The sequence below is a fragment of the Periophthalmus magnuspinnatus genome, chromosome 5, assembly GCF_009829125.3.
Source record: "Periophthalmus magnuspinnatus isolate fPerMag1 chromosome 5, fPerMag1.2.pri, whole genome shotgun sequence".
Classification (NCBI taxonomy): domain Eukaryota; kingdom Metazoa; phylum Chordata; class Actinopteri; order Gobiiformes; family Gobiidae; genus Periophthalmus; species Periophthalmus magnuspinnatus.
In genome coordinates, this window is record NC_047130.1 from 30,597,481 (window position 1) to 30,875,730 (window position 278,250).

At 39.1% G+C, this 278,250-nt stretch overlaps 31 protein-coding genes and 1 pseudogene across 43 annotated transcripts in view; 16 read left to right on the forward strand and 16 right to left on the reverse strand.

Moving 5' to 3' along the window:
* The first annotated feature begins 3,021 nt into the window (after positions 1–3,021).
* cacna1da (calcium channel, voltage-dependent, L type, alpha 1D subunit, a) lies at positions 3,022–48,032 on the forward strand. Of its 8 annotated transcripts, none has more exons than XM_055222167.1 (47): positions 3,022–3,287; positions 4,306–4,711; positions 4,871–4,976; positions 15,097–15,236; positions 16,749–16,921; positions 17,419–17,571; positions 18,069–18,265; positions 19,042–19,145; positions 21,176–21,345; positions 23,162–23,236; positions 24,809–24,893; positions 25,085–25,111; positions 25,428–25,588; positions 25,660–25,885; positions 25,952–26,159; positions 26,264–26,384; positions 26,633–26,720; positions 27,100–27,285; positions 27,366–27,495; positions 28,268–28,327; positions 29,954–30,060; positions 30,458–30,545; positions 30,623–30,730; positions 30,804–30,856; positions 30,959–31,105; positions 31,189–31,390; positions 31,963–32,121; positions 32,208–32,318; positions 33,133–33,216; positions 34,607–34,639; positions 37,204–37,332; positions 37,422–37,487; positions 37,940–38,031; positions 38,907–39,066; positions 39,141–39,268; positions 39,839–39,935; positions 40,076–40,178; positions 40,270–40,371; positions 41,356–41,489; positions 42,132–42,248; positions 42,643–43,016; positions 43,651–43,677; positions 44,180–44,299; positions 44,394–44,533; positions 44,678–44,784; positions 44,870–45,187; positions 45,292–48,032. In XM_055222167.1, exons 2-47 carry the CDS (start codon positions 4,452–4,454, stop codon positions 45,595–45,597), a joined length of 6,282 nt encoding a protein of 2,093 aa, XP_055078142.1. In that variant the 5' UTR covers positions 3,022–3,287; positions 4,306–4,451; the 3' UTR covers positions 45,598–48,032. The 8 variants fall into 8 exon arrangements, with proteins under 8 accessions (XP_055078142.1, XP_055078141.1, XP_055078144.1 ...); XM_055222166.1 differs by lacking the exon at positions 19,042–19,145 and adding an exon at positions 19,211–19,314 and having other exon boundaries at positions 45,292–47,675; XM_055222169.1 differs by lacking the exon at positions 43,651–43,677.
* A 123-nt stretch (positions 48,033–48,155) lies between these two features.
* LOC117371620 (parapinopsin-like) lies at positions 48,156–52,275 on the reverse strand. The gene is made up of 4 exons (XM_033967316.2): positions 52,029–52,275; positions 49,281–49,609; positions 48,718–48,960; positions 48,156–48,272 (listed from the first exon to the last, which is right to left on the reverse strand). The coding sequence occupies exons 1-4, from the start codon at positions 52,258–52,260 to the stop codon at positions 48,156–48,158; spliced, it is 921 nt and encodes a 306-aa protein (XP_033823207.2). The 5' UTR covers positions 52,261–52,275.
* Positions 52,276–55,808: 3,533 nt separating this feature from the next.
* Positions 55,809–90,688, forward strand: cacna2d3 (calcium channel, voltage dependent, alpha2/delta subunit 3). The gene is made up of 38 exons (XM_055222016.1): positions 55,809–55,948; positions 56,887–56,968; positions 58,208–58,405; positions 60,379–60,495; positions 61,698–61,757; positions 65,261–65,423; positions 65,916–66,047; positions 66,672–66,732; positions 66,810–66,960; positions 70,200–70,274; positions 70,368–70,457; positions 73,374–73,487; positions 74,506–74,584; positions 76,371–76,504; positions 80,778–80,849; positions 80,945–81,025; positions 81,123–81,197; positions 82,523–82,606; positions 82,952–83,023; positions 83,446–83,507; positions 83,861–83,928; positions 84,120–84,165; positions 84,302–84,399; positions 85,028–85,121; positions 85,548–85,643; positions 85,707–85,828; positions 86,661–86,738; positions 86,838–86,899; positions 86,972–87,016; positions 87,097–87,159; positions 87,592–87,662; positions 87,754–87,829; positions 87,904–87,944; positions 88,346–88,401; positions 88,476–88,593; positions 88,725–88,842; positions 88,927–89,004; positions 89,819–90,688. The coding sequence occupies exons 1-38, from the start codon at positions 55,809–55,811 to the stop codon at positions 89,909–89,911; spliced, it is 3,465 nt and encodes a 1,154-aa protein (XP_055077991.1). The 3' UTR covers positions 89,912–90,688.
* Positions 90,689–93,467: 2,779 nt separating this feature from the next.
* On the forward strand, positions 93,468–94,534 carry LOC117371622 (protein B4). The gene is made up of 4 exons (XM_033967318.2): positions 93,468–93,732; positions 93,812–93,917; positions 93,983–94,026; positions 94,097–94,534. The coding sequence occupies exons 1-4, from the start codon at positions 93,523–93,525 to the stop codon at positions 94,382–94,384; spliced, it is 648 nt and encodes a 215-aa protein (XP_033823209.2). The 5' UTR covers positions 93,468–93,522; the 3' UTR covers positions 94,385–94,534.
* Positions 94,535–94,876: 342 nt separating this feature from the next.
* On the reverse strand, positions 94,877–103,412 carry tmcc1b (transmembrane and coiled-coil domain family 1b). 2 transcript variants are annotated; one of them, XM_033966027.2, is made up of 8 exons: positions 103,326–103,412; positions 101,372–101,540; positions 100,405–100,448; positions 99,230–100,002; positions 98,093–98,509; positions 96,360–96,829; positions 96,143–96,278; positions 94,877–96,069 (listed from the first exon to the last, which is right to left on the reverse strand). In XM_033966027.2, exons 4-8 carry the CDS (start codon positions 99,827–99,829, stop codon positions 95,755–95,757), a joined length of 1,938 nt encoding a protein of 645 aa, XP_033821918.1. In that variant the 5' UTR covers positions 99,830–100,002; positions 100,405–100,448; positions 101,372–101,540; positions 103,326–103,412; the 3' UTR covers positions 94,877–95,754. The 2 variants fall into 2 exon arrangements, with proteins under 2 accessions (XP_033821918.1, XP_033821917.1); XM_033966026.2 differs by having other exon boundaries at positions 99,230–100,007.
* Positions 103,413–108,677: 5,265 nt separating this feature from the next.
* On the forward strand, positions 108,678–113,287 carry LOC117370572 (transcriptional regulator QRICH1-like). Its single transcript, XM_033966019.2, has 12 exons — positions 108,678–108,943; positions 109,493–109,752; positions 109,845–109,904; positions 109,968–110,087; positions 110,175–111,026; positions 111,107–111,266; positions 111,429–111,583; positions 111,662–111,776; positions 111,854–111,962; positions 112,041–112,192; positions 112,272–112,362; positions 112,433–113,287. The coding sequence occupies exons 2-12, from the start codon at positions 109,504–109,506 to the stop codon at positions 112,620–112,622; spliced, it is 2,253 nt and encodes a 750-aa protein (XP_033821910.1). The 5' UTR covers positions 108,678–108,943; positions 109,493–109,503; the 3' UTR covers positions 112,623–113,287.
* Positions 113,288–113,751: 464 nt separating this feature from the next.
* Positions 113,752–115,427, reverse strand: LOC117370584 (pseudouridylate synthase RPUSD4, mitochondrial-like). The gene is made up of 6 exons (XM_033966038.2): positions 114,990–115,427; positions 114,635–114,848; positions 114,466–114,559; positions 114,246–114,396; positions 114,079–114,176; positions 113,752–113,969 (listed from the first exon to the last, which is right to left on the reverse strand). The coding sequence occupies exons 1-6, from the start codon at positions 115,366–115,368 to the stop codon at positions 113,775–113,777; spliced, it is 1,131 nt and encodes a 376-aa protein (XP_033821929.1). The 5' UTR covers positions 115,369–115,427; the 3' UTR covers positions 113,752–113,774.
* A 302-nt stretch (positions 115,428–115,729) lies between these two features.
* Positions 115,730–125,725, forward strand: LOC117370582 (WD repeat-containing protein 82-like). 3 transcript variants are annotated; one of them, XM_033966036.2, is made up of 17 exons: positions 115,747–116,131; positions 116,206–116,306; positions 116,384–116,450; positions 116,572–116,671; positions 116,752–116,868; positions 117,329–117,484; positions 117,556–117,625; positions 117,876–118,018; positions 121,622–121,795; positions 122,140–122,235; positions 122,331–122,435; positions 122,519–122,533; positions 122,613–122,654; positions 123,059–123,184; positions 124,605–124,755; positions 125,079–125,200; positions 125,283–125,715. In XM_033966036.2, the coding sequence occupies exons 1-17, from the start codon at positions 115,968–115,970 to the stop codon at positions 125,442–125,444; spliced, it is 1,911 nt and encodes a 636-aa protein (XP_033821927.1). In that variant the 5' UTR covers positions 115,747–115,967; the 3' UTR covers positions 125,445–125,715. The 3 variants fall into 3 exon arrangements, with proteins under 3 accessions (XP_033821926.1, XP_033821927.1, XP_033821925.1); XM_033966034.2 differs by lacking the exons at positions 115,747–116,131; positions 116,206–116,306; positions 116,384–116,450; ... (3 more) ...; positions 117,556–117,625; positions 117,876–118,018 and adding an exon at positions 121,207–121,537 and having other exon boundaries at positions 121,617–121,795; positions 125,283–125,725; XM_033966035.2 differs by lacking the exons at positions 121,622–121,795; positions 122,140–122,235; positions 122,331–122,435; ... (4 more) ...; positions 125,079–125,200; positions 125,283–125,715 and adding an exon at positions 118,107–119,705 and having other exon boundaries at positions 115,730–116,131.
* Positions 125,726–129,369: 3,644 nt separating this feature from the next.
* Positions 129,370–132,235, forward strand: LOC117370597 (transforming protein RhoA). Its single transcript, XM_033966056.2, has 5 exons — positions 129,370–129,487; positions 130,362–130,519; positions 130,905–131,025; positions 131,155–131,285; positions 131,366–132,235. The coding sequence occupies exons 2-5, from the start codon at positions 130,364–130,366 to the stop codon at positions 131,537–131,539; spliced, it is 582 nt and encodes a 193-aa protein (XP_033821947.1). The 5' UTR covers positions 129,370–129,487; positions 130,362–130,363; the 3' UTR covers positions 131,540–132,235.
* Positions 132,018–138,027, reverse strand: LOC117370583 (transmembrane protein 43). The gene is made up of 12 exons (XM_033966037.2): positions 137,929–138,027; positions 137,377–137,520; positions 137,161–137,295; positions 136,992–137,086; positions 136,160–136,209; positions 136,014–136,083; positions 134,559–134,629; positions 134,350–134,477; positions 134,208–134,282; positions 134,028–134,129; positions 132,985–133,102; positions 132,018–132,913 (listed from the first exon to the last, which is right to left on the reverse strand). Exons 1-12 carry the CDS (start codon positions 137,944–137,946, stop codon positions 132,711–132,713), a joined length of 1,209 nt encoding a protein of 402 aa, XP_033821928.1. The 5' UTR covers positions 137,947–138,027; the 3' UTR covers positions 132,018–132,710.
* A 660-nt stretch (positions 138,028–138,687) lies between these two features.
* On the forward strand, positions 138,688–142,830 carry zgc:112334 (uncharacterized protein LOC619199 homolog). The gene is made up of 11 exons (XM_033966067.2): positions 138,688–138,758; positions 139,471–139,578; positions 139,644–139,740; positions 139,821–139,955; positions 140,225–140,423; positions 140,566–140,697; positions 140,758–140,857; positions 141,467–141,638; positions 141,906–142,050; positions 142,113–142,167; positions 142,487–142,830. The coding sequence occupies exons 1-11, from the start codon at positions 138,717–138,719 to the stop codon at positions 142,631–142,633; spliced, it is 1,332 nt and encodes a 443-aa protein (XP_033821958.1). The 5' UTR covers positions 138,688–138,716; the 3' UTR covers positions 142,634–142,830.
* Positions 142,831–145,198: 2,368 nt separating this feature from the next.
* On the reverse strand, positions 145,199–149,927 carry ndufaf3 (NADH:ubiquinone oxidoreductase complex assembly factor). Its single transcript, XM_033966059.2, has 5 exons — positions 149,822–149,927; positions 145,874–146,069; positions 145,727–145,793; positions 145,513–145,613; positions 145,199–145,421 (listed from the first exon to the last, which is right to left on the reverse strand). Exons 1-5 carry the CDS (start codon positions 149,908–149,910, stop codon positions 145,314–145,316), a joined length of 561 nt encoding a protein of 186 aa, XP_033821950.1. The 5' UTR covers positions 149,911–149,927; the 3' UTR covers positions 145,199–145,313.
* A 356-nt stretch (positions 149,928–150,283) lies between these two features.
* Positions 150,284–158,768, forward strand: LOC117370573 (NCK-interacting protein with SH3 domain-like). Of its 2 annotated transcripts, none has more exons than XM_033966021.2 (13): positions 150,284–150,684; positions 151,375–151,487; positions 151,572–151,782; positions 152,423–152,498; positions 152,638–153,188; positions 154,623–154,793; positions 155,337–155,423; positions 155,578–155,716; positions 156,235–156,315; positions 156,417–156,545; positions 156,708–156,797; positions 156,891–157,063; positions 157,242–158,768. In XM_033966021.2, the coding sequence occupies exons 1-13, from the start codon at positions 150,514–150,516 to the stop codon at positions 157,458–157,460; spliced, it is 2,211 nt and encodes a 736-aa protein (XP_033821912.1). In that variant the 5' UTR covers positions 150,284–150,513; the 3' UTR covers positions 157,461–158,768. The 2 variants fall into 2 exon arrangements, with proteins under 2 accessions (XP_033821912.1, XP_033821913.1); XM_033966022.2 differs by having other exon boundaries at positions 150,346–150,684; positions 152,435–152,498; positions 157,242–157,642.
* Positions 158,769–159,315: 547 nt separating this feature from the next.
* Positions 159,316–163,406, forward strand: slc25a20 (solute carrier family 25 member 20). The gene is made up of 10 exons (XM_033966043.2): positions 159,316–159,425; positions 159,530–159,638; positions 160,375–160,467; positions 160,548–160,675; positions 160,755–160,845; positions 160,921–161,038; positions 161,473–161,545; positions 161,632–161,741; positions 162,293–162,417; positions 162,952–163,406. The coding sequence occupies exons 2-10, from the start codon at positions 159,534–159,536 to the stop codon at positions 163,012–163,014; spliced, it is 906 nt and encodes a 301-aa protein (XP_033821934.1). The 5' UTR covers positions 159,316–159,425; positions 159,530–159,533; the 3' UTR covers positions 163,015–163,406.
* A 562-nt stretch (positions 163,407–163,968) lies between these two features.
* Positions 163,969–167,769, forward strand: prkar2ab (protein kinase, cAMP-dependent, regulatory, type II, alpha, B). The gene is made up of 9 exons (XM_055221965.1): positions 163,969–164,247; positions 164,321–164,356; positions 165,063–165,202; positions 165,911–166,017; positions 166,083–166,236; positions 166,925–167,026; positions 167,117–167,191; positions 167,279–167,344; positions 167,418–167,769. The coding sequence occupies exons 1-9, from the start codon at positions 163,980–163,982 to the stop codon at positions 167,565–167,567; spliced, it is 1,098 nt and encodes a 365-aa protein (XP_055077940.1). The 5' UTR covers positions 163,969–163,979; the 3' UTR covers positions 167,568–167,769.
* Positions 167,770–168,642: 873 nt separating this feature from the next.
* Positions 168,643–183,295, reverse strand: si:ch1073-335m2.2 (msx2-interacting protein). Its single transcript, XM_033966013.2, has 15 exons — positions 183,038–183,295; positions 181,770–182,084; positions 179,214–179,690; positions 178,970–179,121; positions 178,663–178,863; positions 178,438–178,589; positions 178,231–178,356; positions 178,016–178,129; positions 177,821–177,934; positions 177,627–177,727; positions 170,457–177,543; positions 170,190–170,252; positions 169,919–170,113; positions 169,675–169,833; positions 168,643–169,584 (listed from the first exon to the last, which is right to left on the reverse strand). Exons 1-15 carry the CDS (start codon positions 183,118–183,120, stop codon positions 169,453–169,455), a joined length of 9,471 nt encoding a protein of 3,156 aa, XP_033821904.1. The 5' UTR covers positions 183,121–183,295; the 3' UTR covers positions 168,643–169,452.
* Positions 183,296–183,985: 690 nt separating this feature from the next.
* On the reverse strand, positions 183,986–187,614 carry fblim1 (filamin binding LIM protein 1). Its single transcript, XM_033966029.2, has 8 exons — positions 187,454–187,614; positions 186,593–186,928; positions 185,961–186,112; positions 185,370–185,463; positions 185,115–185,284; positions 184,779–184,957; positions 184,586–184,706; positions 183,986–184,499 (listed from the first exon to the last, which is right to left on the reverse strand). Exons 2-8 carry the CDS (start codon positions 186,918–186,920, stop codon positions 184,386–184,388), a joined length of 1,158 nt encoding a protein of 385 aa, XP_033821920.1. The 5' UTR covers positions 186,921–186,928; positions 187,454–187,614; the 3' UTR covers positions 183,986–184,385.
* Positions 187,615–189,336: 1,722 nt separating this feature from the next.
* tmem82 (transmembrane protein 82) lies at positions 189,337–192,447 on the reverse strand. The gene is made up of 6 exons (XM_033966040.2): positions 192,075–192,447; positions 191,561–191,633; positions 191,307–191,490; positions 190,813–191,230; positions 189,973–190,157; positions 189,337–189,894 (listed from the first exon to the last, which is right to left on the reverse strand). The coding sequence occupies exons 1-6, from the start codon at positions 192,136–192,138 to the stop codon at positions 189,757–189,759; spliced, it is 1,062 nt and encodes a 353-aa protein (XP_033821931.1). The 5' UTR covers positions 192,139–192,447; the 3' UTR covers positions 189,337–189,756.
* A 49-nt stretch (positions 192,448–192,496) lies between these two features.
* Positions 192,497–198,177, reverse strand: slc25a34 (solute carrier family 25 member 34). Its single transcript, XM_033966041.2, has 6 exons — positions 197,954–198,177; positions 197,062–197,661; positions 194,309–194,374; positions 194,059–194,211; positions 193,438–193,572; positions 192,497–193,275 (listed from the first exon to the last, which is right to left on the reverse strand). Exons 2-6 carry the CDS (start codon positions 197,542–197,544, stop codon positions 193,102–193,104), a joined length of 1,011 nt encoding a protein of 336 aa, XP_033821932.1. The 5' UTR covers positions 197,545–197,661; positions 197,954–198,177; the 3' UTR covers positions 192,497–193,101.
* Positions 198,178–198,351: 174 nt separating this feature from the next.
* Positions 198,352–202,830, reverse strand: fbxo42 (F-box protein 42). The gene is made up of 10 exons (XM_033966023.2): positions 202,627–202,830; positions 201,446–201,713; positions 201,232–201,348; positions 200,842–200,976; positions 200,618–200,771; positions 200,438–200,548; positions 200,267–200,363; positions 200,136–200,192; positions 199,945–200,061; positions 198,352–199,865 (listed from the first exon to the last, which is right to left on the reverse strand). Exons 2-10 carry the CDS (start codon positions 201,708–201,710, stop codon positions 198,825–198,827), a joined length of 2,094 nt encoding a protein of 697 aa, XP_033821914.1. The 5' UTR covers positions 201,711–201,713; positions 202,627–202,830; the 3' UTR covers positions 198,352–198,824.
* Positions 202,831–203,196: 366 nt separating this feature from the next.
* LOC117370601 (SUZ domain-containing protein 1-like) lies at positions 203,197–205,321 on the forward strand. Its single transcript, XM_033966062.2, has 4 exons — positions 203,197–203,480; positions 203,698–203,747; positions 203,821–204,081; positions 204,159–205,321. The coding sequence occupies exons 1-4, from the start codon at positions 203,430–203,432 to the stop codon at positions 204,268–204,270; spliced, it is 474 nt and encodes a 157-aa protein (XP_033821953.1). The 5' UTR covers positions 203,197–203,429; the 3' UTR covers positions 204,271–205,321.
* Positions 205,322–205,351: 30 nt separating this feature from the next.
* necap2 (NECAP endocytosis associated 2) lies at positions 205,352–208,651 on the forward strand. The gene is made up of 8 exons (XM_033966052.2): positions 205,352–205,548; positions 206,143–206,243; positions 206,578–206,682; positions 206,768–206,849; positions 207,014–207,122; positions 207,197–207,344; positions 207,802–207,877; positions 207,951–208,651. Exons 1-8 carry the CDS (start codon positions 205,454–205,456, stop codon positions 207,994–207,996), a joined length of 762 nt encoding a protein of 253 aa, XP_033821943.1. The 5' UTR covers positions 205,352–205,453; the 3' UTR covers positions 207,997–208,651.
* Positions 208,652–210,459: 1,808 nt separating this feature from the next.
* LOC117370605 (rootletin-like) lies at positions 210,460–232,644 on the forward strand. The gene is made up of 37 exons (XM_033966066.2): positions 210,460–210,548; positions 210,885–211,008; positions 211,100–211,245; positions 212,254–212,442; positions 212,514–212,597; positions 213,030–213,121; positions 213,205–213,370; positions 213,469–213,575; positions 214,183–214,410; positions 214,916–215,006; positions 215,079–215,165; positions 215,454–215,648; positions 215,931–216,130; positions 219,281–219,463; positions 219,794–219,938; positions 220,016–220,162; positions 220,609–220,839; positions 221,297–221,490; positions 221,924–222,051; positions 223,312–223,481; positions 223,881–224,060; positions 224,650–224,784; positions 224,861–225,004; positions 225,563–225,801; positions 226,501–226,660; positions 226,757–226,924; positions 227,028–227,451; positions 227,567–227,724; positions 227,799–227,919; positions 227,985–228,148; positions 228,505–228,720; positions 228,797–229,021; positions 229,086–229,235; positions 229,349–229,549; positions 230,613–230,744; positions 231,356–231,529; positions 232,022–232,644. The coding sequence occupies exons 1-37, from the start codon at positions 210,483–210,485 to the stop codon at positions 232,103–232,105; spliced, it is 6,048 nt and encodes a 2,015-aa protein (XP_033821957.1). The 5' UTR covers positions 210,460–210,482; the 3' UTR covers positions 232,106–232,644.
* Positions 232,645–234,028: 1,384 nt separating this feature from the next.
* On the reverse strand, positions 234,029–239,736 carry mfap2 (microfibril associated protein 2). 2 transcript variants are annotated; one of them, XM_055221969.1, is made up of 9 exons: positions 239,658–239,736; positions 238,180–238,241; positions 237,690–237,734; positions 236,600–236,632; positions 236,094–236,183; positions 235,976–236,011; positions 235,464–235,551; positions 234,769–234,842; positions 234,029–234,302 (listed from the first exon to the last, which is right to left on the reverse strand). In XM_055221969.1, the coding sequence occupies exons 2-9, from the start codon at positions 238,208–238,210 to the stop codon at positions 234,199–234,201; spliced, it is 501 nt and encodes a 166-aa protein (XP_055077944.1). In that variant the 5' UTR covers positions 238,211–238,241; positions 239,658–239,736; the 3' UTR covers positions 234,029–234,198. The 2 variants fall into 2 exon arrangements, with proteins under 2 accessions (XP_055077944.1, XP_033821959.1); XM_033966068.2 differs by having other exon boundaries at positions 236,600–236,635.
* A 2,433-nt stretch (positions 239,737–242,169) lies between these two features.
* sdhb (succinate dehydrogenase complex, subunit B, iron sulfur (Ip)) lies at positions 242,170–245,265 on the reverse strand. The gene is made up of 8 exons (XM_033966047.2): positions 245,140–245,265; positions 244,624–244,757; positions 244,457–244,542; positions 244,070–244,206; positions 243,883–243,999; positions 243,710–243,811; positions 242,686–242,808; positions 242,170–242,399 (listed from the first exon to the last, which is right to left on the reverse strand). The coding sequence occupies exons 1-8, from the start codon at positions 245,209–245,211 to the stop codon at positions 242,319–242,321; spliced, it is 852 nt and encodes a 283-aa protein (XP_033821938.1). The 5' UTR covers positions 245,212–245,265; the 3' UTR covers positions 242,170–242,318.
* A 214-nt stretch (positions 245,266–245,479) lies between these two features.
* Positions 245,480–246,741, forward strand: mrpl20 (mitochondrial ribosomal protein L20). Its single transcript, XM_033966063.2, has 4 exons — positions 245,480–245,654; positions 245,835–245,945; positions 246,214–246,291; positions 246,381–246,741. Exons 1-4 carry the CDS (start codon positions 245,568–245,570, stop codon positions 246,552–246,554), a joined length of 450 nt encoding a protein of 149 aa, XP_033821954.1. The 5' UTR covers positions 245,480–245,567; the 3' UTR covers positions 246,555–246,741.
* A 477-nt stretch (positions 246,742–247,218) lies between these two features.
* The window catches only part of atad3 (ATPase family AAA domain containing 3), a 166,195-nt gene continuing 135,163 nt past the window's right edge, over positions 247,219–278,250 (forward strand). Inside the window, exons 1-16 of the mRNA XM_033967321.2 lie at positions 247,219–247,526; positions 247,889–247,965; positions 248,039–248,140; positions 248,248–248,307; positions 248,386–248,455; positions 248,531–248,696; positions 248,781–248,850; positions 248,944–249,099; positions 249,189–249,245; positions 249,312–249,437; positions 249,546–249,670; positions 249,757–249,808; positions 249,892–249,962; positions 250,037–250,204; positions 250,278–250,386; positions 251,055–252,226. Of these exons, the coding sequence (XP_033823212.1) occupies positions 247,334–247,526; positions 247,889–247,965; positions 248,039–248,140; positions 248,248–248,307; positions 248,386–248,455; positions 248,531–248,696; positions 248,781–248,850; positions 248,944–249,099; positions 249,189–249,245; positions 249,312–249,437; positions 249,546–249,670; positions 249,757–249,808; positions 249,892–249,962; positions 250,037–250,204; positions 250,278–250,386; positions 251,055–252,215 (2,763 nt within the window). The 5' untranslated portion in view covers positions 247,219–247,333 and the 3' untranslated portion in view covers positions 252,216–252,226. The remainder of the gene's footprint in view (positions 247,527–247,888; positions 247,966–248,038; positions 248,141–248,247; positions 248,308–248,385; positions 248,456–248,530; positions 248,697–248,780; positions 248,851–248,943; positions 249,100–249,188; positions 249,246–249,311; positions 249,438–249,545; positions 249,671–249,756; positions 249,809–249,891; positions 249,963–250,036; positions 250,205–250,277; positions 250,387–251,054; positions 252,227–278,250) is intronic.
* Positions 253,941–257,018, reverse strand: ssu72 (SSU72 homolog, RNA polymerase II CTD phosphatase). The gene is made up of 5 exons (XM_033966055.2): positions 256,766–257,018; positions 256,118–256,261; positions 255,196–255,335; positions 254,977–255,095; positions 253,941–254,709 (listed from the first exon to the last, which is right to left on the reverse strand). Exons 1-5 carry the CDS (start codon positions 256,843–256,845, stop codon positions 254,608–254,610), a joined length of 585 nt encoding a protein of 194 aa, XP_033821946.1. The 5' UTR covers positions 256,846–257,018; the 3' UTR covers positions 253,941–254,607.
* fndc10 (fibronectin type III domain containing 10) lies at positions 257,350–259,425 on the reverse strand. Its single transcript, XM_033966053.2, has 2 exons — positions 259,208–259,425; positions 257,350–259,111 (listed from the first exon to the last, which is right to left on the reverse strand). Exon 2 carries the CDS (start codon positions 258,963–258,965, stop codon positions 258,021–258,023), a length of 945 nt encoding a protein of 314 aa, XP_033821944.2. The 5' UTR covers positions 258,966–259,111; positions 259,208–259,425; the 3' UTR covers positions 257,350–258,020.
* On the forward strand, positions 260,432–262,022 carry LOC117371625 (olfactory receptor class A-like protein 4). Its single transcript, XM_033967322.2, has 2 exons — positions 260,432–260,734; positions 261,030–262,022. The coding sequence occupies exons 1-2, from the start codon at positions 260,648–260,650 to the stop codon at positions 262,020–262,022; spliced, it is 1,080 nt and encodes a 359-aa protein (XP_033823213.2). The 5' UTR covers positions 260,432–260,647.
* LOC117370588 (olfactory receptor class A-like protein 4) lies at positions 262,665–266,656 on the reverse strand. Its single transcript, XM_033966042.1, has 4 exons — positions 266,393–266,656; positions 264,068–264,331; positions 263,304–263,549; positions 262,665–262,877 (listed from the first exon to the last, which is right to left on the reverse strand). Exons 1-4 carry the CDS (start codon positions 266,654–266,656, stop codon positions 262,665–262,667), a joined length of 987 nt encoding a protein of 328 aa, XP_033821933.1.
* On the reverse strand, positions 269,010–277,856 carry LOC117371626 (von Willebrand factor A domain-containing protein 1-like; annotated as a pseudogene).

Below are 278,250 nucleotides of genomic sequence, written 5' to 3' on the forward strand. Positions count from 1 at the left end.
TATTCAACATTAACACTTCAACATTTCATACTCACATCTTGCCGAAAACAGACAGTTTTTTTTTCTTTGTTAATTTACAGAATTAGTTATAAAATCATAGCTATTTTCATTTATTTTGCTATTTTAGTTATTAGAAATCGAAAACATTTTGTGTTTCATATAAAACCATAAATTGCCTCCCTAGACTGTTTTGTAGCAATCATTGTATATAGATGAGATCTTTTTACTAGCATGCTCTCCCAATGCAACCCTGCATTCTAGCTTATTTGTGAAATAATGCTATTTTAGTTGTGATATTATAATTATAAGTTGCAGGCACTGTTTCAGTTCAAGAGCCCAAAGACCTCCATACTTCTTCATGACACCCTCTTTCGGTAAAATGAACTAGACTAGGCAATTCTCATGGGATTTGGCAGGTTGTATTTCGAGAAAACTGGCCAGTCAGTGTTGGCAGCTTTATTGTTAGCAATACTGGGAGAAGATGCATCAATAATAAAAATAATACTTGTTTTCAGAAATGTGCACACTGCATAACTAATAATTTGATGCAATGGTAAAAAATACTAACTTATAAACCTAAAAATACCATACAGGTGATCAAATATGCACACCCACACAGTTACGTATCGTGTTACCAAATACACACATACACACTGGGGGGCATAACACACATTACCTTGGTGCAAGGTAAATAATTCAGGACAACTCTAGAAGAAGCATTATCTTGGGCAGACGGTAATCCGATACAGTAAGCCTTGTCGGTGCGTCGTCAACCACTGAAAGTCTGCTTTTGTCTATCCACTGGCCACGCTCCTCCACTACAAGGAAAGAAACTGTGTATTCTCTAGGGAGAAGGAAGAGAAGAAAAATGGAACTTGACTGTAAAGGTAGGACACCAAGGATACATTACGTCTTAATGACACACCACATTCAATTTCAGTTTGTGAGGATGTTTTGCTGTTCTTCCAATTTGACACAACAATGGGACAAAATCATGAAATATCTAAAGACCAGTGAAGACACATGTTGAAATCAGTTTAAACTTCTCCTGTTTTATGTCAATTAGGATTATCAAAATTATTTCTATTAGCTAAATACTGGAATAATGAGAGAAGCATTTTTTAAGACAATTTTTCATTACTTTCTTCAAAGTCAGACGTTTACAAACATTTCATTAGTATTTGGTATCATTGCCTTTAAACTGTATGACTTGGGTCAAATGTTTTGGATATCCTTTCACAAGCTTATCAATATAATTGGCAGGCTTTTGGGCCCATTGCTCCTAACAGAACTGATGTAACTGAGCCAAGTTTCAAGGCCGCCCTGTTCGCCCATGTCTTTTCAGGTTTGCCCATAAATTTTCAGTAGGATTGAGATCAGAGCTTTGTAATGGCCATTGCAAAACATTGACTTTGTCATTCTTAAGCTACTTTGTCAGGTCATTGTCTGCTTGGAAGACCCATTTACCTTTTGGCTGATGTCTTGAGATGTTGCTTCAGTATTTCCACATGATGTTCTTTCCTCATGATGTCATCTATTTTGTGAAGTGCACCAGTCCCTCCTGCAGCAAAACAACCCCACAACATGATGCTGCCACCCCGTATTTCACAGTTGGGATGGTGTTCTCAGGCTTGCAAGTTTCCCACTTTTTCCTCCAAACGTGGCCAGAGGATATGTCTTCAAACATAAAGGTCTTTACCCCTGTGTGCATTTGCAAACTGTAAACTGCCTTTTTAATGTTTCTTTTGGAGTAATGGCTTCTTTCTGTCAGAGTGGTCTTTCAGCCCGTGTTGGTACAGTAATCTGATTTCTCTTAACTTCCCCATAATGTTACAGAGTGTTTCAGTTGTGCCTTCATCTACATCCGCAGGTGTGTCTCTAATTAACTCAGATGTCAATAAACCAATCTGACTGTATGTAAACTTCTTCAGTTTTTCATGACTTTGAAGAGCAGCTGTAACAGGAGAAAAGTGTGTTCATCGCCACCAGATCACGACATGTGGTGTTGGTTTACTTTACCACCATGTACACACACAAAGGGCCCATCTGGCCCATGCTGTTTACCATTTAAACGCCAATTCAATCAATTGGACAGCGTTATTTACCTAGGCCATAGAACAAGATATTTGCATATGTGTAATATCAATTATTTTACTCTACACTGACCAATTGCAATTGATATATTGTGACAGTAACCAATGATAGACCTATAGGTCCAGAAACAAAATCAGTGTTGTTAATCTTATGCTTAAGTGAAATATAAATATTGAGAGAGAATATGCCCCAGTAACAGAATCTTGGTGATGTATCCTATACAGTTAATAAATCCATCTTGATCATTCACAATTTTCAAAGCTGCCACTATCACATGTCTCATTTGAAATAGCCAAAGCCTTGGGGTGATATGCAACTTTAATGCTTACCCTACTCTAACATTTAATCATTGCATGTGAATACAATTATTGTGATTGTATTCATTAAAGGTAGACTATGCAACATTTTTGGTAGGCTGGGGGCTTGCTTGTTGACAAGCAAGTTACACAGTGCACTTTTAACCTTTTTGCCTCCCAAAAATAGAACACATGTAAAGGACATGCAAAGCTGCCACTAATGCACTTATGTCTGGTGCATTAGTGGCAGCTCTGCCACTAATGTCTGGTGATAAACATTTATCACACCTGCACCTTTTTTAATCTTTTAAATGGACCTATGTAATTATTTGTTTTATTTATATTTCTTTGCTCTGAGTCTAGGGCTCTCATTGGGCTCTCCTTGTGTGAATAAAGATGACTGAAAAAAATAACTTGGCCTGCACACTTTCTGCAGTAGGGAGAAAAGCATGTGATCCTTTGGAGGTGTTGCTCTGATTGGTGGTTTGAGTGACCTTCACGTGACTGGAGCATGGTGCACTTGATATGTCGTTTTGAGGTTATACAGACCCAGGTGATGCGAAGACGCTGACCCTAGGTGTGAGTTTGATACAGGAGCAGACGGGGGTCTCTTCACAGCTCTGCCCCACACATCTGCCCCACACATCTGCCCCTGCCCCGTGCGCTGACGCCGTGACGATATGCCTGGGACGAGGATGCTCTGTTGTCTGGTGCGCACTCGCCAGTCTCCTGTTCCTCCCATCACCATGACGGAGCTGGACTGAGGCGCAGACTCTGGATGTGTCCTCATGATTTTTACCCTCTTCTCTTTCAAATCGGACCTTGGATTTAGCCCCCTGTGGACGAGATCATTGGACAAGAGAAGACCGCGGCCGAACAGTGGAGTCTTCAGGAAAGGTACAGACTCAACAAGGTTTGAAGTTAGCTTAGCCTAGCAGCGTTTCTCCTCCCGATGAGTACATTGTGCTTTTAGTCATTTTGTCAGGCGACGGGCGATATTAATGGCCACTTTGCTCTCGACGCGCTGAGCTTCGCGGGGCTCTTTTGGAGGAGGGGAGCTAATTGTCACAAAGACGCCGTGGACACTGAAGCCCACCTCTAACAAACACGACAGGTGGTGGACCGCACAATACCTGACCAGCTCCGTGATCGGGGTCGGATGTCAAGACGCTTAACCAGATGTTTTTTTGTTTTTTTTCATGGAAAGCATTTGACAGAGCCATCTCCCGGCAGAGAGACGAGAGCGGGTTACGCATCCTACCTTGATCGCGTCCAAGGAGAAATGTGAGGACGTGTGATGATGTTTAATTTGTCACGAATCACTCATTGGGAAAGCATGCTTATTATGTAGATGTGTGTTGATGCTGTCCATAGCGAAGCTCCGGTGAAAAAAGCCATTCATTTGCTTTGTTCTAGCCGTGTTTGCACTGGCGTCGGCTTCTTCAGAGCAGCATCACAACACAAAGAGGAGATGGGCTGACTGTCGTGTGACTCAAGTCTAAAATTACAAAAACACACTTAGTTTTCTGTGTGCGAACATAAAGATGATTTCCCTGTTCTAGTGCAGTGTGACCTTTGGTGTTTGTTGCTGTGGGCCTGCTGCAGTTCAAGGACTTTCAGTGATGACAGTGTGGAGTGATGCCTGACAGTGGCAGCTCTGCATTAGCCTTTTACACTACTCTGCTTTGTCATTTAGAGTGACCTGAATGTCATTTGTCCTGGTACCGTAATGGCTCTGCTCGTGACAGGCTCTCACGTTGTAGAGCATTGTGCTGAGTGTGCTGAGAAATATGTTTTGTAACCTACCTCTATTTAGGACACATGAATAACTGCAATTGAATTAAATAAATTAGTCATTGGTGTGTTTCTTGGATTGCATCTGTACTAACTCACCTTCATCTTTGTTTTTTCTCAGAGGCAAATTATGCTGGCAGCAGCCGAGGTTGAGGCCCTGGTGACGTGCCAGCTCATTGGTCAAACAGCTGTGCCCCGCTCTCACCCGTCCCTCTGCCCTGGCGGGTCCATGCTGCTGGATGCCCCTCATCGAAGCACACCCGCAGTATGAGCGCCACCGGGCCCGCCCCAGACCCCACCTCCACCCCGGCTCCAGCCCCTCCGCCACCTCCGCCTGCACCTGCCCCTGCACCTGCCCCTGTGTCCAGCACCATCCCTGTGGGTGCTCTGGCACAGAAGAAAAGGCAGCAGTATGCCAAAAGCAAGAAGCAGGGCAGTAATGCCAACAGCAGGCCGCCTCGGGCACTCTTTTGCCTCAACCTCAACAACCCCATACGCAGGGCCTGTATCAGTCTGGTGGAGTGGAAGTATCCTTTATACCAATAAGGTGATATTAAGTTTACTCTTGTTTTTATAATTATACTAATATAAAATTAACCAAAATACATCTATTAATTACTGGCTATGTATTGTATGCATTGTTTTCTCGTGTTTCTTTCATTATTCTCCTTAACCCTTTTCTCCAGGCCATTTGATATCTTTATTTTGATTGCTATTTTTGCAAACTGCATGGCCTTAGCTGTCTATGTTCCCTTCCCTGAAGATGACTCCAACTCCACAAACCACGACCTGGTGAGTGTCCTGTTTCTCCTTTCATCGTTCTTCATTCTGTGCTGAGGGAACAGTCGATTTACCAAAATAAAGACCATCACAATTGTCCATGGAAAGCTATTTATTTTTTAAAATTATCCTTCAGTAAACTGCTTTCACAGGCACTTTTGAAGTATCTAGTCTCTTTGTACTCTGAACCTCTCTGACATCCATCCTCTGTGGTGCTTCATCATGTCTTAACATTTCTGTACTTTTTATTCAGTTTACTATTTTTAGATTTTCTTGTTACTGCACCATGTTCTTGCTACTGCATCTTTTGCATTATGTCTCTGTGATGGATTATGGGTGATGTAGTGTGGTAAGCATTGTTCTGCAGCTGAAGATGAGTACACTCTTCAAAAAGCCAGAGAAATACAGCAAATATGGCAGATCCAGCTGTTACTTCATGGGCGTGTTTCAAATTATCGGTAGATATTGGCAAAAGCCAGCAGAGACAGTTTGAGAGCCACGTGTTACACAAAAGCTGGTGTATTTCTTTAAAAAATTGCATAAAATGAACTTTTATGAGCTTTTAACCATGTTACAATGGTGTTCCGTATTCTTAAGCATATGCAAAGTTATTCATGCGTGGTTGAATAATCGTGCATTTCTCAGTGTTTAAGGCTTGAATTGTCAGAAAATGCCTATTTTCACCTATCCCTACACACCCACTGCCCTGTGCGATTATTTGAAAGTTTAAGACTCTGGTTCATACACATAGAGTTCAAAGATATTCAGTAGCCATTCTCCACTTCTCTCTTCACTCAGCTCTGCAGTTTTGAACAGGAAGTCAGTCGTCACATTTTAGATCAATATTGCATTTTATGATTCCCAAAATGTAAACTTGTGATCCATAAAAAACAAGCTGTGAAACAGAACTGTTATAAGAGCTCAAGGTGTATGTGGTGGAGAGTGGAGAGTGTGAAGGTATCCTGCCATGTTTGACCTTTGGAGGGTGACCTCAAGGTGTTTGCTTACATTGTGCTACATCAGGCAAAAGTAGGACATTGTGGATGTTACACTGTCTGATATAAGGAGTGTAATATATGCTGTCATCTTAGTTTACAGTTCGTACAGAGAGGGGCTGTGAGTGTCGGGTTGCATTTGTAGCCATGTAACAGTTGGTAAATGAATACCTTTTGTTTGTGTAAAGAAATCAATTTACTCTGCTTTCATGACATTGCCTTCCCTTATATTTTCAACTTAAGCATATCTGTAGACTAAAATAAATGTGTGTGTTCAAGATTTAAATTGTTCCTCTCTCCTTTACCCTGTGGTTTTTATGCATGATCTTATTACAATCAGATATTGCTTTTCCAATGTGAGTATTTTTAGATATATAAAATGACAGAAGTAGGTTAAATTAAGTCAGCTGGACAAAATTTGTTTTGCCATAGATCAAATTCCTACCTCTTAATGATTACACAGACAATGTTTCTCACTTCTGCAAACATGATACATTTTCCTTCTTTTTTGTTGTTTTGTGTCTAAATTGCTCTTGACTGATACTGTATGCACTATGCAGCAAAAGCTTTTCATCTTCATAAATCATGCATGTTTACTTTTATCTATACACTATATAGTTTATACGTCTATTCTAGACCTCAGATCACATTTATAGTTGTGTTTCTCAGAGGAATGGACATGTGGATTTTTATCATAGATGCTCTAAATTAATAAAATGCATTGAACTATATGAAGCAAAACCTCGTTTAGACTTTCTGTAAGGCTGTGTTATGTGATCCATATTTACCACAGTCATTTAAGCAGCAATAATGTATTTTATATGGTGCATGAACAAGATTAATAACAAAAGACAAAGGCACCACTAATTGCTAAACACAGTACATGTGTAGGACCATATCTTTCTCCTTTAACTACAGTCTTTTTAATGGTGCAGTATGCAACTTTACTGGACCATTCTTGCTGTGAGTGAATCACCTCTCCACATCTTACCTGTAATTTGGCTATGTTGCCTCACCAACTTGTTTTCATGCTGATAAGTCTAATGCCACACTGTCGAACATTCCAGCCTCAGTAGTAACTTGGTCTCCTGAAAAGTTTTTTAGCCTTACATCACATTTCCTATTGTTTAAATATATTCCAGAGACCCCTTATGTACTGGCTATAACTATTATACAGATCTTGGCTTAAATTTTGTCGCATCAACAGAATATTTTCCTATTCCTTATATTTCCCTATTTTCAGCAGCTTTAGTACAAAAGACACATTGTGGGGCAGGTGTGCTGGCTTGGCCCTCGTATGTGTGTTGTAGTCACCAGAGGGGCGTGATATAGATAAAATGCTGAGCTGGTTTCTATAGTGTCTAAAGTAAAGCTCTGGTACTGTCATTTCACAGCCCTGCGCTCTGCTGCTCTGAGTTGGGCTGTCGACCAGGTGAAGAGAGGGGTCTCGTGTGTAATCCTGGTATTAAAATGATCACATGGTAGCAAACCAAGCAGTATTTTCTACAGGGATATAGGCAAATGCAGTATATAATCATCAAATGAGCAAGGGTCAATCAACCACCATTAGTGAAACAAGCAAAACACCAGCGTTTAGAGAAGACATATTGCAAAGAAACAGGGATCTCAGTAGCATTAGTCTGGCAGTCTTTGTTGCAAAAGCTGTATTAACCAAAGTAGGTAATTATACAGAGGCCCATTAACTCCCCAGGCTGAAAAGGGCTAAAATATTGGGTTGTTCCACCACCTAAGGGCTGGTATACAATCATACTTAATGTGTAATTAAAAAGACCTTTCCTCCTGTTTGCCTATTATTGGTTTAGTCATTTCAGTCTAACAGTAAGTAGCACAGACACGGAGTGCATGTGACTGCTTCCCACAGCCACCTTGTTTAAGGGACGGACAAGAGACTGACCCGCTGCCTTTGCTTTAAGGTCAATGGTGACTTATCTGTTGGAGACTCAAATCCCCGGGCAGATTTTATGAAGGTACATGAGCAAAACAGTGACCTTTTCATGGTGATTCATGTCTGATCCATCGTAAAGAAACACGCAGTGAATTGTATCTAGTACCACATGCAGTGTGTGTCTGTGTTATTGCATAATGGTGAGGACATGGCTAGAAAAAATAGGGACAAATGAGCATAGATTGGCACTGTACTTACTGTAAGAGAACATAACAAGAGTTCTTTTAAGTGCTTTATGTACTTATGCTTTCTATCTTATCTATTGAAATCGGTATTTATAATTTGATAATGTAGAGAGGGTTTTTTATTTAATGTTTAATTTTACTACTGCAAAACACTTTTATTGCCCTGCCCTATTTGCAAGATTTCTATTGTTCAAGGCTCAAGCAATGAAGCACAATGATCTTTTTAGTAAACCTTGGAAATGTATTTGAATGAAACTGACTTTGGTTAATAATATCTGGGCCTGCTTGTTTTGTCGTCTGTTTCAATACCACAACCTCAGAATACAATATAGTATAAAAGGCATATTATGTTACATATGCAGATTATCCTAGCCAGCGTAGGAAAGGGGAGCAGGAAGGGAGTCGGGTCCTGCTCTCAAGATAGCTGTAGTATAGTTCTTATAGGACTGGGCAATGTAGTGATAAAAATATAATTGTGATCTTTTCCATTTGACGATGTGATATTTTGGTGATATTGTCGTATTGTGATTCAGTATTGCTCTCTATAATTCAGCTCTAGACTGAAACACAAGACCCTTTTCCCATCCACTCCTCCTATTAGTCAGCCTCTCTTATGCTCTGTATGACTGACAGGGGGATTTAACCAATCACAGTAAAGAGTGAACTGTCAAGAGCAGGAGATGACTTGAGGAGAACTTGCAGAGAATATAAACAAACTAAGTCTACATGAATAGTGATTAAATCTAAATCGTTATCTGCTAATATATTTCATGTGTTGTTTTGCAATAAGCATATGCTCCCATTAATTGCACAGACGCAGTGGCACAAATGAGCAGTGAAGATAAAGAGATAAAGATGGCGTTTATATCTGATGTGAATCCAAAGTACAATCCAAGTGCCAAAGTTGTGACTCGCAGCCAGTGTGTGTTCAGTGCTCACTGTGGGAGAGTGCTGTGGTCTGACATCAGCTGCACAGAGGCTTGAGAGGCTGCACTGGCTTCTGTCACTGACGATCACTGGGAGGAGGCTGGATGTGAGAAGCAAGGCTCTACTGAATTTGTCAGGGCCTTTTAGCTGAACCTTTATTTGCAATAACATCAATTACAAGAGGCTGGGGTTTCACCTGCTGGCTATGTGTTTGTGGGTTTGTCAGTTGAAAAGACATCTGATTGCATAAATCTAATGACATAAAAACAAGGCTAGGACATGGATAAATGTATGGATTGGAATGGGCTGTATTTCAGTACTTTCTGACACAGTATTATGCATTTATTTAGACATAATTTTATTTTTCACAATTATAAAGGCTGTGATAAAAAGGAAAAAAAAAATCTCTCACGTCTCTAGTATTAAGGATGATTCTTTAATGTGAAAGAATAATGCAAAAGTTATGTTTTATCATTTAAACAGCAATCCTATTCATGGGTTTCAGTTTCCTTTTTATAGGCAATGTTTTGAATATAATTTAAAATATGATTCAAAAGATATCATATTTTGTATTGAATTGCAAATTTTTATGGCAACTATGCTCATTTTTCATCACTCTCAAACCCATGGATAGTGTACGTATGTATACGCCCGCCCTCTGTTGATGACAAATATCTCCTTGAATGACATGTCATATGTCAGCGCTTGGCCTCCTGTGGAAGTGTTAATCTTTACATGTGTGAGAGGGGGAGCATTTGGCGGGCGCTCTGTTACGGCTGGCACCAGTAGCTTCCTGTGGAGATGATGGAGGCAGGATGTGTTTAGTCACTTAACGTAACTGCTCATTTGGGGACTTGCACTGTCCTCGCTAATGTTATCGCTAATGTGTAATTTAGTGTGTGCTGTGTGGTCTGTTTTAAATCAAATTTATTATGGTGTGGCAGTTTTACTACTCCTACTATGTACTACGATTGTACACGCAAATCTAAAACATTGAATACTCTACACCTGTTATGTTATAAATCAATCAATCAATCAATTAATCAATCAATCAATAAATAAATAAATAACCTACACCTTCCTTGGACTACATTGAAAAAAACAGGGCTAGAAAAGCTTAATTTGTGGTCAAAATGATAAGAACAAAGAACCCTTATTTGTCCCACAATGGATAAATAAGTACAACAACAAAGATTCAAATCACTTTAAAATGTCTTTTATTCAGACTTGAGTCTCTTTATCATACCTGACAGTTTTGACTGTTCACTCTGAGGGTCATATGACTACTCTGAGTTCAAAAGGGAAGTGGATGGGGGGAAATGTGTAATGTTTTAAACCCCTTATATAATTGATCTCCTCAAATAAAGGGTTAGGGCTCAATCTTGTATTGCATTGTCCAGCTATCAGCTGTACTACTAGTTTGTCGTATGGGCACATGTGGCATGCAGTAGAGAAGCTGTGAGCAGTGCTGGCCTGGCTGGATGTTACTGACTGATGTACGGGGTCAGTCAAAGGGACAGAGGAGAGAGGAGAACATGGATGAAAGAGGGGGGATGGAGGTGAGGCAGGGAGAGAGAAGTTGCTCCCTGTGTCTACTCACATTGAAAACAAAATGACATTAAAACATCTACAGTGAAGATTTAAATTATTCAAATCATTTTTCTCTATGTTTGCAAACTTATTCTTATTCCATTTCTACTTATATACACACTATCCATATATTCTATGTGGTTGTAGTAGTATTGTATTATGGTGCTTGGTAGTGTTTGCAGTGTTCACATCAAACATGGTGTCAGTGACTCATGACTCCTCCTGGCTCAGTCGCACACTTTAACACGCACATCCATAAAGCTCAGGTGGTCATGTTGTGAGTGCTAAAGGAGAAGGATATGTTGACAGAAATGATTTATCAAATGACAGCATGCAATAATTTAATCTTACACTGTTCATTATTTTGAGTTATTGTATATTGTTTCATTTATAGCCCTGTCACTGTTTGCTGGGTAGTGCAGTGTTAAATGGATTACCAACTGTCAGTGAGATAGTGATTCAGATTGATAAAGCTTTTGAGATTTATACTATCATTTTCATCAAGGTAAATTTTGGGTTCCGTGTTTTATGGCCATGATAATTTAAGATGAATAATTTAGCCCTAGTTCACAATTTTGTAATACCCTGACCTGCAAGATTTATTGAAATCCAGGGCTACAGATTGCGACCAATGTGGGCACATGTGCGCCTAAAATTTTGCCTGGTGGAACTAAAAATTTGGTGCACCTGACAGATCCTCATCACATCTCTTCTCCGGTGTCCTCTCTCCTCACTATAAACACCGATTAAATAGTACAGTGTGTTTAGTTACTTAAATGAAGCTGCCGTTTTCCCAGGTGAAAAAGAAAATAAATCTAGATGGAAAACGGCCACTAAAGTGAACTGTGAAGATTCTTAAAAGTACAGACTTCTTACTCTGACTACCGGTAGTTTATGAAGCCAATATTTATTTAATAGCTTTTTATTAATTAAACTTATAAACTTCTAACTCATTTTGTTTTAACTTAAAGATAAGCTAAATTCTTAATTCATATGATCAAATAAACACTTTTTCAATAGATAAAACTCATTATTGAAATATTATTTCCTTTTTTCTTTCTTGAATAAGTGTGTACTGTGGAGTATGAATGGTATATCAAAAAAGTAAAGGTAAAAGTAAGTAACCAAGTTATTTAATTAGCCCCCTATAGTTGAAGCAATTTAAGAACAATATATTACATTGGCTTAAATAAGTACCCAAATCATGTAAGCACCCAAATGAAAATCTTAGGCAGTCAAAATTGCAGTTTGTAGACTGCAGGTTACTATGTTATTACTTAGCGTAGTGTCATCTGCAAACAAATTTTTTCTCTTAAAATCTGCTAACAAGGTAGTCAGGGCTGGGCAATATGCCAAAATAATTCATCATGATTTTTCCTCACATTGAACACATTTACCTGCATTTTAGACCTCTATTAACCTTCGCAATCATGCTCTAGAATTCATTCATATTTCATATTTCATAGTTTTTTTCACTGGGCCAAACCCTCATCAACAAACAACATCAAGGGCAATATCTGTTTATTCTCTGTACTGCTGAGCCTCCTGCTGTATCTCTATACTCACTGGAGATGAACTGGAGATGTTTTGCTTTATCTCAGGGAGTTAACTGTAGTGCAATGTACAGCAAATAAACTCAATTGAATTTAGTCTAGAGAAGGCATCTCTGAAAATTTCCTGTCTTGATAGTGGAATTAACTGTATTTTGGCAAAGATTTTGATTCTAAGAGAAAGACTTAAACCAATTTTAATATCACATTCATAATACAATATAAAGTAATTTTCTATCTAAAATATTAGTAGTTTCTTTAATATATTTGCCGTCTTAAATTAGTACTGATATAGATTCAGAATTCAGGATTCAGGAAAGGTCCAAATTTGTCCTTATTAAGTATTGACTCTTGTTCAAATTAGTGTCTAGTTTTGATACTAGTTTTAGTATTGATTAGGCATAAATTATCTGCCAAACTGACTATCTAAGAATAAAAATAGTTGAGAAATATTTTGCATTCTTAATGTTTGTGTACAGAGAGGAGTAGATCTTAATTTTTATAGTGTCCGCTGTCAGAGAGCTGAGCCACCATTTTTGTGTTGCACTATACAGTCTATGTGCTACATCACTGAACTACACACATACAATCCGGTTCATATCACTGTGCGTCGTAAGCTCCCACTGACTCAAGCAGAAACAGCATATGATGATCCATGTATGTGCAGGGAAGGACATAAAATACAGTAGCTCTGCCCCATCACTGGTATGAGTCATAGATTTTTATTGTGGTTCCCAGAGGCCTGCGCGTGCACTCTGTCACGCCCTCGTTCCATTTTTCTGTTGCTCACTCTTTCGTTTCGCTGATGAATGAATAAATTGGTGTTTAATTGAAAGGGGACGGTTATCATTTCCTATTATATTAAACATGCTTTCAACAACCAGGAAGTGGCAATTTGCATAAATTAACTTGTGTCAAGTTAAAACTGTCCTGACAACTTTTCCTTACATTGAAATTTCATCCATAGTATTTTAGGCTTCATGCAAGAAAAATACATTGCTGGATTTCAGATGGCATCACAACATTCTATATTTCATACAGATGGGGGGTCGGATAAAATAGCTGAACTGCTGATTTTTGTTGTAATGTTGCTACATTTGAGGCCTAGTCACTAATAGAAGTGATCCGGTTCAATATCTGAGGATTTTCCTTCAGTATATTTCTTATGAGAATACTATATAATCAATAGGACATAATCACATTCACTAGCATCTAGTATCTTGAGTTCGATGAATTGCCCAGCCCTACTTTAAACCACCAATTGCTGGGTTCCAGATGATAGTGAGTTCAAGGACAGAGCTACTGATAGAAATGATCAGGAAGGGTTGTGAATTATCCTTTTTTTCATGAAAGCATTTTGTATGTGAAGGGAATACTGAGTGTGCCGTCATCCCATTATAGAATCTAAATCACCAATATGAATGGTACTAATGATGGTGCTTTTTGTCCATGCATATTCCAACGACCGTATGACTGCAGCAGCACGGCTCTGCTTTAAACGGCTCACTTGACGTTCTTTCACTGTCCTTCATGCTGAACTGATGGCTGAGCTGCCCAGGGCCAGAGCAGACGCCGAGGCAGGGCCCAAAGCTTAACACAACCTTTCAGTGAGCGACAAAAGGCCATTTCTGCTTCAAGTGCTTCTCACAATTTGCACTAAACTGTTGAGGAAATATAGCCCCATGACCTCTGTGTACATTTGGACTTCAATCGGGCTTGAATAATGGTGCAAGCAATGTCTATATCAGCAAATGCATTCATATTCCTTATATTATATTATATATTGCATAATGTGATCATTTATTTACACCAATGGTTATAAACTTTTCCAGGTACCCCTTATATTATATTTGACCTATCATCTACCACCAAATCTAAACTAGGTATATAACTGGATTTATCAGTTCTAAACTAGGGCACCATTTTTACACTACTTCTAAACAAGAACTCAACTCAAAGGAGGACAAAATTGTGGATCAAATTACACATAGAGAAGATCTGTATAGAAATCCACCATAGGGAACTTGTGTACTGCTTGAAGTACCCTTACCACACTTTGAGAACCACCGATGTACACTATTACATTATTGTTACGAAAACTTCTCTGCCAAAAGTGTCCTGCCTGTTCCATCCTCATTTAATTTTATTACACCTTTATTACACATTGCAGCCCTAGTACTGTTAGATAGTGTAAACAATGCAGTATGTCTTCTAATAAAGGTGGCTCTGTCCTAAACATCTGACTCACCATTTTATGCACAACCACTCACATATCACAGTTGTCACAGAGGGAGCTGCTATAATACCTAATAACATTTGTTACAGATGCATCTATGGTCAGTATAACTTCAGTCGACCTTGGGCCTTTTTGTCCATGTTTTTGTGCCTTCAAACTGTTTCAAAAAGTTACCTTGGAGAGTTACATCACTGCTTTTAGAGGTCCTTGGTCCTAGAGGACCACAATTGTTTTGTGTTTTTGAAATGGTGTTCATAGGAGTTGAAAGAATTCACAGCTAGCACTGGTGTTGTCGTTGTTGTTTCATTTTCAACTTCTCTCAGTACTTTCTCGGCATGTGACCTTATATCTCTGTAATTCCTCAGTGGTCCAGGTAGGTGCCATAGTGGTCCATAGGTATATACTAGTCTATGTGGTCTTACACTTGTTCTGATACAGCTCAAGAACATTATAAAACTATTCAGGAAAGGTTCATTTCTGTCCTGTTAATGTGACTTTTTTAGTATTGACACAACTAGTTTCATTGCTAGTTTTAGTATTGATTAGTATCTAATTTTCAATACTTTTGACAACCCTACATAGCATTGAGTCAAGTCAAACAACACAGAAGTACATTTGTTTGTGGGGTGTGCATAGGGGAATAATGCTCTCAAGTAATAACTCCTGTTTTGTTGCTGTTGCAGGAAACAGTCGAGTATGCCTTCCTCATCATTTTCACAATTGAGACCTTTCTGAAGATTATTGCGTATGGTTTGGTGATGCACCAAAACGCCTATGTGCGAAACGGCTGGAACATGCTGGACTTTGTCATTGTTGTCATTGGGTAAGTCACACATTTATATTAATAGTACAAAAAAAGTAAACAAAAAAGTATACAACAAGTACACATATACAATACTTTACTGCTTTAGTGCATTTGTTCAGTGGTGTTTAGGGTTTGTGGCTAAATGGAAAGAGCATTTACTCCTGCACTTTGGGTCAGGGATCAGTTCTGTCCATTTATTAGAAACGTATCTGATATTTTGCAGAAACCTTGGACCTCTTCCTACCAGTGCATTGGTTAAAGTCAGTATCAGTTTACAGTATTCCTGATCAAGTGAATGTAGTTTAAGCCAGCTCGGAGCAAGCGAGAGCTATTAAGAGAACCCCATAAAGCCACAGTATATGACCCAGAAAGGACAGAATAAGTCCACCACTGAAATGACTCACCATTTCCTCTTTACTTCATGTCTCTGACTGTCTTTGCCAAGCTCTCCCCAATCCGGCTCAGCTACAGCTTTGTTACAACTTCATATTACTATCTCCTTGCATTTTGACTGCTCCTATATTAATCTTGTGCCTTTCTGTGGTCCCTGCTCTAAATCCTATCTTGTCATAGCCTCATGTTATCTGTAGCCTTATCAGTGCTACACTTGGACTATCCATGCTCCTTCCCTTTCACAGTCCAGTGCATAGCTGGGTCAGATCCGTGTCTGTATGCAGCATGGGGGCCTGATCTGCCGTGCAGTCACACGAAGAGTCAGCTACTTCTGCTGCAGAGACTGGCTTTTGCTGCTAAATGGCTTCACTGTCTCGCCACGCTGCTTCACTGCTGTGTCTCAGATTTTTTCCTCTGGAGGAAGAATCTGCTAGTGTTGCAGGACTTTTTTGTTTACCACTCAAGGGAATAATTATTATAATACACAAATGCCTAAAGCTATTTTAACTGCTGATTCAAATCCTCTAATGTACGGTAACTAAGATTTGTTTGTGGATTTAATACTAAAGCCCTTTAAGGAAAATTAGCATTTTCAAAAGCAAAAGCTTAATATATCAGGGCTGTAGGGCAGAAGGCAACTGCAAAATTCTTGGTTGACTAAAGACATGCCCTGTACATCAATTAGTTGACTAAAAGAAGGCAGATGTGGCATTGGCACAATCTCTCAAAATTATATTATTTATATATAAAAAATGATGAGGATGTAACATAAAAAAAACAAGTTCAATGTATACAGAAAAGTACTAGTAAGCAGCATCTTCATAAGTGAAACGGCAACTTACACTGTCCAGAAAACTCCATGCTTTCTCCGTTCTTCTGTCGTCCATATAAGTCCTTATATATTCACAAATAAAATTTTCGTACAGCCCAATAGCCCTTCAACTAACTAGCCATTGTCTAGGTCACCTAGCCTAAGGCCCATGGCTACTGAAATAGGTTCAAGCAACCTACCCTCCATCTTTGGGTAATGAGCAGAGCAGAAGTTACATATTGCGTTGTAGCCTATTTTAAATTTAGTGGCAATAGATGTTTGTCATAAAAAGTCCATAAGTTCTGTATGTTTTGTTCTTGGTGCAGACTCTTCAGTGTTGCTCTAGAGATGCTGACCAAAGATGAGAAGGTAGAGAGTGAAGGTGAAGCCCACCAAGCAACCCTGCACGGTCACGGGGGAAAACCAGGAGGATTTGATGTTAAAGCCCTTCGAGCTTTCCGTGTGCTGCGACCACTGCGGCTTGTCTCAGGAGTACCCAGTGAGTAACATTGGCTATGTTTTCGTGCAAGCCAAAAATCTGATTGCAAACAGTTACATCAGATTTCTTTCTACTGGTAATTGTTCACACCTGTGCAGGTTCTGGAAAGGAAAATACCAAAAAGGGCAAACTAATGTGGGAAAAATACATTATTTTAAATTCATTGTACTTTGTCTTCCAAATGCAACAATTACTCTACAAATCCACAAATTAGCTAACACATCTCACCAGGTGTTTAAGATTTCTGTTATGCATCTAATTATCTAATTATTGAGTTTCCTGATTTTCTCTGGTTATGTTAGTGTACCTGTTGTCACATATTTGACATGTGCCTTTTTCAAACAGAAGTTATTATCCACCTGAATTGTGTAACATTATCAAGTTTATTATTACTTTTATGGTTAGCATTAAGATTAGAATTTCAAAGGGCTCTTCTGTTTTATTGTTTTTGTGTACAGATTTTTGCTGCTTTAACATTTGACCTTTGACCTATCCAGGTTTACAGGTCGTGTTGAACTCTATTATAAAAGCCATGGTTCCTCTCCTGCACATTGCCCTGCTGGTCCTGTTTGTCATCATCATCTATGCTATTATTGGCCTGGAACTTTTCATTGGCAAAATGCATGCAACCTGCTACTTTCCTGGCTCAGGTAATGTACTCTTAATGCTTGTTTGCAGTTTTTTTCTTCATTGATTATGTTGTTATGTGGACCTTGGGAAATTGTAACTAGAATGTTCAGAAACAAGACAGAAATCAGAAGCTAGAAAGCATACATTACCTCTGGCTTATGTAAAGACACCTATAGTTGCATTATTATTGGGCATAAAGACGCACCAAATATAAGACACACCAGTGTAAAGACGGTGTCAGCGGTGGTCATTTGAACATTTTATTTGTGATCAAGGCATTTTGGCTCCCATCCAAAAGCCATTACCCCGTCTCACAGCTTAACCAAACAGATAAAAAAAATAAAAATAAAATAAATAAATAAATAAATAAATATATATATATATATATATATATATATATATATATATATATATATATATATATATATATAGAGAGAGAGAGAGAGAGAGAGAGAGAGAGAGAGAGAGAGAGAGAGAGAGAGAGAGAGACAAACAAACATACACCATCTTTTTTCAGACGTGATAGCTGAAGATGAACCTGCTCCATGTGCGATCTCTGGACATGGCCGTCAGTGCCCCATCAACGGCACAGAGTGTAGAGAAGGATGGCACGGTCCCAACAATGGCATCACCAACTTCGATAACTTCCTGTTCGCCATGCTCACAGTGTTCCAGTGCATTACTATGGAGGGCTGGACGGATGTGCTGTACTGGGTGAGAGCTGTAACCTCCTCTGTCTCTGCCTGTTCAGATTAGACACTGACTGACTGATAACTGACTTTTCTTTGATGAAGCTAATGACTTTTCATTCTGACATCTTTTATTTCATGTGACAAACTCATAGATTTGATGTATTCAGCACTTGTGTAGCACAAAATTAGAAACATTTTCAAAATATTTCCAAATTGGCATGTTATAAGAGAAAGAAAGAACTGTGGATGGAAAGTCAGAAAACTACTGAAAACTACTATCCGCCATGTTTGAAACAGCAGTGCACAACAGTATATAAAAAGAAAACAATGCCATGGAACAACCTGATAAGGTGCTGGGTCACAACTGTTTATCACTGTATAGAGTCAGATGAATGCAAAGTGTATTACTTAGATTATATTTCTGTTTAAATTTGTTTAGTGTTAGTTAACTAGTTGAAAATTTCGATGATATATGACGACACAATCCCACGCAATATTATTCAGGAGAAATACATAAACAGATCTGATAACTTTGAAAAATATTATAATTAATATTATTTAAGCTACTGAAAGGGTCCATACACTTACCATTCTATATTTATTTGTGTTGTGCAGTTTTAATCAGCCGATCCAATAATAATATGATATTAATGTTGCATGCTGACTTTCTTGCATGTGTATAAGTAACCATATTTTCTATACCCTCTTATTTTCTGGCTTAAATCAGTTTTATTTACTGTGTGCTCTCTCCTTTCCTGCCTCCTTCGATCCTTCTCTCCTGCTCTGATGCTTCCTCAGATGAACGATGCTATGGGCTTTGAGCTTCCATGGGTGTACTTTGTCAGTCTTGTAATCTTCGGCTCTTTTTTCGTTCTTAACCTGGTTTTGGGTGTTTTGAGCGGGTAAGCACACTCCTGACTGCTTTTCAATGACTGTGTAATTTGACTGGATGTTTTGGGCCCTATAGGTGAATGATGCCATTGGCTGGGAAACTCCATGGATTTATTTTGTTAGCCTCATTATTCTGGGCTCCTTCTTTGTGCTAAACCTTGTGTTGGGTGTACTCAGTGGGTAAGGCCAAAGTGTGGAGTGTTATTTGCAGTGGTTATTTTTATTATTTCTTGACCACTTTTTTTTTTTTTTTTTTTAAATACATACATACATTTCTTACCTTTTCAATAATAATAAAGCATTTGCATTAAAGATACTTTACACCCTATTGTTCATTCACTCTTCACACCTGATAATGGTAACAGTTGCCCTAGGGTAATTTTACGAAGCAAAGCATCCAATCTGCACCATCTGCCCCAAAAGTAACCATCACCAATCACTCACACACAGTACATTCATACTAGCAAGTGTTTTGCTCAAGAACACAGTGATAGTATGCATAGGTTGAAGTGGATTGAATTGGATTGAATTGATACTGCGACCTTGACGCCAGGTGCTCTAACCACTGAGTCACTGCTGCCACATTCTCTTTGGGTACTTTAGAGTAACCTCCATAAAATAAAAAAAAATATTGTTCCTATTCATCTTTCCTCCACCTGACAAAATACCTTAAACTTTTATACCATAAGAAGCAGGTTGAGTTACCATCTTGTTCATCCCCTTTGCTATGAATGCCTAGCCATCTAGAGAGCAGACATATGGCTGTGTACACAGCGGATGCTTCCCGACTGTTGTCTTTTGGGTTGTGACCTATTATACATGTACTTCTGGCATAAATTTAAGCTCTTCAAAAAGATAAACAACAATTGAGTTGTTCTTTTGCTTTTAACTACTGAGACATAAACTTGTGCATTCCAGGCCCACCGCAGGGAGCATTTCTACCCCCAGTGTGTCCCGATCCCACCCAACCTCCTGAGAGAAATTAATCTTATTCCTCGCCCTTCACTCCCTCTGCAGCACTAAGCTCCCAACACCACAGTTCTCCAGTTTCCCAGCTAATTTTAGTGGGGGTTGGGCAAAAAGAGTTACAAAATCAACTTTAGAGAGTTGACTGGCGTAGGGGTGCACTACCATGTATTATTATAACGATATTATAGATGTTTAGCAATTGCCTGTTGTTACATAGAGTTTGTTTGGATCTATTCAACTAGATTTCTGAAAGGTTATATTTTTTCTTTCCTTCCTATCAAATAAATATTTCAAGCACAAATTTCAATTACCATTTATCCTCAAATGTGTGTAAACTGTGTCTGTTTATATTTGGTCATTGGCGACATGCCATATTGAGCTCCAGTTTGTATTTATGTTGTTTACATGCAAATGTGTATTTCTCTTGAAACCATCTGTCTACCTACATAGGCTTCTCATGATGATTAGAATTCAGGCCTGAAGAAAATTCTACTGTACTGGACTAAAAATAGGACTGTTTTCTTCTTCATACAGTTTGCATCTCCCTCCAGTGGCAAATACCCCTTTAGACTGAATGGACATTTAGACCAGATAATCTAAATTTAATCCAAAATAAATTAGTTAGATGTTATAATTTGAGATGGACACTTTCAAATTTTCAAAGCAAATAATCTGAAGATAATGGAGATAGATATGAGATTTAGATTTTATTTTAATCAAAGCCTGAAGGTATTGAGAATTTCAGGTGAAAATCTTTTGATACAGCTGTCTAAATCTAATGAAATGAAGAACTTTCTTTTTTCTTCTTTTAGGGTGCATTCACACTAGTACTTGTTTTGTCCTTGTTGAGGCCAGTGCAAGTGTAATTTGGTGTAGTCGTGTTTTAGTCCTGGTTTAGCTCTGGTCTTGTTTAGGTTAAGTAAAGTGTTTATTTCCAGTTTAGCCCAAATTTGAATGTGATGTTTGTGCAAGTGCGATTGCATCCTTATTTTTTTGTGCATGTGATTCCAATTAGCTGTTTCTTTTATCATATACTTATTAGCTATTTGTTTGTGTACATTTAAACACCCAGAGAGTTTTCTAAGGAGAGAGAGAAGGCCAAAGCTCGTGGAGATTTCCAGAAGCTGCGTGAGAAGCAGCAGCTGGAGGAGGACCTGAAGGGCTACCTGGACTGGATCACTCAGGCGGAGGACATCGACCCAGACAACGAAGACGAGGCGGATGAGGACAGCAAACGCAACCGTAAGAACTCCCGCATCCACTGTGTCCACTTCATCGCCATGGATATGTAACATGTGCTGCTGTGTGACATCGCTGCTGCACTAAAAACATCTTTAAACCAGTTGTAATCCAGTATATTATAGAACTCTGGAAAAATATGTTGCGGTTCTCTGTATATTATGTTATTGCTTTTACTTTTACAACTATTAACTGAAATACTTATGCAATACTTGCTGACATATGATATCGACTATGTGAGTAGAACTGCGTGGCAGGGAACTTATTGGATTTCAAAGATTTATGGACCATTGTATGAAACAATATATGACCAACAGAATGACTATCAGCCATGCTGGCACTCTTATACCTACTATCCCTACGATGTTAATGCTATTACTATGGTATTACTTTTATTTATTTTTTTCCTTCACTTTTATAATGTACAGATAATAATTACTACCTCTTAACTTTATTCTGTCATTACTTTATATAAAGATAAAAGTAGTGATCATCTGATTACAACTGTGAGGCAAGGGATGTATTCGTGGGTTTCAGTTTCGTGTCTATAGGACTCTTGACCAGGCAAAGGATACTGACCATGTGATTAGAAGTGCGAGAAAGAGGTCCTAAAGGACACCAATGATTTATGGATCAATTTAAAAAGGCCATATAGTATGAGAGGCCATCTAGAGGAGAGGGCTACTGCAGGTTGACGATTCATTGCAACTCAGTATAAATCACTACACTAACACATCACAATCTACTGCATTTAACCTTATATAAAATCAACTATGTATGCCATATTTAAGGTGCCATTTTGTATTCTCACCCAATGTATGCCACTAAAGTAGAGCGAGGAGTGAATCCCAGGAGTTTATCTGAGATGGGGAAACGGGAAAAAAGACGTGTTATTTGAGCGGTAGACTCTTAATCCAAATCCTCTTTATAGAAGTAGTGCTCACGATGCAGGGCAGCAGCAGCTACACCTCACTGACAGGAAGGAAGGAGTTTAGCCTCTGCAGTATCACTCTTAGGAGAAATAGCTAACCAAATATAAGAACATGCACATTACTAGACCATGTCATTTGTTTTATTGTTCTGTGTGACTTTTATGCTTTCTCCAACACCCATCCCAGCTTCGGTGCTTGCTGTTGCCGCATGAGCCTCTACCACAAGGGCTGCACAATTTATTTCAAAGCCCAATTTGAGTTTGCGCAATTATCAATTATACACAGACAATTATCAAAATCTCAAAGGCTGCAATTTATATAATAGAATGCCTTCTGCAAAGAACAAAATGTAATTTTAAATAGAAAAATATTTTTGTACCACAGTAATTTAGATCTCCTCAAGCATGTTCTGAAATTCATGAAATTCTTGTATTAGTTTAGCTATTGATATTTGACTCTTCATTCAAATGTTAATGTTCTTGGAGGTGTTTACAATTTGCACTCTAAACTGAATCATACTTGTAAACATATTTTATAAATCCAATCGCAATACTTACTGGATTGTACTAGGTTGTTTTCCCAAAATCGTACAGCCCTATCTACCACTATGTTAAAAGTGCACTGGAGCATGTTAGCAGAGGCACAGTCACCCACAAGCACTGTCCATGTGGCTCCCTCTACCCCTACCTTGATGTCCGCAGTTTCCCCTGGCTCCCCTAATATCTGTTTAATAATAATATGTTAAATACTGTATGTAAAGTATACTGTTGTTGTCCTGTGGTGCCTGTTGCTCTGACACATTTTGATTGCCGTCCATTCTCGCCCCCCACGCGCCTCTGCTGTGCCGTTGTGTGTGAATGCATGGGCTTGCATGCATTAACATGAAGGGGTGACTCTGGCTGACCTCACCGAGAAGAAGAAAGGAAGGTTTGGGTGGTTCAGCCAGTCGTCCGACACTCATGGTAAATCCTGGAGTTTCCCTCAAGTGTCTACTACTCTGTCTCTACTATGTCTCTGTGTATGTCTTTGTTATTGACACTGTTTAAATATTACTAATATAGTGGTCATTTATGATAGGAATAAATATTACTAAAATAATAAATAATCTAGATTGCACATTGGATTTTGTGCCAGTCCTAAGCCTGGACTTTATACAAATGAGACAAGAAGGGGCATTACGACAGTCATATAGCATGTAGTGCAAGTCATATAGAATTCCTAAATCAGGAGTTCAAGCTTCAATACAACAGGCATCTGGAAACTGAGATGACAGGTCAAAGCTAAAAAAAATACGGATTTTGTATTCTAAGGTACTTAAGATTATTCTGAAAAAGATCTATGCTAGATTGTGTTAGTGAAAAACAGTGATCTACAGTTGCTTTACAAGGATGAGGCCAATAAAGTAATTAAAAAACATATACCTTGACTTGCCAATTATTAAGAGAGGTACAGTCAGGAAAAAAATCCAAGGTACTCTGTAACGTGGAAAGTAAGTACAACATGGGCAGCCAACGTGTTCCAACACTAGCATGTCTGAGGAATTGTGTTAAAATTAATAATGCCTAGGCCTTAACGCAGTATACAGGTATTCAAGAATATTTTTTCAATTGTTACTGTTAACTGGTATTGTTATCATATTTATTTAGCAATATCAATGCATTTTTAATATCCATTTGTATTTTACACTACCACTTAGTCTTGTATATGTGTTGTGATCCTTAAAATTGTTTATCTGTCACACCAGCTGAATTATTAGATGTGTTTGATTACACCTGCACCTTGTTCCACCTTGTACCCCATTTTAAAAACTGCATAGCTTAGTGTGAATATAGGAAACCAGGCTAAACCCAGATCACTACTTGAGCTGACAGCACGATACACTGAGAGCTGTCAGACGACTTGCGAATCAAAGTCACTACAGAAGCACAGAGCCGCCTAATACGAGTCGTAGCACCAGGACATTTGAAACAGGCAGGACAGGAGGAGCGTTTCAAAGACTGCCCCACTTTCTCCCATCTACACACTGTCCGCTATCTTGTCCACTGTCAACTTGCCTTCTCCACTGGGCACATCACAGAGTAGTGTTTTTAAAGTTTAGGTTCAGATGCCTTGTTCTACACTGCCTGAATAATAATAATAATAATAATAATAATAATAATAATAATAATACAGCTATATAAAGTTAAAAGTTATAAAATAAAAGTTTCTGCCCGTCACAAGACCACTAGCCAATTATGTGTTTGGAACAATATTTGGTTTAAAATAAAATACTGGATCTATATCTCAAACATTGCACACTCATAAAAAGCTCATTATTTACTGTGGTGTACCTTGAAAGAAAGGGCTTTAACATAAGGACATTTTAACATTTTGCATATAGTAGAATTTATTAATTTATTAAAATAAATGTCTGGCTAAAACCTCTTCTAAATTTGTACCTACTCTAAGCACTTAACCTTTTCCTCACGATTCTGTAATATATATTACCTGTACTGTATATCTGTGCTAATTCACTGTCTGTTGTGCTGCTACAGCGAGTGTCCCTGCCAGTGAAACAGAGTCTGTGAACACAGAGAATCAAACAGAGGATGAGAAGACACCATGTTGTGGACCTCTGTGGTAAGCACAAACACAACATTTGATGTGAATAATACCACAAACCGCCGTTACCGCCGTTATGTGCCTCACTTAACTTTGTCTTTTCTTTGTTTACATAGTTTGTTGATGATTTGCACTAATATGTACTTTTATACCCTCTGTCACTTTCTGCAACCATTTGGATTCCACAACTTTGACTTTCTTTCTGTCAGTCAAAAAATTTCAAAGTCAAAGTTCAGGTCAGTACACTGCGTTTAAGTCTTTGCATGAGACATTGTGTTACTGCAGAAGCTGCTTTTAGTTAATACACTTTTATATTTGTGTTGTATTGTATTTTAATGAGGCAGAGTAAGGGTGATGAATCAGCAACTTTTGTAAAGTCAGCATGTACCTGCTGTATTTATAGAGCAGGGCCCTGTGCAGGATCTTTGTGTTCGTTTACTGGGACTTGCTAAAATCTGTATTGACGCAGTGTTCCACTTGTCTCCTCTGTAAAGTTTTACACAGATAAAACAGTATATAGAGTATTATATGTTATGTCCTTGTACATTGCAGTCGGCGCTGGCGCCGGTGGAACAGGTTTTGCCGCAGGAAGTGCCGGTTGGCCGTTAAATCGGTGCCTTTCTATTGGCTGGTCATCATCCTGGTGTTTCTGAACACTCTCACCATATCCTCTGAGCATTACAACCAGCCTATGTGGCTCACACAAGTGCAGGGTAACATAACATCACATGTCTGTTTTTCTGCCACCCAGGAATGTCTTCATTTGGGCTGTGTGCTCTTTTAGATGTGGCCAACAAGGTGCTGCTGGCTCTTTTCACATGTGAGATGTTGGTGAAGATGTACAGTCTTGGTCTCCAGGCCTATTTTGTTTCCCTGTTCAACCGTTTTGACTGCTTCGTGGTGTGTGGAGGGATCACAGAGACCATCTTGGTGGAGTTTGAGATCATGTCTCCTCTGGGCATCTCTGTGTTTCGATGTGTGCGTTTGCTGAGGATCTTTAAAGTCACTCGGTAAGACTCCACTTTACTTTTGTCCAGTGTCTGATGTTTTATTAACTTGGTATGTTTCTTTCTCAGACACTGGCAGTCACTCAGTAACCTTGTGGCCTCGCTGCTAAACTCCATGAAATCTATTGCTTCCCTGCTGCTGCTGCTCTTCCTCTTCATCATCATCTTCTCGCTGCTGGGCATGCAGGTGTTTGGGGGGAAATTCAACTTTGATGAAACACAGACCAAAAGAAGCACTTTCGACAACTTCCCCCAGGCCCTGCTCACTGTGTTTCAGGTATAATTGTGCTACAGAAAATCCTTTTACATTTATAAAAAACACTGATGTAAAGATTATACCACTCGCTTGAGCTTATGGAGTAAATATTATGCTCTGTTCAGATTCTGACCGGAGAAGACTGGAACGCTGTCATGTATGACGGCATCATGGCCTATGGGGGACCATCTTCTTCTGGGATGATCGTCTGCTTTTACTTCATCATCCTCTTCATCTGTGGAAACTGTATCCTCAAAAATTTACTCAGAAATCAAAAATGATAATAATACATAAATAATAATACTTTTTTTTTTACTTTCAATACTCAAGGTCACTGTACAGCAATTTAAAATATAAAATACAATAAAATAGTGATCACTAAATAGAAAAGAAAATATGGCAAATATATTAACATTATTTGGTAAGTAACAGTATTTAACAGTAATGGGCCAGTCTTATCCTGATGATTCTTCTTAACCCATTGCCCTCATAAGATATCCTCCTGAATGTCTTCTTGGCTATCGCTGTGGACAACTTGGCTGATGCAGAATCTCTCAATACTGACGGCGGGGACACAAAAGGGTAACTGTAAAAAAATAATGACTGTGTGATTGAGTAGTTCATACAGTTGATACCATCATGATAATACAAAACTACTACTTTTTAAACCAGAATACAATGTAACACAAATATATTCACATGCTTATGTGGTCTGATACTACAATGCCTCTTACAGGATCTCAACAGCATTGAAGGATGGGTCAAATGCAGAGGATTATGAAGTATACCTTAATAGTAGCTATTTCAGATACATATCAGGACTAATCAGTATTCATCCCTGTTAAAATTAGTATCTACTTTCAGTTCTAGTTGTAGTATCAATCAGTGTCTGGGTATGCATTTTTGGCAACCCTTGATTAAATTCAGATCCCTTTAATCTATATTTCTTGTATGCCTAAAGGGACAAAGGTGATGATGCCAGAGATGACCTGGGGGATGAAGAGGACAATGATGACACAGCAGGCGAGGAGGAGGACCCTGAGGTGCCATCTGGACCCAGACCTGCCATCTCTGAACTGGTCAAAAAGGAGAAGATTACCCCCATACCCGAGGGAAGTGCCTTCTTCATCTTCAGCAACACAAACCCGTAAGCACATCACTAAAAGACTATAATGGGACGTATACATTGGATATGTTTCTGACTTTGTTGTTTTCTTGTTGTTGCAGTGTGCGTGTGTTCTGCCACCGCCTCATAAACCATCACATCTTCACTAACCTCATCCTGGTCTTCATCATGCTGAGCTCAGTGTCCCTTGCCGCTGAGGACCCAATAAGAAACTTCTCTGCCCGTAATATTGTAAGTATAATTAGTACATACCATTTGAACAGGTCTTTAAGTACTTCAATCATCCAAGAGTGGTTTACGGTATCCAAAGTAGTAGTCAGTCATGTTTCTATTTATCTTGTGCTGTTCTACACTGTCTCTTAACATATTTGCCAGAGTACAGTCATTATTTTGTGAACAGAATGCACTAATTGTGAAATCTGGGCAACTGTAGATTTCTTTATTTTTAAAAGAGAATTTTATGAGTTTATAACTGAAATATGGACCCAAGAGTAACTATATCAATATAATAGAATAACATTGTTTATATGTGCTTGTAACAAGTTGATTGTTTTGCAAACTCGTTGACAGTCAGGTAACTGAAAAATGTTACCATAATATCCATGTCTATGTAAAAGATAGTATTTATTGTGTAATGCCAAATAGTTGTAACCAACTGCTGCATTTAGCTAGTTCCTTAACTCTTCAGCACGTATAAATGAATACATTTTTAAATAATCCTAATACCTTTTTGCAGGCCGAGGGTGTTTGGCTGTAATAACCTACACTTTCACATTTTACAGGAAATACTTAGTGAAGCCTTTCTCCTCTTTTTACTTCCTGTTTGCGCTAAATGTCCTGCTTTGTTAAACATGTTGCTCTTTGCAGATACTTGGTTACTTTGACTATGCTTTCACGGCTATCTTTACTGTTGAGATCGTGTTGAAGGTAATTGTGTGTCTCCCGTCTGTGCTGTCACTTCCCACACCCAGTAACACTGCAAACGTCTTGTGCCTCCTTCCAGGTCCTAGGCTATGCAGATTATGTCTTCACTAGTATGTTTACATTTGAGATCGTACTGAAGGTAACCCCATAGAGTTACAACGAGAGCCTTGCATTTTTCTCCCTGTGTGTCACCTGCCACTCAACAAACCTGGCTTGTTTGTTTCCTTGCTCTGATTTACTTCTCTTTGAGGCACCTCTTTTACAAGACAAAATTATATATTTTTTTTAATGGATTTTTAAAATCAAACTAAAGGCGAGAAACTATAGCTGAAAAGGTCATGACTTCTGAGCACAAACAACAAATACATATGGAAATCTTACTTAATAAAAGACAATATATACATTTACTGTATGCCATTTTGTATAATTTTTCCAGTGACAACTGATGATTATTATTATATTATATTATATTATATATTAGAGATTGGCCTTTTTAAAGAACTATATATTTTATAAATAGTAAAAGTAGAGAGGAAACATTTTTGATAAAAAAGCTAACATATACTTAACCCTCTTTAGTGTCTCGCCTTAAAATACAATATTTATATTACACCAATAAAGGAAAAAAATGGGGGAAGGAAACTTGGCATCAACATTACATTAAACACATTCACTTGAATGCTACATCATTAGGAAGGTCATGGCTATGATGACTTAAGTGGTATGAGAATTTTAATGCAACCCTTGCGTGCCATAGATAGAACCAGGCTATTATGACGAAAGCGATCTCATGCCTCTCACACTGACTGCCTTTATAATGACCATAAAAGAGGGGGCAATTCAATCATGTTCATTCTGAGCATGGTTTGGTCTGCTTTCTCCAAACGGAGTGTATAGAAATGTGGAGCTGTGGCTGCAGCTGTTTGCACAAAAATCTGCCCAGACCAATGCTGTCTGACTTTAAATTACATTACATTAGTAACCATTCAGGCATGACATTATAGCTGCTGCATGTATGGTGATCTTAACAATATGTTATCACAATTTTCATGGCATCAGTTTGTCAAACTTGCTCAAGTCCTTCCACTTCCCATTCATACTTCTAAAATTCAGTGCACTTTGTTCCATTTATTCAGCAATAGTCTATTCACCTGGCAGTGGTCTTAATGTTATGGCTGATCAGTGTACCTGCAGGACTTCATATTTCTACACACTCGGAGGATAGTTTTCTTTTCTTTATGATTGTAAGGAGTGATCTTAGCTAGATTTTATTTCTCTGCCTGCTGAGATTTTCACTAGGGGCTGTTGTTCCTTTAGACTTTTAAAGAACATAACAAAATGTACTTTAAGGAAACGGTCCAACATGAATGTGACAGTAAGGGCATTTCAACTTTACAATCACTATTAAAAAAAGCAGAGAGTAAGTAACACTGGCAAAAAAATGCATGTTTTTTTGCCATGTCCCATAGTGGATTGTGAAATGAATGATTTACTACTACATTCATGTGGTTAGGGGCCGTGGGGGTGGTCAGGATAGAGTTAGCCTCCTTTTCACTGCTTTGAGATTGCCACCCCAAACCAGAGTGATCTACTGAGTGTAAAGAGTGCGAGTGTGTCGAAGAAACTTAGCTTAGACAAAATATTAATCCATTGATACTTTACAATATGTTTACACTGTTTTAGATTTAGATTAGTCATGCTATAGTTAGAGTATGTGTTTGTGCGACTTTATGATGTGTTTGTATAACATGACTGTTCTCCTCAGATGACCACATATGGGGCTTTTCTTCATAAAGGAGCCTTCTGTAGAAATTACTTCAACCTCCTCGACCTGCTGGTGGTGGGCGTGTCCCTCGTGTCCTTCGGCATTCAGTGAGTCAATATACTGATCTGAGCTGTTATCTGATTAATAGTACGGGAAATGTTTTTAGTTAACCAAGTTTAGGTAACCATCAGTAACTGATGTTATATTCCTTCTAACAGCTAACTCGCATAGGGCTCATACTGTTATCAAAAACATTTTGCTGGTTGTACTTTATAAAAGTGCAGATGGTTAATATTAAATTCTAGAACAGATATTCACAAGATCAGACGGAGCATCTTGACTGCCATCTTGTGGCCAGCCTCAAAGAACAAACTGGAGGTCCTATTCTGAAATAAAATTATGCATATGTAGGAGGTTATAGGATTATGCTGTACTATACAACTTTTAGATGATAACAACAATTCTTTTTAACCTGTGATTTCCTTCTGGCACATTTCTTTTCAGGTCCTCCGCTATTTCTGTCGTGAAGATTCTGAGAGTGCTTCGAGTCCTGAGGCCCCTGAGGGCTATCAATCGAGCCAAAGGCTTGAAGGTTCATCCTATTCTCTCTTACTTACCATATAGATGTACCGGTAATTTAACTGTTACTTACTTTGTTTTGTTCTGAAGCACGTCGTGCAATGTGTGTTTGTGGCCATTCGAACCATCGGAAACATCATGATTGTCACCACTTTACTTCAGTTTATGTTTGCCTGCATTGGTGTTCAACTTTTCAAGGTCAGTACTGTAAAGCAGTTGTGAAGACTAAAAATATTATTATAATTATTACATAATTATATTTTGCCTTTAGGGAAAGTTTTATCGCTGCTCAGATGAAGCCAAGTCCGTCCCAGAAGAGTGCAAGTAAGTTTCCTAATCCCGCAACTTGTGTGGTTAAATTCCCATGATGATGTTATGATGTATATTAAGTAACTAACTAACAAAAAATATACTTTATGGTTGCAGAGGCACCTACATCGTGTACAAAGATGGAGATGTGAACCAGCCCAGTGTGCACAGACGTGTGTGGCACAACAGTGACTTTAACTTTGATAACGTCCTGATGGCCATGATGGCTCTGTTCACTGTGTCCACGTTCGAAGGCTGGCCTGCGTAAGATAAAAACTTATGCCCCTAAATATTTCACAAGTCTAGCCACTATCAGCCTATCTGAGCTTGTCCCTGTGCTTACTCAGGTTGCTGTACAAAGCCATTGACTCCAATCGGGAGAACATGGGCCCCATTTACAACTACCGTGTGGAGATCTCCATTTTTTTCATCATTTACATCATCATCATCGCCTTCTTCATGATGAACATCTTTGTGGGTTTTGTCATCGTCACGTTTCAGGAGCAAGGAGAGAAAGAATACAAAAACTGTGAACTCGACAAGAACCAGGTTAGACCATTGGCTTTAATGTTTAAGCTGTATTGAGACTATTTTATTTAGAATCATGACTGCCAACTACATTTTAAAAAGTTGTTTAGTATTTAGAAGCACATGTACCTTTGAGTTCAAAACATGCTTTCGGAAAACAACTCAAGTAAAAGTATATTTTCCAACTTTGCGGCAAAGTGGGTGGCTTTCTCAAGTAACAACCCAAAGGTCCTGTCAATGTTTGGGTGCAGTTCTAGTAGTAGTAGAAGTAGAAGTAGTGATTGTAGTATTAGTTGCAGTGGTAGCAGTAGTTGAAGTAGGTAGAGAAGAAGTAACAGTAGTGGTAGTAGTGGTTGCTGCTTATAATAGTAGGTGTGTGTGTGCATGGCAATACAATAAGCAGCTTCAAAATTTAACTCTATTAATTTTGGGTTTACTTATAAGAATGTAACATAGTTTTGACTGCTTTAAGAGTAAAATTTTGATATAACGTATGTATTATTTCATACTTCTTCCTTTAACCTCAATTCATTTGTCATCATTAAAAAATACCAAAAACACAGTGTTCATCTGCACTGTTTTTGTCTGTGCAGCGTCAGTGTGTGGAGTATGCCCTGAAAGCTCGACCGTTGAGGAGGTACATCCCCAAAAACCCATACCAGTACAAGTTCTGGTACGTGGTCAACTCCACAGGGTTTGAGTACATCATGTTTGTACTCATTATGCTCAACACTCTCTGTCTGGCCGTACAGGTGGGTCTCTGCAGCTAGTTTTGATCATTGTATACTATTTTCTTATAAATTTCAAGTTGTTTTTTTTTATGTTGTGTTTATTGTAGCATTACGGCCAATCAGCACTTTTTAACTACGTCATGGACATCCTTAACATGGTTTTTACAGCTGTCTTCACTGTTGAAATGGTTCTCAAACTCATAGCTTTCAAGCCCAGGGTAAGTCAATGTTCAATATTTTATTCATGGTACTTTGCAGTCGTCCAAGTCACATTGGATTGCATATAACCCAGGATAAAGCTATTAGTAGGAGATTGTAATAAAATGCATTTATAAAAAAAAAAATAATAAAAAAAAAAAAAAAGATTTTGTTCAGTTCATTTATAAATGTTTTTTTCATTTGAGTAACACAATGCTAATTCTGTTCAGTAAAAGCTACAAAACCTCTGTCAATGTTTCTTTTGTTTATGAAAAGGTACACAGCATGGTTTGAGATCTAAATCTGACCTAAATTTACCATTTTGTTGCTGGCCCAAAACTGACCTTTCTTGGTTTTTAAAGGTGCACTATGTACCATACTGTGGAACATTCTAGGAAAGGAAAATCTGCATGGAAACAAGCACCCGGTGGACCCTCCACCAGAAAAGTTTCATAGTGCACCTTTAAACAAGGTTTTGCTGTTATTATAAGAAATCTTGGTTACATCATTTGCACAGTACTGCACAGATTTCCAGTTATTTCCTTGAACTAAAAGATGACTCTTTCCTCTCAATGCCGACAGCTCTTTGTTCCGAAGAAGGACAGGATGCTTGTAAGAGACAGAGTGGGGTGCAGAGCTGCAGTGTTTTTGCATGTCCTCAGATCTTTGTTTGGCTCTGGTTAAATCTTCGCACTTCAACATCAGAGCGCTATAATCATGTGCTCTCTTTGCTGAAGGAGCTGTTGTAGTTTTAAGTATCCACAAGTGTGCATTTCAATTTGAATACTAAAAGAAACCTTGCTATTTGCCCACCACTTACTCAACATCGCTTAGGGCTATTTCGGAGACGCCTGGAATGTTTTCGACGCGCTGGTTGTGATTGGCAGCATAGTAGACATTGTTCTCAGTGAAATTGATGTAAGTAAATTCCCGCTTATGCCCGGCTCTTGGCTCTCTGACCTCACTCTGCTCTGCACTGTCTAAAGGGCTTAAGAACCTGTAGATTCTGTTTGCTACTTTTCGCTTTTGCTACCTCACTAATGCCAACTTCTTCCTCTTCCATTTCATTCAACCCCTTATCTGTCTTTATCTTCATTTCCCTACCTCCCCTTTTCCTCCTTTGGCACTCTTCATGTTGCACCACACTTAAACAGCACTATTTTGCTGATGCTTGGAACACATTCGATGCCTTAATAGTAGTTGGTAGCGTCGTCGATATTGCTATTACAGAGGTCAATGTAAGTATATGATTTCTACGGTTTTCTTGTTGAATGGAAGCCTTTCATATAAGCCAGTGTAGCCTTTTGACTGCTAAACTCTACTCTTTATGTATATATGCCATTGCTATTATGACTAATTTTGCTGCATGACAATAAATATGTTTTCCATTGGCTTACTATGCAAAGCTTCAGTTTGACATTACTGACATTACTCCTCTCTTGTAGTCTCAATGTGTTATTTTTTTCTTTCAACAAAATGAAATGTATTATTATGATGTATTTGTAATAATATCTTTGATAAAGGCAGGGTGCTGTGGATACTTATTTCAAACATGGTTTAATTTACAATATTGTTTATTTTTATTTCCATAGAAACTTGTAGAGGCAAGTATGGCAAAGAACTAACATGTTGTGATGTGTGCCCTTCTGTTGACAACAACTTTATCTGCAGGACCCCTTTAATGTACAAACAGAAACATATTTAAAATTCTTTCACTTTATTGCTCATAACTGCCGTGAAAGTAATTCACACGCAAATGTAGTAGAGACAGGATGAAAGACACTAAACCCAAACTTATACACTGTGTTGGGGCGTTTCACCTCCTGAGTGCTCCAGTGTCTGAGCTGCAGTGCTGTTTTCTGGACCTTTTCCTCATGATTTTATTCTTTCTGTTTGTGTAAATTGTGTCTGCATGAGTTTACACTAACAATGTTGCACTCTTTTTGAGTTTGTAGGTAATCTGTTGTTGATGCTGTGTGTTTTAGACATATACTGCCCCATATTACATACTCTATTTATCACTTTTGTTGTACAGTGTTACATTGTGTGCATGTTGTTCTTACTGAAGCATGCTCTTTGCTTTGATGAATCCATATTTTATTGAATTGCATGTAGGTGTTGTAAATTTCTCTCAATAACTGTATCACACTGTATCATGTGTATAATGTGTGATCCGATCTAGTTTGAGTGTTGCCTGTTGACATTACTTATTGAGGAAATATATAATGCAGTAATAGTAGACTGCATGTATCCTCCACAATGCATGCTGGTCCATTCCCTAACAAAGCCTCATGTCTGCCCCTCACAGATGGCGCTTGGTCACCCGCTTCATGCCCCTCCGGTCAGTCATGTCCACTGTGCTCTGTGAAGCCTGCTCTTTCTCCTCACCTTTGACCTTTACCTCTTTACCTCCAGACACAATGGCCCTGGAGCTCAGAGCTCAAATGTTGCATTTATCCTTAAATCAAACTTACTCAGAACAAATGAAACAGTTCTTATTCATTCAAAACATATTGAAACATGACATGACACATGATAGAATCAGTAGAATCTATACATTGTGTTTTGGAAGAAGTGTACTGCCACAGTAATTACCTGTCAATCAAGATCAGGGTTCACTGAAAAACATGCAAAACCTCTGATTGACATGCTGTTAAAATTATTTTCCTTTATTTTAGATTGGATTGCATAAACGGGTAATACAAGGTTAAACTCTTGAACAATACCAGTAGCATAATAATCAGTGTAAATAAACTGAAAATGTTGAGGCTATTGAATATTGAGGCTGCCAGGTTGTGTGCTGATCTTGTCTCTGTGAGTGATGTGTGTTCTGTTTGTCTTCTTGTAGTGAGCTCTTAAAGCTCAAAAGGAGCTCATTGTAGCGCAGGTGTGTAGTCACAGGCAGCTGCATGAACCTGTCTGCACTCCTCTCTTTTTCCAAACGATCCTCCAGTTGAGTTAAATGGGACTCTGGCTCCTCTTTCTCTTTCCTCTGTTTGTAATTGGGAGAGGCCCTGCTGCAGCTTTCGTTGCAGGGCATGACTGGCATGCATGAGTTGCTCTAATGCTATAACTCCACCAATGGCTCCTCGTCATTTCTTGCATATGCAGCATCTCCCAGCAGCATTTCTAAACAACGCATGTTTTGTCAGTGCTTTGGCCAAGAATACCTAAAGAACCTCCTCCAGCTAATTTTACTGCATAATCTCCATATTATTTTGACAATTCATGAATGTGGGAATCTAAACTCTCTCTGGAGTAGCTTGTTCACTTTGGTACATATCTGCCCCTACGGTTTTGAATCTGTGAATAGCATGTTTTAAGATGGGACTCTATGGGGTCTGTGACTAGTTAATAATCAAATAAAATAAGGCATTTTTAGCCATAACATCATACATGTTACTTTCATTACATGAGTGAGTTATTATATTGTATCTGTAGTGCACCAAGCATACATTATTATCCATGTTGTCCACATCACATCGGGGCAGTGATAAAGTTGTGTCCTTTATGTCATGTAGTAAATAACTACTTCATGTTGTCAGTCTAAACTGTGAACCTGTAGTGAATTGTCTTGAAAGTATTACATATATAGTAATACATACAAGTAATACGCTAAGGTGGTAATAGTAATTAGTGATAACATAAATAAACTGTAAATGTCTGTCCATGTCATAGTGCAAATTAAGAAACATTGTGCTGTAAATTGAGCTGTAATGACTTTGTTTTGTCTCTGTCTTAACTTACTACCCCCCAAAAAAACACTAACATTACTGTAGACCTTTGGCCTATATGGGCTGTGAGTAAAGTCATTAATCGAGTCTTTGATTTTAAAGCCAACGGAGACTCCTCAGGTGGATGAGATGGGGGTAAGATGTCTAGCCCCCTGTTAGGGCAATGCCATTTTAGATCTTTGTTTTCTTTTTTGTTCCATTCCCCTGTTTGTATCATTTAAACCCTTTACTAACATTCTCATGTTCAGGTTTTCCATTTTCTTTTGTTGCCCACCTGTTGAATTTCTTTTACTTTTGGTTTTCTTTCCTATTTTTTGCAGTTATTTCTAAGAACAATGTGTCGCTCAAACGTGATGCGGTGTCCCGTGTGGGTAGCGGAGTGTTGGGCCGCTCCTCACGTTTGTTTTGTCGGCACTAAAAACATGGTCTCTGCTTCTATCCTTGAGTGGGGCAGTTACCCATGGGTGGGCCCTGCGTTCGGGTCTGGGTGGGTCCCTGTGACTCCGCATGCAGTGACTCTGGACTGAGGGGCCATGCTTGTGCAGATATGCCCTGTCAAATATGGCAACATTTCTCCAGCATGCCTGCCTCCTTGCTTCCTCCCCTTTAGGTACAGTGAGCCCTGACAATAGAAACATATCAGCTGCTTCCACATTGTATTATACAGCCAAGGAATATCTGGCATTGGTTAAAATTATCTCAATTCAGAAAATGTATCTGAATTGAAATAATTTTAGGTTATATTCGATAGCTTTTTATGGCCTGTTCTATATTATTTAACTTGCTTCATAGCATTTCTCATTGCTTTAGTTACCAGTGGTATATAACTAATCCACAGGTAAATACATTTGAATGCTTGATACACTTGTGAAACAAGTTAAGTAAGAATATATGTAAAAATGACTAAAATTAAAATTAATGTTCTAAACTTAAATAATATTTTTAACAACTCTAGATATTAGATTGTGCACTGTACTCAATATTTACATTTACTTTAGCAGAGTCAATTTGTTACAATTGTCAATTTGTTTGTGACACCATATTAAAACCATGGAGCTTCATCAGCCCATATGTTTCTACAGTCTTCGGGCCCTCCATTTGAGAGCACATCAGGTTCTCTTGGTAAAGCAGTGCGTTAGTTCCTGTGTGATTGTGCTCTGGTCTCTCACAGAACACAGAGGACAGCGCTCGCATCTCCATCACTTTCTTCCGACTGTTTCGAGTCATGAGACTGGTGAAGCTGCTCAGCAGAGGGGAGGGCATCCGCACTTTGCTTTGGACTTTTATCAAATCCTTCCAGGTAAGACACAATTTTATTTAAATTAATTTTGGTGTGTAATTGAAAGTGAATGTTACTCATGTAAACATTTTGTTTGTTTTTGCCCAAAGGCTCTGCCATATGTTGCTCTTCTGATAGCCATGCTGTTCTTTATCTACGCTGTGATTGGGATGCAGGTGGGTTACTCTGCATTCAATTATGCTACACAGGGTAGAGCAGCAATTTCAAATTGAGCCAAATTGCAGTTTAAATAATTGACACAACCAAATTAACCTACCAAAAATAAAGGTTACAATTCTTTATAATGTCCTCTGTAAACAACCACGTAGTCTTATTATTTCAAAAAAATTAAAAACTGAACCTACAAGTGTCAAAATGTTTTGAACTGCATGGGATTTTTGTATTAGTTTAGATATTTCAGCCTTCTCTCAAATCTTAATGCTCCAGAAGGTATGCTGAAAATGAAATCTTTATTAAACAAAAAATGCAGTAATAACATTAGAGAAGCAATTAGATGTTTTTTGTTACATACTGCATCAATGGTAGTTTTGCTGTGATTGTGATTTTTGTTTGTTTGTTTGTTTTTTCAATTATGACGATATAAACTATACTCTTTGAATCCTCTCAGGTGTTTGGAAAGATAGCGATGGTGGATGGCACACAAATAAACAGAAACAACAACTTCCAGACTTTCCCTCAGGCCGTTCTGCTCCTTTTCAGGTGAGCTTCAGATGATTATGTGAAGTCAGAATAATAAGATACCGTACTTTATACAATAGAAGGTAAGGGTGATTACCAAAAACCCTTTAAAATGTGGTATCCTCCATATAAAATGCATAAGGCTTTAATAAAACATTGTATATATTTGTTGCTTATGAGAGATGATAAGATACATCAGTGCAAACTGAATTACACATAAAGTTTAACCCATGGGGATTATAATCATTGTAAAGTTGTGGGAATACATATTGTCAATAAATTTACCTCATTGCCTCATAATAATACAGATTCATATTAGTCACCCATTATGTAGCATTTTTTTTCTTTTCTTTAAAAATTGCATCAAGTTCATTTGAAATATCACCAATATACTCAGATAAGTTGCAATTTGGTGGTCTATAAATACAGAGAATTATTATTGCCTAGTTTCTATAACTATAACTTAAGTGGCAGACTTAAACAACTCCTCAATGTCATGTCTCCTTTTAAATTGTAAACTGCCCTCCTGCCCTCTCTACAGCACCTCATCAATAAAAATATAGACTTTCGATACATTATTGAAAGTCTGTATTTTGTCGAAAACAATATAGACTTTTGATGCATTATTTTCATATATGAATATGAATGACTTTCTCTACATTTGTTGTACATTTTTGAGTTGTACACGGTTGAACATATCTATTCTTCTTTATATATAGATGCTAACTAACTATGTATGTGTCATGGTTTATTTAGAAAAAGGGTTTCCTGGGACTATCTTACTTTAGTGTTATATGACATAAAGTAGTCTTCTATATTACACTGCATCATAATATTTACTGTAGTAAAACCTGAAAATGTGTTACAAGCCTATTGCTGAATATGTGATTGTCCAGGTGTGCCACTGGAGAGGCCTGGCAGGACATCATGCTGGCCTGTATGCCCGGGAAACAGTGTGACCCTGAGTCAGACTATAACCCTGGAGAGGAGATGACCTGTGGCAGCGGCTTTGCTATAATTTACTTTATCACCTTTTACATGCTCTGCGCTTTTCTGGTACACATATACTTTAATCAATGTACGTTTTATATAGGGATTGTACTGCTATATTTTTGATATACATTTTACAGATTATAAACTTGTTTGTGGCTGTTATCATGGACAACTTTGACTATCTAACACGTGATTGGTCCATTCTTGGTCCACACCATCTGGATGAATTCAAAAGGATCTGGTCTGAGTATGACCCAGAGGCAAAGTAAGTGTTTTCACTCAAATTGTTCATATTATTGGCTTTATTTCAGATATTTAAAGTAAGTCTAAACTTCAACTTTGTTTACTTCTAAACTCTGTACATAGCATTTTAATTGCATTTTCTATCTACTCTAGTTCTTTTTTCTTTTATTTTTTTTGCCATTTTAGCAGGTTAATGGTGTAAACAGTCAACACCTATGTGCTGCCAACTGTGATTAATTTCTGTCACTTCATTTTAAAAGATGTCATGAGAGGCTCAATCAGACACAGCAGTTTAAAGTATATATTGCTATTTATTATCTCTTGTCTTCTCTTTTTTTGGAAATATGATTACTATCCTTTATGTTTGTTAAATCCTTTGTTTATTTTCCATATCTCATACATGAATGTCTTTGTTTTTGTAAATAACATATATATTGTTTATATGTATTCTAATTTGAGCAAGTAAAGCTGTTCCTTGTTGGTCCAGACCCCACCCCTCACTCTTCCCTTTAGTCTTTCAGTTCATTTAGACTGTGATTGTGGGTGGAATTTAAAGTATAATTTGTTAATATGTCTAAAATATCCCAAACAGGGGCAGGATCAAACATCTCGATGTTGTGACTCTCCTGCGCCGTATCCAGCCGCCTCTTGGTTTTGGAAAACTCTGTCCTCACCGAGTGGCCTGCAAGGTCCTCTGTCTATCCATTGGTTTTTGTGTGTGTGTGGGGGGGTGGGGGGGTGTGTGTTGGGGTGGGTGTGTGTGTGTGTCATAATATATTATACTATAATATTGCAGTAGTAGTTTATTACTTTGTACTATTTTTTTCAGAGGTTGGTAGCCATGAACATGCCCCTCAACAGCGACGGCACAGTTATGTTCAATGCTACTCTGTTTGCTCTGGTGCGGACAGCTCTGAAGATCAAAACTGAAGGTAAGAATAATACATTTTAGGTTAAGCACTTGCTCTTATTATGTGGTTCTTCATAGTTAATAATAATAATATCTGTGCTCTGATGTTGTAGGTAATCTGGAGCAGGCCAATGAAGAGCTGCGGGCAGTCATCAAGAAAATATGGAAAAGGACTAGCATGAAGCTGTTGGATCAAGTAGTGCCCCCTGCTGGTGGTTAGTGCAATATCAACCTAAAACAAATAATACCACAAGCAATTGCTGTTTTGTGCCTTTAGCATTTACAGTAATTGTAGGTTTAATCACAGTGCAATTTAATATTTATTTTATAATCTGAATACAATGCTTTGTCCTGGTTTACTCTCACCTGTGTGTCTCTTATTCATGTTTTTCTCGAGCCCTGGACGCTGAAGGCCTCTGACAGCTGAGCTGTTGCATGGCCTTATACAGAGCTGTACAGGAGCATGGGCAGTTTTACCCTGTCTCTCTGATCTGTCCCAAATCCCTCTGACTCTTTTACCTCCATTTCTCTGTTACCAAACTGGCTGAAGCTCTTCCGAATATTCTGAAGCAGTTCTGTTTTAGGGGGGTGGCATGGAACTGTTGCCTCTGTCTCTGATCTCTGTCCCCAGCCTTTGCTTGAACCCAGTGATTCAGACCCCTGCTTCAGAATGATTCTTGTTTAGAAAATTTCAGTAGTACGGCATCATTACTCACACAAAAGACATACGTAAGATCAATCCATCTGCTTGCTTGCTTGTGCCGTTAGTCAAACAGTTATTAGTAGATATAATTAATGTACACACATAGCATATTTCAATAAACAAAAACATAACCCAAATCAAAAGCATACTTTTGCTGCCATATTTATTGTTATTTGCACAGCTCATATTTAAATTCTTTCATAAAGGACATTTGCTCATTTCCTCATCTTCATCAGTATGTCTTAATATTGAGGAAGATGACACAGAAATGATCTTGATGCTATAACTATATTTGATGTGAGGAAGTCCGTTATAGATATGTATTTGTTTTTCCAGCTCTGAGGTACAGTATATACTCCATCCAGATGGATGTATATCATTTATAGTGATATTTTAGCATTGTATTAGTGGTCTTCTAGTTTTATGTAGATGACTTCTGGAGCCTCTGTGTAGTGACCTGTGACACAGGAAGCGTTTGTGTGGTCTGTTCACTCAGATGATGAGGTAACCGTGGGGAAGTTCTATGCCACTTTCCTGATACAGGACTACTTTAGGAAATTCAAGAAACGTAAGGAGGAAGGCCTAGTGGGTGAACACCCGACCCAGAACAGCACAGCCATCGCTTTGCAGGTGAGTGCCTCTGTGTTTGAGAGAGACACGGACTGTAGCCACATAGTCTGTCTAACGTGCGTCTCACTTAGATAACATTTCTAATGTTATGGTTTATAATCAGCAGGACATTCATGATGTCGGTCTAATGTATGACTCTACTGTAAATAAGGTTTTTTGTGTCTGCTCTCACACACATGTTGATGTTAAGTGTGTGTCACCGTGTCCATATTATGTACCAGTACATGTTTCCTCTGCATCTGCCCATCCAACAACTCATAAAACCATCCAAGTTAAAATTGTAATATATGGCATATGCCATATATTTGTTCAGAATTACTCACTAGATTTTAATTTGTTTATATCACAGTCTTTGTGTTCATGCTAATTGTATTGACAATAGACCTATCTAGAGACAGCTAAATGAGTGAAGCTTTTGTCAAACAAAGCCTGGCTGGATGCCACACAAGTCATTTGAGCTCAACACTGAGTGCAGCAGGTTGCACATTTGTGTGTCTGTTCTCATTGTCACAGCGTGTCCTTAATGTAAGTGTGCAGCCCCCACAAAGAGGTGTGTGTGTGTGTCTCCTGTCACATTTTAAACTGTGAGCTGTGAGACCAAGGTCCCGTGTGAGTGCTTAGATATTCTGTTCATGGTTTCAGGCTGGCCTTCGCACTCTTCATGATATTGGGCCTGAAATCCGACGAGCCATTTCATGTGATCTGCAGGATGATGAACTAGTAGACTTTATCCCAGAGGAAGACGAGGAGGTTTATAGGGTAATGAATTCAATTTTACCTGTCAGGGAGATGTATGGTCGAAGCAAAGTTTTCTATATGTATGAATTCATTGGACATTTTAATGGCAATTAAGTATACAAGATCAAGAAACATTACAATATTAGTAGACAATTCCCTCAGTAGATCGACTGCTAAATACATAATTAATGGTAGCTATGGATGGTGTTATCAACATATTTTTTTGTGGCCCACTGCATGTTTTTTCTCATTTTTCAAAAAACAAAAAATAACATTTAGTGAGCTTGTAAAGATCATGAATCATCTTATTTTGCTCATAATATTTTGCTAAATAAACCATCAGCCTTAACATCAATTAAACTGTGTGCTAGTATAATAATACAGGTGAATTTATTTTTATTCTCTATATTCACAGCGTAATGGGGGGCTTTTCAGTAACCACCTCATGAACGGCCACCATCGACGATCCAATGCGCCTCAGACCAATGCCACACAGCGCCCCCTACAGGTGCAGCCTCCACCCCACTACGCCCATATGGAGGAGCCCGTGGGCAGACTGTCCCGGGCCAACGCTATGGCCCACCCCAACCACCATCATCATCACCATCATCATCATCGGCACCACAACAACTCCTATGGCAAATCCCCCAAATCGACCAACATCAACCTGAACAATGCCAATGTGTCCAGCCTCCCTAACGGGCATCATCGCTACTATGAGCACGTTCCCCCCAATGGCTATCCCGGTCTAAGGCCCAACTACTATGACAAGACTCCACAGGGACAAAGGTACTCCATTATCACACTGTGGTTTCTACATTAGGAAGACACACATTTTCGAGTTGTAATGTATTTATAATATGCAGATATGTAGCAACTTATCCTGTCTTAGGATAAAGTAGTATTTATTTAGGCCTATAATCTCAAAGTTGGTCTCAAAGTTACATACGTACACTTATTCATAGAATATTGTGTTTGTGTTTAAATTTACTGGAAAAGCTATGTTATTATGAGCACAAACAAGATGATAATTAATTAAATAACCTTTCTTGAGCTACAGTGCAAGTTTGAAACTGACACTTTTCCTTTTTCCACTCTGTTATCTATGGATTCTGGAGCATCTTTCACGCTTGTTTATTGTTTCTTTCAAGCCCAATCAGTTGCACTTCACTTAAAAGGCAAATGGGTTTAGTGAGTGTCTTATCTCACTAAACTCACTAAAGGAAATTGAATTGTCAGCTGTTGTAGTGTATTTCTACCACATTTCATTCTCTCTCCCTCTTACATATATAATAATGCTGTATATGTCTCATATACTGTAAAATATATATGTTGTACTTTCTCCATTATCCTCTGTGTCTTCCTCTCTTTCTCTCTCTTAACCTCTGCTTTCTCTCAACCATCCCTTTGCTTTCTGGAACAGAAGGCGCTACTATGAGACCTATGTTCGGTATGTTGTTTTAGGTTTGACAGCAGTAAAGGAGACATTTGTGTATGCTTATCTATTGTATTTTGGCTCTAGTCATGCTTAGTTAGTGTGCTCATATGCTGGCCAGCCATTTATCCTCTGTTGTTGTTATGACACAGTTATGCCAAAGATATAAAGTGTGAGTGACCAGCATATGGCAAAGGGGCCTGCTTTTTGCATGTGTAGCCCTAACATGCTTGTAATAATAATGCTATAAAGGCTATTGACATGAGTAGTCCTACAGTTTGTTGGATGCCTTATTAACTACTGACCCTGCACCTCATGTACAATGATAACCAGAACAAATGTTTATATCCTGGTTAGGCAGTGACTTGTTTTGCACTTCAGTATCCAGTATACATAGTTTATTGCACCAATGCCCCCTGCAGGCTTCCATCTGCATGGCAGTGCATGACTGTATTTTTCTTTTAGTTTTACTCAAGCACTTAGTGTTCTCTGACATAAATATCCACCTCACCTGCAGGTCTCAGGGCGGAGACAAGCGCCACCCAACGATCAGGAGGGAGGAGGAGTTGGACGAAGATCGTTTGTCTGGGGAGTACTACAGTGGGGAGGAGTTTTATGAGGACGAGATGGGGGACAGGTCAGGTGTACTTGTTAAATAAATAAGTATTAATAATAAACAACAACAAGGCACTTTGCATTTACAAAGATAATAACTTTTCTGTTGCTGACAGATATCAAAATAGTGATGCAGAGTATGAAACTCCAAAAGGCTACCACCACCCAGACAGTTACTACGACGATGATGAACAGCCCCTTTATCGTGATTCACGACGATCACCAAAGAGACGGCTGCTTCCTGCCACACCTCAAGGTGATGTGTGACTAAAACTGTATCTCCCTTTTCCGCTGTAGAGTGTGGTCTTGGATCTGTGTCTTTGCATTAAATATTTTGTTTTAAATTGTTTTGAAATAAAGTTTGTGTATTCTCATTATTGAAGAGAGTTTTGTAATTTAGGTCACAGGAGACCATCTTTCAACTTTGAGTGTCTGCGCAGGCAAAGTAGTCAGGATGAGCTTCCACATCAGCGTACTGCATTACCACTGCACCTTATGCAGCACCAGGTACTGTGGTGTACAGACTATTGTACATTTGATTGTACATTTGAATATGTTTGTCACTGTAATAATAATGTAATATTTATGCTAGGTCATGGCTGTAGCAGGACTGGACTCCAGCAGAGCCCACCGCCTCTCCCCCACTCGCTCCACCCGCTCCTGGGCCACACCCCCCACCACCCCGGCCAGTAAAGAGCAGTCTCCCTACTACACTCCTCTGATTCGCGTGGACCACCCTCACAGGGAGAGCGTGGCCAGCAGCCAGGTGTCTGTTCGAAAAAGCTCCTGGTACACAGACGACCCCGAGTTCTCCCAGAGGATCTACTCTCCACTTCACCTCCAAGTGCCACCGGAGTACCACAGCCAGTACCACCAGAAGAGGGGCAGTGCCACCAGCCTGGTTGAGGCGGTGAGTCAGAATGACATTTCACAAAAACTGTCAGTTTCAGGTTATGTAAACATTGTGACAATATAATGATAATATAATGCATTTTTTTTATCTTTTTGCATTAGGTTTTGATATCAGAAGGTCTTGGGAGATTTGCCAAGGATCCTAATTTTGTGGCTGCCACAAAGCATGAGATTGCAGATGCATGTGAAATGACAATAGATGAGATGGAGAGTGCAGCCAGTCACTTGTTAAATGGAGGCATGGCACCGGGCATCAATGGGGTCAGTGTGTTTCCGATACTGAACCCCAGAGACTATGACCTGCCGGACAATGCAGCCAGCTACAGCGACGAAGAGCCCGAGGCAGAGCCCCGTGCTCCTTACGAGGAGGACCTGGCAGATGAGATGATCTGTATCACCACTTTATAGCAGTGGCTGCTGAAACATTAAAACTTTTTCAGAAACAATCAGTTAAACGCAAATGCATCTGTCGGCTGTTACCAAAAGAAGTGCCTTTACACCTGAGGAGAAAGGCATAAAGACATTGTGTTCACCTGTTAATCTGCCGAAATAGCGTCCCAACACAGGGGTCCACTTTAAGTCTTGGCCTGGAGGGGGCACACCCTGCAGCCAATAGGATGATGGGACACTGATGCAGTGAAAGACCTGGACCAATGGCAGGGGGGCATACAAGGTGGTCTCAAAAGGTGATGACAATCAGATGTATGATGTCATTACCTCAGTCACTTTACTAAGGTTTGGCATATCATGCAAGTTTTCAATGCAAGTGTAGAAAGGCATATCTTTCTCTTAGTTTTAGCTGACCCCACTTTATTATTTCTAGGTAACAGTAAAAGCACCACCAGAGTTATATTAGATAATGCAGGACATGGCTGTCCTAATTATAGCATTTTTCAACTTGAGATATGTACTTTTAAAGTGACAAACGCATTTGTAATAATGCACTAGAAGGCAGGTTATTTAACATTTTAGAATAACCTAATTAATATTTCATAGTTGATATGCTGTACATTGTATTATACAACAAATTTGTAAAGAGATCTATATTTTGTAATTATGTATCATTTTAAATATTAGCAATATGGTCCCAACTCCTGTAACTAAAAAAAACATGTTTTCTTTTAGAGGGTAAATTTGCCTTTTATTTTTATGTGAATATGCATCAACTTGTGTTAAAACACCGCAGCACTGCAATATGCTAAGGGTGTAATACAAACATAGATAAGGTTCTTCCTAGAAACTGTTGCATGAGGTCAAGGTCATTTGGGAGGCCAGGCTGATTGACGCAGTGTGGTTTAATTTAATTCATAATGCACATTTTTTGCATATTTAGTGCTGAGTATGCACACTAATTTAAAAAGCATGGTGCAATTATCAAACCTGCTTTGTTTGCTTTAATCTGTTTTACCAGTCCCCTATTAAGACCTTTTTGCTGCTAGAAGACTGAGAAAGCTCAATGGATTTAGAAAAGTTACTTACAGCTGTGCTGGGATTTTTCATTAATTCCTGTTGATCATTTCCATTTAAACTGTCCTGATGGATGTGTGTCCCACACAGAGTAAGCTGTATATTTAGGTTGAGAGGTTTAAGATTGTGTCCTGTCAGGACACTGCAGAGAGCCTAAGCAATATTTGCCCTCTCCTTCTCTCTCAGTTGGCCTGTATACCTCGTTAGGCCAAGGTGACCACATATCATTCTGTCTATTTGATCTGTTTGTCAAATTGTCCAACAAGAGCTTTCCATAGAAGTTCTGTTAAAGACATTTTGTGTTGGGAGCTTTAAGGAAAAACAGAAAGACCAACCAGAGGACAGAGACATCACTTCTTTCATCTTTTTATTGGTCAAGTTATTTGCCTGGATGAACTGATGTTGGTATTCATTTAATCCCAAAGGGTCCATGTTTATGAAGTATTTAATTATTATTTTTTTATTATTTTTAAAATGCACAGGTGAGTATATGTCCTGTACACAGCTGATTACTGATCATGAATCTGTAGGTTTTTCCATTCTGTGTGCACATTGAAAGGGCTCTTTGAATTGTTTGTGAGTTTTGTCCTTTTGTTGATGACTGTCATAAAAGGACCAATGCACAGGCACATTGTACTATTCGTAGCAAATACAGTGCTGATGAACTTAAGATATGCATTATTTTGTAAACTTTTCAAAGTGTAAATCTAAAGAGAAAATAACTTACTTTTACCTCAAGTCAGGGATTCCTGAGAAAAAAATAAAATAAGGATTTGGTTTCTACCAATGATATGAACTTTAATATTAGCACATAGCTGTTTGTCTTTGCACAAGTAACTGTATAGTGCTTTGGTTTTTCCCTTTTTCTAAGATTTGTGTATCAAGGTGATACAATTTTGTATTTTTGTGACTGTGGTTTAGTGGAATCTATAATTGTCATTGACACCTCACCTGAAAATGCTGGGAGTGAAAGAGTATTTAAAAAAAAAAAAAGGTGCACTGTCCCTTTGTTTCCAGATAAAAAAAAAAATTGAAACAGTTTACAGAGACACCTATTGATTTGAACATTTGCTTTCTTCATATTTTTTTTTATTACGATTTAAACTATTTCTGTTTCATATTCATATTCTGGGTAAACAAGACTCTTATGTAAATTATGTACAAACATATGGAAAAACACATGATAATTGTCTACTTGAAAGCCTTTTCTGTTAAGTTTTTTAATCAGTAAAAATAATTTCACTCAGTAGCAATGTTTTACTATAATTCTATAGATTTTGTATTATCACATTTTTGTATATTTAATTTATGTTGGTCAATTCAAATCACTTTATTATTATCATTTTCTATTGTTTTATCATTAAAAAACTTAAGGTAAAATGAATCTGACCTGATTTCATTGCATCTCTGACACTATATAAAAATGCATCTGCACGTGGACAAATCTACCACAGCGCACAGTGTTCAGATCATTACAATGCTTTGACTTTTGTAGTCAGTCACGATGGAGACACTTTGGAGCCGCCAGACTCAACCATAGTTGTTGCCTCAGATCTTTCATCTTCCACAAACTGCTTAGGACGACACAACAGGAATGGCACTGCATACTTACGAAACTACAAAAAGTAAAAAAAAAAAAAAAAGTGATTAGAAGATAACACATGATTACAAAACCATATATTGTGCAAAGATCTTTATTACATATATTTTATGACAGGGTTCAGTTAATTCCAGGGTTGACAAAAGGAATCCACTTAGATTAATTCATTATGGGTAAATTTGATCCACCAAAGAGTGATTAGCTTAGTATTTATGGCAAATTAGTTTTTGCATCTATTTGAGTGACCCTAAACTGATACTTAATGAACATTGCAAATCCACTTGAGAATTTTATTTATTTTTTTACATTTTAAAAAGACAAGCCAAAAGAGATAAACATGTTCTTTTTCAATACCCTGAAATATTAGTTACCACTAGATGGTGCTCACAGCCCTACAGGCTTGAATCACATTTACAGCAAGCTGCACTCAAACAGTAATTTGCAGTATTTCAGTGACATACCTGTTTGTTGAGATAAATGTAGATGATGGGGTTGTAGGCAGTGCTACTTTTGGCCAAGTAAACAGGGACGGTTCCCACCAGAGGGGAAATGGGCACATCGTGGAAGAATACGGTGACCATAGCAAGAGAGGCATAAGGCAACCAGCTCACCAAAAACGTCAGGACCATCAGGACCACCATGAAGGCCACTCGAGTCTCACCTTTGGCCACTGCACCTCCCTCCACACCCTCCCTCTTTGACACCTGGAGAAAAATAATTGAAAATTCACAATCAGAACAAATATACTGTGTAATCATAATCTCTATTCAGAACAGTAAAATACTCAAACTCATGATTTATCCTGCAACAACAATTAAACCAGGAGCAAATGGTATCGATCAGTAAGGCCTTAATACATCCACACTTTTGAGCCTTTTAAGTAATGAAGACTTGATCCAGGACTAAACCAGGGCTATACTTAAACTACTTAACAAGGAATTAACCAAGACCTAACCTAGCTATTTAACCTTTATAAATTAATCAAATAAATGAACAAACTATTAAATTATGCTAATTTGCTAACCTTATGTAGAGTCCATAGCAGTTTCCCATATGACAACACAATGAGTGCAAAGGGAACGGCAAAGCACACAGCAAAGTATGACATGACAAAGGACACATTGCTGGGGTCTCTGTTATGCCAGTCTGGAGCACAGGACGTCCCGATTCCCTCCAACTCATATCTGCCCCATCCAAACAGAGGGGGCAGGTTCCATGCTAAGGACCACAGCCACGACAGGCCAATGCCAACCAGAGCATGGGTCTTATCAAATGAGATATGTCCAAGAGGTTTACAGATGACAAACATCCTCTCCACTGCAATCAGAGCCACAGTGCAGAGTGATGTGATACCTGAAAAAAGACAAGAAAAGAGATGAAGGAATAAGAAATAAAAACAAACTTAAAGGGGCACTGTGTAACTTTTCTTTTGGGGGTTTGCTTTCATCATCATCATTTTTATTTATTTCAAGCAGATCCATACTACTTGATACTTGAACACAAGAAGTCAGCGTACATGTTCAGTATGCAGTGTACATTCAGTACACTTGCAATGCACATTTTACATATTTTTCTTATTTAACCTCAAAAAGGAGTGGGAAGAAGAAAACTTAATCCCACCACTGTCTTCCAGTTAAATGCTTTGTTTAAGCTTCCTTTTCAGTTCAACAAAAAATATGTATAAATTAATTCTATTCATGACAATAACTGCAAACTTTTGTTGCCAATAATGTAGAGTACAATGTTACTATAAGTTACTATTAGATATTTTTAGGTTGCAAGAAAAGAAAACATACCAGCAATGGTAAGGACAGCACACACTGAGAATGGTAAGAAAACAATAAGCATGAAATAGAACCAGCACTGATTTGGAGAAAGTGCAGTGTGACTATACATTTAAACTGGTCTTTCTCTGTATTCAGACCAGACCGTGTCTTTATAAAAACTTAAATGTATGGATATTTTGGTATTGCTTTTGTTTTTTGTTTCACCCCACATACAATCACACAAAAACCTTTACGAGTGGTTCAAACATTAGGTAGAATCAAATATTCATAATTCATAATCTCTCAGATTATAATTCTCCTTTTAAGGGCAAACCACTTATTCACATTATTTGGTCATAATTTATTGAAGGCTTTGAACAATATAATTACTGTACAATATTTTACAAGGTCATGAAATTTTAATAATTTGGACTGAATGAAAAGATCATGAGTATGTTCTAAAAAAAACAAAAAAAAAACAATCTTGTGAATGATTGCCACTGCTCGTTTTTGCAAAATGAATAATAGATTAGATGAGCACTGGTCATTGTTTCCCCATATTTCAACACAATACATGAAATAAAGGAGAACCAAATAGCACTATGATGTACGGAGTGCATCGTGATCAAGATATTGTTTTTATATGCCAGATGTGGCTTTCCATGAACATTTGATAATTATTTATAATTCTGGGTTGATTTTATGGTTACCAAATGTAAGTACTTTTGTTTGTTTAGATTCAATGAAGATTTATTTGTATCCATCCACTGTTTTATTTTATTTAGTTCCACATTCAGTGTCTACAAGCTCATTATAATCTAAACTACTATAAAAAAAAAAATGTTAGTGTCATCAGCAAAGAGAATTAGTTTTCATGAGGGTGATACATTAAATATATAATTTATATAGAGATTGAAAAGCATGGGCCCAAACTCTGACCGCTGAGGGACCCCATAATTAATACCCACATATTCAGCTGAGTATTCTCCCATTTTAACATACGGGGTTATTTCTTAGCCAGTCCCCAGCTACTCCTCTGATACCACTTCTTTCAAGTTTATTTAACAGAGTTGAATGATTAATTGTGTCGAATGCTTTTTTCAGAACAATAAAGATACCAACAGCATGCTTCTTTTGGTCCAATGCATTGGTGATTTTTTCTACTGCTTCATTTATTCAGAAGTGGTTCTTTTTGCACTGAAACTATATTCAATATTATTTATTATTTGATGTTTGTCACCAATTTTTTCTAGCTGAGAAATTAATATTTTTTTCTAGAATTTTTGAAAACTGAGACAGCACTGAGACTGATCTATAATGTGTGTTTATTCACATTTTTAGAAGAGTGGTATCACTTTTGCAATTTTCACTTTGCTTTGAAACAGCCTGATTGATATCTATGACTTTTTTTTACCAATGACATGTTAACATCATGACGGTCTGTGGAAAATGCTTCTTTCTAGTTCATTGAGATGTTATTGCTTTGCCTGGAATGTTCCACAGTATGGCATTAAATGGACCTATCAGCAGACCTACTAACATTTACAGATGTTGCCATTGATAAAGCAAAAAAAACACAGTGAAGAGCATCTCAAGCACAGTAATAACCACTCAATGAAGACTTCAATTTGGAGTACAATAAACATTTAAAATATATCCAGTATTCAAATTTCCCCTGATTTTTGTTCTTGTTGTGTCTTGTTAATTTTGAATTGGTAAAACAACAACAACAAACAACAAAAATACATCTCCATTTAAACAACTGAAACTGGATAAATGTTATGTGATGTTTTCCTTTCTCTCATTGTTCAGGTGCTTATGGATACTGAAAAAACACTGAACCTCCTGAAAAAAGGCCCAGAAGATATTGAACAAGCAAAACATGGCTATAGCCTATATCTGTGTTTTAACCACGGTTTAATATATGGGTAAAACATAGCCAAAATGTTCTCTAGATCAGCTCAAATATGCAGTAAGACCACAGATGCATGTTCTTCTGTACCTACCACAAAAGGCCACCGCAAAGCCCTCCAGCACGCAGCCTGTACGCCCCAGAGAGAAGTATCCATGGGCATTGGTGATCACTGTGAGGACGCCCCCGGTCAGAGCAGTGCCCAGGTCAGCCACTGCCAGATTCACCAGAGCGTAGTTGAGCGGCTGCCTCAGCTGTTTGTTCATTAGGGACACGATGATCACTGTACCATTGAGCACGATGGCCAGGCCCGTGAAAACCGCCATAATGACCGCAAGGAGGATATAGCCTGCACGGGAAATAGGGGGGTCCTCCGGTGGACCGAAGTACATAGAAGCATTTGGATGAAATACATATACCGGCATGGTGAAGAGAGATGCCTGAAAAGTAGTTGTGAGAAGTCCAGAAGTCAGTCGTACAATAAGTACAGTGTTATCTACAACTGGTGAAGACTACTAATCCCTAACCTTTTGCTTGATTACAAAGAAAACAGGATGAGGAGGATAAGCATCTTTGAAGGATCAGCACTATGACAGCAAATGCTATTGCACATGCTAGAAATGGGTGTCACTATAAATAAAACTGTGGACAGAAATAGTTCCCCAAGGTAATTGGGTTAAAAAAGAAGGGTCAGACAAAGTTTAATCAAGGATGCACCAAGTTGTTAGCACGGCTTATACAGCAGATGTTTACTTAATGTTTTACTGTCAATATAATCAATAAGACAGACATGTTTAATTTGAATTATATGATGTCTTTGTGTGGTTTGTTTCCTCACTCATTATCCCTCATTTGGCTAAATAACTTTGAGACAAAAGCAGGGTTGCAATAAAGGAAACAGTCACTCAATGAGTTGGAGGTGCCTGGTTTAACTTTTGGAGTTTGATGAGGAGTAATGTTGTGCTTTGTTTTTACTGTAGCTATTGTTGCTTTATTACATTTTGTTTAAGTAAGTCTAATTACCGTCCTTATTTTCTATTTTTGATTTAATAACTATTCACATTAGTTAAATTGACTGTTGCATATGCTGAACTATCGATGAGATGCAAAATTTTAGTTAAAGTTGTGAAGTAAACCAACCTATTTCAATTTTGCAATCTATAATTAAGTAGAGGTTAATTTGAAATATGTATTCCACTTCACATACAGTGAAATGTTACAAGCATTTAATTAAATTTATTATCATCGGCATGATAATTTACAGCATAAAAACATTTGAATTGGCAACTTGCATTTTATTCAACTAAATTATCAAAATGTAGTCCTGATGGAGCAGTAAGTTATAAATATACAAGTGTATTGGTAAAAGCACATGTTGAATACCATGATTTTAGGCCTTTGCACTACTGTCGTTATTCCATAATGTTCTGAAAGTAGTGTTTGTGTGTTGAGTGATCCCATTTAACCCTTTTAGTGTCCTTAACTCAACCCTTAAGCTTGTATTTACACTCTTTCAGCACCCAAGAACACAAGATAACATAAAATAGGGGACATTGTCCATGGGCATGCAAGTCCCATTTATTTAGTTTTGCCTCTTCTTTAATGAAGTACATTTATTGAAATTTTCTCAAACAAGACAGCCACATAGCTGGAATGAATGGCACAATCATTCATGTTACAGTCCACTCAATGCTGTTGTGTCTGAGGGCACAAGACAGGGTCAATCTGTCTGATTTACCCACAACCAAGTGCCCTGGGCTTCACCTTGTAAGAGGTTTATGTGCAATCAAGTCAACACTGAGATTAACCGTTTAATTCAACAGTTCAAATCCAGCTAATCTGCATTGTCACTTAAATTCTCACCAACATCTTACCTTACAAATCATCACTGATAAATAACTTTTTGTAATTTTCAGCTTCTGAGAAAAGCTTCAGAAACGCCACCTAAGAGAATTGCCAATTCAGCACCATGGACAGTGCCTAACAGAATGACGCTTGTAAAGTACATAATTGTGCTGAAGGACGAGTACAGATGATTCATACAAAATAATAATAATAATAATAATAATAATAATAATAATAATAATAATAATAATAATAATAATAATAATAAAGGTAAATCACAAATTAGTGTGTAGATCTACATTTTCCTATAAGCTAATTCTTTCATATAGGCTAGGGGTTTGACACGTGACCCATGACTTCACTACTTCTAATTTTAATAGAATTTGTTACACTGTCTAAAGCCACGCTCGTCCCGGGACAGGGCTCACTGCCTGCAGCCTCCGTCACCTTTAGCACTGTATGGGACAGGCACCTCACCGTTAAAACCGTCCCTCTAGCGGGATGATTTTGTCCATTATCGTGACACAGCAGCACTTTTATCCACCGTCGATAGTTAATTAAAGCGTTGAGTGTATGGCCCGGATGATATTGTCCGTCAGCCAATCAGGGGGAGTCTTATCGGCGCGTGCCAGACGTGTACAGGGCTCCTCACAACTTTGATGTACGACGCAATTACTGTACTAACAAAACCTTCAAGCAAGTCCAAACGGGACGGCCAAAGAGAGAGAGAGAGAGAGAAAGAAAGAAAGAAAGTGTGTGTGTGTGTGTGGGGGGGGGGGGGGGGGGGGGGGAAGAAAGAGAGAGAAAACAGAGAGAGAGAAAGAGAGCGAAAGAGACAGAGAGACAGAAAGAGACAGAGAGGGAGAGCAAGAAAGACACAGAGAGAGAAACAGAGAGAGAGAGGAAGAGTGCGTGTGAGAGAGACAGAGAGAGAGAGCGACAGAGAGAGAAAGAGACAGAGGGAGAGAGAGAGAGAGAAAAAGAGACAGATAGCGAGAGAGACAGAGAGAAAGAGACGGAGAGCGAGAGAAAGAGAGAGAGAAAGCGACACAGAAAGAGAGAGAGTGAGAGAGAGACAGAGACAGAGAGAGAGAGAGAGAGAGAGAGACAGAGGGAGAGAGAGAAAAAGAGACCGATAGAGTGAGAGAGACAGAGAAAAAGAGACGGAGAGGGAGAGCGAGAGAAAGAGAGAGAGACGCAGAAAGAGAGAGAATGAGAGAGAGAGAGAGAGAGAGAGAGAGAGAGAGCGAGAGAGAGAGAGCGAGAGAGAGAGAGAGAGTAGGCCCTCGTCTCCACGCCCGGGCTGTTATCAGATCATCTGTCCGCTTTATCACTGTTCTTTTATCCTCAAATCTATATAATGCTCAACACCTCAACAGCGCCAAAGATATATTCGACCAAGTTAGCGACTTTATTCACATAAACATAATTTTTCAAAATACCATCGTTGAAAATAAATAAATGCCATTACATTTGTATTTGCGATGTGATTTTGAATTTCTTTTACTCATTTGTTGCTTCTAGCTCTAAAGGGCTCACAGGTTTTATTTTACACACAATTAATTATATGCTGTAATTCAGTATTCTTATGCTACTCAATCCGCATCTTATTTTGTCGCATTTTTGGAGACAAAGCTGTCCCTTTCAGCCGAAATGATGTGCTGTCCAAACTTGTTTTTATTTCTTTACTATGTGTTAATTGATTTTTGTTGGGGGTTTTACAGTCAACCTGACGCCATTTTGAACTATTGGGTTTAAAAGCCGGTGCTGAGATGTTTGTTAGGTGTGAGCGCGCGTCCACTCACGCGGGGTTTTCCTGCGCACGAGTCGTAGGGGGCACGAGGAGCGGGAGAGGAGCTCTACAGTCTGTGGTGTGTCTCTACAGTGGCTTACAGTAGAGGACGTGCTGGACGTACGTCGCTGGAGGAGGCGCATTAACCACCACACATCTGTTCACACTCCACGCCTCACTCTTTATTTCACTCCGCCGATTTTTTTTTACATTTTTATTCAGTGTTTGCCAATAAAGATGCAGGGGAACGTGCGGATTTTGTTGTCGCCCAAATGCAGTGGTACTTTTTTCGTGCTGTGGATTTGTATTTGTTTGAAAGCGGCGGCGGTGCAGGGCTCCCAGCCCCAGCAGCAGCAGCCGGGCATCCCTCAATCAGTGTGAGTAAAGAAACAGCATGGCAACTTTCACTGCCCACCCTCAACGCTTTGGTCTAATTATTCTCAAAGATTTAATGAAAGGATCATACATCACTACAACTTTAAATGATAAAGTATAAAATTATAAAGTTCGGAGGAAACTACAGAAACTGCAGATTCAGCAAAAATTGCGAATCTGTGCATGTCAAATGTTTTATAGTTATTTTAGACAGTTTAACAATGTACCAATGGTCAGTGTTGAATGTAGGGAAATTTTGGAGATGAAAATGTTTGAACCATGTTATTTTATTAAATGTGTTATGACTCCATTAGAAGTTAGCTACAACGAAGTACAAACGCACGGTGAGCAAAAAAGATTTTCTTTTTTTAATCTACATATTGTGTATAATTACTTTGAGTACAATTCAAAATAAAGATTAACTTAGTAATTAAGTAATTTGGTTCAGTTAACCGATTACGCCATGTAAGTATGATTCTCTCACTCCAAGCTGGACAGAATTGGGACAAGGAGGAAAACTTCTCTTTTGCTGACTGTCTAGATTTACAAAGTGTTACATATGAAGTTGACATGTTTTGTCACTTATATTTTAACAGCAATAACCTCCATAATTTCAATGCAGGTCATGAAATTTACAAGGAATGATCAGTGAGAGAGTGAAGGTCAGGATCAGTAGGGCATGACTACATTAAAATGAGTGATGCAGCCGTAGAACAGACAGGGAAGGATGGGGACTATAGAGAAGATAAAAGGTGTTTAAAACAGTGGGGCACAAGAGGACAGCCCCTCACTCGAGAGAACACACTCAATGTACTTACACCTTACTCTGCTTTAGTACTGCTTTATTGATTTGTAATGAAAATTAAGTTACAGAGTATTAGATTTGAGTCTTAATAATAAAAGTAGCTAAAGGGTTGTTTGTTTTGTCTTGTTGTTGTAGTGTAAAGCTCTGGGCATCTGCCTTTGGGGGAGAAATCAAATCCATCTCAGCCAAATACTCGGGATCCCAGCTGCTGCAGAAGGTATTTGTTGTAGTATTTGTTGGTTGAATGAGAACACTGCATTTGTCTGTGCACACACACCCATGTACAGTAGAGGCTGTGAGACGAATGCTGATGCTCTGTTTCAGCAGAGACTCAGGTGTGCTGCCCTGACTGAGTGTGTATGTTTGTGTGTGTGTCCATGTGTCATGTGTGTGCATGTGTGTGTTTGTATGGGCCTGTGCGTCTCTCAGACACGGCCCATTAAGCAGCACTCTGATTCCTCCTGTGTCATCCCTCCAGAGTCTTAAGTCTCACCCTTTCACTGGATCCCAACATGACAAAAGACTGAACAAAGAACTGGCCAAGACTAGAGCGGGTTAATGATAAATGCATTCACCCTGAGCTAAGATTAAACTTTGTGGCCACTTGATGGCAGAGGTGTGCTCTCCGTTCAAAGGCCTGGTGTGTGGAGGCCATCAGGATGTACCCCGGAGCAGGACTGTCCTGTCCAATGGGAGCCGAGCAGAGGGGGTAGCAGCTGGAGGTGGGGCAATGTGTGAATGCTGGAGAACTGCAATGCAGTGTGTAGTCACTGTACACTGAGTGTGCTTCAGCTCAGAGTCAACAGGCAAATATGAAGATATGTAAATTGTGAATGTTCTGCTGTAACTAAATATGTAGATAGATAAATTTACCACACACAAAAAGAAATACTGAAGAAAATTACATGTCTGAGCTGAACAGTCACAGGTACATTTAACCTTTTTTGCTGCAGTTTTATTTGTTAGTTTTGTGTTTCACATGTGTTCACAGCTATTCTTATGTAACTGAAGATAATATGAGAAGTTGCTGTATAGATTTTCAATGGTACAATATCTGAGACACAGCTATTGTCATCCACAGTTTTGTATACAAGATAATACCAATGGTTCTTTAGACTGATGTTTTCAAACGATTGCATTATTTCATACAGTATATTATTCATTCTTCTGGTGCTAGTTACTTCTTTGACCTAGAAGACATAGATTATATATATATATATATATATATATATATATATATATATATATGGAACATTTGATTGCCTTTACCATGACCAATTGCATAATCACACATCCGCATGGGCAAGGTGGGTGAAAAGTCTAATCTTTTGGGTCGAGCTCTACCAACTGACTTCTGCTGCACATAACTGAATAAAAACAGTAGTATGTTTATACGCAGGAGTCTTAGTAAAGTGCAAAGCCACACTAATCCTCTACTTCTTTGGGATTCTTGTAGGAGCTGCTGTCCATTACCTCACCTCGGAACTCCTCTGAACCCAGCCCCCCCATGAAAGGGGTGACCCGGATAGGCACCCGGACCTACTGCCCTGGAGGGTGGGAGGACGCAGCACCCAGGGGCCCACGCAAACACGGCGAGGGTGTTCAAGTTGGCTTTAGGAAAAGAATTCTAAACTCTAATCCTACATGTCCAGAGGTAAGATATTTTTTTGAACCTTGTAATAAATTAAAATACTTTATAAAGGACTGTAGAAGAAAGTCAATATACAAAGACAGGTGTATATTGGTGTACAGAATACACAACAGTAGTATGAACAGAATTTAAAAAAACAAAAACTGCAATGGCTAAGTAGTAGTAGTTTAGTTCAGTAATTTTCACCCAAACTGGTATCTACTTAATAATAATGTAATAATAGCATTAATAAAGTTGGAACAAAGACTTAATTCTTAATGAACAAATAGTTTATTAAGAAACATTCAGACTTAGTAACTTCTCAATTGAGAAGTTGCTATGACTGAATCAAAGGCTATTAAAAGTACAGTTATTATAGAGTGTTATCCACAAACCCTGTTATCCACAAACCTTGTATTTCAAATTATAATAATTATTTTTAGTGAATTAAGTAATCTGCACCTTGAGTCCTTGTTGATGCAGTCATTCAGAAGTAATCCATATTTTTGGAGGTGATGGCCAAAATCTTTAATCCATTACATATTACTTTGATCAGTTTTTAAAATCTTTGTTACTAAAAAACTACTAGACTTACTAAAAAAAACTGTGGTACGAATGCACTGAAATACTAATCAGTCAAATATCAGGAACTAAATACCACACTAATAATTCATTATATCAGTTACTAAGACACATTGAATTAACAACATTTCTTGCAGGAATGTTTTACCAAAATATTTTAACATCATGTTTTATCAGCTTTTCTGAAGTTGCATAGACATTTCCTCAGGTGGCTTTGGGGAAAAATTCAACATTATTTCCAACTTGGGGATGGCTTCTTTAGAAATGATGAATTTTACCATCAGGTTTGATGATATGTTTTGTGTATTTTCTTTATGTAAGCACTTTGCAATGTTCCTGGTCATAGAGCCTTGTCTGACGAGAGTCAGCACAACGCACTGAGCTGTGAGGAAACTGACGGGTCGTTAGAGGCCACTCATTAACAATGATCATTAGATGCTTTTATGGCGAATTACCCCATTTCTCTAGGATTTTAGTGAAAGGGAAAAGGGCATTGGACTTTAGAAGTTTCACTACACTGACCATTACGGTAATCGATACTGGTGATCAGAGGTTTTGATGGATGGGGCATAACCTCCAGTTGAAAACGGGATGGGTGCACGGTGACTGTGTGAAGGGGGTGGACTCGGGGGGTGCATGGGGCTGGGGCGCTGAGGCGAGGAGGACAGGCGTGAAATGAACTGTTCTGCTCCACTGCCGTCCCACACTCTTCCTTTCAGTAGGTAATTTGTCGCCTCATGTACTAGCGCGCGTGTTATTCTGTGTCCACGCAATGCCTTGAAAGTGTTTGGATACCGGTTTGTTTTCAGATAAGGATAGTGAGAGTGGACATTGTGAGCGGATTATACTTATTGTGTTTGATGTGTTTTGCATTTTGAAGTTATAAGCAGGTTTAGGGATTATGTAATGCTATATTGCTCCAAGCATTGTTCTTTTTCACTGGAGGTCCAGCGCATCCAGCAAAATCAGCATTACGTGAGGTGTAGTTCATTACCCAGAATCGTCCGAGCTTGACACTTTATTATCTTTCTCTTGTGCGTTGACTCCATTTCAATTACCCTCTTACCATGCACACCCCTGGGCCTCAGCGCCTCCCCCTGGCCACCCATCAGGGCCCTCTCAAGCCAATCACAGCCGGAGGAGGGCAGGGATCAGCCGGAGTCGGCAAGGAGATAAAGACTATCCATCACTGTCGGCTGCAGCGCGGGTTTTATCAGGCGCTCATCTCAGAGAGGCTTGTTGGCCAATGTGTGATGCTTAAAGGCCTTGTTTGACAACACCATGCACCTCTATGGAGTATTAGATAAAGATTATAATCAGTTTTAATCTGCTTTACATGGTTTCCACCTGATGTGTGTTAAATATACATGTACTGTAATAAATTGTATTTAATACAAAACTGCTTGCAATTTCAGAAACCCAAAGAGTTAGTAAAGGCGGTGAAGGTTGAGGAAATAGATGGGGTGAAGCTGGTGAAGAACTTGGCTGTGAGGATGGAGGAGATGTTCAGGAAGAAGGCTGAAGCCACAAGGGTACGTGCATCTGTCTTATTTATTCACTACATTGAACTGCATTGTTCATTTCTAAGAATGTATATTATTTGTGATGTCACAATCACAATAACTAATATTTTTAGAGGTTGTTCAACCACACTCCTTTGTCTTTATACAATTGTTTTGTAGAGTCATGTCCTTTTTATGGGTTATTCCACTGTACAAAAGGCCCTTATAGATGTTTTGTGTTCGTAGGTTAATCCCAGCCAGCCTCAGTGACCTTGGTTCACAGGAGCTTGTAACCATTTTAATGCAGTCCCTCTCTGGGACTGCTGGGAAATGATAAGGTTTATCTCGCCTCGCCTGATCCTGCTCACGACAGTGTCGTGATAATTGAACCAGTAAATTATACTCAGAGAAGGCACCTAATTTAATAAAGCTGGTTTGATTTGGTGAGAAATATGACATATTGAAGTGGTAATAAGATGTAGAGGAGATATGGCTGATAACTGGTAGCATAGGTTTTCTGCTATATTAAACTGAACAGTGAAATATATTTGATATATTTGGACCAAGAACTAAAATCACCTGTTTTAACCCCCTGCTGATGGCGTGAGTGATGACAAGGTCAAACTGCAGTTTGCACCACAGCCTGAAATGTGTTTATTTAGCAGTTATTTTGACATGTGGGACAGATTTTAATTACCCGCTCAGATCCCGTGGCTGTGGAGCTGACATTTCAGGAAATACACAGCCCAGCACATTTCAATGGATCTGTTTATTATTGGACTGTTGGCTGTTCACACACTGCAGCTAACCACCACAACCTGGAATCAGTCACTCCACATCTGTACTGCACCCACTACTACTAAGTGCCTACAGAGCATTTCATACATAATGGCATTTTATGACCATGTTTTTATTTTGTGTGCTTTAATAAGATCATGTTGATGGAGACATATATTTTTAGTTCTTCCACTGCAGGCTGTGCTTTTCATAGCATAAACAAGCACAATTACCAAATTTTAAATAATTGTACAATACCAGAACATGTTTTTTATGATCCATAAACATTCATAGGCTGTAATATTTGATTGCTGCAAACATGGGCCTGTCGTCCAAAGTTAACGTATGTTTAATTGTGCATTTTAAATTGAGGGTAGATTTGCTGATATCTTTACTGGGCCATAGGCTCTTTCTAGCGCTCTGTGCTTATTTGGTTTATTTAATTTTTTCTTCAGCGGCTCGTGGAAGCTGCGGAGGAAGCGCATCATCAGCACGAAGAGAACCCGGACCTGCAGGTAAGGCTTGGGCCTTGCAAAACTAACAGACGAAAATGACTAACTTCATTCAAAATCAACAGAAAGGTGGAGCTGGATGCATCATTTTAGTTAGACAGAAGGGGAGCGGCGCAAGGGTAATAGGCCCTAAAGTCTTTAATTGCATTGGCACCGTCCTTCACACCGCGCTCCCGTCACAGCTCCTCAGATAAGAGCTCCACCGCTGAAGGCTACTGCGTCAGTGCCATAATTCAAAATTCACTTTTAATAAAGGGACCTTAGGCCTAGCCCAGCCGCTGTTTCCTTTACGCCTGAACAATGTGCACGCAAAAAGCACAAATTACGCGTCTAGAGAAAAGTTTTATAGTTTAAGTTGGCCGACATGTTGCAGCGTTACATTTTAGCTTTATTTTTAAGATTTTGTCATGCGCACTGAGAGAAGTTTGCCGCAGTTTGACTTGGCCCATGATGTCACTTTGAGGTGGTTAAAATAAGTAGTTTATGGTATAGCCACGTATTTTATTATTATTGGTTAGTAACTTCATTTTTTTGTTATTGAGAGTTTTCATATTTGTTATAGAGTAAAGGAAAACTGTGGGCGTAAAAATATAATAAACACAAAAACACACTATCTAATAGCCTTTGGCCCAAAGACCAAAGTTACGTTTAATATTTTCAAATTATTAAAATATGAACCATTAATATATGCTATCTAGGCTACAACTGCATGTTTTGTATGTGTGTAGCCTTTAAATCTTTTCTTTAGGACATTTTGCGTTTAGTTTGGCCTGTTCAAATGTTGCGTTCATTCACAGTGTGGAGGATGGCACGAGGAACATAAATCAGGAATAATGTGTCGTATTTGGACAGTAAGAGGACGTGCACGCGGTGTTGAGTTAACAGCATTACGGTCTCCGGGAGCGCTGCTCCCGCGCTGCAGTGAGAATGCAGCATTTCTGTCGTTAGTTACTGCGCTCTCCTCCTCTCCTCCTCTCCTCCTCTCCTCCTCTCTCCCTCCTCTGTCCACCGCTGGACTAAGATAAATGAAACTCCAGCGCGGCGCATTGTTTCACTTTCATGACTCGAGATTAGAAAAGGCAGTAGAGCCTCAAAATACTCGAATAACGGCGACGCTTAACACTTAATGGAAGCATTTACATCATACAAATACGTTTCATTCAGCCTGTTTCCCGCGATTTTGTGGCTGTTCACGCGCTCTGAACAAGACAGAGGAACTGCAGCGGCAAAGTCTGGCACCGTTTAAAAGAGGGATATTTAAGATGGATTTTTAGAAATAGGCCATGTCTTTTTGTATGCCTTCTAAATATATAACTTTTACCAAAAATAAAAATAAAAATAAGAAAGCGTTAATATAATATTGGCTTGTTCGTAACGTTTCCATTTTATAGGCCTGTTACTTTTTTATTTATTTTTTTGTTAAAGAAGATTGCCTTTAAAACCTGCATTTACATTTTGTATTTTATTTTTATTATTATTATTATTTTAGATTTGGATCCCATAAAGGTCATAAAATAAATTACTTTAAATCAATATTCCCTGGTGATAATGATGCCATGTCATGAGATTAGACGCTGGCATCAGTTAGTGAGACTGGCCCGGGCTGACACCACATTTGTCATGCACCATTTCCCTGACCGCAGAGATAAGGCAGCTGCTCTTATCGGGGCCGCTCTGAGCCGGGACAGGGGCGGCTGGGCCTGACCCGCACGCGCGGAGGGTTCAAGGGTGCGCATACCTCAGCACTGACAGGCCCCTCATCAAAACTTCGCCAAAGCACTTCGTAGTGCACTTGAGGACTAATGTTGTCCTCAAGAGTTTAAATACATTTAAATCAATGAATGATAACAATCTGTGATCTTGGAACAAAAGTTGTGTGTGTGTGTGTGTGTGCGTGTGTGTGTGTGTGTGCGTGTGTGTGTGTGTGTGTGTGTGTGTGTGTGTGTGTGTGTGTGTGTGTGTGTGTGTGCGCGCGCGCGTGTTATTATTCACCTCACATTAAAGGCACACTAAGGGTAACTTTTCTGGTTACATTCCGATGTTATTGCTTTATGCTGTGAAACATATCCTTCTTGCATCTATTTAATTGCAGGTGTTTTAATTACTTGAAAAAACATGCACTTTCTATGAGTGGGATCTCCTCTCCACAGGTCTGACCTGGTGAAGTCACAAACTCATCTTTACGTGTTTATTGCCATATTTATGAAACATTCCTGGCAAGTGGCAGACCCTCCATGAGAAAACTAGCACACTTTTAAAGTTCCTTTCTTTTTTTTTTCTTTTTTCACAAAATCAGTTTATTTATGTGCCATGTAGTTTTATGCATAAAAAAATAAGTAAGTAGAGTAAATAACTGACTAAATAATTCAAAACGACATGAGTGACATTATAACTGTCCTCTTCATCATGCTGAACAGCTTTGGTGAAGTTGTTAGTTGCGAACAGGCCCTGCCCACCTGAGTCTCACAGTGAGTTTGCAGAGCCCTGCACTGTAACAGTAGCAGAGGGCACAGTGCTGCAGAGGCCTGGAGCTAACTGCGCTAGTGTAAGAGTCAGTGGGGCGTCTCCGTGCTGCAGTGTCCCAGGCCTACTCTACAGTAATAACCTGGTGGTTAACGCGCCTCTCTTCAGCACTATCACTTGTGCTGAGCGAGCATGTTCCTCTCCCCTGCCGCTTGCCCCGCCCGCTCGCCCCGTCACCGAGCTGCTCAGCCGTGGTATGAGCTGTCAGGGGCTGCTTGATGGTGATGCCTGCGCTGCCTCCCCCGACTGTGGCGTGTGAGAGTCTATCAGCCAATCTCCTCCTCCTCCTCGTCCTACTCTCTGCACAGACAATAAGGAGGCAGAGGCCACCCAGAGGCCGCTCACACAGGATGAGCTCGTCTCTCTGCAACAGCACTGAAGGGCACCACACACTAACTGTTCACTTTAGTCAAGACTACACTGACAGCCTGCCAAAAGTCCCTCCAAAATCTTAGCCACCGAAGTCTCTCAGATTGAAATAACACAGCATTTTTTTTTACCATAAAGCTGTTCACACAATTCTCTTGATGTGTTGGTAATATTTCGTACTTACTTTTTTGTCACAGTTATCACCGTTTTATAGCTGTGGAAAATATAACATTTTATTGTTTTCAACAGCCACATTCAATGGTTTATGCTTTGATAGCTGAGGGTGCATTTGCACTCACCCTTGCTTGGACCCAGTTAAGTCTTGATGTAAACTTTAGTTTGGTCCTGTTCTAATCCTAGTTTAGTTCTGGTCTAGTCCAGGTTTAGTTTCGGTTTTTGTCCTTGTTTTTGATGTTGTGTGTAAGCAAGTGAATATACCCTTAATTTTATTCTATCAATTATTCTTGAGGAAAAGTTAAGTATTGTATAAATTCTAGTTTATTGGTTTTGAACTTGAATCTGACAAAGTTTGATGAAGCTGCTGCCTAGAGCGTTTACATCAGACTCAGTGCTTGCACTGCTAATAACATCTGAATATGTCCCCCTCTCTGCAGTATGAGTACTTCAACGCTGTGCTGATCAATGAAGTGGATGATGAGGGCAATAATGTGGAGCTGGGAGGAGAGTTCATACTGGAACCCAATGACCATTTCAATAATCTTTCTGTCAACCTCAGCCTGAGCGTGGTGCAAGTGCCCACCAACATGTACAACAAAGGTAAGCTGCACACAGCCCAAAAGTGGGATTATATGGGTGTTATTTACCCTCTGCACAGAAGAAGAGGGAAGAAAGGAAGCTGTATCAATGTCACGGCCAGCTAGAAGTGCAGTTTGGGAATCAATAGGAGTTTAGACATAAAGATAAGAAAACTGCAGGCCTCTCCAAGACGTTGTAAAATGTAAGGAGCGGGCGGGGGAAGCAAGGATGTTACTTATTCTGAAGCTGTTTACTGGCTTCTTGTTTTATAACGGCCTGTGTCTGCTGCTCACTGCTGCTTTTGTTCAGCCATAATGGGCTCCCCATAAGTCTCTGCTCAGAGCACAAAGAGGCGCTCATCTGAAGGCAGGAGGGAGGGGATGATTCGGTCCCAGGGTTTTGTCCTCACCTCACAGGGGTCAATAAGGGACATAGGTCAACTGTTCAGCCACTAGCTCACCAGGCTAACCTGCATTATCACAGTTTAATTTACTTGTGTCTTTGTGTTAACAGATCCAGACATTGTGAACGGCGTGTACTGGTCAGAGGCACTGAATAAAGTGTTTGTGGAGAATTTTGAGAGGGATCCAACTCTGATCTGGCAATACTTTGGGAGTGCCAAAGGTTTCTTCAGGCAGTACCCCGGTGAGGCGCGCTCTGCCCATGTGTGTAATGTAAAAAGAACAGGGTTCTCTCCAGGGAGCCATCAGCTGTCTGTGCACAGAAAAAAAACAGATTAGAACAAATGACATAGAAGTACTAAAAAGAGTAATTTGACTAATGTTGTAATTTTACAGACCATCAGAGAGGATGCATATATGCAGGCTGTAATTAATCAGAATTTGTCAGCGTGAGACTGCTGGATCCTTCATTCAACAGACTGTTACAATGTTATTTAAGGCCTGCTCGCTGCAGGAACGGGATTGATCAGCGAGAAATGGATTTAGCTGACATGTTATTAAGCACAGTAATTCAATTATTATTTATTATTCTATTATTAAGTACTAGAGCTTAACAAATCAAATGGACAAATCTAATCAATTTTACAGATATGTCATTGTTTGTTATTTTTTATTTTGAATATTTTGAAAAAAACACAGTGAATTTACAGAATTTCCCCAAATATATTGAATACTCTCTGAATTAAAAACATCAATGTAAAACATGGTAGAATGAGTATGAGAGAATGATAATAGTGAAGTTTTTTAAAGCCGGTTTTTGCTGATATTGTAGCTCTACACCTTACTTACTGTTTTGCATTTTCCCCAGGTGTAAAATGGCATCCGGATGAACATGGGGTCATAGGCTTTGATTGCAGAAACAGGAAGTGGTAAGATGTAAAGCATATTACATTTAGAATTACATAAATAATCTTTATTCCCTTTGTCTGACTATTGCTTTACACAGGTACATACAGGCTGCGACTTCACCCAAAGACGTTGTGATTCTGGTGGATGTGAGCGGCAGCATGAAGGGCCTGAGGCTGACCATTGCCAGACAAACCGTTTCCTCCATTTTGGACACACTCGGAGATGATGACTTTTTCAATATAATTGCAGTAGGTCTTATTCCTTAAAGTTTTCCATTTTTATTTATTTATTCAATTTCTATATCTTTACCTCCCAGATTGCTGAATTGACATGTGTAAATAACAATCTGGTAATACAGTATTTTATAGTACAGTAGCAGCCTTGTAATAAGGTGGAAATTGCAAATTAATCTGTTATAGAGCTGACAGAACCTCTACTTTACACCTCTACAGCAGTGTACATATACTTCTGCATCACCCACACAAACATATCCACATATCAGATGAAGCTATAGTGCTCGTTTTTTCAAATGTGCAAACCATTTTCATGTGCAATGACCACAATGCTACAGGAAAGCCATTTTAACAGAAAAGCGAAAAAATTTGATTTGGACTTCGCTTACCTTTGAGGGCTCTGGTTCTGTCAAACATCAACATATTCCCAGAAAGTTGGTCTCATTCATTCCATACAGGTCCAGAGAATATAATCCAGTCAAGAAATTATATCCACAAAATAAATTAGATCCTCCATGTTGACTCTGCTGCAGGAAAGTATACCACACGTGAAATCTGCTCCGTCACTTTTTTGCATTTCGATTTCAGGCATAATAAACTTCAGACAGCACCAACTTTGCTTCTCAATACTAAACACATGCATTAGCTTCTGATTGACACCAAGGTTGGCTAATAAGGTAGGGGCTAACTGAAGCCCGAGACAACAAATGAGTGCTGCAGATGACTGAAAATGTACGCTCCACATTTACACCCTTGTAGAATCAACCGATTATATTACACACATTTAGTGATATTTTCCCCTTACAGCCAATGAGCAGTGGAACACAATGATGGATCACATGCCGTGCTTTTCTGTAAAAATGGAGCTTGTTGAATGCATAAACAAAACTGTGTGGATCCAGGGACCATGTATGTAATTCATGCACATTTTATGCACTGTTGTTTTGCAACCAGTTTTGAGTTTTGAACATGACCAAACGGACAAAACAAAGGTGATCGAGGACACTGTGGATGTTTGTACAAGTTATGCTAGAGCAGGCATACCCAAACTGTGGCCCGGGGACCAAATGCGGCCCTCAGACCAATTTTTCTTGGCCCTCAAGCTTCCAGGAGAATTGGCCCATATTACCTTAAACAGGACTTTTTATTGTACATTTCTGAAAATCTATTTACTGCCCATATGAAATATTTAATATGCCCCATTGAGGATGTAAGTATGAATAAAGGTCTAGTGATTCAGTCTGACTTATAATTATAACAACACAGATATTCACTTTATTGGCAACCAGTCTATGGCCCTCAATCAGCCCTCAGCTTTGTTTGTGTTTTTATATGTGGCCCTTAATGAGAAAAGTTTAGACACCCCTGTGCTAGAGACATTTTTGATCTGGAGCGGTTCGCGGCCAGGAGTGAAGATTCCATGGTGGACTCAGGAACAGAGGACCTTATTTTTTTAATGGACTGGATCCTGTTCTCGTTCGGTAAGTGTGGTTTATTCTTCTATTGACATAATTGTAGGTCAAATATATTGTGTGTAATCATTAGCATTACTTTTGTGCACATAGTGCTCATCTGAACCCTACGCTCTGGCAGTCTGTGTATGAATTAGATTTCACTTGTGTATTGTTTGAAAGGTGTTGTTTTATTTTGTAGTTTCCATTATTATAGGTACACATTAGCATCTCATCTGTGCACATGGGTGAGGCGCGCTCTGGCACGTTCCTCTGGAGAGTTACGGATCAGACTTTGTTTATTGTTGATATCTAGCAGAATATAGTTCAGACAGAGATAACTGTGCTGCTCAATGATAAACCCAAATGTTATCTTCTGATTGACACCTAATTTTACAATCAACGTTGGTTTTGTGGATTACTGAAGCCCCAGATTGCAAAATTTTCACCGTTGTAGACTAACCAATTACTATGCATTACGCATTACTGACGCTTTACACTAACAGCCAATGAGCAGCTGAACAAGACGATATACACTTTGGCATGGTTTACTGTACACAATTAGAGTACAGTGTAGAGACGCAGCTCCAGTCTGTGTGTAATTCCTTTATCATGGTGCGTTGTTTACTGTTTTTGTGTGATGAATATGGATATGTGTATGATATAATATTACTTCACCCCCTTTCAAGTTTGTACTTTCTTGTTACTAATGTATTTGTGTTTTTCCTTAGGCACATGGGTGACGTTATCAGATGCACTCATTGGCTATTACCAGAAATGGTTCAAGACATTTTTTACCATTTTGTGGACATTGCCATTGTGAATGTCTTCATTCTCTATAAAGGACACTGTAAATCAAAGGGTAAAATGCCTATATGCACCAAAAGGCCTTTAGAAAAACTGTTGTCTTGGGGCTGGCAGGAAGGAACACAACAGGAAGAAGTAACCAGGGAGAAGCATCATCGTTTTGTGTACATCAACCCAGGCAGTGACAAGACACAAGGCAGATTGAAGTGCAGGAAGTGACATGCCAAAACTCCAGTGAAATGCTAACCCGCTATATACCCCTGTGCTTCCAGCTACAAAGAGACTGGCACATGCTATAATGACTGGCACAGAAGAGAAGTCATAATCATGTACAGTGTGTTTTCAGTTTGCAGTGCGTGTTTGTTTACTGTTTGCTGTGTGTGGACTTTGTAAATATATATTTATTTTGACTCATACCACTTGTTCGGACTATATTTTATATACAAATATACATTTATATTGTGTTTTATAATATTACTCACTCTATTGAGATATAGTGTATTTTTATCCCCAGCTACCTCCTGCAGCTTTCTATGCATTCATTTCAACAAAAAATTTAGGCGAGGATGAGAAAAATAATTTTTATGTGTGTTCAAAAGTGTATAAATGCTTCCCACACATACTTAGTGATTCTGACACCTGATGGTAAAACTATTGGATGTTACCAATACAAAGACCCCAAACTTGTGTATATACTATCAATCCATCCATCCATTTTCTTCTGCTTATCCGGGCCGGGTCGCGGGGTGGCATATATAATATGGTTCAATAATGGTTATCATTTTAATTTGGAGAGGTCAGAACAAAGACAATTTTACCAAAATGACCTGGAATTGTAAGGAATTAACTAAAAGTGTAATTATGGTTACCACATGGTAATTCTACTTTATTTTGTGATAATATGAGTAGTCCTAAATATTGTTAGCATTTTATTGGCTTAATGAAAACAGCTGCAAAGGTGTTAAAGTGTGATCATTAATCTTGTACATTCTTCAGTATAACCAGGAAATCCACTATGTTGAACCCTGTTTGAATGGCACTCTGGTCCGAGCTGACAGGGCCAATAAAGATGTAAGTATAGCTAAAACAGACAAATCATGAATGCATGTAGATCCTATTTCTTGTGTAAATACTTCCCCTATTTATACTACTGTTATCTGCCAGCATTTCCGGGAGCATCTGGACAAGCTGTTTGCCAAAGGAATCGGGCTGCTGGGTGAAGCTCTCGCTGAGGCATTTACAATCCTTGGTGATGTAAGTTTAATTGAAGGTATCATGCTGTGCAAAACTTTTAAGCTGTTTTTTTTTTTTTTTTTTTTTTTTTCTTATAAAGCACAAATTCCTAAATTTTACAAGTTTGCAAAAGGTCACTTTTTTTTTAGTTTTGGAGTCTATCAATAGTATAATTATACGATATTGTAGGATGAAACATTATTGGAAAAATGGAATTGGAAATGTGATGATGATGATGTTGATGAAGATGTGCTTTTTTTAACCATTACCTTTATTTGTTTTTATAGCCAAGATTCTGTTCACAGTGCACCTTTTATATATACATGGACTGCTAAATAATACAAGAATAATACATGCTTTTCAGGACATATTTATAGAGGTCAAAACCGCAGAGTCAGCAGTTTTTATACACAGGTTCATTGTTAGTACTTAAATACTTAGTGTTTTGCAATTTGCTAATTGTGACCAGTGAAATATTGACTTTAATTCCATAATATCCCAATAATATGTATTTTGTAAAAAAAAAAAAAAAAAAATACCACTGAACTATAAGTATCTGATAAACAGGACAGGTGAAGTCCCTTATCAGAGGTCTACACTCTCCAAATATGTTGAGTATAATTTTATTCTGTCAGGTTGAACAGTCCTGTATTTCATTCAACCTGTTGCCGTTTGATACGCTGTGACCATAAATCACAGTTTACAGAAATATTGTATCATGAGGCAGATTGCCCTAATGCCTTTTCTCTGCTTGGATGACCAGATGACAATGTTGTTGAGCTGTTATAGTTTTCCCCAAATTAATCTTTTGTTTATATGGTTTTATTTGACATGCAGTAATGAATTGGTCTCTGCCTAAATCCATTTTTTGTTTTCGTTTAATTTACTGGCTCCACTTGACCAAAACAAGAGAAAAAAACCTTTGGTTTACAATTCCCCTTTGTTTTTTCAGATGCTTTTCCACCTCATGTTCACAACAAGTAATCTTGAACAAACCCACTCTCTCAAATGTGCGCAGTGTGTGCTACTCCACCTCACATCTCTGAAACATGATTAATGGCTCTAATTACTGTCAATGATTAATATTGTGGCTGATTGGAACACAAAGCAGATAAGGAGCTAGGAGCCACGCCTGATTCCTTTTATCTCTCAGTTTTCAGGCTGGCCATGGCAGCAGCGCCGGAGCCCCGAGTGCGTCTGGCTCTACCTCTGCATTTGTCAGATTAATTAAAGTCATCCAATGAATATGGTAATCAGCTGTAGCCGCTCCACCACTGTTGAAATGCATTGGTACAATGGTGCCAAGTGAATTAATTTGGACTATCACAGGCCTAATCAAAAGCAAACACCAGAGGATTCATGTAAAGAGACTCCGCTGTCCGCTGACAATGGAACTGTGTCAGTCCACTCAGGGCCATTTTAACTTTTAAATGTGTTATTCATTCATGTACTTTAACTTTAATGATTGCCGGACGAACTTAAATGCACTTGGATGTTGTGCAAAATAGAAGACTTGAAGTATAATTTTCAGTGATCAAAATATTAACTTTATTGATTGCTAGATTGTTATACTTAATAGGAAATTTAACAACTTGCTAGCTAGCTTTTGTTACATATTATTCATTCCGAGCTGATTTGAAGTTCAGTGCAATTGGCATTTCTCTTTCTATTTATAAGGGCTTGGAATTGTCACAAACTAAATAGACTTTGGTTCTAAAAACGAATAACATTTTTGAAGTAATAAATAAATAACAAAACAAATATAGAATTTAGATGTCATAATTTCCCACAGATGAATGCTGTCGTTGTGTCCTTGGGCAAGACACTTTAACCATCTCGCCCCCAGTGTCTGAGTACACTGGTGTATGAATGTGTGTGAGTGGATGAGTGGTTCATTTACCATAATTTTACTATCTGAGACTTAAATAACTATTGGTAAAAGTTATTTGCCTCAGTATTGATAACAAGATTGAAGTCATTTTTCACAATCATTCATCTTTTGCTTGATACAATATACTGTACAGTAGTAGTGAGTCAGACGGAAAAGCCAACTTGCCTCACAGAAAATAGAGTTCATTTTGAGCTGGAGGCGGCCTCAGGTGACACACTCGCAGGATAAAGAGGCTCCAGTGTGTTTGGAGAGCCGCACTGCCCATAGCTCTGCTCCTTTGATCACGGTCCTGTATGCTCTGTGTTACAGGTCAATAAGCAGCTTAATTACCATCATGTATCTTCTGGCTTTGAACAGTGGACAACATTTTCACTTTATTTACAAGGGATTAGTTGTGGTTTATTTTCCTGTATTGAAGCAACTCAGATATGAAGAGATTAGATGATCCCAGTTGTATATGATCATAATTAAACATCTATTCATTCATCATTCTCTTGCACTAATTCCAGTAAGATGCTCATGGTTGAAATGTATTGTAACTAAGAGCTGGTATTGACTGAGCAATCACACTAATACATGGGAATTGTGGTATTTATTTGAATAAGCAACCAGCAGTCATGTTAGAATGTAAAGTTTTGTATAGATTTTTTTTTTTTCTAATATGGATCACAGTATAGAACAATTGTGTTTTTTCACCACTAAATGCCAAACTATTTGTGGTAGGACATAACAATAACAGCAACTAGCACCTGAGATGGGAAACAGGAGCATGGAGTGTCAGTTCTGGACAATAACCATTTTCAATATAAGATACCAATGACAGACTGACAGACATAGACATTTCCTTCACAGTTTTTTTACGGTTTGTGCATTCTCATTTGTGTTTGGCTGTAGTGGTTTACAGCTTGAGATGCAAATGTTATAGAGTTGACAACTACACATGCACTTGACTAAGAGAAACCCATATTTGTCCTTTTGAGATAACATCCCTATAATTTGAATTGATTTACTGTATGTTAATATTGTGGTTTTTTTTTCTTGTACAGTTTAATTCGACCGGCCGAGGCAGTGTCTGTAGTCAGGCCATAATGCTGGTCACCGATGGAGCGACCGAAATGTACGATGATGTTTTTGAGAAGTACAACTGGCCAGAGCGAAGGGTGAGGCTGCTTATCTCATCTGCTAAATGTGTTTATTAATATTCATTTTTAATCATTTTCATGTCCTGTTAACACAAAAGTTTTTAGTTGTTGTAGATTAAAACTACCATCTTGACATTTTGAGGACTTTTTGCTTGTAAAATCTTAGTGATACGTTTTCCTCTGTGTTGACATATTATGGAGCATTATTTTGTTCCATAAGGCTTAAGTGAAAAAATTACATCATTCAAGGACAGAGCATGCACAAAGCACTCTGTCCCATACCCCAGCACCCCGGTCCCACTGCTGCTCTCTCTGATACATACAACCACCATAGCCTTTGTAAGAGGTAAACTCCATTACAATGAAAAAGACTGCTGAGCCATTTGCAGAGCAGTGAAACAACAGCTCGGGGACTGATGTTAGCATATGTGTGCTGGCACCGTGTGGCGGCACACAGGGCACTATTTGGCAGTGGGTCCCCCCTCCCCCACATGCCCTTAGGCTCCCCTTTGTGGCAGAAGTCAGTGTTTTTTCTATGTGTTTTATGCTTAGCAAAGCATCTGGAGCCAATGAGGCATTCAGGTCTGGCACAGTGTCACACATTGCTCTTTAAAAGGACAGTGGAACATGCCCTTGTGCCATGCCCCCAAGGAAACTAAATTAATTGAATTTAACTGTACGCGTCCTTTGAAATCATTGAGTGAAAATACACATGGATTGCTGTAAAACACTACTACGAAGATTAAAGAAGTACTAAAACTGTGTGTTGTAGGTCAAAATTATTTTATTTAAGAAAATTGGGTACAAAATCTATTAACTTACAAATGACATTACTATTATACAGGTACAAGTACACACCTAAAAGGTGCCTAATATTTACTAATGACATTAAAAGCTTCTTAAAAGTAAGTATGAACTTAAGTTACATTTGTATTGTAAGTAAAAAAAACAAAACACTATTGCTTTCACCTCTAGTGTATATCTTGTTTAAGGAGCATTTGCTTGTGTCTTTTATCTTGAACCTGTCTCTGTGCAGGTACGAATATTCCCTTACCTGATTGGACGAGAGTCTGCTTTTGCTGATAACCTCAAATGGATGGCCTGTGCCAACAAAGGTTAGTGACACTGTGGAGATAGGCCTCAGACAGCCCAGTATCAGCACCAAGGTGAAGGCTTAGTGCTAGTGACTCACATGTGTTGTATTAAGTTTGTGTATATATGAGTTATTCATCTAGACCCAGATCACTGTTATTGGCCAGTTGTGTTTTTCAGGCTATACTATTTTTAAAGATCTAATAAAGAGAAGAAGAAAAAGAAGAAGTAGCCTCATCCACTGTTAAATATAAGACAGAGGACCTTGGATCATATTTGGGTTTGACTTTCAAGTACCAGCAGATGTAAACCATAACTTTTTTATGCATAAGTTATAGTCTATAGACTATAATTATATCATAATAAGGCAGTTTGATTAACCCAAAGGAGAACAAAAAAATATATACTTGTTTCTAAATAAAAGTACTCACACTGCAGAGGGCCCTGTGTACCACCAGTGTACCTTAGTTTGAGAAACACTAATATAAGGTATTTGTGAACAGCATTTATTAAACAGTGGTTTGTATTAGGCCTTTTTATCAATGATATTAAACATGTTTTAATTGTAATCATTTGAAATAAAATTATCGCAGGGGTAAAGTTGCATTGGATATACTGCTTCCCTAAACATATTACACTGAAATGGTTATTGACAATTTGGATTATACTGTAAACTATATACAGTATATATGGAATATTTTGTTGTATTTTTTTCCATGCATGTGAATGTACAGGCTCCCCGTCTGTCTTCCCCAAAAGGCAATGAAGTGGCACTTTGATGGGTCATAGGTCAATCTGCTCTAATCCCTCTTCCTGTCAGAGACTGTCCCCTCAGCTGTGCGCACTGATGGCTCCCACGTGTCAGCGCTCCGGATGAGTGCCCCCCGAAGCCAAAGTCACAACCAGGAAAACACATCACAGTCAGGGGTAGAGGGGAGGACCCAGCCCCCCTTTCCACCTCCACTCCTCCCTCCTGCTCCCTGATACATGCCCCATCGTGGAATAACCTCACATGTCCTGTATGAAACATGGTGGTAACAGCAGCCCCCTGACAGCCAGTCAAACGCCCTCTGTGTCACTACAATGCACCGCTATTTACTACCTCAGCACTACAGGGAATTGATTAAATGACCAAGGAAAAAGATGGTTCTGCTTTGCTTTACATGCAAAAATGAGATGATAAAAATATATTAGACTAGGCATGTACATTTTGAAATACAGATTATGCAATTATAGTGGGAGGAATGTGAATTCTCTTGCAAGGCTGAGGGGTAGTTGCCCTAGGATCTTGGTTTGCTCCAAATATACTAGGGCCTAGAATGTGTGTCACCACTTATAGTTACATTTTAAATTGAGTTTATGATACAATATTTTTTGGAAAAAGACAAAGCTGCATTATACAACTTTTCTCTTGTTATTGAGTAAAATGAGTTTTTTCCTCCATATAGTGTATTTTAAAAGCAGTAGATGTTTGACTCTGCATCTAGTTGTAAAACATCTTATTTTTTATAAGCTTATAAGAAGATGTGAGCTGATTGGCTGTGCATTTATTGCTTCACTTCCCTATTTGATTATTTATCCAGTGTTAACTGAACTCATGTTGGTCACATTTAAATATTTAATTTTAATATGCTTCCTATAGTAGACCTTAGAGAACTATCAACCTTGTCAGTCAGGGACAAGGAAAGTTAATCTCCACCAAATATGACCCAGCTGTGTTGTGACTTGAGAAGAACTGAATGGGATGATTTCAGACCCCGGCTTCATATGATGTGATCATTACTGTATATATTGTATTTTGTGTTGCAGGATACTTCAGTCAGATTTCCACTTTAGCTGATGTTCAGGAGAATGTGATGCGGTATCTCCATGTGATGAGTCGCCCAAAAGTGATTGACCACGAGCACGACACGGTGTGGACTGAGGCCTATGTGGACAGTGCTGTAAGTGCTCATGTGCTGCTTTTGACTGTTCACATCCTCTTTGCATTGAATGTCATGAAAGGGAACATATATAAAATAGATTTTTAACCATGTTATAATGGTGTTCCCTCCTCAGTGTTGGGCAGTAAATAGTTACAAAGTAAGGGATTACTGTAATCAGATTACTTTTTTAGTTATGCAGTAATGTTACTATTTACAACTGAAAATTGTAACAGGAACAGGAATATGATTTGGCAGCTGACAGAGTGTGTTTTACCATCTGCTTTCTTTGATTTGATAACTAGACTAGAGTTAAACCTTTATTTTTTATGTCTTGAATAATATAAACACAAACATTTGTGTTTTAGACAAATTAAACCCACATTTTTGTGAGCCATAGACTATGTCTCATCTCCTCACTTCACTACTAGATCAATGTTAGATTGAGCCGATAGAAGGAGAGAATGAGAGGAGGGCTGCGCTCTGATGCGGGGTCGGGGAGCGAGCGTGAGGGAGGGCATCTGTCAGATTAAGCGCTGTTGCACTGTAAAGACTTATATGAATGAGCAACTTTTGAAAAATTAAATGGTTTAAAATTGAGTAAGATGGTCAATGGTACTTATAGGCTTTTCACCTATTGTGTGCGTTCCACTAAAGTTTTAACCTTGTATGGACACCAGTCACAAAGACACTTTTTGGTTGACAACGATTTACAAATCAAGCACTGAGAAAGTGTAATTTGTGTGATGAATTCTTTCTTTTTATTTATATGGTTCCTGAGCTGTATGTTTCCTTTTTTCCAAAGTAATCAGTAATCAAATTACTTTTGAAAGCAAGTAGTCAGAGTAGTAATTACGTTACTTTTAGAAAGAGTAATCAGTAGTCAGTAATAAGATTAGTTTTGCAAAGTAATCTGACCAACACTGTACCTCATTATTAATTTAGAGTTTTATTTTGATTAATTCATGCATGTCGGAATAATCCTGCATTGTCCTGCATTTAAGGCTTGAAAGCTCAGAAAATGAATGATTACACCTTCCACCAAATTTCTGCCCACTTTCTTGTACTTACAATTATTCAAAATTCACAATTCCAGGCCACACATTCATAGTTCAAAAATGCCACAAAGCCTTTTTCCACCAATAAAAAGAAAAAACACTATGAGGAGGCGAGGCGTATCAGTTCTGCTGTTTGACAGAAAATCAATGGACTTGTTTTTATTATTAAGCCATTTTAGATCAATATTGCAATTTACAATGGACAAAATGTAAAATGATGATATGATGAGGAATACTTAATAGCCCCAAAAAATATAATATGTCTTCTTTAATATAAAATCTACGATTTGTAAGAATTAAACACAATATCCATGTACTTGTCAGGCTTGGTAAGGCTCTGCGAGAGTGACAGAACAATTTAAACAATCACAACATGAAGTGTGATAGGTTCAGTTAAGGCAAAAGATTCAAAATATGAATAGTGATCAAATCTAAATTGTGACCAAGGTGATATCATATTTTTTGCATATTGATGGCCCCTAATGTGATACAACTTTGTACTCCTAAACCCTGTTTTTTGAATCGTGCCTAAAACTTTTGCACAGTTCTGTAATAACTTAGTATTACTTGAGTCTATTTCAGAACTTGTGCCTTCACTGCTGCTTGGCTTTAGTGAGGATGTAGTGTGTCTTGTGTGTGTCTTGTACAGTAGTGTGTCTGTGTGTGTGCGTGTGCGCTTCCTCGTCATTACTCTTCATGCTGTGGAAATGACTCCTCATTATGAGCATCATTAATCTGCATGGATTTCCCCTCAGTGTACATCTGTGTCCACAGAGCCTGCTCCAGCGCCTTCATTCACAGAGCTGCAATCTTAAACTCTTTCTCTTATTTATCTGCTCTTCTCCATCAGCTCGCACAGGCCTATAAGGTAAAGCTCTCAGCGTGTCAGTACTTTATCAAAGTGTGATGCATACACTGTGTTTACAAGTTATATAAATAGTACATTTATCTAACTATTACATGGCATTAACTCTAACAGTTGAAGATAGAAATTCTGGGGACACTCAAGTAATATTTGTTTCTACAGAAGCACAAATATAGATTATGACAAGGGCATTTTCTCATTGGTCAACTGCTTTATTTGTATCTAATAAGTTTACTGATTCAAACTGCCTTAAAATTGTTCTATAGTGTTTAAAGACAATAGGAAATTCCCTATTTTGTGCATGTGAAACATTGTCCACAAGAAAAGGAAGCTACATAAGACTTTTGGTCTTTCACAACATAAGTAATAAGAGTTACTGAAGTGATGACTTTTGCGTTTGACTTTTCTGTGAATGCTGGATAACATATATTGTCATATAATTTTGTTTCATGCATTTTAAAGCAACACTGTGTAACTTACACCTGAAAAAATACATGCAATTATTACATGGTGGGGCTTTACTTATGAATTAATTCTTTGTTACACAATTCAAACACTTTACAAATATATTTTCCAAGTCCGACCTATAGCATTACCATCTACTGTTATGCTGTTGGTACTGATGAAAACCTTCTATCTTCTCCCTTAGGAGTCATTCTTAAGCCTTATATGGTTTAAATTGAATGAGAGATTCTCCCTTGGTACTTGTCCTTGGAAGTACTCCAAGTTTATGTGATGTCAGTGCTCTCCCATCAACACAACACTTTTAGCTTCCTAAAAAGTTTCAGGAAGCCATATTATCCCTTGGCCAGAGCAGTGTATGGGATTTTATTGTACAACTTGTATTCAGCGTGGTACCAAGGAGTGTGCGCAGAGGGGGGAGATTGTCCTCTGGAGTGTATATGCGCTCTGTATCTCGGCCTCAGACACACCATTCATCATTCTGTGGATCATTGCATTTTATCTCCTAAAGCCCATAATAAAACTGACATTGGAGGAGAGACCAGGGGAGTGAAGGAGGGGATGGGGGAGGAGGAGGGTAGCCATGAACGCGTGTGTCCGAAAACCAGTTCTACCTGTGTGTGTATACTCCAGACTGTATATTCATTGTGTTGGGATGCATTTTAGGAGCTACCATTCTTCATTTTGTCAAACTGGAGTTGGAGTTCACGCCTCATTGACTTCATATGTATGCATGTATACAATAGCAAACGTGTAATAGGGCAGAATGACAGTAACTAAAGGCTACCTAAGTACTGTGTACCAGCTCTCGCACACAAAGATTTACATGATTAAACAACAATACTTTTTTGTTTTAAATTTAGGGCAACTATAACTAATTACATTTCTGATTTTCAATGAGATTTTAATAAATTCGGGATGCACACAGAGGGTGGTTAGCGTTCTTGCTTCACAGTAAGAATACGTGTCAAAAGTAGTTTTTGTGTTGATATTGATAATGATAGAAAAAAATTTTTATAAAATCAAACTCAGAACATTGTATGAAAATTAAGATGGGTGTCTTTCATACAGCAAAGAGAAGGGAGAGTGTAGTTAATAGAGAGAATATCTTTTTAGTCGATATGATTGAATATCTTCTGGTTTATCATAAATATAAATATAATATGAAAATATTTTTTCCTTCTGACAGCAGTTTAAATGTATTTAGCATGTTAAAGAATTCCAAAAAGAACTCCACTTTTTTGTATTTGTATATATATATATATATATATATATATATATATATATATATATATATGTATATATATATATATATATATATATATATATATATATATATATATATATATATATATATATATATATATATATATATATATGTATATATATTTGTATGTATATATATATATATATATATATATATATATATATGTATATATATTTGTATGTGTATATATATATATATATATATATATATATATATATATATATATATATATATATATATATATATATATATATATATATATATATATATATATATTTGTATATTTTGTTATAATATTGAAATTCCAGGGTGTAATTAAGCTGAATGTTCTTTGACAAGTCAGAGTTGCTTCATGTCAAATTGGAGTTGGTTCAGAGTGTGTACAGTCCAGATTCTACCTATATTAATGAGCTGTAATGATCTGGTATTGGCACTGCATTCACATCAAACAAAAAACATTGTCAGGATATACACTGCAACTCAACTCAAACTCATATTTGATATATTTTCTTTTTCTACTGTTGCTCTTCCTATACTTTGCTGTTGCAACACTGACATTTCCACATTATGGGACAAATATAGATATAGTCATTGTCATATTGTCTTCATACCTTATCAATGTTTTGTTTTTGTTTTTTTCAGATGAAAGACAAGTCAGGTCCCAGTCTGATGACCACAGTGGCCATGCCTGTTTTTAGCACCAAGAACGAGACTGTGAGTAGCAATAAAAACCCAGTGTCAAAGTGATTTCAGAGCTCTTTTAAAAGTTTGTGTTTGTGTATTGTGTTGTTGTGTGTGTGTTGATGCAGAAGAATCAGGGAATTCTGTTGGGGGTCGTCGGAACAGACATCCCTCTGCAGGAGCTGATGAAGCTCATCCCAAAGCATATGGTACTCTCATCTGTTTTCCACTTTAATCCAAATAAACATAGTCACATTATTCATAAGCACGTTTTAAATAACTGTGGTCCTGTTTTATTCTCTCTAGCTGGGGATCCATGGATATGCATTTGCCATTACAAACAATGGCTATATCCTCATGCACCCAGACCTCAGACCTCTGGTAAACAAGCCTTTACAAATTTGCTATTGAACAAATCACTCCCAGTTTTAACCCTGACTTTTCTTTTTGTTTTGCATAACCACAATATGAACTGAAAGCTTCCTTTTTTGACCTCAGAGAATGTGTTTTGTGGTTAGCAGGCTGAATGGGCTCGTATAGTCTGTAATCCCCACCTTTTCCTTTGATGTATGCATGCAGGGATAAAGGCCACTCATAGGGCTGGCTGGCCTGAGATTTCCCAGAGGTAACTTAACACTCGCTGGCCTGGAGCGCAGCCCCTTGCTCCGGGACGTCTGGTTCCTGAGGGCGGAGGCTGTGCCGTTATGTGTGTGCCAGTGTTAGTGCTACTCCTCTATGTGCTAGTATCTGTCTGTGCTGGTCTGTGTCCCTTTGTACTCTGCAGTAAAGGGATGTCTACATCAGTTTAAGTGACTTCAATTCAAAATATTGATCCTGATTTCAGCAGCTTGACAAGCTTAGAGTTAGTTCATATGACATAGATCATTTGTTTTATTTAAATGTGTTTCTTTTACTTATATACTTAAGTGTGCTCCTTGGCTTTATTATTATCCATGGCATACTGTAGTTGTGTCCTTAGGCAAGACTCTTCAACCACCTTCCGTATGTGTGAATGAGGTGAGTGATAGTGGAGGTCAGAGAAGCAGATAATGCAGTCTGGCAGCATCAAGTACATCAGTCTGTCTCAGGGCAGCTATGGCGACCACCAAGTGTGGCAACAGTGAAAAATGCATTGTTAAGTGCTTTGAGTATTTAGAAACCCATTTCACAAATCCAAGACATTATTATTATTATTTATTACATTTTCTTTCATCCAGATTTCATTGCAGATAATTGAACAAACTACATAAATGTGAAAATAAACCTAAACAAGTCAAAAAGACTCAAATCAAGAAAAGTATTTTTAATTGCGTTCATTTGAACTAATGTGGATATTGCTTTTCTTCAGTGTGCATGTGTCTCTTTGTGCTGTGCCTGTAGTCTTTGACGTGTCATCTCTGTCAGCTGGACCACACACCGTACACTATAGTCTGACATGTACAGCTAACGCGACGGTGTAGACTTGCCTAAGCGTGAATTTCCTATCAATCATATTAAGTATTTTTAATTTACCTGACAGTGTTAATTTCACAGCTGATTTGTTAAGTAATTACTCAGCAAAAACTTGCACCAGAGCTTTGTAAATAATAGCCTACAGTGAGAAAGACTCAGGAGATGAGTGGCCTTCTGGGTCAAACTAGATTAACACACTTTGAGATGTTAGGGTGACTTTGTTATATTAAGTCTGTGTTTTTTGTTATGTGCAGTATCAGGAAGGTCAAAAGAGGAGAAAACCCAACTACAGCAGCGTGGATCTGTCTGAGGTCGAGTGGGAGGACAAAGATGATATAGTATGTGTTTGCTTCAACAATAATAAAGAAATAAGAACTTAGTTTTGAGAAGTGGTTCCCAAACAGAAAAATCCAAAAGAGATAATCAGATTTTAAATCGGGCAGTATTACGTAAAAATGATAAATATTTAAAGTGAAAAAGCAAAATATCCTAATGTCAACAATGCCAATTTCTTAAAGTCTTAAGGCAGATGTTACAGTACATTTTTGTACCAACCCTATATGATGTCATTAACGGGAAATTTGGAAGTTTTTAGTCAGCACATTTGAATATTTGCTCATTTAAAGCTTAATGACTCACATGGCATTTCTTTGTGTTGTTTCTGTGTTTGTTTTGTTTGTCAGTTGCGTAATGCCATGGTGAACAGGAGAACAGGCACTTTCTCTATGGATGTCATGAAGACTGTGGACAAAGGGGTGAGCATATAATAATGCAATTTGTTTAAAGGTGTCACTTTTCTGCTGGGGAGTCTATACATGGAGTTGTTATTACTTTGCCTTTGTCTAGAAAATTCCACAATATTGCAATAAGCTTAACTATTTGGGATTTATGAAATTTCAAGTGTTTTATTGTTCAAAAATATCTATTTTTTTGGTGCGCAGGATCACCTTTCCATAGATATGACCTGTAGCCTGGCCTACAGGTCATATCTATATCTATGTATTAAATGTATTTATCTCCATGGAGATAAATACATTTAATTCTATTCTGTAGAAAGGCAAAGCACTAACATTTCCATAGGAAAATCAGGTGGCAGTCCCTCCACCAAAAATGTTACATAGTGTATGCTTAACGTCAGTTAAAGATGCTAACTTGTTTTGTATTTATGTTCATTTAGAGGCGTCTGTTGAGGATGCACAATGACTATTTCTACACAGACATAAAAGGCACTCCATTCAGGTGAACCCAAACAACTATATGCAACTTTAATTTATAACCATAAACCAGAAAAGTAATATTCTGGTTTGCAAACATTCAAAACACATTTTATTAACAGTAGAGCATATACTGAAGGTTTTAATATATTGGATGTTGAAATATTATAGTCTGTATTTCTTAAAATCTGTCACCTCAGTCCCCACATAAACCATAAACACAGCATAATACATTTTTTATGGCATTTGTGATTATTACGTACTTTCTGTTTTTATTTCAAATGTACGGTCTAGTCTGTCAGTGTACAGTCTAGTCAGTATCAGTGTTGGGCTGCTATGTCAGTATTATATTTGACATTTTCATCTTCATGTGTTTAGTCTCGGAGTCGCACTATCCAGAGGTCATGGCAAATACTTCTTCAGAGGAAATGTGTCAGTGGACGCAGGTATCTCTTTCACTCAGACCCTCTCTCCTTCCCTCCCTCTTTTTCTCCCCTTCTCTCCCTCTCTGCCTCTCTCCCTCCCTTCCTGTTTAACACTTCAGACCAGTTGTAATATGACAGTGCTTATTGCTTGAGCTGACCCAAGCCTGGCACTGCTGAAGCGTTACTGACTGGCTGATTTTTTCTTTTTTAAGGACTCCGTGATCTGGAACAGCCAGATGTCGCCCTGGCAGACGAATGGTGAGGTCGGGTTGTGGGAGAGGGCATTGGAGCATTATGTAGGTTAGCCCTGTGCGTGTTAGGGAGTTAGGGGTTGTCATGTTGCAAGAGCGTGACTCTGTTGTGTTTCTGTTTGTTTTGTTTTGGACCCTCTCAGGACGTACTGCAACACAGAGGAGGATCACGAGCATCGCCACCTCACACAGATCCAGGCCATCAAACTATTCATGACGGGAAAGAGACCGCACCTAAAATGTAAACAACATTTGGAATTTTCATTTATTGAACCTGTTAAAATTGCCTTTACAAATAAATGAGTACATAAATTGGGACTATAGGCACAGCATGACAGTTGAGATGTTCATCCACTCACTTAAAAGGTTGATGATTAGATTCCACCCAATTCCACCACTGCTGTTGTGTCCTTGGGCAATACACATGATCCACCATTCAGTGACTCCAGTGACACGACCGTGGCAGTGGTGTGTGTGAATGGTTCCTTGATCTAAAATGCTTTGAGGGGAGGTAGAAAGCCCTGAACAGTATACTATACAAACAATAATTTACTAATTGAAAGGTAGACTAGGTAACATTTCTGGAGGTGGGTATGCCACCTGCTTGTCTCTATTCTCGATGCTTTTTTTCTGGAAATTTCCATTGCATGGCCATAAACCTCTCCACCATGGAGACAAGCAAGTGATGCTACCAGGCCAAGTTACTGCTCAAATCTGTGGACCTGTACCTTTAACCTCTACCGTGTGGGTGATATTGTCAAAACACACCAAATTCCTTGATATTATATTTTGTTTAATTTTTCTTACACACTTCTGAGTTAAAATGAGAGGTAGTCTCACTGTTAAAATGTTTTGCTTGCTCTGTGCAGGTGACAGAGAACTCATTCAGGAGGTGTTATTTGATGCTGTGGTGACTGCTCCCCTGCGCTCGTACTGGACTGGGCTCGCTCTCAACAAGTCAGAGTAAGATATACTTCCATGTACTGCTCAATATCTAACATAAGCTGCCAGATGTTAAAAAAGATAGTACACGTATAAATTAGTTGAAATGAATAGGAATAACAGGCTTTATTTGCTAATATGAGTAACTCAGATCATAGTAAAGGATTAGTAAACTAAAACAATTACGATATTTTTCTCTTGTGGTTGGATAACTACAGCCACATAATGGAAATTGCTACCAATGTGGTATAAATTACCACATTCAAGATTTGAAAGGACATGTAAATATCAGGCTATCACAACAGGAAAACTGTCCCCAACCCTCTATCTGGGAATGCTGCATACATCATGCCATTACATGCTAACAACAATAATAGTATTCAAATTACATGCACTGTTTTTATCACAATGAATAGCAAAAATGTATTTCCTTTTTTTTTTAAACAGAAACTCTGATAAAGGGGTAGAGATTGCGTTCCTCGGCACCCGCACAGGACTGTCCCGCACCAACCTGTTTGTGCCTGTGGATCAATTATCCAATCAGTGAGTGTCCCCTTTACTTACATGAGACTCTGAGCTGGGACTAACTTTGGTCTATGTCCTCAGAGACTTCCTGACACACGAAGACAAAGAGGGAGTGTTCAATGCCGACCACTTCCCCCTGTGGTACAAGAGAGCCGCGGAGCAGGTCCCAGGAACTTTTGTCTACTCCATTCCCTTCAGCACTGGTATGCCCAACAAAACACTCACTGCATGGGGAATGGCAAATTAGTATAATGTATTACTGTATTCTGATGTTTAATTAAACAAAAGCCTGTCCTTTCACGTCATAACGCTTAACTGTATCAAAACAAGATAAAACAAGGTCTTAAACATTTCTGGTCTATTCATCGCTGTGTATGTATATGTGTATATATATATATATATATATATATATATATATATATATATATATATATATATATATATATATATATATATATATATATATATATATATATATATATATATATATATATATATATATATATATATATATATAAAATACAGTACTGTTAATGTAACTCTACCATCTACTGATGATGTACTTTGTTTTCGAAGTGGCTCCACCTCTTTTTATTATCTGAAGCAGCAGAGTATAAAGCAAAATTCATTTAGCATTTTTACATTTTAATTAGATTTTGTCTATGTCTTTGCCAGTTATAGATTGTAGTTTTTACTGTCTTTTTCCATTGGATGCACAGCGCAGCTTTTAATGCGGGCCCCACTCACAGAAGATGGAGAATAGATGCCACTTTACTACCTTTTTTCACTTAATGATGACTGCGTCCACTCAGGCTTTGCCATTCTAACATAAAATGTCCTCTCCCAGCTCCCGTCTTAGAAATATTGGAGGAGCTTACAGTGGACTCCATTACTGATAAGTAATGGGCTACTGCTGCTGCATTTCTATTGCACCACACTGAATGAAATATATATTGTAATTTCAGTGTCTGGCGCCATCTAGTGAGCAAAATCATTCCCCTCGTTCATCTAACCTGAAATGTGTTGTATGTGCAGCTTTTGAAAATAAGAGCGTGGTTTTGGCCAGTACTGCGATTCAGTTGACAGATGATAGAAAGTCTCCCATTGTTGCTGGTAATGTGTTCTTTATTCCTATCACTACACTTTATCACCATTTTATAATGTTTGCATATATTTAATGTATTCATGTTCATTTTTTTGGATTTTAACTAGCTGCTGGAATCCAGATGAAGCTTGAGTTTTTTCAAAGGAAATTTTGGACTGCCTGTCGACAAGTATGTGTCTAATGATAAATCTTGATAATTCTAGTGTATAAAATAGCTTCTACTCCTTGTGTTTCTGTGTAGTGTTCAGCTCTCGATGGAAAATGCAGTCTGAGCTGTGATAACGATGTGAGTAGATGCCCCCTTTTGTTGTACAGAAGGTTTTTATATTGTTGCATTGAAGCTTAATCTGTTCTGCCTCGGGACAGGACATTAACTGTTATCTCATCGACAACAATGGCTTTATTCTAGTGGCAGAGGACACTACCCAGGTATGTTTTTGTTGTTATAGTTACTTGTATCAGTCAATACAAAGGTCTATTTCCATAAATTGGATTGCCAAGATTATTTCCTTAATCAATAATCGTGATTATACAGGCCAAAATATAGTCATAAAAAGCAAAAGTAAGTAATCTCTACTGAAATAATACACCAAAAAATGTATAAGAGAATGAAAAGAGAGAGGATGAGAGGATTTCAATAATTTTTCTGTTGATTTTGATAATCTTATTATAGCACTGAAATTTGATATAGACACACTATAAAAGTAACTTTTTTCCCTGGGCTGACATAAAGTAATACTACAAACAATGATATAAGATTATGATCTGGTGTGGATTATTTTCAGTGCACATTTTTAACACTGACTTATGTTTAATTTACTTTTGATATCGAATATGTACTTTTTACATATACTCTTCTAGACTGGACTCTTTTTTGGAGAAGTGGAGGGTGCAGTCATGAGCAAACTTTTAATGATGGGCACTTTCAAAAGGTACCTACAAAAAACTCTGTAGTAGTAGTAGCAGTAGTAGTTGTGGTAGTAGACATGTTCACTGACTGATTTCTGCTCTTGCTGTTTGCAGAATCACATTGTATGATTATCAGGCCGTGTGCCGAGAGTACGCTGGCAGCAGTGACAGCGCCCACACTTTGTCAAATGTAACAAAATATTAATGACACCTCACTGTATTTTTTATAATGTTTATAATTAACTTTTTACCTCTCATTTTTAGCCTTTCACTGTTGTGAAGTGGCTATTTGCGGAACTTGTGATGTAAGTTTAAAATAATATATATGGGGATAAAATACAATACCTTTTATAGTATATGTCATAAATACATGTGTAGTTAATTTATATTTTCCTAGATTTTAAAGTTCTGTGTTTTATTACAATTGTTTATTAAGCTTGCCACACACACTTCATAGAATTTTAGTTAGTTAGGTTGATTGAGATTTTAAGAGCTAAATAAGCTAATATTAAATAAAGCACTCGTTCAGTATTCTTTGTGAGTGTAATAAATACATTTATCAGTAGTGACCTGGCAGTTTATCCAGAGGTTCCACAGTTCTTTTGGGTTTTTTTTTACATATAGTAAAGTTTAGTTTTTGATGCTCATTAACAAGCTCTATTGGAATAATCACAATGAACATATTTGTATCTTTGTGTGTCTGCAGTTTTCTATTGGAGTTTAACTTATACAGCTGGTGGAACATAGATGCTTCGGTGAAAGGTAACAAATGCTCTTTAAAGTTAGCATTATCGGCCCAAAGTTATTTATTTTCATGGTTAATCTGCTATGTCCAGCTCAGAGATCTCGTGGTAAAACTATCATGGTGCCTTGTGACACCGAGTATCCCGCCTTTGTTTCTGAGCGCATCATCAGAGAGACATCAGGCAGCGTGAACTGTGAAGGCTGTATCAGGTAGTGCTCCAGGCATCACTAAATGAACTACATAATGATCATCTACTGTTGCCCTGATGGTGTTTCCAAAGAACATTAAAGTGAGATGCTGCTGAGTGTGTGCTTTGATAGTGATAACAGTGCCTTTGCAGGTCCTTTGTCATTCAGCAGATCCCCAGCAGCAACCTCTTCATGATCGTTGTGGACAATAAGTGTGACTGCAGCAGTGCGCCTGCCGTTACCATGGACCCCATTGAAATCATGTATATCCTTTTAATGTGCTGCATGTGGAGATGTGTGTGTGTTATTTATGTGGTTTATTGTGTGTTTATCCTTTACTCCTGTGAACATAACGAGTCCCTGAAGTGTGACCGACTCAAGTATCAGAAGGACAGAAAAAAGCCTGAATCTTGTCACCCCTTCCACCCAGAGGTATGAAGGCCTGAACATAATGTGAATTTAACAACTTAACAAAAAAAAAATCTCCAATATAATTCATAGAAAAAAGGTGTAATGTGTTTTTTCTTTGAAAATTATGTTTGTAGTTGCACTTATTTTAATTAAATTTTTATTTAAATCATCAGAGACAATGTTTTTGCAAAAATGTTCCAACAATCTTTTTTTATTATTATTAACAAAATAGTTAAGTTTACAAATAATAGTCAGAACAGGCAAAGTAAGTATTACACAGGAATGTAAATGAGAAAAATAAATAATAATTTTAAAAAAACATTAAAATATAATAAATTACATAATCATATCATATATGCACTATACTAGGGGTTGTCCATAGGATTTAGTTCATATATCACATTTTTAAGTTCTACAGCAGCTTTCTTTTCCATAAAACTTACAGATGGAAAAAAAAGACAGTTCTTTATGAAATGTGAGGAAGGATGCAAATACAAAGTGTCTTTTATACAGGAAGTGGAAGGGAACAATGTAGAGCAAATTTATATGATTGAATGTATATATAGTCTTCTTTACACTTCAATTAAATCAAAATCAGTCAATAAGTACAGTTTATGTGTGTAGCATTTTTCCTAGTAACTATTAAACAATATGTTTGCACAGCACACCCTTGCCCCCTGTTGGCCATGTGTAACCATTGCATTGGAAATATTATTCAACAAAATCAACAAAATATGTATTGCTAATTTATTTTCTGTAACATTATTGATAAATTATAAAAAAGTATGAATAATTTGTGCATGGATTGTTTAATGTGATTTTGTTTTTTTTCCAGGAAAATGCCATAGAGTGTGGTTCGGCCACACGTCTCTCCTTCCTCTTTACATCAGCTCTGCTTCCCCTGATTGCAGTTGTCGTCTCCAGGTGACCTCAAAGACAAACAGACTCAAAACGCATTAGTACCAGAGTAAATCTACAGCTACAAAGATGATCATTGGCCAGTGACGATCGCTCATACCTTTGTACCAGGCTGCGCTGCGCACCCTAGATCTGAGAATTACTCCATCAATGCAGAGTTACATAACGTGGTGTCTTGCTTTCAATGCACTTCATGCCTCTGACTGATTACCATGTTTTTATAAATATTTATTGAATGAAAATAGTAAAAGATATGCGGACTATATGGATGTGTTCAAATTTGGTTTGAAAAGTTGTTTTCAATGAGTTTGTTATGAGAAAGAATCAAAGCAACTGTTATGTTCTGCAGAATGTTATGCACCTTTGCCATAGATATAAATATAGATTATATTTTGGCAGTAGTTTGCTGATAGCAAACAGCAGCTCTGTAAAGATTACAATGTTATTTATTTGACCATATATATTGTAAATAACACCTGGAGAATTATCATCATTTATTATAATGTAATGAATATTATTTTAACCCTAAACACTGTGCAGAGAGGAATACACTTGTTTAGAGATGGATAAGCAGGCCTACTTTTGTAAACTTCCCTCACGCAGCAGCTGTTATGTCAAAGCTATTTAATGTTTTAAAAGGACAATAAGTGGCCTGGTGAATGGTATATGTGTAACTACAAAAAATACTTGAATACATACCATTTGAAAAACATGATTTAAAGTTTGCAACAAAAAAAAAATCCAAGCCACGTAAATAAGCCATGCTACAATACATTTGTGTCCCCATGTTGTGTGGCATCTCACGTGTCTTTGGTTATATAAAGTTTACAAATAATATTTTTGCAGCTTTTCAAATTCTGCATAGTTGTCTTCAGAGGTCTCTCTTTGCTGCACCCTTGTATTACATGGTTGTCAAGAGAAAGTAGGGTTCAATTTTGCATCACATTTCAAACAGCCTTGTGGGCTTATGCGGCTGTTCAACATTTGTCTCTATTTGTGAGCCATTTTCTGACCATGTTTGTGTGTCTGCTTTAGAAAAAAATACTCTGGATTACCATCAAACAAGAGATTAATAAAGTATGTTGCTTTAAGAAATAGTCTTGACGTCAACTTATTGAATAAAATAATGGTTTATAAGGCCTCAGAAGCACTTTCCATTTTACTGTAGTTGCTGACAGGACCCATGGATAATTCATGTGGATGCAATATGTATGGACACAAGTGCGGACACATAGCACAGGTTTGGAGCTAACGCTAGATACAAGAAACTTTAGATTTAGCCTACACCTGCAAGGGCATACCTGGTTGGAGGTGCTATACAGGTGCTAAATTCTTCATTGTGGGGACTCACTTAACTTGTTAATTTAGAGCTTTTTATAAATGCGAGTGCACCCCCACCCCCTACCATGTTTGCATCGCTGTTTAAACAAGTTTAAATGTAGTTAGCTCTCTGAAGTAAATTATAAAATCTAATCTGAGTATGGAAGATTTTGGAATTATTGTTATTATTTATTTATTTTGATTTGATTTGATTTATTGGTAACACTTTAAAATACGGTCCGGGACTTACCAGTACTTACGGTGGTAGTTAGTAGATACTTGACTGGTAGTTACGGTGGTACTTACAGTGGTAGTTTGTGGTACTTACAGTGGTACCTATAGTGGTACTTACAGTGGTACTTACAGTGGTACTTACAGTGGTACTTACAGTGGTAGTTTGTGGTACTTACAGCGGTACTTATAGTGGTACTTACAGTGGTACTTACAGTGGTACTTACAGTGGTACTTATAGTGGTACCAGAAGTGATACTTAGACTAATAACTACTGGTACTAGTACTGGTACTTACTGCAAAATCATATGAAGTGAATGGTATTAAAGAATATGGTGTTATTAGGCATATGAATCTTTGATTTCATTATACGTTCATAGAAAATACACAAGACAAAACACTGTGAAAACACAAACACTTTATTATGACAAATTTCACATTAATACGACAATCAGATTTAAAAGAAATTTCCAATAATGACAATAACAAATAAATGACATGTTTTAAATGAACATGACAGTGATACATACTGTAAAATATCAATACTTTAACTGCTATTTTAAAGCGAGACATTATGGTACTTGCACTATTAATTACTGGTACTTACTGTAGTTTATACTGGTAATTACTAGTACTTTCCGTGGTACTTACTGCTGTATGTACTGGTAATTACCATAGTAACTATTATGGTAATTACCAGTACATACAGCAGTAAGTACCACGGAAAGTACTAGTAATTACCAGTATAAACTACAGTAAGTACCAGTAATTAATAGTGCAAGTACCATAATGTCTCGCTTTAAAATAGCAGTTAAAGTATTGATATTTTACAGTATGTATCACTGTCATGTTCATTTAAAACGTGTCATTTATTTGTTATTGTCATTATTGGAAATTTCTTTTAAATCTGATTGTCGTATTAATGTGAAATTTGTCATAATAAAGTGTTTGTGTTTTCACAGTGTTTTGTCTTGTGTATTTTCTATGAACGTATAATGAAATCAATGATTCATATGCCTAATAACACCATATTCTTTAATACCATTCACTTCATATGATTTTGCAGTAAGTACCAGTACTAGTACCAGTAGTTATTAGTCTAAGTATCACTTCTGGTACCACTATAAGTACCACTGTAAGTACCACTGTAAGTACCACTGTAAGTACCACTATAAGTACCGCTGTAAGTACCACAAACTACCACTGTAAGTACCACTATAAGTACCACTGTAAGTACCACTATAAGTACCACTGTAAGTACCACAAACTACCACTGTAAGTACCACCGTAACTACTAGTCAAGTATCTACTAACTACCACCGTAAGTCCCGGACCGTATTTTAAAGTGTTACCGATTTATTTTATTTATATATTTATTATTTATTGAATACTCTGTGGTTTCAATTTCAACATTTTAGTTGATACTGAATGGCCCATGAAAATGGGGCAAAAATCTTTGAAGGAGCTATGAGGTGAATTCACCATTCTAGGGAAGGCTAGGGTCCCCTCCAGGGCCCCCTCCAGGGCCCCCTCCCCCTCTGCCCCCGCCCCTGCTAGCCATTCAGCCACCTTGTTCCTTTTGTGAACATAAAAATTGTCATTTGTGCAAGTTGTGCTTTAAAACGGAATGCCCTTCTCACTGGTTGAATAATTTGATAGTGAAACACTAAGTGGATAAGTGCGCACACCTGCTGCAGAGAACACCTGGGTGGGCGGTGACTTTATCGGAAATGGTTAAGGCGTGGCTTGAGTTGGGGCGCTACTTCATTTAGCCCTCTCGTCTTTTACTAGCTGAACACCGATTTTAGGCTCCTTTTTTAGTTTTACATTTTACGAACACCAATACCACAAATAAAAATGGCTCCTAAAAAGGCAGTGGCAGCATCTACCTCTCTCTCCAACGAAGACCCATCAAAAGATGAAAAGAAAGCAGGCAAGTTGAATATTTTAACTGATATCATAAGTAATTTTGTATTTTTATTACCTGTTTACCTTGTGACAATACTGTTTCTAAAATGTGTAGATGCTGCAACCTTGCGTAAACTTGCCACGCACCCCTCCACGGCGATTATGGTCAGAGAAGCGATCAAAGCACTCGACTCCAGAAAAGGTGTATCTTCTCAGGCGATTCAGAACTATATCAAACAGAAGTACCCCTCGGTGGACCTGGTGCGGTTGAAGGGCTTGGTCCGCAACGCGCTGAAGAAGGGCATCGAGAGCGGCACTCTGGTGAGACCTGCCAATGCCACCGCCACCACGGGGGCCACAGGGAGATTCAGGGTAATGTCAAATATACTTGTTGATGTATTGAATAGGATGGACTTGACTTAATGTTTTTGATCATTTGTTTTGTGTGTAGCTTCCACCAAAATCCAAAGAACCAAAGGCAAAATCTGAGAATGTTGACCCAAACCTGCAGAAGGCCCCCAAATCTGGGACAGGTGAAGCCAAGAAAAAGAAGCCTGGTAAAAAAAAAACTTTTTATTTTATTTTTTATTCATGACCTCATAATCTAATGTACTCATTTAAGCTGCCAAGAAGGAACTTGATGAACCCAAAGATGAGTCATCTGAGGTGGGCTATGTAGTGTACCATATGTACCTTTGTGTAATATTCTTGTCAATAATGTCCATGATCTCTTTAGGAACCTAAGCCGGCAAAAAAGTCCAAAAAGCATGAGGAAGATGTTTTGCCCCCAAAGGTTGCTCCAGCAAAGAAACCAAAAGCTACAAAGAAGGCGGCAGCAGCAGAGACTGAAGAGGTAGATGAGCATGAGCCTGTGAAGCTAAAAGGAAAAGCCAAAGCTATAAAGGAGGATGAAGAGCAGCCGGAAAAGGGAAAGGCCACACAAAAGAGGAAAGCGGCACAGAGTAAGGCGCAGGTTGCGAAATCAGATGAGGCACCAGGAAAACGAGGGAAGGCTTCAGAATAATTTTTTTTTTTTTTTTACTGCAACTAAATCTTATTTTCAGTTTGTTATTGACTTGACTTGAGGTTTATGTGTTCAGTAGGTCAACTATGGTTTAAAAGGTAATGTGTTTTTTACTGTTGTATTGAAATAATAAAAATGTTGTGATTACTCAAGGGGTGTTCATTACAATAGGAGACAACTACGTGGGTTAACATTAATATTTTCTTTATCCAAATTACACTTGGTCTGCAGCAGTGGGTCATAGCCCTGCTCTCCTGTGGCCTGTAAAGTCTAGAATGTGGATGCTAAAAAATTGATAAAATTGAAGGTTCTGGTTAGATCATGTAACTGCATCTCTGAGCCTTGCCTACAAAATACTTCTGAATTGCAGAATTGTCTCTTGCTGGAACAATAATGCAGTGAATGTCCATACTAGATGTAGTGGGCCATTGCAGGGACATTTTAACTTTATATCTCCAAATAACTACAAAATAAACTCATGACTTCAGTTACACATTTTAAACACCAAATTTATTTTCAAAAATAAAAAAAAAACTAAAGTCTTACTATTTCATTGTCACTAATAGAAACCGTACGGAAGCACTGAGTCTTTGAGCACTTTTAACTGCTCTTCAAGTATGTCAAAGATAACTTCAACAGGGAAAGCCTCCAGGACAGAGGGATCCACAGGCCCAGTGGGCAGGGTCACAACACCAATTTCAGTGTCCTTAAGTCCTGGTTGTGGCAAAACCAGTGATTCTGACTTCACACAAAAAACATCCTAAAATGATTTCTATTATTCATGGATCCAACTGGCCAGTCTGATTCCAGGGCAAATTTACAGATGCAAGTTGTCATTCATAGTTTAGTGCTGTGAGAAGCAAAGGGAAGTGCTGTTTAGTAAAGGGGATAACGGCTGCGCAAGCTGAAATAGAAATAGATAAAAATACTGATTAAAAAGTACAGATCATAGTAGAAACTGTGAATCAAAATCAGCTCCACAAACTTATAAATAGCAGGTAATAAAAAGGGACATGTTACTCAGCAGAGCACTGGTAGTTCATTACAGTTAAAAGAAAAGCCACCAATAGTTTGTAAAAACAGCAATGACTTCAAAACGACACCACTTGAATCAAGCAGGTAATAAAACTCTTGAATTACAGCTGTGGGGAAACAAAGCAAAGGTTTCCACATGTAAACAAATTGACTCAGAAGAGAGAAATCAAATGTGCAGTTCTCTCAGCATCTCGTACGTCTGAATTTACCCTTATATGTGCTCTCAAGCCACCATTGCACCAAAGACTGGTTATTGGTCAACAGCTTTTCAAATGTCCCTCTATGCTGGGCTCTCCCTTCACAAGCCCACTGTCAGTAGTTTATTTTTAAGCTGGTCATCTTCGGTCCAAGAGAAAGCGGTGCAGATACTCGGAGATAGACTCCCAGTGCCTCCAGAAAAAGGCCAAAACGACCACTAAGAGCAGAGTTGATAGAGTGCGGCTGCGCGTTTTCATTAAGGGGACGACACAGTTGGCCACAGTGGACACAAACACCAGCAGCACGGCCATGACGGCGAGCAGGACATTAATGAGTTTTCCCAAAAGAGTTCGTGCCGTGGCATTTTCCAGGCCCTCCAGCTGCACCACCTGCTGCTGCTGCTGCTGCAGCTCCATTTTGGAAATACGAGTCTGACAGGCCTCCAGCGCCTCCTACAGGTCAAAACAGGGTGTGATTAGAAGAGTCCTGATGTCGCAGATTTTTTTTAAAGCTAATTGTGATTACCTGTATGTCTCTGGCTCTTTCATAAGACTGATAAGCTATTTTTTCCTCCATGCTGGCTAGTTCCTGCTTTAAGTTTAAAATTTCATTTTGGTGTAGTTCTGTCAGATCGTTAAGCTGTTCTTCTAGGCGTTCACATCTGCAAAAAGAAAAAAGAGTATTTAGTCAGAGTAGTGTTCCTTTTCAAAGTGTCAGCAGTCCCCCACAGCAGAAGCCCCACCTGAATCGCTCTTCCTGCAGTGCCTCCATGATCATGGTGTAATCGCGTTGATAGTGAGCTTTTATACCTTCAAATGATTCCTCAAGTCTCCCTTTGTTTTCCTGAAGCTCTTGCATCTCTTGAAATATCGCATCAAAGCCTAAAGTCTGGCCATGTTCCAGTGTACTGCCCTTTGAATTAGGGGGTCCGCCTGGAGCTCCAGTGGTGCTGTTAGCCTCAGCAGAGCCTGACGTAGCACTTGAACAGTCATCCTCACTGCCATATTTGGGAATGGATTGCAATTGCGCTGTCCCGAGAGCCCTGGCCACAGCCTCATCCCCCTGTGTTTCATCCAGAGAGTTTAGCGCTGCAATGTTATCTGCACTGCCAAACTTGTTGCGGATGAGAGAGGCAATCTCCCGTGGCTTTGACACCACAGCTCCAGCAGCAGAGTGAGTGGCCTGGGAGAAACTGGAAAGCCCACCTGTCACCTGAAAGGAGAGGCCCACAAGATCAATATACTCTTCTTCAAAAAAACAAAAACTCTATACTGACTGGGGCAGTAACAATAATCAATGTCTAATTGTCTAATGACGTGTCTTATTATTAAGGTTGTTTTCACACTGCCATTAGTTAGGACAACATAAAAGTACATTTGCTCCAAGAGGGGTGCGCTTGGGCCAGTGTGAACATGATGAGGGCATTCTGATTGGCATTCAAAGTGAATGAGCAGGTGGTTTCGGAGCAGCTCCACTCGCACTCTGGAGTGGGGCGAGTGTGGTGTGAACTTAGCCGACCTCAAGTTGACTTACACGGGCCACAGTGACAATAATAGTGCTTGGAATTGGGTAAAAAAGTGTCCATTTGTTTGCATGGACGCTGCAGCGCTTCCATTCAGATAAAAGAAAAGACCATCACGTGTAGTGCCAGGGAAGTGGACATGTGCGTGCACTGGGCTTTGCTCGCTTGAAGAATGTTGTCATGGAGATATATTCGTTGATCAGCTGATGGCCTCTCACATGATTCATGGGGTGTGTTTGGGATGAATGATGCGCTGTGCATGTGAACAGAGCAAAAAGTTAATTAAACAGAACTAAATTAAACTAGTCCAGAGAGTGGACTAATGTGTGAAAACAATCCAAGTATGCTAACTGTGTTATCAGGACTTTTACAAACATGTTCTGAAAGGCATGTAATTTAGAAGTTACTTTGTCAAATATGATTGCTTTTGGATATAATAAAAATGTGATGCTACTCAGAAAAATTAGATTTGTTGATTTGCATTGCTATACAGTCTGGGCATGTCCCACCGGGAGGAGGCCCTGGGGAAGACCCAGGACACACTGGAGGGACTATGTCTCTCGGCTGGCCTGGGAACGCCTTGGGGTCCCACTGGAGGAGCTGAAGGATGTGTCCAGGGTGAGGGAAGTCTGGGAGTCCCTGCATAGACTGTTGCCCCTGCGACCCGGCCCCAGATAAGCGGAAGAAAATGGATGGATGGATGATTTGCATCACTATTATATGCAGCACTTTACAGATGGTCTTGTTTATACAGTTGGATTAGATTGGACTGACAATGACAGACAAGAGGAGTATGTTACACTATTCACTGCAATGTCTTAATTTATGAAGACATTTTTTTGGCCCAAGCACAAAATAGGCTTCCTGTTAGAATGGACTGCTTACTATTATTAAACATGTATTTACAGTTATTTTTTTTAGTCCTAATATATAGTTAAAGGTGTACAGCCCACCTTGGCTCCGACATCTTTGAGTCCCTGGTGCATGTCTCGAAGTACATCTTTGGGCTGTCGTGGGATGCCATTGTGCTCCACCTCTCGGAGCTTCCTGTGGGAGTGCTCCAGTTTCCTCTGCAGCTGTTGGATGGTCTGAGCCGATTTTTGGTTTTTCTTCTCGAAGACCTGCTTGATGCGTGCACTTTGCTGCTTGTCTGCATTATTAGCTAGTTTCAGGTATTCAGCCACATTGTCATCACGAGCAGTTTGTTCTATTTTAATTTGTTCGGTTAGCTTCAGGATCTTCTGTTGTAGCTGGGAAATGGCTTGCTTGGTTCGCTGAGGGTCAGGCGTGCTGTCCACTACATCATATCCATCTGCCCCATACAGGGCATTTGGCGACACAGCAGGCCCTGCACCATCATAGCGGTCCAACTGCACAGAGGAGCAAGTATAGATATTTTAAAACAGATATTTTCATACTAGCTGTTAAAATGATTACTAAAACAACTTATCATGCTTTTGGGTCATTATGTCAGTGGTATAAATTAGTCTTCTATTTTCGCTTATTGTAACATTTGCTGTAGCAGCAAGCATGTTGAGGCCTTGCACTGATGATCATGTAACATTGGGTAATTTACAGTATTGCTTTTTATGGTTTCTGTATGTTTTATAAATTTCACTATTTAAATCCAGTATTACACTATACAGGAAGTAAAAAAAATACTAGAGTGATTATGTTTAGGAGTGTTAGCCTTCAATGACCTGGAGTAGACTCAGAGGTAGCTAAATTTAGAACAGCTTTAAGCACATAGTGACCAGGCAGCCACAGAAGGCAAGTTCTGCCCTTCACTGCTGACAGTTCATCTAACTGTCATTTGTTTATGTAAGGGCTAAACAAAAGTGAACTTTTGTCACATTTCTGATTTTAAAGATTAAAATAATACATAGAATTACCAATATGTGGTATTTGTGTGTATACCATTATTTAAATCTAAAACTCATCTTGCATGAATTCTCCTGCTTTTTAAATTTGTATGCAGTACTTTGCAGCAAAATTCTGAATTTCATTTTGCACAATTGCACAGAACTGTTGTAGTGTGCTGCAGTTTCACTTGATGGAGCTGTTTTAGAGTGGTGGCCCCAGACTCTCACCTTGTCCGGTTCCTCTGTGGAGTGGTACCCAGAGGTTAGCAGCATGTCCGTGAGGGCTGGGCTGCTGGGGGTGTCTGTGGTGGAGGATGAGCGTGGGCGTCCCGCCTGCAGCAGAGCTTCATGGGTGCTCCTCCGGTGGATCTGGGGGCTCCCTTTCTGGGGCCCCTCTCCAGAGCTGGTTTTGCTGCGCCGGCTTTGCAGGCTCGTGCCTCTCCTCATCATGGGCGGAGGACCTCGGATCTGCTGCAGGACACGGCTCAGAGCTGCGGGAGGGGCGGAGGCAGTGGTGTTGTCAGAATCCACAGGGAGTGCAGTAGATGCGGGACTGTCCCCTACGTCTGACCCTACATCGGCCGGCCCGGAGGGAGAGGCGCCTGCGCAGGAAGAGCCGGAGTCGTGCGGGGAAACGGAGGAGCGTCGGCGCTGTGGCTGGAAGAGCTGCTTCAGACCATGGCCCAACGCTCCCATGTTCTCTAGGGCATTGTGGGTGATTTTGGACAAGCCATGCTCTGGCTCTGAAGCCCTCCGGCCGACCTCCGGCTCTGCTCGCCCCCCTGCGTCTGGCTCGTCCGGACTCGGCTCACCACTAACCTGATCCATCAGAGACCTCCAGTGTCACAGAGAGGTCCTACGTGAAGCGCAGGGGTCACTAGCTACACCCCGTCGACACCCCACGCCCCTGTCAGGCTGCCGCAAAGCCAGGACGCATAGGGGATGGTGCTCACTTAGGGCTTTTCTGTGGACATGCATCTGTAGATTGGCTCATTGTCATGCTTTTCTACCACAAAAGGAAATAAATGAATTATGACATGCAGCAGTGGTAAACAAAATACAAAAAGAAGCAAATATGGTTTGGGTTGTTTTAGTTTAGTTGGTTTTCATCAATCATTGTTACAAATTGCACCAACCCATTACGCAAAAACTATAAAAATTCACAGTATGAATGGTTCCTGAAATGTTACATTATTAAGCATAATTGTTCACAGATTCAACTTAATATTGAATTAATACTGCTAAAAGTCTCATAAAATATGATTCATTTCAGAAAGCATTCACTGCATTTAAAATCTGAAAAAATTAAAACACTTAAATTATGATAATGCAAATTTAACATGAGAGAGCTAGACTGAGCAAAATCCCAATGATTTGGGATACTACTACAGGAGGATACTTACCATCAGGCCAACCTCTCCTCTTCTAACTTACAACTCTTGATGAGCTTTAAATGAAGCAGAAATAAGAAGCAAACATAAATTCAAAACATGGGCCTTATGTATTTAAGGACTCACATAACAGAAATGAGGCCAAACACCTCAAGGACATTATGTGAATGTAGTGACTAAGAGAAAACCAGCTGTTGTGTCATTTACATTTAAAACGCCAACAACAGAGCTGCTGACATAACCATAACCATTCTGTACAAACAAAATCTTTAAATTATGTCTAAGCAACAAATGAAATATTTTTACCAATCCGCATATATTCAAGTGTAGATATTAAACTACTGGAAAGATTTTTGTTTTGTTATGTATAGGTTATAAGAAGTCATATTAACAAAATGTGAAATGCATGACACAATATATAGCCTACCTAGATTTATGTCTATATTGATTGGTTATTCTGCAGACAAACTGAAAAGTGAATCCTATAGTCAGCAAAGTATCACTTAACAAGAGAGCAGTTTATCTCGCAACAACAACACAGATAGTAGTTGCCAAAGAGGAACAGTGTCTTATTATGTCCTCAATATAAACTGCTAAGTACAAGGAATACATGATTTATGTATGTGAAAATTTATGTGTACTGATCACTAACTTTTAATTACAACACAGAGAGATTTATTGTGTAGAACAAATAAGTAAATTATATTCATTGCTGCAAAGAAAATACAGTGGTGTTGGACTTGTTCGAGCCGAGAGCAAAGTATTGTGTTCGGCTATCACTCTCCGAACATGCAGCACTTCAAGGTCAAGTCAGCCACAACAGGGCTGCATGTCATTGTCCATAGCTACATAATATGACAAAACAACTCTGCATTGCAAGCTTTTCAGTAGGTTGTGATGTATTATTTAGGTCCAAATAAATTGAATATCATAATTTATAAGTATTTTATAAAATCATGTAAAATATAAATAGTCATACCTTCACTTGTGCTCATCAGCAGATGGTGTGGGGCCTTTACGGCATGAACAATATAATGAGCAAAGCAACTTCCTCCAGCTTTGCTATGTCCCAGTAATTGCTTCAAACGTCTGGTGGAACTGTCCAGCACTAGTCAGCTATCTCCATTTTCATTTAGAAAAATCACATGCTGCAAAGTAAAACATGAAAAGATTAAGGAAGAGTTTGTCTGCATGTGGATAAATTACCTTTAGTCCAAAAGTCTACAAGTAAATGTATTATGGCAAGAGCTGTTGTGTGTTTTTTTTTCTGAGTAAAAGCAACAGAATTAGGTCAACTAATTCATTATTAAGTTACCAGCTAGTCATTTCACTGATTGCCATTTCTCAACTTATTGTAACAGAAGGAAGTTTTTAATAACAAGAATGTAATGAAACAGAACTCTAAATTCATCCAACATGCCCTCAGGACCCGGGACATTTATGCTTAATTAATTGAAGGGTGTTAATTAAGGCGTTAAAAGCTCATTCTGGATTGTCCCTAGGAGACATCCTGAATGCATATAACTGAGCTCAAACGGGTTATGTGATACAAAGTCTTCCGGTGGATGAATAAAAACCTAACTGGATGAAGCAGTTAGGTTTTTATTTCGACTCCTTTCTGATATAAAATAAACAACAGGGACGCGCGTTGCTTGACTAACTCAAAAATAACGAATGCATAAACATAACAGGTGCGTCGAATGTGTGCACCGGACAAGGAGCAGCTTTACATGCTTTGAGCACATTTGAGCACATTTTAACATGTTGTTAAGGGACTACCAAAATAAATCAATTTCAAAAGCGGATACTATTTCGTTAAATGGTTGATTGATTTGTGAATGAAGATGACAATAGTAAGCAACCAGCTAACTTTAAGCATGTTACCGAACTAGCTAGCAGCAATGTGTATTGTAGTTTAGCCAATTTGAAAGTATAATTAGCCCTAGACTGTTCAAGTGGTAAGATAAAATGAAGGCAATAAACAAACCAGCACATTTAAGCCGACTGTAAGCTAACAGCTGAAGCTAACGTGGTAACGCATGGGCGTTTATTTTACTTGACGGTGCACGCCGACGCGGTGGGAGCCTATAGCTTCTACACAAGGTCCGGCTTATAAAACAGTAATACACCACTGTGCTGCACTTCACATTACTCCTTATTTCACAAACGAACTAAATACAAGAAACAGTAATATAGTGTTGAATCTGAAAAACAAACGTGAGATTCTGAGTTGTGAGGCTATTGTAATGTGTAGGTGTTTGGGTACTTCTTTGTAGTGCAGAGCTATAAAACATTGCAAATCCGGATGACTATCTAGAACATTTCTTAACAGATTTGTTCTCTCCATAGGACCACTGTCTGTAATGGACGGTCTATAACAATCTCCAGCGAAGTACATTTGTTTAGACACTGAGAAGCCATCTGCCAGGAGACACCATCCAGGTTAATCACACATCTGAAATATAGTGAAACTGAAAACTATGATTACATATTTACATTTCACTTTGAAAAAACAAAAACAAGATTAATTAGGTATCATGGGTGTAGCCTATTAATCGCTTACATGTCGATGAGGACACGTCTAATTTGTCACCTTGCATACCACTCAATGCATCTAGGCCTGGGAGTTGTCTTACAAAATCTATCACTGCAATATTGTAATTACACGTTTTGCCCATCCGCCGGCGTACATAGTGCATCAAACAAACACACGCTCCCCCTGTCATTAGCAGGCTGGCTAGGTCTTGCTAAAAAAAAACATCTTTCAGCCATGGTTAGCTATAGGCAAACGGGGCACAACGCCAAACGGCCGCGGACTCCAAGATAAACAACGATTATCAGCCATATCCCTACAGCTAATCAATGGACGAGGCCGGGAAAATCTCATTCATATCTTAAGTTAATAAAACGCGTGATTTTCAGGGTGAACTTACATGGGCGCTGAGAGGATTGTGTTGATGACCGTTCATTTCTTCGACGAGACACTCCCACGATGACGTCAAACAGCGTGCCCTGCGTCAGAACAGCTGAGCGTGCATCATCCACTCAGCTCAGATGTGCAATAAACTATGATTATTAATAGGAACAGGCTACGCTTTTAGAGACAAATTTCACAGTCATCATCCGCCGTTCAGAAGTCCTAGTGATTTTATAGGGATCGGCTTGCATACTAAAGTTAGACTAAAATAATAAAATAAACAAGTGTTTTGAAACGAGGTCGTTAAAAAAAAAATAATAATTTTTTTTTTTCCATGCATAAACCTCTCAAACTCAAAACACAACAATGCACCACATTTTTTCCATCGTGAATTTTTGACATATTTTATCATCTTTTTTGACATTTTTTTCCATCATGAATTATTGACATATACTAGCGTCTAATTAATAAATTTAGCTCAAGTTTTCCACTTCATGCTTTTAATTTTGAAAATATGTAACTTTTTAAATAGTTTATTCAGCCTTTTAAAACATATACACGTGCAGACCTTATATATACAATGTATGAGTAGATTAGAGGCAAATTGTGAGATTAGAGGTTTGAAAATAGAAAAAAAATATAAATTTATGTGGATTTTATGACCATTCAAACATGGAGAGCCTCAAGGCTCTCTAAGATGACAGACGTGAGTTTTTCACATAAACATCTCCCATTCAAAACACAATAAGTACCAGGTTTGTTTTCTTGTTTTTTCATTTTAAAATTTGTCATACTTTACTTTGGGTATTTTTATGCAAAAAAAAAATAAAAAAAAATGCATCAAATATATAAAATGTGTAAATATATTAAATACTGGATTTTATGAGTAGAGCAGATGTAGGTGAAAAGATCTGCATTTTGAAAGTAGAAAAAATATTACTCTATGTAGATTTTATGGCCATTCAAAAATGGGAACCCTTGAGGGCCCCTTATTCAATTAAATTAAATTAATATTTATTTATCTAGTTATTATGACAACAGCAGTTGCCTTTTAGGGCTTAACAAGATAATTGATTTGACCGACACAAACTTGGAAAAATAGTGAAACAGACATTGGTCAATAACAGATAAGCACATTAACCAACAGAAAAAAGCAACTCAGTAACTCTCCCAGAACCTTTTCTTAGACCCTCAGCAAGGTAAGGTGACAAACATGACCTAATTTTGAAGGTGACCAGAGGGTTAAGAAAACAACCAGACTCCTTAACCTGTTTCAATATGACAAACATGTTGATGTTGTTTGATGCATGAATATTCTTTATGCCTATATCTTCATTTGGTATCGTAAGGTTATAATGAAAATGTAACAGATAAAGCCACACAATCAAGTTGAAAGGGATTTATTTATGTTTTGTTTTGTTTTTTGGCATAATTTTATGTAGGCACTCACTATGCTTTGTGTTTAATTACATGGGAGGCAGTATGTGGAAATGGATGATTTTGGGGTAGTCTAGTGTAGTAGTGAATTACAAAATTTAGAAAATGTATAAATAGTGGTAAATACAAATCTTTCACAACAGCCCTACACAAATTTCAAGCTTCAGTGTTTTTAATATCATCATCAGATGTCTCATATTGATTCACACCAGTATAGTGCTCAGAACTGAGTTCATCTCCAGTGTCTGCCATGGGTCTATTGTTATGGTCACTGGTAGACCAGGGAGACTCACTGGTTTGAAAATGGTCAAGTGATGCAGTGATGGACTCAGTATCCATGGGCCAGCTGAAGCTGGAGTACGCAGGAGGAAGCATGTCTGTGACAGACTGAGTCCAGGACGGAGGAGGAGCTATGAACAGACTTCTAGACATCAGGGCATTGTCAATGCTGCGCCTCAGATTAATGGGAGAAGGAGGCACCGTGTCAAACTCTATTAAGGACAAGACACATTCTTGTTCACTAAGTTTCTGCCACAGCACTGCTGCCTGAGAGTCACAGCTGGTGATGCTAACTGGATCTGTGTGGTCTGACTTATATGAGTGGTCATCATGTGTGGCCATTGCACTGCTGATTCCTGCTCTTGACAGTTTGTACTTTGACCAGTTGTTTGGCATTAGTTCTTCCCAAGTTTTCTCAGGTTTTCTCAGTGGTCCTTTTCTAAAATATGAGAGCACCTTGTTGAGCATGGTTACATCTTTACCAAGGTTATCTTTGATTTTTGAGAGGCCTCTTGATAATGTGCAGAAAATCCAGAACCCCAAGACAACAAGAGAAAAACCCCAAAATAACTCCAAAATTCTTCCCCAAAACTGGCAGAGCCACCAGCCCCAGCCAAAGCGTTTCCAGTTCCCCAATAGTCCACAGAGCCAGAGGATGCTGTACATGTGAAGAGTGCTGCTCAGGATCCCGAGGACAGCACAGGCTGCAGTCACCCTTTTTGCACATATCTCTGCCCTGCGAGAAGGCATCCATTGTGGTAAAGAGGACCTTAAAAACCTTGGTAAATTAGAGAGTGACTTCATGACAGCGCCTAAACCTAAGGGGATGCCCCAGCACAAAGACAAACTTTGTAGTAAAAGTGGGAGTACATGTGATATAGTTGAAAGGTAAAGGTCTGCAACTACTAATGCTGTGCAATGTGCTAGACCCAGTGCACCAACCACCCACCAATGCTGCACATCTAAGTGGAAAAAAAGTAGTGTCAGTCCTCGTAGTGTCAGAAGAGCCAGCGAGGTCTGTGCCCACAGCAGAAGGTGCACAGACACATTGTGCAGAGCAGTAAATGAAGCTCGAGACAGAATCTGTCGGGTCCCATATGGATCCAGAAGAAGTAGAACTCCACGAAGCAATGCACTGATGACCACAAGACTGTTTGTCAAAATCAGGACTTCACGTAGAGGAGGAGGGAGTGTACGTACATAAAACATTCCTAAAACTCCCAGCAGCACCAGCAGTAAGAAAAGACTGGCAGATCCAAAGACATGAAGCTCCCAAGCAAATGCCAGAGTGCGCTTCATGTCATCCCAGACCAGGCTCGTGCCATTGAACCTGGTGGGAATGAAACAAGGACTTACTCCAGACAAACATCTCTCCGTAGGCCCTGGATTCTGGTTGGTCTTTGAAGTAACAACAATTATGTTAACAGGTTTTTCAGGGTCTTCATCTGAAAGTATTCAAATTGAATATTAGTAGTGTGGATTAAAATGTGGATTAAATGTATCTGACCAAAATCAAAATACCTACCACCATGGTCGTCCACTGTCACGTAACCTTCTTTAATAGAGTTTTTTTCTGGCTTCATAGAGAAAGGTGTTCCTTTAGATTCTTCAAAGACTGAAGACTTTGTTTTCCAATCTGATAACTGCAAGTCTAACTCCTTTAAAATGGAGATTTGTTGTCCACTGCCTTCGGTTGATCCGCTTCTGTCGGCGTGGTGCCTTATTTCAGTAGCCAAAATTCCTAACTGCCTCTCCTCAGTGTCAGTGCTCCATGTTGAGTGCCCTACAGGTTGTATAATATGAAAAAGGTTTCCCAAAGACACAAGGAGCAAAATTAACCTTTCAAAAAATCTCATCTTGTGTTTTGGTCAAGCCTGTAGAAATAATAATAATAATTATTATTATTATTATGACATTATTATAGAATAATTATACAATAGAATCATTATTTACATTTTGATACATTGCCAATTTCTATATAATAAGTTGAATATATGAATATAACAGTGTCAAATTTCCTGATTATAGCATTTTACAGCTCTCTTGTCTATTTACTGAATATCTTATCTCTTTATATCATTATGTGCACTACTGAATTTTATATTGCAAGTAATGCAAAAACACTACAACAAATTACTTACAAATGCTCACCTGGAATGTCAGTGTTCTCCTCCTCAGTCGCAGCCCATGCCTCATCTGCTTGTTGATTCACTTATCACCGCCATCCCTTTAGGCTGACATCTGACTCATTACAGCACCAGCTGCTTTCTTGGCACCTTCATATCATATTATTACAAATTTGATTTTGACTGCAGACATTAAGACTCATTTATAAAGATGAACTTGTGTTTAAAAATCACAAAAAGATGATCGAAGGCTAATAGCACTTAGTTTAACCAAGTGTTACTTTTAACAGTTGTGCTGTGCCACTGTGTAAATCCCTTTCTAAAGGATTACATTAAGTAGCACAAGTCACATGAAGTGATAGAGCAGTGTCAACAGGACATGTGCATTTGTGTTATGTGCATTCTTATAGGTTGCTAGGAAAACTTCAGCAATCTGCATTTTGACAGTTAAAATTCTATCATAAAATTCTGATCTGTCATTCAGATCAGTGTGCTCAAGATAATATAACACAATTTCAATAGAGAAGCTAGGATTAGCCACAGAATATCACAATATGTTAAATATAAAGAGGGTTTGGCAAATGATAACCACTCTAGAGATATAGCTGTGCTTCACAATAATTACTTTAATCTAAAAAAAAGTGTAATAGAAAAGTAAACAAACTAACATTTACATCATGTAACTTCAAAATTATTGTGTTTGTTATAAATATTTATATAAGACTAATCATTTACCATTTATCTGCTTAATTTTTGTTCCAGTGCTTCAATTTTACCTTTCTGATAAAATAGCATTTTACAGGGTCGATACGGTCTCTATAGATGAGTAGACCAACTATACACATAATTATGTCAAACATACAGTCAATGGTCAAATCACAAAATCACATGGAGAGAGCAGTACTGAGTGTGGGAATTAACCCTTTCATGCCCAACACCAACTAGACGTGGCCCATTGGTGAAGTGCATCTCTGGCGGTCCACCTTAAGAAGGCTGAGAGGCAGTTTGTTGTGGGGAAATCTGGGGAGGCACTCACTGGCACATGCCTGGCTCTTTAAGGCAGACTGGGGAAGTTAGATGTTGTTAAAGGTACATGCGTTCAAGTGGAGGTCCCATAATTAAGAACAAGGTTTCAAAGCTTTTTGGTGCTACATATATGGAGTTTATATAACATGAGATGATCATATCTTTATTTCACAGAACACGGCCCAATTTGCAAGAAATATTAGAGTAGTTTTAACAGCTCTATGGTTATAAAGACTACTATGTTGTAGGGCTGAATTGAGCCATTATTGAATCATATAGTAAGGTTGTATCAATATGTTAAAACAAAAATAAGTAGGAGTCTTTAGACTCTAGAGTGCTGTCACCACATTCTCAAGATTAAGCACATTGAGGAAATTGTTTTTCAAGGCCTACTATTTATATATGTGTATTTCTATTAGGGTTTTTCTGTTTTAATGGCTATTTCTATCAAAATACGTCTCAGTTCATGACACACTTGTGTGTTGACCTGTAGTAAGACAGACATTTTTCCGTGGTAGCAGGAAATTTGTTCAGACGAGGGTGCCTCGTTGTCTTGAATAGGCTCTCGTCAGAGACCTCGCCTGCTGCTCTAGCTACTCCAACATTTTATTGTAAAGTAATTAATTTTTGCGGATTTTTGCTGGTGCTTGCTTGGCTATGTAGCAACGAGGCGGACATCCTGGTGGTATCTGTTGGAGGTTTATCGGCTTTTTTACTTTTAAACATCGTGCCTTCGCGGAAAGAAGAGGATTTCGTTTTATTTAAGGTAGCATGACCAGATCCAAAGCTAACAGGCTAACATTAGCAAAGCGACTAGCTAGCAGCTAACCAAACCAGCAATGAACTGTTATTGTTGGTGACAGCCGTCTAAATATACACATGGTCTAAACTACAAGTTATAATGTGTGCATGTTGTGTCCACTGCAGTGGGCGTTGTGTTTTTGGACTAATTGATAGCAAGCAAACAATGTATTGCTGTCGTAGTGAAGCTAAGGCTAACTACCAATTTTACACATTCACATATGCTCAGGTGATATTTGCCAAATCGCTAGTTTGGTGATTTTTAAATAAAATCAGTAGTTTCGGTTAAACTGTACGTTTAACTAAACTAAAGTATTTCACGATTGCATAAAATGGACTTTGCACTTTGTGTGTTCTCTAAGACTAGAATTACATTCTACTGTGTTGTGCTGCATTCAGTTATGATAAGGATATGTGATGATTGGTTTGGAATAAGCATGTAATAACAGACCATCACGGTCTAGATCTGGTATGGAGGTATGAATCTTACATGTTGAAATGTTTTGTTTCTTAGGTGACGTAGAGATGAATGAACAGGAGAGTGGAGTGGTCTCATTTGATGAATACGTGCGGCAAAAGGCCCGCACTGTGCCTCAGCACAAAATGAAGGAGTTTTTGGAGTCTCTTTCCAAAGGCTCAGAAGTGCTTCAGGAATTCAGTGAGCAGGAGGAAGCTGTGACTACTACCACCATGGTGTACCAGCAGCAAGATGCCAATTGTGTGTACACTGACAGCACAGAGGTGGCAGGATCTCTACTAGAGCTGGCTTGCCCTGTAAGAACAGTCTCCCTCTACATTAATTGCACAACCAGTGATTTTGTAGTGATGTGCATAGTAAATACATCTTGATCTATGACTTGTAACAGGTACAGGTGACCTCAAGTGAAATGTCACCACAACTTTCTGAACAGCCCCTGCAAGTGCAGGTAATTACTTACTACTTACATTTACTTACTAGCAACAACTGATAAACATATCTTTATTTTCAGGTTCAAATCCAGGGACAGCAGGGACAAACAGTGAGCCATGTTCTTCAGGTCACCTCTCCACAACAAGATCTTCAAGCACTTGTTCAACAGGGAGAGCTTACTGAAGAGCAACAGCAACAGGTACCTCGTACTTAAGAACTGTATTAATTGCTTTTCCTGTGGTATTTCTCTTTTCCACTCACAAAACACAATATGGATATTTTACAGATTCAAGCGCAGCTGGTCGCCGCTGTAGCAGGGGGACAATCCATCCAGTTGTCTAGTGGCCAACAAATTCAACTACAAGGTGGCCAACAAATTCAGCTGACAGGAGGGCAGCACATCCAGCTACAGCCTGGTCAGCAAATCCAACTACAACCTGGCCAACAAATCCAGCTCTCAGATGGGCAACAGATTCAGTTATCAGATGGACAACATATTCAGTTGCAAACTGGGAAACAAATTCAAATACAGACTATAGAGGACTCCTCCAGAGAGGGAGAGAGGAGGGCCAGCTCTGTGTCAACTGTACTTCAGCCTGCTAAAAAGCGCAAGGTGGATGTTCCTGTAGCTGTGTCCTATGCTGTTCCACAGGGACAGCAAGTAGCTAGAGTTCTCACCATTCCTCAAGGGCAACAGCAAAGTTATGTGTCCTTACGGCCAGATCTGCTGACTGTGGACAGTGCTCAGCTGTATAGTACGACAGGTACAATCACTGGTCCTTCAGGTGAGACCTGGACCATCCCAGTGTATTCAACACCTCAACAGCAGGGTGTCACTCACATTGCCATCCCACAAGATGCATACGGGACAGTGCAGGTAACCACCACCAATGGAAAAGACAATATGTCTCCAAATTCATCCACTTCTGTGGATGTACAGGCCACTTCTTCAGGAACACAGGAAGAAATGGTTCAGACCCTATTCCCTGCGCAATTTATGAATGGAAACATTCACATCCCTGTGGCAGTGCAGACTGTTGGGGGAGCATACAGCACCACACAGTCTGTGCACATTTGGGATCCAAATCAGCAGCAGAACCAAGTTGAACAGGGACAGGAACAGCAGCTCCACCTGCAGGTTGGAACTGTATTCCATAGTCCATTATGAATGTAAATATACTTGTAATGAAGTAACCATTGTGTAATTTTGTCATGAAGGCTCAAGTAGAGACTGAAGGCCAAGGTGAGCCCTCTGCAGAGATCCTAGTTCCTGTCTGCCTAAAGCCAGAAGAGGGTCTGGAGGTCTGGAAATTATGGGCAAAGCGTAAAAATGCAGAGCTTATCAAGCAAGAAAAGACTAAGTTGGCACCTATTGGACGTAAGTGATTAAAGTTTCACAATAGTGCGTGATATTGTAAAATGAGTGTGGCTGATATTAGGTGTGATGTACAAGAATTGCACAAATGGTGTTCTGCAATTGTAAAAGTCTGTTTGTTTGCAAAGATACACTTCAAACAAAATCTTTTATTTGGGTTTACAGGTCGCCAGCCTTTACGGTTTCAGGAGGACTTGGTTTCTAGTGCAGTGGCCGAGTTGAACCTGGCTCTCTCTCTGATGACTAAAGAGGCTCGTGGATTGGATGAAGAGGAGTTTTCACCTGATGTTCTTTATTATGTTTTCTTATGCATACAAAAGGTAACATTAAAATATGTTTCATTCACTTTTGCTCAGTTCATTGAAATTGAATGTTTTGGGGTTTTTTTACTTTTACAGTATCTGTCTGAAAATGGACGTGTTGACGACATTTTCTCTGATCCATATTACACACGCTTTTCTGAATCATTACACAAACTTCTGGATGGCTGGAAACCCAGTGTTCATCCTCTTGGTAATACAGCATATATACAGTGTTGATTTATTTTTAAGCTTGTACTTAAGTATAAACATTGTATTGTGCCTTCGCAGGTTACATTATTCCAAGTCATGTGACTGAGGAGATGCTCTGGGAATGCAAGCAGCTTGGTGCACACTCTCCGACAACCCTACTTACAACGCTAATGTACTTCAACACTAAGTGAGCATCAGAAATTATGTCTCAGAAATTGAAGTTTGTTGTATTTTATTTAACTGGTGTATCTGATTTATATGACAGATATTTCCGTCTCATAACACCTGAACAGCATATGAAAGTCGCATTCTCCAAAGTCTTGAGACATGCTAGGAAAAACCCGGGAAATTCTAAAGACAAAGCAACAAGTATCCGCCTTCTGAAAGGACCAGGCTTAACAAGTCCCGGAACAAAAGGTAAAAAGGCTTATTTGCAATGAAATATGCATTTTAAATTCAAATCACTTGAGTAACTGAAAGAATTTTCTCATTTTAGTGAGCGATGAAATGTATGAAGAGCAGGTTGAGGAACCAGATAACCCACTCCGCTGCCCAATAAAATTGTATGATTTTTATCTCTTTAAATGGTAAGTTGCTCTGACATACATTCTTTTAGTATACCAAATGCTTAAGCTAAAAGTTTTTTTTCTCCCTCAGTCCACAAAGTGTCAAAGGTCGCAATGATGCATACTATATGACTCCAGAGCCTGTAGTGGCACCCAATAGCCCAATGTGGTATTCATCTCAGCCACTCAACAGTCAGCAAGTGGAACAAATGCTGTCACGAATCATTGTGGTCCAAGAGATCCAGGAATTGTTCTTCAGTACTGCTGTGACCATAAGCTAAAAGAACAGGACCGAATGACCTGGTGAATGGGAAGTTGTCGAAAGTGGACTATGCAGTAGCCAACCTGACTCTATAAACTGGCCAAGTCAGTGATTGAAGAAACACCTGCCTCTGTCACCACCAGGAAAGCCTTTGAAGCCTTTCTGGATAATTTTCAGTTTATGGATTTTCATTGGACAAGTCTTTGTCTTTGCATTAGCTGTTGGACAAAAGTGGATCTTGATTTGAGCTCAGGAGATGCTGTAACAGAAAATGACTGATGCATGTATAGGTCAGTATGATAAGGGGATATTTAACCTTGTGCCGACAAAACCATTCATGGTTCAATATGATTATCTTTACACAGACCAGCATTCATTTAGTTTGTATCACAATTATCACAATTTGCTCAAAGCTAAAAATACTACATGTGCCTGTTTTCTCAAATGAAATAATTTATGCTTGGTATGAGACCGAAGTCACTTCATCATCTAAAACTAAGTGCTAATTGCACTCTTAGAAAAGTCTTTTTTTTTTTCTAATTAAGTTGGTTACATTGGCTACTATATGGGATGTATATGTCTGATCACTTGTCTGTATGTATATATAACCATGTTCACACTATAAAATAGAAGCAAACCTCTTAAGTGTTTTTCCTAATTCATTCATAAAATGAATTGAAGGTTTCTCTGTGTAATCCCTTAGTTGTCCAGAATAAGGTTGAATTCTGTGAAATCACATTATAGACCAGGGGTGGGCAAACTTTGACACACAGGCCACAATGGGTTAAAAAAAATTGACAGGGGCTGGGCCAGGATATATATTACATTAGAGATTTGGCCTGTAACATGTAGCAAAGCATGAATATGCAAGGCTCATTGTACAAATTGTTTTCCAAATGCATTAATTCAATTAATAATTGATTTATTAAATTTCACAGCATAAACACAGCAGGAAAAGATCAACAACTTGTTGAAAAGGTAAACTGAATAAGGTTTACCATTACCTATTTTAATATATTTGGTCATGTTTGGCGGGCCGGATTAATAAACCCAAAGGGCCGTGTGGCCCCCAGGCTGTAGTTTGCCCATGTCTGTTATAGACACTACAGATCATTGTCTATTTTGGGAAAACACACACAATGGCCCTCTAGGATTACAATTCGTAATTGTATTATTTGTGTTTTTCATCTGTAAAAGTTAGGTGAAGAAGACCCACAGTCTGGAAAAAGTATTTAGGAAGAGGACAGGTGAGGTTAATTTCTGGTGTTTGTTGAACTGTCAACTCTCGAGCATGCAAGTGAAGAGGAAGATTACGGCTCTTGCTTTGTTCCAGTTTCAGCTTTTTCAGTACCCGCTCTGGCAACTTCTGTAGATCAAGATCATACACAAGTAGAAATGGTGTTCATAGTGTAGAGGAAATATTTGTTACTACAAACTGCAGATGCATGTTTAACTTGAATACAATATTAACATACCTGAGGTGCCAGCTTGCTCCAGTGGGAATATTTATGATCACCAAGAATGGGACAAGCCAAGGCAAATGCCATATGAACCCTCAACTGATGCTTCACATCTGTAAAAATAATTGACATGAAGATTATTTTCTTAGCCATTTCTGAAGAAATTACAACTATGTCATTACCAGTCAGTGGCTCTAGTTCCACAAGACTGCAACCACTGTTGCTATCCAAAACCTTATATTTGGTCACTGCAGGTTCAGCTTGCCGATGCGCTCGCATTTTGGTTAGACCATCTCCACCATTGTTCATTCGGAAAAGAGGACTAAGAGACATCTGAAAGAAAATAAATGCAGTTAGAATGTGTTTTGTTTAAATCAATCAAAGGCAATAGATATAGAGAACCTTATAATGTGGCTGAGGTCTGGTGACCTCACGTTCAATAATTGGAATATCTATGACTCCCTCCGCTGGAACTGGCTTACCCACTACAACAGCCCTATTGAAAAAAATCAAAAGACCATGGAATAAACTATGAACTTACCGGTAAATCGATTTTACATGATCATCTTACCAGTATTTCCTTTGCACTTGGTTGTGTCTATGTAGGTAAGTTATATGCTCTGCTGCTTTTACACTTTGAGCTAACAGAAGAACCCCAGTGACCTCCTTCTCCAGACCCAGACAAGGCAGAAGCAGAGAATCAGTCTTCACTTTCATCCCATCCATCATTTTACACAGTATAGGAAGCACACTGGAGATGGACATTGAGTTTGTTGTGGAGTCATCTAGAAGAGCAAAATGTATTATCTATTTTATTACCACTCAGCATACTCCCATTGTTAATTTTTAGATAACTGAAACATACGCATATTACATTCTTTACCAACTGATTGCTTCAGATTGTGCAAACCTTTAACACACTTTACCTCGCACAGTTATTCCGTATGGTTTGTTGATGATAACCAGGTCCTTGTCCTGATACAGGACGCTTCTGTGCAGGTGTTTGGCCATCACATTGGGATGCACATTTTGGAGCTGCCGTGTGAACTGTTTGAGCTCAGTCACCCTCTGCTGTAATGCGGACACGGGAGTCGGGTCTACGTGGGTCTTTAGTTTCTCCTTCTGAACCTTTTCCGCCAGATCCACTGCCCGAAGTCGAGGCTTGTCTCTCGGGTCTGTGTCCAATGTGACCCCGGCGCTCAGGCCCCGTAAGCTCCGCTGAAGTCTGCGACAGTGTGCCCATGTTTGTGGATGATAAAGAATTGCGCAAAACTCTCTGCTAACTATACTTGTACAGAAATTCATGTTCAGATCGTTCACCGTTTGCTTTCCCTCAGAAGACACATGCTGTAGCGTAAACTTCCCTTCCTTCAAAATACTTGTCTTAATTGCAGAAAACTAAAAGGTAGTGTGACGTTGCTGCGGGAACACATGAATATACCCTGAAATGCGATGCAAAGTTATCGATAAAACATGTTTATGAAGAGTTGGGTTGATTTAGAGTCGCTGTACTTGATCATGGTTTACCATAACCATTATTCTGAAAAGACGTTCCGTCACTGTAAAGCGTTTCTGTTTTTAGTTCGTTTTGTTCATCCGAACTGCCCGTTGTAAACATGCAAGCAAAAAGGTAATTGTCATTATAATCACCGCCCACTCGGACAACGCAGGAACTTTAATACATGGTGGCAATGGTCCACGACATGTTTCACGGAACGCAGTTCAAAATGTAGAAAATTTCCTTTTTATGTATTTTTAATGGATATTAAATCATTGTACAGGCAACACGAAATCGTCAAACTGCCGTGAAGATTGAACAAGAGGAGAAATGCACAGGACACTTTAAAAAAAATTGATTACACCTTTGTTTTCACCGTAGCATACCTTTACGCAAACCTCAAATCATGAAAATTACAGATGGCGTTTTTCGAAGTTTTAGAGTCGCAAGGACCTACCGAGAGCATTTAGACAAAGTCAACTGTGTGGATTTCAGCCCAAACGGTGAAAATGCGTTATCTAGCAGCGACGACGACTCTATTATATTGTATGACATGAGGCAAGAGGGAAGGTGAATATAAATAATATAATTTAATTTGCATGTGTAAAATGTAAACATGATTGTGACGGAGGATTTTTACTCAGACCATCAGGCACCCTGTACAGCAAAAAGTATGGAGTGGATCTGATCCGTTACACTCACAGTGATGCGGATACTGTGGTTTTCAGCTCCAACAAACTAGATGGTACTTATATTGTATTTCCCTTTTCTAAACATCAACACACGAAGAGAACATGCAGTAAACTATTTCCTGATGTACAGATACCATCAGATATTTATCCCTCACCGACAACAAGTTCATCAGATATTTTCCAGGCCACACAGCAAGGTTGGTAAAACAACACTTAACAAATTAAGCAAACCATTTTACTATTACTGTGTTCTGTCATTATTACCAGATACCATATATAATTTCTTTTGATAAGTTTTTATTTTACATTCCTTTTCAGTGTCATTTCCCTCTCAATGTCACCTGTGGATGACACATTTATCTCAAGCTCTTTGGATAAGACCATTCGCCTCTGGGATCTGCGCTCACCAAACTGCCAGGTGAGTGGACATCTTAAAACCACTTTTTAATTTGAAAATGTCAACTCTGTACCTTTTTTATGCACTTCACTGTGTTTCAGGGCCTAACCAATCCCCTGGGGACATCTGTGTGCTCTTTTGATCCTGATGGACTGATATTTGCTGCTGGTGTTGACTCACAGCTCCTTAAATTATATGACCTACGAGCTTCTGACAAGGTAGCCAAATTAGATAAAACAACAATTTGTTCATCTTACTTGGTTTGAATGATTTGGGGTTGTTAAAAAATCAATACCTAGATACTAATCCATGCTAAGACTAGAGATTCATTTCAACAGGTATCAATACTGGAAAAATATAACGTAGCTTGACAAAGTTTGACATTTCATGAATAGTTTTAGAATGATTTTGAGCCATTTCAGATTTAGTATAAGACCACATGGCTTTGTAAAGAAACTTATATGTTAAGAATTTATCATGTTGTCTAAAAATATGTTGTTTTTTTGTGTGTTATCAAAATCTGTATTCAGTATTACCCCTTTTTTCAGTATCAGAGTCCATTATGAAACTTTAGTATTGTTAAAAAAATTTAAATGATTTATACATCACCGGAATTACATAATATTTATATTTGCCACAACTAAATATATTACCATTTCACTCTTTGTCTGTTTTAAGGGCCCCTTTGCTTCATTTGAGATAATTTTTAATCGTTTTTGTGACTGGACTGGACTTAAATTCAGTTATAATGGCAAGCAGATTCTCATCTCTACAAATGGAGGGATGATTCGTGTCCTGAATGCCTTCAGTGGAGCAGTGCTGCACACATTTTCTGTAAGTTTCCTGTCTAAACACTAATACAACCTTTGCATGCATTTATATGAAGTTTGTGAAATGTTTTATAGGGGTACAACAACAGCAGAGGTATTCCATTAGAGGCCTGCTTTACCCCTGACTCTCAGTTTGTCATGATTGGTGAGCCCTGAAACTTAACCCTATAATTAACTGCTTCTTGTAATGGTCACTGTGTGTAGACGTGCATATAATATTCTTATAAAATTATTTTTTTATTTAATTATTTACTCACACGACATATCAGTCAATCAGTCAAATTATGTAGGTACGTATTTCATTGTATCAGAAAATACAGTTATTGCAGTAGTCATAATTTCTATTCTTAATTTCTTCTCTCACATTGTCTCTTCCCTATCCATCTCTGCTGCAGGATCAGAGGATGGGCGAGTCCATGTTTGGAGTGCCGACAGTGGGATGAAGGTGGCTGTGCTAGATGGCAAACACCCAGGACCCATCAACTCCCTGCAGTTCAACCCCAGATACATGACATTTGCAAGTGCCTGCTCCAACATGGTAAAAAAAAAAAGCTCAACCATATACCAAGGACAAAAGCTTACTGCCATGGCTTAAACATCTAATATATCTTTTGTTCTTTCGACAGACATTTTGGCTCCCCTGTGTTGATGACTTTTAAAGAAAACCTTAATAGTGTTTTCGCTTTTTGATGTAAAGAACCACACTACTTTTAACTATGTTAGACTTTTTATTCTATTCATTTCAAGTTCAGATAAAATGATACATAGGAAAAGAACAATAAAATACCAAGATATCATGTCTAGCTAGTATTAAATGCCAGGGAGAAGAAATAGGGAGCCAGTGCAGGTACAGGAGTGATGTGCCCTTGTCTCTTAGTTTTTGTCAGCAGATGAACTGCAGCGTTCTGGACATTCTGTAAGCGCTGCAGGGAGCCCTGGTCCAGCCCCACATACAAAGAATTACAATAATCCAGACATGACATTAGAAATTCGTGGATTGCTCTTTGAAAATCCACCTGTGGAAGGCAGGGCTTTACTTAAGCAAGGAGCCTCAACTGAAAAACACTGGACTTTATGACAGAGCTAATGTACTTGTCCAGTTTGAACATAGAGACTACAATCACCACAAGATTCCTCACTGCAGGACAACAATAAGAGGACAGAGGACCGATCACACACTGTCATGCCCAAGCAGTGGGTTATTTTCGCCAAACACCACAATCTCAGTTTTATTTTGATTTAAGTTCAGGAAGTTTGTGCTCAGCCAAGTCTGCACATCCCTGAGACAGTCCTGCAGAGCTTTGATTGTGGTCTGGTCATTGGTGTTCACGGGCAAATATATTTGAATATCTTCTGCAAAGCAATGAAATGCGACATTGTGCTTTCTAAAAACATTACCCGGGGGAAGCAGTATTTTAGCCATTTTGATGTACATCATGTAACTGTCATGGCAGTTTTATTGTTTTTTTAACATTTTATATTTATTTTGAATTAGGTTTGTTTTAAAAGTGTATTGATGACATACAAAATAAACAGTTTTTCTAAAGTAACTACACCTTTCAAACTGTAATGTGAATATATTCTAAGGATGCAACGATACAGTTTTCTCACAATTTGATATGTTTTTGATCTCAAAACAACAATCAATAAGCATTACATTTTATTAGATTACTTCTCTGTTTGAATCTAGCACAGTTAGGTCTTTATGGAGCTGTTCACTTACTAATATTGGGGATATATGGCATAAGTAGTATTGGTATGACTAATCCTTTTCTTTCTTTGCCAAATGGTGCTGGAGTAGTATCGTGAGGGTATAGTGGCACAATGTATTGCAGTGTGACGGTTGAACAATTAAGTATTATATTGAGTATTGTTGCATCCATAAAATTTGACACTTTTTTATGGGAAGATTCAGTCAGTCATTTATTTACTCACAGTGAAGCCCCTGTATCTGTAATCGACGTCATGAATGAGTGTCTTTTTGTTTGGTGTTTGTCTGTGGACACTAAAGTGTGTCTTCGTGCTACAGAAAGGTGGGGGCTCTGCTGAATAATGCAGAGGGCCTGGGCTGTGTACTCACCACTGAATGAATAATACATGACCCATCACAGGTAACCTCACAGGTACACACTTATCACCCACCTGTGCAGGCCCGTGTCTATACAGCCATAATTAAGTGGTGAATAGTAGGATAAATACATTGCAGACTCCCTCTGAGCACCTGGTCAAATGTTCTTGTATGCAGCTTTTTTGTTTTGTCTGTTTTGACTTTATTTTACCCTTCAAATTAAAGTTGCTTAAATGTTTTACCTGCATAATTACATGAATCCTGTATATATAGGCTATATTTTTGTTTCTCTATTGATTTTCTTGTATTTGTAAGGCTATATTATCTATTTATATTACTATATTTTGCTATGTTAGTACATTAAGTGACCCCACCTAATGCGCACACACTATTTTGAGTCAAAGAAGCCGTATTGAAACATTGTGGTCAGTTTCAGGCCTGGTGTCAGATTTCTTTGACCAGGTGGCTGGATATTTGAGCTTGTGCAGTTTTGTGGGTTGAAGCTAAGCTCTTTATGAATGAGTGATAAACTGTAATTTACATGAGCTACAGTGACGGCATCTGTAACGTTGATGTCATGATGGGTAGTTTTTTCTTACTGCGCAGCCTCTCCTGTGTTTCGTTGGTCCCTCTTCGCTGTTGTGCTCACTGTCTCCAGTATGTGAGAGAGGCCTTCCTCCCCTGCAAAGAGCTTTAAAGTTTGTAGTCATCGATACGCAAAGAGTTTTACATCAGTGGTTAAGGAGACAGCTCCACTGACAGGCGCGTTATTACTCATCAGCCACAGTTCCGCAGATTATATTTCAGTTGTTAGGAGTCTCCTCAGTCTCCCTCGGGGCAGGTCTATGTCAGTGCGTGTGGGTCCCTCTGTCTGGCAGTGCACAGGTGAAGCAGTCGACCTACCTGAGAGTAAGGAGAGACCTACACACACAGCTCTGGACTGGAACATCTGCGCGTGAGAGGAGAGTGAAGAGGTGCAACGACCTGCCAAAAGATGTCACACCAAACAGGAATAATTGGCAAGTCATCGTTATTGTTTTAGATTTTTTTTTTTTTTTTTTTTACTATCACTAACAATGTGAATCTGTCTCAATCTTTTATGACTTGTTTCTTTTGTGAATCTTATTAATTTCTTGAACATTTGTAGGTTCAAACATGTAATCAAAGTAATGCATCTTCCCCGTAACTAATTCCAATTTCTTAAAACTTTCAATATATTTTTACCCTTTTTCCTTCATATTTATTTTACACATGTTTGTACATTTTATTCTATTTTCCATCTATATTACTTTAGCTTGGAATTAAATTATTTTGTCTCATAATCCAAACATGTTTTTTTGTTTTTTTGTTTTTTAATTTCTTTCTTTTTCTTGCTCTTTAGCACTTTACACTTTATTAATCACATTGCTTGTAGGTTCACATCTAAACACAGCAAATGAAAATGTAAGCATGACCAGGAACAAATCATACGCATATACTTATTTGTGTATAGTCTGAAACCTGTGTTTGATACGTGTGTTATGGCATTTTGTAACTGGAGCACTGGAGGACAGTTTTGCGGAAGCATACCTCTCTCACCTTTCTCACATGATCCTTCATCATTAATGAGACGCTCTGTTAGGTTTCCATGGTGAGGGACAGGAAGGGAGGTGTGTCTAAACCAAGCTCAGTGAAATGGCACTATAGTTCTAGCCGTAATCAATGTTAAAATTAATATTTTGAATAGTTTGTGAGTGTATTGTCCTGTGAGCATGCCCTCTGGCAGCGCTACTTCAGGTGATAGTGTGACAGTCTGGCAGTGGATCAAATGTGCAGTGCAGGCTCAGGTTCTTACTTACCTAACTCTGTCTCAGGTGCTTTCAACCCCCATCTTCAGTTTTAACTTGTCTGCTGTATCTCTGGTTACTCCAGCTACACCTGACCTGAAAGACTTTCTGGCCCGTGCAAGGGGAGGTGCCATTAGAATTGTCAAGATTGTCATCAGAAATGGTAAAGACACTTGAATGGACTAGTTGACTTCTTCTGGGGACATATAAGCTGGTATTGAATAATGGTGTTTCATCTACAGAGCAGTTGGTGCTAGATTTTTACAGAGAGCCTGGGCAGAGCTGGGACAAAGACTATGACCACTTCCTGCTTCCTCTCCTGACCCCTCTGGAGCCGTGCTATTTACTCTACAGACTGGACTCCAAGAACGCACAGGGATATGAGTGGATCTTCATCGCCTGGTCTCCTGACCAATCGCCAGTACGTTTGGAGAGAGTTACTGTCATTTGAATTATGTTATTGCTTAAATCATTCTTTTTTTTTTTTTTCAAAAGCAAAAGCACTGAAAGATATGGTTAGAAATATTTTTAAAACACATTTTTGGGTTCTGCTTCTGTAGATGTTGTTTGTTTTACCAGGATTACCTGCCCTGTTTGGTTTTTACATTTTCTGGCTATAATCATATCCATTGAATTGCACTTACAAACTAATACATCATGACCCGGAAACTGAGAGGCTTCACAGATATATTATTGATGCTATTGTTCCTCTCTAAACAGCCTTTAAGACTGTGATAATGTGTTATTTTCACTGATCCCCTTCAGGTGAGGCAGAAGATGATGTATGCTGCAACGCGTGCCACATTAAAGAAGGAGTTTGGTGGAGGCCACATTAAAGATGAAGTGTTTGGCACAATAGCGGTTTGTTACTTTGTCTTTTACTTTATAACCTCTGAGATTATAACAAAACCTAGTGATTTCTAACCTCTAACCACTTTCTGGGCACTTTTATACAGGACGATGTGTGCCTTCAGGGATATTTAAAACATGTTTCCTCATGTTCATCTCCAGCTCCACTAACAACAGCAGAGCAGGAGCTACAACGAATTAAAGTCACAGAGGTAATAAGCAAGCAAACGATATACTGTGTTATATCATTATCGACATATTAACCTTTAATACATGCGTTTTGCTTTCCCAACAGGATAAAGTTGTTTGGGTAAGGCCTTTAAATATGTTTGCACATTGCATATTTTTCAATGCTAGTGAGTTATATTGGGCAGATTTTTGATCCACAGGATGAGCGGAGACGAATTGGGACGCCAACTGCACGAGCAAAGGTGAGAAAAAAAGACAAGCTCTTGGTGTTGTTTGGTAATATAATATATTTTGAGGCTTAACTAGCAGACAAATGTGAACAGACATCACAAACGTGCAGCACTATCCCCTTGCACTAGGGGGACTAAATCTGGTGATACATATTCATGTTATGGCTGAATTTGTGAACTGTGTATCATTTCAAATCATGAGGAACCCTGTGATCACCCCATTTCCTACTTTGTACAAACAATGACAATTACAAGATATTTGCTCTATTTTGATTTGCTCCCAATGCTGCATTTGTGATGATGTGGGTTGTTGTTATCAACAATGCATACCCAATACTCAAGTTTCAAAAATACATTCACCATATTATTGATTCGACATATTGACCATCTCTGTTTTTATGTTATTGTAATTACAGGTGACAATGGAGTTTGGTTTAGACAAGAGAGCCCAGACACTGCAGGGTCTTGCTTTCCCTTTACAAGAAGAAGCCAAACGTGCTCTGCAACAGCTCAAGCAGAAACGCATCAACTACATTCAGCTGGTGAGTGTGAAATGTCACTGACTGATCAGTCGATCTTTTGAAAATGATTTGTGCATGGCCCGTGTTGAACAGTGTGCAGTAGAAACCAGAAGTTTACATACACTAAATAAAGACATATGCTTTTTTTCTCATGGTCTGACGTGAAATCAGACTAAACTTTTCCTGTTTTAGGTCAGTTAAGAATACCAAAATGATTTCTATTTGATTTGCTAAATGTCAGAATAATGAGAGAAGGATTTTTAAGACAATTTTTCATGACTTTCTTCAAAGTCAGAAGTTTACATACAGTAAGATTGCTATGACTTTAAACAATTTGGGAAAACCCAGATGATGATGTCACGTATTTGAAAGCTTCTGATTTGTTTATTGACATCTGAGTTAATTAGAGACACACCTGTGGATGTATTTGAAGCACACCTGAAACACTCTGCTTCTTTGTGTAACATCCTGGAAAAGTCAAAAGAAATCAGCCAAGATATCAGGAAGAGAATTGTGGGCTTGCACAAGTCTGGTTCATCCTTGGTGCAATTCCCAGACACCTGAAGGTGCCACGTTCATCTATTCAAACAATTATACACAAGTATAAATATCATGTGTGCAACCATCGGACTGCTCAGGAAGGAGACAGGTTCTGTGTCCCAGAGATGAATAGGAACAGCAAAAGACCTTGTGTGAACCATATGTGAAAATACTGAAGCAACATCTCAAGACATCAGCCAGGAAGTTAAAGCTTGGGCGTAAATGGTTCTTCCAAATGGACAATGACCTGAAGCATACTGCCAAACTGGTGACCAAGTGGCTTAAGGATAACAAAGTCAGTGTTTTGGAGTGGCCATCAGAAATCTCAATCCTTTTGAAAATGTATGAGCAGACCTGAAAGGGCATGTGTGAGCAAGGTGGCCACAAACCTGAATCAGAGTTCTATCAGGAGGAATAGGCCAAAATTCGTGCTAACTATTGTGATAAGCTTGTGAAAGGATATCCAAAACATTTGACCCAAGTCATACAGTTTAAAGACAATGGTGTCAAATACTTATGTAAACTTCTGACTTTGAAGAAAGTAATGAAAATGTCTCTAATGTGTCTCTAATTAATTCAGATGTCAATAAACCTATGAGAAGCTTCCAAAGACATGACATCATCATCATCATCTGAGTTTTCCCAAATTGTTTAAAGTTATTGTAATCTTACTGTATGTAAACTTCTGACTTTGAAGAAAGTCATGAAAAATTGTCTTTAAAAATCCCTCCCTCATTTTTAGGGCTTTTAGTAAATAGAAATAATTTTGGTGATCCTAATTAATCTAAAACAGGCCAAGTTTAGTCTGATTTCATGTCAGACAGTGGGAAAAAAGCGTATGTGCCTTTTTATATAGTGTATGTAAACTTCTGGTTTCAACTGTATGTGTGTGCTGTGGCAGAGATTGGACGTGGATAAAGAGACCATTGAACTGGTCCACACCAAACCCACAGAGACCCATGAGCTGCCCTACAGGATTCCCTCAGATTCGCCCAGATACCACTTTTTTGTCTTCAAACATTCGCACCAAGGACAGCAGCAAGAGGCTCTGGGTCAGTATGCTGTTGTGTGCCACGATGCATAAAATGTAAAGGCATATTTTGATATAAATGTTAACATGTTAATACCACAATTATATATATATATATATATATATATATATATATATATATATATATATATATATATATATATATATATATATATATATATATATATATATATATATATATATATATAAATAACTTACAATTACAAACGTAATTTCAAGCTAAAGTCTAGCTATAGTTTAATTTTGTCCCTTGAAGGTACAATGCGCAATAGTAGTTGTGATTAAGGTGTCCAAGGTGTTAATAAACATTTGATTCCATTTCAGTGTTCATATACTCAATGCCAGGGTACACCTGTAGTATTAAAGAGAGGATGCTGTATTCAAGCTGTAAGAATAGATTATTGGATGAAGTGGAGAGGGACTATCAACTGGAGGTCACAAAGAAGGTACAGCTCACTCAGATCACACATGAGGGGGAGGATCACTGTCAGTGCGAATATATATGACTATAAAAGTGTGTTGTTTCAGATGGAAATAGACAGTGGTGATGGTCTGACGGAGGACTTCCTGTATGAGGAGGTTCATCCGATGGAGCACACTCTGAAGCAGGTGTTTGCAAAGCCTCGTGGGCCCGGGGGAAAGAGGGGCAACAAACGACTAATCAAAGGGGAAAATGGAGAGGAAAGTTAAACACTGCACATTTTAGACACACACAAATGCAACAAAAAACATTTTCATAAAATACAGCAAAACCTTTACTCATTCATTTTATTTTATATAGACAATACAGATCCATCAGGGGTTGTCCTTTCTCAAGTGGTCTGTAATGCAATTTTATTTTTCCTAGTCCATATTTTGTCTTCACTTTCCGCAAACTTCCAAACTGCTGCCAAACTTTGTTCAGACAAATCCTCAATTTTACAAAATTTATTTTGTTGAATGGTGCAACCATAAAATAGCCTATGGGGTCCTAGAATGACATATAGTTAAGTTAATACAACTGATAAATATTATCTTTAATTTACAGTCCATTAAACAATTATTTATTTTGCCAATTAAGGTCATATTTTAAGGCAAATTTAGCATTTTTTCCCTTTTGTACTTATAAAACTCTAATAGTCTACTGATCTGTTATTGGTTATAGTTAATATTCTTTGGGCCAAGGTTTCTTTTTTCTGTTTGCAAATGTAAATCCACCATGTCACCTATGGCTGCCTTGCCTTCCTCACTGCCCTGAAGGTATGGCTATATTGAACTGACAGCTGTTGCTTTTCATTGACCAATAATAAATTTTCCCCATTGTAACGTGTTTGTGTTTGTGTGTGTGTGTGTGTGTGGGGGGTGTGTGTGTGTGTGGGGGGGTGGGGGGTGGGGGTGGGGTGGGGTGCGTGTGCGTGTGCACGTGTGCGTGCGTGCGTGTGTGGGTGTGTAACCTTGTTTCTCATAATCTGGTCAATAGGACCAGGGCACAGAGCAGCAGATCACTATAGGGCACAATGGTCTTCACTTTCCAAGAAGTCCCTCTGCAGAGAATCCTAATGCACTTTTTGCTGCTCACTAAAAAACTTAACTATTTCCAATCATTTTTTATGTTTCATTTGTTTTTAACACTGACTGTATTAATTGTGGGATGAAACACATTCCTGGATACTCCATCCTCTAAACTGCATGGACCCATTTTCTATGCTGGGTAAAACACAGTGTTCTACACGGCGTAATGACTAATTGTGCCCTGTATGTTTTGTTGAATGTAGTTTTTTTAGGCAAATATGGAAACTCCGCTTTGACTGTGTGTCCATCAGCTCAGTGAAGAGTTTGTTTGACAAAAGCTACGACTCAAACTGTTCTATTCATTTTGACTAACTGGGCCTTGACATTATTAGGTTTAGTGATTCTTCTGATAAACAACACATTGGTGGGTTATGATAGGTCTACTTTCTTTAGGCAATGTTGTCAGAGGTGGGACCTAGTCATTGCACATCTCAAGTAACTCTGAAGTCTTTAACCTCAAGTCAGAGTCCAGTTCCAAGTCAAAGGCCGGCAAGTCCAAGTCCAAGTTGCTTCCGGAGTTAGTAACCCACAAGTCCTCTGCTCGGAGTTTCAAGTAATTTCAAGCCTTTGGTCCCAAGTATTGAATACAGCTCGTATTTTTTACCATATATATGCTTTTAAACACGCACATGTTGTATTATTAATTCATTATTATTCATTTAAAATATCTGTAGTGTGGGGTATAATTTGTAGCCTTTTGGTAATAGTGATAGTCTTTTGCTTCTCTGTTTGTTCTCAGCTGATAATAACAAGGACTTGTATTTGCATTATCAATATAAAGGGGAAAGAAAGAGAAACTTTCCCACAAATTCAATATTCTATTTCACATGTGAATTATAGATATGGTTACACAGAAAATCAGTCCTGTGTCACAGAAGGATCCAGTTAGGTACCCTCGAGTTTATGCTCCACCTCAGCGTCCTACAGAGGGCAACAGTATTAACAACACCTTTCACTACCTGCACAACTCGGCTAACTGCATGATTTTGGCTTATTATTTGTGTCTGGAGACAGTAAACCCAGATTTAACTATAGTGGCTGTTATGACCCAGCTTGTGCGGGAAAGAGAAGGAACAAAAAGAAAACAAAGATGGAAAAATGGTAAAATAAGAAGCAATTAACTTAACATGAATGTAAGGGTAAACTAAACAAAAAGGGACTAAACATAAATAAATAAATCAATATTACTTTTCTGGTAGAGAACTTCCACGGAGACTCTACCTGGTCAAGTTATTTTCTCATGAAGGGTATCCATGCCTCCACTGAGATATGGTTTTGCCTAATGTTTCACAGTATGGCATTAAACTTCTTTTTATGGAGAGAACCAGGGGGTGCCAGCAGGCCAAATTACAGGTCAGGTCTGTGGAGATGCAAAAATGCTTACAGTATAACAAGAATATTTTTCAAGATATTTATGAGCAATAATATAAACTGAACAGATGCAGCAAGATCCATTCAGGCATTCAATGCTATACTATGGAACATTTCAGGAAAAGCAATAGCCTCTCTATGGAGACAAGCATGTGGCAAACCCCCAACAAGAAAGGATAGTGCACCTTTAAAACATGAATTGAGAAAGAAAATATGCTCAGTTTTTGGCAGTCCTTTTGTGTAAAAAATGACAAGTAAATAGCAACATCAATTTACACTGCAGCTTGTTTGGAAGAAACCAGGAAACAAGTCCTCTCAAATAATGGGAAATGCTTCTTGTACTGCACCAATCTACTTGTAATTGTAGGCTAGTATTCGGTGAGCCATCTCTGTAAACAAGGCCACCCGTGTGTGCATTAAGTACAATAACGGCACGATTTTTGTTAGACACTGTTTCTGCTGCTCATTATAGAGCATTTCCCAGTGTCCTCAGCCTCATCCAGCACTACACAAATGAAAAACATGTTCAGGATCATATCAAAATTCAAGCAGGACACTTTCATCCAACAACCAATGATAGTGTAGTTTAAAAGCTGAGATGCCCATTGCACAGAGCCAACACTTTCCAAACACGGCTCACTATAAACAGACACACAAACTGCCCGGACCTGCTGCCACTCCCAGAACTTCCTATACCTGCAGGACTGCCCTTTCCATAAATGAGGGACCAGACTCCACATCTCATGGTTGACATGTTTCTATTATGGTGTATTTTGTGAGCTTTTTATTTTGTGTCCTAATTTACGATGTCTACTATAAGAAGAAAAAGTCTGTGCATGCTGCCATTTGTCTTATAACTAGCTTTGTATCATAAAGCGTTGTGATTTTAAGATTTTGATATTTGTTTAAGTTGTCTACAACATTTTTTTATCAGTGATTTATGTTTACATATGTAATGTGGCCAGGCAAATAAACTATGGACTACACTGGCTTAACAGCCATTTTAGTACAGAATGAATGCAGTCTAGAAGTCATTAAAATCTTTCCAATTAAATCTGTTTTTTTTTTAATTTTTTTTTTTATTTATTTATCTATCTGTTTTGTTGATGAGAAAACTTGCTTACCTGATTTTCAAGGAGAAATCCAAAAATATGGTCTTGGACATAATCTGCCAAAATTAGTTTTCTGTCACTCTCCATAAGACGCCTAGTTTGGGGGAGCTCAAAGTAGAGCCCATAGACTGAATATTTAAAACTGTGTGTGTGTGTGCCTGTGTGTGTTGTATGTGTGTGCATGTTTGTTGAGTGTGTGTTGTGTGTATGTGTATGCATGTGTGTGTTGTGTCTGTGTGTTGTGTATGTGTGTGTTGTATATGTGTTGTGTGTGTGCATGTATGTGTGTTTGTGTGTGTGTATGTTGTGTATGTGTTGTGTGTGTGCATGTATGTGTGTTTGTGTGTGTATGCTGTATGTGTGTTGTGTATGCGTTGTGTGTCTGTGTCTGTATGTGTGTGCGCATGTGTTTGTGTGTGTTGTGTATGTGTCTGTGTGTGTGTGTGAGTGGTGTGTATGTTGTATGTTGTGTGTGTGTGTGTGGGGGGGGGGGGGGGGGGCGTGTGTGTGGGGGTGTGTAGGTGTGTGTACGTGTGTATTGTGCCCGTTGTGTGTGTTTTGTGCGCGTGCGCAGAGGCCCCACCCCCTCGCGTCCCTCACTTCTTCCCTGCTGTTAATCCGGAGTAGAGGGCCGACTCGCCGACTCTAACGGAGGCCAACAAAACACTCCTTTTTGAATATAAATTTCATCAATCACCGGTGAGTGTGTAATTTTGAGTCAACCGTCACAACTAATGCACCAAAATATTTATTTCTACAGAGGATTGTCATGTTTTCTTCCGATAGTTTTGCTATGGCTCGAAGCTAACCAAAAGTCGCTATTGACTTCCGTTTTATTCTGCTAAGCTAACCTTAAACAAGTTACACGAAGCCGGTTTGTTACTCATACTTTTAAAAGTGCTCAGCATCGTAAGTAAGTTTGTTTGGACAGTGGCGTATCTTTGCCACAGTACCAACTATTAATGTGACAATGTAAGAAAAAGCTAATGTAGGATATCAGTTTCATAACAAAAGTAAACTTACAGCTAGCTAACACGATAGCCTCCTTCTTTTAGGCTAATGCTAATGCTCTGTTACCCTTCGGTCTAAGGTCTTCTGAAACACTCCATAGGCCCGCATTTTTCTCTATCATCTCTGGGGTACAAGTGGTTATATTCATCGTATTCAGCTGCTCATGCATTGAAATATATTCCGAGGCAGTATGAACTGTATAAAAATGCTTCTGCTAGGTGGGTTGGTACAGTCAAGCGGAAAACATTGGTGTTGTTATTCAGTAACATTACGTTTGTAGAAATTGCGTTACTTTAGTACAGAGGGTTTTTCTCTGTGTTTGAAGTGTTTTTGTTCAGTATAATTAAGTAAAAACTACCAGTAGCTCCAGCTTAACCAGCTGATCGGGAAGTCTCGGCTATTGGTCAGAGGGCAGCTGTCAACAAGGTTACTGTTGTTTTTGGGTTTTGTTTTTTTGTTGTTTTTTTAATAGAGGGAAAGACGTTAATTTGCATAATGCCCTCATCTTGGTGTATTGAACTATTTATATTATTTGTGACATGTCTGTTTGTCCCTTTTGTAGCTATGGCAGCAATTAGGAAAAAGTTGGTGATAGTTGGAGATGGTGCGTGTGGAAAGACGTGTCTCTTGATCGTCTTTAGTAAGGACCAGTTTCCTGAAGTGTACGTGCCCACAGTCTTCGAAAACTACGTAGCCGACATTGAAGTGGACGGTAAACAGGTAAGTTACAATAAGAACCTGAAATGTATCAGTACAAAACCCCTAACATACATATTCATAAATAGGTTTTAACAATTCTCCCCTGGATATAACTATACAAAACCTAAAATATGTTACTAATTTGTAAGTTTGACTTGAAGATCACAGTTTATTAGTTTTTGTTTTTTTTTAATAATTTAACCATTAAACGTTTACTTTGTTTTTGTAACACTGTAATTTCGAATCCCCACTGTGGAAGGCACAGTTAAAAAAACAATAAAAAAAAAACAACTTTCAACATTGCACATCACTTAGTGGGAATTTATGTTTTGTGGGATTGCTTTAGTGTTGATCTTTGGGTGGATATTCGTTCAGAAATGAAAATGTCATATTTTACTTTCTGCAGGTTGAACTAGCCTTGTGGGATACAGCTGGTCAAGAAGACTATGACAGATTGCGCCCACTCTCCTATCCAGATACTGATGTGATCCTTATGTGTTTCTCCATCGATAGTCCTGACAGTCTCGGTAAGAAATCCTTAAATTATGAAAAATAAAAGGCAAACCTTATTGCTAAAACATTGAATAGTTGTAAATGTATGACGTTCCACACATAATGTGATCTGTGAAATGAATCAATTTTATTTCATTATTCAGAAAACATCCCTGAAAAGTGGACTCCAGAGGTTAAACACTTTTGTCCCAATGTTCCTATTATTCTGGTGGGAAACAAAAAGGACCTACGCAATGATGAACACACCCGAAGGGAACTTGCCAAAATGAAGCAGGTAGATAAATATTGGAGGCTTGATTTTTTTTTTGACCAAATTAATTGATTAAGCTACAATGTTATTTTTGTCTAACTTAGGAACCAGTGAAACCAGAGGATGGACGGGACATGTCAAACAGAATTAATGCCTTTGGATACATGGAGTGCTCTGCAAAAACAAAGGATGGTGTGAGGGAAGTTTTCGAGATGGCCACTAGGGCTGCACTACAGGCCAAGAAGGGCAAGAAGACCAATAAATGTCTTCTACTGTAATAGGAGGACTGCTTCCTGCTGGGGAAGAAGGAGCATTGGGTTGAAACCTGCCCCCAAACCACACAGACTGTTCTCCCAGTTTTTACTAAAGGTGTAATGCTTTTACTTTTTGTCTTAAGCCAGTAGTCAGGTTCTGTCAGTATTCGAGTTTGAGGTAATGGAAATACTTTTTGTACTTTTTAACCTAAGTAAATCTGCCATATTGAAACTTTCTTTTTCAACTCTCGCTCTGTAATGGAGGTCAGCCCGGGGACCATTGAGTCATACCTGCCAACTACAGTTAAGTGCTTGAGCCCCGCTGCTGATCTAAAGAATGTTTCCACAGCCAACTAGGAAGGAGTACCTGTGCACTGTGACCCATAGTCTTTCAAATACTTCAACAGATGCTCATGCTAAATGCTAGTGTGCTTCTGCTTCAAAGTTTGGTGCACACAGACTGGAAACTCATTTGGTAAATTACAAATGTTTGTGTAATTAATTTGTTTTTTTCCATTTGGAGTACACATTTAACATGTCAATTTGTGAAGTATAATGCAATTAACATCAACACACATTTTTAAGGTCCATGTTGATGCTTTGAAAGGACTGATTATGACAATTTAAAAACGAAATCTTATGAATCAGTAAACCTATTCCTGCAAAAATATTTGCCATTGAAGGCATTGCACACAATAAATATGTGCTTTACATTTATCACACTGGTATTTTCTTCTGTCTGAATTTGTTATCGGCTGGTTGCAATGGTTTATTGTAATAATAATGGACAGCTGTGTAAAACCTGAAAGATAAAACAGGAGACTATGAGCTGTAAAACACAACACTACATAACTTTTATGCACACATGTCTACAATTCTTTCTTTCATGCAACAAAACAGTACAGTAAGGGTTTGACATCAATGCATAAACCCCTTTCTTTGGCATTTTCAAAAACAATCTCAAGGTTATAAAAAAACAAAAGCCTCACAAACCACCTAATGTATTGCAGGACAGTAATGCGTCTAATAAATGCATACCAATTTGGCAGACACAAGTGAGGTATATTCTAAGCAACAAAAATGCAGAGTAACAATATCACAGGAAGTTGTCTTAATTTGAGTGAGTACAATGTAAACATCCTGGTTACAAAGGACACATGTCCACACACAACCCAAACTACATTCAGTGCAATACTCATTCATCTTTCTTTGCTGGAAATCCTGAGCGAGCAATAAACAATGGAATCAACCCTATTGCTGCCAAGGAAAAAGCCACTAGGGGGCGGTAAGCCAACCAACCAATGCCAATGACCAGGAGGGAGAGGGAGCAGGAGACACACACAGCAAAAATCTTAATGCCCACAGATACCAGCTCTCTCAGGACAGGAACCCAGTCCACTGAAAAAAAAACAGTCAATAATTATAATCTTGAATTGCCAATAATTAAGCAAATAAAAGGTTTTGTTTACCTAGGGTGTAGATGATGCGCATCGCCAGCTGAATTCCCAAACACATGAGAGCCCAACCGGCCACTCTCAGCCCCCAAGTTTTAATGCTATTGAACTGGTGCTCCTTGTCAAAAATCTCCTAACAGGGAAAACATTTTGTAAAGACTACTTGAGTTTTTAATCATGTTTTTGAACAATGTAAATCAATGGACCAGCTATTACAAGCAGTTTAAGATCAATATTGCAGTTTACAATGATAACTAACACTTTACCATGCTTAATAATAAGTATGGACAAGTTTAATACTAAATACCATAAAAGTATAATGTCTTCTTTAGAAAACATGTTTAAAAAAATAATATTTTGTAGTGAATAAAAGAGCGTTTCATGTTCAGGAGCGTAGCACCAAATTCTGGGTCCTGGGTACAAACTTTCTTAGTGGGCCCCCAATACAAAATCTCCTTTACATTCTGTCAATAGTTCATGTAAAAAAAATATGATTTCCTCGAATAAATAAACTAGTATTGCTCTGTTTCAGATGACATCACAACATTCTGTAGGCCAATAATATTTAGCACAAATGAGGGCAGCTAAAATGAGCCTAATGGCTGATGAGCTCCTAATATGAATGTTTGGTAAAATTGGCAATGAGCCTAATACAGCCAACAAATCACATTGAAACCTGCTTTAAATCAACTCACATGGGCATTAATTATTGTAATAAGTAATATTATTGTAATAGGCATATTACCCTGTGTGGACTTTAAATCAAGGTTAAACAAAATACCTCTGCATTGCAAGGGGTTAATTTGCATAATAAGACAGCAAAAATAGTGCTAACAACCTGTGGCTTTTGTGATTGCTTTAGAGCCACACTGACAGATAAATATGTCTGGAGTAGAAAAAGGGGAGTTTCAAACTCTAAATATTAATATTTAGTGGAAATAAATATATCTTACAATCACTTTACACAACCACAATGCATTTTATTACAGCAAAATAAAATGTTTTTGAAATACCCCTTTTGAATACCCCATTCATGTTTGTTTGTTTTTTTTAAATACCTCTGCAGACAGGTTCTCCAAGTACAGAAACTCCAAAATGTCACCCGATTTAGTTTTGAATGGCATCAGCTGCTCTCCTCTTTGCATTGCCACAATACTCACCTGTAAATGATTGACACAAAATAAAACTATGTATACTTCATTTATTACAATACTGGCTAATAAGTACTTTTTACTCACAGTTTGAGGTGTCCCGAGCCAAGACTGCTCTCCACTCAGACCAGCATAGGAAAATCTCACTCGCACATCACCAACCTAGTAACAAAAACTTAGTAAATGCATTTATTCTCCCCTGGCTTTGGTACTCACTTCTTGTACTCACTTCTGGTTTGCGTGGGTATTGGGTGTGATAGAAGTAATCATCATGAATGGTGAGAAAAGGATCTAAATTTATGGCATTAAAATCTCTCAAACTCAGTGTCTGGAAGTTGTTTATATTGTTAATGAGTCCTAAAGGAGATAAGCATTCAATTTAGTAAAAAATAAATAAACAAATAAATAAATAAACAAGAAATAAAAATGACTCTGTACCTTTGGACAAAATGAAAGGCCCAGCTCTGACTTCAGGAGCTACCACTGTCACACTCTCAACAGCCATAGCACTAAAACAAAATTATTTTAGAGTCAAAACAAAGCAGGTCAATACTCTCAAAAGCATTACACTGGTCAACACTAAATTTATTGTCTAAGATTTTTTAGCTGATTTAGGATAATTTTGATGTGCTGAATCCAAAAATCACATTGGTTTTGCTCAATCAGGTCAACGTTCTGAACTAAGCTACATATTTGTTTTTGGACGATTTTGTTTTCATGTATGAGTATTTTCACGTCATATGATGCAAAATTCTGTTATATTTCTCGCTATAAACAAATTCTGAAGATTTTGCATGTGCCAACTTATGACTAATTGTTGTTGTTTTTTGTATTACAAGTGAATGAAATGGCTTCGACTAGAAGATCTTACAAAAATAAGCCTGACATATTCTGCTACATCTGCGGTGAATACACCAATGTTCCTAACAGGAATCAAGTCACAAGTTTCATAAAGCGTGCTTACCATGCTTATTTTGGTATTAAACTTGGTGACCAAGATGAAGCTTGGGCGCCACACATGGCATGCAAGTCATGCACCGAGTATCTGCGTCAGTGGACTAAAGGCAAGAAGAGTTGTCTGAAGTTTGGAATTCCCATGGCTTGGAGGGAGCCGACATCAATAGCTACTTCGGGGCTGTTGATGTGACTGGGATCAACAGAAAGAACCGAAGCAGCCTCAAGTATCCTGACCGTGAATCAGCACGTCGCCCTGTAGCTCACTGTGATGAAATTCCAGTACCTGTCTTTGTAGAAGTTCCTGACATCAGTGACAAAGATTCCTCCAGTGTGGTTTTAATGATGATGCTCCACATCCTTTTTCCCAAAAGGAGCTAAATGTTCAGGTTTCCTGAGAATCTGGGATCACTGAGTGAGGAGCAGGTGGAGAGATTCCATCAGGACATAAAAGAGATGGAGAGCAGGTATCAGGGACGCTGGGATGCAGTCATGATGGCTGATTACTGTTGGACTCTGAAGAGAGACATCCCTGCTGCTGAGCATTCAAGGGGTTCATAAAAACAGAAGTTCATGTCCTGAATTTTGCACAATGATAACGTAACGTTCCAATTTACATGTACTTACCTTTATCAATTAACATAACATAACATTTAATTAATACATTCTGTTAGAAAACTATTTTTTATCTCCTAAAACATTTTTTGGATGAGAAATATTAAAGAAAATCAACTGATAATGTCACAAAATTGTAATCAATTTAGTCAGAAGATCGGATTTTTCAAAATCAAATTAGCATAAAAACCTGACCTGACTGAGAAAAATGGATATCATTTTTGGATTCAGCGGTGCTAAATGGTCCTAATTCAGTTGAAAAAACACAGACAACTTTCAAAAATGTTTTTTTTTGTAACCCAGTGTTATTAGACTGTACAATACCTTGGGTTTTGGTGACCAATTTCCTCAGCAAAATTACGACTATTCACCAATTCTGATTTCCATTCAGTGTCTGAGAAAATATTGATTAACTTTTTAAAATACATGTCCAAAAGAATGTCAGATCATTATGGTCTAACCAAACTTACTGTATGTGTAGGTTGTCTCGGTTTTTGTTTCACCATTTTCTTGGTAGTCCCTAAAAATAACAATTTATAATATTGTTGCGCATAAATGTTAAGTTTGATATCTCATAGCTTGTGTAGATCCAAATGATCTGAGCTCCATAGGCACAAACAGCAGAAATTGTGCTTCTGTCTGAATCTCCTGATGAATTTAAAACATAGCAAGACAATAAATAGGTTGGTTCACAGTCACACAAAATAATATCACTGGATTATTATTATTATTTTTATTTTTTTAAATAAAATTCTTAATTTTAACTTTTTGAAATTCTTAGATTATAAAATAATTGATTTTTATACATAATTGATTGTTCTTGTACAGTTTTAAATTTTAACTACTTTGCTTAAAACCCTGGAGCAGGATAAACTCAAAATTACACTGAACAAGGCTGGAAAACCATTAGACCTGGAATTAGCCTTAACCAAAACAAAAGTAAAAGACATGACACAATTATTTAAAAACCTCATTGTACATCATTTTACCAATGGGGCGTGCATGGGTGCAGTGTATGCAACAGGTATGCACACGGGCAAAGTTGTATAACCAGTACAAAACAAACTAACACTTATGAAATTCATGTTAACACTCCTCCATTTATCTTATTGCACTGCACCTCTTATATTAACATATACTGTATTTTTCTTGTACATATACATATCCTGTGAAATGGTGTTTGTTTGTTTTTTTATTACAGTATTGAGCTACCAAGTATACCTCTAAGTCTAACCTACAGCTGGTGTGTGAACAATTGTGAAATAAGTGAAATCCTTAACAATTAACTTTAGTCTGACTCACCTGCTTTCTGAATACTCCACCCACTGATACATTTCGACCTCCCTTTTCAGCTTTACGGCCTGTACCACCACTCTGTAGTTTGGGTCATGAAGAGGCTGCATAGACAATAAGTGTTTAAACCATGTAGTGAAGAAACAGAAACTTTAGTTATTACATTATATTGTTTCACCTGAGCTGTGTGAAGCTTTGCGGACAAATGAACTAAACGGTTGTCATTTTGTGGATCGAGGCCAAAGTAAGAGTCTAAAGACACAACCTGAGACAGTCCCTCATCCAGAGACAATTGTGTCTGTAATGCTCGACCCTAAAAAGCAGAACAAAGATTCTGGCTATAGTGTACAAAATATATAATTCTCAAATTTAAAGTAAATGATGTATTCTTTACCTCGTTGGTAAATAGTATATAAATAGACAGGAAGAACATCCCAATACCAATCAATGTCCCTCCTGCTGTCTCACTGAGCCGCTCCAAAAACCCAGGGTTAGACTTGGTGGACACCCGCCGGTGCTGGTTTGTTGTGGCTGAGAACTGGGTAAGAGAAAATATCACAAATGATAATGCACATAAATGGAAAAAGAACAACTGTAACCATTTAATCTTAGGTGTTTGAAACTTAAAACAATGAATGAATGAAATACATCCAATCATGGCGATTAAGGCATTATTTGCTTTTTTTAAGCTTTGTACACGAATAGTAATGATCAAAGCATTCATTTCTAGAAACTTCAGTTCTTCAGCCTAGTTTCTTTTAACCAGGCCAAATATTAATAGATTGTACAGATCAATTAGAACCAACTATACTCCTCCCCAACTTTTTCTTGAGTAACCTCTGCCAGCGTAGTTATTTTTAAATAACTTTGCATTATGCGCATTACGTTTTAGCATCATGCGCAAGTTGAAGCATCAAATACATAGTCCAGCCAAAATTAAACTTACTGGCTGTGAAGATGACATCTTTAGGACGAGCTGAAATCTTCTGTCAAGTAGTAAAGTTGCAGTTGTTTGCAGCAGATTGGACCATTGAGCAGACACTTCCGGGGTACGCAAACTGACGCAGCCAACACAGCGCGCGGTTCTCCGCCTCACCACAGGCATAGAGACAAGTGGAGTCGACATCATTTAAAACTCGTCTGCAATATCATAGGAATTTCACAGATTGCTTTAATTTCTTAGTCTGTTTTCCTTGGACTTTGGTGCATACTTTTGTTCCTCTGTAGACTTTTAATCCCAACTCCCATTTGCTTTATTTGCTCAGTCTTATGGAACATTCCAGACCTTTTTATTTAGATCCTTAAGGGTACATTTCCTTATTAAAATGATTTAGACCAGGGGTGTCAAACATATTTTCACTGGGGGCTACATTGGCAAAATAGCTGCCTTCAAAGGGCCGGATGTAAAATAAATCGAACTACTTTTTTAATTTTAGACGGTAATTTTTACTTTACCCTGTCGAGGGCCACATGAAACGATGTGGAGGGCCACATTTGGCCCCCGGGCCTTGAGTTTGTTTTTTATACAATGCAATCTATGATGAAAAGAATCTTATATAGGCCTACTTATTCTGTGGGCTTTATTGTAGCTTACATTATAGTCCTCACACACACACACACACACATGCTACACAAAGTTGACTTAAGAAGATTATTTCAGGGACTCACACTTGTTACAGTGGACACCGGACAGTCTGTACTACTGAAGCTGGGTAGACCATCAGAGAAGTGAAGATGCAGGAGTATGATATTATTGTGCTTGGAACTGGACCCAAGGTAAGAGAGAACATATTATGGCCTTGAAATGGCTCCTCATATATGCCGTCTATGTCTATAGCAAAATAGCAATGCTATCAGTGAGAATTTTGTAAGAATAATTTTTTTCTATTCATTTTTTCTTGGCTCAAGCTTAGTGGCTCATTTAATTGCCTTGTTAAGAAAAATGTGGTCTAGGATTGTCTGAACAGGTAGTTTTGAGTCTGTATTTGAAGAGTGAAGAGAGCTCCAGAGTTTAGTGGCTGAAGGCTCTGACTGCCCCCTATGGTGAGGAGGCTGGCAGGGGGGGACAGAGAGCTGGAGAGAGGAGAAACAGTGCATTGAAAGAGTAGGTGTGGCTATTCATAGACTTCAGCGTCCTGTTGTTCAAAACACAATATTCTTCTTTTGAGTGGCAAAAAGTCCTTAAATTGTTGTCTGTCACTTTGGCAACTGTGCTAATTTCTCATCAATCTAAACCCATGGATAAGAGTCCACGTCAGACCTGTGCATATCGGTTTGTCCTTGGGCAAGACACTTCAAGTTGCTAATTTAAGTGCAAAGTGGAAGTCACTTCAGCTGTGAAGAATCATTAATTAATTAATCAAATTAAACAACTTTGAGTGTCTGGAAAAGCATTTTTGGCATTCTTATTTCAGTAGCATATGGTATACCATCTTTTGACATGAAGTAAACTGACTTTGTAGTAATGTACTTCATGTTTTTGTTGTAGGAGTGCATCCTGTCTGGTTTAATGTCTCTAAATGGAAAGAAAGTTCTTCACATTGACAACCATCCCTATCATGGAGGAGGGAGTACATCCATTTCACCCATAGAGGAGGTAACATCTGTCATCTCATCTGTTTAAAACTAACATTGTGTAAAATGTTTGTTCCTTTATAACAGCTGTACAAGAGATTTAAACTTCCGGGCCCTACTAAAACCATGTGCCGGGGAAAAGAGTGGAACATAGACCTCATTCCTAAATTCTTTCTCGCAGGCAGTGAGCTTATTTAAGGCTACTATTACTCTGTAAATCTCTTTCCGCTGTAGATGAATTCATATGTGTATTTTGTGATACAGGTGAGCTGGTGAAAATGTTGGTCTATACTGAAGTCACTCGATATCTGGACTTTAAAGTTGTTGAAGGCAGTTATGTTTACAAAGGTGGAAAACTGCACAAAGTTCCAGCTTCAGAGGAAGATGCCCAAGTTTCAGGTAAATATATACTTTGTAATACTGTATGTATATCCATGGTTTTCAAAATGATTGAACAGTAGGACTGCTGCCATAATGTTTAACAATCTAAAACAAAATATTATGTCTTTTGAATAATGAAAATCTTCTACAACCTAGTACACATTCTCCACTTTACCTAAATCTACCCTGTTATTGAAATATATGTATATATGAATAAATAATACATAAACTAGTCCTAGTTAACACCAATAGGGATCACTGGCTTCTCACAATACTTTATTTTGTAGATCTTATGGGCATGTTTGATAAAAGGAGATTCAGAAAACTGCTCCTTTTTGCTCTGAACTTTGACCTAAGAAACCCGCGGACGTACCAGGATGTGGATCCAAACAAGACCACCACCCGGGACCTGTTCTCTCGCTTTGACCTGGGGCTTGATGTGATGGAGTTCACGGGACATGCCATAGCCTTACGCAACAACAACAGGTTTGGACCTTAGGTGGGCTACTCCCAAAAAGCCCTGCTGTCACTCACCGGCATTCAAATTACACCAACAAATATTATGCCATTTATCATGGAAATATTTTGTTTGTCCATTTGTGTGTTTGAAATGTATCCTCATCTGCAGTTACCTGGATGAGCCTTGCAGAGAGACCATCAGGATGATCAGCCTTTACTGCCAGTCTCAGTCCCGACACAGCGGCAGCCCATACCTCTATCCCGTCTACGGCCTGGGGGAGATAGCACAGGGGTTTGCAAGGTATTTTTTGCATTTAAGATTTTAATTTTAATATTTATTAAATACTTCACTTTATTTCAGGTTGAATGCAGAGTATGGAGGGACCCTCCTGTTGAACCGGCCAATAGATGAGATTGTGATGGAGAACGGCAAAGTGAAAGCTGTGAAGTCAGAGGGAAAGGTAATAAGAGGCAATTAGACTATGACCAAACATTCAGTGAAAAAGACCATATTTGCAAATAAGATGCAAAATGCATCATTAATTTGCATTATGCAATACACTAACATTATGTAAAGCCACAGTGTGTAACTTTTAGTAAGAAAACAGATGCTTTTTTTCTCCTTTCATTTTGGTTATGTTTAATGCACTGAAAAACATCTCCATAAACCTATCTCTTATTTGACTTAGAGTAGGGCTTCCTCCTGCTTGTTGCCATGGAAATGTTGTTCCTTTAGCAATAATATTCTGTATGACATAAAGTGTATCTATCTCCATAGAGAAGGGATCATGCACCTCCAGAAAGTTACATATTGTACCCTTAAATAATGATACACCTGTTTTGAATAGACACAAATTCATAGCAATTCACACAAATTTTTTATATTTTTTTTCTTTGCTGATGTTGTGTAACCAAATTATGCATGCATTATAAACATGGTAAAATGGCAAAATATACATAGGCCTAGTTAGAATCTATAAAGTGTTAACTCACAACATTTAATTTTTCCTACTCATTTGGTGATTTAAAAGGGCTGAACAGCATTTACTGTTTGAGTCTTTTCTCTGCAGCTGTTCTACTGTAAGCAGCTGATTTGTGACCCCAGCTATGTTCCCGGGCAAGTGAGGAAAGTAGGGCGTGTGATCCGGGTCATGTGTTTACTAAACCATCCCGTCAAACACACTCATGAGGCCAGCTCCTGTCAGATCATCATCCCACAGACACAACTCGACAGAAAATCTGGTATTTCTTCAGAAAATCTTTACATATCCCTTACAAATAAGGAATATTCACAGGAGCTTGCCCTAATGCTTTGTACTCTTGATAATGCTGAAGTTAGGAGCAGCAGTTGCCATAGCAATTAACTAATTTTTTTTTTTTTGAATGGACAATTGTCCTCAAAACGGCACCATTAAACAGGAAGCTAACACCCGCAGATTTAAAAAAATCATATTCTACAATCTAAAAAAACAACATTTATCCCATGCAGATAATATTTTTTTTCTGCAGACATTTTCATATCAGTGGTGTCCTTTACACACAACGTGGCCTCAGCTGGGATGTACATTGCCACAGTAAGCGCAAATGCGGAGACCAATAACCCAGAGAAAGAGGTGCAGCCTGCAATAGAGCTGCTAGAGCCCATTGTGCAAAAGTAAGATTTACATGTTCATATTTATATACCAGATAAATGTTTATTTAATTTTCTTGTTGTAGATTTGTTTCAGTTAGTCATCTACTTGTTCCTAATGAAGATGGAAGAAGAAATCAGGTAAAGCTGCAATGTTGGTAAATACAAAATACAATGAGGCATTTCAGTGCTGCATCTTGTATTTATTCAAGGGTATTTTTATTACAAAATACATGAAACCTTACTGTGGGTGAAAAGCAGTGTTGCCTCTCCACAGATCTGACCTTTAACCTGGCAAGTGTCACCTGCTTGCCTCCCTGAATATATGTTTAATGCCATACAGTGACACATTCCAGATTAAAAAGTAGCAACTTTGTGGAGGCAAACAGGTGGTGGAAGATTTATATAGTGCACCTTAGATTAAATGGATTACAAGATTTTTTTCTCTTTTCCCCTTCAGATATTTGTGTCCCGTTCCTATGATGCCACAAACCATTTTGAGAGCGAGTGTGAGGACATCAAAGACCTGTACCGTAGAATCACTGGCTCAGAGTTTAGCTTTGGAGCCTCGAGTCGACACCAGTCTCACAACTCTGATGAAGACTGAGAGACATTTGACTGATATGGGCTTAAAGCAGTGGCTATATGGATGAGGATAATAAATATGAATATAGATGATGGTTTTCCACATACAGAGCACTCTCAACAACTTCAACTCAATGTTTGAAGTCAGGTTTAGAAATGATCTGCAGTGGCTGCAATGTTTTGGTAGGTATTCTGCAAAATATTTTCTACCTTTCTAATTTGTTAACAATAAACTGACAAACAAGCTATTTTATCCCTAATCCTGTAGTATTGTTAAAATTGAATTTACTTATTAATACAACCAATAAGAGAAAAAAAACTTTTTGCCAGTGCCAAACCTGAATAAGCAGGATCTTTAAGGACAGACCCCATAAAAGCAGTATTCCTCTTGGTTACAGTTACAATAACAATGACAATACAACTGGAATGTAGGAATGACATTCAATGTCAAATCTATTCTAATCCAGTATGCAACTAACTACATGTAACTGTGCATCACCATAGAGACATGTTGAAAGCTGTTGTGCAGGTCAAATGCATCTATCTACACTAGAGCACTTAAACATGAGTGGCATCTTTAAGTGCATAAGGTTACTATGAGAGCTCTGGATTTGGACATTGGGCTGATGATTACTGTGGAGATGAAACTGCGCTGCACAGAGGATTTGTGGATTCTCTTTATTATCTGCAGAGCTTAGTGGGAGGAGCAGGCTTGGTATTGTCACTCTGCGCACCAGAGCAGTGGCTGTGGGACAAACAGGCATGCCCATTTAAGAGGCTTATTCTGATCAAGGACAACCGGCCTCACCTAAAGCAGATGGATGATATATTTTATACAGTTGTTTGAACCTTTCACCCCCACATATTTGACCTCAATTTAACAAGCAATGAATATATATATATATTTTTTTATACTTTTATGTTTTTCAGAGAGGATTAAGTTCATATTTTTTCTATATGCAGCATAGCTCCAAATGTAGTCACTTGAATTACTGTCTACAGTGGACCAAGCAAGTAGCCAAGTTAGTCTATTTGTTTTTGTTTGAACCTGAAGTAAACCATAGGTCTGTCAGAAGAAGACAAAAACAAAAAATATTCAAATAAAAAAAAAGGTAATTATTATTACAATGCCTTGTTGGCCTGGACTGCATGCTTCATGTCCTCTTTATCATATACAGTGGGTAAGGAAAGTATTCAGACCACCTTACATTTTTCACTCTTATATTGCAGCCATTTGCTAAAATCATTTAAGTTCATTTTTTCCTCATTAATGTACACACAGCACCCCATATTGACAGAGAAACACAAAATTGTTGACATTTTTGCAGAATTATTATTAAATGGCCATAAGTATACAGACCCTTTGCTCAGTATTTAGTAGAAGCTCCTTCTGAGCTCATACAGCCATGAGTCTTTTTGGGAATGATGCAACAAGTTTTTCACACCTGGATTTGGGGATCCTCTGCCGTTCCTCCTTGCAGATCCTCTCCAGTTCTGTCAGGTTGGATGGTGAACGTTGGTGGACAGCCATTTTCAAGTCTCTAAAGGGATGCTCAATTGGGTTTAAGTCAGGGCTCTGGCTGGGCCATTCAAGAACAGCCACTCCATTATTTTAGCTGTGTGCTTAGGGTCATTGTCTTGTTGGAAGGTGAACCTTTGGCCCAGTCTGAGGTCCTGAGGACTCTGGAGAAGTTTTTCGTCCAGGATATCCCTGTACTTGGCCGCATTCATTTTTCCTTTGATTGCAACCGTCGTCCCATCCCTGCAGCTGAAAAACACCCTCGCAACATGATGCTGCCACCACCATGCTTCACTGTTGGGACTGTGTTGGGACTTTCTCCCATCTCCCGACTGCATCTCTGGAGCTCAGCCACAGTGGTCTTTGGGTTCTTCCTTACCTCTTTCTACCTCGATTGCTCAGTTTGGCCTGACGGCCAGCTCTAGGAAGGGTTCTGGTCGTCCCAAACGTCTTCCATTTAAGGACTATGGAGGCCAAGTGCTCCTAGGAGCCTTAAGTGCAGCAACATTTGTAACTTTGGTCAGATCTGTGCCTTGCCACAATTGTGTCTCTGAGCTCTTCAGGCAGTTCCTTTGACCTCATGATTCTCATTTGCTCTGACATGCACTGTGAGCTGTAAGGTCTTATATAGACAGGTGTGTGGCCTTCTTGAGCAGGTCCAATCAGTTTAATCAAACACAACTGGACTCCAATGAAGGAGTAGAGCCATCTCAAGAATGATCAGAAGAAATGGACAGCACCCGAATTAAATATATGAGGGTCATAGCAAAGGATACTGAATACTTATGGCCGTTTGATTTTTCAGTTTTTCTTTTTTAATAAATCTGCAAAAATTTCAACAATTTCTTGTTTCTCTGTCAATATGAGGTGCTGTGTGCACATTAATGAGGGAAAAAAAACACTTGATTTTAGCAAATGGCTGCACTATAACAAAGACTGAAAAAATTAAGGGGGTTTGAATACTTTTCGTACCCATTATATAACGGCATCACCACACATACAAAATTTCTAAAATAAGTGTTTATTCCATTGTAATTCTTAATATAAACATAATGATAAATACTATGCAATGGCTGTATATTTTGTACTACTCTGGAGCATCTCCCAGTAAAACAGAAGTGCACATCTGTTATTTTCCAACATCAATATAAAAAGTCCTTCCAGTCTTTTGCTTTCAACAATATTACTCCTTTATCAGATCTAATGTTGTGCTCTGCGGTGGAGGTATCAGACCAGCGGCTGCCACTCTTCGCTCACTGGTCAAGAAGTTAAATGTTGCACATGCATTTGGCTGAAAATAAAGTACACAAGAACAGATTCTCTTATTAAAATATAGTTGCAAAAAAAATAAAAAAATTGACAATGCAAAAGAGTTTTATTACCGTGTCTTGCACTTCCACAGAGATACCCTTTTTTTTAAGCAATGCCAAAACTGCTGGATCAATGCGTTCAACTTTTGCACCGGTACCCAAGACAAGAATCTCTGCATAAATTTAAAAATGTTTAAGACTAATAGATAGGTAACTTCAGATCAAAGTAGGAAAATTAAAGGATTCAAAAAGGTTGTTTCTTAACTTTTAATTCATTTGGTCTCACCTATCCTTGGTTCAATCATATGGAAAAGTGACACACTTTCTTCTGTTATGTCTGTATGGCTTCCAACCTGCAAACAGTTATTTCACTTATTATCTACATGTATAAATCTGTTATATAGAAAAGATGAAGATGAGAAAGTATTCTCACTTTCCACTGCAGGATGGCTGGAGGGACTACAGCGCAGGGGCCAAACACTCGGTTCCCGTCAATGTTGAAGCCTATGGAGCTGTAGCTATGGATCATGGGCCCACTGCCCTGCTCCTTCTTCATTATGGACACAGTGGTCCTTTGGTACAACTCATCATCACTGGGACCCAGACGATGACCTCGACAAAGAAATGGCCTTCGGAGAAGAAGGATAAAATGTTATAGTACTGGTAACAAAGCAAAAACTACACATTGATCTTCCACAATACACGCTTGATTAGCCAGGCAACAATCAAATAATATAAATACTAATAACCTTTGAGTCTATTTCTTAAATAGAAACAGAAAAGCATTTGTGCTTGTCTTCATTGCGTACACTTCAGTACAATTTGACCATGCTGATAAGCTATTGTCTTGCTAAGATCAGCTGTTACCAGATCGTATTCTGGCAGGATACTCCAGTTAACCTAAGACATTTAGCACCTCCATCAGAGGGAGACATGGCTCAAGCATTTAGTGCCAACTAATACCTATACCTTTATTTGTATAGCATTTGTATCGTATACAAAGTCATTCAAAGTGCTTTACAGAATAGGAAAGACATTAAAATCACAATGCTACAAATCAAAACATGAATAATCATAAATAATCATCATAAAATTAGTATTAAAAGAAGGGTGGAGTCATATGCACAGGTAAACAGAACCATTTTGAGCCTGGATTTAAACATTGCCAAAGTAGAGGCCTGTCTCACATCTTCAGGAAGACTGTTCCAGGTTTGAGCTGCATAAAATTGAAACACTGATTCCCCATGTTTAGTCCTGACTCTGGGCACCAGCAGGAGGCTGGTCCCTGAAGTGAGAGATGGCTCATATGGGACTTACAATGCTGTGAAAAAGTTTAATTTGTTCGCTTACCAATTTCATACTTTTTCTGCACTTTTTCTGTCACTCTTAGCCATTTCAGATCAAACAAACTTAAATATTAGACAACACAAAATGCATTTTAAGTGCCAATTTTTGTTATTAAGGGGGGAAAAAGCTATCTGAACCTACATGGCCCATGTGAAAATGTAATTGCTCCCTAAACCTAATAATTGGTTGAACAACTCTTATCGCAAATGTTTGACTGCAGTTGTTGCTGCTAACTGGCACTGAGTCTTTCATATCACTGTGGAGGCCCACTATTTGCAGAATTGTTTTAATCAACCACATTGGAGGGTTTCTGAGCCTGAACCGCCTTTTTAAAGGTCATGCCACAGCATCTCTATTGGGTTCAGGTCTGGACTTTGACTGGGCCACTCCAAAAACCTCATTTAGATATTTTTAAGCCATTCAGAAGTGGACTTGCTGGTGTGCTTTGCATCTCTGTCCTACTGCAGAACCCAAGTGCGCTTCAGCTTGAGGTCACAAACTGATGGCTGGACATTCTCCTTCAGGAGTGTTGGTAGAGAGCAGAGTTCATGGTTCCTTCAATCACAACAAGTCATCCAGGTCCTGAAGCAGCAAAGCCCCAAACATGACACTACCACCACCATGTATGTTTCACTGTTGTAAGGTCTGGCAGCAATCAGGCCTGGGTGTGACTATGAAATTGAACTCAGCTTTCCACAATACTATGATTAATCACAGTTACCTCATCATTTAACAAGGGTGAAATTACTTTTTCACACAGGATCATGCAGATTTGAATAGTATTTTTCTTTTAACAAATAAAATCATCACAGAAAAAAACTACATTTTATGTTTACTTTGGTTATCTTTGTTGAATATTTAAAATTTGTTTGATGATTTGAAACAGTTAAGTGTGACACACATATAAAAAAGTAAGAAGTCAGGAAGGGGGCAAATACACTTTCACAACACTGTACATGTCAGAGATTGTACTTTGGTGCTAGGCCATGGAGAGACGTGTACACAAGCAGAGCTGCTTTCAAGTCTATTCTTTCAGCTACAGGAAGCCAGTGTAGAGACCCTAGCACAGTACGCATGTGCTCGTACTTCCTGGTTCTAGTAAGGACCCAAGCAGCACCATTCTAGATGTACTGCAGGTGTCTTAAAGCTCGTTTGGAGAGGCCAGTGAGCAGGCCGTTACAGTAGTCTAATCTATTGGAGACAAATGCATGGACAAGTCTTGCTAAGTCTGGTTTTGACAGTATACCTTTGATTTTTGCAATGTTTATTATCCATCCTCACCTCCTCCATCACTGTGTGGTTCGCTGGGGCCACTGCCAGGGACAGACAGAGACTGCAGCGCATTGTGCGCTCTGCTGAGAAGGTGATTGGCTGCAGCCTTCCATCTATACAGGACCTGTACGTCTCCAGGACTCGGGGGCGAGCAGGCCGTATAGCAGCTGACACCTCTCACCCTGGACATGGACTATTTGAGCCACTTCCCTCTGGCAGGAGGCTACGGTCCATTGGGACCAGAACCTCTCGCCATAAGAACAGTTTCTTCCCCTCTGCTGTTTGTCTCATGAACACTCTATAATATCTGCACTAAACTGGACACTTTATAACACCGGTCACTTTAATAAGCCACTTTGCACTGTTGTTCTGATGCTGCTATTGTACATATTTTTTCCCTTTAAGTATTTCATTTGATTTTTTTAAGCATATCTTTTTAACTTTGTGCATGCTCTTATTTGTATTTGTATTTATTCAGTGTGTTTATGTTGCACTTTTTCACCGTATCAAGTTCCTAGTTTGTGAACTGTGTTCACAGACTATGGCAATAAAAGTCTTCTGATTCTGATTCTGATTCTGATTCTGATTATTAGATAGTAAAAAGCTGCAGTAAAAAGCAGACACTTTGATGTGTCTGTTAAAGTCCAAGTCTGAGTCCATACCCCTAGATTTCTAGCCTGATTTGATGTTTTTAGAGAGAGAGACGGGAGGTGACTGCTGACACTTTCTTGATGACTTCAGTCTGAGTTTAGCTGGAGAAAGTTGTTTTGCATCCACACACTGATCTGTTGGATGTAGTGGCAGAGTGAATCCACTGATCCATATTAACCTGCTGCCAGTGAGACATAGATCTGACTGTCATCTGCATAGTTGTGGTAGGACACATTATTGCTGTGTATTAACAGGGACATTTTATCTGAAACACATTTTCCAATATTAACAGTATCCCTTCTTTTCTAGATAGGACTTGAACCAGTTTATTGCCATACCGGAGATGCCCACCCAGTCCTCTAGTCTCTGTAAGAGGATCCCATGATCCAGTGTCAAAGGCAGCACTCAGATCTAACAGGATCAAGACTGAGACTTTGCCTGCATCAGTGTTCAGGCGGATGTCATTTGTCACCTTGATAAGAGCAGTCTCAGTGCTGTGGTGAGGTCTAAAACCTGACTGGAAAACATCAAAGGAGTTGTTCATTTGGAGAAAGTGAATAAGCTGCTGATAAACAACATTTTCATTGACTTTGCCTAAAAACGGCAGATTTGAGATTGGTCAGTAATTGTTCAATATTGTGGCATCAAGACTGCTCTTCTTTAGGACAGGTTGATAACCACAGTTTTCAAAGCTCTTGAGAATGTTCCAGATTGAACTGAGATATTAACTATGCAAGCAAGTGGTGACAGCAAACTGTTGAGCAGACTTTAGAAATGTAGTGAGTAATATATTTAGGCTACATGTAGCCAGACTGGTGATGATCTCTTAAGTCATAGAGGAAAAATAAATATATCATTAAAATACACTGATACAATTACTGACCTAATATTGTGGGGTTTGTGGGATGGTTAACAAACCAGACATGCGCATTCATTAATAACCATTGATATTCAGATCAACCTAATTAAATTACATTAAAGGCTGTGCATGGATAAATCAATGCATATGAAAGTATAAGCCAGTATAAGTATGACCTTTTCTTTATAATTTAATTTCAGACATCAGTAATTGAGAACAATCCATTAGTACACCCAGATTAAAGTGCTGTACCTTGTGACCGTGGGAAGTATTGTAGATGTAAATATTGCCCGCTGTTTTGGTGTTTGTTGGAAAAATCTACTGCATAACGATGCGGCCATGTTATTTCTTAGTGACAACTACCGGAACTATGTAGCAGCCGAGCAAGGGGAAGGCTTTCGTGTGACACCAGAGTGTGACTTCCGGTATTGTTTAACCAACCGATTCGATCGATTCTAGATATTTACATTAATAGTCCATACAATGTTGTCAAATTGATTCAGAGGAGGTATAAATGGACATGGAATTACGCGAGTGATGAGCATGCATAGTTTTCTCTATGTTTATTAGCGCTATGTACGTTATCAAGAAATATCAGTAAAGCGCGGTTAAATTAACCCTTTACTGTATTTTCACTTAATTATATTCAAAATCGTGTAACTAACAATAATATTTAGTATTATTATTATAAATGAGCTTTGATTGTGAAGGATTGGGGGCGTGTCCGGGACAAACAGCGCCTCCTATCGGACTCGGTGGTTTCGGGTCAGATGATCTGAGCTACATTGTAAATAGAGATCCTCTAGATTCTCCGGGGCCATGCCTTCGTAGACCTTTAAAATGATCTCGGCTGAGATATAAAACTATATCTCCACTAACACTTGTCTTTTGGCGTCTTTAGCTTATAGTGGCGTTTCTAAACGAGCATTTGCGCTAACTCGGCCATGTACCGGTCTCTGTACGCCTTCCGATCCACCGAGCCCAACTCCCTGCACTTCTCCGCCGGAGAGAGCTTCCTAATCCTGGAGAGGAGCAACAAACACTGGTGGTTGGGTTCCCGCTGTAGCTCAGGTGAAACTGGCTACATTCCTTCCTCTTACATTGAGAAAATACAGGTAAACGACACAGCGTGTTTTATGTCCGTTTTCTTATATTCCCCATCATGAGAACAGTGGAGTTGAATTCATTGACAGATGAAGGGATGCAGGCGCAGCCCCTCTTTAAATAGCAACAGACTACTACAATATGCCTACTTCCCAGGCTTATATCACATTTATTAAAAGGGTAAAACGCTAACTTTTCATAGCAGCCTGTACTGCAGCTATTTCTGCGGCATTAAGGTGTGGGACAGGGCAATGGAGGATGGGGTGCACTCTGGAGTATTATAGAATCTGACAGGGAGATGGCTCCAAGGACGTGGACCCTCTGTTGTTGTTTCTCCACAAACAATTGTGTCCCTTTAGTCATCTGTGTAGGTTTTGTCAGTCACACCCACTTGTGCCTTGTACAGTGATCTATCTCCTACAGTCAAATTTACTGGAAACTAGTCAGAGCATGTACAATGTGAAGCCATGAGAAGAATGCTGTCTTCTGCTCTTAGTGATATCCTGTGGCCCAAACAGCTACATTTGTGACTTGGGTTAAAAGGCTGTTTGTTAGGTAACTGGCCTAGTTTGTGTGTCCCTGGAGCTATATAGGTCCTTAGGCTACAGGCATATTCTGTTTGGTTTAAATTTTAATAATTATGCCTACAGCTTTAATAAATAAATCATTACTGGTAGTTGTATTTTCTGTCTTTCCTCCAGGCCCCAGAGCAGGATGAAGTGTTACAGTCTATTGACCGAGCCATTGAGGGCATCCACAATGTGGCCTTAAAGAATGGAGGCAAATACAACCTAGAGCAACGTGATGTTTTACAGTAAGTAATCTGTAACCATGACAACCTTGGTCCAGTGTTACTGTCCACACGACATGGCCAATAAAGTGTTGATAATCTTTGCAGGAAGCTGATACATCACAGAAAAGAAACGCTTGCGCGGCGGAGCTCCTCATCGGCTAGTAATAAATCAGGCATCCCAACCTCCAACAGCGAGATATCTCTGAGCCAAACTCCCAACCCACCCAATGGCCTTAACCGAGAGTATGGACACCAAGGAAGCATGTCACTATCCGGAAGTATGGACAATATGCAAGGAGAGCATGGATTTTATCAGGTAAATAAACAAACACATGGATTTTACTACTATGACATTTATAACAGAGACAGTATTTTAACTTTTTTTTTTTTTTTTTACTTGGGATCCACCGATCTGGTATCTGGTATTGGATATAAACGCCAATATTGAAAAAAAACAAAACTTTTGTCTTAAATCTATTTTTGTTTAAAGGAAATAAATGCTGTTTTCATGTCTCTGGTATCGGTTGATATTGGGTATAGGCCTATTCATCAAGTTATAGTATATAAATTGGTATCGGAACTGTGAAAGCCAGATCAGTGCATCTCTACTTGAATGTAGGAATGAACAATGTAACAGTGCTGTACTGGTATTGTTATAGATTTAAAAAAAATCTTGATATTGATATAAATGTCAGTTACCAGTCATAACTGTAAGACAAAGGTTTTGAAATCAGACAAAAACATCTGAACCAAACTGCCCTGCTTACGAAGGATGTCATAATGTGAGATATGAATTCTTTAGTAAAGTTGTGTCAAAAGGTTTTTACTATGCTTCTTAAATTTCTCACAATTAATTTTTATATTGTGGTATCTGATGCATACTGATTTTTACAAAAATCTGACCTCCCCTTTTTTTAAATTAATTTTTTACAAAACCTTAAATCATTCTTGTTCAGGTGCCCCCTCAGCCTCGACGTGCAGCCCCCGTCACCCCTCCTCCGCCAGAGAAACAGAAGATCAGCCGTCGTCCAGGTCAGTCTCATGCACTTTAAACGTCCCTAAGCCTCTGCAGTGCTGTGTTTTTGCTGATGCTACCTGCTGCTTCACAAACAGGCTATTCTTAGTCCTGTTCACTCTGCCTTCTGTAACTGGAGCTGTCTCCTCTCTGCAGAGCCCGAGGTCCCATCCCGTGTGTCCTCTCTCCCTCCCTCCCCTGCCCCGTCCCTCTCCATCAGCACCACCTCCTTAGAGTCTGGCTCCACCCACTCTCTGGTCTCCTCTGAAGTCAGCCTGCCCAGTATCTCCAGCACCCCACCTCCACCTGTCCCGTCCCGAGCCAAACCCTCCGCTCCCCCACCACCGGATGTCCTGCCCTCGGAGTCCTCTGTACAAGCTGCCCCCGGAAAGAAAAGCCCGGCGCCGCAACCCCCTCAGCCTGCCCCATCTCCCCAGCCCAAAGCTGAGACACAGCGTGACAGTGATTGGCCTGTTGCCCCGCCGTCTGTTGCTGAGAGCCCCCCTGGCAGCCCTACTACCTCCGCTTCCAAACCGGTTTCCATGACGATTGGGGCAGAGCTGATTGAGCTGGTGCGGAAGAACACTGGCCTGAGTTATGAACTGTCCCGTGTGGCAGTGGGTGTTGTGGTGGGGCACCTGCAAACAGCGCTACCTCAGGCTTCTCCTGCTTTGGAGCAAGTGCTGCTGTCTTTGGTAGAAAGCAAGGTCAGGTATATTTTTGATGTGTCATAGTTTTTTATCTAACACTTTTCTCAGCACTTTTAACTTACAGCCCAATTACCTTAGCACAAATTATTAAATGTTTTAGTCAGTTGAAAAATATGCAAAAAATAACAATTCAAGGAAAAGACATGACTTTTCATAATACAACCAATAAAATTACTAACCAATAAAATGTTATATGCTATAAAGCAAAAGACGACGTTTAAATCTGTCAACTGGACAAATCGTTGTGGGAGTGAAGACGTTTTGCTGCTCATCCAAGCTGCCTCTTCAGTTTTGGTCAGATTGCTCTTGGACACTGGCTTATATCTACTAAATAAACTCCTATATCACTCCTACAATGATTTGTCCATTACCATGCTTGTCTCCATAAAGACAGATGTGTTTAAAGCAGACCTATTATGCAAAAGCGATTTAACCATGTTATAGTTATTTCTCCTCATTTACCCTCTCAAAGTTGTTTTTGGAATGATTCATGCATGTTTCAGCAATCTATACCCGTTTTCAATGGCACAGGCATATGCCCACTGCTTTGTACTTACTTTGTTCTTCAATTGTATTTTCTTTTTTTTGTTTATTATTTAATGAAGGGACTATGCATATTAAGAACAGTGGCATGGGGAATGAATCCCACACCTGTAAATATGCAGGATTATAGCCAGTGCTAATTTTCATCCTTTGTCCCTTGCTAGAAAAAAAACAACACCCAGCCACACCACAGCTTATAGAAACAATAAGTACAAAGTACAAAATACAAACCCTCTTTCATATCTTAAAAACTCATCCATAGACCACTGCCCTCAGATCACCAGATCTCTCACAAACTTACAGTACATACATTCACAATACAGTCCACTCATACACCACATCTACCTATAATCACAGCCTACACCTTAATAAGCTAAACATTATACATTCATTAGAAACTACATTTGCAATTCTATATACAGTACATGTTCTTAATCAATGATATGCGTATTTGATCCACGATTTGGTAGAGCCGCGCAGTCATTTTGGTACAAATGAAAAAAATCCGCAGCTCACTAGTGTGATGTACAGCTATCCATAAGGAGGGGCTGATAGCTCCACAGCTCTTTACTGTGATGACTTTTACAGCAGCGTCTGCTCCCTTTGGGCACTGCAGTTTTCTAATGCAGAAGTCAGTGGACTTGTTTCTTTTATTAAGTCATTTTAGATGAATATTGTGATTTGAAATGTGAAAATTCTAACAATAATCCGCATATGTTATAGATTATAACTATATCGCAGACATAAGCAATAGGTCTTTAATGACTGTGGAATGTTCCAAGCGTCGCAATAACATCTCAGCTGAAGACAAGCAGATGGCAGACCCTCTACCAGAGTGTACCTTTAATTGAAAAAAGTTTTACAACAGAATCCTTTGTCTCTATACAGGATCTCAGTGCTGCTCTGCCACAGGGGCAGGTGTGTCATGATGAGCAGCGGTTGGAGGTGATTTTCAGTGACCTTGCTCGACATCGTGAAGACTCACAGCAACGAAGCTGGGCCCTTCACGAGGACCATGCTCTCATCGCCTGCTACCTGGAGGAGCTGCTCAAGATACTGGTACCTCTCTAACCCCATCAGCGGCCATGTTGTCCAGTTTAAGCTCATTTTTATTTGCAATAGAAAAATATTGCAAATGTTGTCAAAGAAAAAACTACATACCCTTTGCTTTATTTTAGTGCCGGCAATATTATGAAATTATTATCATTAAAACCTTAAATAAGAACTAGGATTGTGCATGGCATTATCAAAAAATAAAATTCTCTCCTTCATTCCAATATCGCTTAAATATATAAATAAATATATACATATACACACACAGTTGGATTAATAATACCCTAATACCCTTGAGATCTGTATGTTTTTATATCCCTATGTATTACACTTTAAAATGAACACAAAGAACACATAAAGGGAATAGTTTAAGTTTTGTAGTTTGTAACTTCTTAAGCAGTGTGCTGTGCTTTATACTAGTGTTTCTTGTCAAGAATGCTGGTAGGGTAAAGATGTATTTTTTTAAGCCACCATTATGTGTTTGCCACTTATGTCAAACATCACAAATTAGTCCTTGGTAAATTGTTAAAAGCATTTTTTTCTTCTTAGACGGATGCAGATCCTGAAGTGTGTAAACGGATGTGTAAGGCCAACCACTGTGAAAATGTGATCTCACTTGTCTCTTATTATCAGATGGTAAATATATTTTACATGTTCATTTTAAGACAATTAAATGGATAGCTTTTCCTATGATGGATGATGTATTTGTTAGGTTTATGTCTATTAATATGCAGTCTCTACAATATAATTTTAAATCATATTTAATTGTTTTGATGTTGTTTCTGTTCAGGAGCACCGTGTGTCTCTGCGGCTTTTGCTTTTGAAGGTTTTTGGAGCCATGTGCAGTTTAGACGCTGCTCTCATCTCCACTCTGCTCAACTCCATCCTGCCCATGGAGTTGGCCCGGGACCTCCAGACAGACACACAAGGTACCCTTCAACTGTAATAAAGTGAAGACATCTCACTGCTCATCCAAGCCACTTCTTCAGTTTAAAACTGGAGAAGCAGCTTGGATGAGCAGCGAAGCATGTTCACTGAAGACAAAAACTTTTTTTTTCCAGTTGACAGAATTGAATTTTTCTTTCACTATGGATCATACCTGTATGACTGAGGGATTACACAGACACCAACTGTAATGTGAATACTTACTTACTTAATCTGCTAGGTTGATCATTTACAAAAGTATTATTATTGCTTTCAGTGTTTTTTTTTAATATATAATGACAAACTAAGTGGTTTAATTAGTACCACACATTTCATCAGTTCATAATCTATATGTATATTAATTAATTTCTTAAAATTGACAATGGATTTGGGTAGGATATTTGTAACCGCATTCATTCTTTTTTCATTCTTGATATTTTATTTCAATTCTTTATCTGTAACTGAATACATTTTTAATATATACATTTCTATAAAATGTTAATAGTTTATTTTCATCCTACAGAACACCAAAAGATGTGTTACACAGCTTTGGTTCTCACTATGATTTTCTCAATGGGGGAGCAAGTGCCATATCATCACTACGGTATAATCAAATATTCTTCTTAGACCTACAGTAGTTTATGAATTGAGGAATCACCATGACACAAATACACAATCATAACAAACATATCTTTCCTCCTGTAGAACACTTGAATGGGGAATTTGTCCAGTTTCTTTTGGACGTTGTAGAGGATGGACTCCCGTCCGATCCAACTGAGCAGTTGCCAGATATCTTCCTCCACCTCCTCCTTTCCTTCAATCTCCATCACACCTGTAAGAGCAACATGTTTTTACCCAAATAATTATATTGTATATGTACAATTCTTGTTTTCATTGAGTCATCTTGGTTACTTCAGTACTCCTTAGGCAAAATACTCCTCCTGCTGGTAATGATTAAAATGTAATAGTGGTCCTATCTCATCTTTTTCTTATCAGCACCAAGCAACAATGCCATTATGCAAGAAATAACAAAGAAAAATGTCAAGATCCTTACTGAAAAAGTCTTACTGCTTCTTAATCGAGGAGGTAAGTATTCTGGTTCAAACTTTTTTTGAAATATTGATATCACATATCATATTATATATGTCACTTAGCATGTTTATTTATGCCGTCTTTCAGATGACCCAGTGTGCATGTTTACTCACATGCCCCCTGCTCCTCACTCAGTGCTTAAGTTTCTTCAGGATGTTTTTGCGAGTAAAGAGACGGCTAATATCTTCTACCACACCGACATGATGGTGATGATTGACATCGCTGTACGACAGATTTCTGACCTTTCGCCTGGAGACAAGGTGAACCTCTTGTCCTCCTGTCCACTTTGCCTTTAATTTATGCATAGCTACATTTTACTCTGACTAATGTACTCTTTTGTGGCATAACTTTTTCTGCTGAGATTAAATGGCATCCTAGATAGTGGAATTGAAATCTGGTTTGTTTTTACATGTTTTCACTGTTCTGTTTATCTTTTAGCTGCGCATGGAGTACCTGTCTCTAATGCACTCCATCATCCGCTCCACGGACTATCTCACGCACCAGCACCGGCTCTTAGACCTACAGGGGGCGCTACAGAGGATCCTTCGGGAAGAAGAGGATCCCAGGGAGGACGAGGGCAGCGCTACAGCCAAACAAATGGATAAGCTAATAGTCCAGCAGATCTATAAGGAGTTTCCACAGATCTACGAGAGCTAGGACTAACTATATTAGTATATCACACACTGTAATCTGCTTCACCACCACACAGAGGGACAGTAAGAAGTGTTAAAAACAATTAAGTGCCATTTCATGAATGTTGCCAATGTATTATTAATCCTCATTTTTTAAAAAGGGAAAGTAATCTTGGTCTTTTAGGTTTTAAGGGAAATGTTTCTAAATCAGTAAGAAAACTTCAGTACTACAAATTGATATCTTTAATTTGTAAATTAAGTAATGTTATATTTCTTCAGAAGGAAATGGAAAATCAATATTTTTGTAACTGTATTTTTTCCAAACATAGCATTTCCGTATTAGAATTTTCATCATAAATATATATATATTTTTAAAATTCACACATTATGAAACAGATCATTTGTATTAATAGGCTAATCGGGTCCATGATTTCATAGCATACCAACAATATGCACAGTATCAATATCAAATTTCCCAGCCCTGTTTCAGTTAAACATGCCAGGACTAAAGGATGCTGTGATGTCATCTGAAAACCAGCAGCTCTGTTTTAAACCAAACTAGCCTAATAATACGGAATTTAGTTGGTGTGCCAATTGTGAACATGATTCTTAATGTCCTTCTTTGACAGTGGGAGCAAACTACAGTGTGCTGATGGACAATGCTTAATGCATCAGAAACACTTTCTCCTTCTCTGACTTCTCAAGTATTAACAGGTAGATTGTAGTCGAACACACACAGTCTCACTTATCCTTATAAACAAAGTAATAAAGCTGTAATATTGTGAATCTCACCTGTGGAACATCCAGGCAATCGTCTTAACCACTTCTGAGCTTCTTATTCCATATCAAAACCATCTCAAGCTTCAGAAGTGTTCGCTATATTAAAAGTATTTTGTCTGTAAAGTATATGCTGCAATCTAACTGCAATAACGCTTCTAACATGAGATTTCACTTCAGTATTTTAATAAAAGGAAAAGTGCACCTATTATAAATGGTTAAACATGGTAATTTGTTTTTTTTTTGTTTTGTTTTTTTCTTTGTTTATTATCTCAACAATGGAGGTTAACCTAGGGCATGTTTTAACCATTAATGTCATAGCCAAATGTATCATATCCTAGTTCTTCTCAACACAAGTTTTCATTTATATCTTAACTTATTGTCCTGTTTTGTCTGTTTTAAAAAAAATAATTAAAAGAATCCACTAATTATTTCATGTTTTCAGTTGTGTTATGGTTTACAATGTGGGAAGCTTGTCTACTTTCAATAACTACCATTGTCTGCATATGTGCTACAACAGTGTAATAATTAAGTAATAAAACTATATTTTAACTGGAAGCTTTGTTAACAAATGTGTGGTCTGTCTGTAGTGTAAATTGTATTGTTTGTATCCACCCTGTGGTCTGTCTGTTAAATCATTGCAAGTTTCTTGTCACCCTGAAAGTGGATTCCAATTATAAATATACTACACTTCTGCTACAGACTCAAGAGTAACCACGCCTAGGTCTGTTCCTTAGGTTTGGGGGAAAGCAGAGAGTGAGTGTGGGAGACAGAATCTGGACCTGTGACTGTGATTGAGAGCTGACAGTCATGCACATGTCTTCACCAAAACAAGCTAAATAAATATTAATTTTATACTTCAAAATCAAAGTATAGATTATTTAGCATAGTAGCAGTTGTAGTGCCCTAATAATAGTAGTAATCAAGAGATCAGACTGCAAAATGCAGTTCCCCGCATGTCCTCTGCAAATTATTTGTGTTTTGGCTATTACCTCATCAATGCAGCAATAGAGTAAGAATATTGTATGTGTGTTTAAATAGTGTAAATTGTATTGTTTGTATCCACCCGGCCACTGAAGTGGGCGGACCGCTGTAGCACTGGTGTGTTACAGTGAAATCGCTCCGGGTTCGAAGTGGGTGAAAGGTCCGGTCAGGCTCTTCTGACTGCTGTCAGGTCACAAATACCTCTTAAGACAGGCCTTAAACACAATAGGTACGTGCACTTTTCTTCCATTTAGAGCAGTTTTATGCATGTTTTTGTTTTTGTTTTTAATTGAAGGCGTGTTTTGAATTGAGTATTGTTGTGGTTTGTTTTAGCAAAATGTCCAAGCAGCCGCAGCCAATCAGTCCGCTGAAGAACTTCTTCGCCGGGGGGTTTGGAGGGGTCTGTCTCGTCTTCGCTGGACACCCCCTGGATACCATTAAAGTAATATATGTTTATTTTATTTTCGCGATTGTTTGCGATGCACGCGGATAGAAGAGGCTGCAACTGTGTATCATTCAGGACTTTGAGGTCTATCAGGTGTGAGAAGGCCAAATTGTAGCGAAAACTATTTAAATATTTAACGTGAAGTTACAGCGCCTGAGCTCAGGCTTAGTTCAGACCTTTGAGCCCTTTTGCCCTATTCAGCCACCCAGTGTTTTATGACTCTGCTGTGCTGTTATCAGTTTTTACTCAATCAGGGTAAATGGGAAAGTAAGTTATATTTATATATATATATATATATATATATATATATATATATATATATATATATATATATAATTAATTAATTAATCATGTTTTGAAAAATACAGGAAATAATTCTGCTAACATAATTTTCTGTGCAGTTGTTATAAGGATATAATAGCGTGTATACTTGTGAGACTTGTTGTCAACTCTTTAATGCTAGTAACTTGCAGTAACAATGTCTGTAATCCCTCAGTCGTACAGGTATGATCCATTGCAAAAGACGAATTTAAATCTATCAACTGGAGAAATCGCTGTAAGAATGAAGACGTTTTGCTGCTCATCCAAGCCACTTCTTCAGTTCTGATCCCACAACAGAAGAAGCGAAACGTCTTTACTCTTACAACGATTTGTCCAGTTGATAGATTGATAGATTTAATTTTGTCTTTTGCTAACTTGCAGTAACCCTTTATTTTCTTTTATTTATTTTTAGGTGCGTTTACAGACTCAGCCAAAGCCAAAACCTGGAGAGAGCCTTCTCTATGCCGGGACAATTGATTGTTTCAAAAAGACATTGGCCAAAGAGGTCAGATGAAAACCAATATATGACAACAGAAATGTTATATAGGTTATCCCTCTCATCTCAGTTTCTTATGTTTTTTTCAGGGAGTTAAAGGTCTTTATAAAGGCATGGCTGCCCCAATCATTGGAGTAACGCCAATGTTTGCTGTTTGCTTTTTCGGATTTGGCTTGGGCAAGAAACTGCAGCAGAAACACCCTCAGGATATCCTTACGTAGGTGATTGCTCTGCCTATTTTTATTTTATGTTCAAAACTGAAGTCTCCTGAATAGCTGTCTTATATTATTGTGCAGGTATCCACAGTTATTTGCTGCTGGCATGTTGTCTGGCATTTTCACCACAGCGATTATGGCTCCAGGCGAGCGAATCAAATGCCTACTACAGGTTTGTTGGTATTTCTGCATAAAGGAAACTCCATTTGGTAAGAAAAAGTAGCAGTAATGTTATAAATGTTTATAGATTCAAGCATCCACTGGGCATGTGAAATACAATGGGCCGATGGACTGTGTCAAACAGTTGTACAAAGAGTCCGGCATCAGAGGCATCTACAAAGGCACAGCTCTGACCCTCATGAGAGGTGAAATTTGTTTGCTCTATGTAATTTTTCTGGTGGAACCTACTTGTCTTTGAGGGGATGTTATTTCTTTGCCTGGAATATTACACAGTATGACAGTAACCTTATCTATCTTCATGGAGACAAGTAGGTGACACTATATGACCAAGTCACACGTCAGATCTGTGAAAAATGGCATTCTTACTGCGTGTGGGGTTGCGCCGTCAAAGTATTTTTGACCTATAAAAACGCATGATTTAAAAAATGTTAAACAGATCAGTTTATTGTCATACTGTGGAAGTGCAGCATGATACAGCTTTCCCTAATGTTTTCTGTGTCACCTACACTTACCTGTATAATCTCATAATCCCCCACCTCGGAGTTACATTTGTCTTCTTTAATTAATTGGATATAAGTCATTTATTAAACATCTTTTTCCATTTACTCTTGGTGTTCAGATGTACCAGCCAGCGGCATGTACTTTATGTCCTATGAGTGGTTAAAGAACCTCCTCACGCCACCGGGAAGAAGGTGAATATTTACATCCATATTTACACTGTTACTTTTACACACATATTTCTGTATTAAGATCTAATCACACCATTGTTCTCTTACAGCCCCTCTGAATTGAGTGTTCCTAGTGTCCTGTTTGCTGGAGGTATGGCAGGTATCTTTAACTGGGCAGTGGCCATTCCCCCGGATGTCCTCAAGTCACGCTTCCAGACAGGTTTGAATCTCCTGCTTCTTGGGACACAGCTCTATTCCTGGTGTAGTCCTTGTCTAGTCCATGGTTGGTTGCCAGTTTGAGCTGAGTCTAGACCTAATTATAGTGTGGTGGCTGGTTGTTTATCACATTGTGGGGACTAAAATCTGTATACAAACTTCATGGGACCTGCCTCCATTATGGGGACAAAAATCTGTGGTTAAGGTTAGGATCAGAAAAAAGAGATATTCCACAAATGTTTCTTATCATTTATTTGAAGAAACCTGTTCTGTTATCCTGTGGCTTTTATCCATTCCAACCATACATAATAGTAATTTATCTCCCCCATCTCAATTTTAGTACTGAATGTGTATAGAAAGTCATCTAGAACTCTGCAATCACCAAGTACATATAAGATGACCTTTCTATGCCCCATGATAGTCAATGCGTTCTTCATCACTACGGCTCCCTATTTAGCATAATATTTAATACGTTTACAAGCTAGAAATGGCACTTTGTCATGAATCTGATCTTTACAAATAAAACCAGTATGTACTGTTCTGTCAATCACACAGCCCCTGAAGGAAAGTACCCAAATGGATTCCGGGATGTTCTGCGTGAGCTAATCAGAGAGGAGGGCATAGGCTCCCTGTACAAAGGCTTCAATGCAGTCATGCTTAGAGCTTTCCCTGCAAACGCTGTGAGTTTCACTACACAATCACGACATCTTTGTGTCATGTCACGTGTCAAAATATTATTAGAATAATCAGCTTTTATATAGTCCTCTCATGACATAAATGATAATATTGAAGAATGAAGACCACTTGCTGCTTACACGATAAACCTAAAGCATGATAATCCCACTAAATCTCACTAAATGAACCATATTGCAAGTAGAGCATGAATCATAGATACAGGAACACTTCTTGGTTCTTAGAAGAACTTGGTAAATATCTATAATGAGTTCTAGTCCAAAATGTTGATTAATAGACCCTATACAGCGCAAAATATTTTGTACAACAAAAAGTACGAAAATGACCTATTTACTAAAAAAAAGGAACTGGATAAATATTAATGCCAAATTATATAGTATATCTCATTTATTGAACAATGTAGTAGTTATTGTGACAGGCCTACTTTTATATGTTCTTTGGACTGATTCATGGACAGTTTTCTAGGCAATCAGGTGTTATAATCCACTTTATTTAATGCACGGTGGTCTTTTCTTTTTCAGGCGTGCTTCTTAGGTTTTGAACTTGCAATGAAGTTCCTGAATTGGTTAGCGCCAAATCTGTGATGAAGGTTCTGTGCCCTCTGCTGTGAACATGTGAGAATCTAGTCTCATCAACACCACAACAAAAACGTTTTATTACTTTTAATTTTATTGAGAACTTCTGTATAATAGTTGTTTTTCGCCTGCTTTGCTACAGACTTCTTCACACTAACGGACACACGAATGTTTCATTCTTTGCTTTATGTCCTGTCTTCATCACTATAAGATGTTTTTTTATACAAACTGGTCTGGGTGCACTGTGCCTTACCTTTTCAGCGCCTTACCAGAAAAAAGGTGCAATTTGTCTTGAATCTGAGCAATACAACCCTGTCTCACTACCTTACAAATGTCTTATGTAAAACTGAGTTTAATTTACAGTGTACAAATCTGCAGGAATAAAATGAACTAAGAACCACATTGTAGTTTTTAATTGATTAAACTGGTTGTACTACAATATTTGACAGAAATGTAACATCTAAAGAGTAAATCAATTCAGACTCATGGTCTACGACTCTTTTCAGGTGTTCTTTGTTTTCAGAGTTCAACATTTATTAAACGTTACTCAGGGAAGGAAACATAAATCTATAATTTTTTAAGCCAATGATGATTCTTATAAATTATATTGGAGCTACTACACATTAGGCTGCGCAAGTGATAATGCAATGTATGAGCAGTGTAAACCCTATAGCCTGTCATTTTTTAAATAAACAGATCATCAATACGCTTTTTTTAACCAAATCCCAATGTTTAGATATACAGCCGTTGTGACAACCTTTAATTACATCTTTGGAGAGGAGAGAGAGTCAATATTTTCCAACTGGCCCGAGCCAGATAACTGATCAATAAAGTGTTCAATGTGACAGTGGGACAAGCGTCACAGCTCCAGTGATGCTCCAGCAGATGTGATGTTAGATATGAATGTTTGAGCAGCCTGGTTTTATTTTTTAGTTCATATTTGTTTATTTTTGAGATTTGTGGAGTGTGAAATTATGTCTAATGCGGCAGAGATACCAACAGGTCTAAAGGAGCTACTGCAAGCCTTCACTGTGGAGGTCCTCCATCATAAACCAGATAATTTGGTGGAATTTGCTGTTCAACATTTCAGCAGCCTTTTGGAAACTCAAAATAAAAACAGCCAACAATCTAACCAGCAGCCAAAGAAACTGAGCTTCAGATCTGCAAAGAGAGGAGTGACTTTTGAGAACAAATCAGACCAAACCAAAGAGAAAGAGAAAGATGAAGAGGAAAGCACAGACAGTAAGTTAACTTTGGAGTTTTATATTTTGTTCAATGTCACTAAACGTCACTGACAAAGACAATGTAATTTCAGAGTGCACAACTGGGAAATACAGTCGCAGAGTGTCAGGTTAGTAACTATTCAAGTTTATTTGAAGAGGCCACAATGCAGCAGTGGTTTGGCATTGATGGTGGGATGATTTTTTTGTGATTTTGATTGAACCACACTTTACAAAGTCATGTTTCTCAACTTTCCGTAGTATTATTACCATATTACTCAATTTAAACAGTTTTTTTAAATTAAGTAATATTTAAAGACGTGCTTATTTTAGTCCCTCGGTAGTCTTTACTTAAAGGGGCACTATGTTTGTTTTCTGGTGGAGGGTTGGCACCTGCTTGTCTCCTTGAAGATTATATTGCTTTGTCTGGAATGTTCTGTAGTATGATCATAAGCTGATTTAGCTCCATAGAGACAAACAGCCATCAGGCCAGGTTTTTGGTCAAATCTGTAGAGGAGACCCCGCTCATAGTAAGAATGCAAGTTTTTGAAGATATGTTTTAAGCAATAAAATACATGTAGTTGAGTTCATACAAGATAGACAATTTTAATGCTGTGCTGTGGAGCATTACAGGCACTGCATTAACACCTTCATGAAGATGGGCACATGGCCAACCCCACACTAGAAAAGTTACATATTAGTGCATTTAATCAGGGTTATTTTGATAAGTTGCTGGCAGAAGCTATTTACAACAGCATTTTTGACCCCATTTTTGACCTTAAAGTTGAGGACAAGTGAACCACGGGCGGTTTTGAATTGACTTTTGTCCTGATGTAGTTTGTGCAGAGGCGTACAACCCCGATGATGACGAGGAGGATGATTCAGAGCCCCGTGTGGTCCATCCCAAAACAGACATACAGAGACGAAGATTGCAGGACGCCTGTCGCGACATCCTCCTGTTCAAGACCCTGGAACAGGTCAGGGGAAAAGAGAAAGTGAATAAGAGACTGAGGTTTTACTAGCCTAACACACATTTATAAATAATACAGATTAGGTTTTGCCCTTTTTATATTTATTTATTTTCAATTGTAATCAATAGGTTATTTTTTGCAATGTATCCATGGGTTTCAGCTTCCTGTTTATAAATGCACTTCTGAGCATTTTTCACCATTCAAGTGAAATTGACTCTTGGGAGATTTAAGCCATTTCAAAAATATTGTATCTTCATCAAAAGCATACCTGGAGTTGTGTTTTGTTTCATTCACACATGACGTTTTCAAGTTGACAGCTACCTTTTACCTTTTGTTTAGTAGAGATAACAAATTACAGGGCTGAAATTATTCAAATGATTCTAGTGAAGGTGTATGGAGTTTAAAAACACAGTAGAGCATTTCTTGTATCACCACATGACACCACAAGGTACAGAGAGTTTTCTGTCTGAGAAGAAATCTGCCTAAATATGCATGATTTGTTATAAACATGTGAATGAAACAAAACACAAATCCAGGCATGTTTTGATGAGGAAACAACATTATAACATAGATCAGAAAATAGCATAATATGGGCCCTTTAAAGACCAAAAGAGGGGCCCCTGTGTCACCGATGATGGGTCACATTGGTAATAATTGAATGAGGTTTCTTATTTGATGACTATTCACTGACTCTTCTCTCTTCTTGTCCTACAGGAGCAGTTCTCTGAGGTATTGGACGCCATGTTTGAGGTGCAGGTCAAACCAGAGGAGCACATCATAGACCAGGGCGACGACGGAGACAACTTCTATGTGATCGAGAAGTGAGAGAAGATTGTTTTATTCTGTGACATGAGTCAGTAATGACAATATCTTATCTTTGTTTTAGGGGTGTCTATGATATATTTGTGAAAAAGGGGGATAAAGACTTGTGTGTGGGAAAGTATGACAACAAAGGCAGTTTTGGGGAGCTGGCTCTGATGTACAACACCCCACGAGCTGCTACTATCGTGGCCACACAGGAGGGGGCGCTATGGGCTCTGGTGAGTGTGACTGTGCTACATTTACTCTATTGTTCATGTTATGGAGCAGTAGTGTATAGTTAATTGGCGAGAAATTATTACATTGTGGGGGCTGATATCTGTAGACACTTTCTTAATGGGGACATGTGGGGAGACAAAATGCAGGTCCACTTGAGATAAATCCATATCTTCAATATTAGAAAAATATGGTCTGATGTTGGGATAAAGTTTCAGTTAGGGTAAGATTTAAGTTTTAACTATGTAATTGTGGTTGAGGGTAATATCAGTCTCTAGGGAATGAATGTAAGTTAATGCAACACCCCCCCAAAAAGCATGGAAACCAAACATGTATTTTGTTTTCCACATTTCACTAGATCAAGACAAATATGGCTGGTTTATTTTCTATCAACCATTTTCTTTTTCTTCTTCAGTATCATGAACTACCAAATACACTGGACACATTTTGGTAACCAATTGTAACGTACTAGTCCGGCCTATTTGAGCCATTGCAATATATTGTCTGGTATAACTATAACTTGGTTTCAGTTGTGTCTTGACCTGATTCATTCATGTTTAAAATCACATTAATTTTGCTGAGAGGAAGTTCAATATATAATTTACCTTCTCACTACAAGTCATAGTAATTTATTTAGACCTGTGAGAAGCTGTAAAGGTAAACGGTAAAGCATCGCATATGATTTTCTTCCAGGACAGAGCCACTTTCCACAGGCTCATTGTGAAGAACAACGCAAAGAAGAGGAAGATGTATGAAGCTTTCATTGAATGTGTCCCTCTCTTGACATCTCTGGAGGTTTTGGCTGCAGAAAATTACCTCTCAACTAAAATAATTTCAGTTTAATTTATGCCTAATCTTTACCATCTGCATGTTTTCCTTTGGCAGATTTCTGAAAGGATGAAAATTGTGGATGTTCTTGGAATCCGAGTATTCAAAGATGGAGACTGCATTATCAAAGAGGTTTTTTCTGTTTTTCTATATATCTAGTGCAGTTAATTAATAATTATACAGGATATTGTTGTTGTTTTTTGTTGTTTTTGTTGTTAGGGGGACCAAGCTGACTGTTTTTACATTGTTGAATCAGGAGAGGTCAAAATCATGATAAAGAACGTTGTAAGTAAAGTGTAATATTTCTAGCACTTTGAAAATAGTAAAATGCTCATGTGAATTGTAAAAATGTTGACAGAATAAGACAGTCCAAGATGGCGCTGAAGTTGAAGTGGCACGGTGCACTAGGGGGCAGTATTTTGGAGAACTCGCCCTAGTCACCAACAAACCCAGGGCTGCATCTGTGTATGCTGTGGGAGAGGCAAAATGTTTAGGCAAGTTAAAGTGAAGTTATTTATATCTTGTTTACATTTTGTTTTGAGATAACAGAAAGAATGAAAGTTTGTTTTTTAGTCATTGACATCCAGGCATTTGAGCGTCTGCTGGGCCCCTGTATGGACATCATGAAGAGGAACATTTCCCAGTACGAGGAGCAAAGGATGGCGCTGTTTGGGTGTGCTGTAGATCTGAACAATTAGGGACTTGAAATTGGATTGTATTTGTTCTCTGTAGCACCAGACAGCCATAATATTTAATCACCCATTTAAAACATCAGACATTAGGTTCTTTTTAGAAATTCATTTGGTCTACTTTACAGTTTGTTGCAACCTGCATTAATGGGTTTCAGAAGCTTGTTATATGATATGATATGATATTTTTTTCCCGTTAAAAAGGTTATGGCAATGGTTTTTCATCCTTCTGAAACCCATGGATAGATCTGGTTTTAGTTCCATAGTATAATCTCTTAATTTACTCAACAATAATAGTATGTGTATTTTTAGGCTCTTTTTAAACATAAATCTGGAAGATTTCTTGAGAGGGCTATCCAAGTTATGCATACAGTATGTTTTTTCCATTTTATTTAAGTGTGTATTTACTTAGATAAAATAATTTACAATATTTCATGAATAAAATGTGGCATCATCAAAATGTAAAGCTGCTGCAAATGGTATTGGATGAGCCAAACATTTTCTAAAAATATTTAACAAATTATACTGACAATTCTTCTCTACAGATATGAGTAATAGTAATGGTCACAAAATCCACTCATGTAAAGAAGTCACCTCATAGATGTAAATAAATTATGTTGTGTACAATAATGTAAAAAAATATCCTATGGAAAAAGTATAGGACATGTTTACAGAAAATCATATACACTGTCTGAATTTCTCTTAAAACCGTGGCTGGTGTTTAAATGGTATTAAAATAGTATATGCGGCTTCAAGAAGTAATTTTTAATTATTAGATTAAGTTTTTAGTCAATGCATTTAAATTATTTGTGTTTGAATCCATGTGACTTGGGAAAACCTTAATATTACAAACATTACGTTTTGAATGGAAATAAGTATCATGGGTCTGCAAGATACAAGTTTCTGAATTTTGTTTTATTTCAGTTACAAAATATGAAGTGCCATCAGCACACTCCTGGAGAGTATGCCAACCTTCTTGTGTTACAATATTTACACCCAAAAATCATCAATATCCATCTACATTTCACACTTTTCTGGTTCCCCCAGAGTTCAAGTCTGTCAAACTGTCCACTGCCAAAGTTTAAATATTTAAAATATTTACATGCCCTGTATTCAAAAACTCACAAATGTGACGGCAACATGTTGAATGAAAGGCAGGTGTCAGTAGTGAGACATGATGAGCTGAGCTGGTGGAAGAAAAAGAGCTGTTGATGTGGTCCGGGGTCAAATTAAAGTCTGGGTGATGCGTATGTACATAATTATTTCAAAATCATGTGTTGAAATGTCTTTTCCAAAATAATAACAGCTTATCTGATCCTCCATTATGAAGAAAAAAAAAACCTAATTTGACAATCATAAAAGGGAACAAAGAAAAGGCCACCCAGAAGTCTTCTGTTATCCTGATTTTTTTTCTTCAGAGTATCTCCAAACATTAAAATTAAACTCAATAAATAGACATACAGCAGAGTAATGGTCAAATAAGACTGATTCTGGTTGGGTCCATCCCTGAGTTCATTGAGAAGGACAAAAATACCAGACAGGAGTGACACGAGAAGGACTGACGAAGAAAAGGCAGGTCGTTGGTAGAAAACGTCCTATGACAAATCCCATTGTATCAAAACAAAAATAATGTGGTTTTCCTCTGGTGTCCTGAGGCTCATGGTGAGAATGCCCTATCCCGGGACAGTTCCCAGAAAAGAAGGGTTACGCAGAGGTGATCACAATCATGAGGTGTGGTGAAATGGTGGAGATCCTGTTCAGAAGATCGGGGGCTAGCTGCGACAGGTGGCTTTCCGAAAACTCACATGGAGGGAAAATCTGTAGGACATAGGCGGGCTACAAAATAAAAGAAAAAATACACATTCATTAATAAAATATTTTAAATTACAATCATGTCAGTTGTCTTGTTTTTAAAAGGTCTCTCACCTGATTGGAGCCTGGGTTAGGAATATTAATAATCCCAGCAGCCAGTTTTGACTGCAAGTAATTGATGAAAGCAGACTTCAGGGCTTGGGTCTGATTTAGGACATCTTCTTGATCTCGTCCACACGGTAGAGCCAGAAGAAGACAAAAATCACTATCCCCCTTGAGAAAAAAAATCATTAAATTCTGCTAAATTAAATTATGTACCTTAGAGACAAATGAAAACACATGCATTAGACACACGTACTGTCATCCTTCTGGCTACACTCTCCAACTGTGGCGCCTCGAGTCTCATTCTCTGGGCAATCCTGAGGAGAGCACCCCCTTCTTGTAGTGGCAGAGAACGGCGGGCCAAAACATTGTTGCCACATACAAAATGCAGCTGGACCGCAGCGGTGTCATTTTTCAGAGCCAGGAGGCCTTGCCATACAATTGGGTATTTCTGTTTTGACAAATAAAGAACTTATTCAGAGCATAATCTTATGAAAAGGGACAAATGCACAATGAACGAGTCTTACATTGAGCAACTGCACCATGGGCTGGGAAATCTTACTCTCTGGTTTTGGCTGGAGTTCTGTACCCTGCAAAAGAAGAAAAACATGTTGAATTAAAAAAAACATGCTTTTAAAAGCAGCCAGCTTCTGTGTGTGTATATTTATTTATTTATATATATATATATATATATATATATTTATATATATTTATATATATATATATATATATATATATATATATATATATATATATATATATATATTAATATATATATATATATATTGCCTTACCATCATTGTTGGAGGGGCGTGTGGCTGCTGAAGACCCACAGGGGGCGCTGGCTCTGGCATAGGTGGGTGCATTCCTCTGTTGTATAGGCCTGGGTACTCCTGGAAGCTTCCACTGGGCGCTGGGGGCATCATTGGCACTCTCTGTGGGGATCCTATGGCTTGTGACTGTCTTATTGCCATTATGCCATCTTTATGAAGAGGAGAGTTTGGTCTTTTGGCTTCCAGTTGTTTAGAGAGCTCCTTTTCAGAAATGCCTTTTGATAAAAGATGTTGCCTTGGAGACATAGGTAAACTAGAGGACGTGGAGGATGAAGGGATGGGCTCTTGGAGAAGGGCAGTGTGGGGATCAGCTGTAGGACGGTCTCCCTGTTGCATGAGGAGCCGTATATCTCTCCCCATGTACTGTTCCATAGCACTGCGCATGGGCATCCGAGGGTCTGGCTGCATGGAGTCAGGCTTTAGTGGGGGCCCTGACTGGCGAGTCGTCACCGGGTGGAAGCGCCTGGCTTCTTCCTGTTCTTCATGACTCCTTAAAGCACCAGGGTTCACCTTTAAAACCTTGTCTCTGTTAACAGTCTGTGGTGAGGTTGGCCGTGGCTGCATTGCTGCAGGCCAAGGAGAAGCAAGAGGGTCCCCATGCATACCATAAAGAGGTGGAGTATTGACACGGACCTCTCCCTGCACAAGATGGCCAACTGGAATCGATTGGTTGACTCTATGAGGAGCACCCGAATGAGTTGGCATGATAACAGACTGCTCTGGGTGATGGACTCCTGCTATAAATGGCTGAATAGAGGGGAGGTTGGTTGGCAACATGACTGGAATGCCTTTTGGTGATGAAGAGCCAATGGGTGACGAGACTTTAGCAAATGGAGACTGCGGATGACCAGATTTCCGTGGTGACCGTGGCTCCTGTTTAACCCCTTGAAGGTGTGGTGGAGCTCTGTCTGAACCAGTAACAAAGCTGACATGGTTTCCAGGGGGAGACGGCAGGTGAGGGCTTATGGCAGGACTAATGGCAGATGTCCAAGACGGTTTCATTGCATCTGAACTATGAGGGTCAGCAGTGTCCATTTTCTTTGAATGTTTCATTGATAAGTACTCTTGGTGATAACCCATAACTTGCTGACTCCCAACTGGGAGACGCTTCACAACACCTTGGGGTCCAGGCGGATAGGCTGACTCCATCTTGTCCAGGCTCCCGGCATCATGTTTCATGGACTGGGACTTTCCAGGATGCCCATGATCTGTTTGTGAGGGCCCCTTTTGAAGTCCGGGCTGTGGGTGGCTATACATGTCCGGCTTTATCTGAGGCATTGACACAAGCTGTTGGGATTCCATATCTCCTGGAGTGGCTTGTGGGATCTGACTTATCTTAGCACTGATCCGCTGGCGTCCCTCCAGTTTCTGCATTGAGTGGCTCAACAGAACCACGCCTTCAGAGGTGTTCACTCTCAGACCAGGACAGGACCCTGGAGTCGGAGCAGGACTGTCAATGATGAAGCGTGCACTGCCCACATCATCCCCTGACTGGCCATGGTAAGGTCCATGGTCATCTTTACTTTGCCTATATGGTGGTTTGGGTAAAATGTCTATGCACGGGTTGACAGCATTAGTTACTTTATCTTCATGCTCTGGGGGGTTGCAGACACGACTAATAACAGACGTTGCTGTAGATGCAATGACTGAGATCACAGTCTTTGTTTCGGAGGATGGTAAAGAGGCTGGTGGTCGAACAATGGGCGGTACTGGATGAGCTGCCAACCTGCTTTCAGGCAGTGGTGACTTATTTGGCAAAGTAGACAGCTGATGACCGTCAGTGGTGTTCTGGTCTCTGTTCTGGGCAAGAGGGGCTGCAGGAGTCAAACCAACAAACAAAGGCATACTTTGGCGTTGCATCAAAATCTTTCTTAGGTCACTAGAAGGTTGTTCAGGTTCCACCCTCTCAGCTTCATGGGGCAGTGATCGGTCATTTGTTGATATCGATATGGAAGGTACAGAAGGGACACTTCCATCTTTGGGTGGAAGCCAATCTGGTGAAGAAGCGGGTGGTCTGGGAGCTTGAGGTGGTCTAATATTAGTCCGACTTCCATATGTTGGAGAGGTTGTGACAGGCTCTGGTTGAACCTGCTGAGCTTTAGGGCACATTGGACTACTGGGCTGAGGATAAACAGGCTTTGGAGATGGCCCGTGGTCTTCAGGTTTCTCCATTTCAGCTTTGACATCAGATTTGACCACAGAGGGCTCTGGCATTGGAGTCCATGATGTAGGAGTAATGACAGCTGCAACAACAGGTGGAGTCTTCTCAGGAATTACCTTCACAGTGGGAGCTGGGCTTTCAGCAGTTGAAGATAACTCCTCACTTGTACCCTCTTCCTTTACATCTTTCTTTGTCTGCTTTTGGCCTTTAGGGCGTTTAGGGGTTTTTCTTCCCCTGGCTCCCTTTTTAGGTGTTGATGGATTGAAAAGATCATCTTGTATATTAGATGCATCTCCTTCAGCCACCTCCTCTTTGCCAGACTGAACACTGTCTTGCATTTCAGGTTCTGAACAGATTTCTGCCCTCGCTGGAGGAGGTTGTGGCAACGGCGTGTCCTCTCCTGTTATTGAACCAATTGCTGCCATGAGTTCAGTCTCATTTGGGATAGATTTTTCTTCTTCTGGCTCTGGATCACTTTTATTTTCTGTGAGTGTTGGTGCTGCAGGGAAGGTTGGTTCTGTGAGTTTGGCAATGTTCTCAACAGCTTCTTCCAATTCCTGTATTTTTGCTGCTTCCAGGGGTTCTTTTTTATCCATTTCCACAATTTCCTTCTCTTCACTTTTGGGGCCAACTTTAACAGAACTTGCAACTTTTGAAACTTCAGTCGGATCTGTGGCTCTAAGCTTTTTTGAGTCCTCTTGACTTACAAGTTCATCTTCCCCCAACTGCAGCAAGTCTTTCACTTCTGTAACATGAAGTCTGATCTTAAGATTCTTGAGAACGGGAGACTTGGGAACCTTTGGTAATTTAGTTTTTCCTTTGCCAAACCGGTCCTTGTCTGTACTGTGTTTTTCCTCTGTGGATTCAGCCTCTTTATTTGATTTGCCATCCCCAGTTTGTTCACTTGGAGATTCCTTAGTTTTTCCTGCTTCCTTCTGTTCTCTTTCTTTCTCCTCTTTCTTGTAGCAATATTTAGTTTGCTCATCTTTACTTGGTGTTAATGAATCTTGCACTGCATCTTCATCAGTAATGTCCATTTCTTGTTCATCAGGCACTTCAGCTTTATCCCCTTTCCTGCCTGAACCATATCCAGAGATTGTTGAAGTGTGACTTGAACTTTTACTGCCATGAGGGGAATGACGGCCTTTAGATGCTCTTGGAGTTCGTTCACCGCTTTCTGATTCATTAGAATCTGTGTCTTTTGTTTCTGCTTTTGATTTTTCAGCCTTAATAGACACATTTTCATCACATTGTTTGCGATTTTTGGGTGGCCGACCTCTTTTAACTGGTGCTGGAACATTGGGCTCTTGTTCTGAATTTTGTGGCACCACTTCTTTGTCTGTACCACGTTTTCGGCCTGCACGGGGTGATTCTAATATTTCTTTTCCAGGACGAACTGGTGTCTCATCTTCAAATAGTGTTGCATAAACAGATTTAACATTCCTTCGGCTTCTTCTTCCTCCAGACAAACCCTGGTCTGACCCATCAGGATCTGAACCATGGACAGGCGATTTGGCTGTAGACTTTGCTTCGCCTCTTGGAGATGAGCCACGTTTGGTCTTTTCTCGATCGATTCTCTCACTTTTGCGCGTGGCTTGTTTATCCGAATTAGTTGGTGACACAACCAGACAAGGAGTGACTGATGCAGGAGGCTGGAAAAATTTTTTACTTTTAATTTCTTTTTGTTTATTTTCTTTCTGGGGTAACGCCAACTCTTCATGTGTATTATTTTGTATTGGTAGTTGCCCTTTACTAATCTGTGGTTTCTCCTCTTCAGGCTCTGTTTCAGTTTTGCTTGTAGACTCTGTGTCCATTTCACTTTCTTGTTTTGGACTTGCTGTACGAGGCATTTTGGACTCTGGCACTTCAGGAACCATTTCTGATTTGAACTCAGTAGCTACAATGGCCTCATCTTGAGAAGAACGGCGTGATTTTGTGCCACTGTCCTGGGATTTCACATGTTCAATTATTTCCAACTTCACCTCTGTTGGAGAAGGGTGAGATTTTTCATGAGGAAAATCTGGTTCAGGAACTGGTTCAGATTTTGGGAGTACTTCAGTTGTTGATTGCTGTAACATGTTGACATGCTCATTTACTTTATCTTCCTCCTTAGTCTCTTCCTTCACCGAAGAGACAGGGGGACATGGCTCTGGTGTGGGCATCACTGGCTCATGTTTCACCTCTACAGGAGACATGGTCTTGACTTCAGGCTGGGGGGCAGGTGGGGCAGGTGGGGCAGGTGAGGCTGGTGGGAGCTGTGGTTCAGGAGTCATCTCTTCAATCGGACTGATGGGCTTCACTTCAGTTTCTCGGGGAGATTCTGTTTGTGGTGACTGTGATACTGGGGCTTGTGACTCTTGACGGGTTACATTTTGTAACTTGTTTTCTTCAACAGAAACAGGTTCTACTTTTGCCTCCTGGGGTTTATTGTTCTGCTGTTTTGTCAGTTCCAAAAAACGACTGTGGAACAGTATGACAGGCCCACTCTCGATTTCACTATCAACTCCATCTTGTACTCCCGGTTGACTTGGATTATTTTCCGGTTCTTCATGTCTGCGTTCCAGATGTTGAAGACGTCTAGAGTCCAACTCAAAAACTGCACTGTGAAAAAAGCGAGAGGCAAACAGTTCTCTGCGCTCCGGTTCCTCCGGTTTAGGCTCCTCCTTTCTGTCATCAAGTTTATCTTCAGAACCACTTCTGGTCTTGTATCTCTTATACCAAGAAACAAGCTTAATTGGTTTGGGAGCAGATTCCACTTTCACAGTGTCTTTTCTATCCCGAAAACTTGCTAAGTGGGGATCATAATCCAAGAATGACCAGTTATCCTCTCTGGATAAAGATTTGGCACGCTCTAGAAGAGCTTTAGTATCAGGAGTGATGGTTCGGTCATGTGCAAAAGAGTAGAATTTGTTTTTTTCAAGTTGTGCCAGTTTGGGGTCTGAAAATCTCTCCCCACGCAGCCTTTCTGAAAAGTTAATGGATGTTGAAGGGACAGGAGAGTGTGACTTGGGTTCTCGGTCTTCTTCAGAATCAGATCTGACTTCTCCTGGCTCCAAGTCCCAAACGCCATATTCCATACGTTTGCGATTATGAAATCCTTTGCCTCTTGAGAAATTTTGCTCTTGTAGAAAGTTGTCCACTTGTTTAACTCTGTTCTCCCATCTTTTTTGCTGCTCTTCTTCCACACCAAGGATTGGAGTATGTGGTTTTACTTGCGCGTCAAGCGTCTTTTTAAGGCGTTCTATTTCTGGCAATTTGTCATCAATCCTGCTCAACTCTTTCCTTAAAGGACTAACAAAGTCATTATCCATATGAGAATGTCCAGGAGACAAGCCACTGTTCCACTCAGGATCTTCACTTTTATGCCTAAAGCTCCTGTAGACACGCTCTCGCTTAACCCCCGTTTCAGCATCAAACTGATCCAACTTTTTAAACCTGTGTGATGGGAAATTGTCTGTAACTGTGACATCCTCTGGTGGTTTACCAACTTCATGCACAAGACTGCGGTCCTCTATATCCTCACTCTTATTTTCAAGTGGGCTTTCTGGTTTTTCCAGTTTGTCAGACTCTCGCTGCTGCTGTAGCCTTCTATTTTGTTCCATTTGCTTACGGTAACTCTGCGAAAGATCAATATCAACATGGTCATCTTTGTTTTTAGCACTTTTGTCAATATCAGATGAGGCACTAAACTTTAGTGGTCCATGTTGTTCCTCTCTTGCATTTGCTTGGTCTGAACCTCCCTCATGAGAAAACCTCCTGGATACACTGTGTCTTTTTGAGTCTTGCAACTCAGAAGATACGTCTCCCTTCTCTTTATGCCCCTTGGGATCTTCTTGGCCTTCTTTTTGAGTTTTGTCAGTTTTGGGTCTTGAATCTCTTCGTTGTGAATCTTTGTGAGTGTCCATCTCTTTTTGATGTGCTCCACTAGCACCAAATTCAGCAGGTTCCTCCTCGTCAGCCTTGCTCCTCTTCTGAGGTATGATTTTCCCACTGGATTCAGCAAAGCGTCTCTTTCTTGCAAGCATACGTTCAGAGTCCACAGAGTCTTTTCCATCACTTCCCAATTCAGTTTTTATTTGTTTTTTGAGTCTTGTTTTTCCATCCATTTCCAAATTTTCTCCTTTACTCAGTTCCAAAGTTTCATTTTTAACAGCTTCATGATTGTCCAGATCTCCTTTGTACTTCTGCCTTTCATGGCCGTCTTGATCTGGGCCTTTACTCCGGCCAGCTACTCCTTCAAAACCTGCTTCAGGTTCTGCCTCAAGTATTTGAGAAGATGGTGACTGTGCCTTTGTTTTTCTTGATTTAAGCCCCTTGTCAGTTTTCTCTTTTCTTTTGGTTCGCTTTGTTTTCTCACCACTAGACAGGCGATCAGTTGGGGCCGTCTTCTCAGTCTTATCATTTTTGGAACCATGCTCAAGGGATTTATCAGATTTGTCAAAGACATTGAGTGGTGGAGACATGGAGCTTACACTGCCACTTCTCTCAGAGGATTGGCTGAACACGCGCCGCTCTGGGTCTCTGGGAGCACGCTCGCGCTCTGATGGTGAAGGTGACACAGCAGGAGTTATAGGCCGTCGTGGGTGAGAGGGGCTCCACCTGCTCCGGTCGGCCTCAAACCGCTCTCGCTCCCTTTCCCGCTCTCTTTGAATGTATGTATATTTCCGAATGTCCTGTTCAAATGGGTCTCTGTAGTCCCTATAGTCTCGAGGGTCTTCATGGTACCGGGGGTCAAAGTGGTCACCCTGGTAATGTTCAAGTTCAGGAAAGCGTTCTCTCCGAGCAGCATACTCTCTTCTGGCTTCTTCGGGATAAAGGCCTGGGGTACGTAGGTTTTCATAGTAGGCCCTCTCTGTAAATTCATGGTATGGAGGTCTGCGCTCTTCCCTGAAAAAAGCAACATACATTTAGTTGGCAAGCGGTTTCCCAGGCATTCATGTTTTATATCACATTATGCCTATATCATTTACCTCCTTTCAAGTGGTAGATCATAGAACTCCCTAATGTCTTGACCCGATGCCTGCATTGAGCGATAGAAGGCAAGTTGACTTTCTTGGCTTGCAAAATCCACCTGTAAATACACAAAGATGTTCCTTGTGGTTAGATGATTATGTACAAATATATATATGGATAGTGTATTGCAAATACAGCTTACGTAATGTACCTTTATTTTATTACCACCAAGTTTCCAGCCCTTGGTCTCCCGAACAGCTGCCTGAGCAAAGTCTGTGTTGTTATACAAGATAAGTGCCATACCCTTTAATCTGTCAAGCACAACCTGAAAAGAGAAGAAAATAGTTTATCTTGAAAGCTTTTGTTTGCATTTGTTAAATAACATGTAACTGCATGTGTACTATACCTTGACAACATGTCCATAACGGCAAAAGTGCCTTGTGAGGTATTGCTCTGTTATGTTAGATGCCAGACCATCAAGCCAAACACATGTAGTGGGCATGCTTTTGCCAAAACCAAGCTGAAGAAAGACAAGAAAGAAGAATAAAAAAAAAGACATAAATACAGCATATGTCCAGTGTTTGAAACTGAAGTGGTTTATAGTTTGATATAATGCACTACCTTTAATCTATTACTTCCAAGATATTCTCCATCCATCTTCTTAATGGCCTTGCAAACACTTGCAATATCAGAATATTGCACAAAGGCATACTGTGGAACACCATTTACTTTCTTTATGTCAATATCCTAAAAAATAGAAGAGATGGCTAATTATTATTTCTGTTTATTTAGCTCAATATATGAAGCAATTCACACTCAGAAATATACCACAATTTCTCCAAAACGTTGAAAAACATCAAGAAGCTGTTGGTAACTTGTGGTCTTTTCGAGGTTTCCAATAAACAGGGTCCTTGTGGCTTTTGGGTGGAATTCGTCAATCCGCCCATCTAGAGGTCTAAATTCATTCTCACTCTCCGTTTCTGGTGGAAAACATTCATTTTTACTGACAAAAGAAAAAATACATTTTATTTAAAAATATTGGTCATCACATACCAGGTCCATTATAGGCAGTGACCTCAATTAGCATGCCAAAGAAGAGTTTCCCCTTTGAGACACTAAGTGCCTTCTCTTGATCTTCTTGCTGTCGGAAAAAAACCAGGCCATAACGATCCTCCGATGCTCCATGGATCTGTACAGAGGTCACTTTCCCATGTTTTTTAAATTCGTGGAAAAGACCATCTTTTAAACTGGTGTCTGCATAAAAAAAAAGTGTTAATGACCATGGTCCAAGACATTTATAAGAAAAAAAAAATCTGAATGTTGAAATATATTTCATAGTTCTTGTAATGCGTATACTTGCCTGTTGACCGGACAGGCAGATTTTGAACTTTTATTCCAAAGCTCCTACGTGGTTCGTCTGTATCAAGAATCACAGAAGCAGGAGGAGCATGTGTAGCTGATGACTGAACTGATCGAGCCCGTGACCCATCACTTGAGCTGCTATTTGATTCACTAAAATTGAGGACAAAAATTAAAAATAGAACATTAATTTGTGTAATATTTGAATTTCTGTTAGCATTAAAAGACAAAGATGTATGTCTAACCTGCCACTCCCTGTGCTGCTACTGCTGCTCACAGAATCTGAGCTTGAAGATCTACTATGTGATCGAGACCTTGGGCCTCTACCAGGGGACAGGGGAGCTCTTTTAGGGGAATGAGAAGATTTGGGGGTTTGTCCTGTGGTCCGCTGGGGAGAGGGTTGTCTTGATTGTGAGGAATGAGAGGATCTGCTTCGTCGATGATGATATGTCCTGTCAACACGCCGCCCCCGGTCATCTCTGTAGATGTCACGACGTGAGGCAGAAGTCAAAGTAAAGGGGTCTCTAAGCCTAGCCTCAAAATGTGGGTCAGATGCTTCAAAAGTCCCACTGATAGCACTGCTCCCAGAACCAGCAGCAGCAAACATAGAGCGATCACGGTAATAGTCCGCATTGTAGTGTCGCTGCCGATCAAAAGTGCTGCTGCGTTCATGGTGTCCATATGCGCTGTGGTCATAAGCGCGATCTCTGCTTTCTGAGCTGCTGTAGGGGACAGAAGGGCACAGAATGTTGTGGTTAATTGCAAAAAAATTTGTTTAAAACGTTATCCCACAATTATATCATAAAGCTGCACTTTGAGAGGCTGAGACTTTTTGTTAGTAATCAAATTGAGGTTTACTCAGATTCTTAAATTTCACTATCAGAACCAGATCTGGGTTTGAAAAATAAGTTAATAGAATTAAATGGTTAGTACTTTAACCAAAAACATTTCATTATCTATACCACATCCAGATAACTCATTTGAGTTATAATGAAATAGCCTGTCAAATACAATATGTTGCAACTTACATACTACAATCTATACCTAGTGTTCTCTGGGCTAAAATCTTATAGCCTAAGAAAGTTTAATACAGGAAGTTGAGGAATACATATACAATATGTTGAGAGGAAATCGTATTAATGAAAATGCTGTATTTTTCATTAGGTGAAATGAGCCAAAACTATGTGAATTGTGATACTTGTGTATTGTGTGTTTATAAAAAAGCTAAAAGGATCAAAAGATAAAATTTCACATTATGTAAATTCTATGCAGTTTTTATATTCCATGATATCTATCTTAAATTACTCCATTGGTGGATGTAATCTACAAAAACATCAGTAAACACAACTCTAAAGAAGAGTAGAGAATAAAAATACAGAGGGCAGAGAAATACCAACCTTTTAGAAAGAAGTTACTGAAACTATTCCAAATAAAATCTAGGTGGTCAAAATGTGAGAGCCCTTAAGAAAAACCAAAGGGAAAAAAAATTCAATTGAGCTAATTAGACAAAATTTCTTGAGTCATACGGCTCGTTATCTCCAAATCAGGCCAGCAGACAGTAGAGGCATAATCCAATTAGGCTATTTAATTCTTGATGGAAAAAGGACAAAAAATAAAAACCATAGAACTGATGGATTTCAGGAGATTTGGGGAAAAACATAGAACATAAGAGTTACTAGGTATACATAAATTTTTAAAAATATATTATTTCAGCCGAGGACTTAATATAGTGGACCGAGGATAGAAAATACATCCAACTTCATCAGTTCTGCTTTTAATTTGCAAAAATAAAAATGTAGAAAAATATTCCAGTGGTTGCTGTTGTCTCTTAAAAGTATTTAGATATAATATAGAAAAAATACGAATAGTAAATCCCAGTCTGTGGCTTTAGGAAATCCATTAATCCTTTAATTGATGGCAGAATATCACTTCTTGTTGACTTTCTTCAAGTGTTCTGATATTATATTTCTTGAGTCTTGTCTTCTGGATGCAGCTACATACTCCTTACACTTATGTCCAGTTTAGTAATCCACATGAGGGACCGCTACAGCTATGCAAACTAGAGTCTGTGTTAGTACATCCAACATGTGGCAGTAGCAACGAACTGAATACATCCAGGAGGGTACATCCAAACATGGGTCTTCAGCAGTCTTCATGGTCGTCAGTCCAAAACAATAGTTCCACAAATTTTCTTGGGTCATTTTTCTATGTGTTCTTGGTGTAGAAGCTCTGTGGGGATTGTCTAGAGTTACTCCAGTCTGAGGTGTGCAGACCAGGACTGGTCAGCTGTCACAGCTAGTCACAGTCCCTCCACCACTTTGGTTTAAATCCATACTGGGTCATATCCACAGTTTCAAAAATGATAAAAGTATTTCCATACTTGACAAAAGCAAAAAAACAATGTCAAAAAGTTTCTGTGAAAAATGTAGAATCAAAAAGTAGCTCTTTACTTCCAGTTTGCATAATTCCGAGATACCGAGTGGTAGTTGAGGTAGATTCCATATTATGGAAAAAATGCATAGAATCCAACTCCCCATGGTATATATTCCCACAATGTAAGGTCCAAAACTCACCAGTATATTCCTCAGAGATCAAATATCCAGAAGCACACTTTGGATTATAGATACCTCATGAAATGATAATGTGTAGTTAATTACTTAGATCCCATGGGCAAGGTGAGTCAGTAATGATGAAAAGTGGAATATATCCTACATTACTTTTGAAACAACCCAGCAATGAGATTTACACATATCTGATACTTAAATTCCCCTGTGTTTAAAGGGGAGACCAGGTCCACTTACCCATCTATTCTCCGTTCATAACGCCCCTCTCTGGTGTGAAGGGACACTGGCGGCCCAAACACAGGGCCCACTGTCCCCCTAGAGAATCCTGTAACGTCTCGACTGCTCGAAGGGGATCCGTCCTCAAGGCCCCGTACAGCACTTGGGACCGAGCCAGGTTCATTGTAGTCTGTCCGTAGGTCCCGATCTCCCATCTTATTGACAGCATTATGGGCCTTCTGAGCACTTTTGATATCCACAAAATCGACAAAAGCTGCAACACCCCCCTCAGATCCCCGCTTTCGGAGGACTTTAACACTCTCCACACGTCCATACCTATGAGAGCATTGCAATATAAACAAAGACAAAAGTTTACTTTCTAGATCATTAAAACAAATGCACTGATTAGTATAACTTGCAATATTATAATATTGTACTAATTACATTTTTTTCAGTGTGAGCATGAATTTAATGCAGCAGAAACATATCGAAAAAACAGTTTGATCAGTGCATCCATAAGAACACACAGCACGTTACAGAGTTGTTTCTAAAGACGAATCGAGCCTCCGGTGGCCTCCGAATTACTCTCAGTGATGATGACTACTTATAACATTACACAGCTATAAATGACCTCTGTGAATACAAGACGGCACGTTTACGACGTTGGCTATTTTAATGCTTTACTGTGGAAAATGCTTTGCTAGTTAGCGATAATTACGCAATTTTGTTAAGTTAACGCTGGTTGTCATGCAGTGAGAGCGATCGATGTCATGCCGCAGACAAACTTGCTATCATTCGTGAATTCACAATTTGGAGTTTAATTGTGTTTGCAAAAGTAAGGAGAAAACACCTATGCATGTTTTTGTTTAAAGCGTCCACTGAGCATCATCGTGAACTGTATATAGTATATAGTGTTATTATTTTATCAGCAACCTCGCCAATATTTGCGTCCCTTTAGTTTGTGCTGAATCTGATCATGACACCGTCTTGACTTCCCACAAAATGGTTGGTTCGTTAGGTGGTAGCTTGGCAGCTAAAACTAGCTTACCATCTCTTGGTATTTGCAACAAATGGGAAACGTTACTACGAATGTTCGACGTAAATACGCGTGTGCAATAAATCATAGACGACATTGCAATGCAGTTAACAGTAGCACATCACACAATGTGCCGATTTTAATGTTGAAAGGCTAATGCTAGCCTTGTTAGCATTAGCCACTTCCACCGCAACTGGAACTGAACCTAGCGCGCGCTGGTTAACGAACGCAGAACTCTTCTTGCGTAACATACCGTTTAAAATGCTCCACGATCTTCTCCTCTCGGACGTGTTCGGGTAAATTCCCCACCCATAGGTGTCTGGTTTCCCGAACCATCGTTTGTTATTATTTTCCCCTTCTTACACATATGATCTGGTTCGTTTTAATCCGTGCCGCTGGTCGGAGGTCCGCCTCTACAAAATGAACGATATGGGCCTGGTTGTTTGCTGTCGATTAGCTTTAGCTGCTGCGTCCTCTGTCCGTGTACGTGAACGCGCGTCAACGCCGCTCCAGATGGTTTTGGGAGCGCGCTGCGCAGCTCCGTGATGATAACGCGAGAACATCGCACCTCCGTGAAGTTGGCCCCCCATGTAACGCACACTTAGACAAAAGCTGACAATCGTTTGTACTTCATTTTTGCTGTTTGTGCTGTGAGATATTAACGATTCTTATATAAGTCAGTTTGGGGTCACCCAGCCCCCTAGGAATGCTTAAAATGCTCCAAAACGGCCCAAAATGGTGTCAATCGTTGGTACTTCGTTTGTGCTCTAAAAAGTTTTGTTTGTGCTATTGTGGTTTTTAAGATATTAGCAGTTTTATTTTCAGTCGATGACGTCATCCAGCCCCTCCAAATCGATAATAGCGTTTGAAAACTGCATAAAAGCATACAAATTGTTTGTATTTTGTTTGTGCTACTTTGTGCTGTGACTTTTCGTTTGCGCTAGCATATTTCTAAAATATGAATACTTTGTGGTAATTACTTGCTGTAAATCAAGACATTTTGGTGCACGATTTCATTATATTGTAGAATACGGTGCACACAAAACTAAGTTGTTGTAATTAGACTATATTTTGCCCATGTTGGCTAATGATGGTCTGGTCACGGCCGCCGAATAGTGACAGGATCGTCTTGGCTCATTTTACACATGCCTTATTATATGAACCATTTATGCATGCTTATAGTAATAACACATTTCACATATTTTTATTTTCAACTTTTATTTTCCAAAATACAATTTCTAAAGAATTTCCAGTTATAAATAATGATAATTGCTTTTAATAGCAGATCTACTGCTACGATTATTAAGAATCTGGTTAGTCATTGCATTATGATTTCTCTGTCCAAAGACAAGATGAACCAGCCATTACATTTTTACTACTGTTGAGACTGACGGATCTTGACTGTGATTTCATCTCAGACCTACAGTCCAAATAATGCTTGATATTGGAAGTAAAAGTGTACGGATTACAAAAAGTTATCTATTTTATGAATATACTTGGTCTATATATAGTATCACTTAATATGTGGAAGGTAATCAATGATAAATGGCTGTTTTCAAAGGAATATTCAGGGCTCCCCTTTAACCCAAGATGCTGCTCCATCACTGTCCATGTGCAGAGACCAAGGAGAGATGACATGCTTTACACAGGAGCTTCCCGTCCAGAGGATAGCAGCCCCGCTCATTGGGTTCAGGAGTCAGGTTAATAAAACACATCTGAAAAAATATAATATGCTTGCAACCCTGAACATAATTATATTTGCATTTTTGTTACTTTTAATTTGTAGCATAGTTTTCTTTACCTCACATCTATAGCAGTCCTCGTGATAGGAGTTTCCCAGGCATTCAATCGTGAAGCTGTCAGTGCCATCTTCTTTTGGAATTATTAGTTGATTGCAAGCATTACATTTGGGAGCATATTTCCTTTGCAAACACATTTTGGGATTAACAAATTATTCCTGATAATATTGTTCGAAAGTGATTGTATATAACTACCTGTAGTAATCTGGCAGGCAATACACTTCCCCAACTTCCCCTTGGGCAAATCGCTGCTCCCCAATCTGCTGTTTACATGTTGTACACATAAAGCATTGGGGATGGTAGGCCCGTTCTAGTGCACGCATCACTTGATATTTGATAACTTCTCCACAGGCCCAGCAGAGCTCCAGACTTGCCTGAGACAAGAGGGAAATGATCAGTGTTTTGTCTTGTCAGGGCATGCTAAATGATGTTTTGCGTTCAATAAATTGTCTACTATTGTGTGAATATTTGAGCATGTAATCATGTTATCATTGTTCGCTTCTGTCTTGCTGTTTTCACAACATCCTCTACCTGGTAGCAGTCTTCACACAGAGGGATTCCCGCTTTGTTGAAGTATTGTTTACCCGCCAGCGGGATGTGACATGATCTGCACTGGAAGCAGGCCTCATGGTAAGTCCTGTTCAAAGCTTCTATCGCTGGTTCACTTAGATTCACTGACTTTCGACAGAAGCCACACACATCTATAAACAGTAATTAAGCATCAACAAAGGCTGTAATAACCAGTGTATTGTCAAACCTGGGTGGTACAGATATAGACCACTTTACCTTTACTGTCTTCACTTATGTCTGGATTTGTGTTGTGGATTGGTTCCTCCATCATGTTTTTCTTGAACCCACTAGATGGAGTACTTGTTTCCACCTATAAACAGAAATAAAATGACAACAACAACTGAAAGCTCAAATCAGTAATGGGTACCATTTTATAGCCAAGAGTAAGTGTTCATATTACAAAACTATTACAAATATAAATTTAACACAGGTTTCTATTCATGCTAATATTTATTATAGCCTCTGGGAACTGTGAAGCTGTAAAATTATTGTCCATATAAGAAAGTGTGTACTCGGCATTTAACCCATTTTCAGTGCCTCTGGGAACCATCTCAAGATTTTGACCATGGTTTGTTCAGGACTAGAGCTAAAGGAGAAGCCCATTGTGCATATAAACAAAAGCAGGGACTTTTTGGTTATGAATGAATCCTTGAAATGTATTCCATTCTAATTTTCACTTTCAATTTGCACATATTTTTAAATTCAGTGCTCCTATACACAGAAAAACAGAAATTGAACAATATGAGTTCAAAGGTCAGTGATCAAGGACTTCTGCTCTCACCATGAGAGCAGAAGTTGTCTGCGTACCTCTCCGCTGTAAACCGGCTGCTGGCCTGGGGTCAAAGTGCGCACTGGGGTCTGCTGGGCTGGGGGCAGAGGTGGAGGGGGCATTTCTTGTAAAAGAATTGTTCCCATGGAAGAAGGTAGTGCAGCAGGAGATGGGGAAGTGGGGAGCAGATCTAATTTAAGAAAAAAAAGAACAAGACGTGTTTCACTGAATATATGTAGATTTTTTTTGGGTTTAAGGTGATGTCCCAACATTTTTTGAGACTGTATTAATTTCACTGAGATGGGAGATAGATATATAATATGCTTATTTTGTTGTAATATAGCAAGTTCAAGCACAAAATTACTGATATTGCTTACCAAGTTCTGGATTTTCATTTCTGATATTCCTGATGACAATACCATATAATTAATAGAGAATACTAGCTCTTGCATGGAGGTCTATGATGTAATCACATTCTAAAATCTGAAAACCACCAACCCACGGGTTTCAGAATGATGACAAAATAGGACCGTTGTCATAGCAATTTACAATTTAAGACAGTATTAAAGCAAGTATTACATCTTTTGAATTGTAAAAAAGTCCTAAAAATGTTGTCTATAATGGGAAGCTGAAACCTATGAATATGTTTTGGCCATTTAGTTCACTGTACCTTTTGGTTTTATGTTCTCCTGAGGTTTTGCTGTAATTGATCCAGATTGAGCAACTCTTGAAGGGATTTGTTTAGCTGTACCTACTAGAGTTTCGGCTTTGCTTTTAGCCCTAACTCCATTTGTCATATTGTTGTTTGTCTTTTGTGTGGCTCTAGGTGATATGTTGGTGGGACTGATGCGGACTGCAGTTTGCTGGTTGTCTATGACCGGGGAGCTGTGAGCTTGGAGAGTTGGGCGCTGCTGCTGGGTCACTGTGCCTCGATACGGAGATGCTAGAGTGATGAAGACTGATGACACCATTCTTTTAGGAGGAGCTGCAGTGGCCATTGTTGAATCTAAACCAATAGTGAGGAAAGGTCAGTAATATTGCTATAACACAAGTAAATATTCTAGTTAGAATAGTTTGGGTTACTATGTAAACTGTTGATACAATGTTACAATATCATTATTGTGATGCAAATATCATATACAATACTTTAATCAGAATTAATCATAATCTTATTCTATGGCAACTCAAAACTCAAAACATTAGGCCATAGCAAATATAATTACAGCATCAAGGAGTGTTTTGTTGGCTATTCATATACCAGATGTTGGAGTATAAACAGAGCGTTAAGAAAATGTAATGTCCAAATAATTTATATCATTTTTTAAATCAAACATGTAAGTATTTATTTAAATTGATTTATATAACATTTTGACATTACCTCAACAATAGCAAAACATATTGTGAAATTTTAATTGTGCTCTCCCACATTATTGACTTTATAATCCGATAGCGTATTGACAGTTTTACAACTTTCATGATCTATAATGTCTTTGAAAAAACTACAAATCAGAAAATATGTGTCATTACATACCTTTTACAGTCAATCTCTGTCTTCTTTGTTTCTTCTTTCTTTCACTTCTGGTCTGTTTCTGTAATCTGCCTCCTGTACAGCCTTTACTGGTAGAAGACTTTACTCCAGTGGAGAGGACGACTCTGCTAAAAGCCACTCCTTTTCCTCGTGTCCCTCCCTCGCCTCTGCTCTCTCTTGTCCATCGACCACTCCTCCTTCTCTGGCTGAGTGACAATACCACCTCCTTTCCAACCGTAAAAGGTGAACAGTTAATCTCGGGCAAAGTGCAATAAAAACATGACACATTCATTTGCTATGAAAAGTTGGCAGGCCTACACATACACACACATACACACACACACACACACCCACACAAACACACACACATACACTCAGGCATGCATGCACAAAGACGCTTATGCAAACAAAACTGTCAAGAGCTGTGCCATCTTGCAAAATAGATAAAGAATGCCTTTTTTTATGGAGCGTCACAGATCAATTTTAGATTAGAAGTCCTAGACATTTTGTCTCATACATTGAGCTCTTCTCTTGCTAACCTTAATAATTGCAAGCCAAGCACAATATGAATTTTCCAGACTTTGTGAATAACTTTCCACTTCTCTGTTTTCCCTTATTGTCTGTCACTTGTATTTTCATATCTTCCACAAAGTGTCTGCCGATTTTTTTCTTTTCCTTCGTTCTTTTTCCCTTCCCCCACATCATCATATCACTTCAGCCTTGACTCACTATCACAAACCATTCAAATAGTACTGTAGTTATGTCTGTGCTGTCCACATTTCTCTTGGTTAGCTTTTTGTGGTGGATTTCAGCGATACAGTGCAATGAATCAGACCCATTGTGCAACAGGAGATGTTGGTTTATTAAAAAAGGGGGGACTCAGTGAGTGATGTCTGCTGAGTGCTCTGAAAAAGCTGCATTGTTTTTTGTACCAGAGTGAGCGATATCAGGACTGTAGATCAGCAAATATTGTGGTTGTATTCTGGAGCCAAACCTTGTAAGGCCTGGAGATTAAATGGCAGGATTTTGCAAGGATTCTAAAGTATGAGGGGCTAGAGTCCAGATTGTGTGAGAAAGGGTTAAGTGGAGACTGATGGGGGTCTGTGTTGTTCCAGTTCTGTGCAAAGGAATGCTGCAGTGATGTCATGGCTGCAGGAGGGAGCATGCCTAGTGATGACACAATCCCCTGACCTCCAAGCCCCGCCCCCGAGCACCCAAAAACCTTATACAACTCTCTGAACTTCACTCACTCCCCCGCCTCCTCCTCATCTGATCACTTTTCACTATTGTCAGACTATACACTACATCTGATACTTCAAGGCTTGATAGATCCTCACAATGGAGGGTACACAAGGCAGCTGGAGAGGAAATGGACTTAGGCAAAGGAAATCCAGGCCAAGACACAGGAAGAAAGTCCCACAGAAAATGTTCACTTTGGAGTTGAGCAGGGGTTTAAACCTCATTAGTACATTTTAGGGGATATACACTTTTACTGCTCATGGTTATTACGCTCTTAAAGGGTTACATTTCATCCATTAAAGTCTGAGGCAAACTTTTAGACATTTTTCAAACTTCAGTGTTCCACACCGATTTCTGCTTCTCTGAGAATCTGGTGCCAAAGACAAACCTTATTTGAACAACATTATTTGATACAAGATTAAAATTGACACTTTAGTCTATCTTTAAGCGATCTTTTGTGTGACAGTTGTGTGGGTTTTTTGTGAGTGAATCTATTTTCGGGAAGGACTGAAACCTTATTGTATTATTATAATCTATTTATCTTTAATATTTACAAGTATACTTCAATTCAAGAGTCATCAATGTTGCACGCTTGCTGGGCCAATCGAGACGACACAGTTCTTATACTGCCAGGCTACATAGGCTGAGCGACTGTCTATTTGATCCCGTAGTAATAAAAATAACACAATTCTACTGGATGGAATTTGAAAGTCCATTCTTATGTCAGCTTCAGTGATTTCTTCCGTAAAGTCCCAAAGTAAGAGAAATAGCTTAGGAAGAAATAAGTCACATATTTATTGCCAAATGAATACACTCACAATTTATATATAATTCAACCACATATTTACAATACAAAAACAGCCTACCATATGTATTAGGAGTGGAATGAGACACAATTCCCATAAGATAAAATGCAAGATGAGGTTCACAAGAACTATATGCAATTTTGATATTGTTTAGAAAAAATAAATAAATGATACGGTTAATTTCACAAGATGATTTTTCTTTTTTTCTTTTTTTAGATCTTGTGGCATGAGATCTTGTCCTATACCCAGTGTGTATCAAAGTCATGTCGTTTTCTCACTTGATGCTATAGATGTTGTTGCAAACTGTTTTTGTTTTGCTGAGATTTTAAATTTACTCGAGGGATTGGATCTGGAACTGTTACCATATTTGGAGATTAGATTGCTTGTTTCTTCTTCCTCCTGAAAAGAAACAAACAATTAGCTCTTTTATTTTCAATTACTACATTTCATTGCTATTTTTTTTTAATTGGCACATACATTTAACACAGCCTGTAGGATGTCCTGTGATGGCAGCAAACAAACAGCTTCTCCAAAAAATGCTATGAGGACATGGAGCACATCAGCCCAGTCTCCTACAGTTAACATCAGGACCAGGAGGGCACCTAAACGCACCACGACCGAATGGATCAGGGCCTCTGTTACAGTCTGACGGTTCTGTCCATCTGCAAAGATTAACACAACAACATCTTATTCAACTGTTTATTGGTGTTAAGTTATTAAGATTGCAGTTGTGTATGGGTTAGCTTTGTATGGCTGCTTCAACTTACAAATTGCACATAATTGTAGATTTATTTCAAATACAGCTATAAGTTTGTTACTCTTGAACCATTCAAAATTTTGGTCTCTTCTTCATCATGTGTGTTTGACAGACATTAGAGCTGGTGCCCACACTTCAATAGATTCAAGATTGTATTAATAATTATCAAAAAGAACAAGAAGATTTTTTTTTAATTATTCAATTATTTATAATAAATAATACAATGATTTATTATAAATACATTAGAAACTATACAAATATAATACAAATAAAATAACAATAAGATTACATTAGCTCAATAGATCAACCTCTGTGTATTGCAGCTATCAGTGAATTCTATTAAAGGTGCACAATGTAACTTTTCTGGTCCACCTGAAAAGTTAGATAGTGCACCTCTAGGTGCAGATACATATAATGTAAACTTTGGGCATGATTAAACCACTATCCACCAGTAGCCACATCCAGTAGCCACTATTCACATCTGTTACTGTCTGCTCTTTGTGGTATGAATAAATAAATGAATGAATGACACCAAGACACCAACAGTTTTCATATTTTACCTTGAATATAGACCACAAGCAGGGTGTAACATAGAGTGAGGGGAGTCCAGAGCTTCAGAGCATCTTTCTCGGACAGGAAGTTTTCAAACACTGTGGCAGTGGAGACAGCAGCCGCAAGTGAGAAAACCAGGATGACCACCTTCTGCAGTTTGACCAGTATGCCATGTCCTGAGGTCAGCAGGGAGATGCACTTCCCACAGTAACGCTCCTTACTGTGCAGAGGGTACAGCTTAGCCACATGTCTCCACAGACCCATGCTGTAGCTTGCCAGTGCCCAACTCAGACCTGCTGCCAAAAACAAGCCTAAAGTACTATGTGGCGCCTCCTGGTGGATGTAAGCTAGTGTACATGTGAGTCCGCAGCCCAGAGAGAACTGACACTGGACCAAGAGCAGTTCCAGGTTTGCATTTTGTGATTCCTGTAATTACAAATAAAAACAGCACTTACTTACTGATATGTAGTCATTGTGATAGGCCTATATGGTTTGTTCTTACTGCAGTGCCCCAAGCTGACAGTGCTCTCAGTATAAACTCAAGCAGTATCAGGGAGGAAACCCTGGAGCCAACCAGACCCAATAGCAAAGCCAGACACCAGAACTGAAGAGATGCTTTCCACTGTCCTCCAAGACCACTGGCATGTAATGCCGACTTTAATTTACTGTTTTGAGAATCATTCTCACTGTAGGAAAAACACTATGGTGCTTAAAAAAACAGTATAATAATTTTTACTGTGTAGGATTGTCACTTACCTGCACATCTGCCTAAAATGATGAACTCTTATTAAACTGCATAGTACAGACACTCCACATGCACCAACAAACCCTTCAAAACACAGGTAAAGGATGATTAAAAAGCAATAGAAGGAGTAGAAATAGAAGTTTTTATGTCACATTGTGAAAGATTATAGCCAAAGGAACAACACGTCCGTAAAGACAAGCCAGAGGAGCCCCTACTTCTGGCCAAATAAGAGTAAGGTTTGTGGAGATACAAGTTTTTCAATGCAATTAACACAACCACAGTTTAAAAAATCTTTTATTTTTGTCTGTTTTTTTGGCTAAAATGTTTTATACTGTGGCTTTAACTGATTTTCATAAGTCACTATTTCAGCATTCATGACAAGAAGGATGTTTTTATGCACCAAAAATAGTTTACCAAACACATGTTTTAACATAATAAAAAACACTGCTAAGCGGTCTCTATATTGTATAGGAAATGTATAGTTTCCTAACCCAAGTTCAGAATGAAAACCAGGATTAAACATACCTTGTAGCAAGCAGTCAATAGGATTTAACATTGATCCAAATATCCAATGGAAAATGAAAAACATATTTCTTTGTAAGATGAACACAAAATGATTATTCCCACTCCTCGTTCAAAACGTCACCACGTTAGAGTCTACTGAACATTAATGCCCCAGCCTTTAGTCGAGTCATGTACTGTAGACATGCTCTTTCTGTTCCGTCTTCTGTTGTAGAGGGACCAAAGGTACAAAATCCTAAGGTCAAAATGGATTCAAATGTGATGTCAGTTCTCTGTTGCAACACACTCAAGACTGATTAACTTTCAGATTCATCAGGATATAATCAGAGGGAACTGTTAAAACAATGAATATGGCCCTTCAATGACTTTTAAATAATAATGCCGTCTCTTATATAGGAAGATAATACATGCAAGTAACACATTTTATTTAAAAAACATTTTATTGTTGTCTTGGTTCCCAGAGTTAAAATATCAACAAACATATAGACCTTAACAAATAAAGCATTTGCAGCTGCTTTGAATGTCTACTTTTAAAAGTAGATCATCTGTGTCCCTGAACATAATTAGTATCACTACAATAAACAGATAATAATAAATAAATGGATATATCTTAGATGTGTTACAGTAAGATCATAAGTTAACTATCAGAGTGCTTTTATGTGAGTGGATTGCATTCCACTTTCTTTTTTTTTTCTTCCTTTTGTAAGAACTCTCCACACACAAAATCACCTTGGTGTTGTGGATTCGACTCCCTCCGTTTGCCAAATGTCTTGTAATAAAGGGTTGTAGTCTCTAAACTTACGCCTGTATGATCTGGCCCAGTTTCTATTTCAAATAAATAGACTGTAATAATAGATATTGAACCATTAACCAGGTGAAACAATTTTCACAAATAAATAGCAAATTCTACTGAATATTTCAGCTACCTCATATCTAAAGCCTTCCCCTTTACAATGTTGTGGCAACACAACCCACTGTGATATGTCTAAATCCTAATTTACATAATTATACAGACTTCACTTCAGCTCTCTCAATGTTGATTCTTCATGACCTGTTGTCTCATCATGTCCCAGAACACCATACTGAGAACTGTGTGGGGAGCCAAGCGCAGAAACACTGGTCCCATCCCTTTGTACAGCCCCAGGACACCCTCCGTCTGACACACTTTGAGCATACAGTCTGAAAATCCATTGTACAGACGACCCTGGAAAAAAAACAACTTATTTTTCTTAACATAATATAAAAATGTGGAGTTATGCATCTTGTTTTATTTAATTTTATTTGAGTGTTAAGTAATAACACTGAAAACAATCAAGATACTGAATACTATATGTTGCCTATAATTCTATATACTAAAATTACTCACCCTTCGAAATTCATCCACGGGCTGATTGTAGAGTCTCGTGCTGATGACATCAAATGGGGTCATGGAGATTGTCACAGCAACACCACTGATCATAGCAGCAATCAAAGCAGTGAGGAATTTGTTTGAGGTAAACAACTGAGAGGGAGGAAGGAAAACACTTGTCAATAAAGTTTTTATTTTTCACCATTGTTACTCAAGCTAAATTAACAATCTAAAACAAAAAGGCGAAGAGGAATTCTTAATGGACCTCCTCTGAGAAATGCAAAATAGTAAAAAAGAGGTATACTTTGGGGAAGGAACAGTCAAATTGTAAAAATATCAAAATAAAACAAGGCCCATTTTAACAGTAAAGGGTTACTGTTAAAATTACGTGTGTTAGTGGACTTTACTCAGCCTTAACATGTTTCAGCTTGCTGGCCTTCATCAGGAGACTTGATTAAACAACTAACAGGGCTTCTCCACACACCACGAGTTCAGTGAGAAGTAAACCTATAGTGATTACTTGATACAACACACTACTCTTATCCAAACCTGGGTCTGTTCATGTTGGCTTGATAACTCTACAGTGTTTTGAAAACTGGACACTTTGACATGTTCTTGAGTGTGTGAATAGTTTCCTACCTGGCTCTGTGACACCCATTCCTTGGCAGAGGTGAAGGTGGCAAGTTGAGCAGCTGATCCAACCATCACTCGAGGCACTGCCCCATTAACGCCCCTCCAAAGGCCAATCAGGCCTTCTCTTCGGTAGATGGTTACAAAGGCATCTGACACACCCTAGGGAGGGACAAACATGCAAATAGTGTTGTGGCTTAGCTCATTTCTAATTTGAATATCCTGTTGGAAGATACTGATACTTGAATAGATTTCTTACTAAATGGTTGTGCTGGTGTCCAACAGCTATAGCTTGCACACTCTGAGCCTGCAGATGTGTCTTAACCTGTGGAAGGTGGCAACAAAGATTTATGTTTAACTGTTCAAACTAAAGACCAGCACAGTCTTGAAAGACTTAAAGCATACACTACAGTCTTTACATTTTAACTTACTCACAGGGCATATGTATGCATATGGCTGCAATGATTATTTGGGATAATTGTACCTAACTGACTAATAATTATCATATCCATATTTTGGGACCAATATCAAATATTCAATAATGAAGCTAGCAAACACAAGACACAGTTAGAAGACATAAGACACATGAGAAGCTATATTTAGTGGTTTCAATATAGGATACTAAGGATGGTAAAGGTGTAAAACTAAAAAGGAAACATTGTGGAGCTATACTTTGGCTGTTTATGAATAACAAATAAGAAACAACATTAAAATGTAAATAAAATATGCAATATATTTTTTGACATTACAGAATTTGAGACCATTGTTGACAGATCTAACTCCTACTATATTTTGCCCTCATGACCTCAAACTAGAAAAAAATAGACTTAGACATTTGATAGTGTTTTGACCCTATGTCCTTATGATATGTTTATGCTCAGTAATGCATATAACATCAAGATCAAATGCTGGTTTACAAGATAACATATGAATGGCTTGCAAGTGTGCTATTGGATATCCATTTCTAATAAACCAGCAGAGTAACTTTTTATGCAAATACAGAAAGTGTTTATCCTCCTTTTGTAATAAGAGGGACATTTTTCAGATCTTCAAGGACTGTTTGACCTTTCTTTATAAGGAAGTATTTTGTTAGTTTTAGTATTTTCTCCCAGCAGAATGTATGATTTTGCAATTTTGCAAAGCATTGCAATTATAATTAGATTTGCAATTTACAGTGGATACGGAAAGTATTCAGACCCTCTTATAATTTTCACTCTTTGTTTTATTGCAGCCATTTGCTAAAATCAAGTAATTTTTTTTCCCTCATTAATGTACACATAGCATCCCATACTGGCTGCATGAGAAAGATGAAATTATTGAAATTTTTGCAGATTTATTAAAAAAGAAAAACTGAAAAATCACACGGCCATAAGTATTTAGACCCTTTGTTGTGACCCTCATATATTTAACTCGGGTGCTGTCCATTTCTTCTGATCATCCTTGAGATGGTTGAGACTGATTGGACTTGATCAGGAAGGCCACACACCTGTCTATATAAGACCTTACAGCTCACAGTGCATGTCAGCGCAAATGAGAATCATGAGGTCAAAGGAACTGCCTGAAGAACTCAGAGACACAATTGTGGCAAGGCACAGATCTGACCAAAGTTACAAAAACCTTTCTGCTACACTTAAGGTTCCTAAAAGTGGCCTCCATAGTCCTTAAATGGAAGACGTTTGGGACGACCAGAACCCTTCGTAGAGCTGGCCATCTGGCCAAATTGAGCAATTGGGGGAGAACAGCCTTGGTGAGAGAGGTAAACATGAACCCAAAGATCACTGTGGCTGAGCTCCAGAGATGCAATTGGGAGATGGGAGAAAGTTCTAGAAAGTCAACCATCACTACAGCCCTCCACCAGTCAGGGCTTTATGGCAGTGTGGCCTGACGGAAAAGACACATGAAAGCCCGCATGGAGTTTGCTAAAAAACACCTAAAGGACTCCAAGATGGTGGGCCATAAGATTCTCTGGTCTGATGAGACCAAGATAGAACTTTTTGGCCTTAATTCTAAGTAGTATGTGTGGAGAAAACCAGGCACTGCTCATCATCTGTCCAATACAGTCCGAACAGTGAAGCATGGTGGTGGCAGCATCATGCTGTGGGGTGTTTTTCAGCTGCAGGGACAGGACAACTGGTTGCAATCGAAGGACCCCCAAGTACAGGGATGAAAAACTTCTCCAGAGTCCTCAGGACCTCAGACTTGGCCGAAGGTTCACTTTCCAACAAGACAATGACCCTAAGCACACAGCTAAAATAATGAAGGAGTGACTGTTCTTGAATGACCCAGCCAGAGCCCTGACATAAACCCAATTGAGCATCTCTGGAGAGACTTGAAAATGGGTGTCCACCAACATTCACCATCCAACCTGACAGAACTGGAGCGGATCTGCAAGGAGGAACGGCAGAGGATCCCCAAATCCAGGTGTGAAAAACTTGTTGCATCATTCCCAAAAAGAGCTCAGAAGGTGCTTCTACTAAATACGGAGCAAAGGGTCTGTATACTTATGGCCGTTTAATAATAATAATTCTGCAAAAATGTCAACAATTTTATGTTTCTCTGTCAAAATGGGTGCTGTGTGTACATTAATGAGGAAAAAATGAACTTGAATGATTTTAGCATGAATACTTGAATACTTTCCGTACCCACTGTATGTTCTAATAAACAGATTTTAAATGACAAAAAGACTGAAATATGAACTGACAAACTAGTACAGGACGCACATTTTAGGACATGTTTTAAGCTACTCTAAACTACAGGGTTGTAGGTTTTTTTTTATGAGAAACAAGACTAATATTTTGTTGTTTATGGAAAAATTGCAGCCTTTGTGGTTGCTCAATTGTGTCCATTCAAAATGGGATTTCATTTTGATTGCTACTAATCTTGCAGCCCTGCTTTGATGCTTTACAATGTAATTAAATTTTGGTATAATGTGTTACTCTTCCACTACTGTCTCCAAAGGTTAATAGTCGATTAATAGTATAAAACATTGAAGTTTGTCTTGCATGGACTCACTAGATATGCCGGAGATGCAACAAAGGCACCTAGAGCTCCACACACAGCTCCTGACAGAAGACTACCTCCATGAAAAGAGGTGATCCCCAAAGCTTCACAGTACGAGTATGATCCCAGCCTCATTCCATTCATCACTCCTTGGTAAATGAGTCCCACAGACAAGCCCTTCTGCAGCCCCTTTACCCCATCCGTCCGTCCCACAACCCACAGTGCCTGCAGCACCCCTCTGTAGTGTCTTTGGTAGGACCCCCGGGCACGGAGCTCTCCCTGAAGCTGAAGTCGGGTCTTGACCACCTCCAGAGGATTTGTGAACACACAGGCAGCACAGCAGGCCAGGGAGCCCAGTGCAAAGTCTAGAGGAGGCCAGACGGCTGGAGGGGGCGACGATGGACCAAAAACTCCATGAGGCCCAGGGGTTACAGAAGACACCATTCTCTGGGAAGACTTTTCAGATGGATGGGTGAATAGCTGAGAACTGGTCATTCCTAAGATAACTCCAGACTTTCAAACTTTGAACAGTGGAATGCCGTCATACAAAGTCCATTTTGTACGCAGTCCTGTTCCCCAAGTCAGCCACAATAGGCACCAGTGACTACACGCCTATACAGTAAAAGCAAACAATAATGAGTCACCTTTTAATTTTTTTTTTTTTTTTTTTTTTTACAAAGGAAACGAGGAGCATTTGTCACAGTGTCATAATTGCATGGGTGGAGATCAGGTATAACATTACATGCCAAACTTCCTCATACAACATGCAACTTTATCCAGTTCTATACAATTTAACAAACATCCATAAACCACTGCCTGCTTTAGACCCAAGGCACAGACAGCTTTACAATCTGCAACATGCTTCAATACTATATTACTACATATTGTATATACATGAACTTACTTCGTTTTGTGATCCATTTTCGATCCATTCCTCTTCTCTTTCCTCATTGTAAACATGTGTCCTCAGCACATTCATTGTCAAAGTCTCCTCCCACTGTCCTACTCAGAGCCAATACCGATGCAGTGGTGTCCAACACCTCACATATGCCTGGATCTGTGCGAATCAAATGGCCTCATTCTCAGCTGCCCCTGCTCTGCTCCTATAGAATTTCTCTGGGTAAAAGGTTATTGTTGGTCAGAGAGAGGGGTGCAGAGGCTTGCTAAAAAAAACCAACAACATCCAGAATGGGGTTTGGGACATTGAGAGTAATGAATAATGTAAATGTGATGAATGAAAAGATCTTTTAAAAATATATTGTAGAAATTAATTTGCCAAATGACTTGAGAATTAAGTCAGAGCAGACATGGAGGCCTTTATTGTTTAACTATGTTGATATAGTACAGTGCCACCACTCATGGCCCCCTACACACATTAGTCAACAACCTTTAACCACCACCGTGCACACTCACACACACTCACACTTGTAAATGTAAACTTTGCAGGCTGTAAGAGTGATACAAAAAGCAAAAGGAGTTGTACGCCAACAACAGGTTTCATCTTTTCAAAGTCCAGAAGAGGGGTACAACTAAAGTGTTACAGTATCATTGTTGGAAACAATAATGTTCTCTTCAACAACTAAAGCTCGAATGAAAGTGTGAGAGTTTGATTTTGTATGTTTGTCATAGGCAAATGGAGAATTTAATAATACAACTAACAATATCATAATCCTTTTCCCATAAACCTTTATTTTTGAAAAAGGCCTTAGGTGTCAGTTCCCTTGTTCTGTCACTAGGTGGCATGTCAGTCTTCCAGTTGTCACTTCAGTACTGCATTACCTTTTAGCACGCACAAAGTACAAGGCATTAGTTTTAGGGTAGTACTTTACGTTCTGCTTTTTGTCCATTAGACCTCCAAAGATAATGAGCTCTCCCCTGCCCTGTACCACAGTGTGCAAACTGGTCTCTGGAGGTCCTGTCACTGCAGCGGGAGTCCCATTTCCATAAACTCGCCAAGACACCACAGCAGCAGATTTGGCCCTGGATACATCCAACACATACATCTGCATGGGCTTGCAGTTAAGTGACTGATAAAGAGGCTTGCCGACATTTAGGCTTTGAGGCGGGTGGTGGCCAAGCCGCCGTGCAATAGGTGGGATAGCATGTCCATCGGCTGCAGCTGCCTGCGGGGGGCTGTGGGAGGAGGGAGGAGTTCCAGGAGGACCAGCTCCTCCACTACTTCCTGGATTCTGGTTCTGGAGAGAAGATGCAGAGGATGAAGGAGGCGCAGATGAGGACGAGAGCACAGAAGACTTGTTTTTGACTGCTTCCAGCCCTCGCCGGAGAGCAGCGGGAGATACAGCACCCGGAGGAGTGCGAGGGGACCCTGAAGGAGGGGTGTGCAGACCATTGGTAGTGGCCACCTCAGGGTGATGGGAGACAGAAGGAGACTCCCATCCATAGTCTGTGGGGGCAGGTGGATGAAGGCGAAGGGGTGGAGATGAAGCCTGGGCAGGGCTGCTGCGTGGAGGTGGAGAGGTGCCATTCAACAAAGGGGCGAGTGGAGGACTGTCTGGAGCTTGTAAAGGAGAGGCCTGTTGCGATGAAGAGGGACTTCCTTCTTTGGCACTTCCTCTGGCTGAAGGGCGAGGTCGCAGTGTACCCCAGCGGCCATTCACACAGGGAGCTTCTTCTACAGCTCCCAGGACCACCCCAGCTGCCCCACTACGCACAGGAGACTGCGAGCGGAGCGAGGGAGGCTCAGGGCCCAGCGGGGCAGGTGTGGCACTTATGGGGGATGGCCGAGAGTTAAGACTCGGACTAAGAGGTGCACGGCCTGATGGAGCCTGGGAGAAAACTACCACACACTGTCCCACCTGGGGAGAACAGAGGAAAATCACTGTGAATCACTGTGTTTAATAGCTTTGTTCACTAAGAGGAACATAGGAGCCGTACTTTACAAGCCGGGTGGCACCAAAGTTCAGGGGCACCATGGTCCTCATTTTCTACTTGAAGCTGTTGCCACCTCCATGGTGGTGTACCCATGTGAAGGAGCCAGGCATCTTTGAGAAGCTGAAGGAAAGGTGTCATGTGGTTACACTCACAAGAGAAATCACACAAAATAATAACAAATAACAAAGATTTACTGCATTTGGACCACCACAGCCTCCCAAAATGAGCAATGTCTGATCATCAATCGCAATCTGAAAAGATGAACAAAATCTATTTGAATCTTGTTTATAACATGATGTTGCTAAAACATTAGATGGATATTTACCTGGGACTGGCCTCCTCTTGGGTGTGGTGAAGATCCAGAGATGGGTGGCTTTGACCATGACCACTGCTCTAGATCCAAAACCCAAACTTCATTACTCCTACAAAAACAAATCCAAACAATTATTTTAGACATCTCCATAAGACAATAAGATGTAAAATCAGGTCTTTTTACATTTGCCGAGCTCCTAAAGATCCTCCAAAAACCACCATTGTGTTTCCTATTACAGATGAAGAGTGGCCTGCCATAGGTGGAGGTCCATGTGTTGTTACTATACAGTTCCACCTGATACAAAGAGAGCACATTATTAAGTTGCAAAGATGAAAAGCCTACTTTGTGGGGTCAGTTCCTCACCAGTTCTTTGAAGGAGAGTAGGTGTGGATTTCATCAAAGAAGCGTTCTGGCTGATGGAGTGGATATGGACTGGGTCGTGTCCATCCACCAAACAGGACCAGCAGATCTTTGTGCATTACTAAAGTAGCTCCGGCTTTAGGAGAAGGATATGACCCTGTAAAATGTAATTATTTAGTAATAACATCGACCCTCAAAGTAATCTCAGCATTTGTAACACATACAACCTGAAGCTAAAGGACGGATCCACTCTTTGCTGTTAAGATCAAGTCTCCATAAGTCGTTAAAGGCAGCATTGCAGCTACTCTGGGTACAGCCCCCAAACACATACATGGATTGATTTGAGTCGTAGTAGCAAGCACCTGCAACAACAAAAATACAAGTGTCCATAACTTTGTACATCACCTCTCCTATGACACCCATCATGTTTGTAATGTACTCCGTAATACAGAATCTGATCTGATGTTGAGAGATGTGTCTATCCATATTATTGCTTCATTTAAGAGCATTTAAAATTGCTTTGTTCAATAACTACTTCTCAGCTATAATAAGCTTATGAAAAATTAATTCACCTGCAAAAGATATTAATTTAATACGTATTCTATTTTTGTACTTACTGTGTGAAAAGCGTTGTGTAATTGGAGTTCCTGGATATGGGTATGTCCTACTTTCCCATTGGATATTGCCCTCCTGAACTGCCCTCAGAAAACCATGGTAGCACTGATAAGCTACACCTATATTGGAAAAGGTGAAAAAAATGATATAATAGATTAAAAATATATATATTTTTAGGTTGTATACTACTAACTTGTCAGCTAACTAAATGCATACCTTTAATGAGGCGATACCACTGCTTACATACAAGTGCAGCAGTCTTTTGCTCTTGGTACGGTGATAAGAATGACAAAATATATTCCAGAACTTCCTCTGGTAACTCCAACATTGTCCTCCCGCCTCCTTTGGCGAAAGTGTCCATGTTCTCCACTTTTCTGTATGACCCCGTGTTTTCCTCTGTTATCCCAGCAGGCTCAGTACCACTGTCCTCAGTATCCATGGCAACAGAGCATCCATCCTCATTGTCAGGAGAGCGGGACATTGTCTGCAAAGACAAGGGCAATATGCAAACACTGTTAGTGTACTTGTGTGCAGACCACATTTACTTTACCCTTAAATTAGTAGTTTTATTACAATTAGTGGTACAACAGTTCCCTGACACAATTACAGGAACGTAGTTGTAAATTGCAATTGTATAAATTCATGCTAATGTTACAGTACTGTAGACAATCAAATATTAAAACATTTAATGGATGACACTGCAAAGCTTCATCTTAAAAAATAAATTTAATGAATTAATGTATTTATTGCAGCATGTTGTGCAACAATTACAATTACAATATTTGTAATTGTATTATTGTATTCCCATTGTATTAAAAGGGTGGAGCCCCTTCTAGAACAGCTAGTCCCGTGTTGTACCATCCCAATCTCACAATGTAATGTAATCAAGTGAAACGACATAATGCTATTGGGAATTAGCATCGTATGCTATCTGTCAATAATATAGCCCTTACTATTGCCGCAATATGAGAATGATTTTTGAAAACGTCTAGTTTGAAGACAATCAGTGAATATTTTTTAATTGACGTTTAAATAGTTTTAAGCTGGACAGTGTATAATGCACGCGACTTTGATACGACAGCTAACGCTAGCTAGCACTAGGGGTCCTGTGGCTAACACAGTTCCACAAATAATATTTTCTCTAGAAAGCTTACTTTAACAACACACGCACGCAAACGCATTTTGGAAAACGAGGCCATTAAAAATGTCCATATTAAACCCTCCATCTGCTGACTCTTAGCCACAGAGCTGAAGGATGTGCATCCTTGTCCATTGCTGATAATCTGTGCTAACGTTGAGCAGGAGCTGTTAATTAGCTTTTCTTGTGTTAAAAGCTCCATCAATATGTGACACAATTCATCTACATTATTCCATTGGTGTGACTCAGTTGGTAATACCTTTGCTTGTAACGTAGTCGTTTTATTTGCTCAGTCTCTCCTCTTCTGTCCAGTATCAGCTCCAGAATCGCTGCAGCAACCTCCAGACTGTCGCCATCTTTCGCTCCGTGAAGCTGCTCCGTGAAGCTGCTTCTCCAACGCCCGCCTCTCAGCCACAGCGACCCTCCGCTCCAGCGCGGGGCCAGGGTGGGTCCAGCACACGTCAGGACGAGCGAGGGCCATTTGTAGCACATTAAAAGGCAACACTATTTTACCAAAAAACTGTAAAATAAATACTGAGTTTGTTTTCTTACTGTAAACATTATCCCAACACAAAAACATGAAAAGTTTTTTGTTTTTTTTGTTTGTTTTTTTTATTCATGTAACATTTTAATGATTTTACACTACACTTAAATAAGTTGGTCACATGGATCTACATTGACCTTCTACACACTTTTTTTAATGCATTTTTAAAATTTTGCTTAATGATAGTGCAAATAAATTGTCCTTCCATTTAAACTGAAAAGTGATAATATATCCACAATTCCTTCAGCTTTTTTTCTATACCGGAGATCACGTGACGTTCAATTTAAAGCAACAGGACCAACTAAAGCGCTTCGAACGAGGATTTACCAGACAGGCTAGCCACCCCAATAAATCGACTTTTAAAGAAAGAAATATGTGCAACCGGTGATTAACTGTTACAATATACCATCGACAATTCACCCAACTTTGGTCTAGCGTCACTGACATTTATTCATCGCATCACTGAAGATACATTTTCCAGTTGCTAAAGGGGCTAGCAGCTCACAGACTTGTTAAACATGGACGATGAAGATGTTGCGGATAGCTGGGAAGAGGCGGCGGACAGTGGGGTAAGCTCTTTACGTGATGTGGTTCACAGTTCAAAGCTTGTACTACCAACTAGTCAGAATACCTACACTGTAGACTTGTCTCTTCTACTTGCTAACGATTAGCTGGTTCTAGAGATAATACTGCTGTGCACCTTGGCCTTGTCTAACTTAGTTGTTATGGTCCACTGTCCCTGTGTTCATACTGATGTTTTGATACTGATATTTCATTTGTCGATAGGAAATAGAGAGAAGACTTGAAGCAAAACTCAAGATAAACCAGGAAGCAAAGTAAGGAAGTTCAATTTGATTGTAACAAAGTGTATTTCTTATAAAAAAAATAAAAAAAAAATCACTCTTGCAGAAAAGTTACTTCAAGGAGCTCTCCAATGCGAACTGCTATTGTGATTCAGGATGACTCGCTCCCTGCAGCACCACCACCACAAATCAGGATTTTAAAGCGTCCTACAAATAATGGCACAGCCAGCAGCTCTGCGTCCTCTTCACGTCCTCAGCAGACAAAGACTTTAGCCCAACGAGAGGCAGAGTATGCCGAAGCTCGAAGAAGGATTTTGGGCAGCGCCTCATCAGAGGAAATGCCTCAGGACAATTCCTGCCAGGACAGGTAAAATAATAATGCTTGTGACAATCTCTTAAAGTTTAAATGTTGTAATAGAAAATTAGTAACCTTTGCCATTTTAGGCCCACTCGTTTGAATGTGCAGCAACCATCAGAACCCGCTCGACCAAACAACTACATTATTCGGCAGCCCACTGGTCCAGATGGTACAACAGGCTTTCGACTTTGTAGATAAGGGAGCTCTCTATAAGGAGTTGACAATTCCTGTGAGCTATTTAAGGGTGGCAGAGGGGTGTGTTACTGCAGAATGGACAAATAACTTCAGAGACATGAATGGACTGTATAGTCTGAGTCCACACCTCTAACTGGCTCCGGGCCCTGTACTCTGTGGAGGGTCTTCAGAGATCAGCTGATTGCTTGGACCCTTCGCATGCCACTGTGACCTCCTCACACTGTGATTAATTCAGTAAACCAAGAGGTGCCCCAGGACCAGATCAGAGCACGGTACATCTTTCTTCAAAGGGAGAAGAGGAAATGTACCATTTTCCTTGAAACCTAAAGAAGAGTGGAGCTGTCTTGTAGTCGATATGCTACAAGATGATGAGGATCAGATAAAAGTGTTAACATGTGTAGTTATGAACTTCACGGCTAATACAGGTATAATCAGTTCAAAAGGATGTTTTTAAAAGAACTCCTAGATTGCTGAGGTTGACCTAAACATGGCTGCTCCACGCCTAGTGAGGGGCCCTGATATAGTGGAACATGGGCAGTGGCCAAAGATGACAGGAGGACAAGCTGTTCATAAATCCTGGCTTTTATAAGCAATAATTAACTCAGAAATTTGATTAGTTTTGTTGTTTTTTTCAGAATCATACGAACATTCTGGGAACGTCACTGTCCTTGTATTTTATGTTTTAAACGCAGTATGTCTGATTCTAAATATTTGATTCCTGTAGGCGTGATGCATCAGATTTGCAAGAATATTAACATAACCCATGTCCTTTTAAGAGTAAAGGCAAATGTCTTCTAGCTTGATCTTTGCTGAGGGGTGCAAACTTTAAATGCCTTATAAATATGTCCATTGTAGGTTATACATAGTGGCCCAATAGACATCCCATGTATTTTTCAATAGTATTCAGCAAACAAGTGTGTATAGATGAGTGTGCCAGTTATCCTTCAGTTTTGCAGATCTCGACATGCCATTACGATTTGAATTGACTTGATTGTATTAAACTGTTGTCTTAGTTCAGCATACAGCTACCCTTTAATAAATTTGCTAACAAAAACTTTGCCTCGTTCAGTCTGTGGAGCTTCCTCGCCAGTGGGGGCGCTGTCGTGACCAGGCAGAGCGTCGGCTTCAGCTCCAGGCGAGGTGATATAAAGTCGGAAGTTGTTTTTAGTTGTTAAAACTTCATAAAATGGCAGAGGACAGCAGTTATGAGTCTATTCTATGCGTCAAGCCCGAAGTTCATGTTTACCGCATCCCACCAAGGGCTTCTAATCGCGGATATCGGTAAGGCGCATGAATAAACTACTAAAAATACTGAAACATAAGAGTGACGGTGACAAGTACGCTGTCAGCTAATTCAACAGGCAGCCTCCTATTATCCAACTACACTGACTTTATAACGAGTACTATTACTGGGCCACTCAAGGCAGATTACTGCTCGTCATATCAAACACTAGCCAGAACCGTTTTAGGCTACTTGACGTTAATCTGATACATTTTATTCTTTTTATATTTGGGAACATCATGTGATAAAGAGAGGGGCTGGTCCATACGCTTACTGTGGGTTCAGGTGCCAGATGGCCCCAGCCTATGTCACTGGATAGTCTCGTTTGTGGAAATAATAATAAATAAAACCTCTTTATTTAGGTATAAAGTTGTTTAATAAAGATACGAAAATACAAGCTTTTAAAAGTTTTATATAATTTTAATCTTGTCATTTATACTGGCAAACTGTACATCGTTTTTGGGGAGGGCTCCTTTAGTCTACTGTAGAATTTCACTTCCTCCTTTTTGAAAAGCTGTTTTGTGATTCCTGACCACATTCAGTACTTCACTTACTTCACCGCAGTGCGGTATGAGTAATGTCTGCTTCTCCAGGGCTGCAGACTGGAAACTAGATGAACCTGCATGGAGTGGAAGGATGAAAATTACAGCAAAGGGCAAAATGGCTTTCATCAAACTAGAGGACAAGAACACAGGTAAAGAAAGTAATCTATTATATATAACTACTTTCCTCAGTGCGTCCTAGGGAGGTTTAACGTACTGACCACTCAGAGCACAATGGAAATGAGTTTTTGCTCAACTGTTACCAAACCCGACAAAATCTTGATAAAAGTGTATAGAAGGTACTCCTGAACAAGAATGTATGAATATCTCAAGTTCAACAAAAACATCGGATGTATAGCCTTAGAATTTTAAAGGAGGTGCTCTCTAATTTGACCATTGTTGTTTCAGTAATACTTAAATAGGCTATGTTGCTCCAGATCTAACATATTGTTCATATTGCTTCTGGTCTATGTGTGTGGTAAACAGGAGAGCTGTTTGCACAAGCGCCAGTTGATCAGTATCCAGGTGTTGCAGTTGAAGCTGTGACAGACTCAAGCAGATATTTTGTTGTCCGGATAGATGATGGAAATGGTGAGAGTGAAATTTTTGTGCAAACCATCAAATTCAAATCAAAGTTATTGCAGGACTTGCTGACAATTTTGATGTATTTTTCAAGGGCGTCATGCTTTTATTGGAGTGGGTTTTGCTGATAGAGGAGATTCCTTTGACTTCAACGTTGCATTACAAGATCATTTTAAGTAAGTTTTCTCTATTACTTAGTATCTAATGTGTAATATTACCTCATTTGCACAGTGCATGTTAAAACTGTACAGGTTTATTGTAAAAAGACTGAGGATTCCTGAGTTGAATTGAATAGTTTAATTGTTTCAGAAGTGCTTAATTTGTGTGTCTGTTTTCAAAGATGGGTGAAGCAAGAAGGTGAACTTGCAAAACTAGAAGCCTCCCAAAGTAATGCACCAAAACTTGATCTGGGATTTAAAGAAGGACAGACGATTAAGATTAGCATTGGGGTGAGCACACAGTAATTTTTGCCATAATAAATAATACAATCAATAATATGTACTCAATAGCAGTTTTGTGGCAGAACATAAAGAAAAAGGATGCAGGTGCAGCTAAACCACGACCTCTGGGTGGGGGTCTCTTGCCCCCTCCACCTGGAGCCAAAGTTGGAGGAGGCATTATCCCACCTCCAGTGGGTCAGCACACTGCTCCTGTTGTCCAGACAAACACTGGTAATTACAACTCTGCACGATTTTGAATCATGAGTGAGGAACGTTGCTCATTGAATATTTTCCTGAACTAGAAGATATAAAAGACACAGGGACCTTAACATGAGAACTATCTAGTAGTCTCTCAATGAATCTTTGACAGGATAATCATGAGACTATGCTGAAACTTACGATCATTACTTTTTTTTTTTTTTTACAATTGGCAGGTAAATGTAGCACAAAATAAAGTCATCATGTTTATTATCGAGTTCAAATAAGACTAAGAGGAAGAAGATTAATGTATACATTTGCTATGTTCATGTGCACACCAAAATCAGATTATTATCTGATTTCTGGACATTTAAAATTATTTAAATTAAATCTAAACCACAAAATTTGATGTGAGTGATCAGAGGGTCTATGATGAGAAAGAAATCAGATGCCTTTGCTATTTACATTGTTTCTTCATCCACTCTTCTAGACTTTGGTCCCCCTGTCTCCAGTGCACCTCAGACCAGCTCAGACCTTTGGGGAGATTTCACATCAGCAGGCTCTAAGTAAAATATATTATTATTTTGATTATCTTTATTTTCTTGCTTCATCATCACACTCTTCTTTTCTCCTCCCCAGCTCCAGTAAAGACAGTGTTCAGTCTGGATGGGTGCAGTTTAGCTGAGCCCTGATACAAATACATGCACACACCCGGGCTCCATACATTCCTAGGAGAAGGCGACTGAGGAAACTGGACATGCTCTTGTTTGTATCAAAACACAACAAACTGCTGAACAATACATAAAAATGTACAGATTTTTTTTTTTTACATATCCCATATTAACACTTTGGCTGGTCTGTTTGTAGTAATATGATGACCTGTTCAATTTCTAATGTTTGAAGGGAATCAGTCTGTAGTTTAATTTAAGATAAAGTCAATATTGTTTTGTTTTTCATCTTTGTCTCTGTCACCGCTTAGAAATGCTTTTATTACATAGTCATTTTATTATTTTAGGGGAGACGTACAATTACTGTTGCAACAGTTTCAATTTGTATCGATAGTCTATTTTTTGAAGATTATGCAAAACTAAGAATGTATTTCTCACACTCACCAAATTACAGTCAAATACTAAAATATTTTGTAAGAAATTTAGGAAGGCCTTATCTATGTGTATTTATCTATGTTGATCAAATGTATTTCCATTTTGTTTTTGTGACTTTTACCAAATTGAAGTGTCTTTTGAAAACAATCAGTTAAGTGCCTTTCAAGATAACTCTAAGGAAATTATACAATGTTCTCATGTTTTCTTGTAAATAAATGATATATTTCAGTAAACTGTCTTGTGGACTGCCTTTGTTTTGTTTTTGTCTTGTTACTTTGTGTTAGCATAATCAGGACAACTTCAGCATTGTAACATTAGTATATGAAAAAGTCATTACTATTGTATTGTATTACAGATATGTTACCACACTGTTATTCCCTCTGCACTCTTATTATTGCGGTCTTATTACTTTGTCTATGAGTACGCCCTGATATCTCTTGCACTTAACTCTTTGTTGGATATCCATCGATGTCCATTGACTGATAAATGTCATTGAGATAACAATGCCAATCTGCAAGTAAAGTGAATTAGGGGAAAGACTTTGAGTTATGTATTGGCCATACAATAAGCATTTCTTATTCTTGAATATGGTAAGGATGTTTTCCAAGTATAATCCTGGAAATGCCTTACTTTCATGGTACTTATCAGATTGTTTGTCCAGATAGGACTGTCCTTTACATCTTGATCCTCCTACTGTAAACTGGAGCTTCTGTGTTTGAATCTGAAGTCCCTCCCCGGAAAAAGCATGGGGGAGCTCGGAGAAGTTGACCCTACTCCGAGCCGCTGGTGAAGGGTCTGCAACTACGACTGTTATTTGAGTTAGACAAACACCCTTTGACTGATGGATACAAGAGAGGCAGTCGTACAACGGGATCAGGATTTAAGGTGAGCTCTGAAATGAAGAGGAAGTGCATCATTTCGCTGCGTTTGAGACGATTACCGCTTTCAGTCTATGCGTAAATCTCAGTTCCTTTCTAGCTACTGTATTTTGCGCTGCGACAAAATACAGTTTACGACCTATTCTAGTGAGGACATGTATATCTACCATTTTGCTCCTATATTTGGATATTTGCAGTGAATGATGCTAGGCTAGCACAAGCTTGGTGGACTTCTCCCTTCTCCTCATCCTCTTCCTCCTCCTGCCGCCTACACTCGCTGACGCTGACGGTTTCAAAAGTTGGGCACGTCTTGTTAAGATGCGTAAAACACAGATGCTCGCCCAGCTGCTGATGTTGTGCAGGATTTAATAGATAGAAAAAAGTCCATTCAGAGTTCGTTGATTTGTGGTGCATTATAGGAGCAACAAGTGTGAGTATACTCAACGCAGGAATGCCACTGGTTGGCTGTGTCATATAGTTTTGGTTTGTCAGTAGTCTGGGTGGGTGGGCGTTAGTTAAGACTGGGGGTCTGCGCATCTTTCAGTAACTATGGCAATCAAGCACAACTTAACTCTTGTCTTGTACTCTTGTCTTTTAATCAGATTTATTTACACTTGCATTGCACTGCACAGCCAGGTATAATTGATATAATGTCCACTGTACTAGTACTGCAAAATGCATGAATTAATTATAAATAAATATCCTTTGGACCTCTTTGTCCAAATTGTAATAATAACCTATAAACACATTTCTATAATTTACATTTTACAGTTGTCTACCGGTATAATTCAGCCATAATTAATTACTAAACATAATTTGCTGCAGTAAGCAACAGTTGATCCAGACTTCCTTTCTTACTCCCCCTACTCCCCTTAGTAGCAGTGGTGTGTGTCATCTGTATGTGCAGATAGTAAGAGTGTGAGTGAGGTGGAGGAGGGCTGCGCTTTATAAAACCTGCTAATCCTGCTGCTGTCCTCAATCTGTGCCTTTGTGGGAGCAAAGAGGCAAGCGGCACACTCACGCCCCTTTAACTTTACGCATTCCGACTCCTATGAAGGCCATGGGAACTGAACTTTTTACCAAATTTTCTTTGAATAAGCAAGCGATGCTGTTTTAGAACTTTTGACTACTTGGTTTCACTTGGAGTTAATCCTACTCTCTGGGGGATTTGTCAATCTGCTGGCCTTGCAATGAGCACTAAGGAAAACACGGCTACTCCAGACAGCGACTCTAACAAACTGGAGTCTGTCATTCAGGTAAGCTTTAGGCTACCAGTTAGTCATTTGTGCCAGATATTGCTCATTGGACATCTGCACTTAGGCTTCTGTATGTATGCATTGTGTGCGTAATAGTTTTCATTACGCAGCGCCTGTGGAGTGTCTGCTGTGACACCTGCTCTTGTGGGACATCATAATCACCTAATTACCATCATACTATTGTCGTGTGGTTGTCAGTAGTGATGGGCTTTGGTATTTGTGGGCTAAATGTATTCCATCATAAAGTGATATTTACACATTGCTTAAACCTACCGGTATATATTACAAATACAACCCCAACACATTGTTTTTGTTTGTTTTTTATTTGTGATTCAGAAACTGGAAGAGAGTGTTTTGTCTGAGGAGAAGCTGACTGTGAGAGGCCCTTCACCAGATGCCCTTCTAACAGGTCTTCCGGCCAGAGTCAGAGAGATTGTCACTAAGAACCTCAGCGATAACAGTATATGCACAACTATGTCATATTCGTCCCATTAATCAAAGCATTAATCATAGCATATCTAATAGCTAAATAAATCTGTATTTCCTCCCAGCACTAGGAGCCATGTCTTCAGTTATGTCACTACAGGAGGAGAATCGTGTGCTTCAAGGAGAACTGTCCAAACTTGAGGATCTACTTGCTCATAGCAGAGCCGACCGGGACGAACTTGCCATCAAGTACAGTGCAATCAGTGAGCGGGTGAGCTACAAATCAGAAAATAATTCCACTTAAAGCTATATTTTATGGGTTATTTTGACTATAGAGCAGCATGATTGACATGTCTCTCTGTGGAAATGGTAAAAGCACAGTCACCTTTTACTATTTGACTGTTTTTGTGCTCCGTCTTTGTCTGAGATTTGCTGGTTTCCACGGTGATTTGAAGTGGAATGGAACTGAAGTGAACTGTTGCCATAGCATCTGTTTCCCATGGTGACTGTAAACAGGGGCTTCAGAGGGGGGCTGAGGAAGGCTCTAGTGCATTGCCACTGTAGCTGTCCCACTGGAAGAAATCTGTTGAAATCAATTTTTGTCATTGCTTTTATCTATTACCTTTTACCATTTCACAAATCCACTAATCAATCAATCAATCAACCAATCAATCAGTTAACAAGGTAACACTTGTGCTTAGAAGTTGGATAAAAACACCTCTTAGTACATATAAAGGACTTAAGTTGAGGGGGTAGGTTTATTTTAAGGGTGTACCATATAACTTCTCTGGTGAGGGGTCCAAACCTGCTTGTCATCGTGGAAATTTTATTGCTTAGCCTGCAAAGTCCCACAGTATGGCATTCAACTTATCTATTTTCATTTATTAAACTAGATTCTTTATTGCTCAAAACATACTTTGAAAAACATGCCTTTTTGCTGTGAACAGGCTCGCCTCTCTACAGATCTGGCTTGGTGGAGTCACTTGTTTTGGAGAAAGATAAGTTTAATTCCATTCTGTGGTACATTCTAGGCAAATCAATAACATCTCCATGGATACAAGCAGGTAGGGCAGTGCAATTTAGCAAAAAAAAAAGTTAATATGACAGTTTTGTTGGAGGCATCAATTTTATCATGATTCATGTACACTGTGTATTTTCTATTGCCTTAAAGAGGTAAATAAAGTCATCTACTTCTGAAAGTTCACACTACACTGTGATTGACTGCTGTAAATTCATTGTAATGCTGCATTGTCTCTTAATGTTTCCCTCAAATACACAGCTTGAGCAGACGTTGCGGTTTGACTCCAGTGAAGGGGAGCAGACCTCAGAGTCCAGGAGCCTGGTCCAGCAGAACGTGGATCTGCGCAGACGACTGGACGAGGAACAGGCTTCATACAAACGCAAACTCACCGCCTACCAGGAGGGGCAGCAGAGGCAGGCACAGCTGGTTCAGAAACTACAAGCAAAGGTATGTGTTTATTTATGTATTTATAATGCGCAAAGAAATTAAATGTTACTGGTTTTGTTGTGTCTGTCTAGGTCCTTCAGTACAAAAAGAGGTGTGGGGATCTGGAGCAGGTATTGCAAGAAAAAAACTCTGAACTCGAAAAGTGCAAACTGAGTGTAAGTAATGATAATAGTATAAGTTTACAGTAAAACAAAAACATGCATAGACAGAACTAGTTTAAATAATTGAAAAGTGTTATTAATTAAACAAACATCATGTCACCTGCATGATTCCATCATAAACATAGAGAGCTCAAACCATGCTTTGGAACATTTTCCATAGAAATAGATATGTTTTATGCCATATGGTGGAACATTTTATCCAGCAATAAAATGTCCATGGCAGCTGGCAGGCCCCTCAGTCAGGTTTGTAGAGATGCAAGCCTACTCATAGTAATGATACATGATGTTGTTGTTTTTAAAAAAAAAATCTTTTTAGTGCAATCAAAACATCCATAATGACAATAATGTTTTTATATTAGCCTTTTTTGGCAAAAAAGTTATATGCTGGGACTTATTATATAATAGTTTATTCGATTTACTTTGCAGAATGACAGTGAAACATCAAATGGCCACAATCAAGATGAGTCAAACAACAACTTGGAAGAAGCATTAATCCGTCTAGAGGAAGAACAACAAAGGTGGTGTTGTAAAAAAAAACAAAAAAACACTTCCTGTCCTGTAATGAAAATGCTTTACTCAAAAACATTGTTTTTGTGTTTAGGAGCAGTAGTCTTTCTGCTGTTAATGCCATGCTGAGAGAGCAGCTGGAGCAGGCCAGTTTGGCAAATGAGGCCCTCAGCCAAGATATTCGCAGACTGACTGTGGACTGGACCAAAGCCCGAGAAGAGCTGGAGCAAAGAGAGTCTGACTGGAGGAGAGCGGAGGAGGTATGGGCTATTTTTTTTTAAATGAGACGTCACCTCTTATCTCCACCTTTTATCAAGTCATTTTGTTGTTGTTTTATCAATTGCTTTTTTCTGTTCAGTCTTTCCAAAGTTACTTCAGCAGTGAACACAGTCGGCTGCTCATGTTGTGGAGGCAAGTCGTTTGGTTCAGGAGGCACATCTGTGAAATGAAGACCTTAACTGAAAGGTACTAAACTGTTAAGACTTTGAATATGTATATGAATATCCTTTAGACCAGTGGTTTTCAAACTTTCAAGTACCACTTTTTGGCGTACCACCATCTTAACTCAGACTATATAAGGCCTACATTAAGGGTAAACATTATCTAAAATTAGAAAAAAAAATCTTAAGGTAGTTCTAAATATGTTGTTGTATGTATGTTTAACTCTAAAAAAGGACAGAAAATGTATTTGTATCTAAATAAAGTGCAGTAACCCATGTACTTATTATGTTTGTTTTCATCATCATTTGCCAGAAATAATAAAGTAAACAAAAACATGAGTAGAGGGCAAGGACATGAGAGTCATTCCTTTCAGTAATGCCTAAACTTTAAAGTTGGTATTAACTTACCACCACAGAGTATTGAGTGAATGAGTATTGTAAAGTAACTGTGTGTCTGTAGAAGTGGTGTATACCGAAACATTATTTTTCATTATTATGTGGCCTAGTGAGCCAGCCCTTCATACTTTCATTTCAAATGCAGGAACATGTAATCTTGGCTGGCCAGGCTACAGAGCATTATCATGCCATGGTTTACTTATGATGTTTATTTCTGCCTGATTGTCATCTTTCAGAGACTTGTCAGATATGCGTAATGAGCTGTCACGCGTGTCCCACACGGCCCAGCTATCCTGTGCGGGTCTGTCTGCGTCCCTGATTAGTCAAGAGGGAGGGGCGACCCTGGCTTTAGAGAGAGAGAGGGGACTGAGGCTTCAGATGGAACAGCAGCTCAGAGAGAAGGTCACGAAGACAATGAACCTGCAGACAAGGACTGATGCAGAGAGGAGTGAACTCAACATCAGGTACATGAGCTACACAGTTAATTACATAATTACACCCGATGTCATTGCCTGTCTTTGTGGTTGGTGGGGATGTAACAATATCCAAATCTTACAAACGGGTAAGTCTATGAAACTATAATTTGCTGCCATATTCCAAAGGATTGAGACTGGGAAAACTAAATGGTGGAAAGTGGCAACAGAGCAAATATTTTTGCACATAGGAGATTGTGGCTTAACGTAATATTATTGTCAGACTACAAAATCACAAAATCGTGGTTATTGTTATATCTTTAGTGGTCACGCTGCAGCACATATGTGAGGAATCTGTCCTCTTTGTCAATATCAATTCCTGCTCTGTTAGTTAATTAATGTTTACTACTATGATCAGGGTATGTAATAGTATTATATCAATCTTACTGATAGCCTTTGGGCACGAGCCTGCCTATTGTATGTGTGTATTTTAGTTAAAAATGTTTAAAGTCCATAAAAATACCTATACTTTCTGAAACTGACGGTCATTCATTAGGTTGTCTGAATCTGTCCGAGAGGGAGAGAGGCTCAAGAGTCAAATAGAGGAAAAAGAAAGAGAAATGGCAGCGCTGACCAGAAGACTTGAGGTAACATTAAACTTAATTTACTATAACTCATTCATGAAAATGATCAGTGTAACCTGTTGCACTGTGTCACAGGAGCAGACAGGTTCAGGTGAGACTGAGCAATTGACAATGAGGATACACACTGAAATGCTGGTCGACACACTGAGAGACATCGCTCAGGTATTTATTCATCTGTGTATGTATATATATGCAAAATGTATTATTATTGTGATGTTATGCGATGTTAAACACAATATCCATAACTTTAAGACTGGCCTGGCCAGTTTGTGGAGCCAAACCCTAACAAACAATAGGGTTCAACATTTGTGGAAGCTGCTTTTGTTGCGATCACTTTCTATAAATTAATATGATAATGTCATCATTTCCAATTAAAGACGAGGGCCTGTATAACTCCATGGGAGATTTACTGTTTGGGGAGAATATGATTTAGCCTCCCCTCTCCTCCAGGTCGTACTAACAGATGGGGAGTCCTCCTCAGAAGCTGACCAGGACCCGGGGGCCCCTCTCCTGGCTTTGGTCCACAGACCCTCAGCCTCTCGTCGATCGTCCTCTCCATCCCGTCTCTCCTCTGGAACACTCCTGCCTGAAGGGGTGCTCTGTGCCCTGCGCTCTGCAATCACCGACAGACAACTACAGCTACAGGTGACACTTGTGTACATTTTCTCATTCTGTCAATGTGAACAACACATTATTTTAATGCTAAAGTTTAGGAAAGTCAATATTCAGTTATTTTACAGAAAATATTCAGTTCTAGAATAGACTAAACACTTACCTTGTCCTTGACAAATAACATTCAATACAAATTCAATAAGAAACAATACAACATAATGAAAGATACTATATTGTATATAAAGCATTTAGTCAGATAGTCTTGTCTACAATGAGAAAGGTTTAATGTTTCAAACACTAACTTTGTCTTTGAAGGATTTCCGTGGGCGACTGCAGTCCGCCCAGTCTTCGATTCAGCAGCTACGAAAGCAGCTCTCAGAGTCTGATACAGCTAAAAAAGATCTGGAGCAGAAGAGCCAGGCACTGCAACGAGATCGGGACAGTGCTTGGAAAGAGAGGGAGGCTGTGCAGAGGGAGAGGGACAGAATCAAACAAGAGAGAGACATTTTGGCCAGGTAGGCACTTCAAGAAACATGGGGATTCTCAAAGTTATATTATTCTATTTAGACTCACTTTTTTAATGACTAATGACTGCTAATTAATTTAATGACAATGATTAACAACATGTCACATTTTATAGAATTCAACTCAGATAACGTGGGAGGACCCTAGTTAGTTAGTTAGTTACTTTATTGTCCCCGAGGGGAAATTTGTCTTCACAGTCAAAAACACACAGAGAAAACGCCATACATACATACGATGCCACACAAACACATCACATATATTGGACAAACACAAAGGCAGGTAATTGACATTGTAAAAGTGCATAATGATAATTAGAGTTCCGTAGTCTATAAATTGTTCAAGTTAATAATGGCTGTGGGTATGAGACTATTTTTGAAGCGTGCTTTGTTACATCTGAGAGTCCTGTATCGTCGTCCTGAAGGCAGTAGAGTAAAGTACCGGTGCAGTGGGTGAGTGTGGTCCTGTGTTATTGTCTGTGCTATACGAGTGATGGCTTTAGAGTTTAACTGTGACAGACTGGGAGTAGGGAGACCAATGATTTTTGCTGCTAGGTGGGTTATTTTTGTAAATGAATTACGGTTTTTAACTGTGAGCATGGTAAGAAAACATGGTGAACAGTACAGTAGGACAGGTTGGATGATGCTGGTGTACAGAATAAGCAGTAGATGTGGTGAAACATGGAGTCCTTTTAACTTACGGATAACAGAAAGTCTTTGATTGCGACCCTAGAGGCAAAACTGTACAAAATAGGCCATGGCTTTTCTGGCCAGGGCCACATAACAGAATTTTCTGCTAAGTTTCACTAATTAATGACAATAAGTCAGTGTATAAGTGATTCAAATTCCAATCCAGTAGGACCATAGACTGTGTATATAAATGAACATAGCTAACCTGCTAGCCAGCGTGTGAGCATGGGCTTGTTTATGGCTCCGTCAACACACTTCACTTTACATTGAAAAATTGTTACCCCTATGTCTGTAACTGCTGTAACTTGTCATTTTGGTCTTGAAATGTTTGTATTTACCGGCTCTACATGACCCTGGTGTTTTTATTTGACTCTTTTGTCTGGATATAAACATTAATAACGGACAAATCAGGTGCCTTCTTTCCCTGAGGTCCTTCCCGCTAGCATTAGCAACAGGTTTGATTGAGATTGTTGCTAAGTGCCCGCTCCCTGCTAAACCAGTGATGTGGGCAGGAAGGGGCATTATCTTCCGGATTGGCTCTTTGGTTGCTATGATATTCACAGTTGGTACTGGGCTCCAAACTTTCCCCTGTAATTGCTAGCCTCAATGAGCTTCATTCGACTGTAGCCAAATGCTATAAGTCACACTCACTTAATCTCCTTCTTCATGCAGACTATGGGTTGGACTATGTGTGTAAGATTTTTTAAAATGTTTTTTTTTTGTCTTTGCGCCTCTGCTGGACAACTGTGAAAAAAATATCTCATATCCATAATAACATTTTCTGCATCTTTTCATGCATAGATTTAATCCCCATGTTCAATACAAATCGAATAATGTTGACATTTTAAGTTCACGATAGGAGGAGCTTTAGTGTTCAGTTTTATTACACACCATATTCTATTGTATTCAGGCCTGTGTCGTTCATTTGTAATTCAAATTTGAGCTCTCTAAGCCAGTGCTTGTGGTTATCAGAAGTCATCAAAGAAACAGGAAATGAGTGTGATGAGAATCACAACAAAAATACCGGTAATTAATTTCAATGTCTCTACATGTGGCATACTAAATCTGAGCTCATTTGGACCAAAAACCTAGGAGTGGATAGGTTTTATAAAAATGCAATCAATGTGGTGTCGGAATTTCACTCCAATATTCTTGTTCATCATAGGGCTATGCCTCAGTTAAAGTTTTTGCTTGTCTCGTTGTTCTGTATCTTTGTACCAAAGTTCATGGAGCTCAAAAGTCACTGCCCACTCTCCGGCTCCGAAACAACATTTTTCAAAAATGTAATCTCCTTCCGAAAACCCCCCCAAAAAACTGGTTACTGGTTACTGACTACTATGAAAAAAATACTAATAATAGCATAAACTGTGTCTGAAGTTTGGTCCTTGTTTAGACTTGGGTTTCTTTAATAACAAGGTTCAGGGCATTAAAAAATGCCATCTATTCCATGACGCAAATAACACTCCTGCAGCCATCTAGACACTTAGAGTTGATTCACTTTGCACCTGTAACTGACAAAACTGTCCAACTTCCTCCAAATGAACAACTCCTTTGGTGTTTTCAAGTCAGGTTTTAGACCCCACCACAGCACTGAGACTGCTCTTATCAAGGTGGCAAATGACATCCAACACTGATGCAGGCAAAGTCTCAGTCTTGATCCTGTTAGATCTGAGTGCTGCCTTTGACACTGTTGATCATGGGATCCTCTTACAGAGACTAGAGACTGGTACACCACTAAACTGGTTCAATTCCTATCTAGAAAACAGGGAGTACTTTGTTAAAAGTGGAAAATGTGTCTCAGATAAAAATGTCCCTGACCCGTGGGGTGCCCCAGGGGTCAATCCTGGCACCCCTGTTGTTCAATCTCTACATGCTGCTGTTAGGCCAGTTAATACGCACCAATAATGTGTCCTACCACAACTCTGCAGATGACACTGTCATCACATGTCTCACTGCAGCAGGTGAATATGGACCAGTGGATTCACTCTGCCACTGTATCCAACAGATCAGTGTGTGGATGCAAAACAACTTTCTCCAGCTAAACTTTCTCCAGCTAAACTCATACAAGAAGCTGTGAGACAGGCTTCTACTTTGACAATGTTTAAATCCAGGCTCAAAACAGTTCTGTTTAGCTGCATATGACTGAAAGGTTTTTATTCTGCACATTATGATGATTATTTGTGATTATTTATGTTTTGATTTGTAGTATAATGATTATAATTTCTTTGTTATTCTGTAAAGCACTTTGAATTACCTTGTGTATGAATTTTGCTAAACAAATAAACTTGCCTTTGTCCCAGAGTTAATCCCTGGGTTAGACCTGCTTTTACCTGTTGGTTGTATTTTTGTCTTTGTTTAGTCTAGTATTAGTGTTTAGGTTCTTGTTACTTGTTTTTGAAATATTGTGCTACTTGACTTGTAACCAAAATATAACTGTATTGTGGTTTCCTGTAGTGAAAAGATGAACCTGGAGAAATCCCTACAGTCCACTCTGTCCAATGCACAACTGCTGCAGATGGAATGTGAGAAGCTGCAGTTGTCAGTGGCGACGATGCAACGAGAACGGGACATGGAGAGAGAGGAGAGAGAAGTCGTGGCACTGGAGAGGGACCGCACCCGGACAGAGGCACAGCGCATGTAAGGTGTAACTGCTTGAAAAAAAAAGAAGAAAGGGGGATCCCGTATCCATTTTAACACTATAAAAAAGGAATATACATTAGTTTAAATGATAGAATAGCAATCAATTTGTAAGGGTTCATTTAGATGGATTCACTTGATGGAGCTTTTTCTTAGATCTGTTTTCTTATTTTAGGCTAAAATATCTTGAAAAAAGCGAGAAAGGCCTTGAAACAGGTTAAATGGTCTTACCAGCATCCCGGATTCATTAATAGATCATTTTATGTGATGGCGTGAGTGACAGACAGATGCATAGAACTGTAAATTTGTGTCTGTGTATTTCATGTGCAGACAGAAACAGTGGGAGCAGAGTGAGAATCGTGCCTCAGCCCAGAGAGGTGAGCTATCTGCAGTGAAGGAGACTTGCCAACAAGGTGAGGTAGAAAGGCAACTGCTGGAGCGAGAGAAGGACCAATTTTCCAAGGCTCTTGCTCAAGTAAATAGATAATTTTGTCATATATTTGATGACATTTCACTTTTGGTATATATTTTCAATGCATTTTTTTGTTTTAGGCGGAGAGTCGTAATACAGAGCTGTCCCTGCTGTTAAACAAACTGCAGTCTGAGGAGGCAGCACTCAGGGACTCTTTGACCAAAATGGGAAATTTAAATGAGGGCTTGACCCAGGATAAAGTTGACCTCAACTCCTACATCCTCCAGGCAATACAACCTTACACTCTCACTTGTTTTAATATAGTGCATTTAGACGCAATTGACATTTATTTAATCTTACACAACCAAATTCATTTTCGGTATGGAATAATGCTCTTTGATATTTGTTTGTCATTGATGCACTATTTGAAACAAATGTACATGTTCAAAAACATAGAGTATGGGCTAACATGACATGACTGGAAAATACTAATCTTAATTTGTTTAGTTTTTTATAAATTAGGATTTATTCTGTATATGGCTCACAATAATTTTGCTCAATGTATTGCCAAATAATTTCACAGAAAATAAGAAGCAATGTATTGAAACATCCTGAAACAAGTAAAATAATTTTAACTAGTACACAAATTAAGATTAATGCTCTAAACTGTCTTCCTCTGTGTGTATAACTGGAGACATCTTAATTAAGGCTTCGTCTTTTCTCATTCTTGCAGCTTGAGGAGGAAAAGTCCCTCCTCCACACTCAGAGGCGTGAAGCGGAGCAGGAGAAGTTGACGATCAGAGATGAACTTGTGCGTTTGGAGCAGGGCCGTCTGGAGTTGGACTCTTTGAGGATAACTCTACAACAATCTCTCCACGACACAGAGCTGAGCCGCACTGGGATGGAAGCAGAGCTCCAGAGTCTGCGAGCAGATCGACTAAAACTGCAGGAGAGAGTCACACAGGTAAAGAAGTTAGGAGCTTATGTTTGAAGTTTCTCAAAGTAATAATTATTGATCTAAAATAATTGATGTATTTATCTGAATTTGGACAGTACATATTCAACAATGTATCGGCATGCAATTGAGGGATGTTTCTTCTACAATATTTTATTTAAACATAATCTATACTCAAGAAAATAACTACACTGGTAGACCATGTCAGACTGTACTGATGAATATTTAAATTTTTGATTTAGTAAAACTGGTTACAAAGTGTTGATAAAAGTAAAGGTATAGTTTTTGTAGAAATCTTGACATTTGTATGATTGCTGTTCAGTTTTCATAAAAATAACATACAAATTGAACACACAAATGCGGATCACAATCATATCACAATTAAAGGTTCACCTATAGAGAGTGAATTAAAAGCTATTGCCCTATTACATTATATACAGTTTTAAACCTTGCTTTGTGTTGATAGCTCTGTGGGGAGGTGACATCTCTCAGTTCGGAGTTGAGTTTGGTCAAAGGAGAAGGGCAGAGGAATGAGGTGGCCCTAGAGGAGGCAGGACGGGGGCGGGCTGAACTGGCCCGGGACAAAGCTGCTCTAGTGGTTCAACTGGCAGCGTCTGAAAGAGAAAATACACTACTGTCTGAGGAACTGACAGCATTTAGGTAAGTTCTGTTGATTAGTGGACTGAATTACATTTACTGTTGGTGCTGGCTTAACAGAGTGGTTAGCGTTCAAAGCAAGAAGGTTAGATTACCAAGCCATGTAGTCATTATGTGAGGAGTTCTTCTTGTGTTTGGTGTATTTTTTTTAATATTACAAAAAAAAACAACAACAACATAGTTAACATTATAAATAGAATTAAAGATGAAAAAAAATTTGAAAAAATCTTGCCTTGTTTCCCTAGTGTGACACTTTTGATTTATAGATTTATAATTTTGCTTCCTGGCTGGACATGGGCAGCAGATATTCTATATGGCCAAAACCCATCCAATTTACCCAACAGATATCATTTAAAATGCTTAACACCTATATTTTTTTTTGTAAATAAATGCTTAAATTGTTAGAAAAATGTGTTCCTTTTATGTATTTATGCAGGTCTGAGAGAGAGACTTTGGAGACCAGTCTGTTTGAGGTTCAGCAGCAGCTCGTTCAAATCGAGTCCCTTAATAAGCAATTGGAGACAGAGAACCAAACACTCAGAGTCCGTTCAGAGACTACAGCAGGTGAGTGGACAGTAGGACAAAAGTAGTAAAAGTATCATCTATGAATGCACTGTTAGAAATTATTATATATTTTAATAATATGCCATTTACTTAAAGGTGTACTATGTACCTTTCTGGTGCACGTTATGCCATATGCTTGTGTTTATGGAGATATTATTGCTTGAAATGTTCCACACTATGGCATTCAACTTTTTAGATTAATTAATTACTTACCGGTAATTTAATTACAGGTATTTATTTTGGGTGGTGGTCCCTCTGTTTAAGAAGGGGGACTGGTTCGGGAACCACAGTATCTCATTTCTGCTGTTTGCAGATGATGTTGTAGGCAGGTACTGTGGCAGTTTGCAGCCAAGTGTGAAGCGGCTGGGATGAGAATCAGCGCCAGGGTTCTCGACCGGAAAAAGGTGGCTTGCCCTCTCCGTGTGGGTGGTGGGTCCTTGACTCCAGTGGAGGAGTTCAAGTATCTCGGGGTCTTGTTCAGGAGTGAGAGAAGGATGGAGCTTGACTGTTGTGGTAAAGAAGGAGCTAAGCCGAAAGGCAAAGCTCTTGATTTACCGGCCAATCTACATTCCTATCCTCACCTATGGACAAAATTGCGGATACAAGCGGCCGAAATGAGTTTCCTCCACAGGGTGGCTGATAGGGTGAGGATAGGGTGAGGAGCTCAGTCACACGGGAGGAGCTCAGAGTCGAGCTGCTGCTCCTCCATGTCGAGAGGAGCAGCTAAGGTGGCTTGGGCATCTGTTCAGGATGCCCCCTGGACGCCTCCCTAGGGAGGCATGTCTCACCGGGAGGAGGCCCCAGAGAAGACCCAGGGCACGCTGGAGGGACTATGTCTCTTGGCTGGCCTGGGAAAGCCTTGGGGGTCCCACCGGAGGAGCTGGAGGACGTGTCTGGGGTAAGGGAAGTCTGGAAGTCCCTGCTTACATTGTTGCCTCTGAGACCTGACCCCAGATAAGCAGAAGAAAATGGATGGATCGTATTTATTTTGCTCAAAAACCTATTGAAAAACATGTATTCTTACTGTGAGCCGGATTGCCTCTCCACAAATCTGACCTATATCTTGGCCTGGTGTCCTCACCTGCCTGTGTCCATGCTTATAGAAATGTTTATGTACATTGTCGCTGTATAGTAATAACTAAATAAAAACAATAGATAAGTGTAATGCCATACTGCGGTACATTCTTGGTAAAGATAGAAAAGACAATCCCAAGAAAGGTTACACAGTCTGAATCTTTAACATTTCTTGTTTGTTTCCAGCTGAAGTGAAGCGTGCTCGCTCTGATGGGGAGACTGCTGTGGCTCAATTAGAAAGAGAAAAACAGACTTTGACTCAGGCTTTGAACAGTGTCCAGAACCAAGCCCAACTGGTCCTCCGCAAAACCATTTCCGAACACCAAGAGGAGGTGGAGAGGCTCATCTCGGAGAAGGTGAGCAGTGGGCACTAAGTGGTTTTCACATTGTTGAACCTTTTCCCACAAAGGAGGAAGTAAGTACTGCGGTCACTTTTTAAACTTTTGATAACATAGTTTTGCCAGTATTTTTGTTTTTCCTAGAGAAAACACAGTTTTATTTAAATTCTACATTACTGTCAATGTTCTCCACAGCTCTAGTCCACAAGTTTTTTATTTTTTATTTTTGAGCAAATCAATTAATTAATAATTAATAAATTAATTCATTGTAGTCCTTTGTGAGGCAAGTATAAACCCAATGTGTTATGCTTTAGCCTTAAGTTTTTTTTCCTGGTTTAGTATTGTTTAGATTAGGTACTTGGTGTGAAAAGTTTCAATATGACTGTACTAATAATATTTTTGTCTTTTTTATTCCAGGAAGCATTACGTCATAATCTGTTGATGGATCATGAGGCATCAATGAGGAAACTGAGGCAAGACACAGAGGAGCAGCTGCTTAAAGCCAAGAGTCGAAGAGAGGAACTACAGGAGGAACTGAGAACCCTCCAGCACCATAGGGACCAGAGTCTGCTGCAGGCTGAGACTGACAAACAGCAGGTCAGACATAAGGGCATAAAGGGGGAATTTTATGGAAATATAAAACAAAAATACACAGATGTTGCACCTTATCATTTTTGTTAAGGACCCACAAATTTGCCTTGTTAGTCTTATGACTTCTAGTCATTTCAGCTGACAGGAATCACACCTGTACACTGCTACAAATGTAATACTAATGTGAGAAAATGTTTTCATTGTTTTTGTTTGATGTGGATAGGTACAGTAATTACAGTACTGGTAGTAGGAGTAGTTGTCAAAGCCTCTTACACTGTTATTATACATTCATTCCACACCTGGTGATAAGCTACATCTGTAGCTGCTCCTGTCATGGAGTAAACAGACACAAGTTAGGTTGTCAATCTGTACCACTGCTCATCATATACACGTTCAGCACATTCATATTAGGCAATGTGGGTGAAGTGTCTTGCCTAAGGGCAGAGTGACAGAACCAAGTGGATTGGTGGATGAGTGCTCTAATGCCTGAGCCACTGTTACCCTTAGTAACAGTAGTTGATAGTAGTAGTAGTAGTAGTCTTCATGGAAGTAATAGTTTTATGTAATATGGACCACTCTGTTATGCTGTTCCTAGGCTCTCTCAATTAAGGAAGCAGAGAAAGCAGCTCTGTGTGAGAAAGTCTCTGGCCTACAGACCGAACTGTCCACTGCACTGCTGGAGGTGGAGAAGATGACCAGAGAGGTGTCTCTGTGCAAAGAACAGGAGCAGGTCAGAAAAACAGATAAACTTGTTACTTTATATTATTATTGAGGAGGATATCTAACTTTATGTTGTGCTTCCACAGATCAGAGTCGGAGCTCTGAACACTGAACTGCAGGATCTTCGGTGTCAGCTCGAGGATTCAGCCTCTGCTCATGAACGAGAGCTAAGAGGACTTCAGCGGACGTGCACTGATATCCAGTCCAGGGCCGATCTGGCTTTAAGAGAGGTACAAATTAGGGGGGGTTATGGTTAATTGTTCGATCAGTTTATCACTATTAATCAATTAAAAAACAATACAATTTATAATGATTAAGCTTTAAAAAAGGTAAGCTACTGTGCCATTTTAGAACCTACAGAATAATGGTCAGATAACGTCTTTTTAAAAAAAAGTATTATTATTATTATTATTATTATTATTTAATAATGAAATATTTGACAATGGTTTATGATCATTTTACAAAAAAACTGCTTGGAAATTCTCTGTACACTGGCATCATGCTGTCAGTTAATCATTATCATTTGATACCTTTATAATAAATTAATGTGTGTAGTAAAAATAGTACAAATAAATCATACCATAAAATAAACTGTGATGGCCAGTACTAGTTTAGTTATTTTTAATTACTTTGGTTGATGCTAAAATTTTGAGATTAATTACACATTTTATAACAGTTACAAATGCAAAACTGGGGAATTTCAGTTTGGTGTTTAACTGAAAATTATTGGTTAAGTTTTATCCTGTTTCTGAATGTCTTTTTGTCTATTTCCACATTTCCTTCTTCAGTTGGAGCAGTGCCGGGCCTCTCTCTCAGCCAGTGAAGAGACGAGGGACCAGCTCAGACACGATTTACTGGAGGCGGAGCGTCGTTTGAACCAAACTCAGGATTCAGCTGATAACTTCAGGAGAGAAGTGACAGAGCAGCGCTGCAGCCTCAATGATGTCACCAAAGAGAGAGACACTCTCAGCCAATCAAACACTCTTCTCCGAGAGACTGTGAGGAGTGCAGAGACAGACAAGATCAGGTAAGCACCAGATAACACTTTCCAAAGGTTGGTAATTCAGTCCACGCATTCAGCTTTTTATATGGATGTTATATGTAATTTGTATCAATAAGATTTTAATTATTAAGCTTTTAATTATTAATTGTTTTTATATTTAAGATCTGTCTATTTTACTGTGTGATGAAATGTATGAATGAGCTACATGGACACCTGAATTTCCCTTTTTCTGGGAAAGTATCTATCTATCTTGTGTCCCGTGGCATAACACTTCATATTCATATAATTGCTTTGTCAGTGAGCATTAGGGTAGCTATGATTGAAGAATGAGAGAATAAAACAGATTGAGAGATTTGTCAAGATGTGAAAGTACAAAATATATTTAAGCTGTTAAAAAAAAGTAAGTAAGCATATGGGGCATATAGCCTTCCTTAGAGCATTTACAGTCTATGCTGCGTTGGCTTATGTTATGTTATATTTACCAGGTGGACTAAAAGTCCAATTAAGAAGTGGGCCGATCCTTTTTTTTTTAGCCTAATAAAAACAAATATGTGAGTATCTGTCCTGATATTTTTTATTGACTGGAAATGTGAAACCCTAAACATTTTTAGTAGTTGATATAATTTTTGGGTTTTCAGCAGTGAAGACCTGAGGATTCGCAAACTTGAAAAAGATATTTGAGCTTTTATTATTACAATAAGATACATGGTTTGTATTTATCAGCTTGAGGCGACAGTGTGAGGAGAAGGAGCAGAGGCTGATGGTGTTGGAGGAGAACCTATTGTCCGCGCAGAAGGAGGTGACAGAGCTGCGCAGCTGCCTCCGAGATGTGGAGAGGTCCCGACTGGAGGCTCGGCGAGAGCTACAGGAGCTACGCAGACAGGTGAGGAGGTGTCCTATGTCCATGTGCGGCATATGAAATACACTGAGATATGACATTTGTAATGAACCTTTAACTTTGAATGTTCTTTTGCATTAGCTGAAGGTTTTGGAAGCAGAGAAGGAGCAGAGGAGTAGAGAGGTGGCAGAGCTGCAGACTCGCCTCTCTCTGGAGGAGCAAAGAGAGGAGGAGAAGAGTAGGGAGGTCTTCACTCTGAAACAGAAGCTAATGGATGTAGAGACAACAAGAGACTCTCTGAAAAAAGAAGTGAGTGCCACAAACACTCACTGAACTGTTGCTGTTATGTGCACAGTGTTGTACTGTATTGTCAAGAAAAAGGTAATAACCAGAAACTGTGTTTGTCCTGTAGCTCTCTGTGACACAGAAGCGCCTACTGGACTGTGAGTCGGGGTGGCGCGTCTGTGAGAGGGAGCTGACTGCTCGGCTGCAGGATGCACATGGCTGTGAGAAGAAGCTCCAGGACGAAGCCAAAAACCTGTCTCTCCGCGCTCAGGCAGCCCAGGACGCAGTGGCTCATTCCAGTCTGCAACTGAGCGAGACACAGGGTCGCCTGGCCGCCACAGAGGCTGAACTATCCCGCTCTGAGATCAGCAGGAAGGAGCTGGAGTTCAGACTGAGTAGTCTACAGTCCACACTCACACGTACCTTGGGCATCGGGGCGGGGCGCAGAGGGGGCAGAGGGAGGAGTCCAGGGGGCAGCTCTACTTCACCTACATCTATGTCCCGACACCAGAGCATCTCTCCTCTGCGCTCCACTATTTCTCCACCGAAAGGTAGAGCTATAATGTCCCAGTCAGAGTCAAGTATTTACTTTGTTTTTATCATATACTGTAGAGTGGGTATAAAATACCAGGTAGTACTAATTTGTTTATCCTTGGTTTCTGACAGAAGTGCGCACAAGCACCCCTGACAACACTCTGGGTTCTGGTCCTGTGTCTCCGGAGAGAGCAGACACACCTCTCTCCACCTCAGACCTGGACTCAGACTCACTCAGGAGTGGACTCAGGGACTTCTTGCTGGAGCTGCGAGAGGCTCAGAGAGAGAGGGTGAGGCGAAAGCACAGAATAAACTCAAGTCCCTCATGTCAATGTGTTATTGATATTTTATACAATTTTTTCAGGATGATGTCCGCTCACAGATGAGTGGCCTACAGCGTGAACTGGAAGAACTCAGAGCCCAAAGAGATGCTGCTCAAACACGCCTGGCTCAGACACAGAACAGTTTACAAGAAACCCAGGAAGGTCAGATATTTATTATTATACATCAAAATATGTCCTCTTCTAACGTGTGATGAACCCGACTTTAGTGAAGCGTGTGGTGGATGAGCGCCTGACCTCCACTCAGATGGTGCTGCAGCAGCAGGAGGAGGCTGTGAGGAGAGCAGACAGAGAGAGACGCACTCTGATGGACAAACTGAAGGACTTGGGGCAAGCACTGCAGACCGCTGAAGCAGACAGGAAACAGGTCCAGGTACAACAACAAGCCCTGATCTGACACAGCCATATGGCCCCTCAGCGGAGCAGCACTGTCCTGCAGCCAAGTGTCCCAGAATAAGATAACAACATATGCCACAGGCCCCACCCAGTCCTGCATCTAATCAGGGCTCTACATGACTGTTATGAAGTTTTTCTTAAAATTTTAACACTAAAACCTACAGCCACACTAAGAGACATGGTTTTGGAAGCACTAAGAGACATGGGCTCTATAACGGTCTATAGGCGTCTGTCTACAGTCTGTGTTTATGCAACCTATTTTCTTCTAAACTCTTGTATGTCTGAGCATATATAAATCAAATAGACCCCATCATTGCTTTTCCTGTCTTGTAGGATCAGCTAAACAAACAGCGGGCTGCAGAAATGCGCCTGGAGGGAGAGAGGAGGCACTTGCGGGAAGCACTAGAGGCAGCGGAGGCCCGGGCGACTCGAGTGGAGCTGGGGAGGCGCAGTCTGGAAGGAGAGCTGCAGAGGCTGAGGCTGAGTGTGGGAGATAGAGAAGTCGAGAGCCAACTGGCCCAAGAGAGACATGACGCTCTCATTAAACAGGTGCAGTATGAAACATTCTTCAAGACAGTGAGAAATGTGGAGCAACTACATGGTTTTATTTATTTCCTCTTAATAGGTGGCCGAAGGTGAGGCACGAGTGTCTCAACTGCAAAGAGAGGTCGACCGACTGAGTCAGGCTTTGCTCAGAGCTCAAGAAAGTGAAACTTTGCTCAAAGAGAGAGCTGCGACTCTCAACCTGAATGTGAGCGAGGCCACAGCAGCTCAGAGCAGCTCACAGAGCCGCCTCTCAGCACTGCAGAAGTCACTCTCTGTATCAGAGCTGGAGAGGCAGCAGCTTAAGGTGAGTGAGGAACAGGGGACATGGTGAGGACTAAAGAAGTTCTGATGGTGTTTTGTTTCATCAGGAGCGAATGGATGAAACCAGAGCATCTTTATCTGAAAGCAGGAGAAATGTTGCTGCTCTCAATGAACAAGTGCTAAGCCTGCAAAGTGAATTAAAACACAGTGAGGTCAAACGAGAGGAACTGGAAACTGAGATCAGCCACCTGCAGGAGGTAACGCTTCTACACACCACCATTATCCTAACACATTTGTAATAGACACCACATTCACATGCCCACACTTAATAATAGACACGGAGTCCAGTGAACATTGTCATTCTCCTCAGACTCTCCATCAGTGCTCTATCAGTCTCACCGAGGTCCAGCGGTGTCTAGAGTCATCTCAAAACGAGCGCTCTGCTGTGGAGGAGCGACTGCGCAGCCTCCAGAGGGCTGTGGCCATGTTAGAGACCGAGAAGAAAGACGCCGAGAGGCAAGCTGTGAGGCTGGAGAAGGACAAAAACGCTCTAAGAAACACACTAGACAAAGTAATAATGCATTATTCTTATACAGCACAGATGAAAGACGTTTCGCTGCTCATCCAAGCCGTCAGTTCTGGTCAGATTGTGGGTGGATTCTGCCATATATCTGTCTGAAGGGAAGAGCTAACTACATTGAAACCAACACTGGCGCGAGAGCTCCTCTGGACCCCAGTCTGCTGTACATCTTCATCTCAAAGCCACTAAACACTCCTTTGAAGATAGTTAAGTTCAGATCTTAGCCAGAGAAAAGAAATGGTTTGAGAGGGCAGTTAAAGAAGCTATTTTTGTTAGGAAAGACAATCCTTCCTTAAACAGGAATGGAGGCCTGAGACATAATCTCTCACCGATCTACAACTCTATTCTCAGACCCAAAACAAACAGGAATAAAGAAAGAGAACAATAGGCGGTCATTACAGGTTGAATAGGGCCGTTAAGGCTGAAACTGGAGCCAATAGCTGCTTACAGTTTCAGTGTAGTTAGACCCTCCCATTCAGACAAATATAAGGCCATAAGACCAGCAATCTGACCAGAACTGAAGAAGCGGCTTGTATGAGCAGTGAAACGTCTTAACTCCTACAACAATTTGTCTAGTTGACAGATTTAAATTTCATCTTTGCTATGGATCAGACCCGGACAACTGAGGGATTACGCAGATATTATTCTTATATAGCATTTTTCCAGACGCTCAAAGCCATTTTACAATTTTGTGCATCATTCAGTCACTCCTCACTCAGTGGTGGTAAACTACTATTGTAGTCACAGCTGCCCTGGGTAAGAATGACAGAAGTGAGGCTGCCAATCAGTGCCATCAGCCCCTCTGACCACCACCAACAATCATGCACACACCACAGTCATACTAAACAATGTGGGTTGTGCCTTGCCTAGTATGACACAACGCCACTGTCACTGTGGCACCTGGAATTCCCAGTGTTTCCCCATTTAAGTACTAACCAGGCCCAGCCCTGCTTAGCTTCTGACATCTGACACTCTTCTATAAACATAACATACAACATTGACAGACAATCTCAGTTTGAGATGCCTTCTCAATTTGTTCTAATATCTTATTCAGGTTGAGCGTCAGAAGTTGAAGTCTGAAGAGGGCACCATGCGGCTCTCTGCTGAGAAAAGCCGTCTGGATCGATCACTAAACACGGTCGAACAGGAGCTACAAGAAGCACAGCAACAGATACTAATACTACAGGTAAAAAACTCAAACCATGGTATAAAGTGACATATTTAGTAAAAATAATAACACTGTATTGCACTGTATTGCATATATATATATATATATATATATATATATATATATATATATATATATATATATATATATATATATATAAATAAGGAAAGCAAATACGTCAGCTGCATTACATAAACAAGTTTTCTTTCCCTAAACGAACAAAATTGTAGCTCAAAATAAATTTGTAAAATAAAACAAAAAATTCTCAAGGCCTTATATAGATAGAGCAGCCCATAATACATAATACAAATTTAGTATCATGATATATCGATCTTTTGAAGTTTTAACACACCCCTAGTTCAAAGAAAAGATAAATTCTGTTGGAGTCTAGCCAATAGCTCCAACCAGGTTTACATATATAAATAAAGTCTATCTATGTCTGCCAGTGTCCCTTATAGTCCTTCCTTTTATGGACATTATCACTGCAACCATGAGCCATATGTCGGGGGCCCATACACAAATGTTACAGCATCATGAAATTGAAGCTAGGACCATAGATTTTCCTTTGTCAGATTTAATGCATGTTTCCTTTTTTCTACATAATCCTCTGTTTATCATATGGTGAGCAGACCCAGCTGTCAGATATGGAACAGTCCCATGGCCTTTGTGAGAGCCTGAGCCGTCAGCGAGACGAGGCTCAGCGAGAGACTGAGAGGTTAAAGGTCAATCTAAGGGACGTGGAGCGGAGCCTGGGAATGAGAGAGAGAGCCCACCGGCACAGAGTCAAGGGACTGGAAGAGCAGGTAGAGCTATTTATTATTTACATATTTACTCAGGAAAGTGTCATTTGGAGTATGATATTATGCTAAGAGATTTAAGTTTTGTTTGATGGTTTCATTAGTGAATATAATTTTTCTGATCCATGCAAACTGCAGCTTTTTTATGCATTGTTTGGCTAAATTAGGGCTGTAGGCAAAGAAATTCTTGGTTGACTAAAGACATGTTCTGGGCATCGATCAATTGACGAAAAGAATTGATTGATTTTGTAAGCAATGACAAAAGCTTACAAAATTATGTATACAGAGCAATATGAATAAACTGCAACTTCATAAGTGAAAAGGAAGGTTAAACTGTCCTGTCACTCCCCAAAACTCACACTCTCCATGCTTTCACATTTCTGCAAAATTAATTAGTCCACTAATAAAAAATGACTAATTGTCCAAACAACTGAAGGACTACAGCCCATATGAGAATGCATTGTTCATGTTCAATAAACTTTACTCTCTTTTTCTCAGGTGTCCACTCTGAAGGAGCAGCTGCAGCAAGAGATGAAGCGACGTCATCCCTCACTACAGCCCCCTTTGCTGTCCACTACATAATAAAGGCAGCTTATTCCAATTATTCACTCCAACAATTATACTAAATCCAGGGAAAATGTCCACAGCATAAATGTTGCAGTATTCACTGAAGTCTTATTGTACTGCTTTTTAATACTATGTGTATGTACTGACTGTTACACTGAGCAGAGATGAGAGGCAGCTGGACTCCAGGATAACATCTGCTATTCATCCTGGTTTAACTCTCCCAAACTTCTAACTTTTTATTGTGGAGGAAACCCGAACCTTTGAGGGATCCTCTTTGACTGATTCTGGGCAAAATCTTGGAATGGGAATGACAAAGCCCTAACAGTTGTGTAGTTTCTTGACATTTATATCAACATATAAAAGCACTACTTGTATTTTTATGAAGGAGAATCAAGCACAAACAGCATGTACCTAACTTAAAATGCTCAACCTTCTTTTTAGTATTATTTTTAATAGACTTATATTTTTACAATTTAACCACTATGAAATAATAAGAGGAAATTAAGAGTATTGTATTATGTAAACATGTAAACCATGGGTGTAACGAAATAAACCACTACTGTGTGTAAGCACTGTAACTTATGTCTCTCATTCCAAGATCACACACAAGGGAGGTACGGTAGCAAAGTGGTTAGCACTTTCCAAGAAGTGTCTGCATGTTTCAGTCACCATGTGCGGCATCCAGGCGAATTCTTGACTCTATAGTTCCCCCAGTGGATTAATGAGTGAATGGCTGTGGCTGTCAACATTACAACATCAACAGAGTTAATGTGTATTAATTGTATTTGTGCATTCAGTGCTGATGTGCTGAAGAGCTATCTTGAGCTAGTTTTACACAGTGGTACCTGGCTAGAGATTTTTATTTATTTTTGTATGTTAAGCACAAACAAATGAAATTACTTTCAGATATAAATTATTAAATTATTTTGCCCATTGCAGTTCTAGGATTAAAAATAAAAATGCTAAATAATCCCTTTTATTTGATAAATGTATACACTTGCTAATAATATTTAGTGAGAAACTGTTTCTGTTCTTTGACATGACTTGAATTCATCAGAAGGTTCAGACAAAGTCCTTATTCCTATTGTTTGTGTCACAATGTAATGATGTCACAATCCAATATCTACTTTGCGTTTTCTGGCACATTTGACACCTGACTGAAAAAAGCTGAATGAATGAACTCATATCACCAAGTTGTATTAGAAAAGTGATGTTTTATTTCCAGTCCTTATAGTGACTGTTTCACAAAGCAGTAGTACAGAGGCCTATGACATTTCAAAGATGTATGTATTTGCTAAATGAGCTTTTGGACTAGTTGCTTCAGTCCAGGTGGCTCTGGGACAAGATGTGAGTCACTCACACCTATTTCCCGAAACACATTCCATAATCTGCCTTAAGAAAAATGATGGCTGGATAGTGGTCAGTGCACAGTTGCCATCATTGTAATAACAATCACTGCTATTAAAACATAAAATACACAAATAAAAAGCATTAGGTTAATATTGTACAAAATACCATTGTGCATGTAAAGTCTTCATAGCACCAGTGTGATGGTTTTGTAGCACCAATGATTGTCAGCGGAGTAAATATATTCAATACACACTAGATCTTTGGCAAACATTAATAAAAGAACAAAAGACTCAAATATTGTGAAGAGAATATTAGGGATGTAACAACTTTGGCTATGTGGCTGTGAGCACGGTCACCTCTACATGTTTTTTTTTTTTTTTAACTTGGGAGTGTTGTCGCATGCTTCTCTCCATAGAGACAGATGAGTTTAAGGCCATTGTGTACTCTTTCCAGGTAAAGCAATAATAGCTCCATGAGGACAAGCAGTTGGCACACCCTCCACCAGAAAAGTTACATAGTGCACCTTTACACTTTTAATCTCTTTTTTAAATATGACAATAATGATGATGGCCTTATCAAGATTATTTTATATTAAGCATTTCTCTGCAGAATTTGAATAAATATTGCACTGTGGGGTTAATACTATGACAGTCCCATGAAATCTTGTTACATTCCTAATGCTTCAACACAGGAGTAAAACATGTTCAAAAGTGGTTTGGCAGCGGCAGTTTTCGGGCGAGTTTTGTCCCTCAAAAAGTTCAGCAGCCTCCACAACTTTTTCCACAGTTGCCTCCTATCGACCCACAGCCCCCGCTCAGAGCCGCTACGCCACAACGGGAGAACTGGTCCCTGCACAGGTCAGCTACAAACACAAAAGGAAATTAAAGCAATATATGACTTTTTATGTGGCTAGTGGCAACAGCACATGTTTTTTACTACTGGCCTCATGGAAAAAATGTCCCAGGAACTACATTGAGACACTAGAATGTTTAAAGGCTTTGGGCATAATCGTTATGTCTGATGTTTAAATTTAATCCAAAATATTATACATATTTTATGGATTTCAACTTCATTTAAATATATTTTTGCAGTCACCTAGCAGGGCTTAACCAAATACTTGATTAAACCAACAGAAAGTTAGAAAAGCAAACAGTGAAACAATCATTGCTCAACAACAGACAAGCAGATTAACTTAACTAAAACCAATTTTTTTTGTTTTAAATGCCCATGCCTTTCTTCCGGTTTTTGAATAATTTAAACCTTAAAGCGGACCCTCTTTCAGGAACAAATCAAACTAATCTTGTTCCAGAGAATCACTGTGAACTTACCTCTGAGCAATTCTTCATGCGCACACACGGTCCGCACGCAAACCTCTTTGTTGATGATATACACCCGTCGCAAACTGAATGGAAACAGATGATTGTTAAAGACTGACTTATCTCAATGACATTTCTATTAGGTCATTCAATAATATACACTAAATTTGTTTGCGTAAATGGACAGATCTACAATTCACTGACATCTCCTACACTCCATCAATACTTTTCCAAGATAAATAATAAAGAGTTTAGGCCAAAACTCCCTCACACTTGCACCACATGAGCCACTCCATCTGTTTATCATACAGGAAAAGAGTTTGGCCTGAAAATGAAAAGGGAGAGTCAGCCAGTAATTGTGCATTCAATGTGATGTGGGGTTAGTAAGTGTGTGACTATAATTACTATATTCACTTATAGATAAATAGGTGAACAATATTTTTAATTTTTTGAACAATATTTTTATTTTTATTTTATTTTTATTATAATGCCTATATTTTCTTTTCACTAGTGGGATTTTTTTTTCTTTATTTTGATGTGGCCAGTGATACAATAGGGCACTTTGAAAAGGGTGCACTCACTGGGATTGTCTTGCTTTGGGATTATTGGTGGTATAAAATGGTAACAATTTCATCATTTATTGAGATTTCTCTGTATCAATATATTTAACTTCAAAATGTGTTATCTGTGACAGGGGTTGAACTAACCTGTAGAAGCAGAGGCTGTTGAGACACTGTTTGCATGGCTTGTGAACTGAGTAGAGCCTGGTGCATGGGTATTGCTCTTCTCTGCAGTCTGCACAAATAAATACACAACACAGGAGTTAATATATGCATCATTATCACATCTACATAGAGCCACATGTAGGACTGAGTCATTGTGGAACAAAAATTGTAGTTGTGATTGGATTTGTTAACTATATATATATTCTGTAATCAAATTTAGTCAGTAATGCACATTTTAAACACGTACTGAAGCATTAACATCACATGCATTTCAGAACATATTTGAACATTGAACATTTGAACTTTCACATTACATTTTCAATTCAACTATGATTAATCTTGTAGTGTCAAGTCAAGGCATTAGAGAAGCTGGTGGCTAGAATATAATTAAGGTAAACTAATTATCTGAGTTCTGGTTAATCAATAAACTTACTATTAAGCTATGTATATTTTTTTACATTTTAGGGTCCAAAAACCAAATATTGTTTTCTTACCCAAAGGTCCAGGCTCTGTGGGCTCAGTCTCCAAGTCTATAACCAAGAGTAACACAATTAACAAATTATAACTGCTGCAGTCTAAATATTCCATAATGGTGATGTTGCCAGGGGTTACCTGTTTTCTCTGGACGCACGACAGGCTCTAGTCGAACTTGCTGTTGGTATGTGCCGGGGACTGGGTCTGAGTTCTCCAACTCAGTATTCTCTAAAAAAAAAAAATAACAAAATAAATTTAAAAAAATTGAAATAAGAAAACTCATGTACTCAAATAAATGTCATATTACTTTGCTAATATTAAGCTACAGTAACAAAATGTGAGAAAAGACAAGAAGATTTTAAACTAAACTCCCAGGGTGAATATTTATTATTACCCAGCCATGCATGAAACCAAAACTATATAGGCAACTGACTGACAAAAGTAAACATAATTTATGCAATTCTCAATTCCTACTTATAATAATTATCCCTTAATTAGCCTTAATAATTAAGCATGAAAAAACTTAAAGAAAGCTTAGTAACTAGTTAACTCAATATGTAACTAACTAAGCCTTTAATTATGTAGTTACTAAGCATGTACTGGGGTTGAGGTTGATAATGAATCATTCTGTTGAAACTCTTTACCTGAAAAATAATCTGGTCCATACTCGACTGGGTCTACTGTGAAGTCAGGGAAGACACAATGAGAACAGGATCAATATAAATTAAAGTCGCAAGTGGCGACGATGCCCCCCCCCTCCCAAGTTCTGTTCCTGTTTGGATTCTGCACCAGTGGTTACATTTTGAGTGCTCTCGGCCAAGCAAGTGTGAACGTAAGACATTTTTAAATATTTTTTAGGTGTCATTGCGCCCCTGCTGGCCAACCGTGAGAAATGACCCATGTCCGTAATCTATTTTTTTGCTTCTTGTCATGCATCCAATTTATTCCCCAAATTTCCTAGGAATCTGTTAACATTGTTTCATGTCTATGACGGGGGGTGCTATAGTGTTTATTAGACTTCATAGTCCATTATATTTAAGGCTGGATGACACATCTGTGATAGTAATTTGAGCTCATTAGGCCAATCGTGGTTGTGAGAAGTCATCGAAGAAACAGGAAACGAAGGCATTTTTAGCGGGCACACTGAGTGGAATTTCTCAAAAACGTAGATGTTTATGAAAACCCATGTGTCTAGATGTGGCATGTGAGTTCATTTGGACCCAAAACGTAGGACTAGATGCGTTTTGAAAACACGCTGCAAAAGATGTGGCAAATTTTCAATGAAATATGGTGGACTTCCTGTCCGTCATAGCGGAGTGCAATGATTGGATTTTTTGCTTGTCTGCGGGAGCTCTTTCACTAGTGCGAATTTTTGTCGAGCTATGGAGAAATATGCGTGTTAATAAAATTATGAAAAATGCAATGTTAAGCGGAGAAAAAAAAGAAGAAGAAACAGAGGAAGAACTTCGTGAGTGGCGAGGGCCAATACAATTTTTCAGCATCTAAAACAAAACACATTAATGCCATAAAAATCCAACAAGTGTGACTTCATATCCGAGCTGTTTACAGAAAGTGAGTTTTACAGGCTGAGTGCTTGTTTGCGGGGGGTAAAGGGGAGGAGAGGGAGGAGGGAAGTATCTTGAGGCGAGATGACACATGGGAAGACAATTAAAAGAACCAGAAACAGGCACAAGTACATAAAAATCCAGAAAGAACAAACTCACATAGACTCACCATAAGGGTATGGTTCCTGGTATTGAGCCTGGGCCAACATCAGTACTATACACCAGAATAAAAAAATAAGTGAGCACAAGTATGAACAAAAATTAAACTTTGGTCACAAAAATAATTTCACATTTTAGCACACAATCTGTTTCCTTGTGTGCAGTCCTATAGATGGATGTTGTGGATAGATATTGATTTGGCATTTTCAGTTTTATGCCAGATGCCTTTCCTCAAGTATTCTAGCTCAATTGTCTGAACTTAGAACTGTCACAAGTGGAACAGAGATAAATTTGTCTCAGATGGGAAATGGGTGTGCAAATACTGCAGGTTGCTAATGGATCTACAGGTAGATTTTGTTTAACTGTATTGTCATCCCTTTTGCCAGTTGAAATCCCATTGAAAACAGTGATAGTCTTGACTTCACAAATCAAATATCGAAATGAATAGACCGCAAAAGCAATATTAGTTGCTAAATATTCAATTTTTTGTTTTGGGTTACCTTGTAGAGTAAGGAGCAGGAGCGCTCTCATGGTCACACGCAGAGGTAGACTGACTTTGACACTAGAAACAGTAAAACAACATCAATAGTTAAACCCATTTGGTCCCCTGTCCAACCCCCACCACTCTCCCCCTAAATTCCCTCCTTCACCCATCAGCCCCCCCCCCCTCCTCTCTCTCCCTGTCTGTCTGAACTGGCCCCAAATAGTGACAGCAAGAATGTGGCACGTCTGTCGTCTTTGTAGAACAATCTCTGGTTTCCTACTTTTCCTTTTGCTACAGACTCAAAACTCAGGGCTCAAGACGGGATGGATTCCTGGAAAAGAGACGCATGGACCCCCTTCTCCCCTCCCTTTGCTTTGTTTTTTTTCTCTGTCTGTCTCTACATCCCTAATTTCCTTTCTGTCCCACTTAAAGAGCATAAAACACAGCTGTTACATGACTAGGAGGACATTGCATTGACTATAGCTTTTTGATTAATACAGCCTAGCTTTCGTTGAAAAAGTACAAACTAGTCATCTGTCACGACTTTCTGATATATTTAGTTCCATCATAGACAAATCCTTACAAATAGAGCCCATCTACTCCTTATGCAGTGTTATGTACAGTTGATTTTTACCAACTAGGCCTAATACACTTAGCCAGGAGTAAAACTTTATTAATCTCATTCCAGAATATGGATCTGCAGTCAGTGCCTGGTAGTTTCTATGTAGACTACCAGTACATTTTCAGTATCATTCACCACCAACATTAACCAGTGCATATCTGCTTTGCATTACAGGCCTCCTTTTTTCATGTAATTCTCAGTGCATCTGGACACAATGTAGACTAAACACACGGAGCACAATTTGGAGTTGTGAATCGATAAATCAGCGCTCGTGTCTGCACGTTCAGGGGCATTCATTCTTGTGCATCCCAGTGGCTATCGGAAAACATATGGCTTCACAGCAAACATCTGGGAGCCATTACACCCCCCTTAACTTCAGTCCTCTTTCCAGACCCCTGTCTCCCCAAAAACACATGCAAAGACATTACTGGAGTTTTTAAGGACAGCTACAAGGGATGTCACTCGTTTACAAGACTATAACTACAGAGCAAGTACAACAGTGTGTAAAAATCACAATATTCAGTCCTTGCTTATGCCCTCAACGACCTCCACCACTTTCACGAGGGAACTTTTTTTCTTTTAAAAGTTTTCCCTCTTGGCACCTTCACTCCTCATTGTAGTACCATTACTGCAGTGCTGTGAAATCCCACCTCCCGCTCCTCAGCACCACATGTCCCACATCACGGACCAACACACGAATAACCCTCAGTTTCACCTTTACTACGATTAGATTATGGATTTAGTGAAGATTTTCGATTGTTAATTACTTCCATTAGGCGGATTTGTTAGTCAAAATTAAAGTGAGTTTAAACAACTGCAAGATTATCACTAAATATAAAATAGACTAGCAAGCGTAAAACGTGTGGACTTACCAAAGTTTATTGAGATTTTCTGTGCTGACTGCGCCGCGCTCTCATACGTCTACTGAATACACAGGACCTCACATCGCCACATTGTACCAACCCACAACTGTAGTCCCCGCCCAGTCCGGCCCCGGGACCCCCCACGAGCCACGGCTGGACTTAGGTGTAGGTCTAGGCCAGGAGGGTCACCAGCGCGCCCGCAGGTCACGGCTCACGAACAGCATATAATAAGAAAAATGTACATCCATCATGCACGCTTTTTCAAAATTGATTTAAATTACTTACGTTTAATAGCAAAATATTGCACTTGTTAAAGTTAGTCACAAAATATGTTTATCTCTGTTTACATAATTACCCTATATTTAGGCCCCTACAAGTCGCCCATGCTCTCATCGTTGCCAACTGTCTTCACGAAGTTGCGTCCTCTCCTTCGCCCCGTCCCCTGACCAGTATCCAAGAAATCCATGTCGTAGTCATGGGATATATATATTTGTTCTTGCTAACATGTCATCCTCAACACTGAGTCAATGGACAAAGGCAGCGTGAAGCGCTCAAGTCCCGAAACACACTCCTGGCATCGAGCCTTATCCAAGCCCCCGTGACGCAGGCATGGGCCATCTTTACTACAGCTAAAATGAATCGAACTCAGCGGGAGATCAATGGGAAGTCAAGAGGCGGCCCCGACGTCATGGAGAACGCGCTCGCCATTGACCCCACGGTGAAGTGGGGAATGTCCAGAGCCTTCAAAAAAACATATGTTGCATTGTTAAGGGATATATTGCATTTGCTATAAATTATTATTATTAATAATAATAATAATAATAATAATAATAATAATAATAATTTTATTTCATTTATTATTAGGCCCGAGCCCCTACAGGGCATCAGGTCAATTGCTTTCACAACAATGAGTGCATGTCCTCTCTTTCACCCCCTACCCTGACTCCAGTATCAAAGCAATTGTATGCGATATGCATAGCTGCTCTTGCTGACATTTTATCGTCAACATTGAGTCAATGAAAAAAAAACAAAAAAAAACCAACATTGAGTCAACGGGCGAATTGACCCAGTGCATCAGTGCTTCCAGTGTCTTTTTTACTTTTAGTGAGACAAGTGGCATGCTAGCGCCACCCATGGGGAGTACTGGGTCGGCCAGTGCAAAGAGTGGCTCGCAAGGGCTGTTCGATGCCGCTTGCGGCTTTAATTTTTACAATTTTTTTCCTTCTCTCATATTCAAAAACTCACAAAATTTTGCCCACAATTCAGATCTGCTGAATTTTTTTTTTTTTTTTTTATATGTTGCATGACTGGGCATAAAAAAAATGGAATGACCGCCACCTGCAAAAGTCAATATACATTGTGTCAATGGGAGACCTGCCGATGTCAACTTTGTCGCACAGCCAGGAAATTTGGTACATGCATTCATCAAGTGCTGTCAAACAAAAAGTTATATTATGGCCAAGCCCCCTGACAAACGGCCATCTTGGATTGAAAATTCCGAAATACACAGCATTTTCACTCACATCGCATTTTAATCAACTACTCTGAAGGGGCTTCACCGGCAGGGCTGAAAATCACTGTACATCATCTAGAGAAGTGGGGAGTCTAAAGTTGTCCAATTTATGTTGATATCCATCATGGTTTGTTTTTCAAATTCAAATTTTTACAATTTTCGAATGGCAAAATTTGCTCCCGTTTACGGTGTCAATGTCCGATTGGGCTCAAATTCGAATCAGTTGTAAAACTTTCTAAACCTACTCATTGTGAAAAAAATAAAAATGGCACAATAGCACCCTGTACAGAATAACAAATAAATTTGTATGGCGGACTGAAAATTTTGTTTTCCGAAACGTTACGAAATTTCACACAAAATCCTATTGGGCCATCCCAATCAGAAGTGTCAATGAGACCCATGTTGTTTTTTTGCACCGTGTTGTCATGGTGATGCGTCAACATGCCCATGTTATCCCAATGGCAGTGATCCCAAAATATTAGTATCGTAGAATGTGAAATTTGGTACAATGACTCCTCATGTCATCCCAATAAAAAAGTCAATGGGACCCATATCATATCTTTCACTGGAGTGCCATGGCAATGCGTGTAAGAGCCCATGTTGTCATAATGGGAAAATGTCTAAATTTTCCTACATTTCATAGCCTTGTAACGACTTATCAGCTTCATTGAAGAACATGAAATTTGGCACAGTGACTCTTCAGGTTGTCCCCATCAAAAAAGTCTGGGGGCCAAGTTTGTATTTTGCACGGTGTTGCCATGGTGATGCCAAAAAGACAACAACAGTCATTAGATTGCATTTAAATATTTATATTTCATCAAAACATAAATTGTTCTTACAATGTGGCATCTAGGGATATGAACTAGAGGCCAGAAACTGGTTACCGCCACTATTCAAATAGGAAACACTTCCATGTGAAAACATCTTCTACACCTCAGTATGTAGTATGAGATCAGAAAAGTAAATGGCGTTAATTAGTTACAGGTAAAACTTACATACTCGCTCTCATTCAGGCTGTACATGTGCGTATTTATTTCGCCAACTCCTCACAGACATCTGTTAGAGTGTGCTGTAATGGTGCAATAGACCTCAACAAGAATTTGAATCAAAAAGTAATTGAATTATGGAGGGAAACAATGAAGAAGGCATCCGAGCGTTCAAGCTGCAACTGCTTTCTTGTCTTTGTATGTAGCCATCATCTTCTTGATCTCTGCAATTGCTTTGCCAGGATTCAAGCCCTATGGAGAAGAAGCACATTGATTCATATATATATATATATATATATATATATATATATATATATATATATATATATATATATATATATATATATAAACAACTCTATTTATTCTATTTATCTAAAACCATAACAAGTATTCAGTGTGAAAAATTGTGAAATTGTGAAAAATTGTTGAAAATTCAATTGTTGAAAATTCACAGAAACTATTATTGCATTTTGTTCACACAATGTGTGACATTGTGACATCTTACAAATTTCTTGTAAAATCCAACATTGATGATTACCTTGGGGCAGGTCTTGGTGCAGTTCATAATCGTGTGACAGCGATAGAGGGAGAAGGGATCCTGCAGCTTGGAAAGACGTTCTTCTGTAAACTCATCTCTTGAGTCGATCATCCAACGATACGCCTAAAAACAAGATATACATGAAACACCAATTCCTGGGTTTTAGATCCAGGGCTCCAGAGTGTGACCAATTTGGATGTGCCTGCCCTATAATTTTGCCTGGTACATCTAAAAGTTTTCTTTGGGCACACCGGTGCGCCTGACAGATCCTCATCACATCCCTTCTAATGTGTCCTTTTTCCTCATTATAAACACAGAATAGATAAGATTAAATTGTTATTTTAATTAAGAACTAAATGAATGGTGTGAATTTACTTGTTCTCACGGTACCTCTGATCAGGCCGCTAAAGCCTGCTGAAGTTGAGGTTGATTTATTTATTTTCTTTTTTTTTATCAATTAAACTTATTGGCTACTAACTCATTCTGTTTTAACTTAAAGAAAGGGTAAATTCTTAAATGTTATTTCATCAACTAAACTTTCAACAGATAAAACTACCGGTAGTCATTATTGAAATATTATTTTCTTTTTTGGCTTTAATAAGTGTATACTATGGAGTATGAAAGAATATATCCGGGTATAAGTAACCAAACAAGTTATTTAATTTGCCCTTATTGTTGAAGCAATTTAACCCATATTACAATAGCTTAAAAAATGGCAGGTTTTGGTGCACCCAAATGAAAATCTTAGGCACACCAGTTATTCTGTAGCCCTCAAATAACGTCATAACAGTCCACAGGCCAATAATATTTAATAGAGATGGGGGGCAGTTAAAATGTATATTGTTGAAATGCTTTGAACAACAATTTCTTGACACTAAAATCAATGACCAGGTTTAATGCTTGTGAATTTAGATATATTTCACGGATCAATAGATCATCAGTAGAAAAAAATGACTCTTTCCCTTATCTGGGACTATAACATCGCATTCTACAATCTGAAAATCACCAGTAGCCTGACACTCACCTGCATGAGCACAGCTGGGCCCAGGTATTTGTCACCGTTCCACCAGTAACTGGGGCAACTTGTACTACAGCAGGCACACAGGATGCATTCATACAGACCATCCTACACAACACAAGGCATTTTTAGACATGTATATCTTATACAAAACACTTCATTAACAAAATAAATTATACCAGCTTCTGTCGGTCTTCAACAGACTGATAGTACTGATCTTTCCCTTCTTTGGTCTCATCCTTTTTCTTTAGATATGGTTCAATGGACTTGTACTGAGCGTAGAAGTTACTCATATCCTGAAACATCAGTCAAAGATCCAGATAAAAGCCAACAACATAAGGAAATGTGCTAGTTTGATTTACTCACAGGAACAAGATCTTTGACCACATACATATGTGGCAGGGGGTAAATCTTTGATGGCTTGCTTAAATTTGTATCAATTTTATTCAGACAAGCAAGTGTGTTTCCACCATTGATGTTCATTGCACAAGATCCACAAATACCTGGAATTAGACAATCGTTTCAGCTGCTACTCTGAACATTTAACTTCCATTATCATTTTAAGTTGTGGAAATTATTGTATAGAGATCAGTATATGCTAGGCATTTACAAATATTATTTTAGACATTCCACGCTGAATGCCCTATGTTAAAATAAATAGAATAATTACATAACATTATAGAAAGATTTCTGTCTGTAAAACTCACAATGTTTCAAGATGAGGCGTTATGTCCCCCAATTAATGTGACTAACCTTCTCTGCAGGAGCGGCGGAAGGTTAGAGTTGAGTCCATCTCATTTTTAATTTTGATAAGGGCATCAAGAACCATTGGGCCACATCTGAGGAGAGTGGGGCACAGAAGGTGTCCAATTTGTCATTTTTACAGTAATTAGTCTGTTATGTTAAAATGCAGTGCTTACGTGTTGAGGTCAATCTCGTATGTCTGCATGCGGGGTTTGTCTCCTGGAGTGTCTGGGTCCCATCTGTAAATCTGAAACTTCTTTATTCTTGGCTGAGGTGCAGGGACAGCTGCTGTCTGAGCCCACCGGACTGCCTAAAGGCAACAGCAACAAAGTAAACACATACCTATACAGCCAAAAAGCCTTGCACATTGGTACCATTAACAAAATACGAGGATTTTTTATTACTATTTTACGTTCAAGGTCAAATCACATTGTGTAGTATAAACAGAGTCTAATAACAAATAAATACAACTAAATAAAATGTGGTATTTATATATTATAACTGAAAGATGATGAACTGATGACAGTTCTTGTTGACCCTATTTGACCAGGGAGAGACTAGTGTGTTTTCATCTTAGCATAGCATAGCTTAGCACTCAAGGGTGGGCTTCATCCAGCTTTAAACATTTTTACATTCTTTACAAACTGCATAGTACGCTAAAAGGCAGTTCATTCAAGTTATGATAGACATACCACAAGTGCCGGGTGGGAACGAAAAGCTAAAACACCACAGCGGCTCAATGACGACAGACCCGCTACCGACATTTTGGATCTAAGTCTGACCTCCAGGACTAGCTCCCAGCATCCACCGCTCCGACTGTGCGTAATGTGTACGTGGGTTGGCTCGTTTTTGTTACCCCGCTCTGTACTGCTATCTAAAAATGAAAATTTCGACCTGTAGTTTTAGTAAATCCACTCGAATCTTGGTGTGTTTAAAATTGAACCGGTTGTTCGATGATACATTTTCTCTTGAATTTTCTTCGTATGCGATTTTAGATTTTGATCTCACCAAGTCTTTCAAATCAAACGTACCTTCGCCCTTGGTCTCGCCATGCTTGTAGACCTCGTTTAACGACTACAGAATATATTGTCTAATCTATTTATTCTAGAGTAGGACAGCTATGGTGTTTCTAACGTTATCGTGCTGGATAAGAAGCCGTGGACCTGACAGATATTGGAAAGTCCAGGAAGTCCTTAAACATGCCAGAGTAAGAGATGCAGTGGTTGTGGTTATTTTCTGGAGGAGAACACCCCGTTATTGTAATTGTTGTGTTTTATCATGCGCTCTTTTGGATTTACATGTTGTCATTGTCACGTGTTGATAATCTGGTCATTTTGATGTCATCCTTTGGGCAGCAGCAATTGGTGATGCAGTTTTCTTCTTTCAGCATTTCAGAGGGAGAAAGAATCGTTGCTACAAATTGGCCGTTCGGGCAGTCAGAAGGGCTTTTGTCTACGCAACCAAAGCTAGAAAGCTCAAGAAACGCAACATGAGGACGGTAAAATGGGATCTATTTAACTCATTGCTCTGTTACCAATCCAACACCAGGGGGTAGTATTGTGTTCATTTAATTATCTCCTTGTATGTTACATTAATTGCATACATCTCTGTAGATTTACTTCTGGATATAGCTTATATCGCAGTTAACAGTTTTTCGTTCATTTTGGGGGGGTTTCAGTCTTCAGGCCTTATCATCTACACAAAATATTTCTTTCTTTTTTTTTTTTTTCTTTTGCTTACTTATTAATAAGCAAATGCACTTACAGTTGTGGATTTCACGGATAGCGGCAGCCTCACGGGAGCATGGGATGAAGTATCCTGCACTTATGCATAACTTGGAGAAGGTTAGTGAAATCTGAGAAGGTTTGTTTTTTTACATAACTCTATTAGAGCTTTACTTGCATGTTCATATTGTTGTTTTTTGTTCATACAGAGCAGTGTGCAGCTCAATCGTCATGTTATCAGTGATTTGGCCATCACAGAGCCACGATCATTCCTCTCACTGGCCAAACTGGCTCGAGCTCGACAGCAGGAGGGTTTCCGTGCAGCGCTGGGTGACGGGAAAGAGCCTCCTGGTGTTCTGTCCCGTGTAGCTTTCCTACAGTAAATAAAATAAACAACAGTAACTCATCTTGTCCTTTCACGTACAATATTAAGCACTGTCAGGAGAGTAAAGCATGGTCAATCTTACGCTCTTGTCTCATTACATCTTGAAATACGCTGATGTATCACATTATATTGCAAGAATTGTGTGTGTATATATTTTTTTTTCTTTGATTAAACTTTTTTATATGAATTATTGTAATGTCTTCATTGATGTTTCGTGTCTTATTGACAGGAGCAATGACAACAGGCACAACAAATAGAGGACAAGAGATTTTACATATATTTGCCTCTTAAAACGTTTCTATTTTATACATTAAAACTCCAACTTAAACACATACTAATCATAGTGCAGCCATGTAGCTGAGGTAACTAACTGGGTGAGAAATGTTTCACACATTTATCAGTTTGGACTGTGTCTGTGTGTGACTGTAATATACACATTTCTTTTAATCTTGTGTAGATATCCATTTGTGTTTTTCAAAAGCCTGATGCAACCAAGGTCTTAAAAATGTACTACCAGTCGATTTCAGCATTTATGGGAGGAGCTTGGAATATGACGCATTTGGCGATTGCTGCCTTTTCAACCAATAAGAGACCATTGTGTTCAGCACCAGCCAATCAGGTATATTGTCCTTCAGATTGACGCTTACGCCGTGGTGCACTTGCGCAAACAGCAGCAGTGTGACCACGCGTGGAGGAAGTGCATTGACATCTCTTGCAGCCACAATTCAGAGAGCCTCACAGGACCGGCTAAACTGTGCTTTATTCTTTCCACTGGACATGTCGTGGTTGTTTGGTCTGAACAAGGGGCAGCCCGAGCCCCCGAGTGTACCCGGTCAGCCGCCGCCTCCTCCGCCACCACCAGCTGGAGGTTCAGGGAGCGGGGGAGATAAACCCAAGGACAAATGGAGTAATTTCGACCCTACGGGGCTGGAGCGAGCTGCTCAGGCAGCCAAAGAGCTCGACAAGTCCCGTAAGTACTGAGCGGACCCACTAGATTTCTTTGGCGCATGGAGTTTCGATGTCTGCTCTGTATCAAGTACTATGGTCTATGGTCACATCATGTACTATTACCATGCATGGCCATGCTGTGTATTCACCTTCATTCATTACTCTGTAGTTCAAAGGTCATAGCCAGGGGAGTTGCATGGATTCCTACAGAATGTTGTGTTGTTTCACTTAATTCAGTTAATCTGAGAGTCGCTTTCAACTTTCATCAGTAACAGTTTCTTCAGTATGTTAATCTTCTAAATGATTTAATGGTTTAATAACTTGGTAATTCTGTATTATCCACCTACTGTTTAATGAATTCCTTAACGACATCTGTTTGACCAGGTCATGCCAAAGAGGCCCTTGATTTAGCCCGTATGCAGGAGCAGACCGCACAGTTGGAGCATCAGACCAAAATTAAGGTGCAAAACTCATACAAAACATATTCCTCAATGACATCATTACCATCTTGTCATCATTGTGTTCTGTCATCAGGAGTATGAAGCTGCAGTGGAGCAACTCAAAGGGGACCAGATAAAACTCCAGGGAGAGGAGAGAAGAAAAACACTGAACGAGGAGACGAGACAACACCAAGCTGTGAGTAGAGAGTTCATAAACATTTGTCTTTTTAACTTGTCAAATGGCAAAGAATAAAATTGTATTGAACGGCTGAATGAATGAAAGCCTGCATTGTGTTCAATCAGCGAGCCCAGTACCAGGACAAGCTGGCCAGACAGCGATATGAGGAACAACTCAGACAGCAAGTCAGTCTCATTTCAAATATTTAAATATAATTTAATAATGGAGAAAGTCATTTGCAAACTCAATGCTTTCATCATCAGCAACTTCTCAATGAAGAGAACCTCCGTAAACAGGAGGAGTCTGTGCAGAAGCAAGAAGCCATGAGAAAAGGTAAACCACATACATATTTCTGGCTTCCCTCTTTCAAATGTATTGGCTGTAATGTTTTGTGTATCTGTTTTATAGCAACAATTGAACATGAGATGGAGCTGAGACACAAAAATGAACTTCTGCGAATAGAAGCCGAAGCAAAAGCAAGAGCTCGAGTAGAAAGAGAGAACGCTGATATTATTCGTGAACAGATTCGACTGAAGGCTGCTGAACACAGACAGACTGTGCTGGAGTCCATAAAGTTAGACTAATTTTAATCAGATTTAATCTGAGTTGTATTTGATTACTCTGGGTGTTTATCAACTGTTACCAATATTTCTTTCAGGACTGCGGGCGCTGTGTTTGGAGAAGGATTTCGTGCTTTTGTATCCGACTGGGACAAAGTTACAGCCACGGTGAGTCATAACAAAACTACATAAAACATAAAACGAAATACACCGATTTATAAACTATTGCCTCCATAAACATTTATGTAATTGCCATTCCAGGTTGCAGGACTGACTCTTTTAGCTGTAGGAGTTTATTCAGCCCGTAATGCAACAGCAGTGGCTGGACGCTACATTGAAGCAAGACTTGGGAAGCCATCACTTGTGCGAGAGACGTCTCGTTTCACTGTTGCTGAGGCAGCCAAACATCCAGTGAAGGTAGCAAAACTACAGTTTACACCTGTAATATGGAAATTGTATTTCTAATATGGCTTACTACTAACAAGATTATCTCAATTATACTTTAGACTGCCAGGCGGTTGAAAAGTAAACCTCAGGATGCACTAGAAGGAGTTGTCCTCAGTGTAAGTACCTCCCAAAAATAAAATGCCCATTTGTATTAGAAGTGTGATCATATTTCCTTTTTTCAGCCATCTCTAGAAGAGCGTGTGCGTGATATCGCAATAGCCACAAGAAACACAAGGCAAAACCATGGCCTCTACAGAAACATCCTGATGTATGGCCCTCCAGGAACAGGCAAAACCCTCTTTGCTAAGGTGCTTTTCTTGGTCAAAGTCATTTTGTTTAATTGTTCAAAGTCAGACTCCTGTTCAATACTTTTGGAGCTGGTTCAGTGTTTGACTAACTGAAAGGTATTTGAGTAGAAACTGGCAATGCACTCTGGAATGGACTATGCCATTATGACTGGTGGTGATGTTGCACCTATGGGTCGCGATGGGGTAACTGCGATGCACAAAGTATTTGACTGGGCCAACACAAGTCGCCGTGGGTGAGTGAAACAATTATTCATTAGATTTTTCTTTTAAAATCTAAACAGAGATTTCACCCTTAAGCAAACAATGTCTCCCTTTACAGGCTGCTACTTTTTGTTGATGAAGCTGACGCATTCCTTCGTAAGCGATCCACGGTAAAACCGCATTTAACTCTTAAAAGATGTTTACCTTTTATTTATGCTTCAATCTTTAAATAAATGCATTTCATATTGTGTAGGAAAAAATTAGTGAAGATCTAAGGGCGACACTCAATGCTTTCTTGTACCGAACAGGTGAACAGAGCAACAAGTAAGAATTTGTTAAATCATTTGTTTTTATAATGTTAACAGTTTACATGATAACTTGATTTGTTTTCTCTCCAGATTTATGTTGGTGCTGGCTAGTAATCAGCCAGAGCAGTTTGACTGGGCCATAAATGACAGAATAGATGAAATTGTGAATTTTGCCCTACCTGGTCCTGATGAGAGGGAGAGGCTGGTGCGCCTCTATTTTGACAAATATGTGCTTGAACCAGCTACTGGGGGCAGACAGTAAGTGTATAGTTAAAAATAAAAGGCAGGTCAGAAAGAAGAATTGGGTAACTTCTGTATGTTTGTTGTATAGGAGGATGAAGCTTGCTCAATTTGACTACGGTAAGAAGTGCTCTGAGATTGCTGCCCGGACAGAAGGCATGTCCGGACGTGAGATCTCTAAACTCGGAGTGGCTTGGCAGGTATGTAGACGTTTATCATTTTTCTAAAAACATAACAGTATATATGTCTGTGTTGTCCAGTCGTGTAGGTCTGAGTCATCGCAAAAGAAAAATAAAATCTGTCAGCTGGACAGATTTTATTCTCAACTCTTTCTAGGAGTGAAGACATTTCGTTGCTCATCCAAGCTTCTTCAGTTCTGGTGAGATTGCTGGTGGCCACTGCCTTATATCTACCTGAAGGGAGGAGCTAACCACACTGAAATTCAAAACATCAATTGTCTACAGTTTCTGTTTGTCGGCTAGGTCTACTGTGCTAAATGTGCACTTTGCCAGAACCTTACTTAGCATAGGCATTCAAGCCACTAATGAGTGATTTCACACCTATTAGCATCCTGGCTAGCTCTATTGTTCTTTGTTTTCTTTGTTTGAACTGAAACTATTCACAGCAGCACAATAGACCTAGCCTACAGGCAGAAACTGTAGACGATGAGCTTCAGTGTAGTTAGCCCCTCCCTTCAGGTAGATAAAAGGCTATGTCCACCAGTAATCTGACCAGAACTGAAGAAGTGTCTTGGATGAGCAGCAAAACGTCTTCACTCCTACGTTTTGTCCAGTTGACAGAGTTGTTTTATTTTTACAGCAATATACATTGTATATTATGATAATGGGTACATTTTGTACTTTTGTAGGCCGCAGCCTATTCCTCTGAAGATGGCGTCCTGACAGAGGCAATGATTGATGCCCGGGTGGACGATGCTGTCAAACAACATCGTCAGAAGATGGACTGGCTTTATGCTGAAGAGGAGGCAAAGACCCTGACCCCCCCAAAACCTGAGGGGTCAGCGAGTGGGGGAAAGATGGGCTTCGCTCTGCCGCCCTCTGAGGCTCCTCAAGCTCAAGAAGTGATTGCTCCAGTCCTCAATGTGACCCCACCTCCTCTTGTAACAGAGGACCTCAGCCACCTCACTGTAACACCACCTCCTGCTGCTCCTCCATCAGAAAGCCTCACACCACCTGTGTCAGAGAACCTAACTCCAGCTCCACCTGTGGCAGAGGACCTCACGCCTCCACCTGTGGCAGAGGACCTCACGCCTCCACCTGTGGCAGAGGACCTCACGCCTCCACCTGTGGCAGAGGACCTCACGCCTCCACCTGTGGCAGAGGACCTCACGCCTCCACCTGTGGCAGAGGACCTCACGCCTCCACCTGTGGCAGAGGACCTCACGCCTCCACCTGTGGCAGAGGACCTCACGCCTCCACCTGTGGCAGAGGACCTCACCCACCTAACTGCAACAATGCCACCTCCATCTCCTGCAGTAGAGGACCTCACCCACCTAACTGCAACAATGCCACCTCCATCTCCTGCAGTAGAGGACCTCACCCACCTCACTGCAACAGTGCCACCTCCTTCTCCTGCAGCAGAGGACCTCACCCACCTCACTGCAACACTGCCACCTCTTCCTCCTGCAGCAGAGGACCTCACCGCTGCTCCCGCGTCAGAGGACCTCACCGCTGCTCCCGCGTCAGAGGACCTCACCGCTGCTCCCGCGTCAGAGGACCTCACCGCTGCTCCCCCCGCGTCAGAGGACCTCACCGCTGCTCCCCCCGCGTCAGAGGACCTCACCGCTCCCCCCGCGTCAGAGGACCTCACCGCTCCCCCCGCGTCAGAGGACCTCACACCTTCCCCCGTGTCCGTGGAGGACAGCAGTGCCACTAAAGATGGACAAGTCAAAACTGAAAATGTAGTAAAAGCTGAGGCAAAGCCTCTTGAACAGCCCACTGCTCAAATTGAGGACCGGCTTGAACAGAAGGACTTTCCCAAACCTCCAAAAGATGGAACTCCAGTTTAGACCTATAGGCAGTTAACTTGGAGTGACAAGGGTTTGAAAATTAAAACCTGGGACACACCCAGGTTGGGATGGTTGATATAAAATTGTGAAAAGAGCATGTAAGATTGTCCATTCTCCACTCATTTGTGGGTCAAGATAATCCGAGGGACTTCTCCGGTGCATTCTTTTGCCTCATGCTCATTTTCAAGCACAGTTTTAGTTACATTTTAGCTATTGAACTCTTTACTCTTAGTTGGTATCAAATTGGTCAAAAAACAGGGACACTTAGGACATGTCTTTAAAACTGGGACAAATCACTGGTTTTGAATAAATCTGCTGGAACATGAGACACGGCTCAAAACTGGGACTGTCCCAGGTAAATAGGAACATCTGGTCACCCCAAGTTAACTAACATATTTTTGAATAATCTGTGTGACAGATTGGTTAACAGAACTGTAAAGTCTTTATAACTTTAACTTCCAGTGAAATATAAACCTAACTAAGTGTACTTTACACAGAAGGGCAGACAGCACCTCTATCTAATATATATTGTAATGTACTCTGTCAAATATGCTAAAATAATTAAATTGAAATGTTTTTTGTAGAGGGATGATGTCCTTGTATTTATTTTTTAAAAATTAAGTCTATTATATATATATTTTTCTATTTGATTTGTTTTTTTGTTTTTGTTTTTTATCAAACCTCTTCTCGTTTCACTAAATTTATATATCTGAGGAGATTGCCGTTCGCCTTGAGAAATCTAGTGCACTCAGGTTCTTACACCTAGCAGAAATAACATTAATAGGGTTCTAATGATATCATATCACAGTAAAGAAACAAACACATAGTCAGATGTTAAATATCTTTGTGATCTAATAATTACTTGCATGTTTTTGGAGCAGGCTAGTCTTCACCACAAACTTATCAAGGCTGCTGATCCATCTCCAAAAATTGACCAAACAATTCTTTTCAGAATCAGAAGACTTTTATTGCCATAGTCTGTGAACACAGTTCACAAACTAGGAACTTGCTTTGGTGAAAAAGTGCAACATAAACACACTGAATAAATACAAATACAAATACAAATAAGGGCATGCACAAAGTTAAAAAGATATGCTTAAAAAAAAAATCAAGTGAAATACTTAAAGGGAGAAAAATATATACAATAGCAGCATCAGAACAACAGTGCAAAGTGGCTTATTAAAGTGACCGGTGTTATAAAGTGTCCAGTTTAGTGCAGATATTATAAAGTATTCATGAGACAGCCGAGCCATATGGCAGTGATTCTTAACTACAGGGCCAGGGCAGCAAAGTAGAGCTGTGAAATCAGAAAAATATAATACATTTAATATGAGATTAAGTCCCAGGTTACTTTTTACAGGAAAAAATCAGGCTCTGAGGTTAAAAAGGTGAAGAACCCCTGGCCTATGGTCCTGGGATCATTCCACTTTTTTGTAGAAATCCTGCTGTTGTTATGGAAACATTACGTAGGCTACCAAAAACTGGCCAACTCAGTTTGGTTGTTTAAGGACTTTATTGATTCATCAAAGTAAAACAAGGCATGTACATGTTTTCAATTGTGTTTTTCTCATTTAAGAAAAAAAACATCCTATTTAATGATTATCTTTCAACACACACCATAGCTGGACATTATTGGACATCTGAGGAACCAGTCAAATCCAAGATGATGTGATGGTTTGTTCATATATGCTGTTAAGCACATGTTTAACAAACTGAGAGACAAACTTTACTTTCATCAAGACTTTTTTTGTAGAATCAAATTCATACAGAAAATCAGGCACTCATTCAAGCTCTTCTAACAAAAAAAATAAATTTACAAAAGAAAAGATGCCCTGAAACACAGCAAGTGCATCTTGATTATAAATTTACATATTATACAGAAAATACAGTGAAGAGCTTCTGTACATTTGGTTACGCGTTAGGCAACAAAGATTTGCTTAATTCTCAACATTACAGTCGCACAGCATAATCCACCCAGTCATCTGTTTGACCCTTAGAAATAAATATAATCCTGGATACTCAAGGCGAAAACGAAATGCTCATGAACTAGAATTACGCAAATTTACAAAAAAAAAAAAAGTCATCTATGGTAATATGTCATACAAAATTTCATTTCAAAGAGTCATCTATGCTGAATGCTTATGAGTTGCATGGTTGAGTGATTTGACTGTAGAGGGATAGAGGCCCTTTGACAAAGAAGCAGGCAGTTCCTACTCTTCTGGGAGGTAACACTTTCACTTTCATCACAGCAGCCATATTGTTCGGTCCAACTTTTGTGGCTCTGAGTGTCTGCAGGCATAGGTAAATTGTGTTACCTATGATGGGACGCGGTCCATAGCCTATGGTCTGAATGCTATTATTGGGATGTGTGATTATTGCATTTTCTATTCATTCAGTAGAAGCACACAGTGTGTAAGAAAGTCCTTTTACTCTTATCTTCCAAATCTTGTAGGAGTTCGTCAATTTCATTCTCCATGTCATCCGTGTGCTGAAGCTGCAGAGAACAGAAAGCGTTTTCAGTCCAGTAGATACAATGAAGTATTCAAAGTATTTCTAATATTGCAGTTAGATTGGTTACTTGGATTTAAGATTTTCATGTTATTCCTCTTGATTTTTGCAGATTAAAGGTTAAGTATTCTATTGCTGTTCTTGAACTTTGCATTGCTATTGCGTTGTTCTTTATCCTACCATCTGTTTATATCTGAACATTTTTTTTAAAAACATACTGTCATCATTAAATGACACATCAAAAACCACTCACACATTGACACAGTTCACAAATGAGGAAGGCTCCCAATGTAGCTTCTTCATGGTTATCTTGAATATCTACATTGATGACGTGCACAGGCTGTGACAACTCTTCCTCTTTTGAGTTAAAATCTGCACAAAGTATAAAAAAAAAAATATATACACACGATTACTGAAAGCATTTTTTCAACATTTAATCTGTCAATATTGCAGTTTCCCCCACATTCCTCACCCTCTAGTACTTGGTCATACACCCTCTCCTCACAGGTGATGATAAGGTCAAACTTGTCCTTGCAGTTTTGGAAGCGCTCAGGCTTTGATTTGATGCGTTTGTTGCGGTCTAACATATGAAGAATACCATTCTGTGTATATCTGGAAACAACAGGGTCAAGGAATGCCCAACACAATACAAGGAATAGCCAACATCAGACAAATACACTACCAACTCCAGAGCTGACAAGTTATTTGATAAAGTGTACTTTTCGGTGCGTTAGGTTAGTCTTAATGTCCGTAAAACGAGTAGCAAATATGCAACGTCATGAAGTCGATGTCTATATATGGCACTACAGCACCATCTAGTGGCGTTGTTGTGAAGCTGCATCCCACTAGAGGGCACGAATGTTACTGGATGGTGCAATGTTTTGGGCATGCGCATTACAGAAGACATGCTTTCGAACAAGGAAGAGGTTCAAATTTTAGTTTTGGCATTATTGTAATTGAGGTAGCTTAATGAGGAGGGTACATTTTAAATGTCACCTGAACGTATTATAGTTTCCCTCGATTGAAAATATGATCTGCACTCTTAAATATTTTTTCCTCTTTATATTTTTTTTTCCATCAAAATAAATTCTGATAAAACTCATCTAGCATATAGACATGGACAGTGCAAATAAACTTTGGGTTAAACTGTAACAACCTTAGTCCATCTTACAAGAAAGTAAGTGAAAGTAACTGAACTGTTTTCTCTAAACCAATCTATACAATAAATTTTCTTACCTGGAATTTATAGATCAACAAATCAGCACATTTATAACAAAAGCTACCCTATCAACACTGTGTGACACTGGATCTAAGTATTACAAATAACAACTTTCAGTACAGGTAAATGGAAATCCCCCCGTAACGTTGGCAAAGATGGGCGAGTACAGGGATACAGTTCCTTATCCTTTCGGACCAAGTCGTTGTACATCTGTTCGTATGTAGTTTTGAAGTCGTACACATTTGGCTTATCCGGTGCAGGGCCAGGCAACTTCACATGTGACCCTGTCCCAAATGAACGGACATCAAACCCTCGTTTACTGCAAGACAGAAAGAAGGACAAAATGTTACAAATGACAGTAACTTTTGTCTTTTAACATCACTTTTATTGAACTTTTACGGTGAACACAACGGTAGCAGTCTTGAGTCCAAAGTCAGATGTAAAAAGTTGCAAGTGAAATAGTCAGGTTTAGATGTTACACCAGATTCAAGCCTGTAGGGGGCGTTATTGATATGTACGATATGGGGAAATCAAAACGCCAGAGGGCCATTTTTAAAAAGCTAAAAAAGACCAAAAGTGTTTAGAGATCAGTTCTATTCTCAGTTAAAGGGGGACTGGCGCCTAAACAGATGAGAATTAAATGCCACATCCTCATTGTGACTCAGGGAAACGTGTCCATTGTTTAATGCGCAGAGGCCTGGCCGGCTGCCTCACGTTGGATCATCCCGGGCGATTCACAAACAGCTTCGTTCCCCGCACACAGACACGGCCGCGGGGGCTCTCCAGACTTCGACCCTGTCCCAGACCTGATCTTCGTCTTTACCTGAGGATATTGTGAGCCTCCATACTGCGGTTCTGGTTGCTAGAGCACACCACCGCAACACGAAGAGGGTGGCTCGGCATCACGTCTTCGGCTGTAAACAACAAAAAACAACAAACGGCAAAAGAACTGTCTTGTTCCTACCAATGAGTAAAAGTGTTGAGATAACCCCTAACAGATTTACACTCTTAAACAATTGAAATTTATCTACAACGCTTACAAGTCTGTTTCGAAACAGGAAATAAAATGGCGGCGCGCCCCTGCTCGGCTTTATAAGGGAATGACGTCATCAAGGGCGGAGTTTATGTACGTAAAACTTTGTAGTCCAATTAGAAAACCTCATAGAAAAAACAACAGAGAAGACCTACGGCAGAACAAAAAGGCTGTTTAGTCATTTGTATTGGAGAGAATGAGGAGGACGTTTACTGAATGTTACGATTCTTCCAAATCAAGATGAGTATGAGCTATGTGGTTGGCTGCAAAATAATCAAGAGTAAGAATTAAAAAAAAATTAAATATGACAATAGTCTAAGCAATATTTTATCTAAAATAAGGAAATCAACAAAGTACTGGGAAAGTGCTCAATTAAGTTTATTGAATCATTCAAAAAGTCAGTTATTGGCACAGCATTGATTGTAGCCTACACTGCAGAAAGTGGTATTGCCCCTTACAGAGGTATACAGGTAGGAAAAAAAACATTTAGTAGGCTAGTCTAGTCTATTATTTCTATTATTATTTCAGTCTAGTCTATTTCTTCTTATTCTAAGTTCACAAGTGCACTTTTGACTTGTCTAGAATTGTTTATAAATTACAAATTTATTTATTAATTCCATTTCGTAATACTGTATATTTTTATGAATATGTATCTAACCCTAACAACCCTGGTCATGGGCATAAGCAGGACCAGTAACAAAACCAAGGCAGAAGATACATTGCCTTGGTCCAAAGCCATTTCATTGTATTGCTGTAAACCTCTGCCAGCAATAACACTGACAGATTTAAAATCACAGAGATCCTGTCCACATGAACACAGAACAGCTCTTATACAATATGAAGGATGTTAAGTTTTGGTTCAGTCAGTGCAGAGGTTAGCAAGGCAATTAGTAAGAAAAAAAGCCCCCGTATTGTGCTTCAGTTAATTCACATGGTGTTGACATTAGTATGAGTATCGAGGCATGAAGCATGTTCAGGAGGTTTAGGAGAGATGACCATTCCCATATGTGGTAAGCATTTTTTTTTGCATGTTACCCCATAGTACTCAGTGGCACGAATGGCTGCGATATGAATATGTGTGTGTTGTGGTTGGGCTCATAATGTTTTCTGTTATATATGCAACCAGTAAACAAATGATAACCAGCATTACACAAATGGCCCCTCCCACAGTTGTCATAGCTATGACTATATCCTGCATCCCGGACGGGGGCAGGGTGAACTCAACACAGTCCCGCACCTGGGCCCTGGGCCTGTCCAGGGAGTGCAGGCAGAAGCGATAGGGGATGTTCTCGTGTAGCTCCGTCAACAGGTAGTCTCTGCAGCCGTGAGCCAGCTGCACCCCAGTGCATTCAAACTGAGTGTAACTCCCATTCCACCAACAACTCAGTTCAAAGCCCCCTCTTCTGTGACGCCTCCCACTCACAACGCTGGGAGAAGTTATTACATTTGTCCCATGATCTTTGCTTATGTTCTGACCATTTGTCTTATTGCCTTTATTCAATGTGGACTGTCCTACCTGTGTCCACTGTAACAGTACACTGCCATTTATGAGAATATTTGCCACTAAATTTCCAGAGGACACCGCTGTCCTGCATTGTCCTTTCTGGCACTTATACTCTGGCAGTGTGTGTCGAAAGCAGACTTGCCCACCAACACCCCCTTCAATCACACGATAGGCGCATAGAGGCGAGACCCCATCCTCTGATCTCCTGCTCTGAGACCTTGGTGACCGCTCAGGCATCACAGTAGCTCTGCTGGTGTTAAAAAGCATGTGGTCTAATGGCTCTTCTGGTCCTGCAGCTGGCCTTCTGAGGATCTGGCTGTCATTCCTAAAGCTGTTTTCAATTTGCGGAGTCTTGCTCGGGGGTGTCTCCATATGAACCCTGGTGCTCACCTGTGAGGAGGAGGATGAAGATGCTGTCTGCTGTGATGTGCAGTGTAGAAACAATGCCCACAAGGCGAGCAGAGGCTGTCCGTGTCCCCGCTTCATTTCACCTTGAATATTCTCAAACACAGTGTATAAGATGTAGTCGAGGAGATCTGATGTTTGCCATTTGATCTGCTCCGCTTCAGTGCTCACAACGACGTCGGTGAAACAGAGCGAGCGCCTCCACAGACAGTGTTCTGGGCGCGCATCTGCGACAGAGAGCACATTTTAATGCGGGCATCTTCTCGGTATGACCTTGTGCGAAACACAACACAGACTGTACATGAGCTCAGGATCAGACTTACCTTTATATGAAGAGATTAGAGCAGGGGACCCGGCTGTCGCTTTAATCTTGCCTTTCTTCTTCCTGTCTGGCTTGACGTAAACGTAAAGGCTTTGATGCCCGCTGTGCGAGAGGGTGGCGATGGAGCGCGTGCCCTGGACGGGGAGCGTGGGTGCTCGCGTGCACTAAATATTTGTAGTCTTGTAATGTCGCTTCGCCCTGAGTCATCTTCCCACACAGAGCCTCCTGACACATGCAGAGGTGTCAGGAGTGCGCTAGTCAGTGGAAAATAAATGGTGAGAGCACTAAAGGGTGACTTACGAATGAGAATTTGAAGTAACCTATATATGACTGGAATAGGATTTACAGAAATATGCGTAGGCTAATTCTTTCTATCCCTCATGCGCGTGCACTCTAAAAGTGAGCACAGATAAAGTGGGTGCGCACCTACACCTCCTACACACCTTGTGACGCTTAACTGTTCAGGTGTAGTTGGGTAACTTTTTTGCCCTCACTTCACGGTGTGTGGGTATCACTTTTCAAAAGTCAGCAATTTCAATAGTCGGACTTTTTTTTGGTTATTTTTTAATGTATCGCCATACATTTTGTTCAAAATATAAAATCCACATAATATAAAAATCCAACCATCAAAGATAGTCTTACAACTCAAAATAAACAAACCAGGCAAGAATTTATCTTGCATTTGAATTGGATAACTTTTGTACTTGTATGTATGTATATATGTATGCATGTATGTATGTATGTATGTATGTATGTATGTATATATGTATTAAATTCCTTCTAACTGTCCTTTATTATTTATGAGAATAGGCTTCCTTGAATATTTACAATGTGTAGACTGCTGTACCTTTGGACAAACATACAAATAATAATAATAATAGTAGTAGTAGTAGTAGTAGAAGGCCTAATAAAATAATTATAGTGATACAAATCTTACTCATTGTAGTAATAATCATTAAAAAACATTACAGGGCCTTATGTTGTTTGTGATGATTGTTAAAAATGAACAGGTCTCTGGGGATCAAACACTGTCCTAACCCCAGGGAAAGCCATTTCAGAAGCAATCAATTAACATAAGAAGTAAAAGAGCTGCATCACCAAAACTCATTGCACTGGTCACATGGGACGTACTTGCTAAAACTGTGTCATCTGCAGTCTGGGGACATAGCAAGGCAGATCAGTGGCATCATCACAGACTTTATCTAAAGTGGCTAGCGAGCACTTACCATTGTCACAATATGAGGCAGCAGAAGTTAACGCTGACAGAACAAGTGGAAAATACATGCTTTGTTGGACATTGCTGTGTGATTGATTTATAGATGTCATTCATGGGTGCATTGAAGGTCTATATATACACAAGACTTAATAGGAGAGAAGTGCAGAAAGGTTTGTAGACTGAAAACAGTTGTAATGTCCTTGTTGCCATGTCCAGGGTGATGCCATGTCAGAGGCCTACACCGTTGAAGCTATTCTGTTTGGATTTTTAGTCCTTTTTGGCATCTTGGGAAATATTTGGGTGATTTTTGTGGTGAGATATTACTTTGAAAATTTTGTTTTGACTAATATGTTATTGTTTTAGATTATGTGCTATATGCTGTTATAGAGATGGACCAAAACAATGAACAGGACAATAATATGTAATGCTAGAATAGGGGAAATGAGTGGGGAGAGACATTTAGTATTTTTTTTCAGGGCAAATTGTGCTGCAGCCTTGACCGTCAGATTAGTGGTTTTATTTTTTTTTTAAAGGTGAACTACGTAACTCTTTTTGTCTGTAACCTGTAATCATTTGATAAAGGGTCACACTCTCTGTTTCTGTATAGGTGTTTCAATCTGCCATCAATAGTCCAACCCACCGACTCTCATCCTCTGATACCATTTTGGTCCATCTATCAGTGGCCAACCTGCTGACCTCTTTGTTCAGGACCGTTCCTATTTTTGTGTCTGACCTTGGCCTGGAGGTATCACTGTCTGACGGCTGGTGCAGGGTCTTTATGCTCTTGTGGGTTTGGTGGAGAGCTGTGGGTTGCTGGGTAACTTTGGCTCTCAGTATCTTCCACTGCACCACTTTAAAACGTCGCCATGTTGCTTTTGGACCTCTGGCTCAGCAGCAGGAGAGGCGGAGAGTTTGGATAGTCCTCACTGTGGTGTGGGCCGCTAACCTTGCCTTTTCCCTTCCAGCGCTTTTCTACACCACCCATGCCCTGGGCAACGCCACAGTAGAGCTTATGGTCATTAGCTGTACCACCAGACCCCTTCTGGGTTGCATCTGGGAGTTCCCCACAGAGCAACAAGGTTCAGTTTTTGCATCCACATCACTCGCCCTAAATGAAGTCTTGCCCTTAATTTTGATGATTTGCACCAACCTGGCAACTTTGCACGCCCTGGCCAAACACATAAGAATGATTACAGCAGGGGGAAAGGCAGGAGAGAGCCTAGGGGAGCTGAGCAAACATGTAGCAAGTGAGCGTAAAGCAGGTCATGTGATTATGTCCCTGGTGGTTCTGTTCATTGTGTGCTGGACTTTGCAGGTGGCAGCTGTGACCTACTACAACCATGACAGAGGGCATCATGCTGAGGGGCTGCTCACTGTGGCACACTTCTCAGCCTCTCTCTTTGAGGGGTTCAGCCCTCTAGTGGTGGCTCTGGGACACGGCAAACTAAGGAGGAAAATAGTACGGATGATACAGCAGGGGTTGGAACTGCTGAAATGCTCTGAAGAAACAAAGAGGCAAGAAAATCATGATAAACAAATGGTTTCAGCTGTTGAAAAAGAGGAACACATAATAGGTGTGAAAGAAAAGACTAAGCACTAATGTGTTAGTTTTTAATGGTTTGTTTTGTATTGTATTGTTCTGTCCTTTTTCAGCTGTCTTAAATATAATAAAACAATTCAATTATTAAACTTTAAATCAAGAATTACAGAAAAACTAATATTGAAAAATGTATATCAACTCTTACATGTACACGGGGTCGTAGAACAAGCCCTGGTTTTTAGTGTTCATTAGAGACCTGAAGCCACAGGGTATCCAAACATTATAATTGAAAGTCACGTGACAAATATATGGTAAGAAGGGCTAGACACAGGCAGGGATCTATTTTGGCTCATTATTTTTTCAGAGATCAATGCAATATTGTAGAATAAGTTTTACTACGGACCTTTTAGACATTCAATCTTTTTTGGCTGAATGTAAAAATCTAAATCACACCAATATTTCCCTTACTGAGGTTATGATGGTATATGAATACGTGAAGTATGCAGTGGAAAGTATCATCTATGCAGTATGGGAAAATTAAGCAGAAAGCCTGAGACCGTAGTTTGGACACTGTATCGAATCAAAGAAGATGAATTAAAATGTGCTATACCGGTGTTTTAGGTGTTGTTTTTTTATTAAATGATTATCTATAAAATGTACAATTTATAATTCCCAGACCATTGTTAGTAAAACATCAAAATATCAGTGGCTGAGCAGTGATTTGATGAATGAGCGCAGCCTGCGGTGGCCGATTGCCAGAACAGCAGGGGAAAAGGTGATGAAGATAATGTTTGCAAATCGAGCAATGACCAGAAGAAACTCAGATGAGGAGCCGCGATTATAATTGAAATAATTGACAGAGATGATGCTGGTTCCCCACGAAGCAATAAACAACATAATGAGAGCGAGGATCACCTGAGGCACACAGAAGAGTCAACTGTCATGTGGAGCTCTGGACATCAGATAAAGATTTTACATTACTCAAATTAATACAAATTTCAAAATCATCCAGTGCGGTAAGTATATGTTTTATTTTAAGTGTACTTATACCGGTGGGCAGATTATCGAGATATTTATGTTGTCAATGTTGTTTTGAAGATATGCATAATATGAATAGTGATGGGGGTTTTTTATGCAAAAAAAGTTGTACATTTCCACCTAAGGGTATTATATTTCTGCTCTTAATTTAGTATTACATGCCACACCAATACATTAAAAATGTGGTACCTAACCCCATCTCTAAAAGATTAACCTAGATTCTGAAGTTTAACTGATAGGTAGATATTACTTGTGTCCAGTGTGTAGTTATTATTATGAATTCTCTGGTTGTTTTCCTCATACCTTGGCTGCCCTTCTCTCAGCTGGGACCCTTTTTATCATGGGGGCGTCCTGCGCCGAGCTGCGCATCCTCCCGTGGGTGTACAGGGTGTAGAGCGAGGCAAGGTTGGTGAGAGCCATCAGAATAATTGGAATCGTTTCGTGGATGACCATGGAGGTGGTGGCATATGCAAGGCCACTGGATCTGCTGGGGAAGTTCCACACACAGCCCAGCAGGGGGCGTGTTGTGCCGCTCACCAACATCAGAGTCTGCAATGAAAAATGTGCAAAAGGAAGAAAAAAATCAAACACACAAGCCTAGTTGTTGCTGTAACAAGTAACAAACTAACAAGAGCCAGAAAGCTAAATAATTCATACAGCAGCAATACATTTAGAGTTAAAAAGTTTTAAGGCAAAGTCAGCACTCAGTTTTGTGCAATAACAGCATTGATACATCCAGATGTAGAAGTTGTATTTCTCAGTGAGCTCACAGCTACTCAAAACACATGAATTCAGGTCAATCATTTCTTTTATGGAATTAAATTCACGGTACTTTACCCAATTCTTGATGGCTGCATTCTACTGATTTTATACATATAGCCAACTGTCTTGTCTCCATGGAGATGTTATTGCTTAGGCTAGAATGTTCCATAGTATTGTGGAACATTCCAGGCAATGCAGTACCATCTCCATAGAAACAAGGAGATGGCAGATCTCAACCAGAAAAGTGACATAATGCACATTTAAGTTTTAAGACACCCAAATAGTTTCAGTGTTATGATCCAAACCTCAGTACTGTTGACATCCCCATTGGTGGAGAAGATGTGTGCTGGGATGCAGTAGATGTAGTTGAGAATCCAGATGAAACCTAGAGTAAGGAGCAGCATTTTGGGAGGGCCGTGGAACCCGCTCAGGTTACTCATGGCAGGAGCGACCCGTCTCAGAGTCTGGAGGTGAAATGCACTAAGGAACAAGGTGGACCACACATTCACTGCACGCAGCCACACCCACACACCCATCAGGAACTGGCACCACACTTTAGACGAATACAGCTGGAAAACAGAGCGCAATTAGGAATATAGTGCAATCAATTTTAGTAGTAGAGGTAATTATTAGTAGTAGCAGCAACTTTGGTTACTGACAGATTTTATATTTAGGTTGAGGCTTTTAATATCTTGTACATTAAACTACAACCCCAATTTCAATGAAGTTGGGACGCTGTGTAAACCTTAAAAAAAAAAAAAAAAAAAAAGAATACAGTGATTTGCAAATCCTTTTCAACCTATATTGAACTGAATAAACTATAAAGACATGATATTTAATGTTCAAACTGATAAACTGAGGACATTAATTGTTGAAGCTTTGCAGGAGGAATCCTGCAATCCTGTTGTATTTTGCCACGCTGTTGTAACACATGCAGAATGTGGCTTGGCATTGTCTTGCTGAAATAAATCAAATCAAATCAAATCAAACTTTATTTATATAGCACTTTTCATACAAAAAAAAGTAACACAAAGTGCTTTACAAAGCATTAAAATCAGTCCCACCCACCAAACCCACCCAGCCACCCGACAGCCCAACAACCCAACCCCAACACATCAATAATCATAACCAAACAACCCCCCACCCCAACACACACTCCCACCCCCCACCTCAACACATGTTAAAATACCTCAGTTTCATTTATAAGCAGGGACGTCCCTGAAGACGTTGCTTGGACGGCAGCATATGTATGTACCTTTGTATGTACCTTTCAGCATTAATGGAGCCTTCACAGATGTGCAAGTTCCCCATGGGCACTAACACCCCCCCGGACCATCACAGAGGCACTAACACCCCCCCGGACCATCACAGAGGCACTAACACACCCCCGGACCATCACAGATGCTTTTGAACTTGATAACAATCAATGTGCTGATAACAATCCGGATAGTCCTTTTCCTCTTTGGCTTGCAGGACATGACGTCCATGATTTCCAAAAACAATTTTAAATGTGAACCACAGACCACAGCACACTTTTCCTCTTTGTGTCAGTCCATCTCAGGTGAGCTCAGGTCCATAAAAGCTGGCAGCGTTTCTGGGTGTTGTTGATATTTGGCTTTCTCTTTGCATGGTACAGTTTTAACTTACACTTAGAGATGTAGCGACGAACTGTGTTAACTGACAATGGTTTCCTGAAGTGTTCCTGGTGGTAATGTCCTTTACACGTTCATGTCTGTTTTTAATACAGTACCACCTGAGGGGTTGAAGGTCACGGGCATTCAATGTTGGTTTTCGGTCTTGCCACTTACGTGTAGAGATTTCTCCAGATTCTCTGAATCTTTTGATGATGTTATGGACCATAGATGATGAAATCCCTAAATTCCTTGCAATTGAACATTGAGAAACATTGTTCTTAGACTGTTGGAGTATTTGCTCAAGCAGTTGTTCACAAAGTGGTGAACTTAGCCCCATCCTTTCTTGTGAATGACTGAGCCCTTCCGGGATGCTCCTTTTATACCCAATCGTGACACTCACCTGTTTCCAATTAAACTGTTCACCTGTGGAATGTTCCAAACAGGTGGATTTTAAGCATTACTCAACTTTCCCATTCTTTTGTTGCCCCTGTCCCAGCTTTATTGGAATGTGTTGTAGGTATCACATTGAAAATGAGTAAATATTTGAATAAAAAACAATGAAGTTGATCAGTTTGAACATTAAATATCATGTCTTTGTAGTTTATTCAGTTCAATATAGGTTGAAAATTATTTGAAAATCATTGTATTCTGTATTTTTACACAAGTTTTACACAGCGTCCCAACTTCATTGGAATTGGGGTTGTAGTCTACAACAAAATAACGTGTTAAACATTGGTAATACAATGTGCAAAAAAAAGATTTTTGACTCTTTATACTAGAAAAACAATACTTGGCAAGTCATGTTAGTTTGAAGCCCTGTTTAAACACACTGTAACACTGACCTAATTGACTGCACATTTTCAGTTGTAAATGTATGACCATTTTTATTTTCTCATTTTATTACAAATTTACTGTTACTTTTAATCAATGCTGAGCAAATTATTCTAGCTTTAAATCTGCATTTCTGTGTTTGTTTTTATTTGTAATGGTTCTTACCCCAAGGCCGACGTCCGAGATGATGAGTAACGTGTTCCTCATCACTGACACCAACAGGTTGGACAAGGACATGTTAATAATGATAATATCCGAATTACGACCTCCACCTCGATCCATTAGAACACTTTTCCCAATTACTCCCACCACTGTAGCATTTCCCAGAATTCCCATCATCACCAGTATGATGTAGAAGGCTGTCTGTGCAGGGGACACAGAGACACGCAGCCCCATGCCCACCAACTTCTCATCCACCGCATTTCCCATGTGGTCCTCCATTTCAACCATTCCTGCAGCAAATTTCTCTATAAAGTACAAAATTCACTGGCTATATTAAAGCCTTTCAACCAGGTAGAGTCCTCCTTTTGTCAGCTTAATGCCCTCCACACTGCAGAGCCCATTGCCCAAGTAAAAAAGGCAAGGAAATGCTTGACATTACATGTTGGAGGGTCTTTAGAGAAGGCTGTTCTAAGACAACTCATGTTACTCCCACAGACTACATCACTGTCCCCAATGCCCTGAGGAGCAGACTGCGTGATAATAAAACACCAGAGATTAATCAGCTTCTCTCATCGAAGTGGGCTTCCTTTTCACCTTAATTTAGATCAGTGTTATCCTAAGGGAGAGAGGAGCTCACTTATTAGGCCTAAGAGCATGTAGGTACTTGTGCACAGAGACCAAATGTCGTCAATGCTGAACCTGTTTATTTTTTACTAAGGCATTTGTTTGACCAAACCAAGGTCCTATTACACCAACACATGAACTATTATTATATTCAACCAGGTAATGAGCATTAAAAACAGGTCCTATTTCACTCTATAGTAAATGCATCTAAACTAAGACAGCAGTAATCACTGTCCAAAACATTCACATTTTAGACAACTACACTTCCTACTTCCTGTACTAAACCTACTATTAAAGAAACATGTTATGTAAAATTGATTTTTATGAGCTTTTATGAACAATGCTGTTGCAGTGTTTCCTTCTAATTATCTTGTTCAAACACTTAAGCCCATTTTAAACTATTAAAACAAGTAAATAAAAAAACAGCTGCTTACTATAGTCAAAAGTCACTATACTCATTCTGCAGTTTTGAAAAACAAAAACATACTATGACAGCTTTAAGGAGAAGGAGTCTTTTGTTCAGTCAATGTGTTTGGTATTATGAATTTTATTTTTTTATTTTTTTTAACATTTTTTTTGGTCCTGGTTTTTGCTATATAAATTATTATGGCCCGAGATCTCAGCGTGAACTTCACACTTCATCCGCTAGATGGCAATACAAAGCAAAAAACGCACGAAGGTATTTTAAATTCTAACCATATATTGTGAGCCATAAAAATAGTCACTTAAAGAGAAATGAGAGCATAGCCAACCTCCAAAATAGTTTCTGTAAGTCTCTGACAATGAAATATACAAACACATTTCACAATCTCTCTCAATGATACATTCTGAATAAAATCTTCAGTATTCGTCTGTTATAAGCACCATCTAAATCCATACTTTAGACGGTGCTGAAAACATAATGGGGCTTCATGCTGTTACATCAGGAGCACCAAGTAAAACCAGGCCACTTAGAGCAGCAAGAGGACGAGTGGACACAAGAAACAACCCAAGAGGTTTATATCAGAAATATGGCACTAATGGCTTTGGTGGAGCATTCAACCACAGACAGTGATTGGAAATAAATAGGTAATGTTATATTGGTTATGATGCAGTCACCAGTGTGCAGATGATTTACTCTAAAATGTAGTTGGTCTACAGACTAACAGAATATTTTTACAAAAGCATGATGTTCAAAGTCATTGTGAAATAAAAAAAAAATGAAGGTTGTGTTGTGATGTAACTTTGGAGCTCTGGAGAGTCAGAATGAATGAAGTAGGAACAGACACTATGTAATAATAATGGGATAAAAAGCATAAATATAAGACAGCTGCATACAACTAGCTAACGCAGTGTGTATTCATTTCAATAGTTGGGTCCACTCAGTTAAGAGCCTGAGGCAGGATGCAACAGTGCCCAAAGGTAAAAAACTGATGGACAACCTATCACTCTCACTCAGAATTATTGGGAAGCTTACAATCTGACATACATTTGACAATAGGAAGGTAAGGTGTATGGTATGTTGCTTTACAATACATCCCCCAGAGGAAACCAGGTCATGTATTATTTAAGTTTTTCTCCCGGGAAAATATATACCTAGACATTTGTGCAACTCTACTGTATAGAGACTACAATCTCTACAGCAGCAGCCAGATTTGCTGTACTTGGTTTGGAAAATCCAAAATCTCACCAGTTATTTGAATAATATAATACATTGTTAAGAATTATGTTTTTAGTTCATTAAACACATTAAACACATCTGAAACAGCAGCAACTGTATAGTAATAAATGATGACTATACACTGCAGTACTACTATTATTAATAATAGTAATATTTTTTCTTAGGGTGCAGTGTATGCCCTCCCCTCGCCCGGAGCTGTAGACTGGAGAAACACAGACCTGACCGCTTTGAGCAATTTCAGTGGTAACGGTGGGGTGAGAGGAGGGGGGCACATACATGGACTGGCTCTGGGACTATGGACTGTCCCAGCTGAGCCAGTACCCTGTCAGACCCTCCTCATGAGCCCTCCACATTACCTGCACCTCCTCTGGGTCCATGAAGTGCAGATACAGCGCAGGGATGGATTCTGTGCGAGAGCAAGGAGAGATTAGCATTGTGCAAGTATACAGCCTCTGCACTATAAAAGTGCAAGTTTTACAGCGATATTGATCCACAGTGCACACACTATGTCACATACACAAAAGATGCTGATAATTTTGGAAAGGCAAGGCATTACATCCATCACAATTATGTTGGTGTGAAGTCACCTTATTCCGCCCTTCCCAGTTATACTTCTGACTGCTACTGACCCACACATCCATTTGAGAATTTCAATCATTTCAAAGGAGAACTATAGAAAAGTCTTGCTGCTAAAATATTATATAATGTAGGTTGCTTTGTGTAAAATCCTCAATGCTCATATGCACCAGCAGGTCACATGTCTGGGTGGCTTATAGCCTGTATAACTTTTGCTGTCAATATTGGCACAACTGGGAGGAGGGGTCTAATTAATGGGAATGTTTTTATATTTGTATTACATTGTTCAGTGATGCTTTAAATGTAATATAGCTATTAGTGTTGTCGTGATGCTAACATTTAGCTGGATTTTGATACAAATGAAGAGGCTTGATACTCAATACTGATTTCAATACCACAATAACAAAAAGCACTCTTTCTTTATACAACAGAATGCAATTTTCAGGTTTCTTTAATATTACTTTGTGGTCTTATAGCACTTCAGATATATCAAAACCACTGTGATCCAGGAAACATGTTCAAATATATATATTGTTGATTAGCTTCTGGGTATTTATGGGTTTCAGGCAAATAACTCCTTCCTGGTTCGATAGTTTTATATATTTTGAATCGAGGATCATTCCCAATTCAAGAGATATAATATTTTTATTTGAATTGCTTAAATTGCTATGGTGATAGAGACCATAGCTTGAAATCCATTAATATATTTTTTTATCAACCCTAATAGCTTAAAACTATTTAGCACACTGCTAAGTAACTCACCTGCTTCTGTGCAGCTCATGACAGACATGGCTCTCTCCGCTTGCATATCGAGCAGTCACTGTAATGAGGTACTCTGAGTATGGCTCCAGGCCCTTCACCATGGCACTGCTTTGATGGTTTCAAAACGTCACAGTGTGGACCTGCCCAGAAGGGATGGTCCCATATTCCACTGTGTATCCCAGGACAACTGATGGCTGAAGAGGCAAGGCAAGTTTATTTGTACAGCACAATTCGTACACAAAGTAATACAAAGTGCTTTACAGAATAAGAAAGACATTAAAATCACACAAATCAAACCATAAATAATCACCATAAAATTAACATTAAAACAGAAGAGTGCAGAATAAAAACCTTTATTAAAACCTTTCAGTCATATGCAGCTAAACAGAACTGTTTTGAGCCTGGATTTAAACATTGTCAAAGTAGATGCCTGTCTCACATCTTCACGAGGATTGTTCCAGGTTTTAGCTGCATAAAACTAAATGCTGATTCCCCATGTTTAGTCCTGACTCAGAGTCCTCAGAGTGTGAGATGGTTCATGTGGCACTAACATGTGTGAGATGTACTTTGGTGCTAGGCCATGGAGAGGCTTGTTCACAAGCAGAGCTGCTTTAAAGTCTATTCTCTGAGCCACAGGAGCCAGTGCAGAGACCTGAGAACAGCACACATGTGTGAAGTACTTCCTTATTCTAGTCAGGACCCGAGAAGCAGTGTTCTGGATGTACTGCAGCTGTCTTAATGCTTGTTTGGAGAGGCCAGTGAGCAGGCCGTTACAGTAGTCTAACCTATTGGAGACAATTGCATGGATAAGTCTCTCTAAGTCTGTTTTTTACAGTTTACCTTTGATTTTTGCAATGTTTTTTAGGTAGTAAAAATCTGCAGATATTATCGATTGGATGTGGCTGTTAAATTTCAAATCTGAGTCCATTTTTATGTCTACATTTCTAGCCTGATTTGAAGGTTTTAGAGAGAGAGACTGGAGGTGACACTTTCTCACTTTCTCTATGTTTTTGTGGGCCAAAGATGATGACTTCAGTCTTGTCTGAGTTTAGCTGGAGAAAGTTATTTTGCATCCACACACTGATCTGTTGGATACAGTGGCAGAGTGAATCCACTGGTCCATATTCACCTGCTGCAGTGAGACATGTGATGACAGTGTCATCTGCAGAGTTGTGGTAGGACACATTATTGCTGCGTATTAACTGGTCTAATGGCAGCATGTAGAGATTGAAAAACAGGGGTCCCAGGATTGACCCTTGGGGCACCCCACAGGTCAGGGGCATTTTATTTGAGACACATTTTCTAATTTCAACAAAGTACTCCCTGTTTTCTAGATAGGACTTGAACTAGTTTAATGCCGTACCAGAGATGCCCACCCAGTCCTCTAGTCTCTGTAAGAGGATCCCATGATCCACAGTGTCAAAGGCAGCACTCAGATCTAACAGGATCAAGAGTCTTTGCCTGCATCAGTGTTCAGGCGGATGTCATTTGTCACCTTGATAAGAGCAGTCTCAGTGCTGTGGTGAGGTCCAAAACTTGACTGGAAAACATCAAGGGAGTTGTTCCTTTGGAGAAAGTTAATAAGCTGTTGGTAAGCAACTTTTTCAAGAACTTTGCCTAAAAAACGCATATTTGAGATTGGTCAATAATTGTTCAATATTATGGCATCAAGACTGCTCTTCTTTAAGAGAGGCTTGATAACCGCAGGTTTTAAAGCTCTTGAGAATGTTCCAGATTGAAGTGACAAGTGGTGAGAGCAAACTATTGAGCACAGACTTTAGATATCTAGTGGGCAGCATGTAGATGAACTTAGACTGGTGTCGATCTCTTGGACAGTTTTGTCAGTTACAGGTGCAAAGTGAGTCAGCTCTACGTGTCTAGGTGGGTGCTGGGTTGTTATTTGCGTTGTGGATTTGATGGCATTTTTAATGCCCTCAACCTTGTCAATAAAGAACACTGCAAACTCATTGCACTTAGATGTGGAAATAAGATCTAACAGCATTGGAGCTGGAGGGTTTGTTCATCTGTTTACTGTTGCAAACAGGACACAAGAGTTGTTACTGCAACTTCCAATAATGTCAGAAAAATGCCTCTCCCTTGTTCTACATAAACTGTTTGTACATGTGCATAATTTCTCCGTAAATCTTATAATGAACCTGGAGTTTTGACATGCTACATGTCCCTCTTGGCCCTCCAGCACTCGCTTTTTTGTGCCTTGACCGAATCATCATTCCTCCATGGCACTTTCTGCTTATCTTTAACCATTTTAACCTTCATCAGGCAATGGTGTCCAGAACATTCAAAACACTCGAAGTCACAGAGATCAACAAATCATGAACATTACAACATGAGGCATTTTCAAAGTGTATCATTTCCATGAACAGTGCACCTGTGTTACCATTTGTGTGTCTCCTTTGAACAACTGCAGGAGCCGCCGCTGGTTTGGGAATAACAAACAAGTCAAAAAAGACACTGAAATGATCAGACAGAGCAACATTCACCACATTGACATTTGAAATATTTACTCCTTTTGTAATGAGCAGGTCTAGAGTGTGCACTCTGTTGTGGGTGGGCTCGCTGACATGCTGAGTCAGACCAAAGGTTTCAAGGACAGAACTGAGCTCTTTAGTGTTTCTGTCAAACACATTATCCACATGCACATTAAAATCACCTGTAATGACTAAACCATCAAAGTCTGTGCATACGACTCAAAGCATCTCAGTAAAATCATAAATAGAATATAAGACAGTGCTGGGGAGAATGTTTTTATATGACTAAATAGAGTATAGAGGGGGATTGTTTTAACTCCATCTTAAAGGAAACATACTCAAAAGATGAAAACACCCCAAATGACAACCTGTGAGTAACTAAATTATCTTTATTCATTCCACTAGAATTGCATTACCTGTGTTTTTGTTGAGACATGTTTTGGTTAAAAACCTAAAGTCAAGATTAAAAGAAGAGATAAAATCATTAATTAAAAATGATTTGTTGCATAAAGATCTGACATTGAGCACAGCAAGTTTCAGATTAGTTTCAGTAGGACTGGATGTTATCTTCTTACAGGGAATGTGAACTAAATTTCTCTGATTGAACTTGCAGCTGATTGGACTGTCCTTCTGTTAATCAGTCTATGTGGTGTAACTGTAGATATAGCTCCATCACAGGGCCTCAGCATGATATTATCTTTGTCATGACTGTATGTCCTGGGACAGCAGAGATCCTGCGTGTCCTAGCTCTTGGTGATAACAGCTCTGGGGGAAGACAGGGAAGGGAGAGCAGGGGGGAGTTTGGGTGAGAGACCAGAGGAGGGCCGAGGAGGTGAAGCAGGGGGGAGTTTGGGTGAGGGAGCAGGTGAGGGCACTCGGGACTCTCACTCCACCTCTGCTCAGGTGCGGCCCATTTCCCTTGAACAGGTCCTCTCGTTTCCAGAATAGATCAAAGTTCTCAATGAAGTGCAGTCCTCTGGCTACACATGCGTTGAACAGCCCAAGCTCCTCAAATAATTTAATGAAATTCTTTTTGAAGATTTCAGTCTGTTCCATTCCAGTGTCAACCTCACCCACTTGCACAATCAGCTGTTTAACTCCTCTGTGTGTTGACAAAACTTTTGGCAGGAGTTTTGTAATCTCAGAAACAGTGTGACTGGGATAGGAGGAAGTTTGGATTATTCTGTGGCTCACATTTCTGATAGCGCCATCTCCAGCAGCCAACCACTGACCTTGACGTTTGGCACAGATCACCTGTCTCTCTTTTGCCAACTTCATTGCTCTTGTTTTGTGACAAAAAGAGAATTTTCTGTTTGTATGTTAACATCAACATCAGTCTGTGTCAGTGGTAAAAATCTGTTTGTAAGCTGTACTTTAGGTGATGTAACTATGTTAGCATGGTCTTTTATGACTTGTTGCGTTGGTTTGGCATTCTTGTCTTTACAAAATCTTTGAAAAGACACCATATTGCTCAGGTTCAAGTTGAAAGTAGCAGTTTTTTCACCCTTTTTTCTGAAAGTAACTATGGGCTGCTTACCACTGGAAATCACAGGGAGCATCCGGTCAAGTCCTTTTTCAGATTCTAAAACAAATATCCGTGCTTGTAGCTCATTAATTTGTTGTTGATAGTTCCGACAGCGTTCATAGAAAAAATTCCTTTGGTTTCTTCCCCCGGACATGTCACTGGCAAAATTTAGTTAAAAATTTAAAAAATTGTGTAAAAGTCTTAGTTTACTTAAAAGAAAATCATAACTAAACAAAAGCACTGGAAGAGGTAAAATGATTAAAAAGCAAAGTAAACAAGGAAGCAGCAGGAGCAAGCAAGGTTTGTATCTGCACTGTTCAGAAGCAGGAAGCTACAAGAGAACCCCAACTGACTCGTACCTCCCGGGGACTAGAGTCTGACACATAGATCACAGCAGGACTCAAGACATCTGAAGGCAACAAGATACTGAAATAACCTTTATAGTTTAGTAACAAAGTATAAAATTAAGTATTGCTTTTAAGAACAAATTTAGTTATCTATTATTATTTAGTTAGTTGTTTTTTTTACAGTGGATACTTTTTACTTTCTACTCCACTCCATTTTTTAACTAGACTATAAAGTAGAAGTATATTTTTCTTATAGTTTGAGGCCTGCTGAAATGGCTGATTGATTATTAAGCATGGTTTTTGTTGTTTTCCAAACTGAAGGTTTTGAGTTAAATTACTTGCTTTGAGCAAACAGAAATTTATGGGTAATAATTATTTCTGCTAAGCAAAATTTAAGATCACAACATTTCACTCTTTAATAATTGTCAAAATCTATGTTAAATACTTTTTAATGTGAAATTCTTACTCTAAAAGCACCTTTTAGTAGTACTTCAGTAGCTTTAATGTAGTTCTTCCTGTGATACCTATATTGGTTATTATATAGTGGTGTGTGCGTGAATGATAGGTGGTGGTCAGAGGGGCCGATGGCGCAGATTGGCAGCCTCACTTCCGTCAGTCTCCTTAATAATGCCTTACAAGTGTAAGGCATTATTATTATTATTATTATTACTTGAATAGTTTTGCCACCATGTTGAGTACTTCTTCCACCATATATATATATATATATATATATATATATATATATATATATATATATATATATATATATATATATATATATATATATATTATTATTTTTTTTTTTAGAGATGCATTATAGTGATATTTTATTCATGTTGCCACCAACCGGCATAGTGGCATAACTCTGCATAATGATATTTTCTAACTGATGAAGCAAGAGAGACAGTGGCATTGTGGGTAAGAATATTCCCCGAGTACAGGAGGCAGTTGGGTAAGACATTACATCCATTGTCCACCTCAGTCAGAGTAAAGGGGTAGTTGTTTCCAAGAAAGGTCATCCAGGGTAAAAATCTGCCAAATCACATTGGAATGCTTTAGTGACCCATAATTGACAAAAATCATTTTAATTACATTTAGCAAATTATTGTTTAGGATTGTTGTTTTTTTTACATGAAAGTTAGAGTCTGTCCTGAATGGCTTGTTTTGTCATCTTTATAACAATAGCAGAGTCTGCCTTTCTCGCTTGCAATGACTTGTTGATTTGCCAAGTGATTACTTATATAATCTATACATTTACCCAGGCTTGGTGGAAATGGTAGTGGACATGTTACTGCTTTGCCAAAAATGTATTTAAATGAAACTTATCTATTTTATGAAAGTAAGCAGGTGATGCGACCGGGTCAAGTTTTTGAGCACTGCAAACATCTTCAGTTGGATAAACACACGATTAATGAGTTTAATGCCTTACTGAGGAACATCCAGATAAATAACATTTCCACAAGCTAACTGGTGGCAGTCCCTCAACCAGGAATTTAAGTAGTGCACCTTTAAGCTATTTAAACCAAAACTCAGTGCTGTTTGAAGGGCCCATATTACACTATTTTCTTATCTTTGTTATACTGTTGTTTACTCATTACATACCAGGAGTTGTGTTTTGTTTCATTCACATATGTTCGACACATAAACCCTGCATATTTAGGCTGAATTCTTCTCTCAAACAGAAAACACTCTGTTCCTCCTTGTGATGTCATATAGTGATACAGGAAGTGCTCCACTGTGTTTTTAAACTCCACACACCTTCACCAAAATCATTCAGATAATTTCAGGTCTGGAATTGCTAATCTTTACTGAACAAAAGGTAAAAGGACCTGTTAACTGGAAAAACTACCACTGTGTGACATCACAGGGTGGAAGGTTTGAGCTTTGGAAATGTAGACAGACTAATAATAAAGTGTTACTCAAATATGTGTGAATGAAACAAAACACAACTCCAGGTCTGTTTTTGAGGAGGTGACAGCATTATAGCATGGCCTAAAGCTCACAAGAGTCAATTTTGTGTAATATAGGACCATGATGACACTTTTTCTGTATGACTCTTAAATATATAATAGGGCAGTAAGATCTATAATGAGTGTGAGGACCACTATTGTGTACTGAATCCATGTTTAGACCCCTTCTTCTCACCTGGCAGAGTGGTAAAGTGCACTGATAGTGTGTTAACAGCCTGTAGTTGGCCTGGGGCTGCAGGAAGGCTGTATAGGAGGTCTCAGGCTATATACCGCTTAGCTCCACTGAACTGGACCCTCCTGAAAGATACTGTTTGGTCACAGAATCTGCCCCAGGACCAGAGTACTACAGCTCATAGTAACCACTGTCTGTCATGACGACCAGGCGCCACTGCAGCAAAGCACTATGTGAAGTCAAGTGAATTAAATGGAGCCGCTCAACACTGAGGATTTCTGCAGACAAAATTAGAAAAAGAAATTAAAACTTTATCTCATTCAGGAACGTGCTCTTAAATGAGTCACTATGTGTGGGCTTATTATTGAGCATACAGTTTAAATTCTAGTGAGGACATCTTTCATATGAGTCTATGTTTGACTGTTTAAAACTGTCTGATAACTTTCGATCTTCTATGTTGCATGTGATACCTAACTGATCAATTAAAAAACAATATCACTACACAATTTAATACCACATTTAAAAGACAAAGTTAAAAGTACAATAGTTTCTTAAAGGCAGAATTATTATGTGTTTTTACTTTGGGGATCTATAAATTATTTATTTGAATGCAGGTAATAAATGAACCTTGAAAGATTTTCTTAAAAAAGCAACCACATCCACACTAATACATATTGATTAAAGCCTCTCTCAAATCCTCTGCAATTATCTCAATATTTTGGATGTCCACAGAATACAGGTGAGACTTGATTGGAGGTGACACTACACTCTGTAACACCTGGATGTCCCCATGTACTGTGGATACAGCTAAAACATGAAGCCCTGCCCCTTTAGTTCTGCCATGAGACCCTCCACATCTCCGGTCTGGACCCTATCTGTGAGCCACAGCAGCACTTAGGATACGTCCAGGCCTGAGTCAAACAACAGACTATAGGACTACAGACTACATTAAGAGCTGCCTCCGTGTTAGTGTCCCCCTGAAGCTGCCTGAGTTTGTGGAGGGATTTCTGAAGACTTTCCTGATCTCTGTGGACTTCCAGGTCATACTCCAGGATGGGATGAATGCCCTCCTGCAGCAGCCCAATTCGGACATGGTCTGGTCCCAGAGAGAGGGGCCGGAGCAGGTGGGAGTTGAAATGGACTCCAGCAGGATGAGGACATCGCCCTAACAGAAGTTTAGAAGAAGAAGTTCAGCAAGACCCAGCCCCTTTACAACAGAGTCAAGTCAAGAAACATTAGACGGGTAACAATGGGGTAGTATTCATATCAGATAAGTAATCAGACTGCTGTACGCTATCTTATTCTAATTTTTTTTTAAAGGTTTTGTCTTGCCTTTAGCCATGAGTCATTATGACACTTTGGCATGAGACCTGATTGGCTGTGCAAAGGTGATCCACCTCATTTCATTTCACATTCATATCTGTGCAAAAAGCTGCTCTAAAGCTGTGCTAATGGCAAAAAAAATATATATATAGCACATAAGGTTTATGAGAAAATCCAATTTTGATCTTGACCAGCCTACAAATTCTGCCTTATTTAAAAAGAAATGCATGTGCCCTGATGAACAGTTTAACAAATTATCACTCCACCCTAAGACAGGATCTTAATTATGGGTGAACATGAACATTAATAAAATATAAGGACTCATGTATTCTTCAGCTCATCCCAGAGACCTTTGGCAGTGATAGATACTCTGACTGTAGCTGCGTAATATCACATTTGAGATAAGCTGCAAA

Excerpts from the sequence above, each read along its gene's own strand:
- slc25a20 (XM_033966043.2), top strand. The coding sequence starts at position 159,534 with ATGTCCAAGCAGCCGCAGCCAATCAGTCCGCTGAAGAACTTCTTCGCC. Across the intron at positions 160,468-160,547 it reads AAAAGACATTGGCCAAAGAG|GGAGTTAAAGGTCTTTATAA; the intron begins GTCAGATGAAAA and ends TGTTTTTTTCAG. Across the intron at positions 161,546-161,631 it reads CTCACGCCACCGGGAAGAAG|CCCCTCTGAATTGAGTGTTC; the intron begins GTGAATATTTAC and ends GTTCTCTTACAG.
- cacna2d3 (XM_055222016.1), top strand. The coding sequence starts at position 55,809 with ATGCAGGGGAACGTGCGGATTTTGTTGTCGCCCAAATGCAGTGGTACT. Across the intron at positions 83,508-83,860 it reads ATAAAAGGCACTCCATTCAG|TCTCGGAGTCGCACTATCCA; the intron begins GTGAACCCAAAC and ends TCATGTGTTTAG. Across the intron at positions 88,843-88,926 it reads CCATTGAAATCATGTATATC|GAGTCCCTGAAGTGTGACCG; the intron begins CTTTTAATGTGC and ends TGTGAACATAAC.
- sdhb (XM_033966047.2), bottom strand. The coding sequence starts at position 245,211 with ATGTCGGTAGCGGGTCTGTCGTCATTGAGCCGCTGTGGTGTTTTAGCT. Across the intron at positions 243,812-243,882 it reads TTGAAGACCGACAGAAGCTG|GATGGTCTGTATGAATGCAT; the intron begins GTATAATTTATT and ends TGTGTTGTGTAG. Across the intron at positions 242,400-242,685 it reads GCACCAAGACCTGCCCCAAG|GGCTTGAATCCTGGCAAAGC; the intron begins GTAATCATCAAT and ends TCTTCTCCATAG.
- LOC117370573 (XM_033966021.2), top strand. The coding sequence starts at position 150,514 with ATGTACCGGTCTCTGTACGCCTTCCGATCCACCGAGCCCAACTCCCTG. Across the intron at positions 151,783-152,422 it reads GAGAGCATGGATTTTATCAG|GTGCCCCCTCAGCCTCGACG; the intron begins GTAAATAAACAA and ends ATTCTTGTTCAG. Across the intron at positions 155,424-155,577 it reads TTGTCTCTTATTATCAGATG|GAGCACCGTGTGTCTCTGCG; the intron begins GTAAATATATTT and ends GTTTCTGTTCAG.
- LOC117370582 (XM_033966036.2), top strand. The coding sequence starts at position 115,968 with ATGAAAATTACAGATGGCGTTTTTCGAAGTTTTAGAGTCGCAAGGACC. Across the intron at positions 117,626-117,875 it reads CTCTCAGTTTGTCATGATTG|GATCAGAGGATGGGCGAGTC; the intron begins GTGAGCCCTGAA and ends TCTCTGCTGCAG. Across the intron at positions 121,796-122,139 it reads GGTCTCCTGACCAATCGCCA|GTGAGGCAGAAGATGATGTA; the intron begins GTACGTTTGGAG and ends GATCCCCTTCAG.
- LOC117371620 (XM_033967316.2), bottom strand. The coding sequence starts at position 52,260 with ATGGCGGTTTTCACGGGCCTGGCCATCGTGCTCAATGGTACAGTGATC. Across the intron at positions 49,610-52,028 it reads CTTTGCGGTGGCCTTTTGTG|GTATCACATCACTCTGCACT; the intron begins GTAGGTACAGAA and ends GTCTTTTTTCAG. Across the intron at positions 48,961-49,280 it reads TGCTATGGACTCTACATAAG|GTGTCAAAGAGGGAGGGTGT; the intron begins GTTAGCAAATTA and ends ATTTTTCTCCAG.
- cacna1da (XM_055222167.1), top strand. The coding sequence starts at position 4,452 with ATGAGCGCCACCGGGCCCGCCCCAGACCCCACCTCCACCCCGGCTCCA. Across the intron at positions 31,391-31,962 it reads GTGAACTCGACAAGAACCAG|CGTCAGTGTGTGGAGTATGC; the intron begins GTTAGACCATTG and ends TTGTCTGTGCAG. Across the intron at positions 40,179-40,269 it reads TCTGAAGATCAAAACTGAAG|GTAATCTGGAGCAGGCCAAT; the intron begins GTAAGAATAATA and ends CTGATGTTGTAG.
- LOC117371622 (XM_033967318.2), top strand. The coding sequence starts at position 93,523 with ATGGTCAGAGAAGCGATCAAAGCACTCGACTCCAGAAAAGGTGTATCT. Across the intron at positions 93,918-93,982 it reads AGCCAAGAAAAAGAAGCCTG|CTGCCAAGAAGGAACTTGAT; the intron begins GTAAAAAAAAAA and ends TACTCATTTAAG. Across the intron at positions 94,027-94,096 it reads CCAAAGATGAGTCATCTGAG|GAACCTAAGCCGGCAAAAAA; the intron begins GTGGGCTATGTA and ends TGATCTCTTTAG.
- LOC117371625 (XM_033967322.2), top strand. The coding sequence starts at position 260,648 with ATGTCAGAGGCCTACACCGTTGAAGCTATTCTGTTTGGATTTTTAGTC. Across the intron at positions 260,735-261,029 it reads ATATTTGGGTGATTTTTGTG|GTGTTTCAATCTGCCATCAA; the intron begins GTGAGATATTAC and ends GTTTCTGTATAG.
- necap2 (XM_033966052.2), top strand. The coding sequence starts at position 205,454 with ATGGCAGAGGACAGCAGTTATGAGTCTATTCTATGCGTCAAGCCCGAA. Across the intron at positions 206,683-206,767 it reads CCGGATAGATGATGGAAATG|GGCGTCATGCTTTTATTGGA; the intron begins GTGAGAGTGAAA and ends GTATTTTTCAAG. Across the intron at positions 207,345-207,801 it reads TGTTGTCCAGACAAACACTG|ACTTTGGTCCCCCTGTCTCC; the intron begins GTAATTACAACT and ends CCACTCTTCTAG.
- mfap2 (XM_033966068.2), bottom strand. The coding sequence starts at position 238,210 with ATGAGAGCGCTCCTGCTCCTTACTCTACAAG. Across the intron at positions 237,735-238,179 it reads CCTGCTCCTTACTCTACAAG|TACTGATGTTGGCCCAGGCT; the intron begins GTAACCCAAAAC and ends TCTGGTGTATAG. Across the intron at positions 234,303-234,768 it reads GCATGAAGAATTGCTCAGAG|CTGACCTGTGCAGGGACCAG; the intron begins GTAAGTTCACAG and ends TTGTGTTTGTAG.
- prkar2ab (XM_055221965.1), top strand. The coding sequence starts at position 163,980 with ATGTCTAATGCGGCAGAGATACCAACAGGTCTAAAGGAGCTACTGCAA. Across the intron at positions 164,248-164,320 it reads TGAAGAGGAAAGCACAGACA|AGTGCACAACTGGGAAATAC; the intron begins GTAAGTTAACTT and ends ATGTAATTTCAG. Across the intron at positions 167,027-167,116 it reads CTCTCTTGACATCTCTGGAG|ATTTCTGAAAGGATGAAAAT; the intron begins GTTTTGGCTGCA and ends TTCCTTTGGCAG.
- ndufaf3 (XM_033966059.2), bottom strand. The coding sequence starts at position 149,910 with ATGGCCGCATCGTTATGCAGTAGATTTTTCCAACAAACACCAAAACAG. Across the intron at positions 146,070-149,821 it reads ATACTTCCCACGGTCACAAG|GCCATTTCTTTGTCGAGGTC; the intron begins GTACAGCACTTT and ends TCTTCTCCGAAG. Across the intron at positions 145,422-145,512 it reads CTGTGGAAGTGCAAGACACG|CCAAATGCATGTGCAACATT; the intron begins GTAATAAAACTC and ends CTTTATTTTCAG.
- LOC117370605 (XM_033966066.2), top strand. The coding sequence starts at position 210,483 with ATGAGCACTAAGGAAAACACGGCTACTCCAGACAGCGACTCTAACAAA. Across the intron at positions 213,576-214,182 it reads ATGAAGACCTTAACTGAAAG|AGACTTGTCAGATATGCGTA; the intron begins GTACTAAACTGT and ends GTCATCTTTCAG. Across the intron at positions 229,236-229,348 it reads AGATCAGCCACCTGCAGGAG|ACTCTCCATCAGTGCTCTAT; the intron begins GTAACGCTTCTA and ends CATTCTCCTCAG.
- fblim1 (XM_033966029.2), bottom strand. The coding sequence starts at position 186,920 with ATGGCCACTGCAGCTCCTCCTAAAAGAATGGTGTCATCAGTCTTCATC. Across the intron at positions 185,464-185,960 it reads AGCCGGTTTACAGCGGAGAG|GTGGAAACAAGTACTCCATC; the intron begins GTACGCAGACAA and ends TTCTGTTTATAG. Across the intron at positions 185,285-185,369 it reads CATAAGTGAAGACAGTAAAG|ATGTGTGTGGCTTCTGTCGA; the intron begins GTAAAGTGGTCT and ends TACTGTTTATAG.
- LOC117370583 (XM_033966037.2), bottom strand. Across the intron at positions 136,084-136,159 it reads CGAGACAACCTACACATACA|ACACTGAATGGAAATCAGAA; the intron begins GTAAGTTTGGTT and ends ATATTTTCTCAG. Across the intron at positions 132,914-132,984 it reads GCGCATCATCTACACCCTAG|TGGACTGGGTTCCTGTCCTG; the intron begins GTAAACAAAACC and ends TTTTTTTTTCAG.
- si:ch1073-335m2.2 (XM_033966013.2), bottom strand. The coding sequence starts at position 183,120 with ATGGTTCGGGAAACCAGACACCTATGGGTGGGGAATTTACCCGAACAC. Across the intron at positions 177,935-178,015 it reads GTTATGGACATGTTGTCAAG|GTTGTGCTTGACAGATTAAA; the intron begins GTATAGTACACA and ends TTCTCTTTTCAG. Across the intron at positions 169,834-169,918 it reads GTGTAGCCAGAAGGATGACA|GGGGATAGTGATTTTTGTCT; the intron begins GTACGTGTGTCT and ends TTTTTTCTCAAG.
- zgc:112334 (XM_033966067.2), top strand. The coding sequence starts at position 138,717 with ATGCAGGAGTATGATATTATTGTGCTTGGAACTGGACCCAAG. Across the intron at positions 139,741-139,820 it reads TAAATTCTTTCTCGCAGGCA|GTGAGCTGGTGAAAATGTTG; the intron begins GTGAGCTTATTT and ends TTTGTGATACAG. Across the intron at positions 141,639-141,905 it reads ACAACTCGACAGAAAATCTG|ACATTTTCATATCAGTGGTG; the intron begins GTATTTCTTCAG and ends TTTTTTCTGCAG.
- fbxo42 (XM_033966023.2), bottom strand. The coding sequence starts at position 201,710 with ATGTCCCGCTCTCCTGACAATGAGGATGGATGCTCTGTTGCCATGGAT. Across the intron at positions 200,549-200,617 it reads TACTCTCCTTCAAAGAACTG|GTGGAACTGTATAGTAACAA; the intron begins GTGAGGAACTGA and ends TCTTTGTATCAG. Across the intron at positions 200,193-200,266 it reads CAAGAGGAGGCCAGTCCCAG|ATTGCGATTGATGATCAGAC; the intron begins GTAAATATCCAT and ends TCATCTTTTCAG.
- mrpl20 (XM_033966063.2), top strand. The coding sequence starts at position 245,568 with ATGGTGTTTCTAACGTTATCGTGCTGGATAAGAAGCCGTGGACCTGAC. Across the intron at positions 245,946-246,213 it reads AGAAACGCAACATGAGGACG|TTGTGGATTTCACGGATAGC; the intron begins GTAAAATGGGAT and ends ATGCACTTACAG. Across the intron at positions 246,292-246,380 it reads TTATGCATAACTTGGAGAAG|AGCAGTGTGCAGCTCAATCG; the intron begins GTTAGTGAAATC and ends TTGTTCATACAG.
- fndc10 (XM_033966053.2), bottom strand. The coding sequence starts at position 258,965 with ATGAAGCGGGGACACGGACAGCCTCTGCTCGCCTTGTGGGCATTGTTT.
- tmcc1b (XM_033966027.2), bottom strand. The coding sequence starts at position 99,829 with ATGGATCAGGTTAGTGGTGAGCCGAGTCCGGACGAGCCAGACGCAGGG. Across the intron at positions 98,510-99,229 it reads CCACAGAGGAACCGGACAAG|TTGGACCGCTATGATGGTGC; the intron begins GTGAGAGTCTGG and ends TCCTCTGTGCAG. Across the intron at positions 96,830-98,092 it reads TCAAAGATGTCGGAGCCAAG|GTGACAGGTGGGCTTTCCAG; the intron begins GTGGGCTGTACA and ends CTCTCCTTTCAG.
- LOC117370588 (XM_033966042.1), bottom strand. The coding sequence starts at position 266,656 with ATGGGAAATGCGGTGGATGAGAAGTTGGTGGGCATGGGGCTGCGTGTC. Across the intron at positions 264,332-266,392 it reads TCTCGGACGTCGGCCTTGGG|CTGTATTCGTCTAAAGTGTG; the intron begins GTAAGAACCATT and ends TCTGTTTTCCAG. Across the intron at positions 263,550-264,067 it reads GGGATGTCAACAGTACTGAG|ACTCTGATGTTGGTGAGCGG; the intron begins GTTTGGATCATA and ends TTTTCATTGCAG.
- tmem82 (XM_033966040.2), bottom strand. The coding sequence starts at position 192,138 with ATGTTTTTCATTTTCCATTGGATATTTGGATCAATGTTAAATCCTATT. Across the intron at positions 191,491-191,560 it reads CATTTTAGGCAGATGTGCAG|TGAGAATGATTCTCAAAACA; the intron begins GTAAGTGACAAT and ends TTTTTCCTACAG. Across the intron at positions 190,158-190,812 it reads GCTTGTGGTCTATATTCAAG|ATGGACAGAACCGTCAGACT; the intron begins GTAAAATATGAA and ends TAATCTTTGCAG.
- LOC117370584 (XM_033966038.2), bottom strand. The coding sequence starts at position 115,368 with ATGAATTTCTGTACAAGTATAGTTAGCAGAGAGTTTTGCGCAATTCTT. Across the intron at positions 114,849-114,989 it reads ATACGGAATAACTGTGCGAG|ATGACTCCACAACAAACTCA; the intron begins GTAAAGTGTGTT and ends TTGCTCTTCTAG. Across the intron at positions 114,177-114,245 it reads GGAACTAGAGCCACTGACTG|ATGTGAAGCATCAGTTGAGG; the intron begins GTAATGACATAG and ends TTATTTTTACAG.
- ssu72 (XM_033966055.2), bottom strand. The coding sequence starts at position 256,845 with ATGCCGAGCCACCCTCTTCGTGTTGCGGTGGTGTGCTCTAGCAACCAG. Across the intron at positions 255,096-255,195 it reads GTATGACCAAGTACTAGAGG|ATTTTAACTCAAAAGAGGAA; the intron begins GTGAGGAATGTG and ends TACTTTGTGCAG. Across the intron at positions 254,710-254,976 it reads TTTGTGAACTGTGTCAATGT|CTTCAGCACACGGATGACAT; the intron begins GTGAGTGGTTTT and ends TGTTCTCTGCAG.
- LOC117370597 (XM_033966056.2), top strand. The coding sequence starts at position 130,364 with ATGGCAGCAATTAGGAAAAAGTTGGTGATAGTTGGAGATGGTGCGTGT. Across the intron at positions 130,520-130,904 it reads TTGAAGTGGACGGTAAACAG|GTTGAACTAGCCTTGTGGGA; the intron begins GTAAGTTACAAT and ends TACTTTCTGCAG. Across the intron at positions 131,026-131,154 it reads CGATAGTCCTGACAGTCTCG|AAAACATCCCTGAAAAGTGG; the intron begins GTAAGAAATCCT and ends TTCATTATTCAG.
- LOC117370601 (XM_033966062.2), top strand. The coding sequence starts at position 203,430 with ATGGACGATGAAGATGTTGCGGATAGCTGGGAAGAGGCGGCGGACAGT. Across the intron at positions 203,481-203,697 it reads AAGAGGCGGCGGACAGTGGG|GAAATAGAGAGAAGACTTGA; the intron begins GTAAGCTCTTTA and ends ATTTGTCGATAG. Across the intron at positions 203,748-203,820 it reads AAGATAAACCAGGAAGCAAA|AAAAGTTACTTCAAGGAGCT; the intron begins GTAAGGAAGTTC and ends TCACTCTTGCAG.
- slc25a34 (XM_033966041.2), bottom strand. The coding sequence starts at position 197,544 with ATGACCAGTTCTCAGCTATTCACCCATCCATCTGAAAAGTCTTCCCAG. Across the intron at positions 193,573-194,058 it reads AATGGGTGTCACAGAGCCAG|TTGTTTACCTCAAACAAATT; the intron begins GTAGGAAACTAT and ends CCTCCCTCTCAG. Across the intron at positions 193,276-193,437 it reads CCGTGGATGAATTTCGAAGG|GGTCGTCTGTACAATGGATT; the intron begins GTGAGTAATTTT and ends TTTTTTTTCCAG.
- LOC117370572 (XM_033966019.2), top strand. The coding sequence starts at position 109,504 with ATGAATGAACAGGAGAGTGGAGTGGTCTCATTTGATGAATACGTGCGG. Across the intron at positions 109,753-109,844 it reads TACTAGAGCTGGCTTGCCCT|GTACAGGTGACCTCAAGTGA; the intron begins GTAAGAACAGTC and ends GACTTGTAACAG. Across the intron at positions 111,584-111,661 it reads TTTTCTTATGCATACAAAAG|TATCTGTCTGAAAATGGACG; the intron begins GTAACATTAAAA and ends TTACTTTTACAG.